The sequence below is a fragment of the Saimiri boliviensis genome, chromosome 7 (genome assembly GCF_048565385.1).
Source record: "Saimiri boliviensis isolate mSaiBol1 chromosome 7, mSaiBol1.pri, whole genome shotgun sequence".
Taxonomy (NCBI): Eukaryota; Metazoa; Chordata; class Mammalia; order Primates; family Cebidae; genus Saimiri; species Saimiri boliviensis.
In genome coordinates, this window is record NC_133455.1 from 36,990,924 (window position 1) to 37,233,880 (window position 242,957).

At 40.8% G+C, this 242,957-nt stretch overlaps 1 protein-coding gene, 1 long non-coding RNA gene, 2 other non-coding genes and 1 pseudogene across 6 annotated transcripts; 3 read left to right on the forward strand and 2 right to left on the reverse strand.

The window, feature by feature from the left end:
- Nucleotides 1–31,731: 31,731 nt before the first annotated feature.
- LOC141585085 (uncharacterized) lies at nucleotides 31,732–68,175 on the reverse strand. Of its 2 annotated transcripts, none has more exons than XR_012518365.1 (3): nucleotides 67,941–68,175; nucleotides 41,231–41,408; nucleotides 31,732–31,917 (listed from the first exon to the last, which is right to left on the reverse strand). It is a non-coding gene; the product is annotated as an uncharacterized LOC141585085 (long non-coding RNA). The 2 variants fall into 2 exon arrangements; XR_012518364.1 differs by lacking the exon at nucleotides 67,941–68,175 and adding an exon at nucleotides 67,370–67,427.
- Nucleotides 49,703–49,843, forward strand: LOC120365254 (U4 spliceosomal RNA). Its single transcript, XR_005580257.1, has one exon. It is a non-coding gene; the product is annotated as a U4 spliceosomal RNA (small nuclear RNA).
- On the forward strand, nucleotides 64,508–64,614 carry LOC120365130 (U6 spliceosomal RNA). The gene has a single exon (XR_005580149.1). It is a non-coding gene; the product is annotated as a U6 spliceosomal RNA (small nuclear RNA).
- NTN4 (netrin 4) lies at nucleotides 66,518–191,460 on the forward strand. 2 transcript variants are annotated; one of them, XM_039472271.2, is made up of 10 exons: nucleotides 66,518–67,129; nucleotides 69,887–70,407; nucleotides 110,288–110,566; nucleotides 133,428–133,554; nucleotides 136,069–136,257; nucleotides 165,676–165,889; nucleotides 166,567–166,682; nucleotides 178,950–179,018; nucleotides 183,337–183,507; nucleotides 190,070–191,460. In XM_039472271.2, the coding sequence occupies exons 1-10, from the start codon at nucleotides 67,075–67,077 to the stop codon at nucleotides 190,204–190,206; spliced, it is 1,878 nt and encodes a 625-aa protein (XP_039328205.1). In that variant the 5' UTR covers nucleotides 66,518–67,074; the 3' UTR covers nucleotides 190,207–191,460. The 2 variants fall into 2 exon arrangements, with proteins under 2 accessions (XP_039328205.1, XP_074258492.1); XM_074402391.1 differs by lacking the exon at nucleotides 66,518–67,129 and adding an exon at nucleotides 67,524–67,597.
- On the reverse strand, nucleotides 175,690–176,955 carry LOC101047583 (phosphoglycerate mutase 1-like; annotated as a pseudogene).
- Nucleotides 191,461–242,957: the final 51,497 nt, after the last annotated feature.

Here is a 242,957-nt window from a genome sequence, read left to right on the forward strand (position 1 = left end):
CCCTGACTCCCCGGATGTAACCTTGGGCAAGTTGACGTGACCACACTGTCATTTCTCAGCACCTTTACTGCTGCTCGATATGTTCTTGAGGTCTTTCATTAGTGCTAGAATAATGATGCAATGATAGTGATGCCTGTAATTACGACAAGTGGAAACTTGCTGTTTCCTCCCTTAACTAAAATTTGAAAGCCATAATTGATTAAGTTTGCTCACCTTTCTTTTTCCTCTCCAGCAGATACCCCCACGGCCTTCTTATGTGCATTTGAAATTACCCAAGGGCGTTAAGCAGTATTTCTGCTATCACGGATTAAAACTTTCGATGTTAATGGTGCTATCTGAATTTCACTAGTTTTTCCCGTAATCCGAGTGAGTTCAACTCACTCGGATCTGAAATGGTAAATGCAGTTTTTGGAGAACTCGCCCTTTGGGAAGTACGGCTTTTTTGCGGCCCTGAAGAGATGGGTTTGGAATTGAGGGTGACATGTTTGGTGTTGAGGCACTGTGGAGCAGTGGGTAAGGCTTGAAGAGTCTCGCCTCTATCAGGCGCGGCTGGTGTTGAGCAGTGTCTGAAACCCCGAGGGCCATTGTTTCCTGGGGAGGAATGCAGCTTCAAAAACGGGACCACCTCAGCTTGGTTGTAAAACAGGGCTTGGCCTTGCAAAGGCTCAGTAGACGTTAAATATTGTTCACATAAATGTTGAACACTGACAAGACAGTGATTTTCAGTGTAGTTTTTAACCAAACAAGTTATTAGAATGTATTCACCCTAAACTTCAGTGGATTTCTCCTTTAGCTTGCCTATTGTTTCATGAATGTTAAGTCTTTGTATATATAGACTTTGGGTTCCTACTATGTGTCAGGCTCTTTCAACAATTGTGGAAATCTTACCACACCGTCTGATTTGGGGTGACAGCCCCGTTTTAGAGATGAGGAAGCAGGCCCAGCAGGTAACTGTTACTGGTTGAGGGTAGCTGTCTGGGTTCTTAGCGTTTTGAACAAAGAATTGGACAAAACGCACAAAGGCAAGGCAAGCGAAAGCAGAGATTTATTTTAAATAAAAGCACACTCCGGGGGCTGAGCACTGCCTAGTGCAAGCTGCTCAGGAGCATCGGTTACAGAATATTCTGAGGTTTAAATACCCTCTAGAGGGTTCCCATTGGCCCACAACCAGTCTGATTGGTTGCAGGAGGGGACCAATCAGAATGAAGAGCAAGCAGTGTGACTGGTTGTGGGAGAGACCAATAAGAGGTACTTTGATTTTTTTCAACTGCCACGCAGACAAAAGGGGCGTTGAAATCGGAGTAGCATCTGATACCCAGTCAGTATGAATGGGCCCTAGGTTCCCTGCCTCCAGCCCCTATCCTTCTGCCTCCTAACTTGCTCCGGGCCACGTACCTGGGTTTCAAAACTGCGTTTTCTACTTCATAAAGCTACCTTTCAAGGATTCAGTATGTATTTAGAAGCCTAACTTTTATCTTCAGCTGTTTTCTCGGTGAAGTGAAACAAAATGCTACAATAAACATGCTATGTAAAGATAGTGTATTTAAGGTTGGTTTTTCTCTTCATGTTAATTTTTTTTTTTTTTTTTTGAGACAGGGTCTCACTTGTCACCCAGGGTGGAGTGCAGAGGTGTGATCTTAGCTCACTGCAGCCTTGACCTCTTGGGCTCAAGAGATCCTCCCACCTCAGCCTCCCAAACAGCTGGGACCACAGGCATGTGCCACCATGCCCAGCTAATTTAAAAAAAATTTTTTTTGTAGAGATGGGTCTTGCTATGTTGTCCAGGCTTATCTCAAACTCCTGGGCTCCAGCTGTGCACCCACCTTGGCCTCCCAAAGTGCTGGGATTACAAGTGTGAACCACCATACTTGGCCTATATTAAATTTTAATCTTAAATACCTTATTAAAATTAAGTGGGCATAAGTCATTGATGTTTTTCTAATTATAAATATACAAAATTTTAGAAGATATAGAAAGTTCTAAACAATAAACCTAAAATCACTAGTAATCGCACCAATCAAAGAACACAACTGTTAACTTTTGTTGTAACATATGCACTTTTGTTTTTTTTACAAGAGATCTATATATAGTTTTTTGTTTGTTTGTTTGTTTGCTTGCTTTTTTTAAAGACAGAGTCTCTCTCTGTCACCCAGGCTGGAGTTAAGTGGTGTGATCTCAGCTCACTGCAACCTCCGCCTTCCAGATTCAAGCAATTCTCGTGTCTCACCCTCCCTGGTAGCTGGGACTGTAGGCATGCACCATCATGTCCAGCTAATTTTTTGCTATATTTTTTTAAGTAGGCATGGGTCTTACCACTTTGCCCAGGCTGACCTTGAACTCCTGAGCTCAGGTAATCCGCCCACCTCCGCCTACCAAAGTGCTGGGGTTACAGGCATGAGCCACTGCACCCAACCTACATACAGCTTTGTAACTTGTTTTCTTCACTTTATATTGAGCAAATTCTCACTTAATTAAATAGATTAATAAAATGTGGCTTTATGTCGTCATTATACTTTGTATTTTGCATCTGAGATAATGTATTCTTTTATTATTTCCATTTACCTTCCTGTTATAAACAGTGTGCACTGAACATACTTGTACATGAATCTTCGAGTGTATTTTTTATTCTTTACCATAAATTCTTAGAAATACAATTCTTAGATTAAAAAGCATTACTATTAGAATTTACTATCACTATTTAGAAAGCAAATATATACCTGTATATTGCCACGTTGGCATATGGCTCCACAGAATATCCATCAGAATAATTGGTTCAAATATGGGAGAAATAACAGGCTTGATATTTTTCGAAGATGAGATAGAATACATTTTGAGGACATGACAGTTTGGTGAGTTCTACCATTACTTCTCCTATAGCTCAAAAATTCCAGTGGTATACAACCATCTAAAAAGGAATTTGTCAAATGATTTAAAAATATTTACAGAGGTGAGTAAAATGAATGTGTGATGTCTGCCCTTGCGGAACTTTAAAACCTCTTGGAGAATAAGGGGACCAATACGTATTGCATGCCTTTCATGTTATGCTAGGATATTTTATTATGTAATTTGTCTAAATCTTCAAAGTACTTCAAGGTAGGTATTATTATCATCCCTATTTTAGAGATGAGGAGACAGCTTCAGAGAGATTATATATTTTTGTTGAAAGCCATGTGGAAGGTAACATGGCTCCAAAGCCTAAGGCTTTTCTTTTATACAATGCCGCCAATCCCAAAAATGTGTTTAAGTAGAGTACAAATAAACAAATATAGAGAAATACAAATATTAATGCAGGATGAAGAAGGATAGCGTTTAGGAAGTTACTTTTGAAGTTGATCAGCTCTTCTTTTTATTTTGTTTACTCTCATAATTCGAACATCTTATTTTTTTCTAATTGTGGCCAGAATCATATATAGGTATGGTCAGAAAAGGTGTTTTTTTTTTTTGTTTTTTTTTTTTTTTCTGAGAGAGTTTCACTCTTGTTGCCCAGGCTGGAGTGCAATGGCATGATCTCGGCTCACCATAACCTCCACCTCCCAGGTTCAAGCGATTCTCCTGCCTCAGACTTCAGAGTAGCTGGGATTACAGGCATGTGCCACCATGCCTGGCTGCTTTTGTATTTTTAGTAAAGACAAGGTTTCTCCGTGTTGGTCAGGCTGGTCTTGAACTCTCAAACTCAGGTAATCCAGCCACCTCTGCGTCCGCCTCCCAAAGTGCTGGGATTACAGGTGTGAGCCACCACGCTTGGCCCAGAATAGGTTTAAAGGAGGAAAAATCCAAAATTTGAGTGCTTTCTGTCTGGTAGAAGCTTTTTATTTATTTTTCGTCAAACCTGAGAGATGTGGCGTTCTGTCTAGTGAAGAAGTTAAGATTCAAAAATACATGAGCTTCCTTGGATCATACCAACACTGAGCCTAGATTAGCATTCAAATCTTTTTGGTGGTTCAAAGCCCATTGTACCATAGTAGAGAGACAGTCGTACCTCAAAGGCGTAGGGGCATAAGAACCCCCTCTCTCACCTCTTGAAGTTTGATATTTGAGTCTGAGAAATTAATAGACAGTAGACCAATTACAAGGAGAAAAGGCACAGCATAATTGATTTACATGCATGGGATCATCACAGGAAGGTGAATGCCCAATTCTAATAGCTCTAGACCCAGTAAGGTCTAGAAGTTTATATATCCTTATTCAGAGGGGAGAGAGGAAAGCGGGATGTAAACCATTTTAGAAGAGTGGCAAGTGATCTTTACGAGGGATGAATGGGTCCATACAATAGACAATAGTCTAGGACAAAGTTCATTTGGGCTGTAGGTATGGTGTTTGATTTTCAGTCTCTTCCTCTGTGATATGAGTTTAATTTTCCTTGGTTAATGAAATTTCAGTAACAAAATTGAAGACAATTGTGTTCCTCTTCAGTGGACTGGATCTTTAGGTAGATAAGGGAACTCCAGAGAAGAGCCTCTTCCTGTGCTTCAAGAGAGGAAGAGGGGAAAGAGATTGCGGGTGGGAAAAGGTCAGAGAGAGGCCTTGGTTCTGAGGCTGCTGCTTTAGCAGAAAGTATCAGTATGTCAAAGCACCATGCTTTGGGGTACCATTTTCTGAGCCCCAACAAAGCAAACCTGGTATTGTGATTAGGCACCAAGACTGTCTATGCCATGTGCAAGTTATCTCTGCTTTAGTCTCCTCATCAATAAAGAGGATGGTCATGATAGTACCCATCTGTGAAAAAGAAAATTAATGAGGTGGTGTCTAGCTGTGTTGCCCAGGCTGGTCTCAAACTACTGGGCTCAAGCAATCCTGTCTCAGTCTCCCAAGTGGCTGGGATTACAGGTGTACACCACGATGCCAGCTCAATACTCATAAGGCTGCTATTAGGATACAGTATTTGCGGTGTTTATCTGTCTGTTGATACTGAATAGTTTCTGTAGGTAGGCACACAGGCAAGTGAGTAGGTCAACGTGACCTACTAATAACTAATATGGAATCACTTGTTTGCTGCTTGCTTAAACTGCTGCCTGCTCAAAAATTTCTGGGCCATTGGCTCTGATTCTTCAGCTGTGCTGAAATCTGCTGTGCTCCTGACTTCTTTTTTTTTTTTTTTTTTTTTTTTTGAGACGGAGTTTCGCTCTTGTTACCCAGGCTGGAGTGCAATGGCGCGATCTCGGCTCACCGCAACCTCCGTCTCCTGGGTTCAGGCAATTCTCCTGCCTCAGCCTCCTGAGTAGCTGGGATTACAGGCACGCGCCACCATGCCCAGCTAATTTTTTGCATTTTTAGTAGAGACGGGGTTTCACCATGTTGACCAGGATGGTCTCGATCTCTCGACCTCGTGATACACCCGCCTCAGCCTCCCAAAGTGCTGGGATTACAGGCTTGAGCCACTGCGCCCGGCCTGAGCCACTGCGCCCGGCCGCTCCTGACTTCTATCTATCTGAGCCTATCACTTCACCTCATGGGACCTCAGGGGCAGAGAGGCTGACGCGGCTGTGATGATGCTTCTGCTGTTTGCTGGGTGTAATAAACGGTCTTGTTCTGATGCATTGAGTCTCATTGTCTCCTTTTGGCACCTGTGGAGAGATAGCACAGGTGCTGCCTAAAGTTGGGGTTCTCTCCTGACTCTCACAGGGTTCACATTAAATGAAGAACATGAGATGAGACAATATATGCAAAGCAGTACACTATCTGGTCAATAGTCGATGTTCAATAAATGTTTCTTCTCCTACATTTATAATCAATCAAAATCTAACTATCCCCAAAAGCTTTGGTTTAAGGAATGTAAAACCAGTGTAAAAGTCGCACCTTATTTATTTATGGGGAGACCAATCCCGTTATGGACCAGAAAGTTACTTCACCTAATAACTCAAGATATAAGAGATTAGTCTAGACCTGAGACCTCATTAATTAGTGCAGAGGGAGCTGGAGGGAGCTAGCAATCAAGGGCCTGGGAGACAGGTGAGACAGAAACTCTGAGTGGATGCATACAATTTGTTTATATGTATTAAGTTATATTAAAAAGGCAGTATAAGCCAGGCACAGTGGTTCATGCTTGTAATCCCAGCACTTTGGGAGGCCAAGGTGGGTGGATCACTTGAGGCCAGGAGTTCAAGACCAGCCTGGCCAACATGGTAAAACCCAATCTCTACTAAACCTTGTCTCTACTAAAAATACAATTTTTTTTTTTTTTTTTTTTTTTGAGACGGAGTTTCGCTCTTGTTACCCAGGCTGGAGTGCAATGGCCTGGTAGCAGATGCCTGTAGGCCCAGCTACTCAGGAGGCTGAGGCACAAGAATCACTTGAACCCAGGAGATGGAGGCTGCAGTAAGCCGAGATGGTACCACCGCACTCCAGCCTGGGCAACAGAATGGGACTCTGTCTCAAAGAAAGAAAGCAGTACATTCAGTAGCAGAAGGTAATGAAAACATAGTGTATTTAATAGAACATTATGTGATTGTTTTATATCAGGCGTCCCCAAACTTTTTACACAGGGGGCCAGTTCACTGTCCCTCAGACTGTTGGAGGGCCGCCACATACTGTGCTCCTCTCACTGACCACCAATGAAAGAGGTGCCCCTTCCTGAAGTGCGGCAGGGGGCCGGATAAATGGCCTCGGGGGCTGCATGCAGCCCATGGGCCGTAGTTTGGGGACGCCTGTTTTATATGATTGACAACATGATAGTTGATAATGCTGGTTCTAGAAGCCAGATTCAAATCTGAATTTACACGTGGAAGACAGTGTGGCAATTCCTCAAGGACCTAGAAATAGAAATTCCATTTGACCCAGCAATCCCATTACTGGGTATATATCCAAAGGATTATAAATCATTCTACTATAAGGACACATGCACACGAATGTTCATTGCAGCACTGTTTACAATAGCAAAGACCTGGAACCAACCCAAATGCCCATCGACGATAGACTGGACAGGGAAAATGTGGCACACATACACCATGGAATATTATGCAGCCATCAAAAACAATGAGTTCGTGTCCTAGTAGGGACATGGATGAACCTGGAAACCATCATTCTCAGCAAACTGACACAAGAACAGAAAATCAAACACCACATGTTCTCACTCATAGGTGGATGTTGAACAATGAGAACACATGGACACAGGGAGAGGAGCATCACGCACTGGGGTCTGTTGGGGGGAAATAGGGGAGGGACAGTGGGGGGTGGGGAGTTGGGGAGAGAGAGCATGGGGAGAAATGCCAGATAAAGGTGATTGGGAGGAAGGCAGCAAATCACACTGCCATGTGTGTACCTATGCAACAATCTTGCATGTTCTTCATATATACCCCAAAACCTAAAATGCAATTAAAAAAATCTGAGTTTAAATTCTCCCCCACCCCAACACTAGTGGAGATTTGACTAAGCTACTCGCCCTCACTAAGCTTATTTTCCCACATAGGGTAATTGTTCCTTTCTCCCAGAGTGGTAGTGGATGTTAGGAGTTAATACAGGGCTGTTCCTCTACCCTTCCTGAAGATATGGTTTTAAAACCATTAGATGGAGTGAGCAAAGTAGGCACTTGTGCCGGGGTATGTGGGTAGTCACAGTGGTCCGAATGGAATGAGAAGAGCAGCCACATTAAGACCCCAGCCAGCGTGGGGTGTCAGAGCCTGAGCAGGAGGAGGAAGGTATCTACATAGGAGGGTGGGCAAACATGGGAAGTTGGTGCCTAAGGAGATGAGGATGGTGATCACGTGTGATGAGGGGCAGCCCAGCACCAGCCATTGGAGTTCAAGTAGGATGAAGCAACCCCAAGGCTGCCCTGACACGGAGTATTGGAGCCTGAGTGGGCTACGGAGGGTGTCCACACTAGGGGGAAAAGGGTGGCCTGCTGCGGAGTGTCAGAACCTAAAAGAAGTGAGGAGGATGTCCATGCAGGATGACCTGGCGCACCGTGTCAGGATCTGAATGGAATGAAGAAGAAATGCAGGGGAGGGGACAGTGGCCCGAAGGGAAATTTGTTGCAACACCACTAATCAAAGGAATCAACCTGTAACAATGAGCATACTTCATGCTCAGGTTTTAGTTTCTAGAAACCACTCCCCACTAAAGGAACCAGGGTCCCTTCCAACATTGGTTAATTCCAGTCTTCTTAACTATAGTGACTGGAAGACACCACCTTATTACAATCCAATGATCAAATAACTGTCATTAGCAATTGGACGAATCAAAATCAGGTGCCACGTGATAAGATGCAAAGAGAAGATGCATTCTGTGGTATTCTTACTAAAGCCATGTTATCTGAATCTAGAAGTCAGGAAAAATCAGGCAAACCACACTGAGGAACAAAGTGGGCTGTGAGGTTCAAGAGTGTCAAGGCCACAGAAAGACCACCAAGATATATTGCTGAAAAAGACAAGGCACAGAATAATTTACAAAATATGCTGCCTCTGCGTAAAAAGAGAAGGTAGGGGGCCGGGCGCGGTGGCTCAAGCCTGTAATCCCAGCACTTTGGGAGGCCGAGGCGGGTGGATCACGAGGTCAAGAGATCGAGACCGTCCTGGTCAATATGGTGAAACCCCGTCTCTACTAAAAATACAAAAAAAATTAGCTGGGCATGGTGGCACGTGCCTGTAATCCGAGCTACTCAGGAGGCTGAGGCAGGAGAATTGCCTGAACCCAGGAGGCGGAGGTTGCGGTGAGCCGAGATCGCGCCATTGCACTCCAGCCTGGGTAACAAGAGTGAAACTCCCTCTCAAAAAAAAAAAAAAAAAAAAAAAAAGAGAGAAGGTAGGGGATAACAAGCTGTCCATTTCTACATATGTGCATAAGTATACTGGAGGGTTCCTAAAATACTAAGAACATGGGTTACCTATGGGCATAGTGAGAACTACACTGAAGGCTGACAATGATTAGACTTCACTGCATGCATTAAAAAAAACTTTTAATTATGAAATTCACATACTAGATTAACCATTTCAAAGTATACAATTGAGTGGCATTTAGTACCTTCACAATGTTATTGCAACCACCACCTCTATATAATTCCAAAACATTTTCACAACTTTATTTCTTCATTTGTTTGTTTTGAGATAGGGTCTTGCTCTGTCACCCAGGGTAGAGTGCAATGACACAATCTTGGCTCACAGCAACTTCTGCTTCCTGGGTTCAAGTAATTCTCCTGCCTCAGCCACCCGAGTAGCTGGGATTACAGGCATGCACCACCACATCCAGCTAATTTTTGTATATTTAGTACAGACGGAGTTGTGTCATGTTGGCGAGGCTGGTCTTGAACTCCCGACCTCAAGTGATCTGCCTGCCTCAGCCTCCCAGAGTGCTGGGATTTCAGGCACGAGCCAGTGTGCTCAGCCTATTTTCACAACTTTAAAAGAAAACTCTGTAGTCATTAAGCAGTTCCTCCCTATCTTTCTTCTCTCCTAACTAACCCCTGGCAACTCCCAATCTGCTTTCTATCTCCATAAATTTACCTGTTTTGGATATTTCATATAAATAGATACAACAGGTGACCTTTAATATCTTGCTGCTTTCACTAAGCATAATATCTCTGAGGTTCACCCACGTTGTAGCTTGTAATAGTACTTCATTCATTTCAGTGTACAAGTATTATTTCATTGTACGTATATACCACATTTTGTTTATCCCTGCACCTGTTGATGGACATTTGGGATTTGGGTTGTTTCCACCTTTTGGTTACTATAAATTTTGCTGCTAGAAACATTTGTGTACAAGTATTTAAGTACCTGTTTTCAATTTCTTTGGATCTATACCTCGGTGTGTGGAATTGCTGGGTCATATCATAATTTCACATTAAACTTTTTCTGAGGAACTGCAAAACTTTCCACAGCAGCTGTGCCATTTTGTATTCCCCTCAGCAATGTATGGAGGTTCCAATGTTTCTATCTTCTCACCAACAATTGTTATTTTCCATTTTTGTTGTTGTTTTAATTATAGCCATGGTAGTGGTTATAAAGCAGTATCTCGTGGTTTTGATTTGCATTTTTCTAATGACTAATGATATTGAGAATCTTTTTATTTGCTCATTGGCCATTTGTATATCTTCTTTGGAGAAATGTCTGTTCAAATCCTATATACACTTTTAATGATCTAGTTTTGGGACATTTGAATGTATTGCCTAATTAAAACTTGAACAGCTTTTAAAATAAAAGAAAACGTCATTTAACTGTTTTGGATCTTACTTTCTTCCTCTATACACTGTAGGCACTGGGCTAGATCTCAGTTGTCAACCTTGAAATTATTGACATTTTGAGCCAAATAATCCTTTTTCCTTTCTTTTTCTTTTTGTATTTTCTGTTTTTTTTTTTTTTTTTTTTTTTTTGAGATGGGGGTCTCACTCTCTCACCTAGGCTAGAATGCAATGGCTCAATCTCAGCTGACTGCAACCTTCACCTCCTGGGCTCAAGTGATCCTCCCATCTCTGAGGTGATCCTCCCATCTCTCAAGTGATCCTCCCATCTCTCAAGTGATCCTCCCTCAAGTGGCTGGAACCACAGGTGTGTACCACCATGCCCAGCTAATTGTTTCTATTTTGGGTAGAGACAGGTTTTCGCCAGGTTGCTCAGGCTGGTCAACTCCTGAGCTCAAGCAATCTGCCTGCCTCCGATCCTCAAAGTGCTGGGATTACAGGCATGAGCGACCGTGCCCAGCCACAAATAATTCTTATGATACGACTTGTCCTGTGCAAAGTAGGTTGCTTAGTAGCATCCCTGGTCTCTACCTATTAAATGCCAGTAGCCCCAGCCCCACCCAGGTTTGACAAGCAAAGGTGTCTCCAGACATTGTCAAATGTCTCCTGGGGAGTGCAGTTACCCTGAAAACCACTGGAGACCAATGGCCCCACAGGCCCCTGAACCTGGATCAGTTTACAGGTAGTGTGGCTTTGCAAACAGTTTTCAAAAACAAACAAAAGAAAATAATTAACATATTGTACATTTATTTTGATAAAGCCTCTATAGACTAAGACCTCATGCGTCTTTGCTTTTGCTTATAATGGAGTCAACTTAAAATACAAATACTGGTGGATCACCCTGGGTCAGAAGCTCTGACTGGCATTTATTTATATCTGATTATTAAAATGGGAAACAAATGTTAAATAAATGATGTTTTTGAGTTTTGTAAATCAGATTCAATCTGTAGGGGAGAGTAGGTAAGAAAAGAAGTCCATGGATGAAATAGCTGAAAATCGCTTAAGTAGATGATCCGCACTTTAGATTGACTTTCAACATTGTTCTGTTTTTTGCCATAGTTCCACAGGGTGGCAGTGGTGAGTTTGGAGTAAGATTTTTGTTTGGCACAGAAGCACTTCAAAGGTAATCAGTACAAATGGGACTTTGCTGTTTCCAAAACACTAAAGGAAGCAAAAGCAAACCTCAGGGAATGTTCCCCATAGTATCCTGTACAGTCTCCCCCAACCTCCTTCACCCCTTAAATGTCTCCATTGAATCCAATTTTTTAAAATAAAGCTTATTCTGCTTCCTCCTTACCCTGTTGCCAGAGGTATCTGACTTCCTCTTCTTCAAAACAAACCGAAGACCTAGACATATTAGTTGGATGCTCACCAACCTTTGCTGGTTACTCATGACTAGCAGCCTAAAACAAACTCCTTCATCTCTTTCCATTCTGTCCCACGAACCCCAAAGCTGGCCCTTGGGCTGCCAGCCATGCTTTTTCTCCCAACTCCACTTACCTACACAGAATATTCTCACCATCTAGAAATCCCACCCCGTTTGCTTTGCCTAAAAAATGCCTCATCATCTAATCTCCACGGCCCGGCTCAAATGAGCACTTCATATCTGAAGCTTTCTCTGACTGCCCCAGGTCACTAATTGTTCTGTCACATGGGCTCCACACAACCTGTTTTAGCACTAACTATATACTCTCTTTTAGAGAAAAGGTATTTTATTCATTAACTCCTTTGTTGCCACTACTAGCCATTCACTAGCACATAATAGGTTCCCTGGTACATAATGGCAAATTTCTGGAATGAATAAATTAATGAATAACTGAATTAAGAGACTTAGACTTTAAAAATTTGCACCAATTCAAAATGCATAATATATATGCGCCAAAAAAACAAGGGGAATCAGGGTGTCCACCCTTCTTACTCAAAAGAATGGAATAAACTAACAGTAGAGTATTGCAAATGGAATTAGTGGCTGGATGTCGTGGCTCACGCCTGTAACCCCAGCCCTTTGGGAGGCTGAGGCAGGTGGATTACCTGAGGTCAGGAGTTCAAGACCAGCCTGGCCAACATGGTGAAACCCCATCTCTACTAAAAAAAAATACAAACATTAGCTGGGGTGGTGGTGTGTACCTGTAATCCCAGATACTCGAGAGGCTGAGTCAGGAGAATTGCTTGAACCCAGGAGGTGGAGGTTGCAGTGAGCTGAGATCGTGTCACTGCACTCCCGGCCTGGGTGACAAGAGCAAGATTCCATGTTAAGAAAAAAAAAAAAAAAAAAAAACGGAATTATTTGCTTTTATGGAGGCAAGCAGAGTGCTGGAGTCTGTAATTTTATCTATTGCCAAATTTACCAAGTGCTTTGTGATCTATGAATGTGTCTTTTGAAACTTTTATTAGGTCTAACAATTCCTACTTTGAAATTTGTAATTTGCAATTTGAAATGAAACTGGCAGTTCCCTTTTACTCTGTAATCTAGCTAACCCTCTTATGGAACTGGCCCTTTTATGTCTGATTTCTTCCTGTGGCAAGGGAATCCTGATTGCTTTCAAAACATGTGTTGTCTGCATCATTAATTTGGCACTTACTGGCTACAACTTTGAGAACCGTCATCTTCATTTGTGTTTATAACCCCCCACCCCAAATTCACTGTAAGATGTTTGAGAGTGGTGAGCATATTTAGAGGTTTTTGTATTCCGGTGATAATCCAGCTTATTGCCTTATGCATGTATTGTTTACTTACTTTTCTCTCTTTTACACTAGCAGAGGACATTGCCCGATATCTTAGTTGAAGTCTCTGCAGTGTTACAAATAGACACTATTTTTCACTCATGCGAAGTTCAAAAAAGGTACTACTCAGCACGTGGCTCTTCTCCAAGTGGTGATGTGGGACCAAGTCCCCTTTCACCACGTGGCTTCTAAGGTCACCTTACTCACCTGCATCAAGACAGAAGGGGCACGTACACAGAGAGAGGATCATTCACAGGAGATTCTTGTGGGCCAGGCCTAATGCGACACAAATTAGTCTTCACATTCCATTGGCTAGAACACAGTCACATGACTTCACCTTGCTCCAGGGGAAGCTGGGAAATGTAGTCTGTCAAGGAAGAAAAGGCAACGTGAACAGAGTGGTCTCTGCCAAACTTGGAAAAAAATACTAATAATTAGGTTACTTTTTATAATTTTACTTGCCCTCATATGCCATCTATACCATCTATTTTCACTCATAATTTCACCTTATTAACACTCATCTGTTTCCACTACATACTGATACTGTTATCAAGCTTTGTTAGTTTATCACCTTTCTCTAGCCTGGGGTATTTATCCACTTAATTCCAATGCTAAAATAGCCACTGTTAACATTTTTAAAATATTTTCTCTGCACATAAATTTGTATGTATTTAATATAATTGTAGTAATATACACTTTGTGTCTTATTTTTACTTAACATTATAGCATAAACATTTTCTCTTTCTTAGGAATGTTTCAGTAGCAACTTTTTGTTTTTTATTTTTATTTTTAGGTAGGGTCTCCCTCTGCTGCCCAGGCTGGAGTGCAGTGGCAAGATCTCGGCTTACTGCAACTTCTGCCTCCTGGGCTCAAACAACCCTCTCATCTCAGCCTCCCCAGTACCTGGGACCACAGGTGTATGCCACCTCCCCCAGCTAATTTTTTTGTATTTTTGGTAGAGATAGGTTTTGCCATGTTGTCCAGGATGGTCTGGAACTCCTGAGCTCAAGTGATCCGCCTGCCTTGGCCTTTCAAAGTGCTGGGATTACACATGTGAGCCACCACGCATGACCCTAATAGCAACATTTGTCATGGCCGTATAGTATCTATGATCTACTTAGATATTATACCCTTCTTATTGGGCATTAAGTCGTTTCTTGATTTGTTACTATTGTTGCCTGAGTTCAAATTCTGACTCATTTCCTAGCTAAATGACCATGGGCTTTCTGGTTCTGGGTTTCTTATTTGTAAAGTAGTGCTGACTATACTGTCTACCTCCCATGGTTTGCGGGGATTAAATTAGTTAATATGTTTAAAGCAGTAAAAGAGTTTCCTTCTTTCTGGAGACTTTCATTCATTCATTTTATTATTATTGAGATGGTCTCTCTCTGTCACCCAAGTTGGAGTGCAGTGGTGTGATTTGCCTCTCTGCAGCTCAATCTCCTGGGCTCAAGCGATTCCCATCCCTTTTCCCATGTAAGGATACAGCATTCCTCCCCTCCAGAGGATGCAGCAATAGAGTGCCATATTGGAAACAGAGAACAGCCCTTAGCAGACACCAGTCCTGCTGGCACCTGTAATCCCAGCTACTCAGGAGGCAGAGGCAGGAGAATCACTTGAACTTGGGAGTCAGAGGTTGCAGTGAGCCGAGATCATGCCATTGCACTCCAACCTGGGCAACAAGAGTGAACCTCCATCTCAAAAAAAAAAAAAAAAGTAATACAATAATTTAAAATAATATTTACAAAGATTCTAATGACATGAAAAATACAAGACATCAAAATATGTAAATACATATTAATAATATTAAATGAAATATGGACACTTGTATATATGCTTCTAGAAAAACAGACTAAAAAGAAACACCTGAATGTTGTTACTTGTTATTTTTTGGTGATGGGATTTGTGACGGTTAAATTTTCTTTATAATTTCTTGGGTTTTCCATTTTTTAAAATTTTGCCATTATAAATTGTAGCATTGATAATAGGAGAAGATTATTTTTAAACTCAGTAAGCTTTAGCTTTTTAACATTTATAAATGCTTATGCCAATAACTATTTGTTCACAATTATGTTCCATAGAATGGATTTACAGAATATGATCACCGTCACCCTGAAGTCACTTGCATACACGCTAATTTAAAAATGTAAATATTCACTCAAAAATATATTCATCTGGCTGGGCATGGTGGCTCACACCTGTAATCCCAGCTCTTTGGGAGGCCAAAGTAGGCAGATCACGAGGTCAGGAGTTTAGGACCAGCCTGGCCTACATGGTGAAAACCCATCTCTACTAAAAATACAAGTATTAGCTGGGCATGGTGATGTGTGCCTGTAATCCCAGCTACCGGGGAGGCTGAGGCACGAGAATGGCTTCAACCCAGGAGGCAGAGGTTGCAGTGAGCTGAGATTGTGCCACTACACTCCAGCCTGGATGACAGAGTAAGACTCCATCTCAAAAAAAAAAAAAAAAAAAAAAAGAATACATTCATCTGAGGAGATTAGCCAGTGAATATTTCCTTTAAGAGGTGGTGGAAATACATTTTTAAGGTTAACATTGTTAACATTAGAATAATAACAGTCTAAACAATATCTTGGACTATTACAGTAGCTAGGTACTTGGGTATGAGCAGGACAAGAGAGGGCTCCCCCACTACACACACCAGATGTGTCCATTGACCATACCGTGATGGTCAGGCGGTTGTTAATTGTTTCTCTAAAGTAACAATTGGTCACACCTGGCACCAGGGAAAGGCAGTCTCTTAACAGATAGAAAACACTTGAAACTGGTGATCAGCAGCTCCCAGACGAGATCTCAGCGCTGGATGAGTAGAGAGAAGTAACGCAAGACCTCGGAAGCCTGCCAAGGTATCAAACCCCAAGTGAAAAGTTGAAACTGCATGCTGGTCTTTCAAATCACCCTCTGGGCCCTCTTCCAAGTGTACTTTCCTTCCTGCTCTAAAGCTTTTGAATAAACCTCCACTCCTGCTCTAAAACTTGCCTCAGTCTCTCCTTCTGCCTTCTGCCCCTCAGTGGAATTGTTTCTTCTGGGGAGGCATTAGTTGAGGCTGCTGCAGACCCGGATGGGTACGGATTCTTTATCGCTAACACGGCTGTATACACAGTTAACACTAACCATTCTGTTATAGTCAAAATCATGCAGCAGAATTTCAGAATCTTGCAAAAGTTGACCATATGTATCATGTGGTCTTTTCCTCAAACCTCTCTCTCCACTACCTTTTTTTTTGTTTTTTGTTTTTTGAGACAGAGTTTCACTCTTGTTGCCCAGGCTGGAGTGCAATGCTATGATCTCAGCTCACTGCAACCTCTGCTCCCAGGTTCAAGTGATTCTCCTGCCTCAGCCTCCTAAATTGCTGGGATTACAGGCACGCGCCACCACACATAGCTGATTTTGTATTTTTAGTAGAGACGAGATTTCTCCATGTTGGTCAGGCTGGTCTTGAACTCCGGATCTCAGGTGATCCACCTGCCTCGGTCTCCCAAAGTGCTGGGATTACAGGCGTAAGCCACTGCTCCCAGCACCCCTGCCTTTTTTTTTTTTTTTTTTTTAAGACAGTGTCCCACTCTGTCACCCAGAGTAGAGAGCAGTGGTGTGATCACAGCTCACTGCAGCCTCAAGCTCCCGGACCCAAGTGACTCTCCCAACTCAGTCTCCTAAGTGGCTGGAACTATACCCACCACACACATTTCAAAATGTGTTATAAAGACAGGGTTCTCACTACATTGCCTAGGCTGGTCTTGAACTCCTGGGCTTAAGCATCTCACCTTAATCTCTCAAAGTTCTGGGATTACAGGCCTGAGCCACTGCACCCTCCCTCTCTCCTTCTCTCCTCCCTCTCTCCTCCTTCTTCCCTCTCTCCCTCTCTCTCTCCACCCTCTCTTCCTCTCTCCCTCTTTCCCTCTCTGCCATCTCTCCTCCCTCTTTCTCAGATTGCACACACACACACACACACACACACACACACACACACACACTTCGAAGACTAATCTTTTAAGCACACTTCAGCAGTAAACAAGGACGCTGGCATTAACTCAAGCCAACACATTCCCTGCTTTCTGAACATTAGAACATCCTGAGCCACAGTCTCTTCTACATCCGAGATAGTTTCCAGTATTTACCCACATTTCTGGCTGAGTTAACTCTCTCCTGCTGGGCAAGAAGAAAGTGAGATGAGATGGGGAGAAGAAATGTATAGGATGCGGATTTTAAACCAATTATTTTCACCTATCCAAATAGGAACAGGACAGCTATCTAGCCTTCCCTGAGCATGTAGCCGGGTTTTTTATTGGATGTTGTGGGTTCTTGGCCTCCAGCCTCTTAAGGAATAAGTGGTGGGGCCACTGCAGGTGGACCGTATGCTCGTAAAGTGAATATTGGACCCAAAAAGTGTTGCACAAAGGTGATTTTATTTAGGTAGAGAAAAGAGAAGGAAAGGAGAAGAGAAAGGCTTCCATGAAGAGTGTGGAAGGGGATTCCAGAGGGGAAAATCCCAGAGGGAGCTCCCACCATGTGGGAGGGGATTCCGGAAAGCTGGAAATCCGGCGCAGGTGAGGGAGCATGGACTTTTATCCTGGGAGGAACCCCCACCTTCTCCAAGACCCTGGGCCAATGAAAGGAGTTCCTTAGAACTTCCGCTGGAGTGATTGACTTTTAGTTTCTTCCCGCACCCGCGAAATTCAAACATAAACTGTTGAATCTCCGGGATGGAGAGAGATGGGAGGGGGGCATGGCACTGGGAAATTCTTGCCCTTAAAACTATGCCCCCGCATGGACCCTCAGAGAGAACACATTCCCTCAAGCAGATGGGCTGAAGTAGGTAGTGAAGATCCTCTTTTTATTTGGACGTAACATTTGAAGTAGTTTCAGAGTGAGGAATGAAAGATTGTTTCCCTATTGCTGTTCTAAGTCTGTTTACTTCTTAATTACATTCATGAATGCTCATTAATAAACCGTTTGAAGAGATTAACTGGAACGATGCCCAAGGTGGCATATGCCTTTTCCAGGCAGGAATAAGGATACACTCAAATATGTGAATATGGACAATAGGCAAGCCAGCGTAGTGACACACTTGTTTTATGAGTCACTTTAATTAAACAATACATGAACAAATACTGAGTCAGGTCTTAATCCCTGACAAATAATAGGAATTCCTATGAGATCAAAGATCATTTTTTCATAGATGATTTAATATATTTGTGGACTATTTGTGGGGAGAAGAGGATATTCTGTTCTTAATCATTCATTCTGGATTATAATAAATCTGCATTAACATACACGTGACTAATTTGGAATTTATGGGAATTCTATTGGAGCTGAATTTATTATTGTTCTCTGAAAAACTTGCTAAGAAAGTTACTTGTGTAAACAAGAATGCACTACATATGTAACCCATAATTTAGTGAAAAATTTTTTTAATCCCAGGGAAAAAAAGAATGCAGAAGAAATCATGAGGAATTTGCAAAGAATATGTTCTAACTTTTAAAAGGCATGCTTGATATCAAAATGTCTAGTTGCAACAGAAACAAAAGCCTTCGAGATGTAGTTCTATCACCTGATACTCTTCATTAAACTTCCCTCTTCTCACTTAGCAATATATCGTGAACATTTTCACATGTCCATATATATTATTTCTACAAGAAGATTTTTAATAGCTGCATGATATTCCATCTCATGTTGTACCATAATTTATTTAACCTATTGTTGGACATTCAACCTGGTTATGACTTTTTTGTAATTGTAATGGTGCCGTGAACTCTTCCATGTATTTATTTGTATGTACCTTTCTGACTGTGTTCTTAGGCTAAAGTCTTAAAAATAAGATTTTTGGATCATAGAATATGTTTAATTAAGGCTTTTAAGGTATTCCCAAATTATAGAGCTGGAAGTCAGAGGGCAAGGGATCCCACTGATAGAGTCCGTAGATTAACCTCCTGGGTACAGAGCAAGGCCAAGAAGGACAAAGAATGCATCTCACGAGGCTAACACAAGTCATTCAGCATCCTCCTTCCCCAAACTAGAGCCTCCTGTAGAGCTTATTTCCTATTCATGTATCCTATAATATATTTACTTATTACTGTTATTTTTTTTGAGATGCAGTCTCTCTGCGTTGGTCAGGCTGGAGTGCAGTGGCACCATCTCGGCTCACCGCAACCTTCGCCTCCTGGGTTCAAGCTATTCTCCTGCCTCAGCCTCAGTAGCTGGGATTACAGGTGTGCGCTACCATGCCTGGCTAATTTTTTTGGTATTTTTAGTAGAGACGGGTTTCACTTTGTTGGTCAGGCCATTCTCAAATTCCTGACCTCAGGTGATCCACCTGTCTTGGACTTCCAAAGTGCTAGAATTACAGGCATAAACCACTGCACCTGGCCAAGTTATTATTTATTTTAATTATTATCTGTTTGCCTTCACTAACATATAAGGTCTATGAGGTCAGGAATTGGCTTTTTAATTCATTGCTGGATATCCAGTGCCAAAACAAATGCCATGTACATCATAAGCAATAATTTTATTTTTAATGAATAAATAAAACAAAGGAATTGGTAATCCTGCTAGATTATGTACCAGTCAGATTACCTTAAAGTATTATGGTCAGGCCAGGCCCTACTTGGAGAGGAATATTGACACAATGGCAAGTGGTTTTTAAGTGTGTCCTGGGCAGAATGATTGAAGAAATTCTGATTGTTTGGTTTGGAAAAGAGAAGGGAGGTAGGGATAGAAAAGCTTGTCTAAAAATATTCAACCCTCTTAAAACATTAAAAAGCCTTTCATATGAAAAATATCTGGGCTTATAACCTGTGCCAAAGGATGAAAATTGTTGACTTTTGCTCAGCCTAAGAAAGAACTTGTTCGCAGTTAGAGCCGCACAAGAATTGAATGGGCTTCCCCCCCTCACCTTGCTCTCTCTTTCTCTCTCCATATATGTGTGTGTGTGTGTGTGTGTGTGTGTGTGTGTGTGTGTGTATTTTTTTTTCTCCATTTCTCTTCCTTGATATATATGAAAGAATTGGCTTTTTAATTCACTGCTGGATATCCAGTGCCTGAAAAAATGCCGTGAATAAGTAAACAAAGGGATTGCTACTCCTACTAGATTACGTACCAGTCAGATTACCTTTGAAGTATTTTGGTCAGGCCAGGTCCTACTTAGAGAGGAATATATCCTTGATATACATGAACATATACATATAGAGGAATAGACATACAGTTTTTTTCCCCTCTTGGACCATTTTAAGGAGAAAACACTTATTGGGATATAGAGGTGATATAGGTGTCTGATGAGTAAAAAGATTCTGAAGGTTTCTTTCAATCTTGAGGTCTTATGATTCAGTAAATATAATAATATAGTTTTTATTTTTATAATATTCCCACTGGTTCATCACCAGAGAAGGGGCCAATATAGGGACAAAGAAGAATATCACGATCTGATATAAAATAATATACATTTTGAGGATAGTCAAAAGTTTTGCTTACCAGAAATGGTATCTTCCATTCATTTCTAAGAAAGCTAGAAGATAAACCATTCAAAATTAATTGCTTTGGGCTGAAACTGATAGTAAACATTCTATTTATTCAGGGCAATGCTCAATAGAAAACAAAATGTAAATTGAGGGTAACATCAAGTAAGAAAACAATCTAATTTTAGAAAATAAGAGAGAGAGAGAGAGAGAGAGAGAGAGAAAATCCTAAATCAATACAGCTTAGTATTATTGAGATCATGGAATATAAATAAAATATTGATAATCTGGTAAAATCAGTAAGTTCCTTCCTTTCTTCTATCTTTTCTCTTACTGTTTCTTCTTTCCCTTTCTGTCACTTCTCTCCTCTTTCTTTCCCATTCTTCAGTAAGTATCCATTTATTACTGACTGTATTATAAGCTCTGGGAATATAATGATTAACAAATAGAGACATGGTTCCTTCCTACTTGAACCTAGCAGGAGCCAGTTAACAAGAGGAAGAAAAAAAGACTTTAAAGACCAAGAAAAGAAGGGGGAGTAGAAAAACAATGAACAGAGGGAAAAAGGGCAACGTCATTTGCTTATTTTTTTCCTACCTTCATCCCACTCCATTCCTTGTATAGTTTTCCTTGCTTGGTGCAATCTTATTTCAACTTCTGATAAAACCCATGCAATAATCATCCAAGTGTTCTTCTGATAGTATAGCAACTTCATTTATTTACTTATTTTCAATAAATTATTTTTAAATATGATCATTTTTCCCCAGGAAGAGAGGAAGACAGTAAACTGGCAGTGGAGAAACCTGGAGGACATTGCCTTAACAAAGTCATGAAGGTTAGTGTCATCAGTGATGTCCTGAGGGTATCATGTCATCTGCCAGATTTCTATTCTTTCCCTTGACAGTTAATGATGAGAAAACCATCTTTGAAGTCAAAGGAAATTTTTATTCATGAGGGACTTTGAGAAGTCTTGGGTTCTCCTGAATGTTACTCGCTTTCCCCTGAAACCCATTCCTCTCCCATCTCTGCCGTGTGCTGGTTGTGCTTTCTGATCGCTTCAACTTTGAATAAACAGGTTTGGCCTACTGGCTGGGGCCACTTCCATCCCCATCATGTTTAACACAAGTAGCTTTTAAATCACTTTCATTTAATTTATGGAGTATTTCAAACTGCAGAAAAATGCCAAAAATAATATGACAGTGTAAAACATACTCCAGCCCTGATTTAAAACGCTGTCACATTTTGCTGTATTCGCTCTGCCCCTTTGCCCCTGACTTATTAAAAAAATATAGATGTCCCACATCCACATCCCATTTCTAACCTGCTCCTTTGAGAAAGACTACAGGCTAAATACCTGGAGTTGAAATTGACTATACCCATCTTCAACCTTTCTAGATACTGCTGAATTGTTCTTTAAAGTTAGTTTATATTAATCAGGGTTCTCCAGAGAAACAGAATCAAGAGGATAGATAGAGATATATAGACATGGATGTGGATATGTATATAGATGTAAATGTGGGTATAAATAAGATTTATTTTATAGAATTGGCTCACATGACTGTGAGCTGGTGGGATGGGCCAGCAGGCTGGCGATTCAGGTAAGAGTTGCTGTTGCAGTCTTGAGTCTGAAACCTGCAGGGTGGTCCAGCAAATGGGAAACTCAGGTAGAACTTGGATGTTGGAGTCTTGAGGCAAAATTATTCTTTCGTGAGTCTTTGCTCCTAAGGTCTTCGGCTGATTAGATGAGACCCACCCACATTATGGAGGATAATTGACAGTACTCAGTATCTGATGATTTGACTGTTAATCACATCTAAAAAAAATACATTCACAACAACATTTAGACTCATATTTGACCAAACAACTGGGCATCTTAGCCTAGCCAAGCCAATACATAAAATTAATTCTTATTGCTGGGCGCAATGGCTCATGCCTGTAATCCCAGCATTTTGGGAAGCAGAGGTGGGCGGATCTCTTGAGGTCAAGAGTTTGAGACCAGCCTGGTAGACATGGCAAAAACTCGCCTCTACTAAAAATACAAAAGTTACCCAGGCATAGTGGTGGGCATCTATAATCCCAGCTACTCAGGAGGCTGAGGCAGGAGAATCACTTGAACCTGGTAGGCGGAGGTTGCAGTGAGCTAAGTATGTGCCACTGCACTCCAGCCTGGGCAACAGAGTGAGATTCTGTAAAAAAAAAAAAAAAAAAAAAATTGGCCGGGCGCGGTGGCTCAAGCCTGTAATCCCAGCACTTTGGGAGGCCGAGGCGGGTGGATCACGAGGTCGAGAAATCGAGACCATCCTGGTGAACATGGTGAAACCCCGTCTCTACTAAAAATACAAAACATTAGCTGGGCATGGTGGTACATGCCTGTCATCCCAGCTACTCAGGAGGCTGAGGCAGGAGAATTGCCTGAACCCAGGAGGCGGAGGTTGCGGTGAGCCGAGATCGCGCCATTGCACTCCAGCCTGGGTAACAAGAGCGAAACTACGTCTAAAAAAAAAAAAAAATTAACTGTTATAGGGTTGTACCGGTTTATACTCCCACCATCACCTTTGAGAGTTCTTGTTGCTTGATATCCTTAACAATCCTTGGTACTTACAAAGGTTTTAATTTTGCTAATCTGCTTAGCGTGAATTGGTATCTTGTTTAACTTTGGATTTTGGTATTTTCCTGACTACTAGAAAGTGGAGTATTGCTGTGTTTGTTTATTGGTCTGGGTTTTCTCTTCAGTTGATTGCCTATTCAAATCTTGTTCATTTTATATTGGGTTCTTTTACTTTTTCTCATTGACCTATACGACTTGATAATTCTGGGTGAAAATACTTTGTAGATTATTATAACTTTCTTTTCCTAGACTAATGGTTCTCAACATTGCTGTACATTAGACTCACTTGGGGAGCTTTTAAAACTCCAGGTACCTTGGCTGTATCTTCATCCAATTAAAATCAGAATTTTGGGAGGTATAACCTAGGATCAGTACTTTTCAAAGCTCCCCAGGTGCTACCTGGGTGCTTCTGAGAAACATTGTTCTGCCGGGAGCAGTGGCTCATGCCTGTAATTCCAGCACTTTGGGAGGCTGAGGTGGTCAGATCACAAGGTCAGGAGTTTGAGACCAGCCTAACCGACATGGTGAAACACTGTCTCTACTGAAAATACAAAAATCAGCTGGGTGTGGTGGTGCTCACCTGTAATCCCAGTTACTCAGGAGGCTGAGGCAGGAAAATTCCTTCAACCTGGGAGGCAGAGGTTGTAGTGAGCCCAGATCATTGCACCATTGCACTCCAGGCTAGGCGACAGAGTGATACTCCAAACAAACAAACAAACAAAAAACACTGTTCCAGACTAAGGCAGTAGGGTCTCTGCCATACAGAAAATTTTAATTTTAATGTTTCTGATACCTTGATTTTCTTTTATAGTTTCTGCTTTTTGCTTTATTTAAATTTTTCTATACCTGATACTTTTAAAATATTTTACTATATCGTCTTCTCCCTATCTCTTTTGTGTATTAAAATTCTTACAGCGTTGTGACAAGGATTTTTCTAAACAGATGACTAAAACTCTTGTTTTGACAGATTGACAACCTTCTTTTTTTTCCATTTGTCATTACAGAACCAAGAAAAAGTAATTTTAGTAAAAGTTGTGCGAAATGCTTATTTTTATGATGTGGCTATAAGTGAGAAGGAGCTGTTGGTTGTAATTGTCGCATTCCAATTTCAGAGCTTCATTTTCATTTGTATTAATATCAAAACTTTTGAAGGGTGATGACATGATTGATATGCTCTAATTCAGCTTCAGTAAGAGTTACTCATCATATGTCTGGTTCCAATAGAAGTATTTTAATTACCATTGACTAAACTGGGGAAGAAAAGCTGCTGATAAACACATAAAGTTAAACTACATCAGTGAAGTGACTAACTATTGCTGGCTCTAACTGTGAACACAAGTGAGATTATTACAAAGGAGGGAGACGGAGGATCTGAAGAAGCCTAGGATGAAGTAGCACTAGATAGATTTCATTCGTGATCACTGTTGAGTGTGCACTTGCTCCTTTCTTTGTGACTAAAACCAGAAAAAATAAACACATCTGTGATGGTTAATATTGAGTGTCAACTTGATTGGATTGAAGGATGCAAAGTATTGTTTCTGGGTTTGTCTGTGAGGGTGTTGCTACAGGAGATTAACTTTTGAGTTATTGGACTGGGAAAGGCAGACCCACCCTCAATCTGAGTGGGCTCCATCTAATCAACTGGCAGTGCAGCCAGAATGAAAGCAGGCAGAAAAACATGGGAAGCCTAGACTGGCTTAGCCCTCCAGCCTGCATATTTCTCCCATGCTGGATGCTTCCTGCCGGCGAACATCAGACTCCAAGTTCTTCAGCCTTGGGACTCAGACTGGCTTCCTTGCTCCTCAGCTTGCGGACGGCCTATTGTGGGACCTCACCTTGTGATTGTGTGAGTTAATACCCCTTAATAAACTCCCCTTTATTTATACATCTATCCTCTTAGTTCTGCCTCTCTAGAGAACCCTGACTAAGACAGTATCTTTACTGTTCTCTTTAGTGTTGTTAGGAACATGTTGCTTCTTACTGTTTTGTTCTTCTTTTCTTTCCATGCAACCCATGTGACTTCTAAGTTTTCTTATTTTCTGTAAAACAAAATTTGTTTGTGAACATTTCTTTGCCACTTCTTCTACTTGCCAAGAGTTTTGGTTGTATATAACAGAAACCTAAGTCAAACTAGCCTAAGCCAAAAAAAAAAAAAAAAAAAAAAAAAAAAAAAAAAAAAAAAAGAAAGAAACCCTAATTATAGTTTTTGTTTTCATTTATGTATGTATTCAGGGAAGGAAGCTATTGTTTATGATCATTTACTAGTGCCTGAAAGAAGTCTGGAAGCAAGTCAAGGTAAACAAAATATGATTTACCAGAAAAAAGTAAAGTTGTTTGCTTTCTGAATGGCATTTTACCAAGTATGGGTGCTTTTTGGTTTCCCTAGCAGTACTGAAATACTTCCCTTACACAAGGGCTCTCAATGGTTTAAAGCTCACAATCTCAGCATTACTGAGTTTTTAATGTGGAAAAAGTAGACATAATGTAAAACTCACCATTTGAATCATTTTAGGTATACAGTTCAGTAACATTAAGTAGTGACATTATTGTGCAACCATCACCACCATCCACTTCCAGAACTTTTAAACTATTGACATTTTGGACTGAATAAGTCTCCTTGTTGGACTGGTGGTAGGGTCTGTCCTATACACTGTAGGGTGTTTAGCAGCATCCTTGGCCTCTACTCATTAGATGCCAATGGCATCTCCATCCTCTCCCACTTCCACCCTGTCCTGAAAATCAAAAATGTCTCTAGACATTGCCAAATGTCCCCTGGGAGGCGAAGTCACCCATAGTTGAGAACCATTGATTTCAAGGGGAAGAATTTCTATTGTAAGTTGTGCCATTTTAACTTTGAAGAAATAACTTTGGAAAAATGCATTATGGGCATTCATTAATACCAGACACAGAACTATTTGTGACTTGACTATGTACCAGATCAATTGTGCTTTCAGTAGTAAACAAATAGAGCATTTAATTGTCAGAACAGTGATAACATAATTACTCTGATTGGCATTGCTGCAGAATAGCTAAGACTAATCAAAAATAGTCTAGATTGGAAATGACAGCTTTACATGCATGACTGAATGTGTATGGCTAAAAAATTGCTGAAGTATAAGGTTAAGAAGTTTATTTTAGTGTTTATCATAATTACTGCATGTTTTATAGAGTGACATCAACTGGCTTGCGGAAAAAGAGCAATTCTGTGTCATTATCATACAGAAAGAATATCTTCTGTTAAGAATTACTATTTTATTTCATCTTGTTTTACCAATATATGCTGTAGTTACAGTGAACAAGACAATATAGGCAAATATTTGAGGGATATATTAATTGAATGCCAGGTAACGTGAAAACAAAGCCAGATATGATTCTGCATCCAATTCTATCCAATGCCTAAAATGAAGAATCCCAGTAGTACATCAGCTTTTAAGGCACTAGAGAACATTTTTGCATGCATTGTAGAAATAATGTGACCCATTATTGTCTTAAGAAATGAGGCACTTAATGTTATTCACAATGTTCCAAATACCTGATATTTGTCCTTAGATGTGAGAACCAATTAAGATAGAAAAAGTCAGCTTTATTCTATGCAAAATTACTTCCATTATTTATTTCTAGCAATTATCAGCATATATTAGGTATAGCTGTTACAATATGGAAGATAAAAATTTTAAAATATTAAATTGGTTCCATTGATATTTGCAGAAGTCCCTTGACCGATCCAGGCCTTAGTTTTGCATTAGTCAAATTCAGGGATTGAGAGAGAATCTTAGGGATCTTCCCAACTTTAAGATGATATTATTTTCTTTCTTTCTTTCCTTCCTTCCTTTCTTCCTTCTTGCTTCCCTCCCTCCCTCCTTCCTTTCTTTCTCTTTCTCTTCCTTTTCCCTCCCTCCTTTCTTTCTTTCTTTCTTTCTTTCTTTCTTTCTTTCTTTCTTTCTTTCTTTCTTTCTTTCTTTCTTTCTTTCTTTTTCTACTTTCTTCCTTCCTTCCTTCCTCCCTCTCTACCTCCTCCCTCTTTCTTTCTTTCTTTCTTTCTTTCTTTCTTTCTTTCTTTCTTCTCTCCTTTTTCTTGAGAAAGAGTCTTGCTCTGTCACCCAGGCTAGAGTGCAGTGGCACAATCTCAGCTCTCAGCAACCTCCACCTCCTGTGTTCAATTGATTCTTGTGCCTCAGCCTCCCTAGTAGGTGGGATTACAGGCGTCCACCACCATGCCTGGCTAATTTTTGTATTTTTAGTAGAGACATGGTTTCACTATGTTGGCCAGGTTGATCTCGAACTCCTGACCTCAAATTATCCACCCTCCTTAGCCTCCCAAAGTGCTGGGATTATAGGCATGAGCCACTGCACCAACCCAAGATGGTATTATTTTCTTTTCTTTTTTTTTTTTTTTGACACGGAGTTTTGCCCTTGTTACCCAGGCTGGAGTGCAATGGCACGATCTCGGCTCACCGCAACCTCCGCCTCCTGGGCTCAGGCAATTCTCCTGCCTCAGCCTCCTGAGTAGCTGGGATGACAGGCACGTGCCACCATGCCCAGCTAATTTTTTGCGCTTTTAGTGGAGACGGGGTTTCACCATGTTGACCAGGATGGTCTCGATCTCTCGACCTCGTGATCCACCCGCCTCGGCCTCCCAAAGTGCTGGGATTACAGGCTTGAGCCACCGCGCTCAGCGGTATTATTTTCTTATAGTTTAAATTAATAACTGGAAAGAATGAAGATTAAAATAAAGAATATCCTTTGATTTATAACTATGCTTTCAATTATACAAATAGTCAAAATAAAGGACAGGCTAGCTTTTTTAGTTTAAGTAACAATGAAGTCTTTTTGTAGGTAAAGCTTTCTGTAGTTTCCCACATATGTTGAGGAGGTGAGATGATGCAATATAATTATTTTAAAACCATACACTGTAAAATGAGGTTCTGAAAGCATGTGAATACTTACATCTTGATTTCAAAGTAGAGTAGAGCAAGTAGAAATGTGACAGATTAAGAAGATAAACAAAAACTGGTTCTGCTTTCTGCCTAATTACCTGATTTTAGATAACAGGCTAGATTCTTATGAGTAGTACAGAGGATAAAATATGTTGGTATAAAATATTTTACTTATTATTCATTTATCCATAATCATATATATTTAATAAAAGGTTTTATCTCCCCATCAGTACATGTTCTGTTTTGGAGAAAGACTAGATTGCTCTTGGATATATAGAAAAATAATATTCATCACGACAACTGCCATTTATTGAGCATTTCTGTGACAATGCTTTATGTTCATTAACTCATTTCATCCTTATAGCCATTCTGTAAAACAGGTTTTATTAGCTAGAATTCCTAAGTAACTTGCTCAAGGTCTCACAAAGAATAAGTCACAGAGCCAGGATCCGTCTACCTCCAAACTTAACTCCTTAGCTTTTCTAACCCAAACTGTAAGAACTTCAGGAAGAAACAAACAACAAAACAAAACAAAAAATAAACACCTTAATTCTTAATGCTACATTTAGTTGACTGCCTCAATAAGACAGTGAGATTCCTGTGTTGCAGTCTGAGAGGGAATTATTTTGAGATCTCTGACTGCCAATTTAATTACTCATACACATGACTTCTGGATAGTATCAGATTCATCTGTTGATCTCTGAAGTAAGTTTTGATGAGTGGTCAAAATTAAGATCATTCTGATGGTAGAAGGTCTGGGAGGCTTTATTTCATTCCCTGTCTGAAAGCAGACAGAGCGCCTGCAGACAATCCTGGGAGTTTAAATTAGAGGAAGACTTTCTTAGCTTCTTACAAACCTTGCCCCCTCTTTTGAATGGTAGTCCTTCAGAGGCATGCTTAAAGAATAGACATTTTCCCACGGTCCCCTGCTGATTCTGAATGAACAGATTCTCAGCCCCCCGCTGACTGGGGAATATATTGTGTATCCCCATCTTTACCCTTTACTGAGAGCCTTCGTAAAAACTTGCTTAGAAGACAAATGGCACTGCCGAACCTCTGACAACTCATTAAGGAAGGATACAGTAGGTTTCTGCCAACGATCGCTACTGTTTTAATGTGACCTAACAGTAGTTTTGTCATGATGGAAGAAGGAAGGGATGCTGCCACGAATGACTGCCTTTGGTCAAATGCACCTTAATGTTTCCTTGTACTGTTTATAAACAGAAAAGTTGTGAAGAAGTCAACATATAGATTATCTATGGTATGTTGCTTTCACACATGCTGCTTCCTCTGCATAGAATGCCTTTCTCTCACTTCCCTACCTGCCCTTCTAGAGCTGGCCCAAATCACACATTCAGTGTGAACCCTTCCTGTCACTCATGGCACCACTTCTTCCTCTGGGTTCTGACAACACTCCTTTCTACCTGTCATAAACATTCACATGTTGCCATATAGTTTGCAGGATTACTTGTCTGTCTTGACTCACTAAAAGCTCCTTGAACACAGGAACTATACTTTATTCACCATTGCATTTCTTTCTTTCTTTTTCTTTTGAGATGGAGTCTCGCTCTGTCACCCAGGCTGGAGTTCAGTGGTATGATCTCGACTCACTGCAACTTCCACCTCCCAGGTTCAAGCAATTCTCCTGCCTCAGCCTCCTAAGTAGTTGGGATTACAGGCACGTGCCACCATGCCTAGATAATTTTTGTATTTTTAGTAGAGATAGGGTTTCACCATGTTGGTCAGGCTGGTCTTGAACTCCTGACCTTGTGATCCCCCCGCCTCAACCTCCCAAAGTGCTGAGATTACAGACATGAGCCACTGCGCCCAGCCCACCATTGCATTTCTTGTACCCAGGAGAGCACCTAGCACACAGTAGGTCCTGGATTACTGATTGTTAAATGACTTCTCTATTGTCCTATGAGCTTATTCTTGTTGGGGACCAGATATATTTAGAAAATGGTGATTATGATCATGAAAATGCTTGACAAGTCCTAGCTCTGCCAGTGACTTGATATGTAGCCTTTCAAGTTTGTTCTGTAAAAGGGGAATTGCAATGATACCTAACTCATGGAAGAAAATTTCTGCAAAGGATTTCAGGTTTGGTTTTTTAAAAATAATTATAGATATATTCAGGTTTCCTGCTGTTTATTCTTGAGCCAGTTATGGTAATTTATATTTTCCTCAAAGTCATTCATATCTTGTTTGAATTTATTTTTTAAAATAATAATAAGTATTCTCCTACTTGTTGATTTCATCTGTACATCTGGCTATAGCAGGTTCCTAATTCGTATGTATGTGTGTTTTCCTGCCTTTCTCTTTTCCTCTTTCTAAAGGGAAATATGTCAAAATGTTAATAATAGTTTGCTATGGGTGGTAAGATTATAGATTACTTTAACTTTTATGTTTGTCTATGTTTTCCAAATATTCAGGAATCAGTATATATTACTTATATGTTCACAAAACAATACTTTATGCTTTGTTTTCAAATGAGGAAACTGAAACCAGGAGCCTTTCATAGGTGGATCATGGGTTTATATCGGGACCTGCACTGGCCCAGCCACTCTTTAGCTAATAGGGTGAGTCAACCACCATGACTCTTCCAGTTCTCACTGATCTACAGAAACTGAGCCATTAAATCACTTCACTGTCTCTTGCTCTGATCTTACATAATGGTGGCGAGGGTTGTTAGAGAAAGGTAAAGATCACTGTGAATTGATCATTGGGGTTTAATCCACCTTATATGGTAAGTTAAATTTTTGGCATCTCAGCATATAGTTGGTAATAAAAGACAATTATTACAGTGATAAAATATAACAGTTAATATGTGATAACACATATGGCAATGAGTGAAAACATCTGAGTGTGTAATTAAAGGTAGATACTATATATTTGATATTTTAAAATTTCCCATGATTCTGTAGTAGTATTGTTAAAGGAAAGCTATTTTATTGATAGATGGATTGATTGATTGATAGAGTCTGTCTCTGTTGCCCAGACTGGAGTGCAGTGGTACAGTCTCAGCTCACTACAACCTCCAACTCCTGGGCTCAAGCAATCCTCCCACCTCAGCCTCCTAAGTAGCTGAGACTACAGACGTATGCCACCACATTCAGCTAATTTTTGTAGGTGTTTTAGAGACCAGGTCTCACTTCGTTGTCCAGGCTGGTCTCAAACTCCTGAGTTCAAGTGATCCACTCACCTTGACCTCCCCAAGTGCTAGGATTACAGGCATGAGCCACTCCGCCCAGCACAAAACTTTTTTTTTTTTTTTTAACTGTTTGGAAAAAGTTCCTTGTGGTTCCTAACTCATAGCAAATCAGAAAGGACAGACATGCAGTACAATTTGATTCAACACATCTTTTGAGATTACTTACTTTAAATCTTTTACTAGACGACATATGGAAATGCTTTATCTTGTTAAAAATTTAGCTACTTTCAAAGAGATTCTCTTTAATAAGATTTTAACCGTTAGATAAGGTGTCTTACTTATCTTCATACTCTTAAGTGACGTTCCTGGTGATGACCACCTGAATACAATCATAATTGTGTCTTTTCCTATGAGGATATAAGCTTTCTGAGGGCAAAATCTTTTCCTTATTTCATTGTTCTAAAGTTGTTAGCAAACATAGAACATTGTAACAAAATGGGAATATTCAACAAATTTTTAAATTTAATAATAATGATACTAATAGATGACTAATATATGACATTTTTAATATGCCAAACAGTGCGTTATCCCTTAAATGAATTATTGCATTAAATCCTCACAATAAACCTATAAAACACTGAGAACATTTTCATTTTATTAAGGTTTAGATACATGACAGAATTTGTTCAAGGTTACATAGCTTGATAATGGGGTGCCCAGGATTCCACACAGGTCTGTCTGACTTCAGAGTTGAGACTCTACTACTTTGATCTCCAACTTCAGAAAATATTTGGTGGTCAAGTAAATGAGTGAACTTTCATTTGCAGAAATTTGTAACGAATTCATCACTTTTCCTAGAAAAGAAAAAGATTTCTGAGTTCACAAACATTTCCACAAGAGAAAGAACAAGTGCCTATGAGATTTATTTTACTCTATTTCAAAGATTCGCCATTGTTTTATGTATCAATTATGTGTTGATTATAATTATAGGTATCATGTGTGTATCGACTAAAATTATGGACACCATTGATTACTAGTAATATCCAAAATTTAGAGACATTATATTGTGTCCCTTAGAATGGGTAATAAATGTAATGTGTGAATATATAGGTTTTCTGTGTTGCAGCATGAACTTTTTTATCTGTAAGTTATGAGGCAGTGCCATGCAGTGGCTCAGCGCACAGACTAGGGAGCCAGTCAGTGTGCCTGATTTCAAATCCCAGTTGGCTATTTATTAGCTTGTAGTCTAGGGGAAATCAGTCAGTTTCTCTGACTTTAGATACTTCATCTACTAAATGGGGATGACAATTATGTCTTCCTCTGGATCATTTAAGATATACTTTATTAGACCTAGCAAAGCATTTTTAGTTTAATTTCTAAAGCCTTTTGCAAAAAATGGATCGGATCCATTGCTTAAAATACCTATCAACTGTCAGAGGATATATTTCTGCTTGCATTTTGTTTTCAAGATTGTCTTCTAGTTCAAAGATATTTAACTGTTGTCAGGAAGTCATCTTCAGTACTATGATGGCTTAAACACAGCCATCCTGTCAGGTTATTGACCCTCACTGAGCTTCTGATAAGTTCGAACAGGATGTTAAAGAGACATGTTTCCATGCACTCACTTCCCACTATAAACTACGTAATTTTGCATAAAGAAAACCTCCCATCCATGACTATAGCCTATAGTTCTCATTCTTTCCATCTAGGCAGGGGCTTGCTCCATATCTCTTTGCAATTGGAAGATATATATTCACTAATATTTTCTTGCTGTCTTCCTCTGCCTTCTTCCACCTCACCAGTTAGTCTTTGCACAAATAAGCTTCTTAGCTCCATTCATAGAGCAAATGAACAGAATTCATCTTTGTCAGATGAGGCCCATGGCCCAGTGGATCTATTTGGAATATGCCAGACTATTTGTTAACTAGGGTGAGCTATAATGCATTTTTGGAGATGAAAAAAAAGATGTCTTTTCTTTCCTAGGAAATGTTTTCTAAAGCTAAGTTTAGGAACTGTAAGGTGTGGGTTTTGTATGGTTTTGTTGTTTGCAATTCTGATGGCTAAGAAAGAATAAAGATGTTAACAAAGGCTAACTTTGAACAGAGGATGTAAGAATGACCATAGTGTTTTTTGTACTCTTCTACATTTAAAACACTCTCCCTGGGAAAATAATTCTAAGTTCCTTCTCCTGCTTGAAAAGGTCAGAAACTTCTTTCCAAAAACACATTTTTATCCTCGTAATGCAATAGTCTCAACCCTGGCCACTCGTTAGAATCACCTGAAAACACGTTTTTAAACTCTCATGCCTGAAACCAAATATAAAAATTCAAATGTAATGTTCTTAGGTGAGATTTGGGCATTATTATTGTTTAAAAGTGCCCCCCAGTGATTCTAATTTGCAGCCAATGAAATCCAGTGAACTAACATGCTACCTTATCTAATTATCTCTCCAATCTCTTACTAAGTTCCTTGAGAAAGGAACTAATGCTAAAGTTTCATTTTATTCCTTATGGAACACTAAACTAATATTTGTTGTTTGATTGAGGCTATGAGGAAAAATGGAAGACATGATCTGGACTTTACAATACAATACATGCCATTGTAATCCATCAGAGACATGATTGGATTTTTTTTGTATTATATCTCAGTGCCAAAAATTTATTTTATTATCAGCCTTGAGCTAAATGTTAATGCCAATCTCTGTTACAGAAACTAGAAATTTTACATCCCTGACTGGAATAATAATGTAACACGCTACAGGACCCTCATCAATCTGCTCAATGAACAGATGATTGGCCATATGCCAAGGGAATCTGCTGCCCTCTGGAGGGTACTGTACTATTAGAGATGAAAACAGCATTTTCCAGTGGATGCTCCAAGGCACGTGGGAAGTTATGAAACAAAACCAATGCAGCAAAAGCAAAAGGTGCCATGGTCATTTGGAACATTCATAGCATTTGAATAATGTCACACATTATATCTCTCTGTAGGAAAGTCACAACGTAAATTAGCAAAATAGAGACTGACAAGTTCTATAATAAAGACATTTGTTTCCCAAACTAATTGGCCCACCCCTCCACCCTAAATACACATCTAATTTCTGTTAATATTTGGGAAATGAATATTCTACAAATAATATTTTGTACTCATAATCTACAAATTAATTAAGTTTGGTATTTGGAGAAAATGAAGGAGAATAACTTAATGAAGGATTTCTCAAGTAAGCTACCAAAAGGGAACGATTGATGAATTGAATACATTAAAATGCAAAGATTCCGCATCCCATGCCATGACATATGAACTGGAGGGATGCCATCTGATGTGGCAGTGTGATGTGCCATGCTATCATATTCATGCTTATCTTTCTTCGTTGTGCTTATCCTAATGAAATATTCGAGATGTCAATTCCATTGCATAGCAAATGAGCTTGTGATCTGTGCTTTACGATAGAAGATGCTGACTTCATGTACTATTGTATTAGGTTAAAGATATGTGAATGATAGCCTGGGTGTAGTGGCTCATACCTGTAATCTCAGCACTTTGGGAGGCTGAGGGGTGGATCCCTTAATCCTAGGAGTTTGAGATCAGTCTATGCAACATGGCAAAACCCTGTCTCTACAAAAAATACAAAAATTAGTTAGGCACCCTGGCTTGTGCCTGTAGTTCCAGCTACTTGGGTGGTTGAGGTGGGAGGATAGCTTGAGCCTGGTGTAGAGGGGGACAGAGGTTGCAGTGAGCTGAGATTGCACCACTACACTCCAGCCTGGGCGATAGATTGAACCAGACCTTGTCTCAAAAAAATAAAAATAAAAAATAGATGTATGAAGGACAGCAAGAGGCTAGACAAGGCATAATAGACTTCACCCAGAAGTTCAGTCAGTACAGAGTGGAGGCCCCAAGTATGCAACTCGGGCCAGGAAGATGACAAGTTTGGTGGAAATAAAAAATGTGTAGTCAGGAGGCTTGCGTTTCATTATTTTGTGTCACTAATTTTGTGATCCTGGCTAAGTACATAAAATCCTCCTCATCTGTAAAAGGAACTGCGCTGGGCTAATTAAAAAAAATTTTTTTGTAGAGATGGGGGCCTCGCTTTGTTTTCAAGGCTAGTCTTGAACTCCTGGCCTTAAGCAATCCTCCTGCCTTGCCCTCCCAAACTATTGAAATTATAGGTGTGAGCCACTATGCCTGGTCCAAAATTAATTTCTTAAATAACTTTGGTGATGAGCTAAAATGAAGGAAGAAAGGATGGTTTCTTTCAATACATAATGCTAGGACTGCAGTTATCCATCATACAAAAGGAATCGAATTATCCACCTCATACAATACAGAAAAGTTTATAATTTAGAAACCTAAATAAGGAAAAAAAAAACTTTAAACATTTTAAGAGAAAATAAAGGAGAAAAGCTTAATAAAACATTTTAAGGCCCGGTGCAGTGGCTCACGTCTGTTATATCAGCACTTTGGGAGGCCAAGGTAGGCAGCTCACTTGAGGTCAAGAGTTTGAGACAAACCTGGCCAACACTGCAAAACACCATCTCTATTAAAAATACAAAAATCAGCTGGGCATGGTGGTAGGTGCTTGTAATCTCAGCTACTCAGGAGGCTGAGGTAGGAGAATCGCTTGAACCTAGAAGGCAAAGGTTGCAGGGAGCTAAGATTGCACCACTGCACTCCAGCCTGGGTGACAGAGTGAGTGAGATTCTGTCTCAAAAAAAAATTTTTTTTTTTAGAATAAGCAGTAAAAAGGGAAAGGTTCGTTAGGTTGATTATCTTTTTTAATTTTTTTTTTTTTTTTTTTTTTTTGAGACAGAGTCTTGATCTGTTGCCCAGGCTGGAATACAGTGGCATGATCTCGGCTCACTGCAGCCTCTGCCTCCTGGGTTCCAGTGATTCTCCTGCCTCAGCCTCCTGGGTAGCTGGGATTGCAGGCACACATCACCATGCCTGGCTAATTTTTATATTTTTAGAAGAGACGGGGTTTCACCATGTTGACTAGGCTGGTCTTGAACGCCTGACCTCAGATGATCCACCTGCCTCAGTGTGCTGGGATTACAGGAATGAGCCACCAAGCCTGGCCAAAGCTGATTATATTAAAATGAAAAGATTCCATGAACACAGCCAAGCCATAAACTGAAAAACAATATATGCAATATATTAAGTCTATAAAATACTTTTATATCAGCAAGCACTTTAAGAAAAATGCCAGCAATCCAGTAGACATAGGATAGGAATAGGCAATTCACAGAAGAAACTTCAGTAGTAAAAACATATTTTTTCAGTTTTACTACTTGTCAGAGAAATGCAGATGGGAACCACAGTGAGATCACGTTTTACATCAAGCAGATTGTGAGAAATTATAAAGCCTGACAGTACCAAGTCCTGGAGAGAATGTGAAGGTACAGAAATTTTCTTGCACTTCTAGTGAGGCTGCAAATTGGCACAACCATCTTAAAGAACAAATGCTCAATAGCTATTGACGTTTTGAAAGTATACACCTGTGCAATACCTCCTTGTTGTGCAGCCTGGAGAAACTCTCAAATGTGTACACAATGGGTCAGGTATAAGAGTGTCCACTGTAACATGGTTTATAAGAACAAGAGCCTGGAAACACTGTGAATGTCCATCAGCTATAAATTAAATAAATTATAGTATAATTCATTCAATAGAATGCTAACATACAGCAGTTAAAATAAATGACTAAAGTTAGATGACCAATATAGTGAAATCTCAAAAGCACAATATTAAACTAGAAAAAGTAAGTTGCAGAAATATTTGCACCACATGGTATTTCTTTTATCAGCCATAAAATATGTGCAATATTATAAATTTTATTTGTACTCAAATATGTAACAAAAATACAAAAACAGACACAGAGATAACAAACCAAATATTTGTTACTTCTAAAGAGAAAAAGATGTACATGAAATCAGAAATAGTTCATAAGGCATCAAATGTGTCTATTATGTTTTATGTTTAAAATAACTGATGTAAGTAAAGCAAAATGTTAAGATTTGCCAGGGTGGGGTGGTAGATACATAACTGTTATTTCATTCTTTAGACTTTTCTATATGCTTTCAGTATTTTATTTTGAAAAAATGAAAATGATGCTATTAATTACTAAAAACACAAAAGAATTAGCTGGGCATGGTGGCGCGTGCCTGTAATCCCAGCTACTCAGGAGGCTGAGGCAGGAGAATTGCCTGAACCCAGGAGGCGGAGGTTGCGGTGAGCCGAGATCGCGCCATTGCACTCCAGCCTGGGTAACAAGGGTGAAACTCCGTCTCAAAAAAAAAAAAAAAAAAAAAAAAAAAAAAAACATTTAAATTCAGATCATTTCAGAATTACTCTAAAATATTTTAAAAACCAAAACTATGCTTTCAGGAGTTGGCCACTTAACAAAGCCAAATTTAATAGTCTGTTCAAGGAAAGTTAAAGTATACCTTGTCCTTACATATATTTCACTGCCACTTAACCAACACTAGATGTCACTTTACTTCATGCATTTAACTTGAGAGTTTCTGGTTGAAATTAGATAAAACTTGGGTATGTTTTATCATTTTCTTTCTCCAGTAGATACAGAGAATTATGAAAAATGAAAATGTTCTCTGCTATCTATCCATCCAAGAAGACAAAGGACATGTGTATTTGGGTTTATCCTTTTATCCTCTGCCCCTACTGCATCTAATAGGGTTGCCAAAGTTTTGTTAACCAAATAGACAAAGGATACAAGACACTTGCGCAGAAGAAATGTTTAAAATCTCCAATATGTATACAATTACATTTGGAACAGTTTTTCCTTCAAATGGCAGCGAGCTGTTGAAAGCAGACCTTACAGGGATTTTGCAAGGGAATGGTTATAACTTTTAATTTTAAAGCCCGGTTTGTGGTCAATGGAGAGAAGACACCATTTCAGATCTTTCAACCCAGAGTTGTATCTCAGTTCATTGGAACATTGCATCTCCAATAAGGACTGACAAATATGGACTCCTTAAATCAATAACTGAATCTTTTTAGGAGGAGAGAGACCTTTGATAATCATGAAAATTGTAAACTTTCTGGAGATCTTCATATAAACATAAAAAAATCAGCCAGGTACGGTGGCTCACACCTGTAATCCCAGCACTTTGGGACGCTATGGCAGGCAGACGAGTTTGAGAACAGACAGGCCAACACAGTAAAACCCTGTCACTACCAAAAAATACAAAAATTAGCTGGGCTTGGTGGCACATGCATGTAGTCCCATCTACTCAGGAGGCTGAGGCAGAAGAATTGTTTGAACCTGGGAGGTGGAGGTTGCAGTGAGCCGAGATCACACCACTGCACTCCAGCCTGGGTGACAGAGTGAGACCCTCTCTCAAATATATATATCTATCTATATAATTGTTACATGCAGTTTTTGTAGATTTGCAGACCTCCTTAAAACTAATGCAGGACTCCACATCAGGACCCCTTGACAAGAATGGGTAAAAGCGCTTGCCCAGGTGCCTTTCCCAGGCTTTCTTAAATTCTGTTTTCACACTTTGCCAATAACCAGAATTTCAGCTGAGGCTGGCACACATCATGTGAACTAAACAATGTGGCCATGCAAATGAATGGAATGGAAACTAGCTCTGTAAATTCAGGTAATTAGCCAAACATGGGCAATGTCTACTTTGGAAATATTTTGCTTATGAATAACAATCAAAGCGTTTATGTATACATTTTTTTCTAAGAATAGAAGAAAAAGTAATATATTTATTTGCTAAAATATTTATTTGGAAGCTTATTTTTCCTTGGGAAGCAAGCCAAACCCTAGGAGTTGCTCCACATATTTGCCTGAATAATTGTCTACCTGTTTTCATTTTACACCTTCTAACTGGAAAGAACTAGTTTATAATTTTATTACTGATTTTCTTGCATCATAAATATTACAGAATAGCCCAAACTAGGTGAAATTAGTTCATTGTTTAAATACAATTAATGAACTTTCACTACATAGGATAAAGACCCTCTAAATCAAATAAGCTTGAAACTCCTTTATTTTCTTTGCTCCAGTCTTTCCTTATTAAAAAGACTTCTTAGGCTGGGCACAATGGCTCACACATGTAATCCTAGCACTTTGGGAGGCCAAGGCAGGAGGATCTGTTGAGCCCAGGTGTTTGAGATCAGCCTGAGCAACATAGTGAGACCCTGCCCTACAAAAAAGTTTTAGAAAATTAGCCAGGCATGGTGACACTGCCTGTGGTCCCAGCTACTTGGGAGGCTGAGGCAGGAGGGTTGCTTGAGCCTGGAAGGTCGAGACTGCAGTGAGCTGTGATTGCACCACTGCACTCCAGCCTGGGCTACCGAGTGAGACTGTCTCAAAAAAAAAAAAAAAAAAAAAAAAAAAAAGACTCCAGGGACTCCCTCTTTCCAGGGACCCTCAATTCTATTAGCTACATTATCAAGCTTTCAAAATCAGATGTTGAATGACAAAGAGGATTTTTCTTCTTCTTCCTCTTTTTTAATGAGATGGAGTTTCGTTCTGTTGCCCAAAATAGAGGGCAGTGGTGTGATCATGGCTCACTGTAGCCTTGACTTCCTGGGCTCAAGTGATTCTCTTACTTCAGCCTCTGAAGTAGGAACTTCAGGCATGTGTCACTATGTTCAGCTAATTTTTTAAATTTTTTGTATTGATGATGTCTTGTTATGTTGACAAGGCTGGTCTCAAACTCCTGGGTTTAAGCAATTCTCCTGACTCAGTCCCCCAAAGTGATGGGATTCCAGGTGTTAGCCACCGCACCTGGCCAGCATTCTTCTTTATCATGATCACCTTGTTACGGAAAGTACATTATAGGCTATAGTTACAATAGATAAATTGTGGCAATTTTTAAGCAGTATCATTTTACTCACTGGAGATTATGTTAATGCCATGAGAATGGTAAAAACAGCATTTGTTTTTCTTCTATTATGCAACTTTGCTGTATATGCTAGGCCATGGTAAAGTAAACAGTAGTATCTTAGAGTCCTGATTTGGTGCAATGACCGTTTATAGACTTAGCTGGTCATAGCACCCATTGTGAAATTACATGCAAAAATGGATCCTGCTTTAAGAAAGCAGAATCTGGCTGGTCGCTGTGGCTCACGCCTGTAATCCCAGCACTTTGCGAGGCCGAGATAGGTAGATCATGAGGTCAGAAGTTCAAGACCAGCCTGACCAAGATGGTGAAAACCTGTCTCTACGAAAAACTACAAAAATTAGCCGGGCACAGTGGCAGATGCCTGTAATCTCAGCTATTCAAGAAGCTGAGGCAGGAGAGTTGCTTGAACCCCAGCAGCAGAGTTTGCAGTGAGCCGAGATCGCCCCACTGCACTACAGCCTGGGTGACAGAGTGAGGCAGTATCTAACTTGGGTTCTAATTATTCAACCACCAAAAACTTCCACACCTCTTTCTAGTAGATACAGAAGAACATATACCCTTTATCGGAGTCATAAAGATCTCTAAGCAACAGGGTTTTTTTTTTTTTTAGGCAGTTAAAGAAAAATTCGGAGTTTTTAGGCAGTTAAAGAAAAACCCTAAGCAACAGGGTTTTTTTAGGCAGTTAAAAACAAAGAGCCTAAGGCTAACCCTCCTTTGTTTGTAACTGACAAAAATCCTAGGATGTTTTCTTCAAGAAAATTATCAGTATATATAAAGTTTTCTCCAGAGAGTTAAAATGTTTATACTGATAATTTTCTTGAAGAAAACATTCTAGGATTTTTGTCAGTTACAAACAAAGGAGGGTCAGTATTCAGGCATTTTTACTCTCTGGTGAAAAATTTGTATTTTCACAACTACTTAACCATTTATCCAATAAAATCTGTAAGTTTTCAGTTACTGACTTAACTATTTCTCTCTGACTTTAGAAGTTGGAATCATCTGACTTCTCTTTCTAAAAACTATTATCACAAGTACTTGATTGAATGACCATCTTTTTGTCTAGAAGATATCATCCTACATGAGTCATGGTGGGCTTAGTCCATAGACTTGTATTTCTATTTCTATAGCCATGGTTCTATCATCTCCTTTGATTGTCATCAATGTATGGTTCTATAATAAAATATCTTGTTTGTATATGTTCATATCATATACCAAATTCAAGTGTTCATTTTACCATAATTTCTTGACACTTTAAAAATTATTAGCATTTTCTAAAGTTTAGAATTACTCAGCTCGTGGGGGAGTTCGGCGAGGACTCCTGGTGGTGGACTGCATGAGGCTTGGATAATACTGAAAAGAGCTCTGTGTCTAAGCTGCTCCTTGGATCAATAGACTTTCTTTCTGGGCCAAATTATATCTCCTTGTCATTGACAGATGAACATCTCAAGGTCTTGTAGTCTTTTCTCCTTAGAAAAACACAATAGAAATAAACAGGTGAATCCAAAACAGTATAATTTTAGCAAACAGAAAATACATCACACTCCTTCTGGAGTGTAATGGCATGATCATAGCTCACTGTAGCCTCAGCCCACCTCAGCCTCCTGAGTAGCTGGAACTACAGGTTTGTACCACCATGCCTGGCTAATTTTTGTTATTTTTAGTAGAGATGAGGTCTCAGTATGTCACCCAGGCTGGTCTCCAACTCCTGAGTTTAAGTGATCCTCCCACTTCTGTCTCTTAAAGTGCTGGGGATTACAGGTATGAGCCACCAGGCCCAGCCCCTTATTCATTTTAAACCTTCATGCCTGCCTTTGGAGGATGTCTTTTTTTTTTTTGAGATGGAGTTTTGCTCTTGTTACCCAGGCTGGAGTGCAATGGCGCGATCTCGGCTCACCGCAACCTCCGCCTCCTGGGTTCAGGCAATTCTCCTGCCTCAGCCTCCTGAGTAGCTGGGATTGCAGGCACGTGCCACCATGCCCAGCTAATTTTTTGTATTTTTAGTAGAGACGAGTTTTCACCATGTTGACCAGGATGGTCTCGATCTCTCGACCTTGTGATCCACCCGCCTCGGCCTCCCAAAGTGCTGGGATGACAGGCTTGAGCCACCGCGCCCGGCTGGAGGATGTCTTTCTTGCACTTCTTTAGCATATCCAAACCTTATTATAGTCGCCATCCAGCTTTTTTTTTTTCTTTTTTCTGTGTCTCCCAATCTCTAGCATGTTTTATTGCTTTATAGTAGTCTTTCACTGCTTTATGTGCAAATTATTGCATGCCAAATCAGATTGTAAGCTTCTTGAAAACAATCTTGTGCTTTTACGTACCAAGCTTGGTAAACCCTAAATACATAATCTACTTTACTTGCATTTAATTATCACTAGAGAGTTGATTTCCAATTTACTTTTTCCCCTACCATTTAGGCATTTTGTTGGGGAATGTTTACTTATGTGCTGGGAAGTGTAAATAAAGCACAACATTGTTCTCAAGAGTCTTACAATCTGATACAAATCCATAAACTTTCTTAAAACATTATAATTTTTTTTTTTTTTTTTGGCTCGTCAGCTTTTGTTAGTGTTAGTGTAATTTATGTGTGGCCCAAGACAATTCTTCTCCCAATGTGGCTCAGGGAAGCCAGGAGATTGGACATCCCTGGTTTAGACTATTAATAAGCAGTTCTTATTTCTAAAGAAGTTTGGGTCATATTCTTCCCCCTTTTTTTTTTGGCCTGATCTACTGTAGGTAAAACATTTGTAGATTAGCTGGTTCCCCTTCATTCCTTCTCTTCTGAAATGTGTGGTAAAGTAAAAACGCCTAAAGCAATCATTTGTGGATAAAAAAACAGCTGCACATGAAAAATAATTGATGTGGTTTAAAAATTACTCTGAGGTGGAAAGTAAAATGCCTTTTCAACCTACACTCTAAAAAGAGTAAAACCTAATTCTTTATACATCATGGAATGGAAGAAAAGAAAGTCACATTTTTGGGTAGTCAATCGATTTTAAATAGAAGAGTTTTAAATTTTGTATAAAAAATTAGAAAATATTCAGTTCCCTAAAAGGACAAAGCTCTACACCCTTAGCAATGTGAGTTTAATGTTTTCCATAATTATTAATTTGAAAGCTGATCACTTTGCCTTTTTTATAAGTTAATCATTTTAAACATCACACACCAGGGCCTTTCAGGCAATGGGGGGCAAGGGGAGGGAGAGCATTAGGACAAGTACCTAATGTATTTGGGGCTTAAAATCTAGATGACGGGTTGATGGGTGCAGCAAACCACTGTGGCATATATATATATCTATGTAACAAACCTACACATTTGCACATGTATTCCAAGACTTCGAGTAAAATAAAAAAATAATAATAAGGCCGGCACGGTGGCTCAAGCCTGTAATCCCAGCACTTTGGGAGGCCAAGGTGGGCGCATCACGAGGTTAGGAGTTCGAGATTGGTCAACATGCTAAAGCCCCATCTCTACTAAAAATACAAAAAATTAGCCATGTCTGGTGGCACGCACCTGTAATCCCAGCTACTCCAGAGGCTGAGGCAGGAGAATCACTTGAACCCAGGAGGCAGAGGTTGTGGTGAGCAGAGATCATGCCCTCCAGCCTGGGCGACACAGCAAGACTCTGTCTCAATAATAATAATAATAATAATAACAACAACAAATTAACCTTTTTAAAAAATGCCTTTGTGGTGTTGCTTTTTTTTTTTTGCCTCTGCAACTTTCCTGGGAGTGACCCAAATGGCAAACCTTCTCTGCTTATGGTACTTCCCAAGGTGCTGTTGTGTTGTCACTGTTGTGCTGCCCTAATGCCACCTACACCTGGCCTGCAAGTGTGTTTACCATACTAGACTTTGAGAAGGGACTAGAAGATTCAACAAGATACGTCAACGTGACACAGTTACTATTTGATTGATTTTTTTTTCTTATGTAGATCTATGTAGAGCCATCCTTTCTAAACTTATGAAAGTGCTTTTGTTTTAGTCACTTATTTTTTCATCTGAAATTCTTCGCTCTAGAACAGGGATCCCCAGCTCCTGGTCCGTGGCCTTGCCTGCTCAGCAGGAGGTTGAATGGCAGGCCAGCATTACCACGTGAGCTCCGCTTCCTGTCAGATCCGTGGTAGCAATAGATTCTCAAAGGAATTCGAACCCTATTGTGAACTGTGCATGCCAGGGAGATAGGTTGCAGGCTCTTTATGAGAATATAGCTCATGCCTGATGATCTAAGGTGGAGCAGTTTCATCCCAAAACCATCCCCCCAACCAACGCCATCCGTGGAAAAATTGTCTTCCATGAAACCAGTCCCTGGTGCTAGAAAGACTGGGGACGGATGCCCTAGAAGATGTGCTTGTTAAGAGGATTCTAATTCCTTGGTTTTCTTTATTTAAAAATGTCTGAGTAATATTTTTTTTTCTGAGTAATTTTTTTTTTTTTTTTTGAGACGGAGTTTCACTCTTGTTCCCAGACTGGAGTGCAATGGCGGGATCCCGGCTCACCGCAACCTCCGCCTCCTGGGTTCAGGCAATTCTCCTGCCTCAGCCTCCTGAGTAGCTGGGATTACAGGCACACGCCACCATGCCCAGCTAATGTTTTGTATTTTTAGTAGAGACGGGGTTTCACCATGTTGACCAGGATGGTCTCGATCTCTTGACCTCGTGATCCACCCGTCTCCGCCTCCCAAAGTTCTGGGATTACAGGCTTGAGCCACCGCGCCCGGCCTGAGTAATATTTTTTAAAGTCCAATATTTTTCTTTAAAAGGAAATTAAGCAGGAAATAGGAAAGAGTTTAGTCATTATTCTTTAAATTGCTGTATCTTGTAGCTAATTAACACAGGAAGCCTAAAAATTAAGCATCATTAAAATATGATGATTCACTAGCATTTTTCACAGCTTGACTTGAGGCTGTTGTTAATTTCAATACTTCATAGTGGTAGGTGAGCATAAAAATTAAAAACATATACATATCTTTTTAAAATCATAGGGCTTATGATGGTTAGCAGTGTCTGTATATAAAGATAAAAAAAAGTCTAAGAATGTGTCATTTTGTCATAGTCTAATAGTTTACTTTGTTAGGGAATTTACTAGTAAATTACATAAACATTCTAATTTAAGCTTATGCATGGATTTTGAGAAAAGAAATGGGCTGGGACAGTGAAAGGCAGTGATCTTAACTACACATCTAAAGATTAAAATAGAATTAAAGCAATAACTACAATGTATTAAAATTAAACTGACAGAAAGCCTTTAATTTCAACAATGTATTAAATATATTTTGGACATTTAGAATAAGGAAATGTAAATGTTCTCTATGAACATTTTACTGATAAAATTGTAAAAATCAACTGGCAAAATATATTTTCTTAACTCTATGGAAAAAGTATAAAAGAAATAACTTATATAAGTACATACCATGTACAAGACACTATACCTAGTGTGATTTTGCTCTGTGTCCCCACCCAAATCTCATCTCGAATTCTAATCCCCACATGTCGAGGGAGAAACCTGGTGTGGGAGGTGGTTGGATCGTAGGGATGAATTCTCCCATGCTGTTCTCGTGGTAGTGAGTTCTCAAGAGATCTGATGGTTTAAAAGTCTGTAGTGGCTCTCCCCGCTCTCTCCCTCTCCTGCTACCCTGAGAAGAAGGTCCTTGCTTTCCCTTTGCCTTCCACCATGATTGTGTGATTCCTGAGGCCTCATGCTTCCTGTTACATCTGTGGAACTATGAGCCAATTAAACTTATTTTCTTCATAAATTACCCAGTCTCAGGTAGTCTTTATAGCAGTGCAAGAATAGACTAATACAGTCCTCATTACAAATCTCTGACAGAAATACTTGTGGTATCCCAGTTTACAGATGAGGAAACTGAGGCACAAAGAAGGTAGATTATTTGCCCAAAGTCACTCTGCTAGTGAGTGGGATTCTAACCTAGAGTTAAAACGTGAGCGTCTAGGCTCCTAACCATTTCACCATTCTACTTTTGCAGCACAATCAGGAATATTTTAATTTACTTTGGTTAGAGCAATAAAAATGTCTGGTTAAAATAACAAGTTGTGGTGGGTTAGTATTATTGCATTATTACTATCACAGCATGGAATTGTCCAAATAAGTCGTATATAATTTTTAAAAATATGAATACATTGCTGGACACCACATCCTTAGGCTTCAGGAACTGAAGACACATTGCAATTTACTATAGGCTAATCAGCAAAAAAAATTTTTAAAAAGCTCCACTGCACCTGGTAGGAAAAAGATAAATAATAATTAACTTTTATTAAATGTTGATGATGTGTCAAACATTATTCTGAGGGCTTTAATTAAGGTATTTAATTCTACCACAATCTTCTAAGATATGTGTTATTATTACTCCCATTTTATGAATGAGGCTAAGTAGGAGTAACATATTCACACTGCCCTCTCCCTCCTCTATTCTTCATTGCTGGAGATTTCCGAATCTTTGTTGTTTTCTTGTTTTATATTGGTGGGTGATTTTAAAACTTTTAGGTGGTTTTTTCCGGTAAGGAAGGTTGCAACCTTTGGTTTAAGACTGAGTTGAAGGATAATTGCTGCTTCACGACAGAATGCTAAGAAAATGACTTTGAAGGCATTTTGCTTTCTGCCTGCAATGTTACTACTGCATGATCTGGTTTAGTATAATAATGACCAGGAGGTCTGGTATCTAATTTTTCAAATCCTGGCTCTGCCTCCATCTTAGAGGCAGAGGTTCCTGTTCCTGCTGCTGTAACAAAACATTTTAGGTAATTTATAAGCAACAGAAATGTATTCCTCATAGTTCTGGAGGCTGAAAAGTCCGCCATTAAGGCAGCAGCTGGTTAGATGTCCGGTCCTCTCTCTGCTTCAGAAATCACACCTTCTCAAGGCATCCTCCCATGGTAGAAGGGTGTGAACAGGGCAAACAGGCTTTCTCTGGCACTAAGGGCACTAATCCCATTCATGAGGTGATGTAATCACCTACTACCTTCTAATACCATCACCTTGGGGGTTAGGTTTCAACATATGAATTTTGGAGGAACACAAACATTCAGGCTATATCAACCTCTTCTTAGGTGATCTTGTGCAAGTTACTTAATTTCCAAAGACTGCTCTTGCCTGCTTTGTTAGGGTTCCTGGGGTAAGGGTGGGAGAAGGTCATGGGGTGGGGTAGGAGAAGAGCTGATTGAGAAAGAGAATGAAAGAGTCAGGAGACCATAAAAGTATCTAAAAATGTTTTCTCCCAACCTCATTCTACATTTTCCCTTACTTACTTGATGTTTTCTGTTTGTTTAATGATGAAATCTGTTCGATTCCTGTCAGCTTTCTCTTAGTCATATGAGAATTTTCTAGAACTAATGGGCTTGCATGAGAACTGACTCCCAGGCCCACCCATGCAGTGGCAGTGAGATCACTTTTTGTAGCACTCATTCTCATTCTGCTTGCCGTCTTTCCGGATGTGTCACCAATGTTGTCTGTGAACCACACCCACAAAAACAACTCAGAAACAGATTTTTCTTGAACCTCATGCGACGTTGGTGAAGTGCAGTATTTTTAAGTAGGCCACGTAGCTATCTAATTGATCACTCTTTGTCCATTGCTGACAAATATTTATTGAGACTTATCCTGTGCTTGGCACCAGTGATAGAAAGACAAATATCCCTGGCTACTTCATATTAGCAGCAAGCCTAGTATGCCTTATACACTGCCAGGGTAGATGGTTTTTATTTTATTTTTTAAGTTAAGTTGCTTTCCAACTCTTGACTGTGCATAACATTTTCTTAGAACCTGCAGTCTCTGGGCCGGGTGCGGTGGCTCACGCCTATAATCCCAGCACTTTGCGAGGCCCAGGCAGGTGGATCACAAGGTCAAGAGATCAAGACCATCTTGGTCAGCAAGGTGAAACCCCGTCTCCACTAAAAATACAAAAATTAGCCGGGCATGGTGGTGCACACCTGTAGTCCCAGTTACTCGGGAGGCTGAGGCAGGAGAATTGCTTGAACCCAGGAGGCGGAGGTTGCGGTGAGCCGAGATTGTGCCATTGCACTCCAGCCTGGGTAACAACAGCGAAACTCCGTCTCAAAAAAAAAAAAAAAAAAAAAAAAAAGAACCTGCAGTCTCTATTTTTGCCTTCTGTTTAGCTCTTTCACTAGCATCATTATTTGCAAACACACCAGAGCATCTCAACTTTATTCTACCAGGATCATGATTGATTTATATTCCTCTTTTGGCTCCATTCAGTGGTTTTTTCTGCTAGTGCAAGCTATTTACACGCACTTACTCTGCACTTTGCACATATTATTGCACACCTTTGTGGTAACCCCCTGTGAGGTCTAGACCTGTGCTATCCAATACTGAATGAATAAGATATTCCACAAATACATTCACTGCATATAGGTGTATATCTATCTATCTCTATAAAGTCTCTCCATATTACCTACAATGTATGTTATACATATGTAACTTAAAACTCTAGATATGCAGCTAAAAGATGAACTGGCTATAGTCTTTGCCCTTTTTAGTATATAACTAAAGGCCTGCCTGTCTAAAGAAAGCTACTTGTTTCTGACCTTGCTTGTACATGGGATGAGAGTTTGAAAAGTTATAATATAATTGGTAATCTTGTGTCACTGTAAGTTTGGTATATATCATTTCTTGGTGTGAAAGCAGAAGCTTTGCTGTGAAATCCTCTCCCTGTCTGCTTTGAAGAATTTTTTATGGCAGAAACTAAACCATAATACAACTTAAACTTGGAACTAAGCCAAACAACTAGGATTCATGGGCATATCAGCATCATTGTGATGGCGGTGATCATGATGATTGTTACTACCTTACCATTCTCATCTCATCACAAGTATTATTATCACTACCAGTGAGAGTTGTAATTATATTACTATTATGTCGATTCTTTCACCAAAATGAATTCCTCCCCTCTCTTCCCATTTTTTTACCTCATCCTAGTTGTGTTTATAGAAACAGAAGTGACAATTTACTTAATTACAAAATACTAAATAAAAGAATATTTTGTCAACACTGATTTGACATAGAATGAGGTTGCCTATTAAAGCTGTATTATCATAAAATATCTTCCAGACATAATATTTTTTTCTGCTTGCAGCTGAAAGTAGAAATTTTTTTGAAACATATTTAGAATTGCTTCTGGAGTTAGGCATTAGTAGATTATCACTAATTGCTTGAGCGAGACCCCACAGTCCTAATTAGACAGAAAAGTGAAAAGCGTAGGCAGGGCTACCACATTCAGGCTTGAAGATTGCACACTGCAGAATCCCAGGGCATGCTACTCACACAAACAGTGATGTGCATGGCATTCCCAATGTTGTGCAACAAAGCAACCTGCATATTTGGAAGTACTGAGAATACTGCAGGAAAAAATAAAGAACATTTTATGGAAGTGTTTGGTGGATCCATGGTCATTTCATTGTCTTTGAAGGTAAATTTTATTTTTAAATTTAATTCTTTCTAGAAGCCATGAATATTAAGAAATTTAATACCTTGAGTGAGAAGAGAAAAAAGTTCTCAGTAGGAAATTCCACAATCAATATTCAATTTCACAAAAGCATACCCCTGGAAATGAGAAAAGCAAATGCAAAATTTGGACGTAGAGTGTGTAAAGGGCAAATCAATTAGTAGAGACAGTAAACATAGGAGAAAATGTTTAAGAAAGGAAATAACTCCAGCAATAGTGCGATTACATAGCTTGAATTCTCTCGGTACAAAACATCTACTGCCAGCTAAAAAACAAATATTTTAGCTTTGCACAGTGGCAGCATCATAGCCAATGAGGTTTATCCAAGGCACAATTATTGCTAATTGAAAACTTTTCCCAATACCCCACCATGACGACTTGAAATATAGTCAGCGTTGGCAATTTTTGGCAGTCTCAACAGAGACTGAATCATAAAAGAAAAAAAAAAGAGTAAAAATTTAAAGCATATTGCTTACCTCACAAAGATAATAAAGGATATCACCAGTCCTCCAATATTGTGACTATTCAAAATGTACTAAATATTCTAGCCAATGTAATTAGAAAAGAAAAGAAAAACAAATAAAAATTATAAAGATTGGAGAGAAGAAATAAATGATCCCTAAATGTACACAATATGGTTGTTTATATGAAAACATGTAGTTAGGCATAAGAGACTACAAAGTATTAGAATTAGGAATTTAGTAAGATTGCTGGATATAAGATCAATATATGATCAATATAAAATCAATTATGTTCCCATACAGCAAATATTAAGAAATATTACTTTTGAATATATATAAAATAATCAAAACTATGTCTAGGAATTAATCTAGTAAATGATTGGCAAGATTTTTATGAGGAAAATTATGCAATTTTGTTGACATGTCTTAAAGAAGACCTAAATACATGGAGAATATACCACATTTATAAAAACGTAAACTCAATTCCCTAAAGATGTAAATACTCCTTAAATTAACTATAAATGTAATACAATTCCAATTCAACTCAACCAACAGATCTGAGTAGTGGACTAGAATTGAGTTGCTGGTATTTGAAGTGAATCTGGAATGCTTTGGAAAGCCTAGTATAATTAGGGTGCCTCTATTAGAAAAATGTTCCCTGTAAATTTTGTTATCAAAAGGATGAATACTCTGATATATGTTACAGATAGAAAATCAATCTTATTTACCAAGAACTTGAATATTTCAAGTGATGATTTCTTGGCAAAGGAATTGCTGCGTCAGTTGCAAGATGGCATTTTTCATCCATGACTCAGAAGTCTGGAACACCTGCCCAGTGCCTAATATGGATATAGACTCTAGGCTTCCAGATCCAGAGAGAAGAATGTTTTAGCAAGTGCATACTGCCACACATGAGAGCATCCAAAGCATCCAAAGGCATCTGAACTTCTATACCTCACCCAGAGGCTACCTGTTAAACTGTAACAGGCATGCCACCTGTTCCTTCAGAGGCCAATAAGTGATCTTTGAACAGGGTTGGAGTTAAAAAGTAAACCTATCCTTCACGTTTTTGCATTGTTAAAACTAAAGTTCTTATAGCAATGGACTTGATATGACTCTGCGGTCAATGTTTGCTTCTAAGATTGGCTCATTGTTTACATTTTAAAGGAAGAACACATTTGTTATGAAAAAGTTTTTCCGAATAGTCTGATTGCTTTGGAAGCAGCTCTTAAAACTAAAACACTATGTGATCGGCCAAACTTTGTGTACTACAGTTACCTTCCAACTCTATAGCCATGAGTTTTTGCTATTTTTCAGTGAAAAAGAAAGGCAGTTTAAAACATAAGATTATATAGATACCTTTTTAAAGAGTTATACAATCACTTTTGTGTTGAAAAACCAAGAGTTCCAAAGAATGCCTGTAAAGATTAAAATCTTCAACAAGCATTTATTTTTTTCAATAGGCATGAAAGCATAATATAAAATATGGAAAAAATCTGACTGGTCAGGTGTTTGGTGTTTCCTTTCAACAATTTATTCTGTGTTTCTGACTCAACCTCTTACCCTGCTTTTCCTCTCTTACATCCTCTTCATTGTGGGAAGAGGTGATAGATACAAACCAAAAGCTTCATAGAAAGCATGCATGGCAGTCTGTTTCCTACAATTTACACTAAAAATGTAGTTCGTTTTCTGTTTACTTTCCTCTTCTGTTGTTTACTAGCTGCAAACAATGACTATCATTTGAAAAGGGTGAAAATAGTAAAGCTATAGATGACCTGAACAGATCAGTTGATTTGACCTACTGGACATATATCAAGTACTTCAACAACAGCTGAATTACACATTCTTTTTAAATTCACATGATGTATACACAGAGATAGGTCATATGCTGGGCCATTAAACATCCTTTAACAAATTTAAAAGAATAGAAATTATACAAAATACGATCTCAGAAAAGTTAGCTGGAGAATCCCCAAATATCTGCAAATTAAACAACATGTTTCTAAATAACCTATGAGCAAAAGGAGAAATCTCAAGATAAAATTTTAAATATTTTGAATTAAATGTAGATAAAAGTACAACTCACTAAAATTCATAGGACACAGCAAAAGCAGTGCTTAGAGGGAAATTTACAGCATTAAATGCGTACACTAGAAATGGAGAAAGGTCTCATTTCTTTAGAAAATTGGAAATGCCACCTTAGAAAACTGGTAAAAAGGGTGAAATAAGCCGGGCGCGGTGGCTCATGCCTGTAATCCCAGCACTTTGGGAGGGCGAGGCGGGTGGATCACGAGGTCAAGAGATCGAGACCGTCCTGGTCAACATGGTGAAATCCCGTCTCTACTAAAAATACAAAAAATTAGCTGGGCATGGTGGCGTGTGCCTGTAATCCCAGCTACTCAGGAGGCTGAGGCAGGAGAATTGCCTGAACCCAAGAGGCGGAGGTTGCGGTGAGCCGAGATCACGCCATTGCACTCCAGCCTGGTTAACAAGAGCATAACTCCGTCTCAAAAAAAAAAAAAAAAAAAAAAAAAGGGTGAAATAAAACTGATTAGCAAGCATAGAAAAAAAGTTCAATTTTATATACAATCCAATTAAATAAATACTAATATAAATATCACTTTTCACAAACTGAATTGGGAAATTTCTACTTTTAAAGCATAATATTCAATGCTGGTATGGGTGGGGTGAAATAGGCACCATACCTTAGTGATCGTTGTACAGATGGATGCAGCCTTTTTGGAGAGAAATTTGACAATGTGGTCTAAATGTTAACTTCTCTTTGACCTGGTATTTTCATTTTAATGGTTATAGGGAATAATTTTTTTAAAAAAATCTCAGATTAACAATGTTTATTTGACAGAAACAACTATAAAAGTATTATGAATAATAGTAAAAATCTGAAAATAACACGAGTGTCCAGATAAATGTGGCATTAATTATTATGAGGTAGATCCACTCACTGGAACAGTATGGATCAAGCACAAAAACTCATGTTGGTGTAAAATTTCTAATAATAATAAGTGAAGAAAGGCTGAGTGCAGTGGCTCATGCCTGTAATCTCAGCACTTTGGGAGGCTGAGGCGGGTGGATCACCTGAATTCAGGAGTTCGAGACCTACCTGGCCAACATGGTGAAACCCCTTCTCTATTTAAAAATACAAATATTTAGCTGGGCGTGGTGGTGGATGCCTGCAATCCCAGCTACTAGGGAGCCTGAGGCAGGAGAATCACTTGCACCTGGGAGGTGGAAGTTGCAGTGAGCCAAGACTGAGCCACTGCACTCCAACCTGGGCAACAAGAGTGAAACTCTGTCTAAAAAAAAAAAAAAAAAAAAAAAGCGAAGAAAATATGGAACAAAAATTGTATGGTTAGATACAAGATTAGAAGGAGACATACCAAAATGAAAGCTGGTTTTGTTAACAGTGGAGGGTGTCCAGGTTCTTGGCGTTTTGAACAAAGAATTGGACAAAACGCACAAACAACACAAGGAAGGAGTGAAGGGTTTTATTGAAAATGAAAGTACAGTCCACAGTGTGGGAACAGGCCTAAGCATAGAGGCTCAAAGGCCCAGTTACAGAATTTTGGGGAGTTTAAGTACCTAGAGGATTCCATTTGTTACTTCAGGTACACCCTATGTAAATGAAGAAGATGAAGTAGTTACAAAGTCATTTATTGTCTATGCCCTATGGAGAGGATACTTCTTGTTATAGCTGAAGTGTGAATCAGCCTTATGTTCCCTGCCTCCAAAACCTATTTTCCTGCCTCAGTTTCTTTGGAAGATATGTTTGCCTGACTAACTGCTTTTCTATATTTCCCAAAGACCCATGAAGAACATAGTGGTTTCACTCATGGGCTTTGGAGTCCAGTGGTTGGGTTACAGTCTCAGCTCTATTATTTACTAGTTGGGTGAGTCTCAATTCTAATTTGTAAAGCAAGGATGACAATTGACAGTCTCTCCCTAGGGTGACTAAGAGGTCTGAAGGTGATCTTGCATGTAGAGTGTTTAGCACAGGGCCTGCTGTACATTAAATCCCCAATAAATGGCTATTTGTTATTGGTTATAATGAGAAAAAAAATTCTATCAAAAGTAAGCACATTAGGGCCAGGCATGGTAGCATACGCCTGTAATCCCAGCACTTTGGGAGGCTGAGGCGGGTGGATCACCTGAGGTCAGGAGTTCAAGACTAGCCTGGCCAACATGGTGAAACCCCATCTCTACTAAAAGTATTTTTAAAAATTAGCACATTTCTGTAATCCCAGCCACTTAGGAGGCTGAGGCAGGAGGATCATTTGAACTCGGGAGGCAGCAGGTGCAGTGAGCCAAGATTGCGCCACTGCACTGTAGCCTGGGTGACAGAGCAAGACTCCATCTCAAAAAAAAAAAAAAAAGAAAAGAAAAGTAGCACATTAGGACAGGCTCACCTAGATTTGCACAGGGAAGTTTTCATTTCTCTGTTGGACTCTATTGATGTATTTCTTTGAATGATATGCATTTTCAAAGTATTTATTTACTAATTGCTGGATATCTGGAGTTCACAAATGGGGCACTTAAATGTCATTTTATATATCGGAAAAACACTACACACTGAGAAACAGTAAGTATATTTGATTCTCTTTGTGTATTTAAAAGTGCCATACCTAAGACCATACCAGTGAGAAGAATTCAAAGCTACTGACTTTAGCTACTTATTACCTCAAGTCTGCAGGCTGTGATTTTTTAAATTTCAGAGTAAGAGATAGTAATCTGTACCTCCTTCACCCTTCCTATAGGGTCATTAATAGATTGGGAACTCCCCTGCCACTTCAGGATTCTTTTCAATGTAAAGTTTAATATTATTTTCAAAGTGTTACTATAACTCTAAAAGATTACATTACCAAAGACAGAGTTCTTAACAGAAATATCATGGATTCTAACAGGCATTCCTCATATTTAAAAAAAAATGCCCTCTTATCTGTTTGCAATAAAACTTATATTCATTCAAACATTTCTGAAAGAGGACAGATTGTGGGGAAATGATGTACTTTTTCTTTATGATGAAGGAATCTTCAATAGTTATGTTAGAGAGACTTACTACACGCATAAAAAGTGCTTGGGCTTCAGAGCAATGAATATTTTTGAACTAATTTGGCTTTAAAGTTTTAATTTCTCAAATTTAGTGAGGAATATCTCTGTGAGTAAGCAGCATTTTTAAGTAGAGAAGGTCTAAGGTAGAACATTGAGGTGTTATTTTGAAGCATGCAGAAACGTAAATGGACTTATTTTTATTGTAACCTGAGTGGCTATGGACTTCCCATTTGTTTAAAATTTTTTTTCTTTTTTGAGATGGAGTTTCACTCTTGTTGCCCAGGCTGGAGTGCAATGGTGTGATCTTGGCTCACTACAGTCTCTACCTCCCAGGTTGAAGCTATTCTCCTGCCTCAGCCTCCACGGTAGCTGGGATTATAGGTGTCCCTACTATACTTGGCTAATTTTTTGTGTTTTTAGTAGAGATGGGGTTTCACCATGTTGGCCCGACAGGTCTTGAACTCCTGAAGTCAGATGATCCACTTTGCCTCGGCCTCCCAAACCAATTTACTTAAAATTCATTCACAGGTTTTCAAAATGTATTAACACCCTGAAACCATTAATTTGAGCTCTGAGGTGGTATGCTTTTAATATCGCTTAATGAAGTTTTTCTTTTCTTTTTTTTTTTTTTGAGACGGAGTTTCGCTCTTGTTGCCCAGGCTGGAGTGCAATGGTGCGATCTCGGCTCACCGCAACCTCCACCTCTTGGGTTCAGGCAATTCTCCTGCCTCAGCCTCCTGAGTAGCTGGGATTACAGGCACGTGCCACCATGCCCAGCTAATTTTTTGTATTTTTAGTAGAGATGGGGTTTCACCACGTTGACCAGGATGGTCTCGATCTCTCGACCTTGTGATCCACCCGCCTCAGCCTCCCAAAGTGCTGGGATTACAGGCTTGAGCCACCGCGCCCGACCGAAGTTTTTCTAATGTTTCCGATAACTGAATGTCTTTTCTAAGATGAGGTTGATTATACTGAATTTAGTATTGAAGCAAGTTGTGTCATAGATTTATCCTCTAGATTGCACTGTAATCTTGTACAGTTTATAATAAAAATCTTCAGAAAGGCACTTGTATTTGAAATTGCAGCACAGGTGTAGCAACAGAGTGTCTGGAGTAATTAGGACCTATAGGTAAAACCAACCCAGAAGCCTATCTAGCTTAATTAAGAGCTTGAATGTATTCTACTATGTTATATATCTTGAAATCCCACCTATGGACAAAGGTTTTTTAAAATCAAATTGCTGCTTCAGAGAATTGTGAGTTTTTTTTTTTTTTTTTTTTTTTTTTTTGTGAGGGAGTTTTGCTCGTTACCCAGGCTGGAGTGCAATGGCACGATCTCGGCTCACTGCAACCTCTGTCTCCTGGGTTCAGGCAATCTCCTGCCTCAGCCTCCTGAGTAGCTGGGATTACAGGCATGCACCACCATGCCCAGCTGATTTTTTGTATTTTTAGTAGAGACGGGGTTTCACCATGTTGACCAGGATGGTCTCGATCTCTTGACCTCGTGATCCACCCGCCTCGGCCTCCCAAAGTGCTGGGATTACAGGCGTGAGCCACCGCACCCGGCAGATTGTGAGCTTTTTTAAGCTTGATTTTCTAATACTTGGGCAATAGTACTTTCTTTGATTTTAAGCTACAGAGATAGAAAAATTAAGTAGAATCTTTGTACTCTCAATTGCTTACGTAGAGTTCTAGGCAAAGAAAAGGCTAAATCTGCAAACCTAACTTAGTCACCAAACCTAACTAGCTGAATAACCTTGACTAGGCTGAGGCCTAAAAGTTTTAAATGGACTTTAGTTTTCTCAGAAAAGGTTGGCCTAATAACTTCCAAGGTCTTTTCCCATGGTAATGTTTCATCAGGATATTTACAAATTAGATAACATTATGAATTTTATCGTCTGACTGCTCTGCTAAGCTTCAAAGCCAGTTTAAGCATCTGCTGGACATGACTGGTCTGCCACCTTCTCTAAGTCAACCTGTTCCAAATGGAATCAGTCACCTCCCAATCCCACTACATTTCCTGATTTTCCTATTTCTGCAAAAAAGATTATTATTTTTTCATCTCACGAGATTCAGAGCCCTCAAGCCAAGTCACTTTTTTTGTTTCCCCCCACATCCCCTCCACCCCCAATCCCCATGGGGTTCAAGTGATTCTCCTGCCTTAGCCTCCTGAGTAGCTGGAATTAGAGGCATGCACCACCACGTCCGCCTAATTTTTGTATTTTTAGTAGAGACGGGGTTTCGCCATGTTGGCCAAGCTGGTTTCAAACTCCTAACCTCAAGTGATCCACCTGGCTTAGCCACCCAAAGTGCTGGGATTACAGGCATGAGCCACTGCACCGGCCCCTGAAGTCATTTTTAATTTTTTCCTAGTCTTTCACCCAATATATGAGAAAAAAGTATAATTGAAGATAATAAAGTGATGCAGGGGGTGCCATGAGAGGATAGAAGGGAAACAAACCCTGTTGGAAGAGGAACCCAAGAAAGAAAGATGTCACAGCAGTTATTATCAGAACTGAATTTCCAAGGACCTGCCAGAGGTAGCCAAAAGGAGGAGAGGGTGCACAGAAGTTGGAGGCACGAAGCAGTGAGGTCCATCTTGGAGACTGCAGGTTGTTCACTGTGGGTGGCAAAGAGCTGGGACATTATACCTTATACGTTAAACTGGGACATTGCTTGGGTGCCAAGCCAAGCAACATGCCTTCTATCTGCCAATAATGAGAAGCCACTAAATATGTTAATAGGTGCTTGGGCCAAATACGTCACTGAAATGGCTAACTTTTGATGACAGATACCGCTCCTGTAGTTGTCTACTTGATATCCAGTCTTCTCTTCTTTCCAGTAGAATCCTGATTTTGTTAAGGGTGGCACTGTGCCCAATTAAAATGCTTAGCTCTTCAGACTTCCTTGTGGTCTGGAGAGGCCATGTAACCCAGTTCTAGACAATTCGATATGAACAGAGGGATGAAGTTACTGGGAAAGTGTTTTAAGGCTCAGCTGGCATGCATCTTTTATCCTTCTCTCTTTTCTAGAATAAAAACACACCTCCCAGAGGCAGAACAGCCATCTTGTATCCATGAGGGAGAAAACCAAACAAATCTGGGTGACTTCCTTAAGCAGCTGCATTTGTATTGGACTGTCTACCTCCTGACTTCTTGTCCTGTAAGGAAAATCAATCTCAGTTTGGTTAAGCCACTGAGTTGGATTTCTGTTCATACAATTGAATGTCATCTCTAATGTAATACTGTATCCATTTCTTAGAGATTGACATTGAACATTGCATATTAAAGATTTTAAGAAGCCCTATTTACATCTGTTTAACCCAATATTAAAATTAGTTGACTACCAAAATTAGTTGACTAATTTTAAATATTAAATATTAAATTATTAAATATTAAATATTAAAATTAGTTGACTACTTTTCCGTTAGAATACTTAGTACATTTCACTGAACATGAGTGTTTGGCAGATGTCTGGAAAATGACATTCTTTTTGTGTTGATCCAGCAGGGAAACAGTTGTGACATTCTACTAAGATATGGATTACAGCAGGAGTAACATGTTAAGGGAGAAAGATAATAAGTTTAGTTTTGGATGTGTTGGATTTGAGATGTCCATAGGCAATTGTATATATACCATTGAAACTCATGAGTGAGATTTGGGAGTGAGTAAGGTAGGTGGTGGATAAACCCATGAACCATATTAAACTGTGATTGTTTAGGTAGAAAATATCCTACTGAGTGTTTTTACCAAGGAAGAAAATTGGTAGTCTAGGTTTAGAATCTTCCTCTTAACTGCTTTGATGTATATACCACCTCTCTCAAAAGAGGAAATGGAAAAGTATACTGTGCTTACAATCAGACACACAGAAGTTCAAATTCTCGCTTGTCTGTGTACTCAGCTTTGGGACTTTGGTTCAGTTCTTCAGCTTTTCTGAGCTTCGGTTTCCTCACCATGGGTGTGACAACCTAACCTTAGAGAGTTGTTGTGAGAATTGGATTCAGTATTGTACCTGGTAAACTATAGGTGCCCATTCAATGCTAAGTTCTTTCTCCCTCCAGCTAGAGAAGATTTGCTGCTTCCTACTTTCATTTTTTGTGGAGTGCCTTTATAGATGTTAAGCTGCATTTAAAATTATGCCAGTGCAACAGAATAGGGGAAAATATTTGCAAACTACCCCCCTGATAAGGGATTAATAAGTAGAATATATAAAGAGCTCAAACAACTCTACAGGGAAAAAAATCTAATGATTTGATCAAAAAGTGGGCAAAAGATTTGAATAGACATTCTCAAAACAAGACATACGAAATGGCAAACAGGTATATGAAAGGGTGCTCAATGTCATTGGGCACCAGAAAAATGCAAATCAAGACTACAGTGAGATATCATCTCATCCCAGTTAAAATGGCTTCTGTCCAAAAGACAGGCTATAAGAAATGCTGGCAAGGATGCAGAGAAAAGGGAACCCTCGCACATTGTTTGTGGGAATGTAATTAGTACAACCACTATGGGGAATGGTGTGGAGGTTCCTCAAAAAACTAAAAACAGAGCTACCATACAATCCAGCAATCCCACTGCTGTGTATATACCCAAAAGAAAGGAAATCAGTATATCGAAAAGATGTCTGTGCTCACACATTTTGTTGCAGCGCTGTTCACGATGGCCAAGATTTAGAAGCAACCTAAGCAACCATCAACAGGCAGGTGGATGAAGAAAATGCGGTACATACACATAATGGAGTGCTATTCAGCCCTAAAAATAAAGAGATTCAGTCACGAGCAATAACATGGGTGGGGCTGGAGGTCATTGTGCTAAGTAAAATAAGCCAGCCACAGTTCTCACTTATTGGTAGGATTTCATGTCCTCATTTAGGGTCTAAAAATTGAAACAATTACACCCATGGAGAGAGAGTAGAAAGATGGTGATCAGAGGCAGGGAAGGGTTAGCAGGGATGGGGAGGGACCGGTGGTGAGGGGAGGTGGGGATAGTTAATGGGTGCAAAAAACATAGTTAAAATGAGTAAGATCTAGTATTTGGTAGCACAACAGGGTGACTATGGTCAATAATAATTTAATTGTACGTTTAAAAATAATGAAAAGCTGGATTGTTTGTAACACAAAGGATAAATGCCTGAGGGGATAGATACCCATTTTCCATGATGTGATGATTACACATTGCATGCCTGTATCAAATCATCTCAGGTACCCCATACATATCTATACCTACTATGTACCCATAAAAATTAAAAATTAAGCCAGGGCAACTACTTAGCTTCTACCTATTGAATATCTATATATAATTTAAAGATGGAATTTCAGGGCAGGCCGAAAGAGATTGTGTGTACATGATGAATTTACATTTTACTATTTTACATATTTAACAAAATTAAGTGCTTCTTGTGTGTCTTGCACTTTTCTAAGCACTTCATAAATGTGAACTCATTTAATATTCAAAATCTTATGAATTGGGCATTCTATTATTCTCATGGGGCAGATATGTAAACAATGCACAGCGAGGTTAAGTAACTTGCCCACAGTCACACAGCTAATAAGCTGTGGAGCCAGGATTCAAACCTGGGGAGTCAGACCCCACAGTTCATGCTCTTAACCACTACACTACTGTATAAAAGATAAAAATTAAGAGGAATCAACTCAGTGTTTACTGTTCTTTCCTCCTCATGAGCCCTTTGCTAATTGTTTCTTTTCTTCTTCCCCCTCCCCCCTCCTCCTCCTCCTTCTTTTCTTCTTCGTCTTCCTCCTTCTCCCTTCCCCTTCCTCCTCCTCCTGTTTTTCTTCTCCTCCTCCTTTGTTCTTCTTCTTCTCCTTTCTTTCTTCCTTCCTCCTTCCCTCCCTCCCTTCTTTCTTTCCATAGGTTTTTTTGGGGAACAGGTGGTATTTGGTTACATGAGTAAGTTCTTTACTGGTGATTTGTGAGATTTTGGTGCCCGCATTTCCTAAGCAGTATACATTAAACCCAATCTGTAGTCTTTTAATCTATTTCTTTACTTTAAAAAAAAAAAAAAAAAAGTAGGCCAGACACCGTGGCTCACACCTGTAATCTCAGCACTTTGGGAGACCAAGGCGGGCAGATCCCTTGAGTTTAGGGGTTCAAGGCCTGGGCAACATGGCGAATCTCCATCTCTACAAAAAAAATACAAAAATAAGCCAGGTGTGGTAGCACTCTCCTGTAATCTCAGCTATTCAGGAGGCTGAGGCAGGAGGATCACCTGAGGCCAGGGAGGTTGAGGCTGCAGTGAGCCATGATGGCACCACTGTACTCCAGCCTGACTGACAGAGTGAGACCCTGTATTTAAAAAAAAAAAAAAAGTAGTAATCTGTCTCAGAGCATCTTTTCATCAATTTCAAAACTAGCAATGGGTAGAGAAAGTTTTTGCTAAGAGCCATTTAGAGGGAAAAATATTTAAAATGTGTCAATATAATGCTGTCAATGGTGGCTAGATCTGCAATAGCAAGAGAACTGTTCTTGGTTTTTGTTTGTTTGTTTGTTTGTTTTTAATTTCTTGGCCTTATATAATTAATTTCGACATGAGGAAGCATGGGTGCTTTTTTTTTTTTTTTTCTTTTTTTTTTCTTTTAACAGAAATACTGGTTACCTTCCTGGGAGAGCACATGTATTTTCAAAGGCTCTCACTCCCCTCCTAGGAATGAGCAGCTGGAGCCAGGAAGTATGTGAAATAAGAAAGTCAGTGGCAGGAGGCTTAGGTTAAAGCTTAAGGAAATTCCCAAGATGATGTTTTTAAAGGGCATTCAAAGGGCATAGTCCAGGTAGAAAACAAAATCTAGGATTATTTCAATGGAAACAATTCTCCATTTTATCTTTTTTCAATAGCCTTACAGTTCAAAGAGAAATAAGATTATAGTTGTGGAAAACTGATAGATAAGCAATGATTTTTTAAAATCTGAAAACCCAGGCCCTATCTTCAGGGTGTATTTATTGTATGATCTAAGTTTGGCACTTACATCTTTCATCTCACTTTCTCTTTGTATAAATGGGCACAACTATTCCTGTTCCCTCCCACACATGGATGCTATGAAGATAAATGAGATCATGTTTATACTTCTATGGAGAAAAAACACTAGGTATACTAAAAATATCACTATTTTCAGAGTAGTTTCTTTCTTAGAAATGTATAGTAATGCCAGTTGTACATAGTATTGCTGAAGAGTCAAATTTTCTGTAAAAGTGATCACTTTTTCAGAAAATAGGTAATTAGTTCATTGAGAACTAGAAGTTTTTTTTTTTAATTTTTAACCATTTTTCAAATTTAGCAGTTTAAATTTGTTGATATGTTCTTCAAATTTGTGTTTATTGAATGCTTACTACATGCAATGTATTTTAATGGAAATCTTTCCCTCTGGTTAAACAAAATATATTTTACCTTTTATTGAAGACTCTGTAAGATACCAATATATGAAAAAAGGATTTTAGTTGACTTCAAATATACCAGCCAACATAACATTAGGTTACTGAACTATAAGCCATAGAGCTAAGTTAAGGAAACTATTAGTTCTAGTCTATGTTAATCAGACAAATCTGGAGTTGAATTCTAGGTGCATAGTGTAAAACAAGCTGGAGTATATAGGAAAAGAGTTTTTTAAGATGGTGAAAAGTGTGGGAATCCCATCATATGGATGTTTAAAAGGATAGTTAAATGCTAAAAAATATAGTTGTTTTTTTTTTTTTTTTTTTTTTTTTTTTGAGACGGAGTTTCACTCTTTTTACCCAGGCTGGAGTCCAATGGCGCGATCTCGGCTCACTGCAACCTCCACCTCCTGGGTTCAGGCAATTCTCCTGTCTCAGCCTCCTGAGTAGCTGGGAATACAGGCACGCGCCACCATGCCCAGCTAATTTTTTGTATTTTTAGTAGAGACAGGGTTTCACCATGTTGACCAGGATGGTCTCGATCTCTTGACCTTGTGATCCACCTGCCTCGGCCTCCCAAAGTGCTGGGATTACAGGCTTGAGCCACTGCGTCCGGCTAAAAATTATAGTTTTTAACTATAGTTTAACTATAGTTAGCATAGTTATATGTTAAAATTAAAATTTGACTTTTAATCATTGAATACCTACCAGAAGAGAGATTGGACTTATTCTGTGTGGTTGCAGATGACTAAACTATAAACACAGATAGAATTTTAAGAAAAGAAACATCCTAGTTAAATAGAACAGTGCCAAAAATGAGCAGAATTGCCTTTGAGGCTTTTGTTTTTAGAACAGAAACTGGAGGACCTTTGGACGGAGGTTTTGTGGAGAGGGGTTTGATGGAGTCAGAAGTTGGTCTTAAGGGTCCCTCCTGATTCTGAACGTCCTGTCCACTAGGAACCTCACTTACTCTACTAAATTACAGTAGAGTGATGCCTTTAGAGCCTTTTGGTTCTTTGCCTCTGCCCTAGAAGGCCGCAGACTGGTGTGGGTGTTTTGCTTTTGTTTTTGTGCTTAGGGCTGCTTTTTAGTCTTCCCATCCTCCTCATTACCAGATTGGCTCAGCTTATCCTCTGTCTTTAGCAGCATCCTGCTCCATTCTAATTTGTTACCTGTAATATGCTGTGATCTAGAAAAATGTCATAACCAAACATACTGAAAATGTATGAATAATTTAAGTGAGGTACTGAAAAGCTCTCCTGTGAGTAAAGTGTTTGGTGCACAGAGTTTTTGCCATTTATTTTATTGTATTTATTTTGAGGCAGGGTCTCACTCTGTTGCCCAGGCTGGAATGCAGTGGTGCCAACACAGCTCACTGTAGCCTCCACCTCCCAGGCTCAAGCGATCCTCCCACCTCAGCCTCCCGAGTAGCTGGGACCAGAGGCACATGCCACCACGCCTGACTATGTCATTAATTTTACTTTTTAAAGACCCTTTTAACTTCCTTCCAAGTTCTGAAGAATATTCTAGATTTAACTTATCAATTTTGTGGTTTCTAGGAACTTATTATTGAAATTCTGTAAGTTTGCTAAACTTCCTACTAATCCATAATATTGTAAAATATTCTGAATCCATTACTGATGTTTTCAAAAACAAAATCATTGGCAATAATATACTTATTCAAGATTTTTCTTATGTAGGTAACCTATTCTTGGACAGCTTCTTCAAAATGAAAATATACTTTGTAACTAAACTGGACTATATAAGCAAATAAGGTTTATTAGAATGCTGACTACATTTCTCTCCTGAGCTTTTCCATATAGATAGTATTGGTATTGAATGTGCAAAGTCCTTTTGAATATGGGAAATCATCTGATATCACTGGTTGTCTCCTTAGTCCCTTAGTATATAACAATAGTTTTAACGTAACTCAGTCAAAAACATGTAATGAACACTCATTGTAGGTGTTCTTGGCTAAGAATAAGGAAGAATATCAGAAAAACATAGTAATGTTTTGTATAAACTAAATGTTAAAGACTGTTCTACCATTAGAGAGCCTGCTGTCTTGTAAAGGAAATAAGAGTCAATTAGACAGCAATCAAGGAAATATATTATCAATGCAGGATTCGTGCAGACGGTAAATGCCTTTGAAATTTGTAATGAGATATAGAGTAGTTCTGTGATTGCTTTGGCAGCACATATGCTAAAATTGGAACAATGCAGAGAAGATTAGCATGGCCTCTGCATGAGAATGGCATACGAATTTGTGAAGTGTTCTATATATTTAGAAATATATTCTTGAAAAATGCTAAGACAGTGGGCGTAAAGTGTTCTTAAATGCATTCGTTAATTGTTAGAGTTTGTCATTCCATACTGTATACTTGCTTCAAAACATCATGTTATACATAATAAATACATACAATTTTATTTGTTAATTAAAAAACAGGAAAGGATTAGTTCTGCCTAAATATGCTAGACTCAGAAGTTAATAATAAATGTGCATCCCTCCTCCTTTGTTTAATTTGCTTTGCCATTAAGTTAATATTTATGCTAAGAACTTTTGGCTGTTATGATTTCCTATCATTTATTTGGTAAAAAGATTAATTGAAGAGGTGTTTCAATGACCCCATTAGGAGATATGAAGAAAGTCTCAACATTGCCAGTATTTGAAAACTCAAAGGGTTTGTTTTCTTTCCTTTTTATTTTTTTGAGATGGGCTTTCGCTCTTGTTGCCCAGGCTGGAGTGCAATGGGCAACCTCTGCCTCCTGGGTTCAAGTGATTCTCCTGCCTCAGCCTCCTGAGTAGCTGGGATTACAGGCATGCGCCACCAGGCCCAGCTACTTTTTTGTATTTTAGTAGAGACCGGGTTTCTCCATGTTGGCCAGGTTGGTCTTGAACCCCTGACCTCGTGATCTGCCCACCTCAACCTCCCAAAGTGCTGGGATTACAGGCGTGAGCCACTGCGCCCGGCAAAGGGTTCGTTTTCTAAAGCCCGTGATGCTGCATCACACCTTGTGCCACTTTCCTGTGTTGGCCAGAAGAACAATTTTAATGTCTCCCAAATGGATGATGCTGACCTCAATCTAGATCCCCCTGGGAAATAGAAATTTCTTATATGTTCCTGGCTGGGTCGTTGTAAATAATATCTCCATGTATCCCAAAGCTCTGAATTAACCTCATCTGTAACAAACGCTACGACTGAATGGTATCTGAAACATAGTTAATTTTATGGAAATATTCAAAGAAACGAAATGAACACTGCAATACAAAGTGCTGTCGACTTAGATTTTGCCAGTTTCCCTGGATGTGTAAGTAGAATTATATCTTCACAGAACTTGCAAAAATCACAGACTCGACTATTTAATCTCTTTCCAGAAGCACCAGCCCTGAGCAATCCTATCTGCAGTTTGCTGCGTATGGTTGCTACTAAATTGTTCCCCGTAAGTTAGTTCCTAACTCGCTGTTTCACAGCACAGAATACTCTATAAGGGGAGAACACTTGGAAGGACCAGAGTTCTCTTTGTCACACCCCTGCCTCTGGACAAGGGTGTTCTTAAACTGTCCACTGGCTGATCCTGTGACCCTTTTCTTTCAGCACTTCGAGTTAGAGAACATCTCTTACACCAAAGTGGGCACACCCTCGGATCGTGTAGGCAGCGATTGTTTAGCCGAGACATCCCCCACCCCTCAAAAGGCAGCAGAGAAGGAGCGAACGCCGCTTAGCAGTTGTCGCGCACTCAGTGCGGGTGACCCCGGGCTGGGTTGAGGTGTCCCGTCCCGGGGTAGTGGGACTCCCCGAAAGAGGGTGGCAGGAAGAAGAGGGAGGGCTTGTTTCTCTGGGGGATATGGGAAGTAGGCGCTAGCTAGCCTGTTTCGCGGTTTTTTAAGCCCCTTGGCATGCCCTGACCTGATCAAGAGGGAGTCAACTGCTCTTAGGAATGTTCCGGGAGAAGGTGGGAGATTGCTTTCCAGGGGAGGCCTGTGGGTGCTGGAGGGCACCAAGAGGGTCACCGGGGGGATGCAGGGCGCGCGCAGGGAGGGGTGCCAAGGCAGCCGGGGGCCGGGCTGAGGAGGACTGGACCAGCGGGCGGCGGGGGCGCGGGTCAGCGCGCGGGGGACCCCTCCCTGGGAGGCGGCGGCGATCCGGCCGCGCTGGCTGCACAGCCCGGGCTGTCAAGCGCGGGGGGCGGGCGGGAGGAAGGGGTGGAGGTGCGAGGGGAGGAGGGCTGGCACCGGAGCGCCGCGGCTTCGGTGCAATAAAAATGCATCGCATGGAACTGCCCGTGGAGAAGGACGGGACGGAGCCGGGGCGGCCAGAGGAGGTGGGAAAAGCGGAGGAGGACGCCCAGGAGGAGGCGGCGGCGGCGGCGGCGGCCGGGAAGTGAAAGGTCTCGCAAAGTTCAGCGGCGGCTGCGGTCGCCGAGCCCCGAGCTAGCGGCGGACGAGCCCGCTGGGCCGCTCCGCGGGGCAGCTCCGCCAGGCCGGCTATGGTCCCGGGTCTCCCGCGGTCCCCGAGGTGCCCGGGCCCCGCCAGGCCGGTGCGCGAGGGTCACCCCACCGCCCCGCGCGGCCCCGGCCCCCGGCTCCCCGCTGCAGGCGCCCGCTGAGTGAGTCCGGCGCCCCAGGAGGAGGAAGAAACCAGAGCCCCGGTCCCTCCCGAGGACGGCGGAGCTTCATCCCGCAGCCCAGAGGTCTCGGCTCCCTCCCGCACCCGCCGGCCCGGCTGCTCCCGGCTCCTCCCGGCCATGGGGACCTGCGCGCGGCTGCTGCTGCTCTGGGGCTGCACGGTGGTGGCCGCAGGTGGGTGGTGACGCGGCCGGGCCCCCACCCCTTCCCTCGCTGCTTCTCTAACCCATCTTGGGACTCGGGGGTGCAGGGGAGCCGGGGCTGCGAGCGCAGAGCGCGGCTCCCGAGGGTGAAATGAGTGGCCATGTTCCGCCTCATTTCCCCGGGGCTCCGCAGTTTCAAATGCTATTGATTTATTTTTGCAACTGGGATACACATGCGCTTAGATAACCAGATATCCTGGGTGCGCCCTACCTGGGATACCGCGACAGGGGTTTCTTTCACGGTTTGGCTTGTTAAAAAACTGCCTTTCCACTTGGTGAGGGAACAAAGGACCCAGCTCGCCATCCCCGGCACTTCATGGCCTGAGGAATGATGAGGAGGGGTGGCCCAGCGACCCTGGGCGCGCGTGGGCCGGGGCCGGTCTCTGGTGGAGGGCAATCGCTGTAGTCCCGGACCTCGTGCTGGGTACTAGGGAAGCAGGTAAGGACACCTGGGGCAGGGCTGAGCACCCTCTCCCCCGAGCCGAGGCTGGAACGCAGTGGGGCTCCCGGCTTGGACGGTAGGTGGTGATCACCCTGGACTTGCACGGAGCTGGCTGGCCGCCCCTGGGGAATTGGTACCCTGGCCGAGGCTCTGCGGGAGGTCGGAGGCGGGTCTGCTCCCTGGCTCGGTAACTGGACAACCCTCGGAGGCGTCGGCAGATGCCCTTTCCCTCTCACTCCCATCCTGCCTTTCTTGGGTTGCCCTAGGCCACTGGCTCCCGGCTCGTCGTTTCCGCATTTGGGAGCCCCTTCTGCTCCTCTCCCTCCCTCTTTCGAGTCACCTGGTTTCCAGTTAGGCGTAAGTGCAGCCCTGTAGGTGAGGGGGAGAGCTGTGAGGGACTCTGCAGACTCCCAGGCAGTCGTGCGGATCTTGTCTGCTTCAGAAAGGGGAGCTGGGCTAGAGGGACGCGTTGGTGGCAACAAAACCTTGTCGCAGGCATCTCCTGCCTTCGGCTTCCATTCTCCCCTGAGAGTCGCTGGCACCCAGCAAAATCCAGCCTGCATCCCAAACCAGTCCGAGTCACAGGAGCACCCTTGGTATCATTGAAGTCACTTGAGGGACTCCAAGTATTTTGTCCCACGGATTGTTTATCTGGCTCAAATCTTTTCTGCACTTGTGAGTTTAGGGGCATTTAAAATTATTGGGTATTTTTCCCAGGGACCTATTAAAGGCCTTAGATTTTACTCTAATTCCTGCACTCTTAAAAGATGAACTTTAAAAAACTTTTTCCTTCTCAAACCATATTATGGCAAAAACATGCAAGCCATTGAAAGGTTGTAAATAAACATCCCAAGGCAAGTGTTTCAAGTCAAAAATACTTGTACAGGCAGTATGTAATTTTCCCTGAAATGTTTTACAGGTGAGTCACAGCACACTGTGTGTTTGTGTGATTCTGGCCACAAGCAACTGTTGCCAGCTAATCAGAAAAGTGGCAAACCGAACCCAGGCATAATGCACCCTTTGACATTTAAAAAATAATGCCTAGGGAAGCCCTTTATTTTTGATTGCTAGGCTACGTGGGGTTGGCCATTGTCAGTGTGTGAAATGTCTGTGTTTCAGCCTAAGCTGTCATTTGGCCCCCTCCAATCCTTGCTGTGATAACAGTTCAGAGGTACTGCTGCTTAAGAAGCAGAAACATTCAATTAGCCAGAATTTGGGGGTTGATTTCCTTTTTCCTCTTCCCCCTCTGTTTTAACCTTTAAAACAGATGATTTTTGCTTAAGGCATTCATAATTAAAATGACAAACCCAAATCAAAGGATTATAGTATGTAGTCAAAATGTTAATAAGTGGATAATGTTTATCATTTTAAGTAATTTTAAAACGTTAAAGTCTGTCAGGCCTTTGGGAGGAAGAGTGTGTTTTTTAAAGAAGGTGTTTCAGTTCGCAGATAATATTTAAAGGTGCTGTTAGTGGCTGCCAGACACTCTCCTGTTAAGCAAACAGGTAGCTACTGTATAACCTGTCACAGGTAGAAACCCTCAAGAGACAGAGTGTAAAATGAGCTTTTCTGCCATTTGGCAGTTCAGAGGGTTTTTTTCTTAGTTATGTTTATGTCACGTTAGAAATTGATAGTGCACGTCTGAGCTCCAGTGATCTCTAGCTTTGCCTCCCCCTAAATGAGGACCCATTGTATATTTATGAAATATCTCATATTGCTTTTCCTAGGGAATTTATCCCTTTACTGGCTTAAAATTATAAAGAAAATAGAATTCTACAATTTTCTTCTAAACGCATTCTCATAATAAACGTTTTAAATCAGTGAAGGACTCCCATTGAATTTGAAAGACTAACTTCGATGGTCTTAAAAACATTATGGCTTTTCGATAGTCATGACTTCAAAAACCAATCAATGTATTTGAAATATAGAAGACATTGACAAGGCAAAGTACTTGAAACATTTTAGACCAATAATCTTCACCCTGGTGATTCTACTTTCCCTACTCTTGCCCTCTGCCTAAAGTGTTTGTTTCTCTGATGTGAATTTTACATCTGAACATAAAACACACACACACACACACACACACACACACACACACGAATGCACTGTGAATGCAGAATAGTGTTCATGCTCAAACTTGAACATGGTGGAGCATGGTAGAATTCTCCGTTTACTGAAGGTATCAAGCGTCTTTAGGGAGATCCTTGATGGCTGTTGATGGACTAGGTGGCCAAAAGATTTTTCAGATGGGTTTGTCTTGCATCATGCATGCTTTCCCTTTCTTAGGACTGAGTGGAGTTGCTGGACGCTGTGAAAAAGCCTGCAACCCTCGGATGGGAAATTTAGCTTTGGGGAGAAAACTCTGGGCGGACACCACCTGCGGTCAGAATGCTACCGAACTGTACTGCTTCTACAGTGAGAACGCGGATCTGACTTGTCGGCAGCCCAAATGTGACAAGTGCAATGCTGCCTATCCTCACCTGGCCCACCTGCCATCTGCCATGGCAGACTCGTCCTTCAGGTTTCCTCGCACGTGGTGGCAGTCTGCAGAGGATGTGCACAGAGAAAAGATCCAGTTAGACCTGGAGGCTGAATTCTACTTCACTCACCTAATTATGGTGTTCAAGTCCCCCAGGCCAGCTGCCATGGTGCTGGACCGCTCCCAGGACTTTGGGAAAACATGGAAGCCTTATAAGTACTTTGCAACTAACTGCTCCGCTACATTTGGCCTGGAAGATGATGTTGTCAAGAAGGGAGCTATTTGTACTTCTAAATACTCCAGTCCTTTTCCATGCACTGGAGGAGAGGTAAGAGCACCTGTTTAACACTGTAAGTAAGATAGAAAAATGTTACCAGCCCACATTTTTTTTTTAAAGCATGAAGCTATACTTGTAGCAACATGAATGAAATTAGAATTTTTCATGAGCTTTATTTGTTATAAATTATTTCTCACCCTTACGTATGAATGTGTAGTTTCAAGCAGATCGTCCACTGGCTGGGTTTAAATCAGTATTCTAAGATTCAGATTTTTCACATTATAAAAAAGAGCAGACACAAATCATCACTCTAGAGGCTTCTCATTGCTTCAGTTCTGGGGACTACCTACGTGCTTCTGAAGGGGGAAGAGTTACTGAGACAATCTGTTCCTGGAGCCTACACGGGTATCTTCCTGATACTGTTAATATAAATAGGAAGTAAATAAAAACAAAGCCAAGAAAGAAAAAAAAATCTGTTTGTCAGAAGGATACTTTGTATGACAGTAGCAAACAAATGAAAGTAGTTTCTTTTAAAATAAAAAGTTTCTTCTGGGCTCATAGACACATGAATTTCAACTTAAGCACCCAGGACCACCTTAAACTAATTCTGTAAAACAGCCTCCTCAGCTACTGATCCAATTTCTATGTAGAGTGTTTTCCCTTTAATAGTCCCTTGCTCTAAGGGAGAAACAGGTCTTTTTTAGCTTTTCCTTAAGTTCTGGGGTACATTTACAGATCGTGCAGGATTGTCATGTAGGTAAACACGTGCCATGGTGGTTTGCTGCATCCATTCCCTCCTCATCTACATTAGGTATTTCTCCTAATGTTATCCCTCCCCCATGCCCCCACCCCCTGTTATTCCTTCCCAGCCCCCCCACCCCCCGACAGGCCCCGGTGTGTGATGTTCCCCTCCCTGTGTCCATGTGTTCTCATTGTACAACACCCACTTGTGAGTGAGAACATGTGGTGTTTGGTTCTCTGTTCTCGTGTCAGTTTGCTGAGAATGATGGTTTCCAGCTTCATCCATGTCCCTGCAAAGGACGTGAACTCATCCTTTTTTATGGCTGCGTAATATTCTGTGGTATATATGTGCCACATTTTCTTTATCGAGCCTATCATTGATGGGCATTTGGGTTGGTTCCAAGTCTTTGCTATTGTAAACAGTACCTTGAAAGGTTCCCCCCAACCCCCAGGTGTATGAGGACATTCAGAGAAAACTGAATAAAAGCAGGTTAAGAGAATATAATACCTTCAATAAGTAGATAAATAAATATTGATTCAGGAAAAAGAAAAGAGAGTATAATCAACCTAATTCTGGTGCATGTCATGAATATACAGACTAGATAAGTGGCTTTCAACTAGGGGTGATTTTTGGCCCCTCTTCTCTGGGGACATTGGGACATTTGGCAATATCTGGAGACATTTTTTGCTAGGGGGAGGGACACCACTAGCATCTAGTGGGTGGAGGCCAGGGATGATGTTAACTCTCAGACAATGCTCAAAATAGCATTCCCCACTCCACCCCCAACCAAAAATTATCTAGCCCAAAATGCTAATGTACCGAGGTTGAAACAGCCTGCACTATTAGGCATACATCCCAAACCTGGATCACAATGGCTGCAGAAACTAGAATAAGCACTCCTCTAGCATCATAGAACTATTCTCAGACACCCCAGATGTATCATCAGCATTGTTGACTCTCTCAGGCACTGTATTTATTGCTACTAATTCTGCTTTTGGTGTAGTATGGGGAGGTGCTTGCCAGGGGCCTGGTGAAAAGGTTGGTTTGGGACCTCCTTTCCCCACTACCATAGATACATGGAGACTTTTGCCGTATTATCCAGCTGCTTCTTCTGTTTGCACCTTGAAGAGACCAGGAAGAATAGTGCCGCTGGCACCAGAACCAAGTAGGACATGGTGCGAGCAGCACAGCGATTGTTTCGCATTCTTCTTCATGGTCCACAAAGTTGGCTGAATATTGTAAGCTCATTTGCAGCCTGTCATGATGGACATGTTTAAAGATAGGAGGACAGGAAAGACACAGATAAGTTAGCCTCATTGTTTTGTTATGTGGAGAACACTTTGTGTCGAAAACAGATGAATGGCTTGAACTCTCGAATTGCTTTGGAATTGATCCACAGGCTCATAATCAGCTCCCTACATCTCAGTGCTACTGGGTGTTGTATATCTATGAGGTTGCAAAAATACAGTCTTAGTAACCAGATGGCAGGCATGCTCATTTAGCAGATATCACATTGAATTTATTACAAATCTGTTACAACAGTCCGACAATTATTTAGAGATGACTGTAGTAACATTGAACTAACCTATATGGAGGTACAATCTTGTCTTTTTTTTAAAACCAAACTGTTTATTGTCATCAATGCTTACATCAAATTCCAAGCAGATGGAGACTAACATTTATGTAGGTCATTTCAATGTACAGATACCTTCTCTACCTAGTTTGTAAGTGTTCTTAATTGTAGGGTTGTTTTTTTTTTTCCAGCAGACATATTTTAATGATAAGAAAAGCATCAGGCCGGGCGCGGTGGCTCAAGCCTGTAATCCCAGCACTTTGGGAGGCCGAGGCGGGCGGATCACAAGGTCAAGAGATCGAGACCATCCTGGTCAACATGGTGAAACCCCGTCTCTACTAAAAATACAAAAAATTAGCTGGGCATGGTGGTGCATGCCTGTAATCCCAGCTACTCAGGAGGCTGAGGCAGGAGAATTGCCTGAACCCAGGGGGCGGAGGTTGCGGTGAGCCGAGATCGCGCCATTGCACTCCAGCCTGGGTAACAAGAGCGAAACTCCGTCTCACAAAAAAAAAAAAAAAAAAAAAAAAAAAAAAAGAAAAGCATCAAGTGTGACTTAGTTCCCTCTAGAGCATTATTTGCAAGTATAAAGTGTAAAGAAGTCATTATAGAATTTCTTCTTTTAAGAGGACAGGTTTGGGAGCTAATCTTTCTCTCCTGAGTTAAAGAATAGAAGAGTCTATCTCTAACTCAAGGACCACAGGAAGCCTTTCCAGAAATGATTATTTCCTTCCTCTCCTCTGTCACATTAGAATACAAATCAGTGCAGACCTACAAATTTATTTTGCAGTTTTAACTCCATGTCATCAGTTTCCATCTTTGAAAATTGTGTGCTCAGAAAAAGAAGCTAGTCAATCTACTTTAAAAATAAGAAGTCTCAAATTTCATTTATGGATTATTTGTAACTTTATATACCTATATTTTCCTCCATTCTATAGAAGACTTAAGACTTCTCTAGGTATCTTCCTATTAATTAGGCTAACATAAACAAATGCCAGGCTTCATTTGTTTCCAGCATTCATTCAGAAATACTGCTTTGGGTTTTGAGAGCTTGTAGCTTCACATCTAAAGAACCAGATACCTCCATCAAGAGAGCAGAAGGCACCAGTCATCCAAAAAATGACTTTTTTTTTTTTTTGCGATGGAATTTCGCTCTTGTCGCCCAGGCTGGAGTGCAGTGGTGCGATCTCCACTTCCCAGTTCAAGCGATTCTCCTGCCTCAACTCACTGCAACCTCCACTTCCCAGTTCAAGCAATTCTCCTGCCTCAGCCTCCCAAGTAGCTGGGATTACAGGTGCCTGCCACCAGGCCCAGCTAATTTTTTGTATTTTTAGAAGAGATGGGGTTTTGCCATGTTCGGCAGGCTGGTCTCGAACTCCTGACCTCAGGTGATCTGCTGGCCTCGGCCTCCCAGAGTGCTGGGATTACAGGTGTAAGCCACCACACCCAACCCGAAAAAAGGACTTTAAAAACATGGGCCCAAAAATTCAACCAGAAAGAACACCTTTTAAATAGATATTGAGCCTGCTCTATAGAAACCTCCTAAATTGCCTGGCTCTTTCAAAGAATGGGGTATGGCTATCCTAAAATGTGTCTCCTTCCCAGGAGATAAGACTGAGGCTGGAAGTAAAGTGATTTGCCCAACAACATGCTCTTAGTTACATGACAGAGCTAGGACTAAGTCACAAGTCTTCTGACCGTCAGTCTAGTATTTGTTCCATAAAACCAAGTTCTCTCCTTCTATTAGTGACCCCCAAGAACTGCTGGCAAAGAAGATCTTATATCTCTCTCCTCCCTCAATCTCTTAAAGCCATTTGCTGCTATTCATTTGGGTATCACATGAACGTAAAATGGAATTTGCCAAACAGTTTTCTCCTGAGCAGCTGTGTCCTCTGAGATGTGGTATACTGAGGATAAAAGATCCCATTGTCAGCTTAGGCTGGGAAACACTGACTGTGTTTAACAAGTTGAAACATTTATAAATACACTAATATTCTCATTATGTACCCTGTACCCCCAAATGGGAGGTCTAGGATGTGACATTCCTGGACTTACTTGGCTATGAAACCCTCTTTTTGCAGAACTTGTTACTCTCTTTCAGGATCCTGATGATCCACAGAGCACAGTGTGGGAAATGTTGGGGTAGAGGTTTAAGTGCTTTCAAAGCCCTGGTGAAAGTCACAGACAGGCCTGGGGCTAGGCATCCTTGGATATCAAGACCGTCCATTAGGATCTCAGTCTACTATGTAGTTGGAGCAGGCCATAATAATAACCTTGAGGCTAAAGATGATGGGTTAACTAAGCTTTCTCGGGATGTAAAAGAACCACTCTCAGATTACCTCTGGATACAGAAAACACAAGGAAGTAGGAAGATATCGCAAACCGTCTTGGGTCCCAAACAGTCAGGACTCATGAAACTGGAATTTCGATGATCACTGTTAGGAAACAGCATCTGTTCCAGTGACCCAAAAGCAACTCTGAAGGGATGTAGTTATTGTCTCTTTAGAAGTGAGCATGACTTGCTCCCTGCTCTATTAACTCTCTATTAAAAGAACTCTGTTGAAAATTGGATAGTCACCAACCAAAGCACACAGATATTTTTTTAAATTTTTCTCCAGGGCATTACGAAAATGTGCCATTCAAAGGCAGGACTGTAAAGTCAGAGACAGCAGTACAGAGAAGCCAAGAACACAGGGAGTAGCTGGGTCTCTCAAAGCAATCTTTGAATAGAAAAAGATTATTAGGCTGGGCACAGTGGCTCACGCCTAGTCCCAGCACTTTGGGAGGCTGAGGCAGGCAGATCACCTGAGGTCAGGAGTTCAAGACCAGCCTGGCTAACATGGAGAAACCCAGTCTCTACTAAAAATACAAAAAAAGAGCCAGGTGTGGTGGCACACACCTGTAATCCTAGCTTTTCAGGAAGTTCAGGCACAATAATTGCTTGAATGTGAGAGGCAGAGGCTGCAGTGAGCCGAGATCACTCCACTGCACTCCAGCCCGGGCAACAGAGTGAGACTCTGTCTCAAAAAAACAAAACAAAACAAAACAAAACAAAACAAAACAAAACAAAACAAAACAAAACAAAACAAAAAAAACGAAAAGAAAACAAGAGAAGAAAAGGATTATGAAAGAGGGGAAGGCTTGTGTCAGTTCTATTTACCTGTATATCCCTAGCATTGAGCACATTGCTTGGATCACAGTAGACAGTCAATAAATCTGTAGCTGAATGTACAAATGAGTCATATGACAAGCACGGAGAAATGAATAAGCCTCGGGCAGGGGATGAGGATCAGAAAGCTTGGCTAACATGGAGAAGCTGAGCTGGTAGTCATATGAGACTAGTTACAGTGTGGGAAGGGCAACCCACACTATAGTCTCATATGACTAAATGATTTGCCCATTTATTCAAATAATTTTCAAGCTGCTATGTGTCAGATCCCATTCCAGGTGCCATAGACATGGCAGTGAACCCAACACATATAAATCTCTGTACCCATGAAACTCAGATTCTAATGTGGGGATGGGGAGACGGAGAACAAGTAAGTAAAATCCATGTTATGTCGAAGTGTGGTAAATACCAAGGAGAGAAAACAAAACGGCGCGGGGGTGGGGAACGCTGGCAGGGGAAGGTTTGCTCTTTTTATTTTTCCTATTTTTTAAGTTAATTAATTTTATCCAATTAAAGCAGAAAAAGAAATGGGGAACATAAACAAATGGAAAAATAGAAGTGACATAGTAAGGTGAGAGAGTCAAGCTGAACAATTTATTTTTTTCTCAACTTTCATTTTATTTATTTATTTATTTATTTTAATTGCATTTTAGGTTTTGGGGTACATGTGAAGAACATGCAAGATTGTTGCATAGGTACACACATAGCAGTGTGGTTTGCTGCCTTCCGTCCCCTCACCTGTATCTGTCATTTCTCCCCATGCTCTCTCTTCCCACCTCCCCACCCCCCGCCCCTCCCCCATTTCCCCCCAACGGACCCCAGTGTGTAGTGCTCCCCTCCCTGTGTCCATGTGTTCTCATTGTTCAACACCCGCCTATGAGTGAGAATATACGGTGTTTGATTTTCTGCTCTTGTGTCAGTTTGCTGAGAATGATGGTTTCCAGGTTCATCCATGTCCCTACAAAGGACGTGAACTCATCGTTTTTGATGGCTGCATAATAAGCGCAGGGGTACACATGCAGGACACGCAGGTTTATTACATTACATAGATGAACGTGTGCCATAGTGGTTTGCTGCACAGATCATCCTATTGCCCAGGTATTAAGCCCAGTATTCATTAGCTATTCTTCCTGATGCTCGCCCTCCTCCCACCCAGGTTTGCTATTTTTAAAACAGATTGAAGGATTTGTGTTTGACAGAAAGGACAATGACAAGGACTATGAGTTCCCGGCAAGTTTTCATGAGTGAATAAAACCTATAATTAAGGGTCACATTTCTTTTACCTGGTAGATATGGGAAAATGATGTTGGATATTCATGAACACAACATTCATTGATAAAAACCCCTTTCGCTAGTGTTCCTTAGAATGAGAGCATTGGAAAAGGATATGACTCATGAGTAATCTGCAGCCTAGTTTACATGGCTTGTCTTCAATTACTCAGCTGAAATCTGTGTTTCTAGCTCAGTGCTATTTCCACTATACTATGTTGAAATGCCCCTGCATCAAGTCAAGTAGCATGAAAGATACAAAAACTATGTACATTCCTGTCCTTCACACTCCTTACAGCCTGCTGGATGAGAGAGCAAACATGATAATTTATGGACTGATTCATTAAATCATATGAGATAGTGCATGCTTAATCCCCCAAATATGTTGCGTAGATAATACACTTTTCAAGATCTAAGTATTCATTTGTCTCTAGGACATTGAAAGGGCTGAGTTTCAATACCTTGTGATAAAGTCAGTATGGCACAAGTGTGCAGAAAATGATAAATTACTTAATTGGGGTTTTATGGGCTTTACATTTATGATATGTTAAGCAATATTTAGAATTTCTTAAAAGATAAAACAAGTCAGATATGAGTAGGAATGCTTTCTTTTCTTTTTCTTCCTCTTCTTCTTTTTTTTTTTTTTTTTGAGACAAAGTCTCGCTCTATTGCCAGCCTGGAGATCTCTATTATGATCTCGGCTCACTGTAACCTCTGCCTCCCTGGTTCAAGCAATTCCCCTGCCTCAGCCTCCTGAATAGCTGGGACTACAGGTGTGCACCACCACGCCCGGCTACTTGTTAACTGCTTGTCTTCTATTGGTGAAATCTGTTCTTGCCTATTTCCATAGTAGCAGTAGTCCCAAGTCATGATGGCTGCTAATAGCTATTGAAGCATTCCCACCTGCTCGGTACTCTCAGTACACTGCTTCCCTCATTCCCACAAGAAGCTCCTTAAACCCCAATATTAACTCTATTTTACAGACAAACTGAAACCTAGGGAGCTGAAATAACGCAGTCAAATAATAGCTATAATTATGGAGCTGACCTATTCCAGAGCTGGGATGATTAGTTTGCCTTGAAATTATTTATGTGATTAGGCTTTATTATAACTCATATATATATATATATAAAGATGGTAAAGATGGGGTTTCACCATGTTGGTCAGGCTGGTCTTGAACTCCCGACCTCAGGTGATTTGTCCACCTTGGCCTCCAAAGTGCTTGGATTACAGTCGTGAGCCACCACACCCAGCCCCAAAATTATTTTAAAAAGAGAAAAACTGCCGGTGTGGTGGCCCAGCACTTTGGGAGGCCCAGGCAGGTGGATCACGAGGTCAGGAGTTCAAGAACAGCCTGGCCAAGATGGTGAAACCTTGTCTCTACTAAAAATACAAATATTAGCCAGGTGTTGCAATGGGTGACTGTAATCCCAGCTACTTGGAAGGCTGAGGCAGAAAAATACTTGAACCCGGGAGGTGGAGGTTGTGGTGAGCCGAGATTGTGCCACTGTACTCCAGCCTGGGCAACAGAGTGAGACTCTGTCTAAAAAAAAAAAAAAAAAAAAAAAAAAAAAAAGAAAAGAAAAGGGAAAAACTAAAACTAAATTTCTCCAGTAATTAGTAGGTGTTGTATAAAACATACTTTAACTGATCATTTGTAATATGGCTGTATGTACTTTGCATAATAAAGAGTGACCTTTTTTACATTTGCTAGAAGTATCTAGAACAAGTGAAAATTCTTTGCACTTAGCGTTATCCAAGATCATTTAAAAATAAGCTGTATGGGAATGAACACTACTCTTTAGTACCATTTAGCATACTTTTATTTGATTGGTTTGGTTTTTTGGGGGAAAGGAGTACTTTTTATCTAGTTAGTACAGACTTTAAGTCATTTTTCCAATGAAGTCATTTAATGTATTAGTGTTTCACCTTACATCATATTCTAAATGTAAGGCGCTAAATAAGGTAAATAAATAAAATATGTAGAAAGGTAGTGATAAGTGTAAAGAAAAAAAATAAAGCAAAGATGGGTGCTGGAGGGGAGAAGGAGCTTATGCTGAGATGGAGCTCCCAGAGAAAGCCTCCCTGAGACATCGGAATAAGGACCCAAAGGAGAGTAGAGGTGAGCTGTGGACATACCTAGAGAAGAGCAAAGGCCTTAAGGAAGTCTGCTCGGCATCTTCTAGACTGCAAGGAGGCTGGTACCAAAGCTGAGGGGCCAGGTGCAGTGTAGTAGGTGAGATCAGAGTGATAGGGAGGTGTGGGCATGTGGGTTCTCAAAAAGAAGTGCCCAGAATGACCCAAATTTAGGCCTAGATCAATTCAGTCCTGTTCATGGTTTTTAGCATTCCCTCGAAGGAGCCCCCATTTGAACCATATGTTATTCTGGGCTTACTTATAAAGTCATTTGTTTTTAGTCTGGATGATATTAGAAGCCATTGGAGGCCGGGTATGGGAATCCTAGCACTTTGGGAGGCTGAGGCAGGCAGATCACCTGAGGTCAGGAGTTTGAGACAACCTAGCCAACGTGGTGAAACCCTGTCTCTACTACAAATACAAAAATTAGCCAGGCATGGTGGCAGGTGCCGGTAATACCAGCTACTCGGCAGGCTGAGGCACGAGAATCGAATGAACTCAGGGGTGGAGGATGAAATGAGTTGAGGTTTCACCACTTCACTCCAGCCTGGGCAAAAAAGTGAAACTCCATCTCAAAAAAAACTGTTGGAGATTTTAAGTGGTGGGCTGATATTATCTATTTTTAGTAGGATCACTCTGGCTTGTGTAAGAAAAGACCAAAGAGGGAAGGTGGGTAAGGGAAGAAGCAGGGGGCAATTTAGAATCCTATTGCAATCGTTCAGGCTGGACCCGATGGTGCATGGCACAGAGGGCAGCAGTGGAAATGGTGAAAAGTGGTTGAATCTGGATCCATTTTGTTGATAGAGCCAACAGCATCTGCTGACAGGTTGGATGTAAAGTGTAAGAGAAAGAAGCAAGTATGTTTTTAGTTTGAGCATCTGGAAGAATGCAATGGTCATTTACTGAGATGGAAAAGACTTGCAGGGGAATGGATTCGGAGAGGAACACTAGGAACTCATTTTCAGACAGGTTAAGCATGAGTTGCCTATTAGACATCCAAATGGAGATACTGAGGAGGCCACTGGAGTTTAGAGTTCAGAAGAGAGGGCTGGACCAAATATATGTTTGGAAGTCAGCAGTGTAGAGATGATATTTAAAGCTGTGAAGCTGGACGAGATTGCCAAGGGAGTGAGTATGGATTAAAAAAGAGAAAGTTCTAAGAACTGAGCCAAGGGGAGAATTAAATGTAGTCCATTGATGCTGCCATTATTGAAAACACTTTTGCAACTAATTCTGGGTGGATTGCTTGAGCCCAGGAGTTTGAGACCAGCCTGGGCAACATGGCAAAACCCCGTGTCTACACAAAACACAAAAATTAACTGGGTGTGGTAGCTCACACGTGTACTCCTAGCTGCTTGGGAGGCTGAGGTGGGAGGATCACCTGAGCCTAGAGAGGTTGAAGCTGCAGTGAACCATGATCACGCCACTGCACTCCAGTCTGGGCCAGAATGAGACCCTGTCTTAAAAAAAAAAAAAAAAAAAAAAGAAAACCGGTTGTGCGCGGTGGCTCAAGCCTGTAATCCCAGCACTTTGGGAGGCCGAGGCAGGTGGATCACGAGGTCAAGAGATCGAGACCATCCTGGTCAACATGGTGAAACCCCGTCTCTACTAAAAATACAAAAAATTTGCTGGGCATGGTGGTGCGTGCCTGTAATCCCAGCTACTCAGGAGGCTGAGGCAGGAGAATTGCCTGAACCCAGGAGGCGGAGGTTGCGGTGAGCTGAGATCGCGCCATTGCACTCCAGCCTGGGTAACAAGAGCGAAACTCCGTCTCAAAAAAAAAAAGAAAAAAAAAAAAAGAAAGAAAGAAAACCAATCTCACTAATTTATGGGTCCAACTGTTGTTCAATTAAGCAACAACATGAATTGATTTATGTTGGGTTACCATAGTCAGAATGGTGGTGAGAGAGAAGTTGGGAACGGCAACTTACATTTTCCAAACATCATCTACAACAAGCAGCGAGGAGGGAAAGCACTAATTGGGTAACAAATGGTGATGGAAAAGGGAGAGGGAGCAGTAGTTGGAATGCTATATTGACGAGGGAAAAAAGTTTTGAAAATGCTGTGCTGAAAGAGAAATGTTCATTTTAGAGACCAGCTTTTGAGGGCCTCATATTCCATTCATGTTGAAATTATCTAACTTTTCACCCTTTTGACTCTCAAAGTTTCAGCTATAGAGCAATTTTTTGGAATGCCACTGGACTATCACAGTATTGGAAACCAAGTTAAAATTGCACACATTTTTCTGCTTGTTATGAAATTTGATTGGCAGAATTTGACGGACAGCGTCTACCTTGACAATCCCGTTTAAGTGAAAGGGTTTACACGTTGACACTTTCCATTTGTGTGCAGAATTTTTAAAAAATTATTATGAATCTTCTAATTAATATTGAATATATTAATATTTAATTGTTCTGTTAACGAGGACAAGGGAAAATCAACATTTAGAGATCACCATAGAATCCAACAGTTTCTGTGCTGGGCATTTTGCAGTTTATCTCTAAGAAACAAATTCTTTTCCTGGATGGTTTCTCTTGCTAATGAGCAAACAAAAACAAGACAACACCCTTCTTTCTATATCAGATTTCTCTTCTTTTCCTCCCCTTCCTGCCTCTGGCAGGGGAGCAGAAGTCTTCCCAGTCCTCTGCTATGTTTGCTGATGTTACTGTACACTTCATAATCCCAGTTCCTAAAACAAAAAATAATTAAGAAAATATTCACATGCTTCCTATGTGACATCATATTCATTCATGCTGACACTCTGTCTTCTGGCTGCTACTGAAAAGGGCTTCTCTGTTTTAAAGTTGAATTGAAGGGAGAAGATGTGATCACCTTCTTACACTGTTTAATCTACATCAAGGACTTTTGTTTCTTTTTATTTCAGCCAATCTGACCTTTCTCAGGCCCTTGAGGTTTTCTACCAGTTTTTTATTTTATTTTTTGTAACAGATGCCTACACTCCTCTCATATTCTGTGTCCCAGTAAATAGCCTCTGACCCCACCTCCACCTGCAAGTAAAAAGTAAAGGTAAATGAAGGTCACATCAAATTGGCGCTGTGTCAGGAGAGCCGGGCACCGCACTCTCCAGGAACCTTCATCCCTGCCCTCCACCCTGACACATTCAAAGGGTGCAAAACTCATCCTTTTGTAACCATAGCTCCCTCCCTGATCATCAAAGCTCAGAAGAATGTAAGCCCACTGGGGTAAGAAACAAAAACCAGGTGATTGGCAGCCCCTTCATCCCACCTTTCTACTTATGTGCTCCACTCATGTCCGTTTGTCACTCCTGACCATTTTTCTTTCTAATTTTCACTTCTGTTAAAGCTAACTAAATATGGCCTGCGAAGGACTCTGTACTTCTATACTTGAGTCCTTGTGGACAAACTGTGACCTAATTTAATAGGTAGACAAGACTGAAAGCTGGCCAGGCACGGTGACTCACACCTGTAATCCCCGTACTTTGGGAGGCTGTGGTGGGTGGATCACCTGAGGTCAGAAGTTCAAGACCAGCCTGGCCAACGTGGTAAAACCCCGTCTCTTCTAAAAACACAAAAATTAGCCAGGTGTGGTGGCGCATGCTTATAATCCCAGCTACTCGGGAGGCTGAGGCAGGGAAATCGCTTGAACCTGGGAGACGGAGGTTGCCGTGAGCTGAGATTGCACCACTGTACTCCAAGCCTGGGCAACAAGAGTAAAACTCCGTCTCAAAAAATAAAAAAGTCAAAAACCTAACTTGGGAATATGTGCCTGTAACAACAGCTGAGTCTTCACCAATCCAGCGTCCATACTTCAACCATTCATACACTGCTGAATGTTCGAACTGTGTTCAAATAAGGCAAATGCCAACCTGTAACCCATCCAGCTGTGCTGTACCTCAATTCCAATTTCTGTACATTATATCCTTTCTTGTTTTCTTTTTGTTTTGTCTATAAATCTTCTGCCACCACCTGGCTTCACTGGAGTCTCTTTGAATCTGCTGTGATTCTGGGGGCTGCCCAATTCGAGAGTCATTCATTGCCCAGTTAAACTCCTTTCAATTTAATTCAGCTGAAGTTTTTCTTTTAAGACTTCTTTCCTCAAAGCATCTAGTTATGTCCCAGTAGACCACTTATTTTATCTCTGCTCTGGCTCCTCTTTGTCTGTAAAAATGGACATGACACTTAGCCTGCCCCCACGATTTTCTCTCTGGAATCTTCTATCAGTTCTCTCAATTCCACTGCCCCCTCGTCCTTCCATTGCATCCCAATCCTAGCTCAATCTCACTGTTCACCTTCTTGCTCCTAGACCGCTGAACTCTACTGGAGAAAATGACAACAGAGTCATACTGAGAGATGCCTTTATGTTTTTCCCATCTCAATTTTGCCCTTAAACTTCCCTGGAAGTCTTTCTCTTCAGCTCTCTTTCATCCCTGCAGAGACTCTTTCAAAGCCTCTCTCGTTTCTCTAAGCCTCCTCCGCAAACCTCCTGATGACTCAGCTAAAGAGTTTGCCCCCTGCTTCACAGAGAATATAGATGTACAAACGGCATTGCTGTCTAACCCAGAGAAGCCCATCAAAGTGAAAAGCTGAGAGTTGCTCTCAATTCCTTTTTCTCCTTCAGCCAGCTTTGATCATCCACCAGGTCCTGTCCCATTCTGCTACTAGGGTCTCTTTAGTAGGTATGTCTCTCTCCAGCCCTGTAGCTGCTATCCTAGAGCAAACCACCTATATTTTCCTTCTGTGTAATTGCAGCTTTCTCCTGAATGTTCTATTCTGTCTCACTTGTTCCCCAATTTATTCTCTATACTGCATTCTGAAGGATCTTTTTTTTTTTTTTTTTTTTTTTTTTTTTTTGAGATGGAGTCTCACTCTGTTGCCCAGGCTGGAGTGCAGTGGTTTGATCTCGGCTCACGGCAACCTCCGCCTCCCAGATTCTTGCAATTTTCCTGCCTCAGCCTCCCGAGTACCTGGGACTACAGTCGCATGCCCCCACGCCCGGCTAATTTTTTGTATTTTAGTAGAGACGAGGTTTCACTGTGTTGCCCAGGCTGGCCTCAAACTCCTGAGCTCAGGCAATCCACCCGCCTCGGCCTCCAAAAGTGCTGGGATTTCAGGTGTGAGCCACCATGCCTGGCCCTGAAGGATCTTTTTAAAATACAAGATATTACTTCCTTGCTTAAAACTTTTCAGTGACTCTCCAATTGCATTATCATGAAGTCCACATTCTTTTCTTTCTTTTCTTTTTTTTTTTTTTAGACAGAGTCTCGCTCTGTCGCCCAGGTTGGAGTGCAGTGGCGTGATTTCAGCTCACTGCAGCCTCCGCCTCCCAGGTTCAAGCAATTGTCTTGCCTCAGCCTCCTGAGTAGCTGGGACTACAGGTACATGCTGCCGTGCCTGGCTAATTTTTGTATTTTTAGTAGAGACAGGGTTTCACCGTGTTGACCAGGATGGTCTTGATCTCCTGACCTCATGATCCACCTGCCTCTGCCTCCCAAAGTGCTGGGATTACAGGCGTGAGCCACCGCGCCCAGCCAAAGTCCACATTCTTGAATGTGACTTGCTAGGCCCTGTCTGAGTGCCCCTGGCCTCCTGTCTCATCCCTGCCCCCTGAGCTGTAGCCTCTAGCTGGATGTGTTGTGCTGCTTGGATTGCTCTCGGGATGCCATGTTCTTTCTCACCATCTGACCCTCCTTGGCTGAGGGTGGGGGAAGGGCTCTCCTTTTCTGATCTCCTCACCTAGTCCTGCCTCTCATTTAAGTTAATTAAGTCACTCAAATATTTTGGGGGTGGATGGAGAAATGACTAGATAATTCCCAGTCATCTTTAAGGAATTAGCTTTAACTTGCACTAAGATTCTGGGTTAGCTGCTGCGTATACGTGCGTCACATGTGTGCACCCATGGTGTCCTACATTCACCTCTGTCATAGCACTTATCACATTCTTTAGTGAGCTCCCTAAGGTAGCCCAGACCATACTTGGAGAAACACTGCATTAGCATCTCACCTGCTGCCTGACGTATTCAACAGATGGTGATCAAGTCAACCAACTCTTTCACTATTGTTGTTATTGTTACTGATGACAACTTTGTATTGCTTATGGTTTAAAGCACTTTTATGGCAGAATATGGGATGTGCAGACACAGTAAACAGTGTGTTTGAGAGATGACTTGCTAAGTGTCTCCTAAGTTAGCCATTCAGGATGACAGATCCTCGGGCAGGCAATTGATCAGTGTGATTTCTCAACAAGGATGATGTCATGGGTTCCCTCCCTCTGCTAACCCAAACGGCAGCCTCTATTCCCAGTCTGTGAAGGCCTGGCACAAAGGGTTCCCATTTAGATGGAAAGGTATAAATCTATCACCACCTCTTGGAAAACAGTGCAAGGTGTAGCTGAAGGTTCACTTGGTGGGGGTTGTTTCGTTTTTCATCAACATCATGGGAAATGATTGGGAAGGGTGCCTCATGCTTCCGGCTGGGCTCTTTGTCACAATGCTGAGTTGGTTGCAAGGGTGGTTGTTTTGTGATTCTGAAAAACAATCACCTTGTGACACTGTGGACAAGCTTGTGCAGCTATTTGGCTTACTGGGATAAACCGCCAAGCTTGCTGCTTTCCCTCCCCAAGCACTGATAAGCTACATCCAATTCACCTGAGATTTTGGAGCTGGGAGGAGAAACCAGTTGGGGGAGAAAAGTTGTTTTTTTTTTTTTTTTTTTGTATGAAACAAAGTATTTTATTCAAATTCCCAAAACAAACTTGAGTTATGCTGGGTTTGAATTGAAGAAAAAAGGCCAAGTTAAAATAGGAAAACAAATAGTTTTCATTTGGTGGGAGTTGAAATCAAAGTATACATGTGTACACATTCGAATCCATCATCTGTCCCATGTGGCATTTTCCAAGGTTTTAAGAGTCTACCAGGCTAGCCGGGCGCAGTGGCTCAAGCCTGTAATCCCAGCACTTTGGGAGGCCGAGGCGGGTGGATCACGAGGTCGAGAGATCGAGACCATCCTGGTCAACATGGTGAAACCCCATCTCTACTAAAAGTGCAAAAAATTAGCTGGGCATGGTGGCACGTGCCTGTAATCCCAGCTACTCAGGAGGCTGAGGCAGGAGAATTGCCTGAACCCAGGAGGCGGAGGTTGCGGTGAGCCGAGATCGCGCCATTGCACTCCAGCCTGGGTAACAAGAGTGAAACTCCGTCTCAAAAAAAAAAAAAAAAAAAAAAAAAAAAAAAAAAAAGAGTCTACCAGGCCAAACTCTTTGCCACTTTCACTGCTTTTGCTTTACTTTTCCCCTTTCTTCTCTCTCGCTTTGCCTTCAGCTTTTTTCTTTGCCTTTGGTTCATCCATATTGGGTACTGCCCATTCTGGTCTAGAAGATTCTTTTTGTTTCTCTTGATATCAGTCTCGATTTTCACGTCATCTTTTACCTCACATGGCATTTTCTCTTGGCATGCTTGGGTTTCGGTACCACCACGGTTGCTATCTCTTGAGCATCTTTCATTAAAACATCACCGTCTAGTTTGAGAATACTTTTAAGCCTGCTGAGCTCCTTTGGGCATTCCTTTTTCTCTTTTCAGCTTGCATCTTTCTTTTTCACTTGCTCCGTAGCTTTTAGCCATGTTTTACCTGAGAAACGAACACACACGCCACAGGATCTCGCCGACCGGAAGTTTTTACGGGGGGAGAAAACTTTCTTTGGTGAGAGAGATTTAAATATTATTTTCCTTGCCAAAATAAACAAAATAAACTTTTTTGTGAGAAATTTCTGCGCTGTGTCTCTTCCCTATGACCTGCACCTCATTATAGTATATTCCTGTCTTTAAGGGGTTCACGGTCTGTTTGGGACTTTTAAATTGCTGTCTCTTTAAGGATGGGTAATAATTGAAAGATAAGTGCACCTGTGTAAGGAAAGCCACTCCTGAGAGTGGTTGGGGGGGGGTGGGGAAGAAAGGGAGATGGAGGAAGATGAAGCTAGCCCTGGGTGCTCCATGGGGAGTAGTTTGGACTCAATACTGTGGGTAGTGGAGATCCATCATCAACAGTTCTTCTGAGTAGAGATAACATAATCAGACCTGTTTAAGAATACTCAGGGGACAGTGTGAAAGGTTCTTGAGTGAAATGTATGAGATTGAACAGGGATAAATATAAATTCCTTTTTTCAAAAATCAGCTGTACTGCACCAGAGAGGTGTGACTTATCAGCCGCTCATGTGAAAATACCTGAAGGTTTTAGTTGACTGTAATCAACGTGAGTCAACCGTGTATCATGACTGCCAAAAAAGCAAATGCAATCTTAGGCTATGTTCATGGAAGAATAATCCTCCCAACAGAAGAAGAGAATAGCCCTTCTGTCTTCCCATCTAGGCAAGCACAGCTAGATTATTATGCTCAGGTCAAGATATTCCTGTTTAAAGAAAGCTGAGCAGAACTGGTGAGATCAATGAGAAACCTTGTTATATAATAAACAATTAACTTGGGATATTTCACTTATGAGAGGATTTATGGATGTTCAGGAATTGCTAGCATTCTTTAGATGTTTGAAGAGGGATTAAATGGGCTCTGATGCTTTCAAAAGGCAAGAGTATAACCAAAGAACTTTCTAAAAAAACTAGATGTGTTCGAAGACCAATGAATTCCCTTCAGTTTCTCATCCCATGAAGTGTTTCTGCAAAGGCTGAACGATCCACAGTGAGAAAGGGTACAGAGAGGATTCATGTCCAGATTCAGAGGCTTAGGTCAATGGGACCCTCGAATGTCCCGTTTAACTCTGAATACAGATTATGACCTAAGAAAAGCTTGAATGTCCCATTTAACTCTGAATACAGATTATGACCTAAGAAAAGTCATCCAATGACTCTAATAGAAGAGGGCTTGTGTTGGACACTGCTTAGCTAGATCAACGAGTCTTCCAGCTAGCTAGGCAGGAGCCCATAATTTTGGTGCAACTCTTTTAGGGATCTTATTTGTTGCTACTGTAAGAGGAACTGCCATTTTTAGCCACTGAACGTAAGGATGTCACTTAACTGCCAGAGGAAAGGATGTCAGAGGAAAAAGGAAAGGAGTCCCTGAGTCTTTCTGAGTCTCTGCTTTGTATTAATGGATGACATTTCATTTATATTTATACCAGACACAATATGGCAGTAGGAATGTAGGCATTGTGCTCTCATCTGTCACCAGGCTCTGGTGGTGCTGGCTCTTGAGCTCGTTCTCCACTTCCACTGTTATCTGTCTAGTTCCAACTCTCTCATTCCACACTCAAATCTCGAATGTAGCCTAAAAGGCTGACTTTGTATTTTAGGGGCCTTGGAGTCTTCTTTTGTAAGTTGGATCAATGTGAGAAAGAATAAGATAAGACATATATAAATGCACTTTATAAATGGCCAAGTACTATATAAGTGCTATTGTTAATAATCATATAATTCTATTACGTCATTAGCGAAGTGGACTTTTAGGGCCAGTTCATCCTGTCACTCAGCAAATATGTGGGTGCCCCTACGTGTCTAGCACCTTCCCAGGCTCTGAAGTTATGGTAGCAAACAAAATAGACATAAAATGCCGTCTAAAGCCCAGACAACTGACCTGCAAATACATCTTCAGAGCACAAACCAGTTGTAAGTTAGGGACTTCCTGTACTAATTTTGGTCAACTGTCAATGTCTCCAAAACCATTAAGGGCCTGCATTTTTTTGCTTACAGACATTGAATTAGAGAACATGAGTCTTGGGCATTTCATAGTAGACAAAGTGAACACAAGAACTGTATCTTTTCATTAACGCAGTAGCCCGGTCATCTCCCTAGACAGGCAAAAATAGAGTGGAAGTTAGATTTAGAGAAAAGTGAACAAATCAGAGGTACAAAGAACAATTCATGTCTACTCATTCCATATTTGGTTTGACGTCTTTATTGAGACTTACAAATTCTTTTTAAACCGTGTTATGAATGTCAAGTACAAGATAAGGAACTATGTTTTTAAAGATATTTTTAGACAGCAATCTTATGGTGAGATACAAGTATGAGCTTAAAGTAAAATGCCTTATCAAAACTGAAAGAAATGTATCCACCTACGACTGTGTGGTATTTCAGACTGATGAAGGAATTTCCAAGTGATTCTGTTAAGAGTTTGCTCTACAGTGAACTTAGAGTGAGTGAACCAGTTAGATTTCCAGCCCTCCTGTGACTTGCTTTTATTCTTTTATTAGGTATGGACACTCTTCATGATTTTATATGACAGGTTAATATCCTTTCAAAAGTCTCAAGGTCCTGTTCAAGTTAGAGAGTTATCACATGTGTAAAAGATTCTCAATTTGAATTCATGTAATCAGAACTCACAGACACTGGTTTTCCAAGAACTTTATAAAATGTGCACCAAGAACAGGTAGAAAGTCACAGCCAGGAGTTCAGTGATGTATTTTTTCTGCTTTTTTTTTTTTAGCTCTCCTTCTTCTTCTTCTTCTTCTTATTTTTTTTTTTTTTAAACAGAGTCTTGCTCTATTGCCCAGGCTGGAGTGCAGTGGTGCGATCTCAGCTCACTGTAACCTCCACCTCCTGGGTTCAGGTGATTCTCGTGCCTCAACCTCCTGAGTAGCTGGGATTACAGGCACCTGCCACCATGCCCAGCTAATTTTTATGTTTTTAGTAGAGATGGGGTTTTACCATGTTGGCCAGGCTGTTCTCAAACTCCTGACCACAGGTGATCTGCTGGCCTTGGCCTCCCAAAGTGCTGGGATTACAGGCGTGAGCCCCACGCGCAGCCAGCTCTCCTCCTTTAAAAGCCCACTTAAGAAAGCAGTTAGCTACTTCTAGATGGTCTGGCAGGTGTTGTGAGTGTAGCCAAGAGGGTCTGTTACTTACAGAGCTGACTCCAAAGTGCTGTCATCCTCAAAGACGTTTTACTCTCCTGCTCAGTTTCCAGCCAGCCTCCTGCATCACTTCAGCTGCTTAAGGTACAGTTACAAGTTTTACTGCTGTGGCTCTCCACAGCCCCACCCCTCTGTGACCTCAGCCTTGACTACTAGTTTGCAGTTTGCCTGTCAGTTTCATTGGCATGTAACCAGAAATATTATTTTCTCATGAACTAAATAGTGCAATGACAGATGTTATGGAAATATTCCAGTCCTATCATAACCCTCTAATTCAGATGTGGAAGTCACTCTTTCCTCCCCCTTCTCACCTCCCAGAATAATAATATTGGAACTTCAATCTTGCATTCCGCTTTTACCATGATTAGGAGTGCTCAAGAGGCTATTTAATAATAGGTCTCATAAAAACGTATTTTTCTCTCTCGTGCCCCTGTCTCCACTCAGTTGCATTTCTTCTCGACAGCTGTGTTGAAAGTACTATAGATCTTTTAAAATCGAATATTACATTATGGAAAAATCTTTGAAATTTATTTGGATTAAAAAAATACAATTGGGGCCAGATGCAGCGGCTCACGCCTGTAATCACAGCACTTTGGGAGGCCGAGGTGGCAGATCATGAAGTCAAGAGATTGAGACCATCCTGGTCAACATGATGAAACCCTGTCTCTACTAAAAATACAAAAATTAGCTGGGCGTGGTGGTGGGCGCCTATAGTCCCAGCTACTCGGGAGGCTGAGGCAGGAGAATTGCTTGAATCTGGGAGGTGGAGGTTGCGGTGAGCCGAGGTTGCACCACTGCACTCCAGCCTGGCAACAGAGCGAGACTTCCTCTCAAAATAAAACTGGAAAAAAAAAAAAAAAGGGTTCAGAAATAGAGGCTAGAATTCGCTTGACATCATGGAGAGGAAAATGTGTAGAAAATACCACCATTAGTAACATGTGTTTACAATTTACAGAGAAGTCATTTGCTACTCAGCAAGAGTGGTAAATGGTGCGGGAATCATGTGGTATAAGACATGATAGATAATTTACCTGGAGAATAAAAGTTGATGGCTGCCCTTAAATAGTTGAAGGACCTCCATACAGAAGATAAACTAGACTCGTTTTGTCTATAGTTCCAAGGCCAATTTTAGGAGTTACAGAGAACAGACTCTAGCTTAACACAGAAGAACTGTTCTATAATTAGACCTTTCTAAAACTGAAACACGCTGCCTGGTGAGGCTGTAGGAGCTAGTAGGGAATGAATGGGTATCAGCCATTATACAGGAATGTCTTGCATTGAGAAATTTGAGTTAAATGGCCTCATGTTCTCTTCTGATTATTAAAAATACTTTGAGCTGTTTTCTAACACTACTTTTGATAGAGATCAGTTTTCAAGAATTAGGGGACAATTGGAATCTTAGGCATTATTAATTTATCCATTTTTTTTTTTTTTGAGGTGGAGTTTCGCTTTTGTTACCCAGGCTGGAGTGCAATGGCGCGACCTCGGCTCACCGCAACCTCCGCCTCCTGGGTTCAGGCAATTCTCCTGCCTCAGCCTCCTGAGTAGCTGGGATTACAGGCACGTGCCACCATGCCCAGCTCATTTTTTGTATTTTTAGTAGAGACGGGGTTTCACCATGTTGACCAGGATGGTCTCGATCTCTTGACCTCGTGATCCACCCGCCTCGGCCTCCCAAAGTGCTGGGATTACAAGCTTGAGCCACCGCACCCGGTTAATTTATCCATTTTTGTATCCAGACTACCTAACTCAGTGCCTGATGCAATGCATTTCCTCAAAAAGTAAAGTTTCAATTAATAAACAGGTATTTCTTGGTGAAAAGACCTTTTCACAGAGGCTTGAGATTTTTATCTTATTTAACTATGGCTTTGTCATTATTTAAAAATAAAAAGGACACTGATGAGAGAGACAGTCAATTTATATATAAGCCACATTTGCAATTGATTCATGTTACAAATGGCTTTTTCTTATCTATATGTATGGGAAAGAAACAGTTTTAGAAGCCAAAATGAGATTTAGTTTGTTTGCCAACTTCTCTTTTGAGCCCAGAATTTCTGCTGTGAGCTTTCTTGGTCTGTAAGCCAAATGACTTAAACATCCTGAAAAATTCTATACTTTCAGCTCTCCTACATAAATCTCTAGTCTGTGAGCAGAAGGAAACATACACTAATTTCATAGCGTTTACTGTTTTCTGTCTCTATATGAATCGTACGAATTAGACTCACCTGTCTTTCAGTTGAACTGATGGTACTTCAGTTTGTGTCGGGAAAAGTAAAGAGAATAAAGTCTACGTTTTACTTTTAAAGCCAATTGCTGGTCTTTGTTTCTGCAAGTCTTTTCTTCTAACTCAGCTTTTAGTTCTCTTTCTTAATTCCAGACTAAAACTTAATGGGAAGAGATATGTGAGATTCATCTCTCCTGAGAAAACCTTTCATGGTGGTGGTTAATACTTATCCTCAAGGTCTCCTGCAAGTGAAGGACAAAGTGGCCCTATGCTGCCTAGTACTGCAGTAACAGCAAATATTTGTCTGTGGCTTAGAGCAAGTTGGAGGTCTCTTTGAAGTCTGTTTGGTAGCCAGGATCTCTCCACCAGGGTAACAGAGTTTAAAGCTTGAAATTTTTTTAAGCCTTAATCAGCACATTGGGGTTGCTCCTGATAAAGGCTCTTGAATAAAAAAATTAAAAGCACATTTTAGTCTAAGTTTGCATTTTGGAAATCCCCAGTAGGCACACACATGCTCAACAGGAAACTCAATTAGTTTTAACATCAAGCTAATTGCCAACTGTGGTGGTGGTGGTTTCTGCAGCACCCAGTCAGGGAATGTATTTATTTTTTAACATATATAATATGAATTATATATATATATATATATTCACACACATATATATGCATTTTTGTAAGGAACATTAATTGAGGAGATAAACAGCATAATAAAATAATTTTAATGACTTTAACATGAAAAAGTGGCTAAAAGCTTTTGCCACCATGGATAAGTTCACTAGCATTTGGTCTCGTTACAGTTGAAGAGTTGTCTTACTCGTAAAGAGGGGGATAAAGAAAAAAACTATGTGTTAATAGAAATGTAGATATAGTTAGGTAGACTTAAAGCATTATTCTGGATGTTCACAACTATGTGTTCATGGTTCATCATTTTCCTAGTGTGACCAGGTTTTGCAGGTAAATTAGACAACCTGGGTGACTCTTCTAATGTCTTTTAATGCACTTTACATATAAGAATATCTCTTTTGTGCTGCCTCAGGAAAATGTACTTTTACTATGCACAGAATTTTACATTCTGCATTAGAGTACCTGGACATTACAGTTAATTGACTGACTAATGGAAGAGTATGCATAGCTTTGTTCTGATCCTGTTGAATGGTAGCAGGGCCAGAATGAAAGTCTAGGAACTTTTAACACAAGAAGTGAAATATCTACCCAGAGCTGTCACAATTTTCACTTACTTCAGGGGGAAAAAAGCAACTATAGTTTCTGCTATTTATATACTGTGCGTACCTCCTAATACAACAAATCATGTAGGAAGCAATTCTTGCGACTTTTATCTGCTTAAAGGAAAATAAATCTCAAGTCGAATTTTCTCCCCATTAAGGAAGAAGGGGAGATGGAGTAAGAAAGGAATAAGAAAGAAGGAATCATTACATTTAAGTATTCAAACTAATCTCCTTAAAATCAGATTGGTTTTTCCTTTTGACTCACTCCTGACACTCCAGAAGTTCCAACCTCTTAAAACTTATCAATTTGAAACGAGATTTCTGCTCTGCTCCTGAAGGATTAACTGCTGCAGGAATGACTGCCCTGCTCTTCCTTCCCCTCCACACACACACAGCTTAAGAAAGAAACCCAAAAAAACTACAATACAATTGTTTTTAGCCATTGGCGACAGGCAGCGCAAGACCATGCTCTGAGAAAGAAGAAACAAAGATGATGATCCCTACCATTATCCCAATTTGCTGACGGGACATTTCTAAGTCACCACATAGGAAGGAGAACCCAGAGTCCAGTGGGCCCACTGAGTTGAGGAGACAGAGATGAATGCTCGCAGAGGCCAGGGCAGCTAGAATTTGTTGGGTAGAATACTAGGGAGGGGCAAGCTACGTAAGAGAAGTCCAGAAGTCTGTACACAAAGCTCTCCTCAAGTTTTGGCCTGAATACTAAGCTGCATATGTGTGAGGCAAACTCTTAAAGAGTGAAGAAACAACTGTCAGAAAGTTATAGTTGAACCATTCTTAGTATTCCCGCAAGGCTGGAAAGACCTCATAATTTACAGGTATCTGGTAGAGTCCTCAGAAAACCTTTGTAATAGGGTTAAATTTAGCCCTAAAATAAAGGCAAAACTGGCTTCACCCTAATACAAATTTACAGCAGTTTTCAAAGAGATGAACATGATCTCAAATAAGTTAACTGCGTGTTAAAACAATGTCTAACCCTTTTTAGAGAAATATATCAAGCAACAATATAAAATTCACAATGCATAATGTTTAATAAAAAAAAATTGCATGGCATGAAAATATGACTCCTAATCAAAAGAGAAATTGATTAATAAAAACACCCAGAAATGACACAGCTGGTAGAATTAGCAAACCAGGACATTAGATCATCTATAAATATACTCTGTATGTTCAAGAACATGAACATGTGGAAGAGAGAAATGGAAGAGGTTTTTTTAAAATGTAAATGGAACTTCTAAAGATGAAAAATGCAGTATCTTAAAAATATACAAGAAGGGGACTGGCACAGTGGCTCACGCCCGTGGGAGGCCGAGCCAGGTGGATCACATGCAGTCAGGAGTTCCAGACCAGCTTGGCTAACATGGTGAAACCCCATCTCTACTAAAATACACAAAACTTCGCCAGGTGTGGTGGTGGTGACAGGTGCCTATAATTCCAGCTATTCTGGAGGCTGAGGCAGAATTGCTTAAACCTGAGAGGCAGAGGTTGCAGTGAGCCAAGGCAGAGCAAAACCCCATCTCAAAAAAAAAAAAAAAAAAAAAAAAAAGCTACTACCAGGGACTGACAGTAGATTAGATAGTGAGGAGGAAAAGGTGATGAACGTGAAGGCATAACAATAGAAACTATAAATTAATGAATCACAGAGAGAAAAGAGGATTAAGTAACAAGAGCATCAGTGAACTGTGAAACAATATTAAGTGGTCTAAAATTCATGTAATTGGAGTCTAAAAAAAGAAGCTGAGGGCAAAAAACATCTTTGTAGGAATAACAGGAAAATGTTCAAACTTGGTGAAAGTTATGAATCCACAGATCTAAGAAGCTCGGTCAACCTCGAGTGAAACAAAACAAAACAAAACAAAACTGTAAAGAATAGCACATCAAACAAAGTTGCCATGCTGATTCAATGAAGAAAGGTTAAGTTTTCTAATAAATAGTGCTAGAATAATTAGACATTCATATGTGACGGGACAGAAAAAAGAACCTCAATACTTAGTTCAACTGCATAGAAAAATTAATTCAAAATGGACTAGAGACCTAAATGTAAGAGCTGAAATCTATGCAACTTCTAGGAGAAAATATTTATGACCTCGAGTTTAGGCAAAAATTTCTTAGGACACAAAAAGCACAAACCATAAAAAGGAAATAATAGTAAACTGAACATCATAGGAATTAAAAACTAGACAGACACAAAGGCTCACAATTGTAATCTCAGTACTTTGGGAGGCCAAGGTGGGCAGATCACTTGAGCCCAGGAGTTTGAGACCAACTTGGGTAACATAGTGAGATCCCATCCCTACAAAAAATTTAAATGTTAGCTAGGTGTGGTGGTGCTTGCCTCTAGTCCCAGTTACTTGGGAGCCTGAGGTGGAAGGAACACCTGAGCCCAGGAGGTTGAGGCTGCAGTGAGCTGTGATTGTGCCACTGCTCTCCAGCCAACCCAAACGACAGAGGAAGACCCTGTCTCAAAAAATAAAACAAAATAAAAAACTATTGCTATTAAGACATTGTTAAGGAAAGTGTTAAAAGGAAGCCACGGACAGAAAATATTTGTAAATCATTACAAACTGAATATATATTTATATATCATAATTCATAAGGAACTCATAACTCAAGAAGGAAACAAGAATTAAAACTGAGCAAAAGATTTGAACAGACACTTCACCAAAGAAGTTGCATATCAAATGCATGAAATGATGATCAGCATCATTAGTCAACAGGGAAATACAAATTAAAACCATAGGGAGATACTGCTCACATTCACTATCAAGGCTAAAATTTAGAAGACTGATAATACTAAGTGTTGGAGAGGAGATATAGCAACTAAAATGTTTACCATACATTGCTGCCAGAAATGCAAAATAGTACAACTTTAGAAAACAGTCTGGCAGTTCCTTATAAATATATACTTACCATACCACCTAGCAATTCCTCTCCTAAGTACCCATGAAAATGATAACTTACAAGTTCATAATGACTTTTATGTGAATGTTCCTAGCACTTTTATTCATGATAGCCAGAATCTGTAAACAACCCAAGTATCCATCAACTGATTAATGAATAAACAAACTGCCAAAATTCTTCAATCAGTTCTTTCTTGCTTCAATTTGCTTGTCTCATGCTCTTTCCTGAATATTTTATAGCTGTCCCTTACTCTAAGCTCTCAATAGTCTTCTGTTATCCAGTCAAACCCAGACAGGTTTCTTGTAATCTCCTTCTGTTCTGATAAATTGTATTTGCCATTGTTAATTACATTTTCTTTGCATTCCAACTTCCATGGGCTTCTATGATAATGAATTTTCACTGTTTTCCTGCATTACTCATGGTTCCTTTTTTTTTTTTTTTTGTATTATTTTTGGCTCTTCTTTCTGACCTCTAACCATAGATGGCCCCCAAAGCTCAGCCTTTAGTTCTGAGTTTTTGTTCCAACATTCATTTCTTTGTCTCTCACATGTAGCTCTTCTTCTCCTGCTCCCCACCCCTTCTCTTATTCCCCAAACTGCCTTTACCATGGTTCAGAGTCTTCTCTTTGCCATATTAATTCTCCTGAAGGGAAACTCTGGTCACTTCACCCCCCTGATCACTTGCTCAATACCTTCATGTATTATGTAACCAAACAAAGTCAGCAGTGATGCAATGGTAATAGCACTGAACTTGGACTTCAACAACCTGGGTTCAAGTACTGGCTCTGCCACTTACTAGCTAGGTGACCTTGGATAAGTTAATTAACACCTTCTCAGAGTTTCTGTATCTGAAAGACAAGAATGGGTAATACCACATCATAGATTTACTATAAAGATGAAATGAGATAAAAAATAAAAAATTTGTAACATATAAATCATTATTAAGCATGCATATGAGTTTTCAACAAATATGTGTTAACTCATCTATGCCAAGCATTGCCTACACACTGTTGGGCAAGCAGACAAGGTCCCCTCCGCTCATGTCTCAGTCAGTCTAGAGAGAAATACAAGCAATTAAACAAATTTAAAAATACACATGGTAAATGTTATTTTAAGTCTGGAAGAAATAACAGGTGCTTGAAGTAACACGTACAAGGAACAGGGATGATTAAGAGAGCTTCCTGAGTAAAGTTACACAGAAGATGACACCTAAATGATTGACATGAGTTGGCCAAGTAGAGGGTGGGAGCGGAATGGATGGCAGTGACAGAGGTGTGGCAAGTGATCCCGCTGGGGGAATAGCATGGGCAGCAGCTGGGAAGGCAGCAAGTTCACGGAGCTTTCTAGGAAGAGAAAGGGGTTAGGTACGGCTGGAGAGTAAAGCTGGGTACAAAGAGAGGGAGAAAGAGTGGGGAAGGATGGGCAGGGAAAAAAGAGATCATACGTGCAATTTCCAGCATAGGTCAAGCGAGCAAGAGATTGATGATTCAAGATGAAGTAGTTGGGTATTCCTGTGGGCCAAACATGGTGACAGGAAATCAAGGTGATCAGTACCGGGAAGTGACCCATGTAGACAGATAGCATCCAAGAGGCTTGTCCATGAATCCTAGTCACCGAGCTGCATTCCTCAGGAGGGCTCAGTCCCAAAGAAGAGAGGTTGACGAAAACAGGGCAAGTCTCCAGCTAAAAGCTACACACTAATCAATTTTATTTACAAAGGGCAGTGATTTTTCAAGGCATTTTCACATCCCAGACCTTTGAAGGAAACCTTCACTGCATCTTTGTGAGCCAGGCAGAAGCAGGTATCACTACTTTTATCAAGGGTACTGTTAATCACCTCCATTAATAGAATAAAGGTGGCACAGTTAGTCCTATCCATTATTAGGTTGACAAATGCAGATGATATCAATCATATATTTTTTCTTTCATCCTATGTTTTAAATTTAATTTTAATCTAAGAATGGCTAGCTCCAAAACAAGTATAAAATGGGATATAGTGAAAAAAAAAATCATTAAATTGGAGGTTAGGATTTGGATTCCAGTCTTAACTCTGTCACCAGCCTATTGACTGACACTTGGCAAATCACTTCAAGTCCTCAGAGCCTCAGTTTCCTCTAATTGGACGAGCCCACTGATTGCTAAGGACGTTTCTGACACTCAGATGCTTTGACTTCAAGTCCTGAGGGCAAAAGAAAGAAGTCTAGGATTCGACATGTATTGAAGAATTTTTAAAATTTATTTTTAGCCCCAGTCTTTATTTTTAATTTGGTTTTCTATCTTGTTTTTCATTCCTCAGTTACAGTTCTGTTATTTCCCTTTTCCCTGAAGATATTTTCAAAGCTGTCTTTGCATCACTTTAAAACTGTAAATATGCCCTTGAAACTTGCAAAGAGGCTTTTGTGTACTTACAAATGGAGGTTATTATCGTACAAGTAAGTCACTTGAGTGCACTGCATTCCTCAGCTTGCTCCATTGAGAGCTTTATTAGGTTATATTGTCCTATTTCAGAAGATAAGACTTTCCCACTTTAAAGAGTGGGCTATCTGATGAAACAGGGTGACGAATGCTCCAGAGTATAAGCAGAAGGATTTTGGTGCTACCCAAAAGACAGACACACTTCTCAAGGACAAGTAGGTGCTTCACTTAAGAGGGCACAATCAAGGACAAATGTTCTAAAATTAAACCAACCAGCTGCTCGCCGCAGACGCCCACATGTCAATTATGTTATCTTCTTCTTGTCCAGCCTTCCCTTTCCATGAAACTAGAACTCCTACTCACTGCAACCCTGGAAACTTCACACACTTTCCAAGCAGCCACCTATCCACGGGAGCAGAAAGCCTGTTTTAGAGCATACTAGGATCCATGTACTCGTCTGTTTCAGAGTGTACTAGGATCCATGTACTCGTCTGTTTCAGAGCTTACTAGGATACGTGTAACTCATCTGACAGAATGTATGCTCTTTGGGCTTTTCAACTCCGATACCAAAACTTCCACTTAAGCGATGCCAGAAATTGGTTTCAGAAGTCAATTGAGTATAACCTTCCTCTTCAAGTGAGGTGACAATACAAAAACTAGTGTCTGAATTACATAAATTTAAGGAATCTACAAAAGATGAAAGATTTAAGTTTTTCCGTAACTTGATAAACAACAGAAATGGAGACAAATGTGTCTGTTTCTATGTTGGGGTTTTAGGTGTGTTATCAAACAATAGTCAGAACAGTTGTGAATGTGTGCTGACAAGATTTAACTGAATTAAGATGCTGTTTGTAAATAAGATAAGTAAACAACCACATAAAGCAAATGATGGCTTTATAATACAACTGGAAATGCTTCTCACTATAGATGCTATTCTAACCATGCTTAGATGCAGCAGGGAAGAAATGTGATTATTTATCTTATACAGAAATAGGGCCAGGTGTGGTGGCATATGCCTGTAATCCCGATACTTTGGGAGGCCGAGTCGGGCAGATCACCTGAGGTCAGTTCAAGACTAGCTGGACCAACATGGTAAAACCCCAGCTTTACTAAAAATACAAAACTTAGCTGGGAGTGGTGGTGCATATCTGTAATCCCAGCTACTCTGTAGGCTGAGGCAGGAAAGTCACTTGAACCTGGGAGACAGAGGTTGCAGTGAGCTGAGATCGTGTCACTGCACTCCAACCTGGGCAACAGAGCAAGACGACTCCAAATCAAAAAAAAAGAAGTGAGTTTTACTTTGGAGGCGATTTGTGTTTTTATTAGATTATATTAGGCTAAAGTTCCAGGGATTTCTCCCTAAATGTAGTCATTCCGGCAGTTGGTGTACATTTATTACTGAAAATATTCAAATATTCAATGCTTTTTGAGTGCCACATTGAATAATGAATCAATAATAATATGCTGATTAATATTAAATCTACTTTTTCTATAAAGTAAAATTTTGCTAGTTGTGTTGGAGGGGGTGTAAGATTACCATAAAACTAAATATTTTGTAAAGTGATAAAATTTATTATGAGGCAATATGTACCTAGAATTTTTGCTTATTAATGAAATGTACATTATACAAATCTTATTATAGTTCTTTCATTATTCTTATATTGGAAAATCAAATAAACCTGTATTGAGATAATTTAGATTTACTTATTCAAGAACATTATTGAGAATTCATAAAACATTGTATTAGATGTTGGGAATATATAAGGATGCATCAAAACATAGCATAAACATAAAAACAAAATATAAGTAGTCCAGGCACAGTGGTTCACACCTGTAATCCCAGAACTTTGGGAGACCAAGGCAGGAAGATCTTTTGAAGCCAGGAGTTTGAGACCAACCTGGGCAACATAGTGAGACTAAGTAGCTACAAAAAATAAAAAGACTTAGCTGGGTGTGGTGGCGTGCACCTGTAGTCCCAGCTATGCAGGAGGATTACTTGACCCCAGGGGTTCAAGGCTGTGGTGAGCTGTGATCATGCCACTAGACTCAAGCAAGATCTTGTCTCTAAAAAAGAGAAAGAAAATGAAAAAAATACATGTGATATATAGGTGATCATAATAATAGGTATCATAAATTATTTGAAAAGTTATAATGGGAGTTAACTGGTATATTCAGACACAAATTACTAAAACAGAATTATCGAATAAATGTACAAAGTTTTAGATGCTTATATTTTCTTTTTCAAATTTTTCAGGAACATTTTATTTGTTTTTCAGGCCTTTCTACCTACTAAATATAACCACACTTCTAACTTTATTATACAATATCCAATATGTTATATGTATATATCTGAGGACAAAAATGAAGGCTTAGTTTAGGTACAGTTTTATAAACTGTGTTTTATAAAAGTTAAGCTGCCTTGGGTTTTTACATGTCACTTCTCAGCCTGGACGGGTAATAAGGACCAGAGTTACCCTCCCACCTGAAACAACTAAAAAACTGGACAAAACATGTGAAGCAATTTTTTTAAAGTATTGAACATCAAGCAGATGAGGACAATGATCCCTAAGAGAAGGGAGGTGAGCCCTACAATTGCCCCAGCTTACTGCCTTGAGAGGGTGTCCAGTCTGCGGTGCAGGGAAGAGGACCCTGTATAGAGTTTGATGGATTTCCTGACTTAAAGACTCTAGGATCTGGGAAAGACCAAGGCAGCTAGAGTTTGCAAGGTAGAGTTCCAGAGAGCAGAGCACTGTATTGGAAGAGACTTTCTCAGATTTGCAGATGGTCCTTCTCAAGTCTCCAGCTGAGAACTTCTACACATGTGTAAGAAAACTCTCTGAGGCCGGAGAGAGAAACAATCTGAAGGACAGAGGGAAAAATCCCCAGAGGTCACATGGGACCAAGAACAGACAGACAGTGTGGAAAACCTTGTAATTCATTGTTAGAGTAATTAGAAGGGTATCACCTCAGTAGAGGGGCAGCATTAGCTCTACGCTAGAATATGCATTGGTCACACATAACAAAAAAGTAAAAGCAAGCCTCAAAAGGATCCAGCTATTTCCAAGAAACTAAACTGCATCCCAAGAAAAAACTCAAGAACATAAAAATATTCAGCACCCAACAAGGTAAAATTCACAAGACCTAGCAGCCAATCAAAACCTGCAAAGAAACAGGGAAATACAACCCATAATAAAAAGAAAAATCAATAGAAACAGACACAGAAATGACACAAATGATAGAATTAGTAGCTGAGGACTCTAAAACAATTATTGTCACTGTATTATGTTCAAAAGGTGGAAGAAAGATGGAGTACATTAAGCAGAGGCATGGAAAAGATAGCAAAAAAACAAAACAAAAAAACAGCTCACTAATGCTATGTTTATTTTTCTGGCTTTTTCTCTCCTTGTGTTTATATTGGATCATTTCTGTTGCTATGTATTTGAAGATTCTGATGCCTGATATGAAAAATATACCAAACAAGATTAGTAGACTAGACACGGTAGAAGAAAAGATTAGTGACATTTAATACGCAGGAACAGAAATGACCCAATATAAACACAGGGAGAGAAAAAGCCAGAAAAAGAAATAAACATAGCATTAGTGAGCTCTGGGACAGCTTCAGGCCATTTGGTATGTATAGTTGAAATCAACAAAGGAGAGAAAGGAGAAGAGGGGAACAAAAATTTTTAAGAAATAATGGTTGAAATTTTTCTAAATTTATAACTATAAATCCATGGATCCAAGAAGTCCAACAAAACTTACAAGAAATAAGAAGAAATCTACTTCAAAACACATAATAATCAAATTGTCTAAAAAGCAATGGTAAAAAGAAAACTTTAAAAGCAGCCAGATGAAAAAATAGCACATTACATACAGAGGAACAAATCTAAGAAATGACAGAACCTTTTTGTCATAAACAATGTAAGCCTAAAGACGGGGGCGGCAGAAACTTTAAAGTGATGAAACAAAAAAAGAAGTCAACTTAGAATTCTATACCCAGCAAAACATATTTTACAAAAATGAAGATGAAGTCAAGACTTTTTCAGACATAAAGAAGCCAAAAAAAAAAAAAAAAAAGTTTTTCACTAGCAGACTTGCATTAAAGGAAATCCTTCTGACAGAAGAAAAATGATACCAGATGGATATCTAGATCTACAAAAAGGAATGAAGATCATCAAAAGGGAAACATGTATGATGACATGTGAAATGCCTTTTTTTAATTTCTAAAATCTCTTTAAAGGTAATGTGTTGGCTTTTTAAAGCCAATGTATTAACAGTGTATTGTGGAGCTTATAACGTAAGTAGAAGTAATATGCATGACAATGGTGCAAACATTGAGGGGAGGAAATGCAAGTATACTATTCTTAGTTTCTTTTTCTTTTCTTTTTTTTTTTTTTTGAGACGGAGTTTCACTCTTGTTACCCAGGCTGGAGTGCAATGGCACGATCTCGGCTCACCGCAACCTCCGCCGCCTGGGTTCAGGCAATTCTCCTGCCTCAGCCTCCTGAGTAGCTGGGATTACAGGCACACGCCATCATGCCCAGCTAATTTTTTGTATTTTTAGTAGAGACGGGGTTTCACCATGTTGACCAGGATGGTCTCGATCTCTTGACCTTGGGATCCACCCGCCTCGGCCTCCCAAAGTGCTGGGATTACAGGCTTGAGCCACCACGCCCGGCCTATTCTTAGTTTCTTATACTAAATGTGAAGTGGTAAATATCATCAGTCACATTAAATGTAAAAGATGTAAACATCCCCATTGAAGGCATAGATTATAAGACTGGACAATTGACCAGGTACGGTGGCTTATGCCTGTAATCCCAGCACTTTGAGAGGCCGAGGCAGGCGGATCACAAGGTCAAAAGATGGAGACCATCCTGGCCAATATGATGAAATCCTGTCTCTACAAAAAATACAAAAATTAGCTGGGCATAGAGGTGCATGCTTGTAATCCCAGCTACTTGGGAGGCTGAGGCAGGAGAACAGCTTGAGCCCGGGAGGCAGAGATTGTAGTGAGCCGAGATCACACCACTGCTCCAGCCTGGCAACAGAGTGAGATTCCATCTCAAAAGAAAAAGAGACTGGACAAAGTATTTTAAAAAGATTAGGTATGCTGCCTTTAAGAAGCCCACTTGAAATATAAAGACATAGCTAAGTTAAAAGGATTAAAAAAAAAAAAAAGATATACCCTACTAACACTTTAAAAGAAAGCTTGGCCTGGGTGCCGTGGCTCACGTCTGTAATCCCAGCAGTTTGGGAGGCTGAGGTGGGCAGATCATGAGGTCAGGAGATTGAGACCAGTCTGGCCAACATGGTGAAACTCTGTCTCTACTAAAAGTACAAAAATTAGCCAGGCATGGTGGCGTGTGCCCGTAATCCCAGCGAGTTGGGAGGCTGAGGAAGGAGAATCCCTCAAAACCAGAAGGTGGAGGTTGCAGTGAGCTTGAGATCAGGCCAAGCTTGAGTTGCTATATTACTATCAAAGTAGATTTTAGATCAAAGAATATTGCCAGGGATAAAAACGGACATACGCTGATAAAACAGTCGCTTCATCAAGTGGATATAACAATCCTACATGTTTACGCATGCAATAATGGGGCTTCAAAATACAGGAAGCAAAACCTGCAGGGAGAAATAAAATTAGTTGGTAATTATAACTGGATATTTCAATACTTTTTCAAGAATACAAGGTTGATTATCAAGACAGACCATGTACTGAGTCACAAAACAAGTATTGATAAATGTAAAAGGATTTATATCATACAAAATATGTTCTTTGACCACGATGAAATTAAGCTAGAAATCAATAACAGAAAGGTATCTGGGAAATCCCCAAATAACTGGAATAAACAAAATTTTCATTCCAATTATTCAAAGAAGAAATCTAAAGGAAATTAGAAGTATTTTGAAATTGAATGAAAATGAAAACAGCATATCAAAATTTGAGAGGATGTAACTAAAGAAGTACTTATGGAAAAAGAAACATCTCAAATCAATGATCTTCAAGTCCCAACAGAGCTTAAAGGTGAAATAAGCAGTGAATTATTTTTAAAAAGCCAAATCAATGATCTCAGTTTTCCCTTTAAGAAACTAGTAAAAGAAGAGCACATTAAACCCAAAGTAAGCAGAAGAAAGTAAATAATAAAGATAAAAGCAGAAACCAATGAAATGGAAAAACAGAAAAACAATGGAGAAAATCATTAAAACAAAAAGCTGCTTCTTTAAGAACGTGAAGATGTCTAGTATTTCAAGAACTGTTAAAGAACAAATGTGGTTATGTTCCTGACCTTGCTATTTTTAGCAAATAAGAAAACTACATCAGAAACCAGGGAAAATATTTGTATTTCTTGGAGTGTTTGCTTATGCCTGCCTGATCCTTTTTCTTAAGAATATGAAAGATATTGTGTGCTACTGAAGAGAAGAAATCCATAAAGCATTTTGAAATGTTTTACATATTTTTCCACAGTGTTTATACATAGATGGGTGTGTTCACGTCATTCTCATCAAGAGTGCAGAACTTGTGGTAGGAGCATCTTGCTATCTGTGTTCTTCTAGACTCTAGTCCCTGTTTGGCTTCCCCTCTTAGAATGATACTTGGAGAAACAGTTCATTCATTTATTCATTCAACAGTCATTATGAAATGCTACAATGTGCCAGACACTGTGGGACATGCTGGGGAGCACGGCTGTGAACCAGACAAATGGGACCCCTGCCCTCTGAGTACTGAGTCTGATATGAGACACAGACAAGTAAATAGGCAACAACAATAGACCAGTGTGAGAGTGCCACCACAGAAGGGACAAGTTCCAAGGAACTCCACAGGACGGCCCTGGAATACTCCTCAAGCTAGCAGCTAAAAAGAATTTTTAAAAAATATAACATTTATTAGGAATTTTTATAATTTAACATAGGCAATAAAATGTTAGGTATGGAGCAATATGTAAGGTATGAATTCAATTCTCAAAGAATTTCTTGACTATTATGTACCTAATAGTTACTCCTTATCCTGTTCCCACTATATTCAGGCTCTGTTTAAATTAAATTTTCACCTCAGTCAAAGCATAAATAAGACATCTAGAATGCTTTTTTTTTTAAATTAATTTTTCATCATCTTTTTTTTTTTTTTTGGAGGAGGAGGGACAGAGTCTCACTCTGTCACCCAGGCTAGAGTGCAATGGCATGATCTTGGATCACTGCAATCTCCTCCTTTGAGGTTCAAGTGAGTCTCCTGTCTCAGCCTCCCGGGTCACTGGGACTATAGGCACACACCACCACACCTGGCCAATTTTTGTATTGTTAGTAGAGATGGAGTTTCACCATGTTGGCCAGGCTGGTCTCAAACTCCTGACATCGTAATCTACCCACCTCGGCCTCCCAGAGTGCTAGGATTACAGGCATGAGCCACTGCACCTGGCCTAATTTTCCATCATCTTATTTAGAATTTTTTATGAGTATTCTAGAATAGAAAGATCACATAGGTTGTTTTCGCCTGTTCAGGACTTTGTAAGGATTTCTCTGTTACACTGGGGCACAAAGAAATGGCAGAACCTGAGCCAAAAATCCCTATCCTCAGGCAAAGTTCAAAGGATTCTAGGCTTAGAGAAATAAGGCAGGACCAGGAAAATGTGAAGATTCCAAAGGTTAGGTAGGAAGGGGTCCATGATTCATGCAGAGGGTCAGATTTGTCTAAATTAGGCATTTCCTTTACCCATCAATTTCAGCTTTGGAAATGTATCTTCAGAAAATTATTATAGTAGTCCTCCCTTATCTGCAGTTTCAGTAACCATTAGCCAGGGTCCAAACGTAGGTGAGTACAATAAATATTTTGAGAGGGAAAGAGAGACCATATTTACATAACTTTTATTACAGTCTATTGTTAAAATTGTTCTACTTTGTTATTTGTTGTTAATCTGTTACTGTGTCTAATTTATAAATTAAACTTTACCATAGGTATGTATGTATAGGAGAAACACAGTCTATATGGGTTCAGTACTATCTGCAGTTGCAGGCATTCCCTGGGGGTCTTGGAAGGCAATCCCCACGGATAAGGGGGTACTACTGTCTATACATCCACATTTTAGCTATGAGGTTGTTCCCTGCAGTGGGCTACACTGAAAAGTTGGAAATAACCTAGTTGCCTAACAATAGTAGCCTGGCTAAATAAATTATGTCATAGCCACACAGTGTAATTCTAAGCTGGTTTTAAAATTATGTAATGGTGTTTCTCAAATTTTGTTGTGTATTAGAATCACCTGGAAGGCTTGTTGAAACACAGATTGCTGGGCCCCACCTGCAGAGTTTCTGATTCAGTTGATCTTGGATAGGGTCCAAGAATGTGCATTTCTAACAAGTTCCCTAGGGATGTTGTTGGTCTGGGGAACTCTCTGAAAACCACTGATGTAGAGATATGTTTGTTGACTTGGAAGAATACCCACCAGGTATATAAAGATGTTGACGTTGTATTTTATACGTATGCATACATACAGAAGTTTAGGTAGAAAGATATTATCAAGTCAGCATCCCTGGTTGCCTCTGGAGGTAGATCACATTGTAGGTACTTATTACCTTCAGTATTTTACATGACAGATTTTTCTGTAATGAGCATAATATTAACCACTAAAACACAATAAAATTTCTTAATTAAAAAATGAGATCATGAAGTCCTGGCCAATAGCACGAACAAGCCAGAAATACTGAAGTATGCATGAACCTAGTCAAAAAAGCTCGACCCCTGGCTTTCTAAATATTCATACATCTTGTTGGGAGTGTGTATTCAGAAGCAGTTGCAGACAGAGGATCGGTGATGGGCCTTTAGATACATCCCCTTCCTTAGGGGAACAAAAAACAGAAGAGGCTGTTACTATCCTGAGGCTTAGAGATAAACAAGAAAAATTCCATATTTTTTTACTTCATTTCGGTCATGCCATGCAGGCTTCTTCTGGGGAAGTTTGAAGAAAAACTGGGTGGGACCCAAAGGGCGACCTGCCAGAAGTTGGGAGCATCTGGATTGGCACACTCTCTGTTTCCTGATGCAGGGTAGATCCATTTCCCAGGGTATCAGATGAAGGCGTCTCCTTTCTGGAAAAAAGATTTCATGGTTTAAATTCCCGTTCACTTTTGTGTCTGTGGCACTCTGCTGTCTCCTTTCCAGCACACAGCCTCAGGGGTCATGATGTCCCTTCCCTGCCGATATCCGAGTGCCAACTGTGGTGTCATGCACACCAAGCACAGAGCCGCCATTCAGCTCCCACTGTCTGGGCTCAGGAAGCAGAAGAGCTTCAAAGTTCCTACAGACCTTGACAGAAGCTTCCTCTGGCTTTGCCTGTGCGGACCAATTCTTAGTGGGAGGGGGAGGTGGAATGGGGTGTGAGAAGGACCTAGGGTAAATGTCAAGGGTAAATATGTGGCGGAGGCAGAGAGACCAAACAGTTGCTACCAATGCTCAGGAAAAGGAAGGGTGGGCAGATAACGAGAAGGACACCAGAGACTTTTCGGTGGAGCGCTGGCTTGGTTAGCGCTGGCTGGCTTGGTTAGCGCTGGCTTGGTTCGCGCTTGTATGCCCTTTTCCATGTCCTTGCATTACTGTGGTTGATAAAATAGGAGTTAGCACATTATGGATACCCTTTAGATCAAGGGTTCTTCCCGTCTGACAGAAATGACAGTGTTTGGAGGTCATATTGAGAGTAAGTTCTATATAAAGCCCACAACGGATTCATTTTTTAAAAAATGTTTCAAAATAGAAACGCATGTTCTGCTTTAGGCTGTTGTTAAAAGAAAAAGATGTTACTTCTCTACTGACTTTTTAATATATGACATATCATTTATTGGATTTTTTTTTTTTTTTTTTTTTTTTTTTTGAGACGGAGTTTCGCTCTTGTTACCCAGGCTGGAGTGCAATGGCGCGATCTCGGCTCACCGCAACCCCCGCCTCCTGGGTGCAGGCAATTCTCCTGCCTCAGCCTCCTAAGTAGCTGGGATTACAGGCATGCGCCACCACGCCCAGCTAATTTTTGTATTTTTAGTAGAGACGGGGTTTCACCATGTTGACCAGGATGGTCTCGATCACTCGACCTCGTGATCCACCCGCCTCGGCCTCCCAAAGTGCTGGGATTACAGGCTTGAGCCACCGCGCCCGGCCTTTGGAAAATTTTGTTTTCTGATAAGCTTCTTTCCACCACTTTACATGTGGATAAATGGGACAGAATGTGGTTTGAGATAAGCTACAATGTTTTATAAGTTTTAAAAGTTCAAAAACAGCTAGAAATACAAATGCCGGTTAATTATGCAGTTATTTCTTAATATTGTCATAATACTGGTGCTGTAACATGAAATTCAGTATGCAAATGAATTTAGGAAGTTATTTGGAATTCTCACCTATTACACGAGTGCAAAGAGCAATGTTAAATTAATTCATTTGTTTACCAAAAATTTATTGAATATTTCCTATGCACCAGGCACTGTCCTAGGATACATCCGTGACTGCCTGCATTATGTTCTAGACTGGGAAGACAGTAAACCACTAAACCACTACAAATACAGCGTCAGATGGTGATAAGTACTAAGAACAAAAATCAGGCAGAGCCATTATAAGGACTTTGATTCTTGTTCTGGGGAAAATGGGAGGTCTTCGGGTGAGGGCGATTTAAGCAGGGGAGTGACGTGAGATTCAACCTCTGTAGAGAACCACTCTGGACAATGGGCTGCAGAGGCCAAATGTCTGCTAAATTATTACCCTCTCCTCCAAAGTTGTGTCATTGAGGACAGGTCTGTACCAGTAGACCCTGGAGATGTGATCCCACACAGTTGACTCTTTTCTTTTCATACCTTTGGTAGAAAACTGATCTCTAAGGTGATATTTTTATAACCAAAAAGAGTTCTATTTTTAGGCAGTGTAAATCAGATATCACCTCTCTGCCTATAGTGTCCCAATGGCTTTCGCTACAGTCAGCATAACTCTACTGTGACTGTCTCAGGGCTCCATTCGTGTCTGTCTCACACCTGCTCTCTGTCTGCCTCTCCAGCCACTCTCTCTCTTTGTTCAATGATCTCCAGTCACACTGGCTTTGTTGTTCTTCCTTGAACAAACCAGGTTCGACTCTGCCTCAAAGCCTTTAAGCTTGCTCTTCCCTCTGCCCAGAATGCTCTTCCCGGCAAGATCTTTGTATGGCTGCCTTTATCTCAAGAGTCAAGTCTCTGCTGATCACTCATTGTATATTTCTGTGTACATTTCTGCACAGGCAGCACATCTGCTCTTTAAAATAACAGGGCAGCCCTTTCCCAGGTGTGCTCAAGGTCTAAAAACCTCTTGTTATCTTATTGCTCACAGATGGCATAAGGCATAAATCAAACAGGGACTACATTAGGCAAACAATTCAGGGTTTGCACACAGTCCTATAAATTCATGGTATTTTCTTTCTTTTCACAGATTATTTTCAAAGCTTTGTCACCACCATACGATGCAGAGAACCCTTACAGTGCCAAAGTTCAGGAGCAGCTGAAGATCACCAACCTTCGCGTGCAGCTGCTGAAACGACAGTCTTGTCCCTGTCAGAGAAATGACCTGAATGAAGAGCCTCAACATTTTACGCACTATGCAATCTATGATTTCATTGTCAAAGGCAGCTGCTTCTGCAATGGCCATGCTGATCAATGCATACCTGTTCATGGCTTCAGACCTGTCAAGGTCCCAGGAACATTCCACATGGTAGGTGAAACAAGTCCCTCCCCTAAGAAAAACAAATCATGAGTTACCTTCACCTTTGGGCATTGGTTGGTATATGTTTAACATGGTGCTGCTAATTTCTTCCTCTGCATGTCACAGCTCCGACACCATACCCGTCCTATAAAGTGTCTATTAACTTGTCTTTTAATCTTCAGTGTTAAGAGTTACAGTCAAGCATGATAACCGTATTCCTCGGAAAACACCCTTGCGAGTTTTTAGTACTGTGACCTTCAGATAGAAAGCGTAAAGTGAGCAGGAGCAAGAGGATGGCATAATCCTATTAGTGGTATTATCACACAGAAACCAGCTTTGACAGTAAATGGGGACCATTGTAGAGCAGATTTTAAACTGGGAAAAATAAGGACCTCGATTTTCTGCCTAGCATCTTGGCCGTCCAGCCAGTAGAATGAATAAAAATTCTCCATGAAGAGGACTGACCCCCTCCTCACCCTAAGGCAGAGTTAAGCTCTTTCCTCTAGCTTCATGCATCTCCTGGGCTTTTCTCTGAACTTTTACTTCTCTGCGTCCCTCAGGAGACCGCAAACTCTCTGAGATTCTGTATGATCTTTGCATCCTCAGGACCAAGTGCATTACCTGGGCCAGAAGTAGGTGCTCAGTAGGTGTTCGGTTGAATGATAGCAACATAGGAACAGGGAGATGATGACAAATTAGTGTCATCGTTTATCTGTCTTTATCTCACTGCCTTCCAGAAAAGATACAGAGTGACTCAGCAGTAAGGACCTTGTTGGGACACATGCGGAGACCAAGGATGGGGACTGGGCAAGGAGAAAACAGGAGAAGAGCGCTCCAATTCTTTGACTTTACATTTTGCTCTGGTACTTCTGCACATACCAAAGCAAAATAATGGAAAAGGCTGCAGAATTCAACTGCATTTCCTAAAGCGTAGATGTCCCTATTCTTTGTTCTTTCTCCCAGCCCTAGTAAAATGTAGGCCCCCAGCAGCCAGGATCCAGTCTGCCAGCAGGACAGTTTGTGCTGGCGGGGCTGAGTCACTGGTACAGCCTCAGGGTAACTACAATGACTAGGACAGTCGCCAGAAAGTAACCGAAATAGAAACAGTGCTATTTCTTACAGTCGTTAATCCGGGGCTCCCAGAGTTGAAGAAAATTTTGCATTCATTCAACAGATACCTGCTAGTTTCCAGACACTGAAGTATCTTTGAAATCCTACAGTATTGCTCCAAATAGAGAGTGGTATGATTTAGTGTATCTCGGTTAACTGGGTTCAGGTAGGATTCAGTCAGAAAATAACAGATCTTAAGAGACATGTCAACCTAGAAAGCTTATGTGAGGTAGAGTGTTCATAATATTTTGTGATGATATTTTAGTGAATTTGTGAAAGGAGAGTATGCAGGCCTTTTATTTCCTCAACTGTCTTTCATAATCCAAGCCATACAGGACCATCTCAGAGTAGAGTCCTGAGCAACATGACAGAGGCCCCCATAGCATGGCGCAGGGTAGGCCCTCAATGAATATTTGTGGACTGAAGGACCTATGAGACTACATAAGGCTCTGATCAACCACATCAAAGTGCCAGAGTTCTCAAGGGCCTTATAAAAACTTTATGTGGCCAGGCCCAGTGACTCACACCTGTAATCCCAGCACTTTGGAAGGTAAAGGTGGGTGAATCACCTGTGGTCAGGAGTTCGAGACCAGCCTGGCCAACATGGTGAAACCCCATCTCTACTAAAAATTCAAAAATTAACAGGGTGTAGTGGTGGGTGCCTGTAATTCTAGCTACTTGGGAGGCTGAGGCACAAAAATCACTTGAACCTGAGAGGCGGAGTTTGCAGTGAGCCAAGATCATGCCACTGTAGTCCAGCCTGAGCTACAAAGCAAGACTCTGCCTCAAAAAAAAAAAAAAAAAAATTCATGAGCACATATTTAAAAGTAGTAATTTCTTTTTTTTTTTTTTTAAAGTAAGTCCTCTAAATATAAACTTTCAGAGTTAACATTCAGGCTGAAGAGAAAAATTCTAGAGGTTTCTCTGTTCTGCCAAATTCAACAAGGGATAATTACTCCAAGTTAATAGACACTTTTAAAGAAGTCTTAAAATATAACTATTCTATACAATATACTGCCAGCAAGGAAATTATCAGCCTATAAAGCGTTCAGGATAACCAAGTAAGTGTTTTCCATTTCCAAAAGATGTTAGAATGAGACATCTCCATCCTGGAAGACCCTATGGAGTGGAAACCTCATTTTCTTACTAACCTCAGGCTGCTTTGAAATTGGAAGTAATTTCCTTTTAAAATAATAGTAGTTTTCTGACATCATTCTATCCCATTTTCATACTGATTTCAAATTCTGCAGCAGCGGTAGCGGCCCCTAGTGCTATAGGTAAGCATGTGTTTGAGTTGGACTAAGCTAAACCAAAACCGTGGATAAGGCCAGGTAGGGGATAAAAACAGTCTAAGTGGCCAAGACTATTTCGGCTTCCAGGGATCCAGTTCCATGACAATTCTTGCTGTCTCTACTCTCTTTAGAAAAAAGAAAAAGAACCCACAAGCAATTGGACTGATAGTGGCTATGGTTGGAAATGTGAATGATTCTGGTTTTAGATTTTTCCACCCCCAAGTTGGGATGCATTTGACTTTTATCTATGCTTTTTTCTTAATTAGAAAAGAGCTTGTGTTAAATTTGGAGACGGTTGCCTCTTTTGAATGTGATGTTTTAATTCCTATGATTGCTTCACTTGAGCAAGTTGCACATTGAAAGCGTAGTCTTTTACCTTATTAAGAACATAGGCGTAGATTAATTGTCCCACATTTGTGTCTCTGGACACCATTCATTTTATGTATATGGCTGTAGAATACCTGGAATCTGATTGTGCCTGCAGAATGGAAGGTAACTTCTTAAGAAATACTGTTCTTCTGCGGAGTGTCTTAGGTAGGTATGTACACATCTAAACTTTTAGCACAGTTTTTATTTGCAGCAGTGGAGTGTGGTCCCTGCACCAGCACCATCAGCCTTACCTGGCAACTGGTGAGAAATACACATTCTCAGGCCTTACCCCAGACCTACTGAATCCAAAATTCTAGAGATGAGGCCCAAGAATCTACGTTTAACAATCCCTCCCAGGTGTTCTAATGCTTACTAAAGCTTGAAAACCATTGCTTTACAGACTATGGCAATTCATCTGTGGCTAATATTGTTGCTAAAGTGACGAATTAGTTAATGAAATCTGATTTTATGGGCTAGAATTTTTTTTTTTTTTTTTTTTTTGAAGACAGAGTCTCGCTCTGTTGCCTAGGCTGGAGTGCAGTGGCACGATCTCAGCTCACTGCAACTTCCGCCTCCCGGGTACAAGCAATTCTCCTGCCTCAGCCTCCTGAGTAGCTGGGATCACAGGTGCCTGCCACCATGCCCAGCTAACTTTTGTATTTTTAGTAGAGATGGGGTTTCACCACGTTGGTCAGGCTGGTCTCAAACTCCTGACTTCGTGATCTGCCTGCCTTGGCCTCTCAAAGTGCTAGGATTACAGGAGTGAGCCACCACCCCCAGCTGAGCTAGAATTTTTTATGGCTGATGAAAGCAAATTAGGGAAGTTAATGGAAATGGCACCCTATTTCTTAAACTATATAAGATTTTAAGGTCGAAAATTTCCTTTCTTTGGGAGAAAAGAATAGAAAAAGAGATGCAAATTAGGTGCCTCATTTACCTTGATACCTTCCTCCTATTTTTTTTTTTTTTTTTTGAAATGGAGTCTTACTCTGTCACCCAGGCTGGAGTGCAGTGGCGTGATCTTAGCTCACTGCAACCTCCCCCTCCTGGGTTTAAGCAATTCTCCTGTCTCAGCCTCCTGAGGAGCTGAGATTACAGGTACGCACTACCATGTTCAGCTAATTTTTGTATTTTTAGTAGAGATGGGGTTTCACCCTGTTGGCCAGGCTGGTCTCGAACTCCTGACCTCAAGTGACCTGCCCACCTCAGCCTCCCAAGGTGCTGGGGATACAGGCGCGAGCCACTGCGCCTAGGCCCCCTCCTGTGTCTTTTAACACAGTACCACCTTCCCCATGTTTCCCCTTCTTCCCAGATCCATTCCACACGTCCTCACCAGTTTAGTTTTCCTTTGACCATTTCGCTGGAAGGCAGAACAGTGCAATGATGAAGACCCTGCTATTGGAGCCAAACCCAGCTAAAATTTGACTTACTGCAGCATTTGCTAGGTTACTTGGTCTCACTGAACCTCAGTTCTCTAATAAAAAGAGGATAATACCTGCCTTTTGTAGTTATGGTAAGGATTTAGGAGTCTGAAGCTCAGTGCCTGGGATAGGGTAGATACTACTTACATTGCTGTCATGATTCTATCGTGTTATCTCAGCCACCTCTACTCTTCTTCATATACTACTTTGCCAATAATGACAAAAATAAATCAGAGCTTATGTGCTATATGACATGTTTACAAGACTGAGGGTTTTGCAGCAAGGAAAACTGTATTTTGACTCCAGCCTGCTGGAATCCCAGAAATTATGTGAAGAGATCTTAAGCTTTTTCTCTTTGCAGCTGTAGAGGACTGATTTAGTTGTCTTTGTTTTTTTAGCAGCTGGTGATTTTACAGCTGTCGGGTGATGAATGGTAATCAGAGGGAATATGGAACATTTCATGATTTTATTCAAATATCATCCACTGGATAACATAGAGGCCTTAGAGTACTGTGAGAAATATTTAATATTTACTGAACTGCACTTGTTGAGGTCTATTTTTTTTTCCTGTCATTTGGAACTTATTTTAAAAGATGGTTGATATTTTGACAGAGGGGTCTTAGTCTGAGGGTAAATAGTGAGACCTGTGGAACCATATAATGGGGTTTGAGGAAAATGTTACTTAGCTACCTAGCTGTGTAAGGCAGGTTTTAGAATCATTCATACAGTCTCATTACAAAAGTTTTTCCTGAGGAATCTGAATATATTCATTCATGTATTTATGTTTGTACATATCATATGTCGTGTTTTATAAATGAAGGACAGAATTAAAACTATGGTTTTCATCTTCTTTTTAAAATTTACTGTTCTATGAATAAGCCAAAAGCATAATTAGAATGTGATCTTGTTGCCACGCCTGGCTAAGTTTTATATTTTCATCAGAAGCAACCTCTGTCATTTAATTTGTCACATTAGGATCTGGAGGAATAGGTAATCCTGTTGCCAGAGGAGGTGCAACATATTCCTAATATTAACAAAATGTAAAGCCTGCCAATTTGATATAATTAGTGTGAGCCTATCCTCAATCCTTATTTCAGTGCTCCTGTGTTAGCATGGCATAGCTCTGCCTTAGCACTGAGTTACTCCCTTAGCACTAATTAACCATAGGTGCTATAGAAAGTGCACAGAAGGATGATTTTACTTTATTTACTACCTCCTATTTCCTAATAGAAGGGCAAGCCAAATTCACATTCATGGCTGGAAATTATTCGTGTTTTGACGGTATTTTCTCTCTAGACAGTAAGACATTCTTTCTTTTAATGGCAAAATTGCCCAGGATTACTTTTAGATGATTAGGAAACAAGAAGACTTTGGAACCAGAGGCATTCTAAAATAATCTTGGCACCCATGGAATAATTCCCTGTGGAATTCCTTTCAAGAGTTCTCCCAGAATAATTAGATATTTATTTATAGGCCTCTATTTCACAGAGAGGTGAAAGGATAAAAATACCTGAAAGGTAAAATATTGATATTGCACCTGACATCTCTAAAAGTGACATAGAAGCCAATGGGAAAGTAAGGATGATTCTCCAAAATATAATATTTGTTCATTTAACTTTTCATGAACATGCTTTCCAGAAAGTGAATGTTTGTCCAGAAAACATATATTTAGGTCAAAATTGGAGCATTGTAAAAGTATAAAAATGAATCTAACAAGTTTTAAATAGCCATTCTATTATAAATTTGAAAAGGAACAATTCATATTTGACATTTTTCTTACTATAAAGTACTCCCCAAATATTCAAGGCATATCTCACTTTGCAAATTTTCTCATGAATACTTCCTTTTCAGTATAATATTTTGGGGTCCAGCTGTGAATAGCCGGGAGCCTGGAGTCAGATCTCTGTGTCTGAAAGGCCTGGTCTTCCAATTTCACTGCTAATATAATGGGTTTGTAGGGAGAAGAAAGCTATATAAATAAAAAGAGAAAAACTGAGGTTACTGATAGATATCTGACTTCTGGTGCACAAATCGTATCTCCATGGTATTTCATTTGTGTCTTGCCAATTTTGTAACAGCTGGAAGCATACTTCAGTTTGTCCTAAAACAGTTAAATTCAGTAGAAGATAAACTGTGATTTAGGTTCTTATTCTCTCTTAAAAGGGGAATTTTTAGTGACAAAACACATGAGGTTAAAACACACACACACACACACACACTCTCTCTCTCTCTCTCTCTCTCTCTCTCTTTCTCTCTCTCTCTTTATAATAATTCCAGAACATGGGAAAAAGCCACAGCCATTTCAGAGAGTAAGGAAAGCAAGATCTGTTAATGTTGACATTCAAAACCTTAATATAATTGGGGCTACAATTGTATTACATCTTAGCAATGTAAATATTTTAATGGAATAAAATAGTAAATTAGTACACATAGGGATAAAGAAGGGTTATAATATTTGTTAACTCATAAAAGATTTTTTTTTGTAATATGAGTTTCTAATTTGGCATCTTTTTTAGCTCTCCTCCTAGTCTTTAGGTAGGAAAATAAAATAGAGAAAATTATGGTTTCAAAAACAAAGACAAAAATATATTTTAGTTTTAAGATAGTTCACATATTAGAATGGAAAAAAGATTATATTTGTTCTATTAAATATTTTATACATAATATAAATATTATGCAAGTCATACAAGTAAACACAAATCAAGTGTCTTGCCTTTTAATTTTGCACCTCTAAGGTCATGTATTAGTTCATTCTTGCACTGTTAATAAAGAAATACCTGAGACTGGATAATTTATAAGAAAAGAGGTTTAGGCCGGGTGCGGTGGCTCAAGCCTGTAATCCCAGCACTTTGGGAGGCCGAGGCGGGTGGATCATGAGGTCAAGAGATCGAGACCATCCTGGTCAACATGGTGAAACCCCGTCTCTACTAAAAATACAAAAAATTAGCTGGGCATGGTGGCGCGTGTCTGTAATCCCAGCTACTCAGGAGACTGAGGCAGGAGAATTGCCTGAACCCGGGAGGCGGAGGTTGCAGTGAGCCGAGATCGCGCCATTGCACTCCAGCCTGGGTAACAAGAGTGAAACTCCGTCTAAAAAAAAAAAAGAAAAGAAAAGAAAAGAAAAGAGGTTTAATTGGCTCATGGTTCTGCAGACTGTACAGGAAGCATAGCAGCATCTGCTTCTGGGGAGGCCTCAGGAAGCTTCCATCATGGTGGAAGGCAAAGCAGGACCAAGCCATCAGACACAGCAGGAGCAAGAGCAAAGGTGGGGAAGGTTCCACACACTTTTAAACAACCAGATCACTTGAGAACTCACTCTCCTGAGGACAGTGCCAAGGGAAATGTTGCTAAGCCATTCTGAGAAACTGCCCCCATGATCAAATTGCCTCCCACCAGGCCCCACCTCCAACACTGGGGATTACAGTTCAACATGAGATTTGGGTGGGGACACAGATCCAAACCATATCAAAGCAACACTACCAGGCATGTAACTTAGCTGCCCAGTCAGCTCTCAGAATTTCTGAAAGGCAGTGATTTCATTGTTTCCCAGATAAGAACCTAGTAGGCATTAAAATTAAAGAGAGCAGAGGATCATAGAATTTCCATAGGCTGAACAGAGGCAAAAGAATCCCATAGCCTGTTTGTCTTTTAGTTCACATTTATAACAATTCAGTTCAACTTAACACACCAGGAATAGAAAGGAACTTCCTCAATGTAGTAAAGGTTGGAAAGGAACTTCTCAATGCAATAAAGGTCAGCTATGAAAAGTCCCCTGTTAAAATCTTACTTAATGGTGAAAAACCAAATAATTTTTCCCATGATCAGGAACAAGACAAGGATGTCTGCTCTCACCCCTTCTATTCAATATGGTACTGGAAGTTCTAGCCAGGGCAACTAGGCTAGAAAAATGAGTAAAAACAGCCGGGCGCGGTGGCTCAAGCCTGTAATCCCAGCACTTTGGGAGGCTGAGGCGGGTGGATCACGAGGTCAGGAGATCGAGACCATCCTGGTCAACATGGTGAAACCCCGTCTCTACTAAAAATACCAAAAAAATCAGCTGGGCATGGTGGCGCGTGCCTGTAATCCCAGCTACTCAGGAGGCTGAGGCAGGAGAATTGCCTGAGCCCAGGAGGCGGAGGTTGCGTTGAGCCGAGATCGCGCCATTGCACTCCAGCCTGGGTAACAAGAGAGAAACTCCGTCTCAAAAAAAAAAAAAAAAAAAAGAAAAAAAAAAAAAAGAAAAATGAGTAAAGAACATTCAGATTTAGAAAGGAAGAAGTGAGCCTATATGTATTCATAGATGACATAATCTTAGATTATAGAAACCTCTTAAGAATTCACCAAAAAACTATTAGAGCTGATGAACAATTTACAAGATATAAGATCAACATTTTAAAAATCAGTTATATTTTTATATACTGGCAATAGAAAATCCAAAAATGAAATTAAGAAAACAATCTCAGTTACAATAGTATCCAAAAAGAATAAAATACAGGAAATAAATTTAACCAAATGCAGGACCTATACGCCGAAAACCTTGAAACATTGTTAAAAGAAATGAAAGAATACCTAAGAGAAAGACATTCTGACTTCATGCATTAGAAGGCTTAATACTGTTAAAATGACAGTCTGTTCCAAACTGACCTATTGATTCACTGTGGCAGCTATCAAAATTCTAGCTGCTCTTTTTGCAGAAATGGACCAGCTGAACCTAAGATTCGTGTGGAAAAGCAAAGGGCCTCAAATAGCCAAAACTATCTTGAAGAACAACATAGTTGGAGAACTCACACTTTCCAATTTCAAAGTTTACCTCGAATCTATAGTAATCAAAATAGTGTGGTACTGGCATAAGGATAGGCATGTAGATCCATGGGAAAGAGAGCTCAGAAATAAACCCATACGTTTATGGCCAGTTGATTTTCAAGTGTTAAGACCATTCAGTGGAGAAAGAATAGTCTTCACCAAACGGTAATGGGGCAGCTGGACAGCCATATGCAAAAGAATGAATTTGGACCTTTACCTTACTCCATTTACAAAAATTAACTCAAAATGGATCAAAGAGCTAAATCTAGAGCTAAAATTATAAAACTCTTATAAAGAAACATAGGTGTAGATCTTCATGATCTTGGATTAAGTAGTGGTTTCTTAGATATGACACCAAAAGCACAAGCAACAAAAGAAAACTAATAGGACATCATTGAAATTAAAAACTTTTGTGCATCAAAGGATATTGTCAAGAAAGTAAAAAGACAATGCACAGAGTGGGAGAAAATACTTTCAAATCATATATTTGAAAAAGTTCTAGTATCCAGAATATATAAAGAACTCTTACAACTTAACAAGTAAAAGACAAATAACCCAACTTAATAATTGGTAAAAGATTTGAATGACATTTCCCCAAAGAAGATATGCAAATGGCCAATAAACACATGAAAAGACATTCATCATTCATCATTAGGGAAATGCAAATCCAAATGTCAATGTGATATCACTTTACATTCATGGCTGTGATCAGGAAGACAAATAATAAGTGCTGGAGAGGATATGGAAAAGTTGGAACCTTCATGCACTGCTGGTAGAAATGTAAAATGCTACTGTTGCTATAGAAAACAGTCCAGCATTTTCTTAAAAATTTTAATATGGAGTTGCCATATGACCCAGAAATTCCACCCCTTAGTATACACTCAAGTGAATTGAGAGTATGTCTACACAAAATCTTGTAGATGAATGTTCATAGAAGCATTATTCATAGTACCCAAAAAGTGGAAACAACTCAAATGTCCATCAGTTGATGAATAGATAAACAAATATGGTATATCTATATAACAGACTATTATCCAGTCATAAAAAGAAATGAAATACCGATACACATTGTAATTTGGATGAACCTTGAAAATGCTGTGCTAAGTGAAACCCAGACACAAAAGCCCACATATTGTATTTTTTTTAAATATGAAATGTGCCGAATAGTCAAATCCATAAAGACAAAACAGGTTGGTGAGTACCAGGTACTGGCAATTAACAGGGAATGAGAAGTGACTGCTAGCGAGCATGAGATTTTTTTTAAGGGGTGGTGAAAATGCTCTGGAATTAGACAGTGGCAATGATTGTACAACATTTTGAATATACTGAAAACCACTGAAATGTACACTAGAATGGTTAAGAATAGTGAATTTTATGTTACATGAAGGTTAGTAAGAGAAAAATCAGTAGCTAAAAAAAAAAAAACCCAAACAAAAACAGAAAAACAAGCATGGTGGATCATATAGGAATTTTACCAAATAAATGTATTTCAAGACCAGTCATTAAACTGACTGCTTTGGATGAATGAGCACTGAAGAAAACCAATTCTTTCAAGAGCTGTGGCTGTTGTTTCTGGCCATGTACAGATAGTCACAGATTTCTGAATTACTGTATTCTGATAGAGTTTCTAAACAAGCATATCTTTTTAATAAAGCAGTATTCCATCTTCATTTTTCATGTGATCATATTCAATAATGAAGACTATGTTTTACAAGGTTCACCTAGAAACAAGCAACTTCCTGATATGAAAAGAAGCATCTGAATGAATTAACAACAAAAAACTATGGAAGACAACACGCCCTAGCAACTGGCTTCTTGTACTACAATCGGGCTCATTTATCTTAAACAAGTCAACTTTTGTAAAACCCTGTGCACTGTAGAGACTACTGAATGACAGGAAGATGGTGCTGTCAAGAAAGAAGGGAAACAGAAGGAAACGTGAACTAGATTGGATTAAAAAAAAAAAAAATCTTTGTAAGAGGACGCAAAGTAGCCTGTGACAAGAAATTTTTTCCTTTAAAATAACCAGAAGCAATGCGAACACATTGAGCAAATGAATGTCAAAGGGTGAAAAGTACTTAATAATCCCCATAGCATTTCTCACGGAATTTACCTGGCCCCCAACTAATTATAACAACTCTTCTAAATCCTAGAAGACATTGACTAAAACCCTTCAACACCTTTCCTCATTCTCAAATGCTGCTTGACAGATAAGTTACTTACAAGATGAGTTCTACTCGTTTTTTGCTTTCACACAGTTTCCCAGGTTCTTGCCTAGTATGTGTTAAGAGTTTAAACACCTTACTAGAAGTTATATATTGTTAATTCCATTTTTTGCTGCCTCTTTCTAAAATTATTAGAAATAGATACTAAGAGATTGAAATTGATGTGATCCCCTTTTCTCTCCAAGAGATTCTATTATAAGAAGTTATTTTAGGTGTTTGTGGGAAGAAAAAAAAAATAATCTTCTAGATGACATCACTGTTCTAAGATGGAACTTATAATATTTTAGGAAATCTCTTGGGAGTTCTGTTCCTATTCTGTCATTGATTTGCTTTGTGACCTTGGGAAAATTTAAGTATAAAAAGATAAGTACAAAGACAAATTATGAAAACAAGACTTTGAGATGAAACGAAGAGCAGAGATGGAGAAGGTTTATGACGGTTGTAGCTACGGCCTTAGTAACTGAGCATAGCGACCTAGTAGCAATTTGGTTTGAAAGAAATGTCAAATTACCTGGCGGTGTATTGAGATAGTTTCATATATAGTTTTATAGAAAAGTCTGTCTATAGACAGGAATTACAGCAAAAATCGAGTAATACTTGATCATCTTTTACTCTATATTTGCAGCTGAACAAACTATAGCTGTTAAGGAGGAGAAAGGAGCCAATTTGATATTCTAATGCAACGAAGTCTTAGATATATTGAAATAAATATCTTAAAATCAGAGCATCTTACTTTATTGCCATTGCATACATGCAAATCTGCAGCCAAGTTATGCACATAAACCAGCTCAATTTAGTTGCAGGATCTAGTCAAGTAAATAGTCCTATTGGACAGAAATCACTTTTAAAAGGCAAGTAGTCAAATAATTTTTAAAACCCACTGGAAACAAAGAATATGAAACAGTTCTATATAGTGAAGTAATGATAGAAAAAAAATCTCATAAGTTGGTAACAGTATGATCTCATCTAAATGTAATCTTCTTAAGCCTCCTGGGCATTACAATTCTTAGTCCAATGCTATTTGCATTTTTATAGCAGAAATATTTATTACAGTCCCCAGAGGGAAGATAAAGTACGAGATGATTCTGAAAAGAGGAGGCTAGTAGAATTAACCTTGTGAAAACCCACTATACAAAACACGTTAAAATTCCATTTTTAGAAGTAAATCCTCAAAATCTTCTTGATTTAAAAAAAAAAACTTTAGGTAATATGTGAAGGAAAAGAAATGGTAGTGTTAAAGGATAACTTTGTAAAAAGAAAGGTCATGACTCTTATACACATATAAAACGAACATGAGTCAAAGATGTATTTAACTCATTAATGAATGACAGGCCAGTAAGACATTACAAATGTTTCAAAGGAAAATTCAAATAATCACACATATATAGACAAATAAAGAATGCTAAAATAGGCCAGGTGCAGTGGCCTATGCCTGTAATCCCAGCACTTTGAGAGGCTAAGGTGTGTGGATCACTTAAGGTCAACAGTTTGAGACCAGCCTGGCCAGCATGGTGAAACCCCATCTCTACTAAAAGTACAAAAATTAGCTGGGTGTGGTGGCACCTGTAATCCCAGCTACTCAGGAGGCTGAGGCAGGAGAATCGTTTGAATCTGGGAGGCAGAGGTTGCAGTGAGCCAAGATAGTGCCACTGCACTCCAGTTTGAGTGACAGAGTGACTGTCTTAAAAACAAAAACAAAAAAAATGCTGAAATGTATTTACAAATGGATACAAAACAAGTCAATATGAAGGGTAATGATCAATTGCTTTCTACTGGACACAACTGATTTGCATTTTTATGGACAAAATTTATTTGCAATATTGATCATTTTCTACAACTTACAGAGTTGTAAAATAGCTCAATGATAATAAAAGGCAGGGAAAACCTAGGATGTGCTACGGTAGCATACTTGGTAATCTTTTGGTGGGGGGTATAAGGAGTGGATTTCAGAGTCACAATTTTTTCCTGACAGCAGGAAAGGTAATTTTGGTAATGAGGTTTCCCAAAAGATGCTATATCTGAACCTAAAGTCCACAGTTACAAATAAAAGTAGTCCTGGCCTGGTGTGTCTATAATCCCAGCACTCTGGGAGGCCAAGGCCTGGGAATCACTTGAGGCCAGGAGTTCGAGACCAGCCTGACCAACATGGAGAAACCCCATCTATATTAAAAATATAAAATTAGCCGGGTGTGATGGCTCATGCCTGTAATCCCAGCTACTCAGGAGGCTGAGGCAGGAGAATCTCTTGAACCTGGGAGGTAGAGGTTACGATGAGCTGAGATTGTGCCACTGCACTCCAGCCTGGGCAATAAGAGCAAAACTTCGTCTCAAAAAAAAAAAAAAAAAGTAGCCTCTATCCCTGGCCTCACAAAAGAAAGATTTGTTTTATTCTGGAAAGTCATTGTTCTGAAGAGTAAGAGAGACTCCTACGTAAAATTGCTCAAAAAGCCCAAATTGAAACTGTACTGCTAACTTGCAAAAAACTACTCTTGAGCTAATTATGTATTTTTACAACAACGGATTTTTTTTTTTTCTGGAGACAGAGTCTTGCTCTGTCACCCAGGCTAGAGTACAGTGGCACAATCTTGGCTCACCGCAACCTCTGCCTTCCAGGTTCAAGCAATTTTTCCGTCTCAGGCTTCCAACTAACTGGGATTACAGTACAGGCCACTATGCCTGGCTAATTTTTTTATTTTTGGTAGAGATGGGTTTCACAATGCAGGTCAGCTGGTCTCAAAATCCTGACCTCAAGTGATCCGCCCGCCTTGGCCTCCCAAAGTACTGGGATTATAGGCATGAGCCACCACCCCTGGCCTAAAACAATGGAAATATTTTAAAAACTTCTTTCACTTGGCTTTTTAAGTGACGTTTTTGTTTTGTTTTTTGAGACAAGGTCTGGCCCTATGGCCCAGGCTGGAGTGCAGTGGCACAGTCTTGGCTCACTACAACCTCTGCCTCCCAGGCTCAAGGGATCCTTACACTTCAGCCTCCCATGTAGCTGGGACTACAGGTGTTCACCAGCACACTGGGGCAATCTTTGTTTATTTTGTAGAAAGTTGGTCTTGCCATGTTGCCCAGGCTGCTCTCCAATTCCTGAGCTCAAGCCATCCACCTGCCATGGCCTCCCAAAGTGCTGAGATTACAGGTGTGAACCACTGCCCCCAGCCTAAGTGAGGTTATGTTATCAACACTATTTTTAAACTCAAAAATGTTTTGTGATTTATTTGAAAAGCTTAACTTATGCTTTTCTCTGCCCTTGAGCAGTTTCTGCCTTCCTTCTTGCAGATGGGTGGGTTCAGGAGTTTGTTTTTGCTTTATTTTTGGCTAATCTAATTTTTACAAAAGTGGCCATGCTGTATATAGAAAGATAAACCACAAAACTTGACTTTAGGTCTTAGTTCCAGCTGTAATGCTACAAAAAAAGATCTGCTGAATCACAACTTTAAACAGTCTTGGAATCAGTGTCCCCCATATATACATAGATGTATACAGATGGGGCCAATCAGTGTACACAGATGTGGTCATATTTGGATATGTGTGTGTGTGTGTGTGTGTGTGTGTGTACGCTTGCACTTCTGAATACTCTTCAGCTCCAGATTTCTTACAGTAAGTAGCATGCGCCAATGGCACAGATGAACTTGCACTTAGATAAATAATTCAAAGCTTTGGGGGATATGAAATTTTATACATGAAAAAATGGAAATAAGCAAGCAACCTCAATTTTAAAATTTACCTAAGTCATTCAGTTATGCGCCGTGTACTTCTTATTCTTTATAACTAAAATTTAAACTGACTAAAAGTCATCACGCTATTATCATCCTTACCAGTTCCTAATATGGATGGTAAATAACATAAAGGAGGTGCCATGCAGAAAGAGCAAATCTTTAATTAGAGTTTATTTACATTCCTAGTGTCATCTCTGTTTGTAAATTTATTCAAAGGAGTTCCTAATAAGGCCTTGTTGAGGCTTGCGGGGGGCCTGGAAATTCCCCTAGAAGGCAACAGAATCTCCAGTGCGCAGAGAGAAAAGGTTTTACATAGAACAAATGAAGATCCAAAAGTATTCTCTACCCCTCCTTGGCCTGAACTTTATGCCCGGTGTGGGCAATTGGGGCCAGTCTCCCTGTATTCACCTATCCTCAGAGTTGCTCGGCTTCTTTCAGAGGAAGAGGACCAATAACCCATTCAAGCACAGAACACCCATGAAGTGGCTCACCGTGAGTCCAAACTACACTCTGTCCCGGAGAGCTTTGCGAGAACACAACAGTTTTATTTAAGTGTCATCCTGAAGAGACGTGGCCAAAGTGGATTCCTGAGAATCCTACTGCCGAGGGTCTTATAATAGCATAGTTTGGGGGTTGAGGATGCTGGAGTGAGACTGCTCGAGTTCAGGGAGCTTTACCACTTAACTGGCTTTGTGACCTTGGACCAATTACTTAAACTCTTTGGGCCTTCATTTTCTCCTTTGTGGCACTGGACAATGATAATTATACCTACCGTATAGGGTTTTCCTGTGAATGAATTAATATTTACACAATGCCTAGAACAGTGCCTGGGTATATAGTAAGAACTACTCAGTGTTAGTTACTGTTACTATTGTTATTATCATCATGTTCATAACTGACCCACATTCCTTGAGCTTACAGTAGATCTCCCAGGCATGACCACTGTACCTGAGGACATATTTATCAATATGCCTTGCCCAGGTATAAGTCTGTATACCCGTTATAGGAAGCAATCTGGACAAAGCTAAATGTGATAAGGAAATGATCTCATTCCCGCTTCAAATGCATAATTATCACCCTGCCTTCTTGGCAGTTTTAATAATGAGACTAAGCTCACTAACTTAAGTTCTCAAGGCTCCATGATATATATATTCACTGAATGAAAAAAATGCATATTTATTGTAAACCCATTATATGTCAGTTACCAGGGGTTCAAAGACATTTAAGCCACTGTTTCTTCCCTGCAAGGTCTTACAGTCTAGCAGAGAGAAGCGGATAATGTATGATTCCCATGCTGTGCACTAAATGCCGTTTTCTTAGGGAATTTGCATTGGCTTCATTCATGGTTTTTTCAGGTCTGTCCATCAGAGCAAGGTCTTGGCAAATTAGTGAAGTAGGCACAGTTTGTTTTTGGCTCCTCTCTCCCCTTAAGTCATTCCCTTTCCCTCCTCCAAGAAGACACAGTTCTAGGAATGAAAACATGATTATAATTCCTGCTGACATATTTCTGCTGATATTATAAGGATTTGCCCCTCCTGAGGGTAAGTGCATTTTTGTAAGGAGGTCTTGAACCTAAAACATCATTCTAGAGCTAAAGGAATGAATTTCCACAGAAAGAATTTCAGGTTACAGCCTAGATGGGAGGAATGAAGCCTTAAGTACTGGCCAATTTGTATTCTTTAATCGTAATTGTTTTTACCCTATGCCCATCTTTATTTGATTGCCCATGCTTCTTTATGAGTGTGTTTTCTCTAGTGTTCAAGGATAGACCAAAGAATAAACTATAAAGCTTTTCATTTCTTCTTGCATTTTTGCTACTTATATTATTGCGCAAGGGTTTGAAGCACTCAACCTTCAACCTATTTTGCCCCATTCTGACATCAGGTTTCAGGCCCCCTTTTCACCAAACTCAATTATTATGCTTGATATTCACCATAGAGCTTCTACTTCTTCTGTTAAATTAAAACATGCAAACCTTTAATGGGAAAAGGGCATATTTTATTCGTTAATGAAAACACATGTTTTCATCACAATGCTTTCTATTCAAAGGTTGTGTTGTAGCATTCGTTGGGCATGTTTTTGTCCTGAATAAGAGCAGCAGGTTCTAACAGGCTAGCCCATTATTAGAATTTATTCCTTTTCACGAATAACAAGTTCATTATTTTAGAAGTTTAAGCCTTTTCTCCAAAAGGAACATGCTATCTCTTTAGAAATTAATCAGTTTTTGCCTTCACATTTGGTCTTCAATTGCTGTATAGCATCGTTTCACTCTCTAAATTATGTGTCATAGCTATAGAGGTTCGTGAATTGCTGCAGCTGCTGTTAAGTGGGCATTTTTCTATGGTCCGTAGAATAAGCCCTGTTTGTATCCTCTTCTAACATTTTTGTGAAGTTCCCATGATGGTCTGAAAGAATACTCATTTTCAATTGGAATGAAAAGTTGCATGGTAACGAATTGAAATAAAATAACGTATATAAATAATAATGGCACAGTAGAACAAGGAAATTACTCAACTTACAAAATTCAAAGATATCTGCATACTTTGCTATAAAACAAATCTTTTTTTCAATAACCTTTATTACAATTTTTAGTAAGACATGATTAAGAGACTCAAACAATAGTTGTTCCTTTCTTTCTTGAAAAGCAAGTTAGAAACAAATTTTATCAGACATTTCTAGAAGAATTTAGTTAACATAAGTCCTTCAAAGCAAAACCAGATGGATTTTCTGCTTTCGTAATTCCCTTATAGTCAATGGCGGTGGTGAACATCTGGGTGATAAAGTACATCTTTATTTGGGAGGAGAAACTAGAATGACATTTAGTCCAAGAGTACTGTAGTCACAAGCAATGGGAAATACGCAATAGAGAGAGAAGAAATCTGAAGGAGAGAAAAAAGAATAGTATTTATTTTCATCAAAGTATAGTCGATACAGATGAATTAAAGTTCTTCAGAGACTATTAATGTTTATTTACTTTTCCATTTGTGTCACCTTGGGTAGTGCCTGCAGGAAAGATGAAATATTCTCCTAGTTTTTCTTCATTTGATTTTCAGATGATCCCAGAAATGTTCTGCACTGGTGAAATGGCAACAGGACCCAGCTATATGTCATTTAACTTTTCTCTGGGAGCTCAAAAAGGCTTCTGAGTAGTTGCCTGAAACCAAATAATATTCACAAACAGAGAAACAGGCCTTGAAATCATAGAGCCTTAAGACTAGAAGGAATCTAAAAGTTGTTTAAGCCAATCTTCTATCCAGTGTTTAAATACTCTAAACAGTCTTGATAAACGTCCTTCCCAGATGCTTGACGCTGTCAGTGACCAGCTTCCCATAGCCTCCTGCCTGGTCAGTTTCAAACTCAACCACATGATTGCTGGCTACTTTTGACATTGACAGAGAAGAATATTCTTAGCATAACAGAGAAGTTTATGGAAGTTATAGAATATCCAAAATTCTATTTACCTCTTGAGTCATTAGGAGTTGTAGTTTTGCTGTTAAGGTAAATTACTCAATTTTTAATTAGATAGTAGATACTTTTCTTCAACTAAACCTTACATACATAATCCCATTATCCTGCTCCTTATCTACTTCATGTTTGTATACCAAACAAGAGCTTTGTTTAACGTATTACTAAAGTTTCCTTTTTCTGTTTTTTTTTTTTTTTTCAACGAAGACCTAGTTTTACTTGCACATTTTTCACGAGCATCAAATAGTGGGTGATCTTTCAAGCTTGAACAGCAACAGTTGTATCGCTGAGGAAGGATTTCTTGTTTCAAATTGTCTAGGTAATGATTCACAGCTATTTTTGGTAATTCTCAAAATGACAGCTCCTTGAATTTTTCTGTATGCAGAAAAATTTGCTGGGCTAGCATCTTTCAGACCCTGGGAGGTTTGTCCCAATCCCTGGCATGTGGGAACAAGGGAATGCTCTGAAATCCTCACTGCAGAGGGAATTGACCTGTCCAACATTGTCTTGTAATACATGCGAATGTTCGGTGAGGTAACTCTAAATGTCTGTGGCCTCCTGAGACCTGGGATTTGTGGCAGGATGAACCTATGTGTTGGGTGATATTATGCATCGGCCTTAGGACTTCCAAGACCAAACCTGATAAATTGAACCTAGGATGATGGTTGAGCTCCTTCGAAGAGGACTCACAGTACTTTGCAGCATCTATCTTCATACATTATTCAATACATGGTTGCTAAAAAGTGGAAAAGAGGGCCAGGTGTGTAGTCTCATGCCTGTAATTTCAAATCTTTGGGAGACTGAGGTGGGAGGATCACTTGAGCCTAGGAGTTTTAGACCAGCCTGGGCAATGTAGCAAAACCCTGTCTTTACAAAAACTACAAAAATTAGCTGGGCATGGTGACATGTACCTGTTGTCCCAGCTACTCAGGATACTCAGCTGGGAGGACCACTTCAGCCCAGGAGGTCAAGGTGTCAATGACCTGTGATCACACCATTACACTCCAGCCTGGACAACAAAGCAAGACCCTGTCTCTAAAAAAAAATTAAAAATAAGTAAAATTTAAAAATGGAGAGGATGCAAAAAGACAGTACATAGGAATTAACATGCTGATATAACTGGAAAATTAGGAAAAAGGAATTAACTTTTTCAACGTCTGAATATTTTCAGAAGATACATGTGGGTGCCACTGGTTATTGGAAGGCATGAGCTGGGGAAAAGCCAGAGAAGAAACCGTGAAAGGAGAAAGGGAAGAAGGAAGATAACAGGCAAGATAGGAGAGAGGTAGAAAGAATTTTTTAAGAGAAAAGAAAGTGTGTTTAATATCCCTTTCACATCATTTTCTTACTCAAAATTCTTCAATGGATCTGCATTGCCTATGGGATAAATTTCACCCTCTTTAAAGCTAATGTTTAGTGTATTCCATGATCTGGATTGAACCTACCTTTCAAAAACATACTTTTGGTTTATTTATTGACTGTCTCTAACTATTGCTTTAGGGTTCTTATATTCTTATCTTTGCTTCCTAAGGAAAATCCCATGTACACTTCAGGACACAGACTCAGGGACCACATCTAGAAGTTTTATACAGACAGCACAAATTGACCTTGATTTCTGTCATATTTACTTTACACCCCTTAACATTTTCCCTAATGCTCTCCCTAGACATAACTCCATATAATTCCTTTAACAGCAGGAACTCTGACTCTAATTCTGTCAGATTATTTATGTGTTTTGAAGGTAAGTTTTGCTTGTTTTTTTTTTTTGATCTGTAGGATTAGACAATTGCAAAACATTTTCCCTACAAGTCTCCATTGCACTACTTCTGTCAGTTACATAAGGATGCCTTCATCTTACTAAAATTCTTCAGCCTTGGAAGATTTTTTTTTCCACAGTCATTTTTTCAAAGACTCCCTTTTCTTTGAAGTCAGCATTTAGTACTACAAGTAAAACAAAGAATCATAAGCTTTTCCTGAGAACCTTTAAAGAAATTTGCCACATAGAAGTTATTTGATTGGCAAGAGTTTATATTTTTTCATGATGAGAGAGAACACTGAATTTAAAAAGGTTCAAAAAAAGTAATGTGACTGAGGCACCTTTACTTCATATACTTTATAGTAAAAAATGGATAGGAAAAATCAGCTATCCAGGAGCTAGGATGAAAAAAAATCTCATTTTGTAGAGCAGCAGAAGTTGAATGCCTGCAGCTCTCAAAATGTAAGTGCAGATCTGTCTTTAGGGCTTGCCTGGATGTGTGAATGGAGATTTGTAGCGAACTCATAACTCCATGGCATTTCGATATCTGAGTATTTCATATCAGAGAACTATGAAGAGATGCCCAAGAAGGTATATTATTATAACTGAATTCATACTTGGACATTCCAAGACCAAAACCAGTGAATTGAATCTATAGTATTAGTTGCATTTGCATAAAGAAAATTAACAAAAATTTTTGCAACATCATCTTTTTTCAAGGAGCCAACTTTATTATTTTTTTAAAAAAAATCTATATATAAAAAAAGAACAAAATAAAAACAAAAAAAGAACAAAATAAAAAAAACTGTATACTCACTAATCCCTGATAATTAAAAGAACTATAATTTTCATGAAGCATGAGAACTTTACATGAAAATATACTGAAATGGAATTTAGCAAGATGGCCACCAACATATTGCTTATGAAATTTTCCAGCTAACCCTTAGGCACCACGTGGTTCATTCTCAAGCAGGCTGCAGTCCTCTACGCCCTGTGTATAATTCCTGAACTTGGTCATTATGTGAGCATAAGGCCGACAGCAGTCATATAGCACACTTGGATCACCGCACGGGCCATTTGCAGAGTGCCTCCACCAGTGCTGGGAAAGTATTAAAAGAAGGTCCTCGATGAGACGACACAAGTTACTTGAGTGTTGTCTTAGGTCAAGCAGTAGTACATCAGTGTATTGGTGTGGCCGTTTTCAGGTTTGTTAAACTTTACCTCAGGGACTCATTTTGGTTTGGCCACTCTGAGTACATGTCATTTTTAGTAATTTATTTTTTGTCACAATCAAAATATTTGAGATGCGTTGAAGTAAACTTTGCTCACAGATTCTCCTTACACTTTGGTTCATTTTGTTTCCTTTTCCTGAAAAGTTTCTTTCCTTCTGCGTGTTAGAAATGCCACCCGTGTGTCAAGGGCCAGCTCCGATCTCCACCTTTCTCATCAAGCCCTCCAAAGCTGTCAACCTACGGTGATTTCTGCATCTTTTGAATCCCAGCATTATTTTGCTGCTTAGGCATTTATTTATTGTCTTGTTTATCTGTTGTTTTCTTCTATATAACTTTTTTTTTCTCCAGCTATTACACATTTTATCTTTCCTAAAGACAGAAAACTTTTTAATGCTTTGTGTACCAAACATGGCCTAGCATAGTGACTTTCCCTTGTAGGTACCCATTAAATATTTGTTGACTAGTTGATATAATTTGTTACTTTTATGTTACCTTTAACACTGTTTCTCAAGAAAAAAATATACAACCTCATAGATCCACAGTTATGGACCCCATTCTAAGCTACTTTGCAAACCTTTCCTTTGTATATTCATGACATCATGTAAATAAATAATCTTGATACTGGAATGCATTTTGATACTGGAATTCATTGCAACTCTTAGTTATTAGGAGATCATTTAGATCCAAAATATTAATTTTTAGAAGTTAGTGAAATAATACAAAAAATATTGAAATTCCCATATTTCTAAGAATTCTACAGAAGTATTTCTCTCTGTGAGAAATACTATTTTAGTAAACCCTAAACTACTCGAAACTATGGGGACCAAAAAAAAATGTCCAGTCATTAGGACAAAATGTATTCAAAGCCCCAACAATATACACATTTTCACCTTTCAATATTACTTCTAGAAAACACATTCAAAAGAAATAAAGATCTACACAAATATTTAGCTACCATGATATTCATTATAGCATCAAATATAACATATACAAATATTTAAAAACCTAAATAACAATTAAATAGATGGTCAGATAATTTAAGTTTACATTATACAGGGGTGCCATTAAAGTGTGTATTATATGAGAATATTTAACAAAATGGAAAGATACTTGCAATATGTGAAAAATTTTGTAAATATAATTGTATATTTTAAAGTGCTGGAAATATATGCTCCAAATGTTGATATTAATGTCATTTTGCAGTGAGATTATGGATTTCTAAACTTTCTAGAATGAAGATGTATTACTTTTGCATAAAGAATTTAAATATTTAAAGATATTAAAAACTTAGCCAGTACATTTGAATTCAAGTGTTGGCTCAGCCAGTAGCTTAGAATTGCTCTATAGGGTCATATATCCTTCAGCCAAGAAACTATATTACTTAATCTTTTGAATTTTTCAAAAGATTGTGTGAAGAATGTTCTTCCTTGGCATCGTTTGTGCTCAAAGCTCTCACTTGATGTTGTTTGCAGGTCCATGGGAAGTGTATGTGTAAGCACAACACAGCGGGCAGCCACTGCCAGCACTGTGCCCCGTTATTCAACGATCGGCCGTGGGAGGCAGCTGATGGCAAAACGGGGGCTCCCAACGAGTGCAGAAGTAAGTAACAAGTCCACAGTATTCAGAAGTCTTCTTTGTAAAGTCAGCTTATCTGTGGACTCCTGGTTGTCTCTACAAACATAACACAAAGTGGTGGGTGACAAATGCTAGAACCTACACGAGCAGAGCCGTATCACTGCCCACTGTGGCTTCAGCCATTGAAAACAGTTACTGGTTGTTACCTTGCCAACGTGACTGTTTTGCCAAGAATATGTTGCCTATTTGTTGGACACATTGTGGGAGCTAAGGACCCTTTTATAATTGGACATAATAAAAACAGAAGGGTGGCTCACACCTGTAATCCCAGCACTTTGGGAGCCCAAGGCCAACATGGTGAAATCCCATCCCCACTAAATATACAAAAAAAAAAAAAAAAAAAAATAGCCAGGCATGGTAGCATACACCTGTAATCCTAGGCACTTGAGAGGCTGAGGATTGAGAATCACTTGAAACCAGAAGGTAGAGGTTGCAGTGAGCTGAGATCATGCCACTGTACTCCAGCCTGGGCAACAGAGGAAGACTCTGTCTCAAAGTGAATGAATGAATGAATGAATGAATAAAAATAAAAGCATGAGTAGACAACAAGAGCATCTGATTCTGTTCTACAATTATTACCCTTATTGCTAAGGTGGTGAATTATAAACATGAAAATAGCTGTCTTGAATTCAGTTCTCAAAACTACCCAATAAAACAGGTAGTGTTAATCCCATTATAGAGATGAGGAAATTGAGGCTCAGTAAGATTAAGTGATTTGCCAAAGTTAATATATGATAGTGGGGACTTGATCCCAAGTCTCAAGACTCCAGATTAGGTTCTTTTTCCCATAATACCACAATGTCTTTCTTTCCACTTTATGATGCTTGAAGTGAAAGATTAGATTTGAAATTAAGCCGGTAAGTCAAGAATGAGATTTCCCTACCAGGACTAACTTGAGACTTGAGGTTGGAGATTAACTAGGAACATAAAAATATGGGAACCTGAGCCATTTTTTCTTTGCAATTTCAAATGTTCACAGAAATGCACATGCCCATAAGAATGTGAACACTCACAAACCTCTATTTTACAAGGATGTCAAAGCAGGTACTGTGGGTAAAATTGTGAGAAGTCTCCTCCCATATGTAATCTGGAGTCATAATTGATTTGTTTTTGTTGCTAGGAAATGGAAAGGATTTCCTGTAAGAATAAATCTCAAATTATCTCGTAATATACTTTTAAAAGCTATAAATCTGGTCAGAATTTCATAACACATCAAGGAAACAATGAAAAACAACAGCACAAACATTTTCAAATACACTCGACCTCCGCAAAAATCTGGATTCTTATTCTAAATTATCAAGAGAATCTAAAGAATTTCTCTTGAATTCCTAGGGTGACTTTCTGGCTCTTTCCACCGAAATCAACTGCCTATCCAAATACATATAGAACACAGAGACATGCCACTTGATGCTACTGACTTACAATCTTAGAAATGCCTTTGAGGAATTACTGTATAATAAATACTGCAGGCCTCTTCTGTAGTATAAAGAAAATTGAGGCTTCAATAGGAGTCCCTACTCAGCAGTTCAACAGCTGAAGAATATTACGTCATGAAAGATAAATCAATCTAATTGCCAAGTTACTAAGTGCTGTCCACCAGCAGCTTCCTTCCAGGCTCATTAGTAAGCACGAATTCATGCCTGCCTCTGCAATATGAACAGCCATTTCTACATGAGGCCTGACAATCTCAGCTTTTCTTAGCAAAGTCAGGAGTCCCACAGGGATGACCCTTGAGAAGTAACAGGAATGGGAATGGTGAAGTGTTATCAAAAAAGAGGGCAAAAAACTGGTAGTCACTTCTGTCATCTTTCCACAATAAATGTCTACCTCTGTTGGCAAGTTCATCATAATGTCTCTGCCAACTAGACAGAGCTACACTTTGTTGATTTTCATGCATCTCCTGAAACTTGTTTTTTTAAATTAAGATCTATGATGAAAAACAAAGTAGAAACCTATTGAAGAAAGGCAAAATAGGGCAAATGGGGATAGAGAGGCTAAATTTCATAATAGATATCTTTCTATATTGCTTCGATATTTATACCGTTAACTACTCAAAAACCAAAACTAAACATTAACAGTTTATCCTATTTTTATTTTTATTTGTTTATTTTGAAACAGACTCTCCCTGTGTCACCCAGGCTGGAGTGCAATGGCATGATCACTGCAACCTCTGCCTCCTGGGTTCAAGGGATTCTCCTGCCTTAGGCTTCCAAGTAGCTGGGACTACAGGCATGTGCCATCACACCCAGCTAACTTTTTTATATTTGGTAGAGACGGGATTTCACCATGTTGGCCAGGCTTGTCTCAAACTCCTGGCCTCAGGCTCTCCCACCCACCTCGGCCTACCAAAGTGCTGGGATTACAGGCGTGAGCCACCTCACCCAGCCAGCTTATCCTATTTTTAACTACCTGAATATGAGATAACCCATCACTCTAGTTTTACTTATTAGTGCTTCTCTCCACGCTTCTTGTTTCCAGCCTGCAAGTGTAATGGGCATGCTGATACCTGTCACTTCGACGTTCATGTGTGGGAGGCATCAGGGAATCGCAGTGGTGGCGTCTGTGATGACTGTCAGCACAACACAGAGGGACAGCACTGCCAGAGGTGCAAGCCAGGCTTCTATCGTGACCTGCGGAGACCCTTCTCAGCTCCAGATGCTTGCAAATGTGAGTAACCTGTGGTTTCCAGAAAATAGGCTGATTTGTACAAAACTGATGAGTCTCTTCATCTTTCACTCCACTAACTCAAGGGAGGGGAGGTCACTGAGATTCTCAGATCATACACTCACAGATATCAGTTAATTTCTTCATTGATAAGAGGCAAGAATTTTCAACCTGTTGGGTGAAAACAGTATAATACTCATAAAAATAATTTCCTTTCTCTCCATAAAGTAAAATTATTTCCTCTATCACCACATTTTGGAAAATAAGATGATTAATAAGAAAGAAAAAAAAGTGATGAAGAGGGAGAGCTATTTAAGATCTTAAGACTTTACTTGTGAGTAGAAGGTAGACAGTAAATGGACTCAAGCTGATGAAACAAAGGGTCGTTACTGCACTCGGGTTCTTCTTTTACCTTAACAACGAACTTAACCATGATAAAAGACAAGTTTTGGTTTTATTATGAATGCATTTTGATGGACACTGCTCTAATGTATTCTCTCTATCATAACTAATTTATGACATCATACTAATTTTATACTCTCCCCCAAATACTAATATCTTGTAGAATGGGTTCTGCTTTTTTGTTGACATAACTCTGAGAAGAGGTTTATTCGGAGGCCACGCGGTGCCTCATTCCTGTAATCCCAGCACTTTGGGAGGCTAAGGCAAGTGGATCGCTTGAGCTTACAAGTTTGAGACCAGCCTGGGCAGCAAGGCAAAAACCTGCCTCTACAAAAACTACAAAAATTAGCCAGGTAGGGTGGTACATGCCTGTAGTTCCAGCTACTCGGGAGGCTGAGGTGACAGGATGGCTTGAGCCCAGGAGGTGGAGGTTGCAGTGAGTTGAGATATTGACACTGCACTCCAGCCTGGGCAATAGAGCCAGCCCTTTCTTAAAAAAAGTTGGCGGTCGGGGGCGGGGGGCGGCGGGAGGGAGACAGAGAGAGAGAAAAGGAAATGAAAGGAAAAAAAAAGAGGTTTATTTGAAAAAAGAATAGAATTAGAAAAAAGAATAGAATTTGAAAAGATCTACCCAATTCATAGGACATTATCTGAAATGTGACTATGAAGGGTGTGTGCAAGGTTTATGTGAATGTCAAATGTGGATGAATAGCTCATCTAACCACATTAGTATTTACCCTTCTATCAGCTCAGAAATCATCATATCACAGAAGCCACTCAAGACTATAAATGGAGATTAATGATCATGCTCTTCCTTTCCCTACCAAGGACTCCATGTTCTATCTCAAAAACAGTGACAGGAAGAGAGCAATACAATGGGAAATGAGCATTTGAATCCTTGGGGTTATTTGCGAGTTTTTTAAAGGAAAAGCGATATTGCTCTTTAAAAATGTTTTTGAACATCAGGGAGAAGATATCAGTGTGGAATTTGAATGGGTTTGCTTGTTACAAGCTTTTTCTCTTAAATAATGGCAGATAAGGCCGGGCGCGGTGGCTCAAGCCTGTAATCCCAGCACTTTGGGAGGCCGAGGCGGGTGGATCACGAGGTCGAGAGATCGAGACCATCCTGGTCAACATGGTGAAAGCCCGTCTCTACTAAAAATACAAAAAAAAATTAGCTGGGCATGGTGGCACGTGCCTGTAATCCCAGCTACTCAGGAGGCTGAGGCAGGAGAATTGCCTGAACCCAGGAGGCGGAGGTTGCAGTGAGCCGAGATCGCGCCATTGCACTCCAGCCTGGGTAACAAGGGCGAAACTCCGTCTCAAAAAAAAAAAAAATAATAATAATAATAAATAAAAAAATAAATAAATAATGGCAGATAAAATACAGTACTGCTCCCTTTCCACAGCAAGCCCCAAATTTGGATTTGTGTCATAATATTTCTCCTAGCATTCTGTTTTACTCCTGCTCCCTGTTTGTACTCAGACTTTCTTTATAATATTTAGGAGGTTTCAAACAGATAAAGATTCAGTGCCTTCACTGCCAGTTGCCGATTGTGTGACCTTATGCTGGCTATCAAAGCTCTTTGGACTTTAGTTTCTTCATTTGTGAAATTCCTGCCTGTAGTGTAATGAGAACTGTATAAGAAAAAGTGGTGTATATATAAGATAAAAGGGTTAGCACATCGTCTGTCATAGAGTAAGCCCTCAAGAAATAAAAACTAGGCTGGATGGGGTGGCTCACATCTGTCATCCCAGCACTTTGGAGCACTTTGGGAGGATGAGGTGGAAGGATCACTTGAGCCGGGGAGTTTGAGACAGCTGGGCAACAGGAGAAGACCCTGTCTCTATTTATCATATTATATTTAAAAATAAAAATAAATAACAATGAAAATTAGTATTGTAATAACGATCGTGTCCTGTAAGCCAGAAGGTGGAAAATAATATGATAGGCTTTCTACTCTTTATTGATCAAAAATACCTTATGTTAAAGATAATTACTTTTTTAAAACCTGCAGCTCTTAGGGCCTAAAATGTAGGATCCTAGTCTCCATGTGCTAACAAAACGGTCTGCTTATAATATTGCTTCAACCGAGAACATATTCATTCCTGACAACATTTTGTACAGGATTTGTTTAAATGAACAGACATATGTATATGTATATCCCATAACCTCAGACCACTTAGTGGTTTGTACAGTCTCACTAAAAATGAGACTGTACAAACTACTAAGTGGATAAAAGAGGAAAGTAAATAATTTGTCGTTAACTGGGATAAGTTAACCATATTGTAGGGCAACAGGTAACATTTTCAAAAAGATACTGTTATATAGCGTTTCCTTGAAACAGTATGCCGTACAGTATACCTAATGTGTTCATGTATTTATTCACCCAGTTACTGTTTACTGAGTACCTACTGTGTGCCAGGTACTTAAGATGCATCAGAGAACAAGACTCTAGCAGAATATAAGCTTTTTGAGGGAGCTTATACTCTGCTAGAGGAGACAGACAAGAAATATAAGTAATAAGTGAAATATATAGCGTGTGAGAAGTTCATAAGGGCTAGTATTGTCAAAGAAGAAAAAAAAAATAAAAGCAGAGGGATCCAGGGAGCCAAGGGCTTGGGGTGGGAAGAGAAGTGGGAGGGTATAGGATGGGACAGGATGATGAGGGGAGGCCCCAGCACTGGCAAGGCAAGATTTCAGAAAAGATTTGAAGACAGTGAAGAAGTTCACCAAATAGTTAACTGCGGAAAGAACGTTCCAAGGAGAGGGAATACCTACAGTGAATGTCTTAAGACAGGAAGGTGCCTGCAAAGGAAATAACACGGGGGTCAGCATGGCTGCATCAGAATGGGAGTTGGGGGGTGGCAGGAGATGAGACTAGAGAGGGGACTGGGAAGGGGAGAAAAACGAATATGTACTGATGGGTCACTGTCAGCTCACCAGATTTTACTTGGAGTAAAATGATGAACCAGTGTGAGGGTTTTCAGCAGAGGAGTGGCATGATCTGACTTCGTTTTCGAAGGACCGTTCTTGTGTTACACAAAGGCAGCTCCATCCATATTGAACTTGCGCTTTCAGCATTCAGCTTTAGTTGAAGTTAGCAAGCAAACTAGTGATTCTCAGAGTGTGGCTCTTGGACCACCACCATCAGCATCACCTGGGAAATGGGTTAGGCTTGCAAATTCTCGGGCCCTGAGACAGATCAACTGAATCAGTAATTCCACAGTTGGGGCCCAGCAATCTGAGTTTTCACAAGCCCTCTAGCTGATTCTGATGCACAATAAAGTTTGAGAAACAAATGATCTAAAGAAAGCATGTCCCCGCCCCACCCCCCATCTCAAATTCTACGTTGGTTAACAAAGCCAGATTTTAACATTTTGCTAACATTTGGGACTCTTCTGTGTGCTGGTGTAGCAAATAGCTAGTCACTTCCATTAGAATAAATAGTACAATGCCAAGGGAAATAGTGCAAGAAAATGTTAAAGAGTTGATTGGGGCTAGATTTTAGAGGGCCTTGACTACTGACCTAAAAATGTTGGTATTTATTTTCTAGGGTACTGGGAGCCATCACAATAATTCAATTAGGATGGTGTCATATATTTGCAATGTATTTTAATGATGTATAGTTCAGATTAATTTCAAAGCATTACATATTCATTGCGTTTTACTTTACTGGTTTTTAAATTGTTTGGCTTTGTAAAGTCATAAGATAGGGAAATGTACAAAGAATTAAAACAGATAAAGCCCTTTTGTGGTGCCTAAGTCTGACCAATTAAAAAGAGAAAAAAGTAAAAGGTTTACTGGCAAAGTTTGAGCCAAAATAAATACCTTTTTGTTTATTTTGTTTTAGTTTTGTTTTTTGTTACTGTTCTATGTTCAAGCTATGGTTCATACTCTTACTAACTGCAAAAAGGTCACCAATGCTGGCTTTTTAAATTCTAGAACACTCACAGCCTCAGAGTTTTATAAAAAGAGTATGAAAGAGCAGTTAGGGGAAAAGGTGACCTCTCGTTGTTAGTAGTTACTATTACTTAAACAGCTCATCTGGAGACTTGTGCAAAACAGGTTTTATAGGTTTTGGTTCCCAATCTACCAGGTCTGTGAAAAACATAAGCAAATTGTGAGAATCCAGCTAAAATTAACAACATACATAACTTCTTATTTTTTCAATTCATGAAAATGTCTGAACATTCACCAACGGACTTGAGCAATTATAATATTTTTTAAAGCTTATTCTTTCACTCAACACATTCTTATTCAGTGCTACTATGTGCTAGGAATGCTGGTTCTGGGAATTATAACTGTTAAGAGAGAGAGAGAGAGACAGTCTTTTGACAAAGCTAAGAAAGTCTAGTGAGTTACCTATAATGTCTATAAGCACATATATGTGTATAGGCAACTAGTGGTATCCACATACACACAAGTACGATCAGTATTGTGTTACAGAGTGTGGAGGGGAACACATCAGAGAGGCAGTTAGCAAGAGTGGAGTGTTCTGAGTTTTGAGAACCTGAGACCTAAAGTTTAATGGAAATTAACAAAGCATGAATAGAGATATTCCCAGCAGAGAGAGAAAAATCAGTGCCAAAAGGAACAGAAAGAACGAATATAGCATGTTCTGACAACTGAAGAAAGTTCAGAATGGCCATAGAGACAGGAAAGAGCAGGGAGGTGATTAAAGCAGTGTTAGGATGAGGGAAGTGGAGCAGGTGGTTGGCAGGGAGTGCCTGTGTCTTGGACATCTCAATCAGGGAGCAAGAGTAACTCTCGGGTTGAACTACCCACAAGTAGTTGATCATCAGTCCATGTGCGTCATCTACTATAATTGCCTGGTTGATATTTATAGATATATCCAAGTATATTTATAGATAATACCCAAGTACCAGAAGACCAAAGGCTCCAAAGCCATTTCAAGGAAAACTCCATCAAGACCACATTAAAACACTCTAAAACAAAACCAAACAAAACAAAAAACAAACAAACAAACAAACAAAAACCCTGAAACATAATAAGGTAATTGCAACATAGTCATCTGTAATTGTAACATAATTGTAACAAGTTTCTGATCCCCTTCTGTTGTTATGGATTCACCTACCTGTGGTTACTGAAAAACTTGAAGCTAAAAACTACAACTGCTAAGTCATCTTACTAATCATCACTAGTTAACAAATACTTGGATGGTACTTAATGTGCCAAAGTAGGAAAATTATGAAAATAACCGATACCAGTTTAGTTCTTTTAGTATAATATATAGGAGGTGCATGGGCTCATAGGGAAGATTTGTCTTTCTTTCCCTCTCCAGACGGCTTCCTGATCCCTGGGTAGGCTTCCCTAGGAAAGCCCATCTCCTTTCACTTTATGACTATTCCAGGATGCGTTTGGGGCAGAGATGCCTGTGTCTGCTTCCCTAGCTGAGGTTTGCTTACTGGCACCTGCTTCCAGAATATTACTCTGGTTCTTCTTTTCTCTTTTTCTGAGCCTGCAGTAGATCCCAACATTTGTTAGCACATCCAGTTGTCCTCTCTACCTACATACTCTCCATAGTATGTTGTTTGATTAATAGTATGTTTGACAGCATTTTTATTACTCTTTATATTTTCATATCATTAATTCCCTCCTTAGTAGATGTATCCTTGTCACTTCTTCAGTTATAACTGATAAAGGTTATGACAAATAAGTTAACGTACTTAACATTTGTTAAATACCTATAATTACCAGATTTCATATGAGGTGCTGATAGTGATATTCTTATAGCTAGATGTTTTCCCCCCATTATTCTCCACTTTTATGAGGAAGCTAGTAGCAAGAAAACAAGTTGATATTTTAAACATTTAAACTATTTCAGTATGTGGTTCCACCAACGACATGTACAAAGTTATTCAAAATAACAAATTTTATTATATTTATTTTACTGTGCTTACCAAGGCAGAAAAGCAACCTGCTACTCAGTGTGTGGTCTGCAGACGAGCCACATTGGCATCATATGGTTGCTGATTAGGAATGCAGAACCTGTGATCCCACCCCAGAGCTACTGAATAGTATTAAAGGTTGAGAAAAGCCAGGCACGACGGCACACAGCATCCCAGCTACTCAGGAGGCTGAGGAGGCAGGATCGCTTGAGTCCCCAGAATTCGAGGCTGCAGTGAGTTAGGATCAGGCCACTGCACTCCAGGCTGGGCAGCAGAGAAATTTCCCATCTCTTAAAAAAAATTTTTTTTTAAGGTTGAGAGTGCTATTGAATGCTTTTCAGTAAGGGTTTAAAGGCATAGTAGCACTTAATCTACAGTTAAACTTTTCAGAATTAGTTAGCCTGAACATCCTACTTAACCAAACATCCAAATTAACAAAAGTTTACATCTCTATTTGTATGCATATAGACCTAGAATATTTTAGAATAAATTATATGGAGGTTTACTGAGGAAAAAATGGAAATCTGAATAAGTATGTTTCTGTGGTACAGCATTTTCCAGAGTTTGATCCACAGAGCTCTAATTCCATGAAATGTTAACAGAAATTATGTGAGGGGAAATTAATTTAGGAAGTAAATTAATCAAAGGTTTCTTCGCTTCAGAATGTCTCAGAGCCTAATATGCTAATGTTCATTATAAACCTGTTTCAGAGTTTTGAGGGCTCTTCAGTTTAACCAGAGAAGCCTTTTCTATCATCTTTTGGGACCTGTGTTCTATGGCGCTCACTGGAAAATTTTGTTATTTTATAGTAGCCAAATGTAATCTATATGAAGACTTTACTTGGGAAGACACGTGCTAGATGATTTTTTTTCCATATATTTCTTCCCCATTTCCAAGTGCTAGAGGCTACAAATGCATATCAAAGAAACAATGAACCTTACATTTCTGTCAGTGAAATAATCTTAAACATAATAACTAGACTTGGGACATCTAGTCTATTGGACTTTCGGCAATGAACATATGACAGACCTTTTCTTCTCTCTCTTCTTAGTTTTTATCTTCTCAAAAATTAGAATCAGGCCAGGCATGGTGGCTCCCACCTATAATCCCAGCACTTTGGGAGACCAAGGCAGGTGGATCACCTGAGGTCAGGAGTTCAAGACCAGCCTGGCCAACATGGTGAAACCCCATCTCTACTAAAAATACAAAATTAGCCAGGTGTGGCGATGGGCACCTGTAATCCCAGCTACTCAGGAGGCTGAGGCAGGACAATCACTTGAACCCAGGAGGCAGAGGTTGCCGTGAGCCAAGATCGTGCCACTGCATTCCAGCCTGGGAGCCTCCAGAGCAAGACTCTGTCTCAAAAAAATAAACAAAAAATAATAAAAAAAAAAAAAAACCAAAAGGAACCATTGAAAACCTGAAGCAACAGCTGAGATAAATTTACTAGAAGCACATAAGTTGTAGCTCAGTTTAGTTCGGAAAACATTTATTGAGTGCTTTCCCCTGTGCCAAGCTCCGGGGTAAACACTAAGTCTGTAAAAACGAAAAGATCTTCCCAAAGAGATGTTACATTCTCGATGGGGAGAAATGTATAATAACAGATCATTTCTATACACTGTGGTGGTGGTGATGATGACAATATCACAGTAATAGCTGACCTTTATTGAGTGCATACTATTTTCTGGTCACTATTCAAAGGGCTGTGTATGTTTTCACTTTTGTCACTTTCACAAAAGCACTTCGATGTAGGTAACATTATTACCACCCATTTTACAGGAGGCAAGTGGAATGGAAAAGATACAGCAAGTGCCTTAGTGTTGGGCTGAATTAAGGCAATTTAGGGAATATTTCCTTGAAAAGATCCCTCCCATACTTCTTAGGTGGCTGTTTGTATTTTTTCCTGTAAAATTGCTGAAACACAGTTTGTCCTGCTTTCTAGTCTTGGTCGTTTTTAATTAGTTGATCTAGAAAATGAAACAAATGGATGATGTGATGACGTTCTTCCTCACAGCACCTACAGTACATTTAATAAGATACTTACTGGGCATGTTGATTCATTCAACCAATATTGATGGCATTCATCTTTGGGCTTTGTTTGCAGTCAGGTAGCTAGCTTCCTGCCAGGTAAGCCAAGGACTTACTGGTTTCATTAATATTCTAGGAGATTTATTTTCCTCCCACACTCCTGATAGGCACCATGCTACATGCGATGGATCTTATGTGTACATTTTTACTTAATGCTTATAAATTCATCAGACCTGAAGAAGCAAGGCTCTGAACCAAATCTTCTAACCAATAGATTAGCAATTAAATCATCCCCTTTCTTACTTCCTCTTTATTTCAACCTTAATCAGAGTCTGCTGTTGGACCCAGCACAATCAACTACACATTTCCATGCCAAGAAATCACTTCTGAGGATTCCAGGGATGTTGTTTGTTTTTTTAAGACTAGTAGAGATCATTGAAACTGAATTTATTTCTACAGCTTAGGAAAAAAAATTTTTTTTAAAGGACAGTGCATTTAAGGTCTGTAAACGCAAGGGAAAACATGAATCTCTCCAGCTGAATCTAGGGTTGGGAACAGAAATGGAGGCTCAAACTGACTGATTGCTAAGGCACAGAAAGAAAAAGGGGAATGTAATTCTCCCTGTGTACTGAGGTACTTTGAGCAGTCTCATCTCTCTGTTCTAAAAATGGATAGTCTCTTTTAGAGTAACTCACTTGAAACCTCTAAAGTCACCTATGTGACTTTGACAACCTATTACATAGGTAGGTTTTTATTTATTTTACTTTAGGTGTATACTACATCTGGCATTTCTCCCCATGTTATCTATCCCCACCCCCTCCCTCCCCACACCCCTCCCTCCCCAAACCTCTCCATTCCCACCCCCCACTGTCTCTCCCATACCCCCGCCAACTGCCCCCAGTGTGTGATGCTCCTCTCCCTGAGTCCACATGTTCTCGTTGTTCAACACCTACCTATGAGTTAGAACATACGGTGTTTGGCTTTCTGTTCTTGTGTCAGTTTGCTGAGAGTGATGGTTTCCAGATTCATCCAACTCCCTGCAAAGGACACGAACTCATCATTTTTTATGTCTGCGTAGTATTCCATGGTGTATATGTACTACCTTTTCTTTGTCCAGTCTATCATTGATGGGCATTTGGGTGGGTTCCAGGTCTTTGCTATTGTACACAGGGCTGCAATGAACATACGTGTGCATGTGTCTCTATAGTAGAATGATTTATAGTTCTTTGGGTATATATCCAGTAATGGGATTGCTGGGTCAAATGGAATTTCTATTTCTAGATCCTTGAGAAATCACCACACTGTCTTCCACAATGGTTAAACTAATTTACACTCCCACCAACAGTGTAAAAGTGTTCCTATTTCTCCACATCCTCTCCAGCATCTGTTGTCTCCAGATTTTTTAATGATTGCCATTCTAACTGGCATGAGATGGTATCTCAGTGTGGTTTTGATTTGCATTTCTCTAATGACCAGTGATGATGAGCATTTTTTCATATGTTTGTTGGCCTCATATATGTCTTCTTTTAAAAAGTGTCTGTTCATATCTTTTACCTACTTTTGAATGGGGTTGTTTGGTTTCTTTCTTGTTATTTCTGTTTTAGTTCTTGGTAGATTCTGGATATTAGCCCTTTGTCAGATGGGTAGATTGCAAAAATTTTTTCCCATTCTGTTGGTTGCCGATTAGGTCTAATGATGGTTTCATTTGCTGTACAGAATTTTAATTAGCTCTGCATTTTAATTAGATCCCATTTGTCTATCTTGGCTTTTATTGCCATTGCTTTTTGGTTTTAGTCATGAAGTCCTTGCCTATGCCTATGTCCTGGATGGTTTTGCCTACGTTTTCTTCTAGTGTTTTTTTTTTTTTTTTTTTTTTTTTTTTTTTTTTTTTTGAGATGGAGTTTCGCTCTTGTTACCCAGGCTGGAGTACAATGGCGCGATCTCGGCTCACCGCAACCTCCGCCTCCTGGGCTCAGGCAATTCTCCTGCCTCAGCCTCCTAAATAGCTGGGATTACAGGCATGCACCACCATGCCCAGCTAACTTTTTGTATTTTTAGTAGAGACGGGGTTTCACCTTGTTGACCAGGATGGTCTCGATCTCTCAACCTCGTGATCCACCCGCCTCGGCCTCCCAAAGTGCTGGGATTACAGGCTTGAGCCACCGCGCCCGGCCTCTTCTAGTGTTTTTATGGTGTTAGATTTTATGTTTAAATTTTTAATCCATCTGGAGTTAATTTTAGTGTAAGGTGACAGACAGGTAGGGGTCCAGTTTCTGCTTTCTGCACATTGATAGCCAGTTTTCCCAATACCGTTTATTAAACATGGAATCCTTTCCCCATTGCTTGTTTTTGCCAGGTTTATCAAAGATCAAATGGTTGTAGATGTGTGGTGTTTCTTCTGGGGTCTCTATTCTGTTCCGTTGGTCTCTGTCTCTGTTTTGGTACCAGTACCATGCTGTTTTGATTCCTGCAGCCTTGTAGTATAGTTTGAAGTCCGGCAGTGTGATGCCTCCAGCTTTGTTCTTTTTGCTTAGCATTGTCTTGGCTATGCGGGCTCTCTCGTGATTCCATGTGAAGTTTAAAGTGTTTTTTTCCAGTTCTGTGAAGAAGGTAATTGGTAGCTTGATGGGGGATAGTGTTGAATCTATAGATTACTTGGGGCAGTATGGCCATTTTCACGAAATAAGAGAGGACACATACAGATGGAAAAACATTCCATACTCATGGTTAGGAAGAACATAGGTAGATTTTTCTATGGCAGGCATATTAAAAAATGCGAGAGCCCAGCACAATGGCTCATGCCTGTAATCCCAGCACTTTGGGAGGCCGAGGTAGGCAGATCACCTGAGGTCAGGAGTTCGAGACCAGCCTGGGCAACATGGTAAAATCCTGTCTCTACTAAAAATACAAAAATTAGCCAGCCATGGTGGCAGGTGCCTGTAATCTCAGCTACTTGGGAGGCTGAGGCAGGAGAATTGCTTGAACCCGGGAGGCAGCGGGTTGCAATGAGCCAAGATCCTATACTGGCTTTTGTGGCAGGGTTCATGATGGGAGGGAACCCTGACCTCATTCATAGCATTTGGCAATTTCTGTGGTTGAAATATTCTCACCATAGCAGTTTCAAACTATCAGGTCATTTTTCATCAGGAAGTCAGACTCGGACTCTGAGTCAAAAGTAGAATGTTTTGGATAAGGTCTTGCCTCCACTTTCACAGTCCCACTTCTCTCACCTCAAGCTGCTCTCTCGAGTCACTGGTTCCCAAACCTGGCTGTGGGTCAGAATCACTTGGGTGCACTTACTGAAAAGATGGAATCTTAGGGCCCTGCCCAGGATACACTGAATCAGAATCTCCAACAGGGTGTCCGGACAGAAATCTACATTTCTTTAAAAACATCATTGGTGATTCTGATTCAGCCTTTTGGTCTCCTGGCCAGTATTTGAAAACCACTGCTTATAGCAGTCTTGTCCCTAGCATAAGCTCTATTAAAAAAAATTAATTAGCTGAGCATGATGACATGTACTCATAGTCCCAGCAATTCAGGATCTCTTGACCTCGTGATCTGCCACCTCGGCCTCCCAAAGTGCTGGGATTATAGGCTTGAGCTACTGTGTCCGGCCCCTTTCTCCATATTAAAAGAAAAATCAGAAAGTGGAAAAGAAAGCAGAATTCATTCCCTGTCAAAGTAAGCAACCTCTGGAAAGACTGACATGCCCTTCCTTCCTCCCTGGTGGGCCAAAATAAATGTAGCCATTCCCTTTTAGCATAGAATGAATAAAAATAAACTTGGTCCCTCTGTCCTAAAACCCAAACCAAGCATTTACCAAGATAGCGTCTGGTTACAGGGTTATCTACCCGAATGAACCAGCTATCTTTGTAAAGAGTTATATCATTCAGATCTATTTATTTTTCCTTCTTCCTGGCTTAGCTGAAAACTACTCAGCTGATGGAGATGCAGGTCCTTTGGGTGGGTGACTCGATGGAGATGCAGGTCCTTTGGGTGGGTGACTCGATGGAGATGCAGGTCCTTTGGGTGGGTGACTCGATGGAGATGCAGGTCCTTTGGGTGGGTGACTCGATGGAGATGCAGGTCCTTTGGGTGGGTGACTCTCTTGCCTCAGTCTTTCTTTCCATTCTTCACACTCTGCCCAAATAGCCCCTTTCCATGATGCTCTCAGGAAGAGTCTCTGCATTTCTGTTTGTACTGATCTTTATTGAACAGTTATTTCATTCTACCTCTTGTAAAATGATGCTTTCATTTCAGTCTATCTTTCAAGTACAATTTTTATGCTAATTAAATCCGAACACCTTACCACAATTACACATGTAAGAACACCTTTCATTTGTTTATTCTCATGCCTGTGAACCAGGCCAATGTTTCTCAAGGGTTGCTGAGGTGTCTTCAGATAGTAACTTGTGGGCTTTTTCTTTCTAACTGTAGGTTTGGCAAAGTCACATGAGTTCATTTTATACCATAAAAACAACATAGACAGCTTTTTTTTATACTGAAAGCATCTGCAAATGATTCGAGCATAGAATCAATATGAAGTAACTGTTTGTGGAAAGCACACTTTAAATAGAACAGTAACTTGGCAGTAATAGTTGGGAAACTTTAATCTCAGCTTTTTTCTCCCCCCAAATCCAGGAAGTAAAACCAGAGGGTTAAGAAGTGAGAGAAATAGAGAAAATAGATATGTCATAATATAATAATCATACTAAGGCAATCTTTAAAAAGATTAAATAACATATATTAAAATTCACCAAAAAAGGAGAAGCTATGCTTTTTAAATTATTACTATTTTGAGGCAGAGTCTCGCTCTATCACTCAGGTTGGAGTGCAGTGGCACTAACATGGCTCATTGCAGCCTCAAACTCCTGGGCTCAAGCAGTTCTCCCACCTCAGCCTTCCAAGTAGCTGGGATTACAGGCATGCACCATCATGCCTGGCTCATTTTTTATTTTCAGTATGGATGGGGTCTTGTTATATTGCCCAGACCGGACTTGAACTCCTGAACTCAAGTGATCCTCCCATCTTGGCCTCCTAATGTGCTGGGATTACAGGCTAGAGCCACTACACCCAGCCAAAACTTTACAGATTGATGAATAAAAATCAGTCATGTTTGGGAAGAGAAGTGGAAGAGGTCATGGTATTTTCCAACATGTCTTCCAAGCAGAAAGTGGAATTCAGTAATTCACTGAATAAATAAATAGTATACCATTCTACTTTTAATGAGGACATGTAATAAACATTAGAAAATATCAAAAGCGTCAGAAAGTTTGGGCAAAATTAGAAGGAGCATAAAGAAGAGACTGAATGTTTATTGAATGGCTGTCATGGACCAGACATCGCGCTAGGTAATTTAGCAATCTTTATGTGCTGGGTAGTGTAGTGTATTTCTGTTTTACAAATGAAGACACTGAGACTTAAATTGATTACAGTTGTCCTGTTCCTCCACCCACAGTATCCTTGAGGGGTTGGTTTCAGGATTCCCCAAGGATACCAAAGTTCGTGAATGCTCAAGTTCCTTATATGAAATGGCTTCATATTTTCATATAACCGATGCACATCCTCCTGTATGCTATAAATCATCTCTACGTTATAATACCTAATACAATGTAAGTGCTATGTAAATAGTTGTTAAGGCCAGGCCCAGTGGCTCATGCCTATAATCTCAGCACTTTGGGAGGCCAAGGTGGGTTGATCACCTGAGGTCAGGAGTTTGAGACCAGCCTGACCAACATGGAGAAACTCTGTCTCTACTAAAAATACAAAATTAGCCAGGCACAGTGGCCCATGCCTGTCATCCCAGCTACTCTGGAGGCTGAGGCAGAAGAATGGCTTGAACCTGGGAGGTGGAAGTTGCGGTGAGCCGAGATCATGCCATTGCTCTCCATCCTGGGCAACAAAATCAAAACTCTGTCTCAAAAAAAAAAAAAAAGTTATTATACTGTAGTGTTTAGTTGTAGTATTTTGTATTACTGTATTGCTATTTTTTATTGGGTTTCTTCTCAAATATTTTTGAGCCACAGTGGGTTGATTCTATGGATGCTGAATCCACAGATGTAGAGAGATGATTGTATATAATTTGCCCATGTTCACATAGCTGGTCAGTGCCAAGGCTGGGATTTGAACCCAGGTTGGTCTGACTACAAAGATCCAATGACCTAGAAAGATCCAAAGAACTCTGTTATACACTGTGACGCAGTTAATGAAAACAGAATCATAAAGCAAAGAAATAAATAATAATACATGTATTTTAAAACCAAAAATAATTTTTAAAGAACCTAGTTAAAAAAAAAAGTAAAAGCCTTTAGTTTTATCAGCTCCTGTTTACTAATAACTAGCCATGTAGTATTTGAATCTAAAGAACTGAATTCTTCCTTTTTTATTTATTTATTTTTTTGAACTGAATTCTTCCTAAGGAATCTTAGTACAGGAAAGATGGAAATGACTGGAGAATATTACAGATAGGCCAACAAAAAACATTGAAAAAAGACAGATACTAATGAATAAGTGTGAAAGATGATAAATACTGTTGGATTAACCAGGAAACTTCTCAGGGAGACTACAGCAACTTTTTATAAATACTCAAAAGGTGTAAGGGGGAAGTAGAGGTGTGGCAAAAAATAATATACTTTCCTAGAACAAAGAGTTCTAATTAGGTATAATTGAGTGAAAGGAATTTCAGATTGATTAATGTGAAAGAAATTTTGCTGCCAGAGAAAGGTACTTAGAGGTGGAGAATATCCCCTATCAAGTGAGAATAGAGCACTTTTTTTTTTTTTTTTTTTTTTTTTGAGACAGGGTTTTTGCCCAGGCTGAATGGAGTGCAACAGCATGATTACAGCTCACTACAGCTTTGACCTCTCAGGTTTAAATAATCCTCCCATCTCAGCCTCCTGAGTAGTTGGGACTACGCGCACAGGCCACAACACTCAGCTAATTTTTTTTTTTTTTTTTTTGTGGAGAAGGGCTCTTGCTGTGTTGCCCAGGCTGATCTTAAACTCCTGGGTTCGAGTGATCCTCCTGCCTCAGCCTCCCAAACTGCTGATATTACAGGTGTGAGCCACCATGCCTGGAAATAATTTTTATTATCAATAAATAATAAAGCTGGACTAACTGAAGCATTAACTGTACCCGGATATAGTCTTGCTCTGGGAAAATGTAGAATAATCTGCTTTGTTGTGACCATTTGAGTTTACCGTAGATTTGTTGGGGTGGTTTTCTGCTTCTAGTATCCCATATCCAGTATTGCAATCCTGTGGTGTTAAGATACTATTAATAGGAACCTGTAAAGAGTAGTATGAACCTTCTAGGAGGTTCATCAAAACGTAAAATCATTTCATGGTTGTTGCTTATTAAGAGGCGCATTCATTTATTGATGCAACAAAGAGGAGTGAGTTGCTAAAATGGGTCAGGCATGGTCCTAGGTTTGGGGGACTCAGTGAAGTTGATGTGGTTCCTGTTGTCTTCTTGTCCTTCGCAGCATACAGTAATGATAGCAGTGAGGTGAAAAATCACAACAAGATTATTGGAGGCCAAAAGATCATCAATTATGAAGAAATATTTTTTAAATGACACAAATCATTCCATTTAAAAAACTCAACCTAGATTTATTCATTGCCTCCCCTGTGGCAGGCCCATTCTAGTCACTTTCTATACAACAAAATAGTCTCTCTCCGCATGGAAATAGACTCGAAATAAATTTACCCAAGTAAATATGTAATCGAAAGCTATAATATGTATTATGAAGAAGAAAGTGAGCATGGCAGATTATGGCAGGGATGAATCGCATTAGTTCAAAGGCAAGATCAAAGATAGACACAATCAATAGGGTTTGTTTCTTCGAAGGAGAAAGGAGTTAGGGATAACTCCAATTCCTGACTAGATGCCTGCATGGATTTGGAATACAGGAAGCTGAACAGGTGGAAGGAAAGGATAAAGGAAGAGAGGAGAGGAGAGGAAAGCGGGATGGAGGGAATGGTCGTACCCAAGTTTTCCCAAGATAAAATTTGTCTGTATATGCAGAAGTGCTTTCTTCAGGTTTAATTGAAGTAGCAAACCAAGAATATAGAATTGGCTTTTTAGCTGCCTAAGATCTCTTAGATATACCCAGGAATAAATAGTAACTGGCTCAGTTACAACTAGTAAACAAGAAAGGAATGATAGAGAAATTAAATAGGGAATCTGAGCAGCAGTCACATAGTAAAGCATTACAAATAAAGGCTATGGCTGGGTGCCTGTAATCCTAGCATTTTGGGAAGCTGAGATGGGCAGATCACTTGAGGTCAGGAGTTCAAGACCAGCCTGGCCAACATGGCAAAACCTTGTCTTTACTAAAAACACAAAAATTAGCCAGGCGTGGTGGCACATGTCTGTAACCCCAGTTAATAGGGAGGCTGAGGCAGGAGAATCACTTGAACCCGAGAGGTGGAGGTTGCAGTGAGCCGAGATCATGCCACTGCACTCTAGCCTGGGCGACAGAGCAAGACTTTGTTTAAAAAAAAATAAAAATAAAGACAATGACTTTTGTATTTATTTGCATTATTGATTTAAATGTGTATAGAAGACAGGAAACATACTTAAATCCTGTGCATTTTTTTAAAGCTTTAGAGGCAGAGCTCATGCATCCTACCCCTCTTTTGAGTAGGATGTGCAGAAACTCAGGAGACACTGAACTTCAGTAAACGAAAGGCAAATCTTAATTCAGATTGTTTTCTTATTAGACTGATTCAAGCATAATTTTTTTTTTTTGAGACAATCTTGCTCTGTCGCCCAGGCTACCATGCAGTAGCATGATCTTGGCTTACTACAACCTCCGCCTCCCGGATTCAAACGCTTCTTCTGCCTCATCCTCCCAAGTAGCTGGGATTCCAGGTTTGCACTACCATGCCCAGCTAATTTTTGTATTTTGAGTACAGATGGGGTTTCACCATGATAACCAGACTGGTCTTGAACTCCTGATCTCAAGTGATCTGCCCACCTTGGCCTCCCAAAGTGCTGGGATTATAGGTGTGAGCCATCACGCCCAGCCATCATTTTATTTTAAATTAAATACACCTTGAATATTGTGGAACTAGCTACCATTGAACATAATGTATATAACAGTACAAGGATCAATAGAAAAACGTTCCCTGGGATAGTAAAGGGGTCCCATATGGCCTTTCACAGAGTAAAGCACATTTACAACTTTTTCGTATTTTTTTAAATAGCTTTTCATCCACTAGCAAAAATAGTTGATAGCAGAAGGAAAGAAGAAAACAGCGCCAAAAAGAAAAAAAAAAAAGATATCATTTTATCTACTATTTCACTTCACACTTTATTTATAGTGGTTCAAATTGTGTCCTTTCTTCTTAAAGCCGTGTCTCAAAATCATCTCCCTTAAGTCTCCCTCGCTCGCTCGAAGAATTCAACAGGCAGCTGGGCAGCTTTGGGAATGACTTCGCTATTAAAAGTCGCCCTCGGAAATTCTGTAGGGCCTTGGCCTTTTCGGGAGAAAACAATGCTGGGAGCCTGGAGGCGCTGCCGAGGGAGTGGCCGCTGGGTCGAGGTGAACGATCTTGACAAGCAGCTTCTTTCCCAGCTAAAGGCCTTGAACTTTGAGTTCCGTTTTTAGAAAAGCTAAATCAAGAGCAAATACTTTTAGGGTACTTTCTCCCAGTATAGCTTTTACTAATAAAATTACGAAAGTTAGAGTCATCAGGTAATATTAAAGGAGGCCAGTTTCAAAGGGATAAGATGCTGAGCTCCATTGGTGGTTTCGACAGTGAGCTTGAGATCACAGATTGCTCTCTGAGTGGAAGACAGGCAGAGTCCTAGAGTTCTAGCGGAAGGTGGGAATAAAAATGAACCGGTAGCAATTACTTCCTTTGAGTCCACCAACAAAGGCTATAGCAATCCCTTCAGAATAAAGGGAGCCATAATGGTTCCACTGTGTTCCTGTTTTGTGCTTGAGCTTATAAACTTTTTATATTCGTGCAGGTTGATAGCTGTGACTCTTGTCCTGTATGACATTTCAGGGTACCTCCCTATTAGCAGCAGGACCATAGATCACAGATCCGCAAAATGAGAGCTACAGGTTATTATTATTTTGAGACAGGGTCTCGCTCTGTCACCCAGGCTGGAGTGCAGTGGCACGATCTCGGCTCACTGCAGCCTCTGCCTCCCAGGTTCAAGCTATTCTCCTGCCTCAGCCTCCTGAGTATTTGGGATTACAGGCACACACCACCATGCCTGGCTAATTTTTGTATTTTTGGTGGAGACAGACTTTCACCATGTTGCCCAGGCTGGTCTTGAACTCCTGGCCTTAAATGATCTGCCTGCCTCACCCTCCCAAAGTGCTGGAATTACAGGGATGGGCCACTGCACCTGGCCAATAGGTTAAATTTTTTTATCCAGGGAAAGGAACATATAACAGGAGAGTAACTTAATTCCATAGAATTTACAGTAGTCAGGAAAAGCAGTGTTCCTCTCTGATACCAAGACAAGGAGGCTATATTGAAAGCCAGTTAGATCATTAGTTTCCTTAAAAAAGCCATATCTACAATGAGGCAGTTCATTGCTCTCTACTGTGTTCACATGCACCCTAAACTACCTCGGGTATAATGCTTACTGCCCTGTCTTTATCTACACATCTCTCTTTTCTCAAGAGATACGACTTTTTGTAGTCATCTTTGTATCTTTGGCCTCTATCATAGTTCATGTTAACCCCAAAGTTCAGTAACCCTTTGGTAAAGTTGCAAGTGAATGGATGAACAAGTGGTGGGCATTTTTAAATGAATATGATTCACCTAGATAGTATTTGTTATTTTTTTTTTAGCATTTGATGCCACTAGATGCCTGATACATTGCTAAATATTTACATCGACTATCTCATTTAATCCTCACAAAACATCCCTGTGGCTTCCTTCATTAATGAGAAAACTGACAACTGAAGAAGTTAATTTCACGAAGTCTTGTAAATAATAAGCCTCTTCACCGGAATCTAGTTCTGGTTAGAATCTAGTCGTCTAGTCTGATTCCCAAGCTTGTGCTCTTACCAAGTTTATTATATTGCTTCTATTTTATTTTCTGTCTTCTAAGAAATTTTACAGCAAATTACCAAACAGCTGTGTTTATTGTCAGCCTTTGTGATTGATACAAATATTAGTTTAGAGCCTTATGCAGGCACAAGATATTTGAAATGTGTCCATCCATTGTTTCATTGACAGGTGTGTTTCCTGCTACAAAGTCCTACACAGAAGCACTGGGTCCTCTTCCATAAATGCCCCAGGGGCCCTGCTTCACTCTTAGATGTATTGCTGCAAACAGCCGGGTGCGGTGGCTCAAGCCTGTGATCCCAGCACTTTGGGAGGCTGAGGCGGGTGGATCACAAGGTCAAGAGATTGAGACCATCCTGGTCAACATGGTGAAACCCCGTCTCTACTAAAAATACAAAACATTAGCTGGGCATGGTGGCGCATGCCTGTAATCCCAGCTGCTCAGGAGGCTGAGGCAGGAGAATTGCCTGAACCCAGGAGGCGGAGGTTGCGGTGAGCCGAGATCGCACCATTGCACTCCAGCCTGGGTAACAAGAGTGAAACTCCGCCTCAAAAAAAAAAAAAAAAGATGTATTGCTGCAAACATATAACTGTAGGTAAAATTTGTATCACATTCAGCAGTTATCCAAATTCATTACTTGAAGGGAATCTGTTGTGAAATCTTTTGTAAAGTACTCATTTCCTCTACCTCACCTGTTTCAAAAGTTTTATGTTGTTACCATAGATTTTCTTTAGTAGAACACTTGGGTAAAGAAGGTACCAGCCAGGCACAGTAGCTCACACCTATAATCCCAGCACTTTGGGAGGCTGAGGTGGGTGGATCTCCTGAGGTCAGGAGATCAAGACCAGCCTGGCCAACATAGTAAAACTCCATCTCTACAAAAAATACAAAAATTAGCTGGGTGTGGTGGTGACAGGCACCCACAATCCCAGCTACTGAGGAGGCTGAGACAGGAAAATCACTTGAACCCAGGAGGCGAAGGTTGCTATGAGCCAAGATTGTGCCATTGCACTCCAACCTGGGTGACAAGAGTGAAACTCCATCTCAAAAAAGAAAAAAGAAGAAAAAAAAAAGGTACTCTTCAAAGTCGGTCTCATGCATTATTGATGAACTCTTGTGAAAATATCTGGAAATGAAATTGACAGTTTTAATAATTTTGTTGGGCAGATGTTTTGGGTGAAAAATGGTGACTCCAATATTAAATGATTTACCACCTAGGCAGAACATACAGCTTCTAAATATACCTGATTACCACTCAACATAGTATTTTGGCTCTTAAGGACAGTTTACCACAGCTGTGAACACTAAAAATTATAATGAAAAGAGTAATTAATGTCAGCATAATAGTATATGATGGTGGTTCATCTGTTGGGTCTAACAAGAAGAAAATTAGGCAGGGCATGGTGGCTCACGCCTGTAATCCCAGCACTTTGGGAGGCCAAGATGGGTGAATCACTTGAGGTCAGGAGGTCAAGACCAGCCTCGCCAACATGACAAAACCTCATCTCTACTAAAAATACCACAAGTAGCCAGGCATGGTGGTGCATGCCTGTAATCCCAGCAACTCAGGAAGCTGAGGTACAACAATAGCTTGAACCCAGAGGTGGAGGTTGTGGTGAGCCAAGATTGTGCTGCTGCACACTCCAGCCTGAGAGACAGAGCAAGACTCTGTCTCAAAAAGAAAAGACAAAGCTGAAGTCGAGAACTTATGTCATTCTGGGTTATAACTTTGATATATTACTGTGAAAAAGTAAGTTCTTGGGTTGCATTTTAGAACCAACAATTAGTAAGGAATATATGTTGGGGAATCAGAATTGAACCAGAACCTGAAGAGATACTTGATCCTTCCAGATAAGAAGAGAAGAAAATATGTTTGCATTTTAGAAGAAAATAAGAAATGTCAATTGTATGTGTCAGATATGGGCTGCTATCAAGCTTCAGGAGACAGGTATGCAAGGCAGGCCTCACTGTCAGACTTGCAAGTTTGCCATGAAAGATGTCAGGGCCTTCTGCCTGGAGCTAGTTCTGCATAGTTTCCAAATGGTATATTTATCTTGTAATTGTGTGAACAGTCACACTGGCAGAAATCTACTAGCACATATGACAGAAACGCATTCTTCTCTGGCCATTCCTGAAATGTGTGTAGCTTTTAAAATACATGGTAGAAGGGAAAGATCAACTCCTGGAAATGCTTGAATTTTCAATCAGAGGAAAAGATAGAAGTGGTGGAATACCATATATTACCATAGAAGGGAGTCTAATAATATCTTTCTTCTATCTCTCCTTTCCGCTTTAAGAACCAAATCAACTTAACTGACTGATACAGTAACTATAGATTTTGACATCTCAAAATTAGGTAATTTTCATTCTAGATTCTGGGATTTCTTTTTTTCATGGAGATGGAGTCTGGCTCTGTCACCCAGGCCGGAGTCCAGTGGCACATTCTCAGCTCACTGCAGTCTCTGCCTCCTGGGTTCAAGCAATTCTCCTACCTCAGCCTCCCAAGGTGCTGGGACTACAGGCGCACAATGCCATGCCCATCCAATTTTTTCTATTTTAGTAGAGATGAGATTTCACCATGTTGCCCAGGCTGGTCTTGAACTCCTGAGCTCAGGCAATCTGCCCGCCTCGGCCTCCCAAAGTGCTAGGATTATAGGCCCGAGCCACCACGCCTAGCCAAGTGATTTCATTTTAATGTCTACACGGTTTTCAACATAGTATTTTGATATATTCATATTGCATATTATATAATCCACATGAATTATCTCTTAATTAGAAACAAACTATAAATCAATAGTACTTTGATACTTTAAGAGAAAAATGCCTAAAAGTTCTCATAATGAAAACCAAGTGAAGAAAAAAATTGGGAAATTTAATGTAGAGGCAGTGATGACGATAACTGTATGAATATAAAGATATTCTCCTTAGAACCTCAATGTTCTAGAAGCAAAATCTTTACTTTCCTCCGATATTAAGCTTTTTTGAACTCTTGGAATAATTCTTCTAAACTTGGGATCTTTTCAAGGGCCAAGACTATTTTATTCAAGTTAGATCTCTAGCAATTTCACAGTACTTAGCACATAGCAGATCCTCATAAAATGTTTGTTGAGTAAGTGAATGAGTAAATAAATACTGCCTTAAATACACAGCTAATTAGCCTTTCAAACAATGTCTCCTATGGTGCTTTCCTCCATTGCCCTTTGTAAATAGTGCTTCCATCATGGCCTTTTAATTCAGTTCGTGGGCCATTTTTGAGCAGCTGTAACCTACCATTTGCTAATGTCTTACATTGCCTCTGGTTTAGTCCTCAACAAAGCCTGGCAACACAGAAATGTGAGGCTCACAAAGGTAAAACACATTTCAATTAGGAGTTAAACTCAAGTCTGCCTCCACTAAGCACTGCATGGGATAGGTGAGTGAGGCCCATGCTCACCTTCAAAGAGCTTACAGACTGGTCTGATAGACAAAGGAAATACCCAGTTGTCTGTAATGCAAAAGAGAATGTGACCAGAGCATAAGAAATGTTTGTTTAAGCACTGGAGGGTTATAAAGAAAGGGTAAATCATACTCAATTGTATTGGAATTAGGAATGACTTCTTCTTCTTCTTTTTTTTTTTTTTTTTGAGACGGAGTTTCACTCTTGTTACCCAGGCTAGAGTGCAATGGCGCGATCTCGGCTCACCGCAACCTCCGCCTCCTGGGTTCAGGCAATTCTCCTGCCTCAGCCTCCTGAGTAGCTGGGATTACAGGCACGCGCCACCATGCCCAGCTAATTTTTTGTATTTTTAGTAGAGACGTAGAGACAGGATTTCACCATGTTGACCAGGATGGTCTTGATCCCTTGACCTCGTGATCCACCCACCTCGGCCCCCCAAAGTGCTGGGATTACAGGCTTGAGCCACCGTGCCCGGCCAGGAATGACTTCTAAAAGAAGGTGAACCTGTCCCTTAGATGGGCAAGCTGAGTGACTGCCCTGGCTCCACATTTGGTTAGGTAGGAGGGGGTGGCAGAGGGAAGGGTGCTGAACTCCACTTTTCTTTTCTGAATATCATTGTATGTCAAAAATGCTGTCTTTAACAAGAAAGATACACATAGAGCTCCTAGCTTGAGCATGCTGACTACCCCAAAAGGTTGAATTAGGGCAACTCTTAGGGATGACATTTGATATAGATTTTGAAGGACATGTAGAATTTTGAAAGATAGTTATGGGAAGAAAGATTTCACTATTGAAATTAATAAAGGTGCAGAAACAAGAAAGGTGGAGGGTGTGTCTAGAAATTGTCACGATTAATTAGAACAAGGGCTACATGCAAGAGAATAATAAGAGGAAGGACTGGAAAAGTAGCCTATGACTCTAGCATGAAAGATCTTATATGTATGGCTAAGGGGTGACCATTAGCCATACATGTGCTTCAAATGCTTCATAAACATTAGAAATATTATTATTAACATTTGTTGGTTGAGTGAGTGAATCAATGAATGAGATTCTAATAAGTGAATGAATATGAGCTTCTTCCCAAGGCGGCAGTTCATACCTTTTGCAGAAGCAGCAACATTTCATGCGCTATTGTAGTGGTTCTCAATGAAAGAGAGCTTATGGGGAGGTGTGTGTGAGGGAGGTCGCACAGATGTTAGAAATGTTCTGCAAACTTCACACATTCATACTGATTTGAGAACCATGGCTCTAATGGCTATTGGTTAAAGAGATGAAAGAGAGATCTACACAGGAGGACAGTACACCATCAAGGCCTGTATTTCTCCAGCTTCTGTTCTCACAAGAGTCACCCATAACCTCCTGACTGACAGCGTCGCTGCCTATGGTCTGTCGTATGTGACTTGAGCATTCTGCATTGTTTGACACCATTAACTGCTTGAAACTTTCTTCTCATCCTTTGGCTATTCTTTATCTCTCTCTTCCTTTTCCTTAATAAGCTTTTTGCAAGTGACTGCTCCTCCAACTGCCAGTACCTCTCTCTGGATGCTTCCACCGTGTTCTATCCTTGGTCATCTCACTCTACACAGCATCCTGGGAAGTCTCATCTAGCCCTCCTAATTTCAGCTGCCATTGGGTGACAACTCTCAAAACTCTATTTGTGACCCCAACTTTTCTCCTAAGTATTAGAATATTTCTGGGATATATTTAAGCATCTCAAGCAAATGTGTTTGATCCTAAGCTGGTTCTTTTTCCCTTCCTTCCCTATCTCCACCCTCAACATGGATCTGTCTGCCCTGACTTTCTCTAGTCCTCCCTTCTAGATCTTTGTGAATAATGTCACTAATCATTCAGATTCACGAACTAGACACTTGAAAATCTTCCTCAACTTCATTTGTCCCTCAACAACTCTTTCTTCCTCTTCCAGATGGTCCCCAAACCCTATCTATTCTAACCTTAAAAATAAGTTTTTCATATCCAAACTTTCCTTCCATTCTGACACCTACTGTCTCAGTCATTTCCTTGTTGTCTCTCATTTCTCTGATTATCCTGCCACCAGCCTCTCCCCACTGTAGTCTAACGCCTCCAAAGTCAAAATTGAATTGTAACCATGTCATATTTCTGCTTTTTTTTTTTTTTTTGAGACAGAGTTTTGCTCTTGTTACCCAGGCTGGAGTGCAATGGCGCAATCTCGGCTCACCGCAACCTCCGCCTCCTGGATTCAGGCAATTCTCCTGCCTCAGCCTCCTGAGTAGCTGGGATTACAGGCACGCGCCACCACGCCCAACTAATTTTTTTGTATTTTTTTTTTTTTTTTTTTTTTTTTTTTTAGTAGAGACGGGGTTTCACCATGTTGACCAGGATGGTCTCAATCTCCTGACCTCGTGATCCACCCGCCTCGGCCTCCCAAAGTGCTGGGATTACAGGCTTGAGCCACCGCACCGGGCCTGCTTTACAACTTTTTGATTCATTTTGCCCATAGGACAAAATTCAACCTCAGAAGCTAGGCATTCCCACAACCTGGAATCCTAACACCATCCGACCTGACTCTACAGCATTTTTTTCTGCTTCATCTCCTTCAACTGCTTTCCACTCAGGCACACTAAACTTCTCACATTCCCCAAATGAGCCATGCCCTTTCACATAGGATTGGGGAATCTACTATGTACTAGACACTGTTCTGGGGCCCCAAAAACGAAAATAAGAAGATAAAGATCCTTCTGTCAATGAGTTCAGACAATGCTGAAACAAAATGTGGTGGAAATGAACGGTACACCCAAAAATGGCTAAGATGGTCAACTGTATGGTATATGCTTCTTACCACAATTTAAAATGAAAAATTTATTTTAAAAAGATACACTGGGAAAAATGTCTAAAGACCAAGCTGGAATGAGCAATTGCCTTCCCCGCCCTCATTTTCTTTCTTCTTTTTTTTTGAGATGGAGTTTCACTCTGTTGCCCAGGCTAGAGTGCGATGATGTGATCTCAGCTCATTGCAACCTCTGCCTCCCAGATTCAAGCTATTCTCCTGCTTCAGCCTCCCTAGCAGCTGGGACCACAGGCATGTGCCATCACACCTAGATAATTTTGTATTTTTAGTAGAGATGGGGTTCCGCCATGTTGGCCAGGCTAGTCTTGAATTCCTGATCTCAAGTGATCCACCAGCCTCGGCCTCCAACAAAGTGCTGGGATTACAGGCGTGAGCCACCACGACCGGACCCTTGCCCTCCTTTTCAACCTGCAAACTCCTCTGTATCTTTTACAGTCTGGCTCAGACTGTTAAATGATGCCTTGTTTGTGATCCCACCTGATTCCCTCAGCCTGTTGCCTTCGCCTTTCCTCTGTGTTCCCACAGCGCTTTATGTATACCTCTTACAGCACATCACATGTATGGAAGTCTTTTATTTACTTCTCTGTTTCTGCCACAAGCCTATACGTTCCCTGAGGGCTGGTACCATTACTCACATAAACATACTTCCTATATCTCTATAAAAATTATCAGCCAGGTGTAGTGGCTCATGCCTGTAATCCCAACACTTTGGGAGGCCAAGGCAGGAGGATCACTTGAGCTCAGGAGTTCAAGACCACCTGAGCAACATAGTGAGACCCTGTCTCTACAAAAACATTCAAAATTAGCCAGGTGTGGTGGCATGTGCCTATAGTCCCAGCTACTTGGGAGGCTGAGGTGGGAGGATCACTTGAGCTTGGGAGCGAGGCTGCTGTGAGCCGTGATGAGCCATTGCGCTTCAGCCTGGGCAACAGAGTGAAACCCTCTCTAAAGAAAACAAAAGAATTGTCTATTGAATTAATTAGCTAATTAATTTACCATTAATCATGTACCAGACTTCACGCTAACTGCTCTCCATACATAATCTCTTTTTATCCTTATCACTGCATGGGGGTAGGTCCTGTTTTTATTTTCACGTTTACAGACGAGAGAACTGAGGTAAGAGCCTGAGTATCTTGCTCAAAGTCATACAGTTAGTCAGTAGTGGAGATTTGAAGCCAAACTGATATTGAAAGGAAAAATGATCAATATAAGAAGTTTCCAAGGGGAAAAAGCAGAGAACGGGGTCGAGAATATACATTGAAAAGATGCAGCAGGAAGAACTGGCTTCTTCAGTGAGCGACACCATGTTACACACCTTGTGGAAGTAGTTTCATTTAGAATCACGTCACCTGCATGAACTCTCTGTGAGACATAAAGAAATCAAGGTTCAGGAAAGTCGTATTTCTCGCCTGAGATCACAGAGGCTACTGGAGACAGAGCCATCAACCAGGGTTTCTCCCAGCATCTCACTTGGTTCTCAGAGAAAGCAGTGGGAGCATGCAAAAGATTTTAAAGTGGAGAAAAGATTATCCAGAGGACCCTACCAGTGAATAAGAATCAGACTAAGTGGGTAGCTTGAGAAGCCTAGGGAATTTCTGAGACAGCCACTGTGAGAAACATATGTGTGTGTGTGTATTTTAGATGGAGTTTAACTCTTGTTGCCCAGGCTGGAGTGCAGTGGCGTGATCTCAGCTCATTGAACCTCCACCTCCCGAGTTCAAGTGATTCTCCTGCCTCAGCCTCCTGAGTAGCTGGGATTACAGGCATGAGCCACCACACCCCAATAATTTTGCATTTTTAGTAGAGACAGGGTTTCTCCATGTTGGTCAGGCTGGTCTCAAACTCCTGACTTCAGGTGATCTGCCCACCTCAGCCTCCCAAAGTGCTGGGATTACAGGCGTGAGCCACGGCGCCCAGCCAAGAAATATATATATTTTTAAAAATCCAGGTAAAATTGAATAAATAGAGTTGTCAGGCACCGTGGCTCACACCTGTAATCGCAGCACTTTGGGAGGCTGAGGCGGGCAGATCACTTGGGTCCAGGAGTACAAGACCAGCCTGGACATGGCAAAACTCTGCCTCTACAAAAAGTACAAAAATTATCTGGGTGTGGTGGCATGTGCCTGTAGTCCCAGCTACCTGGAAGGCTGAAGCAGGAGGATCGCTTGAGCCGGGGAAGTTGAGGCTACAATGAGTGGAGATAGTGCCACTGTACTCCAGCCTGGAACAAAAGAAGACCCTGTCTCAAGAAAACAAATACAGAGTTGATGAGCATTGGTTTGGAGATCCAACTGAAGTTAGGGCTCATCAATTTGTGATAAGCCCAAAAAGCACATTTCACACATACGTATATATGAAAAAAAGTATGTATATATGTATGTGTACACACACACACACACACACACACACAGACACAGACACACACACATACACACTTTGTTCAACCATTTTTGCCATCTCAAGAGCAAAGAAACTGCTGCAGGTTGTCAAACTGCAGGCAATAAGCAATTCTGGGAGTATAGAGAGGGCCGAGGAGAAGGACTTTTGATTAGTATTAAGGACTTATGGCTGGGTGCTGTTTCTTACATCTTTAGCCCCAGCACTTGGGAGGCCAAGGTGAGAGGACTGCCTGAGGCCAGGAGTTTGAGACCAGCCTGGGCAACATAGCAAGACCCTTCCTCTACAAAAAAATTTTTTTATAAAAATCAACAAGGCATGATGGTTCCAGCCTATAGTCCCACCTACTCAGGAGGCTAAGGCAGGAGGATTGCTTGAGCTCAGGAGGTTGAGGCTGCAGTGAGCCACGGTGATAACACTGTACTCTGGTCTTCGTGTTAGAGTCAGACCCTCTCTCAAAAAAAAAAAAAAAAGAAGAAGAAGAAGAAGGCCGGACGCAGTGGATCATGCCTGTAATCTCAGCACTTTGGGAGGCCGAGGCAGGGGAATCACCTGAGGTCAGGAGTTCGAGACCAGCCTGACTAACATGGAGAAACCATGTCTCTATTGAAAATACAAAAAATTAGCTGGGCATTGTGGCGCAAACCTGTAATCCCAGTTACTAGGGAGGCTGAGGCAGGAGAATTGCTTAAATCCGGAAGGCAGAGGTTGCAGGTGAGCTGAGATCATGCCATTGCACTCCAGCCTGGTCAACAAGAGTGAAATTCTGTCTCAAAAGAAAAGAAAAGAAAAAAGAAAAACTCCTCAAAAGAGCTACCTGTTCTCATGCTCAAATTCCTCTACTCCCATTCTCCCAATTCCTCTTCCCCTGGGTTCCCCACTGCCCGTGTATTACACTGAAACTCTTCCTGTGAAGAACACCAACAGCCTTCGTGTTGTTCAGTGCAACTCTCCATCACATGCCCCATCTTCTCTGACCTTTTGACATCTGACACAGCTGATGCTGCCCTCCTCCTTGAAACGTTTTTTCGCTTCCAGAACACTGATACTCTCACGACATCTTTTCCTTTCTCGCTGAATGCTTCCACTCTGTCTTCTTTGCTGGTTCATCCTCACCCCAACCAAAGAGCATTCATATTTCATGCCTTCCATGTTAGAATAAATTATGTGTTTATTTTTGCAGCAGACATGCTTTTCTGATTACATCTTGCTTATAAGTCATTTATTTAGCTTTCATTCTCTGAGCATACACTCACTGGCTAAAGAAGTCTCAGAAATGTGCTGTGTGGTAAAGGAAGTCACTGGGGATGGTCAACCTAATCTTCACCCAGGTAATCTACAGTCGCTCATTGGTCCTTATGTGTCCTCTCTGTTGTAGCGTGTTCCTGCCACCCAGTAGGATCAGCTGTCCTTCCTGCCAACTCAGTGACCTTCTGCGACCCCAGCAATGGTGACTGCCCTTGCAAGCCTGGGGTAGCAGGGCCACATTGTGACAGGTGCATGGTGGGATACTGGGGCTTCGGAGACTACGGCTGTCGACCATGTGATTGTGCAGGGAGCTGTGACCCTATCACCGGAGACTGCACCAGCAGGTGAGTATGCATGGCTTTTGCTCTCAGCTGATATATTTCAGAGTCTTTTGAAAATCTGTAGTGATTTGGAAAATCTTACATTCTGTTAATGAAGCAAAGATATTTTTGCACATCTCTTTTAAAGAATTTTTGTCAGGCCGGGCGCGGTGGCTCACATCTGCATTCCCAGCACTTTGGGAGGCTGAGGCAGGTGGATCACTTGAGGTGAGGAGTTCAAGACCAGCCTGGCCAACATAATGAAACCCTGTCTCTGCTAAAAATACAAAAAAATTAGCTGGGCATGGTGGTGGGTACCTGTAATGCCTGCAACTCGGGAGGCTGAGGCAGGAGAATCACTTGAACCCAGAAGGTGGAGACTGTAGTGAGCCAAGGTCACACCATTGCACTCCAGCCTGGGCAACAAGAGCAAAACTGTGAAAAAACAGATACAAACAAAAAATGTTGGTCAAATTACAGACTCAAGTAATTTGTTCTTGCAAGATTCTAGAGATCATCTAGGTCATTTTGAAAAATAAATTATTTGTCTTCACAATAGTTCCTTAAAACACCATTTATTTCTGGAAAATGGAAGTATGGGAAGGTAGAAGATAAGGTTTCAATCTCTATAAATAGATTCATTTCTATACAAGTTCTTAAAAATTCTTTAATACATTCTTTATCATTTTCTATTTTATTAGCAACACAGACATAGACTGGTATCATGAAGTTCCTGACTTCCGTCCCACGAACAATAAGAGTGAACCCACCTGGGAATGGGGGGATGCGCAGGGATTTTCTGCACTGCTCCACTCAGGTGAGATGGATATAACCCGGTGTCATATTTTCAGGTCTGATCTTGGGTAATAGTGATAACTGACAAACTAGGTACAGCTTTTGGAACCTAGGAGAGGAACTCTTTAGTTCTGGGGTTTCATAGTATAATAAAAGTAGTGACCCTTCCGTAAATATGAAACTGTGAAATATAGCTAACGGGTATTTTAACACATTTTTGTTTTCTGATTATTAGAGTAATATATGTAATTGGTATAGAAAATTTGGAAAGTGCAAAACATCATAGTAAACAAAAAAGCACCTAAAATCTCATTATTCTACTGTTGATACTTCGTTATGCTTTTCTCACTCTATAATACAGTTAAGAGCCTACTGAGAGGGGGTGAATGTAATCTTAGCATTTTGGGAGGCCAAGGGAGAAGGATTGCTTAAGAACCCATCTCTGTAGTGTAAATAAGCAGAACATTTTTTAGCTGATTATGTATTTTTTTGAGGTTTATCCATCTCAAAAAAATTCATATAAAAGGAGTTATATGAATGTACCATTTTTGTTCTCTCGTTTGTTTGCCATTTTGGATCTCTCCAATTTCTAATTTTCCACCATTATAAATAACGCTACCATGAACGTTCTCTTGGATGTGACTTTGTGTACTTGGGAAGGTGCTTCACCAGGCCAGGGGCTGGCCAGCCACAGCCCTCAGGCCAAGACAGTCTGCCACCTGTTTTTCTATAGCTGTGGGCTACCTCCTCTAAGAACGTTTTTTACAGTTTTAAATGCTTACACTTTAAATGGTTATGAAAGTACCTGTCTTTATTCTTGGCCATTCAGGTTTCCTTTTCTGTGAATTTCCTGTCTGTAATTTTCTGACTAATTTGTAGTAGTTCTTTATAAATTTATGCATTCATCCAACAGATACGTGTTAAGTTCCTCTGTCACGGGGCAGCACTGTAAATATAGTAAGTGAACAAAACAGATGAAATCCCTGCCTCTGTGTCTCTTACATTCCGGTGGAGGAAAACAGCTAATAATCAAATAATATATTTGGTATAATAATAAAAAATTTAGGGACAAGGGATAAGATATGTTTTGGAGGGTCATACTTTTAAATAAGGTTTCAGGTAAGCCCTATGAAATGTGGCATTTGAGGGGAAAAAAAATCTGAAGGCGGTAAGAAGGATAGCTATACAGGTGGCAGCGAAAAGAGAGTTTAGGCAGAAGATACAGCAAGTCTTTAAAGCCCTGAGGGGGAATTGGCCTTCTTACTAAGGCCAGTGTGGCTGGAGCACAGTAAGCTGGGAAGAGAAGTGGAAGAGGAAATATAAGAGGCTGGAGAGGCCACTCTAAGGACTTTGGCTTTCACCTGGAGTCAGATGGAAGCCATGGAGCATTTCAAGCAGAGGTGTGGCATTGAGAGTAACACCAATCAGCGTGCTTGGATGTTTGCCCTAGTCATATTCGGCGTTGTGGATGTAGGTAGGCATACACAGAGTTGACTTTAAGCTAGGTTGAGGTTTTTCCAAGCAAGAATGAAGCAACAGAGGGCAATAATTATTCATGGAATTTAAACTGAGTAAATAGGAATGTGAGGGTGAAATGAAGCAGAGTCCACAATTATAGGGTTTCAAAGGACTGATGGAGTTGGAAGCAAGCTAGAAGATAGGATGTAGAGGTCAAAGAATGGGATATTTGAAATAGAGATTGGAAGCCCAGGTATGGTGGCTTATGTCTGTCATTCCAGCACTTTGGGAGGCCAAGGTCGGTGAATCATGAGGTCAGGAGTTCAAGACCAGCCAGGCCAACATGGTGAAACACCATCTTTACTAAAAATACAAAAAATCAGTTATGAGTGGTGGCAGGCACCTGTAATCCCAGCTACTCAGGAGGCTGAGGCAGAAGAATTGCTTGAACCCAGGAGGCAGAGGTTGCAGTGTGCCGAGATCATGCCACTGCACTCCAGCCTGGGTGACAGAGTGAGACTCCGTCTCAAAAAAAAAAAAAAAAAGAAAGAAAGAAAGAGAGATTGGAAGAGTAGCAGTTATCAGCAACGGCAATGTCTACGATATGGTCATGAGAATGATAGGCTTTGGCTGAGGCCATTATTTGCAATGCTATATATGAATGGATCTATATCTTGCCTATCATGTTTCATGAGCCAGTACCACAATATATTATTACAATCTTATAATGAGTCTTGATATCTGATATGGTAAGTCCCTTCATTTCATTGTTCTTTCTTAAAATTATATTAGCTATTAGTTCTTTGTTTTTCATGTGAACTTTAGATTAAGTTTATTGAATGCCACAAAAGGCTCTGTTGGGATTTTTATCGCAGTTGCACTGACTTTATAGATCATTTTGAAAAAAGTGAGAATGTTGTAACATGTAATAGTCACAAACATGAAGATATCTTTCCTAGGGTCCTCTTAAAGGCCTTTCAATAGCATTTGTCACTTTTTTCCAAAATGATTTTACCTGACTTTGATTAAATTCACTCCTAGATACCTTTAGATTTTATTGCTATTGGGAAAGTATTCTTTCCCTGAATTTTTCAATGGTTATTAATAATATAAAGGAGTACTATTTCTTCTTGGTGTTTTGTGTTTTTGTATTTGAGCTTGTATCCAGCAACTCTGCTGAACTTGTTTATTGATTCAAGGATGTATGGATTATCTTGGATTTTCTATGGTAGACCATCATATTATTGACAAATAAGGATAGTTTTGTCTCTCTTGCATAGTTCTCATGCCTCATTTTTTTTCTTCCAGTACAGTGGTTTCCCGAATTTGATGGAAGTAGTTTGAAATTTTCACCACTATAAAATTTGATATTGATTTTTGATAGGTAGGCTATATCAAGTAAAGGTCATTCTCTTCTATGTCTAATTTTATTATTAATGAGTTTTGTATTTAGCTGAATGACTTATCTGCATCTTTTGAGAAAATCAGATGGTTTTTCTCCTGTAATCTATCAAAGTGGTATTTGAAAATTTTTTTTTTTTGCAGTATCAAGCTTTTTTCTTTATTTTTTCTTTAAGTTCTGGGATACGTGTGCAGAAAGTGCTGGTGCCATGGTGGTTTGCTGTACCTGTCAACCCCTCAGCTAGGTTTTGAGCCCTGCATGCATTAGGTTTTTGTCCTAATGCTCTCACTCTCCTCAATCCCCCACCCACCGATAGGCCCCGGTGTGTTGTTCCCCTTCCTGTGTTCTCATTGTTCAACTTCCACTTTTGAGTGAGAACATGCAGTGTTTGGTTTTCTGTTCCTGTGTTAGTTTGCTGACAATGATGGCTTCCAGCTTCATCCATGTCCCTGCAAAGGACATGAACTCATTCTTTTTTATGGCTGCATAGTATTCCATGGTGTATATGTGCCACATTTTCTTTATCCAGTCTATCATTGATGGGCATTTGGGATGGCTCCAAGTCTTTGCTATTGTAAATAGTGCTGCAATAAATATATGTGTGCATATGTCTTTATAGTAGAATGATTTATAAACCTTTGGGTATATACCCAGTAATGGGATTGCTGGGTCTAATGGTATTTCTGGTTCTAGATCCTTGAGGAATCGCCACATTGTCTTCCACAATGGTTGAATTAATTTACACTCCCAACAACAGTGTAAAAGCATTCCTATTTCTCCACAGCCATGCCAGTATCTGTGTCAGAATGGCAATTATTATCAAGCTATTCTTTTAGTCCTCGGATAAGTTCTATTTTCTCTGATGTCTTTTCATTCTTACATCGCTGAATTTGATCTGCTAGGGTTTTTGTCATTTATTTATTTATTTGCTTGCTTAGGATTTTCATATTGGTGTTTATAATTGATACTGGCCTATAATTTAATGTATTGCATTGTATATTAGAGTCAGTTGGGAGGTGCTCTTACCCACAATGTTTTTTTTCTATTCTCTGCAATTATTTATATAAAAATAGAAGGCCAGGCACAGTGGTCATACCTGTAATACCAGTGCTTTGGGAAGCTGAGGTGGGTGGATCACCTGAGGCTAGGAGTTTGAGACCAGCCTGACCAACATGGAGAAGCCCCATCTCCACTAAAAATACAGAATTAGCCGGGCGTGGTGGTACATGCCTGTAATCCCAGCTACTTGGGAGGCTGAGGTAGGAGAATCACTTGAACCCGGAAGGTGGAGGTTACAGTGAGCCAAGATCAAGCCACTGCACTCTAGCCTGGACAGCAAGAGCAAAACTCCATCTCAAGAAAAAAAAAAAAAAAAAAAGAAAAGAAATAGAATCATCTGTTACTTGATTTTTTGTTAGAATTTATCTGTGTCTGTGAGTACAGGGAAGTATTACTGATTCAATATCTGTAATGATTATTAATTTGTTTTATTTGTGATTTGGTGTTGGTAATCGAAGTTTTCTAGAAAATTGCCAATTCTTTTAATTTAAAAAAATTGTATTGGCATAGAATTATACATGGTATTCTCTTATAATTTATTAAACCTTTACTCAATCTGTCCATAATCTTCTTTTTGTCCCTACTCTTATCTGTGCCTTTTTTCTTATTGTCTTACTCAATCTGACTGATCTTAATTTGCTTTTCTCAAAGATCAGCTTTTGGTTAACTTGATCCAATCTATTTAATTTTCTTTATTTCACTAATTCTGCTCTTAGCTTTATTATTTCTTTTCTTATGTTTTCTTTAAGTTTGCTTTTTTATTCCTTTTCTAGCTTTCTGAGTCCAGTGATTATTAACTCATTTACTTTTAGTCTTTCTTATTTTTAACAAGTACTCTTAAGGTTATACATTTTCTTGTAAGATCTCTTTAGCTGGATGATCCTATTGGCCTTTATAACATGTAGAATCTTCATTATCATTGAAGTTCTAACATTTCTGTAATTTCCATTAAGAATTTCTCTTTAACCCATTCAGTTGTCTAGGATATTTAATTGTTCAAACATTAGGGTTTTTAGAATATTTTTTTACCTAGGATTGGGCATGGTGACTCATGCCTATAATCCCAGCACTTTGGAAGGCCAAGGCAGGTGGATCACCTGAGGGCAGGAGTTCAAGACCAGCCTGGCCAACATGACAAAACCCCATCTCTACTAAAAAATACAAAAAAAAAATATCTGGGCATGGTGGCACATACCTGTAATCCCAGCTACTCAGGAGGCTGAGGGAAGAGAAATGCTTGAACCTGGAAGGCAGAAGTTCCAGTTAGCTGCAATCAGGCTACTGTACTCCAGTCTGGGTGACAGAAGGAGACTCCATCTCAAAAACAAAGAATTTTTTTTTTTTTTACTAATGATCTCTAATCTAATTTCATTTTATTATATCTATTCTTTGAAAACCAGGAGGGCAACTTGGATTCATTTCTAGGTCACTTAAGGACTAGCTACATAATTTGCAGGAATAGATGCTGGATGAAATGCAGAACCTTTTTAGAAGGTGGCAACACAGCATTAAATCAAGCACAAAGCTCTTCTCAACACTGTGTGACTGCCCAGGTCTCACACCCATGAAGCCACAAATCCAGGCCATGAACAATAGTTCAGGGTTTTGTGTATGTGATTGGTTTGTTGTTTTTTCCCAGCCTCCTTTTATTAGCAAGGTGAGCCTTACCCAATATCTGTCTTTAAAAAGTGATTCTGGGCCGGGCGCGGTGGCTCAAGCCTATAATCTCAGCACTTTGGGAGGCCGAGGCGGGTAGATCACGAGGTCAAGAGATTGAGACCATCCTGGTCAACATGGTGAAACCCCGTCTCTACTAAAAATATAAAAAATTAGCTGGGCATGGTGGCGTGTGCCTGTAATCCCAGGTACTCAGGAGGCTGAGGCAGGAGAATTGCCTGAACCCAGGAGGCGGAGGTTGCAGTGAGCCGAGATCGAGCCATTACACTCCAGCCTGGGCAACAAGAGCGAAACTCCGTCTCAAAAAAAAAAAAAAAAAAGTGATTCTGACTATGATTCCTTTTTTCGTCCTATTAACTCCTTTGTATCTGAACTCCTGACCACTGCTACCTGATTCTGAAAGAAGGCCCCAAAGATGTATAATTTCAGGCCCCATCCCCTGAATGCACATTCATTCATTTCTTTTCTTTCTTAAAATTTTTTTTTAATTCAGAAAGTATCAACAAACAGAAAACATTCATTCACTTCTAGTTCCCAGAGATACATATCTCATTTTTGACATTCTGTCCCTTATCTAATATTGCTACGTGCTTGGAGCTGAGGATGTGCTAAGTATGGATTCACAAAGTTGTGTCAATTGACATTGTCTGTGATAACTTAACCAACATTTTATTATGAAAAATTCCAGACATCCAGAAAAAGTTTTAAAAGTTGCACACTCACATACCCACCACCTAAATTCTATCCACCCATCAATCCACATTTTAGATCAGAAAGAAATCACAGTTTTAAAACATTCTCATAGAGAACTTATGAACCCCTGAAGAATCAAGAACCTCAGTCTGAGAAACAAGGTTATTTGTCCATCATCTCTATCATGTTTTTTTCACTTAACACAGTGTTATGAAAATTTTCCTAATGGTTCCATGCTCAATCACAACAGGAAAGCAACTGGGAAAGATAAGGCAATGTGAAGTTATCATATTTATCTTTTCAGCATTTGAAAAAGCAAACAAGTGTTTACTATGAATTTTTTTTGCCTTAATGCTACATAGTCTGAATTTTATTATTTTAACTTTAATAGCCACTTTTAAAAGTGTTCTTCTATTTTTCTAAGCACACAATGACTTTTTATAATTCTCCAAGTTTACTAAACCAAATCTGTAATAATCCGGTTTTTAGGACTATAGGGCATTCACTAAGCCCATCACGCATGTTATTATTAGGCAGTTGGCAGCATTCCAGCCAAGCACATAAAGTGTTGGCACCAGAATAGCTCCAGACTCTCATGTCCACAGCAGCTGTGAGGTCTGTGATGTCCCCAGAGAGTCTCTGAAATTCATCTGGATGAGCGCCAGATTGAAGAAGACTTTATTCAGTTTCCTGCAGTGGGTATAGAATGGTGCTTCTGGGCAGCTTTTTCAACAAGTGTTCTAAGCACTGATAAAAAAAAGTTCATCTTCAAATCTACCTACTTACACACTTCCCATAAATGTCCATAAAAACAACTTTCAACTAGGAGTGTAATACACCTTACCAACAAAACACCCTTAATTTCTACCACTTCTTACACCAGATGTAAAATTTCACTTCCTGAATAGCAAAACTGGCTTTAACTAGTACCACAGAACTGTAAACAATGCTCATTTTTAAAAATGTCCTAGTAAGTATAACTAAACAAGCTTTTCTTCCCTTCCAGATTTCTTTTAAGAAAACACATCTGGGCTGAAGCCTGATCAACAAATACTAGTATTTGAGCTCTAAGCATATGGAAAAGTAGTATTGGAAAGCAGCCAAAGAAAGATCATCAAATAATAGACCTATGTATGTTCTTACAGGTTGAAGGGTTAAAGAGAAGCGCATTGTGTTGAGAAACAGTATAGAACAGTATATGCCATTTGGAGTTCCATTAGGTGTTTTTTTTTTTTGAGACAGAGTTTCGCTCGTTACCCAGGCTGGAGTGCAATGGCGCAATCTCGGCTCACCACAACCTCCGCCTCCTGCAATTCTCCTGCCTCAGCCTCCTGAGTAGCTGGGATTACAGGCACGTGACACCATGCCCAGCTAATGTTTTGTATTTTTAGTAGAGAAGGGGTTTCACCATGTTGACCAGGATGGTTTTGATCTCTTGACCTCGTGATCCACCTGCCTCGGCCTCCCATAGTGCTGGGATTACGGGCTTGAGCCACCGTGCCTGGCTTTTTAAATTTTTTTTTTGGAGACAGGGTCTCACTATGTTGATCTTTTTAAATTATTTTATTTTTATTTTTATTTTTTAAAGACGGGGTTTCACCATGTTGGTCAGGCTGGTCTTGAACTCCCAAACTCAGGTGATCCACCCACCTTGGCCTCCAAAGTGCTTGGATTACAGGGATGAGCCACCGCGCCCGCCCTCCATTAGGTCTTATAGCATGGTAGTTACTGTACTCTTCTGCTTTGTGGAATTATCAAAGGCCATAGGCTATTCACTTAGGTTACTACAATTTCTTTCTTTCTTTCTTTCTTTCTTTTTTTTGGCAGAGTCTCACTTTGTTCCCCAGGCCAGAGAGCAGTGGTGCCATCACAGTTTACTGCAGCCTCAACCTCCTGGGCTCAAGCAATCCTCCCACCTCAGTGCCAACACTGCTCCCCTCCATGAGTAGCTGGGAATACAGGCACATGCTACCATACTAGACTATTTTTTTTAATTGCACCTAACTCTTATTATCCTGATCTGGAGAAAGGATTTAGTACAGTTATGCTCAAATGAACACTGGACCCATGGAGCAGGGCCGGGCAACTAGAACATGATTCAGAAATCAGTCAGTGAAAGACACATTTGGACAGGACCAAGAGGCATGTCACTGCCATGAAACAAGGCGGCAGAGGGATTCTAAAACACGGCAGAAAGCACTCGACCCTCCGAGGTCAAGGAGCTTATCCCATATTGGTATGTGGAGTGGCTTATTTTCTGATAACCACATGTGGGACTATGTCAACTGCCACAAGAAACCCCAGAAGGGCTATTGTTTTGTATTTTTTACATACGCTATACTTTTCTTTTTTTTTCTTTGTTTTTTGAGATGGAGTGCAATGGTGCAATCTCGGCTCTCTGCAACCTCCGCCTCCTGGGTTCAAGCAATTCTTTTGCCTCAGCCTCCCAAGTAGCTGGGATTACAGGCACCTGCCACAACGTCCAGCTAATTTTTGTATTTTTTAGTAGAGACAGGGTTTCTCCATGTTGGCCAGGCTGGTCTCGAACTCCTGACCTCAGGTGATCTGCTTGCCTCTGCTTTCCAAAGTGCTGGGATTATAGGCGTGAGCCACCATGCCCAGCTTTTTCTTTTTTTTAATTTATAAAAGTAAATGTAACAACTAAACTAAATTCAGTACTGATCCCACCCTTCTAGAGCCAGCTCCTCTGAGGTTAGAGAGGAAACAGTTGTCACATCACCATGCAGGTTACATTCACCTTCCACTGGAATGACTAGGGCCCCAGGCAGTGGCCTGACTGCAGAAGAGCAGAGGACTGGCTCCTGGGGGCAGACAGGCTCTCTTGCTTCTCCTCATTGATCATGGCTTAGCAGGGTTCCTCCCCACAAGTCCTTAGTAAACAAAGCCCTCGCAAAAACCCAAGTCACTACCCTCAACTCTCTTGGACGAGGGGAGCCTTTCCACAGCTCAGATTGAGAAGCTGTGCCCTAGAAGTGCTATTCTAACTAGAATGTATGAAGGGAGTGGGTGCAGGAGACAAAATGGCTAAAATGAAAATGGGAGCCAGAGGTCCCCATCCATAGCCACAGCTCAAGATGCCTACAGATGTCATGTGACATGTGACATGTGAAGGAGGGAGGGGCAGAGGAACGGGATGGGCAGGGAAGGTGCTCCTGGGGACAGTTGCCTGACTGCCACCCTTCACTTCTTGGCCTTGCCCTGGGCAGCCACAGCTTCCATGGCTTTAGGCACGGTCTCTTCATTCCCTAGAAACTGCGTGTGCCTGATGGGCTTCAAGCTCTCATCCAATTCATACACAATGGAAGTAGCAGTCGGCAGGTTCAGCTCTATGATGGCCTCTTTAGAGAGACCCTCCAGATGCTTGACTATGCAGTGGAGGCTGTTGCCATGGACTGCAATCGGTACCTGTTTTCTTTCCTTGATCTGGGGAACTATTTTTTCCTTCCAAAAGGGCAGAGCTCTGGCAATAGTGTCCTTCAGACTCTCACAGGAGGGTAGGTGATCTTCTGTGAGGTCTGCATACCTGCGATCCTTACTGATGTTGCTGTAGAAAGGATGGTAGGGCTCCATCGGAGGTGGTGGGACATCATAGGAGCGCTTCCAGATCTTCACCTGGGCCTCGCCGTGCTTGGCAGCAGTTTCTGCTTTATCGAGATCGGTAAGGCCCCCATAGTGCCGCTCATTGAGGCGCCAAGTCCCCACTCCAGGCAGCCACATCTGATCGGTGGCATCCAGCACTGTCCAGAAGGTGTGGATCGCTCTCTTCTGCACTGAGGTGAAGCAGGTGTCAAACTCATAACCAGCCAGCATGCCGGCCCGCCGTGCTTCACCTCCTCGTGGCCCACGGGGCTCCTGTCGGAGTCGTACCAGCCACTAAAGTAGCTCTCCGGGTTCCACGAGCTCTCGCAGTGCCGGATCAACACCCGTTTGTAGGCGGCCATGGTGGCGGGCTTGGGAAGTGGCGCCCTCTGGGGTGTGCAGAGTCCAGAGTCACAGTCCAATCCACCCTTCCCCCACTGCGCCTGCGTGCTCGCCAATTTTTTAATCTTTATTATAGAGACAAGGTCTTACTGTGTTCCTAGGCTGGTCTTAGACTCCTGGGCTCAAGCAATCCGCCACCCATCTCGATCTCCCAACGTGCTGGGATTACAGGCATGAGTCACTGCACCTGGCTGCTCATTCTTTTCTCTATATTCCTACCAAATTTCTACCTATGTGAATAAATCATTGTAAAATGCTTAAAACAGTCTGGTATATAGTCAGTGTTCCTCAGTGTTAGCTGCTGTTATTACCACTCAGTGCCTACGAAATGCAATACACAAGGGCAGGAGGGAGGAGAAAGGACAGGGAAAATTATATCTAACTGTTAAATCAGTAAGAGTGACAATCCTATCCATGCCAGGCTCCTGAAATGTAGAGTTGATAAGACATAACCATTGTCTTCAAGGGACACAGTCTAGAGAGGAAATCGATATACAAATGAGCATGAGAATGCTATATATCAGCGGTCCCCAACCTTTTGGACACCAGGGAGCGGTTTCTTGGAAGGCAGTTTTTCCATGGATGGCAGGGGCAGGGGATGATTTCAGGATGAAGCTGTTCCACCTCAGACCTGCAGGCATTAGATTCTCGTAAGGAGCACACAACATAGATCCCTCACACGCACAGTTCCCAGTAGGGTGGGCTCTTTTATGGGAATCTAATACTGCTGCTGATCTAACAGGAGGCGGAGCTCAGGAGGTAATGTAGTGATGGGGAGTGACTGTAAATACAGATGAAACTTGGCTCACTCTCTGGCTGCTCATCTCCTGCTGTGCCACCTGGTTTCTAACAGGCCACAAACCAGTACCAGTCCACGGCCAAGGGGCTGGGTTCCCCCACTATAAATAAACTAACGTACAGGCTGGGCACAGCGGCTCACACCTATATTCCCAGCACTTTGGGAGGCCAAGAGGCAGGTGGATCACCTGAGGTCAGGAGTTCAAGACCAGCCTGACCAATATGGTGAAACTTTGTCTCTACTAAAAATATAAAAATTAGCCAGGTGTGGTGGTGTGTGCCTGTAGTCCCGGGTAGTCAGGAGGCTAGACAGGAGAATTGCTTGAACCCAGGAGATGAAGGTTGCAATGAGCTAAGATCACGCCACTGTACCTCAAAAGACAAATAAATAAATACATACATAAAATAAACTATGCATAAAGGCATTTTGCAAATCTTCCACAGGGCCTGGCAAATCTCTCACACATAATAGTGGCAATATGTAATTTAAACTATTAGGAGAAAATATTCTACTTATTCTTCAAAGTCCCTTTCAAATCCTTCTTGAGCCAAGAAGCTTTTTCCCATCTTCCCAGACATATGTGACTCTTCCACCCAAGTATATTGTACCTCTTACTGCTTATCACTTTTTATACATTTGAGGTTTCTTCACCTTACTGAATTGTAAACCTTAAGGCAAGAATCATATCTTGCTTATCTTTGTGGTGCTGAAGTATAAAGCACTATGCCTTGCATACCAAAGGTGCTCAATAAATACTTTTAAAATGGATAACCAAAAAAATTAGATGACATTACCTTCAAGGGACTGTCTACTCAGTTTGTTTAATTTGACTTTTGTTGTGGTAAACATTAGCTGCAGAAAGACAATTGTCTTTTCTGCAGGTTTTCCATTTAATTATTACTTTCCATTAGCATGGAATAATAACACTGGACTGTATTTATCATAACATCAATTACAAGCATTGAAATGTATCAGTTTCTACCTTCTCTATTTCTCTTGGATGAATACTTTATTGAAAGATAACTAATTAAGAAAGAGACTCTACTTCTTTTGAATGTCTTTCCTCGTTCCTTGGTACTTACAGATTATGTTGTAGGCATCAGTCAAGGCTTAAGGAATGTGTTATCTGGATGCACTGGCTGATCTCTTATTTTTTTTCTTTTCTAATAACTAACATCATTTTTGTTTACTTTCTGTAGGTAAATGTGAATGTAAGGAACAGATACTAAGAAATGCCAAGGCATTCTGTGGAATGAAATATTCATATGGTGAGTCTGAAATCCTTGAATGCTTCTGAGGAACCTATTCACACGAAGTTCAGGACGTTTTTAAGAAAATGGGAGGCCTGAATGACGACATTGTGTAGAAATCAGAGCACAAAGCATTAGTCTTACATAATAACACTAAACACAGTGTTCTGGACTTGAGCTAGATTTTCCTGATGTAGATGATGGTGGATGTCCCGGGGAGGACAGGATGCTTGTAGAGCAAAGGTAGAGATAGTCAGAGAGCAGAAAGAAGTCATGATATGAAATCCTTTCTTGTGGATACTTCCTGCCTTATTCATCTAAAAGGGACATCTCTAGCCACTTAGATGACTCATGTGTTGGTTTGTCATATGGTAATACTGAGCGGAAATCAGTTTAAGGCAGCATTTCACTATGATTGAGAGCATAGGCTTTGGGCTCAGACCTATGTGAGTTTGATTTCTGGCTTTTTGGGTAAGAGACTTAACCTCTCCAAACTTGTTTCCTCATCTGTAAAGCAGGGATCATGCCATCTTCTTCGTGAAATCAGATGTTTGAAAAGCAGGCAGCACATCAGCACATATTCGACGCTTAATAAATGGTAGTGGGAAAAGAGAGGATGTCTATTTGTGAGGCACTAAGACTAGCTGTCCACCTGGGGCTCTTCCCCACCCTCACTGTATACTCTAGATACCCGTATCTTTCAAATACCAGGAAAATACATCCTGTAGAAAAAGGGAAATTGCATTGCCTAAGTAAAGACTCTTGCTATCTTCAAATGGCTTCATATTTACTATTAAATATATTAAGATGGCCAGGTGTGGTGGCTCATGCCTGTAATCCCAGCACACGGGGAGGCCAAGGCAGGTAGATCACCTGAGGTCAGAAGTTTGAGACCAGCCTGGCTAACATGGTGAAACCCCATTTCCACTAAAAATCCAAAAAGTTAGCTGGGTGTGGTGGTGCACACCTATAATCCCAGCTACTTGGGAGGCTGAGACAGGAGAGTTACTTGAAACTGGGAGGTGAAGGTTGCAGTGAGCCAAGGTTGTGCCATTGCAGTCCAGCTTGGGTAACAAGATTGAAACTCCATCTAAAAAAAAAAGTTCATGTATATAGATAGATAGATAGATAGATAGATAGATAGATAGATAGATGGATGGATATCATATCTTGCCAACACACTCCTGACCTCAAATGATCTGCCTGCATCGACCTCCCAAAGTGCTGGGATGACAGGCGTGAGCCACCACACCCGGCCTGAGACTTTTTATTGGTTCATAATATATATGGCCTGAAATATACAGTACAATGAGGAGAAAATTTTAAGTCATGATTTATGAAACCAAATATTTAGGTTCTTGATACCATTGTCTTTAATCTCATAAAAGATTTTAAAAAGCAAATAAGGGGTAAAAGCCTCACAAATCTTATCTAAAATTACATGCGGACTTTCCTCTCTTTATCTTCCAACTTGACTAAATAATAGAAGAAAACTTTGGAAATGTATAGTGCTCTATAAAGGAAAGGCAGTTTAGAGAAAATGGCATTGACTATCCAGAGCAAAGAACGTGATAATTTCGTTCAAAGTCAGTTTGTTCAGTGAAAATATCAACTAGTTCTCCTTACCACATCAACTTGGTAGCTCTCTGAATTTACAAATAACCAATCTTTTAATACAACCGCATTAATTTTCTACTTAAGAAGAATTTGATCGTTCTTAATAATGTGATGAGGCCAGGCGCAGTGACTCACGCCTGTAATCTTAGCACTTTGGGAGGCCGAGGCAGGTGGATCACGAGGTCAGGAGTTCAAGACCAGCCTGGCCCGGATGGTGAAACCTCATTTCTACTATAAATACAAAAATCAGTCGGGCACAGTGGGGGGTGCTGTAATCCCAGCTACTCAGGAGGCTGAGGCAGGAGAATCGCTTGAAGCCAGGAGGCGGAGGTTGCAGTGAGCCAAGATCACGCCACTGCACTGTAGCCTGGGTGACAGAGCAAGACTCAAAACAAAACAACAACAAGTCAAAATAATAATAATGTAATGAAACACTGTGGCCTTCTTAAATGCAACACTGCTACAGACTTGGAAAAAATTGGTTTCCTCCTCCCCATTCCCTGGATTAATGGGGAAAAAAACCACACTTATTTGCTACTTTTTTAGCAAATTCCTATTGAGCAATAGAAGTGACAGACAGGGTACCTGCTCTCTTTGAGTTTACAAGTCTAGTGGAATAATAATAGCAAACATTTACTGAGCATTAGCACACGCCTGGCACTATGCTACCAGTCCTTCATGCATTTATCTCATCAGGGTTCTAGTCCAAACCTCTATCTCTGCCCAACCAGTTATGCGAACTTGAAAGTTCACTTAATTTCTTCTTTTTTTTTTTTTTTTTTTTTTTTGAGAGGTGGTGTTTTGCTCTGTCGTCCAGGCTGGAGTGCAGTGGTGCGATCTTAACTCACTCAACCTTTGCCTGCCAATTTCAAGCGATTCTCCTGCCTCAGCTTCCCAAGTAGCTGGGACTACAAACATCTACCATCATGCCCAGATAATTTGTGTATGTGTATTTTTTAGTAGAGATGGGGTTTCACTATATGTTGGCCAGGCTGATCTGAAACTCCTGACCTCAGGTGATCCACCCACCTCAGCCTCCCAAAGTCCTAGGATTACAGGCGTCAGCCACCGCCCCCGGCCTTAATTTCTTAAAACTTGCTTCCTCATGTATAAAATAAGACATGATGAGCTTTTAAAGACCCCTTAGAAGTCTAAAATGTGATGACTCCATAAACATAGCTGTCTGACAGCTATAGTCTTAGAGCATGAGACCAGCCAAGATTGGGTGCTCTCACACACTCGTCCATGGAGATGTGGATAAGCCAATAAGAACTTCCCTATGAAAAAGAAAAAAAAGAAAAGAAAATTAGCTGAGTGTGGTGGTAGGCACCTGTAATCCCAGCCACTCGGGAGGCTGAGGCAGGAGAATCGCCTGAACTTAGGAGGTGGGAGGTTGCAGTGAGCCTAGATCATGCCACTGCATTCCAGCCTGGGCCACAGAATGAGACTCAGTCTCAAAAAAAAGAGTTCCCTAGTGTTCCTGAGCAGCCCAGTGTTCCTTAGCTTTACTTTCTTCCTGACTCCAATTTATTCCATTACTTAATCCCCAGCCATGTCAATTTATCTATGGGAAGGCATCACAGAATCATGTCACGAGTCACACAGAATACCAGAGATCAATCACCATGCATGGGTGTCCAGCTCTTTGAATGTGAGGGCTTTTTGGCTTATCCGTGGTGAAGGATATCACAAAAATTATGCACAGACTTTCTTTTTAGTTCATCAGCTATCATTAGTGTTAGTGTATTTTATGTGTGGTCAAATGTGGCCCAGGGAAGTCAAGAGGTTGGACGCCTGTGAAGGGACAGCTTTCCTAACTCCAGTCAGCTCGCATTTTTCTGCCAGGAGGAGAATATTAAGTAGCAAATCATATAATTTAACCTCTTTAGAATATGCAAAATATATTCTGGCCATTGCATTTTGCTCTCTATCATAACATTATACACAGCCACAAAAGAATAATAAAGTCAGAACCTAAATAAAAGCCAGGATAATTCCACTTCCCATGTTTCTTCTATTTAGATGTGGTAGCTGAATGTATTTAATATTATAACTGCAATAGGCAGTTGGCTGTTAGTCTCTTAGCATAACGATATTGGGGAGAGTCACATTTGAAATTGTGACTCTCTCCAATATCATTATGCTAAGAGACTATATATACTAATATAATAATATATATATTAACAAGACTATAGTTAATGTAGTTAATGTAGGTAAATGAGATGATGCCAGTGCAAAAATGAGCCTATGATTTTTTTTACTTTGTATTTTAATTTTATTTCAATAGTTTTGGGGGAACAGGTGGTTTTTGGTTACATGAATAAGTTCTGAGTGGTGATTTCTGAGATTTTGATGCACCTATCGCCCAAACAGTGTACACTGTATCCAGTATGTAGTCTTTATTCCTCATCCCTTCTCATCCTTCCCCCTGAGTCCCCAGAGTCCATTATATCATTCTTAGGTCTTTGCATCTTCATGGCTTAGCTCCCACTTATAAGTGAGAACATGATGAGGTTTGGTTTTCCAGTCCTGAGTTACTTTGCTTAGAATAATGGCCTCCAACTCCATCTGAGTTAATACCTAATGATTTTTAAAGCAAATTTTCACATTCTCATCATCGATTCACCTTTCCGTTATATTCTGAAATGCATACTTAAGTGTTCACATTTCAAACAATAATATAAAATTCGATGCATTTTGACTTCTGTGTTGTTAACAGTGCTAAAAATAAAGATTTTATCAGCTCATGATAAAGGCACTCATGTTGAGGTCAATGTGAAGATTAAAAAGGTCTTAAAATCTACCAAATTGAAGATTTTCCGAGGAAAGCGAACATTATATCCAGAATCGTGGACGGACAGAGGATGCACTTGTCCAATCCTCAATCCTGGTGAGTATCAGACTTTCCTGTCTTAGTACCTACCTTGTCTCTGCTGATTTGCTCCTTGTCTTACATCCTCTGAAGCACAACATAAACTCAGCAAGAATGTTTCTCCTTTTCACCACCTGACTCTTGCAGAAAATCCCAATGAAATACTTGGAACTAACATCGAAAGTGTTTCTCTTCCATGTGCTCTATAAAAGTATAATATTTTAAAATCCAGCAATATAATTCTATCTTAAAAGATTGGTTCCAGGTGCCAGTTGCATAGAAAGCACTTTCATGAATTTATCTGCCACTTGCTCTTTATCTGAAAGCTAGGTCCTATTACAGTAGAACCTGTTCCCAAAGGAAGTTCAAATGCACAATTCCATCTGTGGAAATAATATTGAATTCATTTCGACTATTGCATGAGAAGCATCTGTTTCTCCTGGAGAGAAAACAGCTCTCAAGTTCTCATCATCTCGTTTTTCATGAAATGATTGTTCTGGTCTCCAATTAGAAACAGCAGATATAAACAAAACAAAAACTGTAAGATGATAGAGCAACTTGAAATGGAGACAGATTTGATTTGCACCTTTAAATATGATAGAAGTGAAGACAAACCAGTAAGCACAGGGATTCTTGCTCCAAGCCCACATTTCATCCTGGGTCATAAGCTGCTTATTTCTTTGTCTCCCTCATCAAATTTGAGGATGGGATTTGGGCTTCTGATCATAGTATCTTCCATGCCTACCATTAGTACCCAGATAATGGTAACATAATACTTAGATAGCAGGTTCTAATAAATCATAATTCAAACAATCGTCTGCATCTCCACGCTTGTGTGGCTGTCATCTGTCTATGGCACTGAAGAAACAGGTGCATTATTTACGTTCTTGATCTAATTTCTTCCCCATATTTTAAACCCACAGTTACATGGATTTTTCACCCAGCCTGGCCAACATCGTGAAACCCCATCTCTACTAAAAATACAAAAATTAACTGAGTGTGGTGATGGGCACCTGTAGTCCCAGCTACTTGGGAGGCTGAGGCAGGAAAATCGTTTGAACCTGGGAGGTGGAGGTTGTAGTGAGCTGAGATCACACCACTGCACTCCAGCCTGGGTGACAGAGCAAGATACTATCTCAAAAAAAAAAAAAAGAAAGAAAAGAAAGAAAGAAAAGTCTTTTGCGGTCTTTGATCAATAAATTCAAGAGAAACAGATAACTGAAAGACAAAGACGGAGCATAAACTAGCGATAAAAAAAATCCCCTCTGTCTAAACAAAGTCAACACTGATACATTATTTTGATTTTGGCCAAGTGTTGACCAATGTCTCACATTCTTTTCTACCCTTTCAATAATGTATTTAAATTAATTTAGATTTTAATAAGGAAAAGGTTAAAAATAGCATTTTAAATTATAAAAATAAATAAATAGATAGACTGGGCATGGTGGTTCATGCCTGTAATCTCAGCACTTCAGGAGGCCAAGGTGGGAGGATAGCTTGAGCCCAGGAGTTCTAGACCAGTCTGGGCAACACAGTGAGACCCAGTATCTACCAAACATTTTTTAAAAAGTTAACTGGGCGTGGTGGTGCATGCCCGTAGTCCCAACTACTTGGGAGGCTGAGGTAGGAGAATCACTTCAGCCCAGGAGGTCAAAGCTGGAGTGAGCCATAACTTAGTCACTGCCTTCCAATCCCGGGCAAACAGAGCAAAACCCTATCTCAAAAGAAATCAAAAATACATAAATAAATAAAATTCCAAAGAACGAATTGAAATCATAAGAATCTTAGGCTTTGAATACAGGAAACTAAAAATAACTCATGTAAGTTCTATTTCCCAATGATTTGTGCTTAGGGCCTTCTCTTATAAGAGCTTTCCTACTGTCTTGGAAAAAGAAAAAAAATAACAAGTCTGCCCAGTTTAGTGACATTAAAAACAAAAGCTTTAACCATCTGAGCCACCCTCCAGGAAGTGAACTATACTTCCTAATCAAGTTTCTGCCAAGCTGAGTCAAAGAATCAGCTGAGTTCATCACAATTGAAAACATAAGCGCAATTATTCAAAGAATTCTTGAAAACATGTTTACTTGCTTTGAAGAAAAGACTGGAACTTGCCAAAGCAAAACCAGACACTCTTTCATTTTACTTTGTTTTTCCAATTTTACGAGTTCAATAGCTAAGGCCAAAGAAAGCTGATAAGAAAACTGAAACCTTACACACCAACCTGCTTCCTTGGCTGCTTTGGAAAAGAAACAATTCTATTGAGTACTCCTGCATATTCATTCACTCTTAATTCATGCATACATGTACTCATTCATCAGTCATATTCTTTAGAATACCAAGACTAGCACTAAAGTATTACATTTTTTTCCTATGGATACAAAATAAACTTTGTGTTTTCAAACATGTAGCAAAGTAGTTGTCAAAACCCAGGAAAATAAAATATAAATGCTAATAAGAGATGTAAAAGAACATTGTTTTGCATGTTTATTTTTGGTATAATTTAACTTGCATTTACAGTTTAAATTAATGGTGAATTCCTGTTTGTCCTATTTTTAGTTTCAAAGTAAATTCATTAAAAAATACTAGACTTAATCCTGAGATGTCTTTTTTTCTTTGTTTAAAAACAGGATTCTTTGCTCCGTTGCCCAGGCTAGAGCGGTGGTACGATCACTGCTCACTGCAGCCTCAGCCTCCCAGGCTCAAGCAATCCTCCTGCCTCAGCCTCCCAAGTAGCTAGGACTACAGACAGGCCACTACACCCAGCTAATTTTTGTTTGTTTTTTTGTAAACAGGGTCTCACTATGTTGCCCAGGCTGGTCTTAAACTCCTGGCCTCAAGCAGTCCTCCCACCTCAGCCTCCCAAAGCACTGGGATTACATGCAAGAGCCTCTGCATCCAACCCTAACCCTGAAGTTTCTTAAAAATTGTTTATTGTATTTTTAAATGAGGACTTTATTATTTTAGACATTATACAGTTTTAAGGCTACCAAATATTGAGATTCTGGTTCAGGCAGAAGCTAAGGTTACCTTTTAAATAATTTAAATGCCTTTTCATTCATTTTACATTGTACTCTCCAGTGTTAGAAACCTCTCTGTGTCATTATTTTCCTTTTTCTCTTTTTCTGAAAACACCATAATAGCTTTTTTTTTAAAGTTTAGGATTCGTTTCATTTAATAATCTTTTAGCAGGGTGCAGTGGCTGACACGTGTGATCCTGGCACTTTGGGAGGCTGAGGTGGGAGGGTTGCTTGAGCCTAGGTGTTCGAGGCCAGCCTGGGCAACACGGCAAAACCCCATCTCTACAAAAAATACAAAAATTAGCCCTGTGAGGTGGCATGAGCCTATAGTTCCAGCTACTCAGAAGCCTAAGGGGAAGGATTACCTGAGACTAGGGAGGTCAAGGCTACAGAGCTGAGATGGTGCCACTGCACATCAGCCTGGGTGACAAAGTAAGACCCTGTCAAAAAAAAAAAAGAAAGAAAGAAAGGGCAGGGAGGGAAGGAGGGCTAAAGGGAGGGAGGGGGGAAGGTATTTAGGGGAAATTTTTAAATTCACATTTCTATCCCCCAGAGATCATCTCTGTTAAGAGCTTAATACAAATCCTTTCCAATCTTCCTCTGTGTGTATGTATTTTTTAATCAAAATGATATCATAATATATGCTCCATTCTGTAACCTGCATTATTCTGTTAATAAGCTTTACCTTCAATTTCAACTTATTTTTGTACTATCTAATACTCAGGTTATATTTCTATTTCCCAAATGATCCCAAAACGTCCTCTAGAGCTGATTTGTCCTTGCCAGTATTCAATCCAGGATCACACATCACATCTAGTTCTTCAGTCCCTCAAGTCTCTCTTATTCTAGCACAGTTCCTTTTTTATGACTTGTTGAGGAAACCAGGACAGAAGCCCTATCCATTATCTGACCATCAACATTTGTGTAGTTGGTTTGTGGTGGTGTTTAGCTTGTTCCTCTATCTCTTCTATCTCCTGTAATCTCTAAAGAAAGGCTTGATTGATTCAAGACAAACATTTTAGATAGAATCTTTTTTTAGAGATCATTGTGTGCTTCACGTTGAATCATGTAGAATGCATATAGTACCTGGATAACCTCCTGTCTCTAAGGTTGACCTTTGGATTACATTGAAGGCAGTCTGATCTCTCCATTGCCAAAATTTTGTTTTACCTTTAGAGATAGAAAAGAATGAGTGTGGCATTCTGTAGCACTATATATACAAGTATCCAGTTTTCCATTAAGCATTCATGTTATGACTTTATTGCCAATTGGTAATCCTTTCCTGAATCAATAATTTCATTAGAGTTCAATAAATGATGTTTTTCCAATTCTCTTCTTTCATTCGCTGGCACTTTTCTTTAAGAGGGCTTTTTCTCCCAAGCTGGGCGATTAAGTTACCATGAAATACAGTTCTTGTTGTAAAGACAAAATAAATGCTACATTTTTTTCCCTGTAATTTCTAATTTTCAACATAAGTGGTTTTAACAGCTGCTCCTAAAGATGACAAATTAATTTTTCTCTGGCTTTCTCATTATTTAGTGTCATTTGGAATTATGGATTTCTATGGATTTACTGTGTTTCCATACACACAATTGTTATGTTTCTTGGTGCTCAACTTATCACAACTTTGACAAGTTATAACCCCTTCCTGCTAGCTGCTGTGTCCTTTTAAAAAGACCCACATTTATCTTTGAAAGCTTTCTTGTTTTTTAACACAATAAGATGTCCCATGCTCAACTTCCTGCCCTGAACCTGGAATAAGCCATTTTCCAAGAAGCCTTTTTTTGTCTTGTGTTAGTGAAACATGTTATTAAAGACCACAGTATGTTTGTTACAGGTGTTCTTTACTGCTGGGATGACATTTTTTTCTGTCATTTCAGTGAAAAACAAGCAATGAATCAATTTAAAGTTTAAGTTGATATTTTCAGTTGAATTTTAGCCTCTAGCATTCACTTAATTTTTAAAAGTATGTCTCTTTTACATTGGAAAATTTTTTTAAGACGGGGTTTCACCATGGTGGTCAGGCTGGTCTTGAACTCCCAACCTCAGGTGATCAGCCCGCCTTGGCCTCCAAAGTGCTTGGATTACAGGCGTGAGCCACCATGCCCGACCGGAAAGTTTTACTTTATAAACGTAATTATTTTATTTATCTTATAATTTTTAAAATTTTTCCTAAATACCAAAATCTACATTACTACAAACATTAACTGAAGACAATTATATTTCTTTTCACTCATCTATAGGTAATGAGACTGTCCTTTAATTTCTTGGGTGTATTAGCTAAAACTTGTAATTTAAAGCCTGAAAATAATTTTGAATTACAAAGACATCATGAGATCTAGTCAAGTTTTATCATTCATTTAGTTTTTTTAAATATATGACAAATATCCTATTTCAAAAACACATAGGCTTTATATAGGGAATATGTGTTATTTTGTAAAATCCATAGCTTCCTTCCAATTTGTTTTCCCAAATGCTTGTTTTACTTTTATAAAAATCCTAGGCTGGGTGCAGTGGCTCATGTCTATAATCCCAGCACTTTGGGAGGCTGAGGCAAGTGGATCACCTGAGGTCAGGGGTTCGAGACCAGCCTGGCTCAACATGGTGAAACCCTATCTCTACAAAAATACAAAAACTAGCCAGGTTTGTGGTGCATGCCTGCAATCCCAGCTACTTGGGAGGCTGACACATGAGAACTGCTTAAACCCAGGAGACAGAGGTTGCAGTGAGCCAAGATGGCACCACTGCACTCCAGCCTGGGCGACAGAGTGAGACTCCGTCCAAAAAAAAGAAAAAGAAAAAACAAAAAAACACCTCCTTAATATACACTACCATACACAGCGAGTCTCCAAGATATACTCATCTAGAGCAATACGGTACATGAACTTAGAACCCTCGGTTCTTTGCCACAGAGTGTGGTATAGGACAAAGGAAGAGTTCTAGAATCAGCAAGACCTGAGTTGAGCCCAGGTGCTGCTACTTACAAAAAGATACTGAACAAGTTTCTTAGCCTTACTGAGCCTCAGTTCCTCATTTGCAAAACAAGAAGAAAAAAAATACCTACCTCACAGGATTATTTTCAAAACTAAATGAGATCATACATGTGCTGAGCACAGTAAATGCTTACTAAATGGCAGCTATTAATGTCTCTTCTTATTCCAACACTGAATATATAAAACTACTGGAGTTGGCCAGGCATGGTGGCTCACACCTGTAATCCCAGCACTTTGGGAGGCTGAGGTGGGCAGATGGCTTAAGTCCAGGATTTCAATAACAGCCTGGGCAACATGATGAAACCCCACCTTGACAAAAAAAATATGAAAATATTAGCTGGGCATGGTGGTGCACACCTGTAGTCCCAACTACTTGGGAGGCTGAGGCAGGAGGATCCCCTAAGCCCAGGATGTCAAACTGCAGGGAGCCAGGATCGTGCCACTACCCTCCAGCCTGGGTGACAGCAAGACCCTGTCTCAAAATAAATACAAAAGAAAACCTGCTGGAGTCGTATCTCTCCCTTCAATAAAGGATGATACTATATAGCCCCGAATTTTATTCTCTTTTAGGTTTGGAATACCTTGTAGCAGGACATGAGGATGTAAGAACAGGCAAACTAATTGTGAATATGAAAAGCTTTGTCCAGCACTGGAAACCTTCTCTTGGAAGAAAAGTCATGGATATTTTAAAAAGAGAGTGCAAATAGCATTCAGATGGATAACACATAATGGCACTTCCCTATGTACAAAACACAAGCTTTAGAGCAAGAAAACCTCAAAAAGGAAACTGGAATTTTTTAAAGTGCCAAAATGTATAGAAATGTTTCGATGCATGGGTGTCATCTAACTTATCGCTTCTCGGCCCATGTTTAAATACAGTTTTATTTCACAAGGAGAAATGAAAACCCCTACACTGACATGTTTTCTACGGGACTGATTCTGAAACTCTTAAGACTATTTTAATAGCAGCATGACATTTAGCAGTAATCCATTAAGGGCAGTACCTCTAACAAGGAACTCCTTCCAGCTTCAGCTACCTTACTTACATCTGATGCTACTGAAGGTAATGAATGAGGTTTTAAGGAATCTCCAACCCTGCTATCAGAAAATGTAAAAAAGAACCTTCTTTTGTATGTTATGCATGAACTTTGGTCTGTAGGTGTTAAATGGAACCTCTCCATATGTATATAGCGTTTCCTTGTATAAAGCACTTTACTACCTATCACTTGTGTTGTGAACGTTTGGAGGCTGCTGTTGACAGAAAAGGGTGTGTGAGGAAGCCTGCGGAAGCAGAAGCGCTGGCACGTGTGGACAAAAGTGACCATAGGAAGGAAGTTGAGCTATTTAACTCTGAATACTTGGAGAAACTAGGTGAAGATGTGACCAGCAAGGAGAATACGTGTGCGTGAAGTCTCAGCTTCGAGCTGGAGGCTAGATCCCAAGATGACAGCCATGAGGAAACTTTTCAAAAAACTAAACAAGACAAGACTTTAAAATAAGAGAAAGAAATCATACATGTAGACCTATCCTTGGCTAAAGGGGAAATGGACTTTAAATTTTTAAAAGCTCATTTGCAATGCACTTGTATACACTTCAAAAATTATTGTAGACACAGAATTTGTTATATTTTTGTGCTTAGTATTTAAACCTGAATATTGAAGTTTTCTTCTTCCTTGTCTTAACAGTAATAGTCATTATATTTACCTGTTTTTAAACACGATGTCATAGTCAACAAATTACAGTTTTTCATTATTACTCATCTTCTGTACCCATGCATAACCACTATACATAGTTTCTTTTGTACTTGAATATACAAAACACGAACACAGTGCCATATGAATAATTTCACATACAGATTTTTTTTCCACTGAAGTCCTGTGGACTTGCAAAAATATATATATATTGCTTTGTTAATTTGTTTTTATATTTCATATATGGAATAAAGGAATATGATCTCCTGATTTTTGTCTCATTTATTAACTCTTTGAATGATGCTAAAGATTATTGTCTCATAATGAGGGAACTAAAATCTAATTCATTAAGAAAATAAAACAAGACCCTGGTATTTCCACTCTGTTACTTGAGGATTTTGGAATGGAGTGGAAGCTAACTCAGATGAATTTATTTTCTGTAGCCTTAGACACAAACGTTTTTCAGCTGATACATTGTGATTTTTATATTACATTAATTTTAACTAATTTTAAAAGCAATAAATGTTCATTGTTGAAAACACAGGAAAAGTATAATGGGAAAAAATATTTATGCTCCAGTCATCCTGGGATAAGAGACATTAGCACTCTGGTGTCTATAACGTAGACTGTTTTCTGTGCATATATATATACATTTTATATAATTGGAATTATACTAAACATAGCCTTATAAAATTTGCTTTTTTACCTGTAGAATGTCTCTTAGCTTCTTACCTATCCTATCTTATCCTGGTAGATGGACCACTAACTAGTATGGTTAACATTTAGAAGCAACTTATAAAACATGTTGGTAAGTATAGCATACCAAGAAAAATATTTTAAATACTTCAGACACAGGATTTTCCATTTCACTTTGTTTAAAACAACAAATACCCACCTTGGAAAGAGTAGAAATTAAAAAATAAAAAAGTAAAAGAAGTTCATAAAACATTAGCCCCCACCCCAAAAACACATTTATAGTATATATAGTGTTCTTAAAGTTCTGAAAGAGGGCCAGGCACAGTGGCTCACACCTGCAATTATAGCACTTTTAGAGGCTGAGATGGGAGGATTCGTAAGGACAGGAGTTTAAGACCAGCCTGGGCGATATATTGAGACCCCTATCTCTTAGAAAAAAGAAATTAGCCAGGCAGGTGATACACACCTGTAGTTTCAGCTACTCAGGAGGGTGAGGCAGGAGGATGTCTAGAGCATAAGATTTCAAGGTTACAGTGAATTCAAGGTTACAGTGAGCTGTGATCATGTCACTATATTCCAACCTGGGTAACTGAATAAGACCCCGTCTCAAATACACAAATAAAAGTTCTGAAAGAGAGACCGATTATAATAGTATTTGACCCTGTTTGGCAAAGAAAGAGGGAGATTTTTTTCTTATAATTTTACATACATTTGTATTGCCTGACTTTCTTTCACTAATCGTGTACTACTTTGTAATTTATTTATTTTATTTTATTTTATTTTATTTTATTTTATTTTATTTTTGAGACAGAGTTTCGCTCTTGTTACCCAGGCTGGAGTGCAATGGCATGATCTCGGCTCACCGCAACCTCCGCCTCCTGGGCTCAGGCAATTCTCCTGCCTCAGCCTCCTAAGTAGCTGGGATTACAGGCACGTGCCACCACGCCCAGCTAGTTTTTTGTATTTTTTGTATTTTTGTATTTTAGTTTCACCATGTTGACCAGGATGGTCTCGATCTCTCGACCTTGTGATCCACCCGCCTCGGCCTCCCAAAGTGCTGGGATTACAGGCTTGAGCCACCGCGCCTGGCTGTAATTTATTTATTATTATTATTTTTTGAGACAGAGTCTCACTCTGTCACCTAGGCTGGAGTGCAGTGGTAAGATCTCAGTTTTTTGCAACCTCTGCCTCCGGGTTCAAGCAATTCTCCTGCCTCAGCCCCCTGAGTACTTGGGACTATAGGTACCACCACCACACCCAGCTAATTTTTGTATTTTTAGGAGAGACAGGGTTGTGCCATGTTGGCCACGCTGGTCTTGAACTCCTGACCTCAGATGATCCACCCGCCTCAGCCTCCCAAAGTCCTAGGATTACAGGTGTGAGCCACTGTGCCCAGCCTGTAGTTTATTTTTTTAAAATAAAATTTAACCAGTTGTTTTTAAAGTATGTTCAAGTAAAATGAGAACTAAAAGTTTAATTTTGTCTAGTTTTCCAAATTGTTGGGTCCCACTGTCTTCCCAGTCCTCTTTGACTAGAATCTGCTTCCTTCATTGTTCTTTCAAGTACCTTTTCTGGCAACATTCAAAAACATAGGTTACTATTAGAACTATTTTTTTTTTTTTTTTTGAGACGGAGTTTCACTCTTGTTACCCAGGCTGGAGTGCAATGGCACGATCTCAGCTAACCGCAACCTCCGCCTCCTGGGTTCAGGCAATTCTCCTGCCTTAGCCTCCTGAGTAGCTGGGATTATAGGCATGCGCCACCATGCCCAGCTAATTTTTTGTATTTTTAGTAGAGACGGGGTTTCACCATGTTGACCAGGATGGTCTCGAACTCTTGACCTTGTGATCCACCCGCCTCAGCCTCCCAAAGTGCTGGGATTACAGGCTTGAGCCACCGCGCCCGGCCTTTTAGAACTATTTCTTAAGGTCTTGATTCTCAAATCACTTTCAGCCTTTCAATGCAGTTTTAAATTTCCCATAAATGTCATTTGGTTTCCAAGGTGGCAAAAAAAAAAAAAAAAAAAAGAAAGAAAGAAAAAAAAAGAAAGGAAAAGAAAGAAACCTTGTGTTCCCCATTTTGTAAATGTAAAGAAGAAAATGAAGCTGACCCCCTCATGACCCCATTCCCTTCATCCCATCATCCCAACATCACAACATCCCAATATCTCATCATTCCATCATCCCATCATTCTAACATCCCATCATCCCATCATCCCAACATTCTGTTATCTCAACATCCCATCATCCCATCATCCCAACATCCCAGTATTCCATTATCTCAACATCCCATCATCTCAACATCCCATCATCTCAACATCCCATCATCCCATCATCCCAACATCCCATCATCTCAACATCCCATCATCCCATCATCCCAACATCCCAACATCCCAACATCCCAACATCCCAACATCCCAACATCCCAACATCCCAACATCCCATCATCTCATCATTCCATCATCCCATCAATCATCCCAACATCCCATCATCCCATCATTCTAACATCCCGTCATCCCATCATCCCATACTGCCATCCTATTACATGCACTTTCTCCTCCTTAGCCTCTTTCAAAATAACCACCTCGGTACTAAGGCAGCAGAGTCAAGTAAGACTTCCATCTATGGCTTCATAGGAACCTGAACACTTCCTTTGAGAGCTGCTGGGAAAGTCTCTGCCCCTGGACCTTTTTACTCTGTGTGCCCTGGGCTTTATTAGTCAGCGCTGAGTTTTGTAACTACCACATACCTATCCATGTGATTTGCCTGAGGCCAACACAGTCCTGCCCTCTTCTTATATCATTTTCCCTGTAGAGGAATGTTGCTAATATTTAGTATTTGATGCAATGGAAATTCTCAATAATAGGATAATCTTTTAATAGTGTCTTCTAAATGAGGTCAAATCTGTGGGGATGTGACCAGGAGCCAAATAGCAGTGTCCATCTGGCTATGTTAAACAGAGAGCAAGGACTATTATGGGTAAACATAGTTCTTGGGGACACGTCGGGTTCTTGCAAAACAAATCCTTTTCGAAACGATCGGAGACTTACCAATTCTAAAGGGTGGGAAAAAGAACCTTGAAAATGTCTCGTGCTGGCCGTCCCTCTGCCACTCCCCTGGAATGCCTGCGAGCAAGAATGAGCACCGCCTGGCCTGCTGAGTTTTGTGAGAGGTCCCGGGACTGAATCGCTTTTGTGCTCATTGTTCCAATGATAAGCAGTCCCTGAACCTAACTTTATCAAAGGGCCAACTTCACATCTTATTTCCCACAGTTTGGAAGGAAAATACGAATAACCTCAATTTTGCAAGAGAGATTGGTATGATAAAAATGGAATAGAAGCAAAAGGGTGCACGTCAAATGACTGACACTTTCTTTTTTTAAGTCTCTCCGAGAATGATTTGCCTGAAAATACTTTTTAAAAAATGATGCCCTGGTCCCTGCGTTCCTCCACTTTCACCAAAGAAATGTAAACTTGTCTCTACTGTTTGAGGACTGCTGATTGTGTTGGAAACATGCAATTTTTTAGATGACAAATTCCCAGATTTATTATCAGTCAGTTTGTATATGTGAATAACTAAAAAAGCAGATGTTAGTCACGAGAAAGAAAGAAATATGCACTGGGCCAAACAGAGATTTCCAGAAGGTGAGATGTGTTTTCCACTAAGAGAGGGTTTTGCCCAGGTGCGGTGGCTCTCTCCTGTAATGCCAATACTTGGTGAGGCCAAGGTGGGCAGATAACTTGAGCCCAAGAGTTTGAGACCAGCCTCTGCAAGACAGGAGGACCTCATCTCCACAAAAACTACAAAAAATTAGCTGGACGTGGTGGCACGCACATGTAATTCCAGCTACCCAGGAAGCTGAGGAGGGAGAACCGCTTGAGCCTGGGAGATCAAGGCTGTGATGCACCACTGCACTCCAGCCTGGCCTACAAAGTGAGACCGTCTCCAAAAAAAAAAAAAAAAAAAAGACAGAAGAAGAAGAGAGTTTTGGTAGATGCTGAATACATTTCTAGTTTCTTAGTATGTCACAGGTAGGGGAACCATGTTCCAAAGTGTGATCATTAGTAATGACTTTATTATTAAATCCAAGAATATCCAAGATCTCCTAGAAATGATTAAATCATAGTGTGCTCATGTGACCAGGAGAGAACAGCAGCCAGACAAGGAACCTGCTTCCCAGAAAGAAAAACAACCACTGTTAGCAGATTTTCACAGTATCAGTTAGTCTGCCCAGAAACTCCCTGGATGCCTCCTCAGCTAGGACACTGCCAAAGATTTCAAACTTGGTGAATGAAAATAATCCCAGAACTTTGGGAGGCCAAGGTGGGAGGATTGCCTGAACTCAGGAGTTTGAGACCAGCCTGGGCAATATAGTGAGACCATGTCTCTCCAAAAAATAAAAAAAATTGCAGGGCATGGTGGCATATGCCTATAGTCCCAGGTACTCAGGAGGCTGAGGTGAAGGATCACTTGAGCTCAGGAGGTCGAGGCTGCAGTGAGCCATGATCTTGCCACCATACTCTAGCTGGGCAACAAAGCAAGACATTGTCTCAAAAAAAAAAAAAAAAAAAAAAAAAGATACTATCAATGTATAAATGATAGCCAACAGTAATGAAGAGTTTACTACATGCAAGGCACTGTTCTTCCTGCTTTATAGGTGTTATCCCCATTCTATGCTCCTAAGCACCCCTGAGGTGCATGCTATTATTATTCCCATTTCTCAGATGAAGAAACAGAGGCACAGAGAGACCAACTAAATTGGTCAAGGACAGTCAGATAATAATTGTGAAGCCTGAATTTGAACCCATGCATTCTAACTCACAGTGTCCATATTTCAGCCCCTAAAAGGGCATTCTTACATTCAGAAAGGAGTCCAGGTGAGGTGATGCCAGTTGCGCCATTTGCATTCATGGTTGTTTCCTTAGTTGAGGGAGGAGAATTGAAAGCCAGCATTTCTTCTGGGTTTTTCTTCACACTCCAGATTGTAATGTATTCCATCATCCTACTCTGCAGCTGCATCATCTTCTACTCTTTCCCGTGGCTACAGCACCATCAGAGTAATGCTGCCTAATGTCATTTATATTAAGAGGAAATGGTAAGAGTCCTTTTTAAAAAAAAATTTTTTTTGAGACAAGGTCTCACTCTGTCACACAGGTTGGAGTGTGGTGGCGTGATCACAGCTTACCGCAGCCTCAACCTCCTGGGCTCAAGCAATCCCCTTGCCTCAGCCTCCTGAGTAGCCTGTGGTCCCAGCTGGAGGTGTACCACCACACCCAGCTGATTTTCTTTTAATTATTTGTAGAGATTGGGTTCTGGCTATGTTGCCCAGGCTGGTCTCGAACTCCTGGGCTCAAGCGATCCTCCCACCTCAGCCTCCCAAAATACTAGGAATACAGACATCAGCCACTGCCTGGCAAGAGTCTCTTCTTCCCCTTTGCCCTTTTCCTCTTGGTCTGGTTTTCTGAGGTCCATTTCGGCAGATCTACTTTTGCGTGTATCGGTAATGAACCTGAATGAGTGACTATGAAATTCAACAGCATTCAAATCAGTCCTGTCAGCTCTGACCTTTGCTATATAGAGAACTTCTGCTTGCAAGATGAATGAGAAGGAATTACACCAGAGAGAGACAAGGAAATAAGAAAAAACAGAGAATGTAGGCACTTTGTCAGCCAAGGGGAGGGAGAAGGTGTCAGAAAACAAAAAATAACGATATAAGAGAATTAAGGCAAGTAACAGCTAGAAAAAAGTCAGTTTGCAGGAGGCAGAGGCTGCAGTGAGCCGGGTTGAGGTGGAGGCTGCAGTGAGCCGGGTTGAGGCGGAGGCTGCAGTGAGCCGAGATGACACCACTGAACTCTAGCTTGGGCAACAGGGCAAAACTCTGTCTCAAATTTTAAAAAGGTCGGGGGGGGCAGTTTGTTCTAGTAAGAACATGCAAAATGTTTCAAGGTAGAATATATTCAGTTAATCAGTTCTTCCACTGTTAGACACCGTGATTTATGTAAGGCATTTCTGAATATTTATTATGAAATTTTTTTCATCTAACTCTCTTGCTGTTATTTGTGTTTGAAGAGCCAGAAAAACTACAGAAGATATAATACAGAAACCATATAATACAGAAAAGCTACAGAAGAAAGAATACAGAAACCATAGGCAATGGTAACTAGAAGACTAGGGAAACCCATTACTTTTATCATATACTAAAATTGATTTTTTTGGGGGGATGGAGTCTTGCTCTGTTGCCCAGGCTGGAGTGCAGTGATGTGATCTCAGCTTACCGCAACCTCTGTCTCCCAGGCTCAAGTGATTCTCATGCCTCAGCCTCCCAAGTAGCTGAGACTACAGGCCAGCACCACTCTACTTGGATAATTTTTGTATTTTTAGTAGAGATGGGGTTTCACCATGTTGGCCAGGCTGGTCTCGAACTCCTGGCCTCAAGTGATCCACCAGCCTTGGCCTCCCAAAGTGCTGGGATTACAGGTATGATCTATGTACCCTGCCTGAAACTGAATTTTTAATTTACCCTTTGCAGGGTAACTGGTCAACAAAATATTGAATATCGGTAAGCACTGCCAGAAGTTGTTTTCAACATACATGCTCATGACAGTCATGGTTATCACTTTTGCCCTCATTATGTACCAGGTGCCATGCCAAACCTCACATGGATTTTCTCCTTGGACCTCACATAATGGCCCTATAAATATTATCAGGCCAAACCTGAGGACCAGAGTGACCAGATAACTCGCCCAAGGTCACAAAGCTAGTAGGAGGCAAAGCTAGGATTTGAACCCTGATTTACCTGCCTTAGAAGCAGTATTTTTCACTTCTGTACTCCACTGAAGTCTTTAAATCAATGGGTCTCAAATCATATGCATAAAAACTGGCAGACAGCTTGTCTTCCACGCACAGACCCAGGCCTCTACCTCAGAGAGTCTGTTTCCAAAGGTCTAGAAGGGGTTCGGAGAGGAACATTTTCTATTTTTTTTTGAGACGGATTTTCGTTCTGTTGCCCAGGCTGGAGTGCAATGGTGTGATCTCGGCTCAATGCAACCTCTGCCCCTTGGGTTCAAGTGATTCGCCTGCCTCGGCCTTCCAAGTAACTGGGATTACAGGTGCACACCACCATGCCCAGGTACTTTTTGTATTTTTAGTAGAGATGGGGTTTCACCCTACTGGTCAGGCTGGTCTCGAACCCCAGACCTCAGGTGATCCACCCACTTTGACCTCCCAAAGTTCTGGGATTACAGGAGTTAGCCACTATGCCTGGCTGAAGGAAGAGCATTTTCTTTTTTTTTTTTGAGATACAGTTTCATTCTGTCCCCAGGCTGGAGTGCAGTGGTGCAATCTCAGCTCACAGCAACCTCCGCCTCCTGGGTTCAGGTAATTCTCCTGCCTCAGCCTCCCGAGTAGCTGGGACTACAGGCACGTGCCACCACACCCTGCTAATTTTTGTATTTTTTAGTAGAGACAGGGTTTCACCATGTTGGCCAGGATGGTCTCAATCTTTTGACCTCATGATCCACTCACCTCGACCTCCCAAAGTGCTGGGATTACAGGCGTGAGCCACCGCGCCCTGACGAAGGAAGAGCATTTTCTTAAGCACCAGCACTAATTCAGACCGAGACTGAGAAGCACTGCTCTAGATGCTTTTATGCAACAGTCTCGACAAACCTGCATGGACAGAAATCTACTTGGCCTTTGTCACAAATGCAATATTATGGATAACAGAATCATTAGTCCTGTTATGGTTACCCAAAAACTCAGATGGCGGAAATGGAGAATGGAAAGGACCTCACGCAGCAGCCCTGTAAAGTCGGTAAGAGAGATTCCTTAAAGTCAATCAGAAAGGAGGTTCCTCCAACAGTGACGTGCCCTTACTTCCTACCCTGGCCTTACACAGACCTGTGAAATAGCTAAATTTGTCTTTGCTATCTCTACCCCTCAATCCGCTTTGGCCAATGTCTCCCCAGCTGCTGGTCGACTTCATTACTGCACGGCGTCCACACCAAGATGCTAGACAACACTCTCAACTCCCAACTTTCCCTCCAGCCTCAGTCCGCTCACTTATCAAGATGTTACTCTTGACCAAGAGATTGATAGGTTAATAAGATAAAAGAAACCATGCAATACTTTCCCATTTTCCCTCTTCCCAATTCTCTCCTAACACAATACATTCATGACCCAAAGACGCCAGGCATGTCTGCAGAACACTTTTTTTTGAGACAGAGTCTCCCTCTGTTACCCAGACTGGAGTGCAGTGGCACGATCTCAGCTCACTGCAACCTCCACCTCCCAGGTTCAAGTGGTTCTCCTGCCTCAACCTCCTGAGTAGCTGGGATTACAGGCACATTTAGCCACCATGCTTGGCTAAATTTTGTATTTTTAGTAGAGACGGGGTTTCACCATATTGGTCAGGCTGGTCTCAAACTCTTGACCTCGTGATCTGCCTGCCTCAGCCTCGCAAAGTACTGGGGTTACAGGTGTGAGTCACTGCACTTGGCCAGAAAACTTTTTTTTTTTTTGAGGCAGTCTCACTTTGTCACCTAGGCTGGAGTGCAGTGGAGCCACCTCAGCTCACTGCAACCTCTGCCCCCTGGGTTCAAGCAATTCTCATGCCTCAGCCTCCCAAGTAGCTGGTATCACAGGCACCTGCCACCACGCCTGGCTAATTTTTGTATTTTTAGTAGAGACAGAGTGTCACCACGTTGGCCAGGCTGGTCTCTACCTCCTGACCTCAGGTGATCTGCCTGCTTGGCCTCCCAAAGTGTGAGGATTACAGGTGGGAGCCACCGTGCCCAGCCTGCAGAAGACTTTTAATGAGTGATTCTAATTGTGGGTATTTCAGGCACTGGTGGCAGGCCAGTGGGGGAGATATTTTTGGTCAGATGCGTCTTTTGATGCCTCATAAATCAGGCCGCCTCGACAACTTCCTAATTTTCCTTTAGGCAGTGCCAGTCCTGGACACACACTCCATTGTACCCCCTCAGAGGCTTGAGAAGTAAGGAGAAAGGTGAACGGGAAGTGACATTAAGAAAGGAAAACATGAGCCGGGCACGGTGGCTCAAGCCTGTAATCCCAGCACTTTGGGAGGCCGAGGCGGGTGGATCACAAGGTCAAGAGATCGAGGCCATCCTGGTCAACATGGTGAAACCCTGTCTCTACTAAAAATACAAAAAAATTAGCTGGGCATGGTGGCGCGTGCCTGTAATCCCAGCTACTCAGGAGGCTGAGGCAGGAGAATTGCCTGAACCCAGGAGGCGGAGGTTGCGGTGAGCCGAGATCGCGCCATTGCACTCCAGCCTGGGTAACAAGCGCGAAACTCTGTCTCAAAAAAAAAAAAAAAAAAAAGAAAAGAAAAGAAAAAAAGAAAGGAAAACATGGAGGGCGCCTTAACTTACCCTCTCTCAGAAATGTAGATTCAAGCCACAGATAAAATAAGAGAAATCCACACTTGTCCTTCCCATTCATGTGAACGAGAAATAAAATAAAATCCGGGATAGCATTTTTTGTTGTTGTTGTTGTTACATATGGGGAGAAAAACCAAGGAGACGTATACAGCTTGCACCACAGCAAACAGAATTCCTTAACATCAGAAACACTCTTCCGCACCAACACTCTCTTATACACGGAGACTTGCTGGGCAGTGACCTTCAGTGACCTAGAGAGCTTTTCATACCAACTGAGAATACACAACTGGATATTTTTATCCGCATGTTCTCTGCCTCTCTGATAAATGTTATACTAATCAGTTGGAAGCAAAAATACAGTGAATGCATTTTTTCAAATAATATTTATAAGTATACTTAAATTGCATGCCCCCAAATTTTGTAGGTTTCACCAAATGCTTCAGAAGAGAAGACTAAGTTTAGGAACAACCTGCCCCTCCAAGTTTCCACGTGCCCCCAGATATTATCCTGCCAGAACTGGCTAAAGGCTCTCTGAGAAGTAGTGTTTAAAGCCTCATGTTGGCCAGGCTGGTGGCTCATGTCTATAATCCCAGCGCTTTGGGAGGCTGAGGCAGGAGGATCCCTTGACCCTGGGAGTTGAAAACCAGCCTGGGCAACATAGGGGATCCCATTTCTACCAAAAATTTAAAAATTAGCTGGGCATGGTGCCACGCACCTATGGTCCCAGCTACTTGGGAGGTTGAGGTGAGGATTGCTTGAGTCCGGGAGGTCGTGGCTGCAGTGAACCTTGGTCACGACCTTTGGATCCTGCCCATAATCAGCCTGGGCAACAGCGTGAGCCCCTGTCTCAAAAAAAAAAAAAAATAAAATAAAAAAAAAAAAATAAAAGTTGACTTTTCAGGATTAAATAGCTTTATGAAATGTCTTCTTTTGTAAACACAAAATAAAGTAACACATGTAAAAAGAAAGCAATTAATGCCTTATAACATGAAGAATAATTTGTGATCTTCAGAAATGAATAAATAAATTTATCAACTTTTTTTGAGACAGGGTCTTGCTCTATCATCTAGACTGGAGTGACATAGTGAGATCGCAGCTCACTGCAGCCTTGACCTCCTGTGGCCCAAGTGCTCCTCCCACCTCAGCCCCCCAAGTAACTGGGACTGCAGGCATTCGCCGCCATGCCCAGATTTTTTTTTTTTTTTTTTTTTTAGAAGAGACAGATTCTCCCAATGTTGCCCAAACTTAATCTATAAATTTCTGTGGCAATAAATAGATGCTTTTGCTTTCTAACTTTCCCACTGCATAGATAGTTCATTATGTAAATTCCTTACTGAACTGACATGATTTAAGGAAAGATAGGGTTGGGATCAGCATTTTCAGAGGGTGGAACACCATCACAATCATCTCAAGTAATCCTCAGAACAACCTTTGAAGTAGGGATTATTATTTCATTTCACAGATGAGGACCTCCAGATGAAGGAGAGTAAGGTAACTTGTCCTAGGCCAGACAGCTAGCAAACTAGCAGAGCCAACTCCTGTAGGCGCTAAGTTAATGAATGAAGATCTACGATCCGACATTATGTCTGCCTGATTCCAAACCCTGTGCTCCTGCAACTTTAAAGCTCTGAGCTCAGCCACTTCAAAGCTCTGAACTCCCTTCACAGCATCTTTTGTCGGACTGTAGATCTCCATTCGTTAGTTTACACCTATTTCTTCTCAGCCTCCTGTGTGATAGGTCCAGTTCTAGGTTCTGGAGATATAGCAGCTCACGACACCCAATCCCTACTCTGTATTCTACAGTCTCCATTCTAGTGGGGGAGATCCTTCAGAAGATCATTCTAATAATCCCTGCTCTTTCTCCATTGTAGGGCTTCTTTATGGAGCACTCAATGCCCTAAATGGATTCAGAGAAGTATTTTGTTTCCATCACTAAAGGAAAATTTAATACAAGAGACCCCACCATCTTGATTGTATTGAATACTGTTTTCCCCCCAAGTGACTTGAAAGCAGTAAATGACTAAATCCTCCAGAGTAGAAAGTTGTTTTAACTGGATAATGGCCACAAAGCAGGAGTTTCTGAGTTTCACTTAATGCCCAAGGGGGAAGCTGCAGAATTCTTCCTCCACCACCGATTACCGAGCTGACAAGGTCCTGCTCTGTGCTGTACTCATTAATTTTCCTGTTGGCTTTAAAGATTTACAACAACTCCTGTCTGCCCCCCATGTGAGAAAAAGTCAGGGATCCCCACCTGCCCAAGCCACAGAGTACTGATTGGTCTGTCCCCCACAAGCCTGCCGGGGGCTCCTTGACTCTTGTCATGGTAGCTTGGGAAGATTCACTTGCCACTGTGAGAAATAACAATAACCAGAAAAGAAAAAATAAATAAATTCTAGGCATTCTTTCAGGACTTTGGGAAGTTCCGGCACATTCCAGCTGCAAAGGAATTCCAGTCTCTCCACTCATGTCAGAGCTCCAGCCCCATGCATGTGTGCTCCGCACATTTAATAGACCAGAGCCTAGTAATTAACTCTATAAATTCTCTCCCTGGCGTATTTGTCATGAACTGCATGCTGTTTCTATAGGAAGGTCAACCTGGGATTTAGTGAGTGAGTCTCAGGCTTTGGGCAATGACAGATTTCAAAGGTTTGAAGCTTCTCAACATTAAGAATTGCTATTCCACAGCAAGGAGCCAATTGTCTGTGACCTGGAGACATTCTTTCTTTCTTCCTGCTAAGGCTGAGAAAGGTGAGTGCCCTTCAATCTAAAAAAAAAAAAAAAAAAAAAAAAAAAAAGGCTGGGCATGGTGGCTCAAGCCTGTAATCCCAGTTCTTTGGGAGGCCAAGGTGGGTGGATCATGAGGTCAAGAGATCGAGACCATCCTGGTCAACATGGTGAAACCCTGTCTCTACTAAAAAAAAAATACAAAAAATTAGCTGGGCATGGTGGCGCGTGCCTGTAATCCCAGCTACTCAGGAGGCTGAGGCAGTAGAATTGCCTGAACCCAGGAGGCGGAGGTTGCAGTGAGCCGAGATCATGCCATTGCACTCCAGCCTGGGTAATAAGAGCGAAACTCCGTCTCAAAAAACAAACAAACAAACAAACAAACAAACAAACAAACAAAAAAACAGCATAATGGAGCAGTTACATACACGAAATTTACAGCCATATTGCTTGGGTTCAAACACTTACCAGTTGTGTGACCCTGGGCTAGCCAACTAAGCTTTCTATGTTTTAGCATCCCAGTCTCTAAGTGGAGAAGATACTAGCACCTATCTCACAGGGTTGTGAAGATGAAGAAGATGAATACAGGTAAAGTACTTAGAACAGTGCCTGGTATATAATCCATAGTAGATGTTTGCTACAGTGATGATAATGATGTGCCAGGCTGGTCAGGGCACTGGGGACATAAGAGTAAAGAAGTCAGATAAGTCCCTACATGCATATAACTTAGATTCTAGTAAGAGAAACAAACAATCAATCTACAAACAAAATTTCAAAGAGTTGTAAGCACTGAGAAGGAAACGATGCTTCCTTGCTGTCAAGAAACCCAGACTGAAATGGAGTTTAGCACGCAGTGTTTATTAAGGAGTGTCAATGTTAGTGGAGAAGAGGAGGAGAAAGAACTGGAAGTGGGCAGGGAGAGAAGGTGAGCTGCAACGCGTGCCCTGTGATAGGCTCAGCCAACCCCAGGAGGGATGCAGAAGTAGAATGACCCTTCAGGGTCATCTCAAGTGGGCCTGAGGTGGCCAGGCCTTCAGATATCCCACTGGATGCCGACCACCCTAGGATGGGGCGTGGCATCAGGGAAAGCTCTCTGCAGCTGAAGCAATTCCTGCAGGGGCTGACAGCTGGAGACTGTCTGCCACCGGTTCTCCCAGCAGCTGCGGCAGCCAGACCTGCACTGCAGGAGTATCGGCCACACACACAGTGTTCAATAAATATTACCTCTTTGAGGTGGTAATATTTAAGCTGCTAATCATGTGGTGAGAAGTAGACTGCTAGGTAGGCCGGCAGGTGGGCAGGCGGGCGGGTGGATGGATGAGAGGACGGATGGACAGATAGATGATAGACAGAAAGGAGAAATAAACAGATTGGAGAAAATGCTCTTACTAAAGGGAATAACAAGGGTGATGTCGCCAGGTCAGGACAAGCTGGCAGCATTTGAAGTACAGACAACAAAAAGACCAATAAGGCCAGAGTGTGGCATAAAATGAGGTCTGAAGAGGCCAGCAAGGGCCAGAACCCGAGAACCTTACAGGAGTTCAGATTTATTCTGGAAAAGGATGAGTAGCAGTGGGAGGGAAGTTGCAGGATCCGATTTGCTCTTTTAAAAGATCCCGCTAGCTGAAGAGATTGAAGAAAGAACCAAAGCGAGAGCAGAAAGAACAACTAAAAGGTTACGGAAGTTTTCCAAACAAGAGGTGGCATGTGGCTGAAGACAGAGACGACTGGCCGTGTTGGTATGCAGTGCTCTGTAGGAACACCTGCAGGGCTTGCTGATGGGTCAAACGTGGGAAGTGAAGGAAAGGGGAATCAAGGCTGACTCCTAGTTTTTTGGCTTGGATAACTCGAAGGATGATGGCTCAAGCGCAGATTTGGGGATGAAAATAAAGTTCCGTGATGGACTCTTTTGGTTTGAGATGCATGTTAGCCAGTGAGTAGAGATGCCAAGTAGCCAGATATATGAGTCGAGGGCACAGAAGAAGGTCAAAGGCTGAACATCTGTACTTGGGAGTCATTAAGTAAGCCGATGATTTGTTGATTTGCTGTTGCCACATGATCATTCTCAGCACTCAGTGGTATAAAACCATTGATTTTTCCTCCCATTTGCAGACTGGCATCTCTGCTTCTGTCTGTGGGTCAGGTGTGCAGCTCTGCTCTGTCTCTCATCCTCCTGGGACCAACAGGCCAGTCAGGCAGTGGCTCAAAAGGAAGCACCGGAGGCCTTAGGAAAGACCTGGGGGCCAGGTGCGGTGGCTCACACCTGCAATCCCAGCACTTTGGAAGGCTGAGAGGGGGAGGATCATTTGAGCCCAAGAATTTGACACCAACCTGGGCAACGTGGCGAAACCCCGTCTCTACCAAAAAATACAAAAATTAGCCAGGCCTGGTGGTAGCACACGCCTGTAGCCATAGCTACTTGGGAGCCTGAGACGGGAGGATTGACTGGGCCTGAGAGGCTGAGGTTGTAGGGAGCCGTGATTGTGCCAATGCACTCCAGTCTGGGTGACAGAGTGAGACCCTGTCTCACAAAAAGAAAAAATTATGATAAATAAAAGATGGGGGCTCATGATACACCTTTACTTCTGTCCATGTATTATTACCCAAAGCAAGTTACACATCCAAGTCCCAAGGGCAGGACAAGTATATTCTGCCTGAGATGACACCCTGGATGCAGGAAGTGGGAGAGAGGATATAAAATTGGGATTCATGGCCGGGCGCGGTGGCTCAAGCCTGTAATCCCAGCACTTTGGGAGGCCGAGGCGGGTGGATCACGAGGTCGAGAGATCGAGACCAACCTGGTCAACATGGTGAAACCCCGTCTCTACTAAAAATACAAAAAATTAGCTGGGCATGGTGGCGCGTGCCTATAATCCCAGCTACTCAGGAGGCTGAGGCAGGAGAATTGCCTGAACCCAGGAGGCGGAGGTTGCGGTGAGCCGAGATCGCGCCATTGCACTCCAGCCTGGGTAACAAGAGCGAAACTCCGTCTCAAAAAAAAAAAAAAAAAAAAAAAACTGGGATTCATAATGTAGTCCGCTACAGATGTGACCAGGATAAGAATGTAGGCCAAGAACAGGGCCTTGGACAAAGCCCTAAGATACCTCAGCATTTGCTGCTCAACTACAAGAGAAAAAGCAAACAAGGATTTACAAAGAGGAGCAAGTGCCATTGGAGAATAATTAAGAGAACATGAGAGAAATAAAAGAAAGCGACACTTCAGGAAGGATACTGTCAAATGTTGCTGAGAAGTGAAATCACTGTGAGCAGAGAAATGGTTACCGTAACTGGCAGCCTGATCGACCAATCCAGATTTCCTATGGCAAGACAAGAGGACAGTTCAGAGGGTTTTCATCTCATCGTGGGTTCTTAGACAGCAAGAAGGCAAATTCTGTTTGGACAATGAAAAAAGACCACCCTGTCCAGAAGAGGAGGATTAGGAAGGTGAGCTGTTGATGATGGTAAGGTTGGAAAAGTTTCTGAAGGCCAAACCGTCAAAGCTCTTGAACACCTGGCTAAGGAGTGGGAACTTGGTCCATTGGGCAAAAGGGAATCATCCAAACCGCTCTGAGCAGAGAGTGATGTCTGTCAAGTTTTGTTTCAGGAAGAAAAATCCAGATGCCATACAAGATGGCTTTGAGAGAGAAGGTGGTGGCCAAAGAGCCAATTATCCTGGTTGTGCTGGCCTGGCCTCTTGCCCAGAACTTAACCTCTCCAGAGGGCCTGGGGTCCTTTTACACTAAGCTACTGGTGCTTGCAGTTGTTGACATCTTTCTTTATTTTTTAGACAGAGTCTCACTCTGTCACCCAGGCTGGAGTGCAGTGGCATGATCTTGGTTCGCTGCAGCCTCTGCCTCCCAGGTTCAAGCGATTCTCCTGCCTCAGGCTCCCAAGTAGCTGGGATTATAGGCCTGACTACCACATCCAGTTAATTTATGTATTTTTGGTAGAGATGGGGTTTCGCCATATTTGCCAGGCTGGTCTCAAACTCCTGGTCTCAAGAGATCCACCTGTCTCAGCCTCCCAAAATGCTAGGATTACACGTGTGAGCCACCGCGCCTGGTCAGTTCCTGCTGCTCTCCTTCCCCAGGTCTCATTCCTGCCCACCCTCCCAGACTCCTCACAGCCTGTGAAACACCCATGGAGGTCAGAGCAGGTGACAGCACCTGACGTGGCTGGCATAGGCTCTGTTCTTCCTCCTGCCTCTCCTCAGGTGTGGTATTAGAGAGATTTTCCAACTCGTGCAAATGCTTGTCGTACCTAAAGTCTCACTTGGCCCCTCTAGTGACTCTTAGCAGAAAGTTGGGGCGGGGAGAACATGTGAGCAAGCCCTGATCCTGAGAAGCAGTCACTACCTTCACTATGTGATGCCATCTGCCCCATTTTGCAAGAAGCCTAAAAGAAAAATATGCCAACAAGTGTCTCACATAATGAAATATCACTATTAGTATTACATAGTAATTTGGCTTAGAAACGTTTTCCTGCATTCTCACGCCTGGGCTTCTAACAGATCTACAGCAGGATGAACAGGTGTTGTTTCTAGAACATAAGGATTACGTGAAATGAACCAGAATTAACATTGAGAAGTCATTATTGCATCTGTGCTAGGAATTTTCCTTGTTGATTTTACAGGGCCAGGAGACTTTTCCGTAGCACAGACATCTTCAGTTGCTATGCATGGCATTTTCCTGTTGTTCACCAGCCAAATATTCTTTAGCTGACTGGTTCCAGTGGGAAGTGGAGAAAAGCATAAAAATGGGAATGAGGAAGTCATGACATCAGTGTTCAAATCACAAAAAGCAACACGGAAACAAACGTTCTACTTTCACCTGGTTTGTGCTGTTAACAACAGATTGGATTTGGCAAAATCAGGAACTGCTCTTTTGTGTCACGGCCATTAAGTAATAATTTGCTTTCCTCAATGCGGTGCCTCCTTTGCCAAGAGGGCTCATTGGGAAGTCTTTTCCTGTATAAAGGGACATGTGTCCTCTCTTGGATTCCATCACTGGGTTCTAGTTGCACTCCTTGCTACTGAATCCTCTTGTGATCTCTGCTTCTGAGAGCAGCCATGCTACCTGCCTGGTGACAGAGCCACTCTGAGCTTCCTGTTCTCACATTACATGACATTACATTACATTACGCAGGTCCAGAAACAGATTCTGCTGACTATTCCATTATTGGATTCATTTCAGAATTTGTGATGACCAGACTGGATTATTGTGCCCAACAGGAACTAGTGTCTTTAGTCTCAGGCTCCATGCTGCTCTCTCCCATCATGGCACCCCCCACCCCCACCTGCAAAGCTTCATGCGCTCTGATGTCCCTTGTTTCCCTGGCAGTTAGTCACCAACATAGCATAGTCATTTTTTGCCGTTGTGAACAATGCCACAATTAATACTCTCGTGCATGTGTCTTTATGATAGAATGATTTATAGTCCCATAATGGGATTGCTGGGGTGAATGGTAGTTCTGTTTTTAGCTTTTTGAGGAATTGCCACACTGCTTTCTATTGAATGACCCATAGTGGGATTGCTGGGTTGAATGACCCACAGTGGGATTGCTGGGTTGAATGGTAGTTCTGTTTTTAGCTTTCTGAGGAATTGCCACACTGCTTTCCATTGCAGCACTATTCAGAATAGTGAAGACATGGGATCACCCTAAATGCCCATCAATGACAGATTGGATAAAGGAACAGATTGGATAAAGGTATATATGTGGTACATATATACCATGGAATACTATACAGCCACAAAATAAAAGAAGCAGACCACGTCTTTTGCAGGAACATAGATGAAGCTGGAGGCCATTATCCTTATCAAAGTAACACAGGAACAGAAAACCAAATACCATATGTTCTCACTTATAAGTGGGAGCTAAATGATGAGAACCTGTGCACACAAAGAAGGGAACAGCAGACACTGGGGTCTCTGAGGGTAGAGGATGTGAGGAGGGAGAGAAGCAGAAACTAACTATTGGGTACTAGGCTTCGTTCCTGGGTGATGAAATAATCTGTACAACAAACCTCGTGACACAAGTTTACCTATGTAACAAACCTGCATATGTACCCCTGAACCTGAAACAGAAATTTTTTCTTAAAAAAAAAAAAAAAGAGTTCTTAGAGGTACTCTGCAATACCTTTGTCAAAGGATAGTTCATAGCCATTTCTCCACTGAGTCTCCATACTGCTGGCATAGGATATATTTCATAGTTCTTTCTAGAAAGGCTTTTTTGGACTAAACTTGTATAAGTCCCTAAAACAGTAGAGGAGCTAGCCAACGGAGCATACCATTGTCATGCTCGAAGCTGCCACCTAGACTCTGTCCTTTGGGTCCCTGAGGTGGGACATGGGCCGACTGACTCTCTTGTAGCCTCGTGTCCTTGAATGTGTTATTGGCCCTTCCTAAATGACTCCTATTCCTACTATTGCCTCCAGATGAAACAAGGATGCATTAGTAACACTGGCCCTTAGTCTCTCTCAATTCCCCGGGGTGTACCATTCCCTCAAGCCCTACCAGGCTTTGCAAATGGGCTCTACCAGCCCTACCAGGCCCATTTGCAAAGGAATGGAGTGCATGACTACAGCCTGTGTAAGAATCAAGTCACTCAAATATTTATGAAGCACCTTTTAATATCCAGAACCGAGGAGTTCTGGCACTCAGCTATCATCACTAGTCTCAACAGGAATCCCTGGAAGGGCGATTACCTCCATGCTTTTCACAGCCCCCTTGACCTCCAGTAACTGTGGTGCAATAGTGAGTGATCGTAGACCATAGAATAGAGCAAATCTAGGCCACAGATGACCCCGAGGCAGACGCAGTGCAGCTGACTCTTTCATCCTTCCTCCATCCTTCAAAAGGTTCAGAGTAAACAATATCTTTATGTTATGGTCATTATTCTGTGATTTCCTTCTCTGCTTTATTACCTCATGTCTGTTGCTTCGACTGTAAACACAGACCAAATGCCAAGAAAGAGAGTAAAGTCACCAGGAAACCCAGCTCCAGTGCCAGACCCACCTTTTGCCCTTGGACTGCTGCTGTGTTTGTTTAAGGACGGGAGAAAAAGGGCACACACATGGCTGAGTGCTCATTTGCTTCCTGCTCTGTTAGATATTAAACCTCAGAAACTAGGGCAAGTCTTAGTCTCCCTCACTATAGCCAACTGACTAGAACATTAACCTCCAGCTTGACATCTGATATGGTTTGGCTGTGTCCCGACCCACATCTCATCTTCAACTGTAGCTCCCATAATTGCCCCATGTTGTGATAGGGACCTGGTGGGAGATCATTGACTCACGGGGGCAGTTTCCCCCATACCATTCTCATGGTAGTGAATAAGTCTCACAAGATCTGACGGTTTGGCAAAGGGACACCCCTTTTGCTTGGTTCTCGTTCTCCGCTTGCCTGCTGCCATGTAAGACGTGCCTTTCACCTTCTGCCATGAATATGAGGCCTCCCCAGTCATGTGGAATGGTGAGTCCATTAAAGCTCTTTTATAAATTACCCAGTTTCAGGTATGTCTTTATCAGCAGCGTGAAAACAGACTAATACAATGCCCAGTGAGGGTTTGCCTCCTCTCCTCTCCTCTTCTTTTTTTCTTATCTCCTCCTAAGTTCCTGTGAACTAAACACCATAATGTAATAAACAAGAAGTATACGTTGCAGAGATTTCTCTTGTTTATGGTTCTCATAGAAAAAATACTGTTGGCCGGGCATAGTGGCTCACACCTGTAATCCCAGCACTTTAGGAGGCCAACGCAGGTGGATCACAAGGTCAAGAGTTTGAGACCAGCCTGAGCAACATAGTGAAACACTGTCTGTACTAACAATACAAAAATTAGTTGGGTGTGGTGGTGTGCGCCTATAATCCCAGCTACTCAGGAGGCTGAGGCAGAAGAATCACTTGAACCCAGGAGGTGGAGGTTGCAGTGAGCTGAGATTGCACCAGTGCACTCCAGTCTGGGAGACAGAGTGAGATTCTGTCTCAAAAAAAAAAAAAAAAGAAAAAATATTGTTAGTTATCTTAACCTGCATGTAACTTATAATAAAAAAGATTCCTGTCAAATAGTTCTCCCTTAATAAATTCCCTTTGCCATTATAAGCTAAGACATGACCTTAAAGAATTAATACCCAGACAATACAACATTTGTGTGTTTTTTAATTAGCGTACTGCTTTTGTTCATGTACGTTCCTGTGGTCACACACCACTTTCCACTCAAACCTGAAAAAAATACTATGTGAGATGAAAATTTTTTTTACCAATGTGTCCATATTTGCGCTCCCTTAAAAAAATTGTTTTTAAACCTCTTAGTAAGGAGTTTTGAGGTTATCTCAGGACAATAGCTAATTTATGAAGTCCTAGACAATTATAACAACAGTAAGTCTTTGTGCAAACTTTTGGCATACTAGAGGTTTGGGGCTAAAAAAAGAGAGAGAGAGAATGTGTCAGATCCAGCAGAGACCACTGTCATTTTGGTGTCGTCTAATCCCCATTATGAAGTGATTTTTATCAAACTGGGAAGTGATCATCTGGCAGCATAAATGACAGTGGAGAAACAAATTCAGTACATCAGAGAGGTTATTCCATGTCATCGGCATGCTCAAACAAGAGAGACAGGGAACACTGGCTCCCATCAATCCTTCGTTTCCGGCCAAAGGCCTCTCAGGGCTGTTGGCTGCAGCATCAGATGTCTGGGATTGTGAAAGCAAAGAGTTTATGGAGTGAGGGGGAACTTCTGATTTACCATAAAAAGGAGATTTGAACTGGATAATGTGTTCAGTATTCTACATAATTACCTGATAATTATGCAATTATCTAATAATTATTATCTCCATTTTACATATGACACAACAGAGACCACGGAGAGTTGAGAAACTTGCTTACATCAGGCCGCAAGGAAATGATGGATTCAGAATGCCAATCTTCCCATCACACCCGCATCACAGAAGGGGCTGTGGACCTTTACCAGCGATTCCGTTTCAGTCCCCCAGGGTGCCCAGTCTGCGCCCGATGTAGTAATCGGCGACTCACAGCACGGCACTCAAGAAGTTGAGAGTTGCTTAGCGATTCAGCAAGTTTTACTGAGCAGCTACTATGGGACAGGCACTGGTCCAGGTGCTAGGGATACAGCAGTGAACGAAAAAAGCTTCTGTCCTTGCTGAGTTTACATTCTACTCAGGGGTAATACATAAATAAGTACATAATAATGTCAGGTAGTGATAAGTGCTATGGACATAGAAAAGGAAGGGCACGGATCAGTGGCTTATGCCTGTAATACCAGCACTTTGGGAGGCCAAGGTGGGAGGATCATTTGAGGCCAGAAGTTCGAGACCAGCCTGGGCAACATAGCAAGACTCTGTCTCTACAAAAAAACAGAAATAAAAAATAGCTGGGTGGGATGATGTACATCCATGATCCTAGTTACTCGGAAGGCTGAAGGCAGAGCAGCAGGAGGATCATCTGGGTGCAGGAAGCGGAGGCTGCAGTAAACCAAGATTGTACCACTGCACTTCAGCTTGGGCTACAGAGTGAGACCCTGTCTCTAAAAAATAAACAAATAAAATTTTAAATATAAACTTTTTTTTTGAGACAGAGTCTCGCTCTGTCACCAGGCGCCAGGCTGAAGTACAGTGGTGCAACCTCGGCTCACTGCAACCTCCGCCTCCCGGGTTCAAGCAATTCTCCTGCCTCAGCCTCCCAAGTAGCTGGAACTACAGGTGCGTGCCACCACGCCCAGCTAATTTTTTCGTATTTTAGTAGAGACAGGGTTTCACCATGTTGGCCAGGATGGTCTCGATCTCTTGACCTCGTGATCCGTCTGCCTAGGCCTCCCAGTGTTGGGATTACAGACATGAGCCACCGCGCCTGGCCTTAAATGTAAAATTTAAAGGCTACATTTGAGCAAAGACTGAAGGAAAAGAGGGGTGGGGAAAAAAGTAACCTATGTGATATTTGGGAAAGGGCATTTCAGGCAGAAGGAACACCAAAGGAAGGGCCTAAGCAGGAAACTCAGACAGCTAAGGGAAAGTTCTTAAGATACAGCGCCGGGCTGCAGAAGAGGGAGTTGAGAGACAAGGGCCATAGGCTGGCAGGGATAAAGGGGATCAGGAAGGGCCCTGTGCCTTCCAAAAACAATTGGGATTTTAGTCTGGAAGTCTTTGGAAGGTTTTCAGTAGAGAAGCGGCATGCTCTGATTTACATTTCTAGCGTCTCACTCTCAATTGCCAGTTGACTTGGCTGTCACTAGTTAGCAAGTCCCCAAACCACAAACAGAATGAGAGGTAAGATGATCGTGCAAAAAGCACAGGTTTGGGAACTAGATCTGTTTCTGACTCTCAGGCTTCCTCAGCTGCTGGCTCTATTAACCTAGTACTAGTCATGGTAGCTGCTCTGAGCCTCAGTTTCCTCAGCTGCAAAAGGAGAATAAAATACCTCCTGTAGAGTTATTAATTCAATATTTGTAAAACATATGAAATGTAGTAGCACTAAAAAAAATAAAAATAAAAAAAACAGCCATTGAGTGATCAACTATTGAGCTACTTTATCATTATTCAAAATAATACAGGCAAAAATTAGCCAGGCATGGTGGTGCACACCTGTAATCCCAGCTACTCAGGAGGTTGAAACACGAGAATTGCTTGAACTCAGGAGACAAAGGTTGCAGTGAGCCAAGATCACACCACTGCACTGCAGCCTAGGTGACAGGGAGGAGTCTGTCTCAAAAAATAAATAAATAATAAATAAAAACAATACAGGCAAGACCTGGATTGAATAATATTTCTTCTCTGCCACTGGAATACTTACAAGAAAAAAATTAACGGGGGAAAAATGAAAGATGTGCTCTTTCTGGCTCTTAAAAAGCAACCCAGAAAAATTACATTCTGGGAAAATTTTAAGTATATGCAAATAAAGGTAAAGCTAGTGGCCGGGCACAGTGGTTCACACCTGTAATCCCAGCAATTTGAGAGGCCAAGACAGGCAGATCACAAGGTCAGGAGTTTGAGACCAGACTGGCCAATATGGTGAAACTCTGTCTCTACCCAGCTCTTCGGGAGGCTGAGGCAGGAGAATCGCTTGAACCCAGGAGGCAGAGGTTGCAATGAGCTGAGATCATGCCACTGCACTCCACCTGGATGACTGAGTGAAACTCCTTCTCAGAAAAAAAAAAAAAAAAAAAAAGTAAAGCAAGTAACGAATCTCAGTTCATTGTACATAGTTTCAACAATTAGCATTTATCCAATCTTATTTTATCTTGTTTTCCTGGAATATTTTAAAGCAAATACCAGATATATTACCATTTCAACTATAAATCCTTCAGTCTGTATCCCTAACAGAAAAGAGTTTTTGTTAACGTAACTCCAATACAATGATTGCGTTGAACAAAACTAGCAATCGTTTCTTAGTATCATCTAGCTAGTATGTAGCCCATGTGCAAATTTCTCAATTGTCTCAAAAGTATCCTTTTACAATTATTTTACTCAAATCAAGATCTAAACTAGGCCCATCAATTGCAGTTAGCTGATAGGGCTCTCAAGTCTCTCTTTTTTTAATTCATTAATTATTTTTTATTATTTTTCGAGACAGTTTTTTTGCTCTTGCCACCCAGGTTGCAGTGTAGTGGTGCCATCTCAGCTCACTGCAACCTCCACCTCCCAGGTTCAAGTGATTCTTTGGCCTCAGCCTCCCTAGTACCTAGGATTATAGGCACATGCCACCATACCTGGCTAATCTTTGTATTTTTAGTAGAGACAGGTTTTACCACGTTGGCCAGGCTGGTCTCAAACTCCCGGCCTCAGGTGATCCAGCCGTCTTGGCCTCTCAGAGTGCTGGGATCATAGGCGTGAGCTGCCATGCCTGGCCTCAAGTCTCCTTTTATCTACAACAATCTCTTCTTCTCCCACTTCCCCTGCTCCTCCCCCACCCCACTTCCTCTCCCTCTTTTCCCATCACCTCTCCCGTCTTTTGCTTTGAAAAAACTGTCCCCACTATATGCAAAGATATTGGATACCATACTGGCAACACTCTCTAGTGCTTCAGAGAGGAGTAAGAGGAATGCTTTTGTTTTCAAGAGAGGTGATGAATACTATCAACTCCTGTAGAGAAAATACCATTTACTATGGTGAGATGGCTGAGAGCTGACCTAGACTTTTTAACACGGGTATAAAGGGCTGTCATGGAAACAGACCATATGATGTGAGGCTTCTTTTCCAGTCCTTGAATTCTCTGAAATCTATCATGAGATAGGCATTTAGAAGATTACCATGGGAAAATGACCAAAAGAATTTCCTGTTTTCTGTTAAGGAGCAACCAGAAATTGTTTCCTTGTTGGTAAGAAATGACAAGAGTGTTTCCTTCCTGCCTGGAGGAAATGGGATAGGCCAGTTGTCACTACAGAAGGCCAATGCTGCCCTTAGCACTGATGGCCTAATTGGGTTGGTTTAGCTAAATCTAACTCTGGAGTCATAGCTACAGCTAGTCGACCTTCATTAATTCTGTCAGGCAATTCCTAGGACAAGACTTAAAAGAATTAAAGGGATACTGATAAATTCTGAAAGAGCAGAAGAGGTTTTTTGAGATGAGAGAAGAGGCTCGGTGCAGTGGCTCATGCCTGTAATCCCAGCACTTTGGGAGGCCGAAGTGGGCAGATCATGAGGTCAGAAGTTTGAGACCAGTCTGGCCAATATAGCGAAAACCCGTCTCTAGTAAAAATACAAAAGATTAGCTGGGCGTGGTGGTGTGCACCTGTAATCCCAGCTACTCGGGAGGCTGAGGCAGGAGAATCGTTTGAACCCAGGAGGTGGAGGTTGCAGTGAACTGATATCCTGCCACTGCACTCCAGCCCTGGTGACAGTGTGAGACTCCATCTCAAAAATACATACATATATATATATTCGAGATGAGAGAAAAGAAAACCAGGTGAAGATAGCTCCTCTTGATTCCATACCATAGTATAAGTAGGTTTTGCCAAAGGATCACTCAGAGAAGTAACTACTGAGGTGCTAAACTTTCAAGATCTTATCCAAGAAGTGACGTCTGAAAGCAGGTCAAAAAGTCACATTTAGATATTGGTTCCCATACAGTTAAATAAAGTGTACTTACTGAATTACTTTATTTAACTCTCAAGTACAAAATCCCTTTGCAGACCTTAATAGAAGACCAAATGAGAAATGAAGTGTTTGTATTCACTGCACATTATTTTGGTCTTGGGAATCCTTTTGAAATGCCCATGTGAGTCAGCAAATAGTGGGAGGTGGAAAAAGAGAGTGTGGTCTCCCACTCATAGCTAATTCTGGCTCTGGTAATCACAGAAACACAACAGGCAGCCAAGTATGGACTGGCAGCTCCAACTGGCTTGTTTGGTTATTTTGTCTTTTACTCAGTAGTCAACCTTCCTTTGGCATTCATTGGAGTGTGACCTAACACTGGGCCCACTGTGTTCCGAGTATCATAATTCTTCATCAAAACATCAAGCCAGGAGTCTGGTTGAGAGGGAGGGCCTATCACATGGCTGAAAATGATTTGGAACAGGCAAGCCCAAAACTGGGGCTTAGCCTGGGAGGGTTTTTGGCTTCACTCGGGAAAGAACTGTGAAAGAAAAATAAATCTTGGGGCCCCAGAATCACTTAGCTAAAGGTAAAAGTCAAGCTGGAAACTGCTTAGGTCAAGCCTGCCTCCCATTCTATTCAACTCACCCTTCTCTTCAATGAGATAAATGCATATCTGATAGCCTGCTTTGGAGAGGCTAATCAGAAACTCAAAATAATGCAACCATTTGTCTTTTTTTTTTTTTTTTTTTTTTTTTTTTTTTTTTTTTTTTAATTCTGATGCTTCACTTCTAGCTAACATTTGTCTCTTATCTACCTATGACCTGGAAGCCCCTCCCCTGTTCCAGTTGCCCTGCCTTTGCTTAGAGTTGTCCCAGCTTTCTGGACCAAACCAATGTTCATCTTACATATGTTGATTGATGTCTCATGTCTCCCTAAAATGTATAAAATCGAACTGCTCTGACTAGCCTGGGCACATGTTGTCAGGACCTCCTGAGACTGTGTCACCTATTTATTGGCAAAATTAACTAAGATCTCTTTTAGATATTTGGGGTTCACAGAATTCAAGGGTGAGTGGTGGCATTAGAAAGCAAGGCTGCTCCATGGGGGCCGTGTGCCCAGATAAGCAGCTCAGAGGCAGTTCTGTACTCGTGTCTATACCTACTTTTAATTGTGTGCAAATAAAGTCCAGTTTATGCAGAAACTTTTAGGATGATAGTGGTAACTTCTGGGTTGTCAGGGTTGTTGCCATGGCAAGGGATAACTGACATGGCACACTAGTGGGTGTGTCTCATGGAAAGCTGCTTCCACCAGGATCTGTTTTGTTGTTACTGTTGTTGTTATTTTGTTTTGTTTTGTTTTTGAGATGGAGTTTCAATCTTGTTGCTCAGGCTAGGGTGCAATGGCACAATCTCGACTCACCACAACCTCCACCTTCTGGGTTCAAGTGATTCTCCTGCCTCAGCTTCCCAAGTAGCTGGATTACAGGCATGTACCACCACACCTGGCTAATTTTGTATTTTTAGTAGAGACAAGGTTTCTCCATGTTGGTCAAGCTGGTCTCCAACTCTTGACCTCAGGTGATCCACCTGCCTCAGCCTCCCAAAGTGCTGGGATTATAGGCGTGAGCCACCACGCCCGGCGGGACCTGTTTTAGCTAGTCCTTGGTTTGGTCCAGTGTCCAAGCCCTACCTTCAGAGTCAAGTTCACCTCCTGTCTCACTCCCCACTCAGAGATTAGATACTCCTTAATCTTAAAGGGGCTGCAGAAGGGTGGAGGTCCATCTTCTGTAACTGCTTCCTACTGAGTTTATGGTCTGTAGGCCCTGCCTAGCACCAGAGGAGTAAAAATCTCTGGATACCTGACCTAAGGGGCCCAAAGGCAGGATGCTTTCACTCTTCAGATCAGCAGACCAGATGGGTTGGAACTAGCTAGTTCTCAATTTGGTCCAATGTCCAGTGACCCAACTCCTTTGGAGTTGAGTCCTACCTCCACCCTCAAAAAGAAGGCACAAATCTCATTAGATGGGAAGGAAACAAGAAGCATCTGCAGATAAAGGGAATGGAAGTGGACCACTGCTCTCCACTCAAAACCACATCACTTTATCGCCTGTATTTGTCCTACCTCTGGGAATTATGTTTCTGACAGTAAAGCACAGGCTAGAGTGAGTAGCACATGCTGTATGAGGGTTGCCACTTTCTCTCTCTCTCTCTCTCTCTCTCTCTCTCTCTCTCTCTGTGTGTGTGTGTGTGTGTGTGTATAGATATATATGTATACATATAACATATAACAAACACATATATAACATATATATATCGAGAGAGAGAGAGAGGGGGAGAGACAGATTCTCACTCTTTTGCCAGACTGGAGTGCAGTGGTGTGATCTCAGCTCACTGCAACCTCTGACTCCCTGGTTCAAGAGATTCTCCTGCCTCAGCCTCCTGAGTAGCTGGGATTACAGGCATGTGCCACCATGCCCAACTAATTTTTGTATTTTTAGTGAGGCAGGATTTTACCATGTTGGCCAGGATGGTCTCAATCTCCTGACCTCATGATCCACCCATCTCGGCCTCCCAAAGTGCTGGGATTACAGGCGTGAGCCATCGTCCCTGGCAATATATATATATATAAACAGCTATCCATATCTTTTAAGATCCAGAATTGATCAAAGGAGCAGAATTTTTAAATTTTTCCATTTTAAATTTCACTAGGAGGAATTTTGGTTAGATTTGACCAAGGCTCTAGTTTATAATAAGTTGCTTTTAAAGAAAAAAAAAAAAAAAAGCCAGCCACTGATAAAGGTTGTTCTTGGAAGAAGGCATAATGTACTAATCCCATTTCTTCAAACTAAAATCACTAAGACCAATGGGAAAATACAGGGAGACAGGTTTCAATTCAATACAAGGAAGAACTTTTTTTTTTTTTTTTTTTTTTTGAGACGGAGTTTCGCTCTTGTTACCCAGGCTGGAGTGCAATAGCACGATCTCAGCTCACCGCAACCTCCGCCTCCTGGGTTCAGACAATTCTCCTGCCTCAGCCTCCTGAGTAGCTGGGATTATAGGCACGCACCACCATGCCCAGCTAATTTTTTGTATTTTTAGTAGAGACGGGGTTTCACCATGTTGACCAGGATGGTCTCGATCTCTTGACCTCGTGATCCACCCGCCTCGGCCTCCCAAAGTGCTGGGATTACAGGCTTGAGCCACCGCGCCCGGCCAAGGAAGAACTTTTTAACACTTTTATCTGCATAAAGCATGTCACTCACAGAAGACACATGACAATGGAAATAGTTAAGCTGGATGACTTCTTTTTGGTTTTGTTTGTTTGAGACAGGGTCTTACTCCGTCACCCAGGCTGGAGTGTGGTGGCATGATCATGGTTTGTTGCAACCTCGGACCTCCCTGGGCTCAGATGATCATCCCACCTCAGCTTCCTGAGTGGCTGGGACCACAAGTACATAACCACCATGCCGGCTAATTTTTGTAATTTCTGTAGAGACAAGATTTCACCATGTTGCCCAGGCTGGTCTTGAACTCCTGAGTTCAAGTAAGCTGCCCACCTCGGCCTCTCGAGGTGCTGGGATTACAGGCATGAGCCACCGTACCCTGCAAGATTGGATGACTTTTTACTAGGGAAACACACTATCAATGATTTCCAACTGTAGTATGTCTGAAGATCCTTAGCACCAAGAATTTTGGTCCGGGGGCAGTTGCTCAATCCTGTAATCCCAGAACTTTGGGGGGCTGAGGTGGGTGGATAATGAGGTCAGAAGTTCAAGACCAGACTAGCCAAGATGGTGAAGCCCCATCTCTACTAAAAATACAAAAATTAGCTGGGTGTGATGGCAAGTGCCTGTAATTCCAGCTACTTGGGAGGCTAAGGCAGAAGAATTGCTTGAACTGGAGGGCGGAGGTTCCAGTGAGCCGAGATCATGCCACCGCACTCTAGCCTGCGAGACTCTGCCTCAAACAAAAAAAAAAAAAAAAAAAAAAAAGAATTTTGAGGCCTCCACCCCCCAGGGTAGGATTTGCACTATTAGAATCTATTTAGAACCAGTACACCGCAATAACTGTATACTTAAAAATGATTAAAATAGTAAGTTTTATGTTATATTTTACCACAGTAAAAAACATGATGACAACCGGGTATGGTGGCTCATCCCTGTAATCCCAGCACTTTGGGAGGCCAAGGCGGGTGAATCACCTGAGGTCAGGTGTTTGATACCAACCTGACCAATATGGTAAAACCCTGTCTCTACTAAAAATACAAAAATTAGCCTGAATGTGGTGGCACGCCTTCAGTCCCAGCTACTCAGGAGGCTGAGGTGGGAGAATCACTTGAACTCGGGAGGCAGAGATTGCAGTGAGCCAAGATGGCACCACTGCACTCCAGCCTGGGTAAAAGAGGGAGACCCTGTCTCAAATAAACAAACGAACAAACAAACAAATAACACGATATGAATTTAGTGATGCTTTTCAAATAAATTTACATTTTATTTATTATAATAGCATTTGCAGATAGGAAAATCATGTTTATTATTCTTTTGATGCATTTACTGACTTACAGAATGCCTAATACGTAGCAGGAACTGAGATAGCACTGAAGACACAAAAGTAAAACCAATGTGGCACCTGACCTCACAGAGCACAGATATATGCAAGACGTGCTATTTATTGAGTCTAGGGACAGTGCTCACAGGTGATTGAAGCACCCTGTCTCTGATTCCTCAGAATTAGCAATCACTTCCTTCTTTAACCATCAAAATTCTGCTGAATACATTATAAACAAAAACACAGGTCAGAAATTAATACTTGGTTACCAGTAATGTGAAAACCCACAATGCCCTTCACAATAAAAGTAATTGATACATGTTGATTTGTCATTCTAGGTCGGGACTTTTATGTCTATTGTTCAAAAAGAAAAAAGAAAAGCAGGCTTTTCAAAGTTCTTAGGATGGAATTTTTAGGGATCTCTAAAGCAAGACTGTGAACTAATCATTTAAAATAAAGAGGCTTTGCTTTAATATTGCACTCAATTTTGCTCTTGTAAAAGAATAGTCGGATAGTTAAAAATTTACTTGATACGCTGGGTGCCTGCCAAGGTACTTGCCAGTTTTATTCTAAAATACGTCCTGCGAGGGGGACAAATGAGAGAGATTCTTCCATTTTGCATCTGTGTTTCATACCTGTGCTCTTAGCAAAGGAGTAGGGGGTGGGGGAGAGAAGGAGGGTCTTTTACATTCAGCTGTATGTACTATTTGACATCAGGAGAGCCCAGGAATAATCACTCTTTTTTCCACTTGGCCTCCCAACTAGCAGGTTGCAATTATTTCCTACCTGGAGCGCTGCAGGGGGTGGAGCAGATGGAGACATTACCGGACATTTGCATTTAAAGAATTAATAAAAATTCCTCATCTGCCTGAAAGCCCCATGAAGTTTATAACCTTGACACTTTGCAGCCCCCTGCACTGGTTTCTCTCCTGGCATGGCCCAATGAAGCACCATAAATCTGTATTTTCAAGTATGTAATTAGTAATGTGCTACCGGACCGCATACTGGAGCTATGCAGTTCCCTTGACCACAGAACTTCACAAAAGGGAAACAAACAATATGAAACAATAAAAGGCATTCCCTGGGTGCCACGAACCTTGAGGTCACCCATATTAATGGCACCTATTCCATGTGAACATTTCTTACTTCAAGCAAACAATCTGTTGAGGACAAAAAAGGTCGGAACTGCCTTTCTTTGGGCTGGCATAAAAGAACCGTTTAATTATTCTTGCCTAGAAATGGACATTACTGGGACTTCTGGGTGATGATTTTGAGGGTTTAGTTTGCACACCTAACTCTGGATGCTCTGAGACCCATCCTTACAGCCGTACCTGAGCCCAGTCAACTTTTAGGATTCTGCACCCTCCTAGCAACACAGAAAGAGATTAGGGCTGTTACCAAGACCTCTAGACTCCCAAGAATGGGTCCTGCTGGAGGAAGGTGGGAGACTCACCATCAACACCCCACAGGTGCGGGGAGGATGTGGGAGCACTGGAAAGGGAATACCTGTGGAAAATTCAGTAATATTTCCTAGGCCAGGCTCACGTCTATAACCCCAGCACTTTGGGAGGCCAAGGTGGGTAGATCACCTGAGGTCAGGAGTTCAAGACCAGCCTATCCAACATGGTGAAATCCTGTCTCTACTAAAAATACAGAAATCAGCCAGGCGTGGTAGCGGAAACCTGTAATCGTAACTATTCAGGAGACTGAGTCAGGAGAATCGCTTGAACCTGAGAGGCAGAGGTTGCAGTGAGCTGAGATTGGGCCACTACACTCCAGCCTGGGCAATAGAGCGAGACTCCATCTCAAAAAAAAAAAAAAAAAGAAAGAAAGAAAAAGATTTCCTGAGCTCAAGGAGAGAGGAGCAACCTGGCTCTGGGCTTGCCACTGAAGAACAGCAATTAGGGCTCCACAGGCCTGTCTTGTGTAACCTTAAAAAAGGAATTTCTTGGAATGTAAATGTAATCCCAAACTAATGAGGCCACTGAGGGATTTGGTAGAGACTCAAGCGCCCTCTAGAGGTGACGCTTCGGTGTCTGGTCATCGAGTTGCTTGAGGAGGTTTGCGGAGGGGTAGGCAGTAGAGGGTAGGGGGTGGGGTTGGGTAGTTACCAAACACACAAACAGGAGAAGGTCCCCAAGACACAGCACCGCTGGGAGCTGCCAAGCCCTGGTTAGTAAGAGCAGTTCCCAAGAGCAGCAGTGTGTTCTCTTCCTGGTTGTCACCCTTCAGGGAAACTGAAATTAGTCTTTGCTGTCTAGGCAACATCTGGGGATAGAGTGGGGAAGAAGAGCAGTCTTGCTTTGTTTTGTTTTTTGAGACAGGACCTCACTCTGTCACTCAGGCTAGAGTGCAGTGGCACAATCACAACTCACTGACCACAGTGACGACGTCTGTTGGTCCTAAGAGCATTGCCTCTCCCTGCCTGGCCTCACCCCTGCATATCTTATCTTTCTGATAGACTCTGACTCCAATGATCCTCCTGATGTCTGCTTTAACTTGGGAGGATGGATTTATTTCAGCTGTTTGATTTTAGTTGGAAGAAAATAGTTTCCAGGCTGGGCATGGTGGCTCACTCCTGCAATCCCAGCACTTTGGGAGGTCGAGGTGGGTGGATCACCTAAGGTCAGGAATTCGAGACCAGCCTGGCCAACATGTTAAGACCCTGTCTCTACTAAAAGTACAAAAATTAGCCAGGTGTGGTGGTGGGTACCTGTAATCCTAGCTACTCGGGAGGCTGAGGTAGGAGAATTGCTTGAACCCGGGAAGTAGAGGTTGCAGTGAGCCGAGATCATGCTACTGACTCTAGCTGGGAGACAGAGCGAGACTCCATCTCAAAAAAAGAAAGAAGGAAAGAAAGAAGGAAGGAAGGAGGGAGGAAGGGAAGGAAGGAAGGAAGGAAAGAAAGAAAGAAAGGAAAGAAAAAGAAAATAGTTTCTAAAGGATTTTTACCACCAGGAAAATTATCCTAGGTAACAACAGACAACTTTCTCAGTGGGCTGGTTCTTTATCCCTTTTAAAGAAAACTCCCCTTTCTCCCACAGGCTAGCACAAGCACAAAATAGCTTTTAGAGCTTCTGGCTAGGCTCAGTGAAGAACAGCTTTTAATTATTTCTTGCCCACTACCAATAGATTACTCCCAAGATACTACCCCTTCTACACTAAGAATTTTTAATAATTAATTATATTCACACAGCTGCATTTATGGACCTGCGTGAGTACTGTAAGTGATGAAGGAATACAGCCATGCCATCTGTTTCCAGGGTCATGGCTTAATGACTAACACACCTGAGAATGCTTTATCAAATGTTTGCATAAGCCATTGTGTTTTCACGTATCAGCAGGAGATTTTCACTACGCCAGCTGATTAGCATTCATTAAACTGAGTAACGTATCTACTCTGCTTCTCAGACCTACTCCAACCAGCCTCAATTCTCGTCATTTACTTAATTCCTTCTTGCCTGATTTGGTATTAATTCCCAATATATCTCACATCAGCCTACCACTTTTCTAAAGTCTTTGTCTCTGCTTTCACCCTCCAAACACCTGCCCAAATGGCAAGAGTGAAAACATCAAGCCTATAGCGGTAGGTGGATTGCTATGAAGGCAACAATGGGATATTCATTTAAGGGGGACTCCAAGCCATTTCATTCCACAGATACATTTGCAATATTCACAAAATCGGCTCGCCTGTAATCCCAGCACTTTAGGAGGCTGAGGCAGGTGGATCGCTTGAGGTCAGAAGTTTGAGACCAGCCTAACCAACATGGTGAAACCCCGTCTCTACTAAAAATACAAAATTAGCTGGGCGTGGTGGTGCATGCCTGTAATCCCAGCTACTCAGGAGGCTAAGACAGGAGAATCGCTTGAACCCAGGAGGCGGAGGTTGCAGTGAACCAAGATCACACCATTGCACTCCAGCCTGGGCAAAAAGGGCAAACCCCTGTCTCAAAAAGAAAAAAAGACTTCACAAAATTACATACACACAACCACTGATAAAGCTTCATTTATTGGACAGGCCAAAACTATCTTTCACATTGTTTTAAAAAGAAGACTTTTTGTTAGGAAATTTATCTCTCACGTAAAAACTAAAAGAAATTGCAAACTTGAAAATAACCATTTTGGGGACTGGGCGCGGTGGTTCACGCCTACAATCCCAGCACTTTGGGAGGATCACTTGAGCTCAGGAGTTGGAAATCAGCCTGATCAATATGATGAAACCCTGTCTCTACATAAAATACAAAAATTAGCTGGGACATGGTGGCACAAGCCTGTAGTCCCAGCTACTCGGGGGACTGAAGCTAGAGAATCTTTGAGCCCAGGAGGCAAAGGTTGCAGTGAACCAAGATAGCACTTGGGCAACAGGGGAAGACCTTGTCTCAAAAAAAAAAAAAAAAAAAAGGAAGGAAGAAAGAAAGAAAAAAATAATGACAATTTTTAAATTTCACCAGTTAAAATTGAAGTAATTATAACTCTGGGCCCTGTAATCTTAGATTTAGGGGTTTATCCTAAGGAAATAATCAAGATGCATTCAAAGATTTATGTTCAATGGTGTTCTGCTGAACATTGCTATAAAAAGTTGAACCCAATCTGAATATCCAACAATAGAAATTTTGTTTAATAAACTGTGGTATGTTCATTTGATTAAGCTTCAAAATCATGTGAACAAACAATATTTAAAGAAATAATAAAATGGGCCAGGCGCAGTGGTTCATGCCTGTAATCCCAGCACTTTGGGAGGCTGAGGCAGGCAAGGTCAGGAGATCGAGACCATCCTGGCTAACTCGGTGAAACCCTGTCTCTACTAAAACAAAAAATTAGCTGGGCATGGTGGTACGTGCCTGTAGTCCCAGCTACATGGGAGGCTGAGGCAGGAGAATTACTTGAACCCAGGAGGTGGAGGTTGCGGTGAGCCAAGATTGCACCACTGTATCACAGCCTGAGTGACAGAGTGAGACACTGTCTCAAAAAAAAGAAAGAAAGAAAATGTAAAAAATATCAACATATAGTGGGAGGCAAAGCAGATAGTAGAACACATGAATTTATATGGATTTTTTGGTATCAAAATGTTCAATTATCGGAAATAATTATCTGATGCAATTTCAGGGTTTGTTTTCAAATTTTCTATAATAAGCATTATTTTAAACACATACACATACACACATATATTTTGATTTTAAAAGGGTGAAAAAAACGGTAGATGTAGTTGTTAAAACACTGAAAAATGACTTCGTCATGAAAGTAGGCTTTGGTTCCTAAATCAATTTGAAATCACTGTAAATGTAAGTTTCCACATTTTTAAATTTTGACTCCTCAGTGCCTACAAATTATTTATTATTCATGGCACTGACTTAGCTATCACAAAATGTTTAACCCATATTATTTGCATAAACACATGCATAATATCCTTCTGTTGTTTTTATCCCATCTGCTTTTCTTATTGCTTTAGGAACATGAGAACAAAAAAAAAGAAAGACGTTATGACACTCATTACTAAGCGAAGAATAATATGCATGCTAAGTAGCCTATTCATAATGTTTCTTTTGTAGGAAAAAATACATTTTGTGACACTTATTCATAACCAGTAACATGAGCGTTGCTATGTACTGATAAAACACATAGTTCCAAGATCCTATTTTATCTGTGTTTATATTAACTGACATCACCTTATATATACGTATGTATATATATATCTTTTTTTGAGACATTGTTTTGCTCTTGTTGCCCAGAATGGAGTACAATAGTGCCATCTCGGCTCACTGCAACCTTTGCCTCCCTCCTGCCTCAGCCTCCCAAGTAGCTGGGATTACAGGTGTGCACCACCACACCCAGCTAATTTTGTATTTTTTTTTTAGTAGAGATGGGGTTTCACCATGCTGGTCAGGCTGGTCTCAAACTGCTGACCTCAAGTGATCCACTGGCCTCAAACTCCCAAAGTGCTGGGATTACAGGCATGAGCCACCATGCCCACCCTTATATAATTCTTTAGGCTATAAATTAGTAACTCTAAAAATGATCAAAAGAAGAGTTAGAGCTTTTTTCTTTTGAGACAAGAGTCTCACTCTGTCACCCAGAGTACAGTGGTGTGATCTCGGCTCACTGCAACCTCCGCCTCCTGGGTTCAAGCAATTCTTCTGCCTCAGTCTCCTGAGTAGCTGGAATTACAGGCATGCACCACCATGCCCAGCTAATGTTGTATCTTTAGTAGAGACAGGATTTTGCCGTGTTGGTCAGAATGGCCTCCATCTCTTGACCTCATGATCTGCCCACCTCGGCCTCCCAAAGTGCTGGGATTACAGGCGTGAGCCACCGCACCTGACCTGAGTTAGAGCTTTTTATGCATAACTCCTCAAAGTTCTTAGTTTTTTAGAAACCACAAAAGAGGAATAGAAATTTTCAAAGAGGGCCGGGCACGGTGGCTCAAGCCTGTAATCCCAGCACTTTGGGAGGCCGAGGCAGGTGGATCACAAGGTCAGGAGATCGAGACCATCTTGGTCAACAAGGTGAAACTCCGTCTCTACTAAAAATACAAAAAATTAGCTGGGCATGGTGGCTCGTGCCTGTAATCCCAGCTACTCAGGAGGCTGAGGCAGGAGAATTGCCTGAACCCAGGAGGCAGAGGTTGCGGTGAGCCGAGATCGCGCCATTGCACTCCAGCCTGGGTAACAAGAGCGAAACTCCGTCTCAAAACAAAAACAAAAAACAAAAAACAAAAAACAACAAAAAAAAGAAATTTTCAAAGAGATAGTTGAAAGCGTTGACTGTGGGAATCCTTTTTTGGTTTGTTTGTCTGTTTAAGACAGAGTGCTGCTCCGTCGCTCAGTCTGGACTGCAGAGGCACTATCTCACAACTGCAACCTCTGCCTCCGGATTCAAGTGATCCTCCTGTCTCAGTCTCCTGAGTAGCTGGGATTTTAGCCCCCCACCACCAAGTCCAGCTAATTTTTGTATTTTTTTGTAGAGATGAGGGCTTCACAATGTTGGCCATGCTGATCTCAAACTCCTGACCTCAAGCGATCCACACTCCCCAGCTTCCAAAAGAGTTGAGATTACAGGCATGAGCCACTGCACTGAGCCAACTGTGGGAATACTTAATAGCCCATCTCTTCATGGGAGTTTTGCCTTTAAAAACACAGATAAATCACAGAAGAAAAGCACCATCCATCTAATTACTCCAAAGTGGGTGGGGGCAGAGGAAGGAAAGGGAACGCTTTTACATGGCAGCTTGGCTTTGAGCCGTCATGTGTTTTTCGTCTGAAAAGGATCCCACTGTTGTTGGGACATAACAACAGGACTAGTTTGAACACACCCAGGAAACAGTATTCCTCTGACAAGGTATTTAAAAGATTAGTGCCAGATACTGAAAGGTGGGTGTGAGGCTGAAGGTTGAGCTCAGTTGGTTTAGTGTGGGTCTTTAAATTAAGCCATCAAATAATAATAATATTTTTCTCCAGTCATCTAAGCAACACAGGACAAAAAGGGCAGGGAGGTTTAAAGAGCTACTCATGAGAACAAAATAAGAGCTGTGAGTCAACTATGTACACATTGCAAATGTATTTCATCCACATTAACACAATGCTACACCCACCTGGCAGTAAAGCCTGCCAACCTTGAGCCTGTGAGCCTGTTAGAAGCAGTAGTTAAAGGAGACAGCCAGACTCGGTGGCTCGCACCTGTAATCCCAGCACTTTGGGAGGCTGAGACAGGTGGATAACGAGGTCAGGAGTTCAAGACCAGCCTCATATTGAAATCCTGTCTCTACTAAAAATACAAAAATTAACCAGGCGTGGTGGCGAGTGCCCGTAATCCCAGCTACTCAGGAAGCTGAGGCAGGAGAATTACTTGAACCCAGGAGGCAGAGATTGCAGTGAGCCAATATTTCGAATTACACTCCAGCCTGAGCAACGGAGCAAGCCTCCAACTCAAAAAAATAAAATAAAAAAGAAAGAAAAAGAAAAAAAAAAGCCAAAGAAGTTGACTGTGTGCTTTAAAATGTCCCAAAGTGCACTGTTCTCCCAGGTGAGGAGGGAGCACCTGAATTTTGGACTAGTCCATCTCATAAAGCTACTATATAGACTCCTAACTTGGAATCTCTTATTATATCAATGCTATCGTAACTGGAAAGGGTTTCCCAGATAAAAAGCAAACATGGTTCAAGGTTGAAGCCTTATTAGCATTTTCAAAGAGCTGTGAAAAGCCTCTATTCTCTCTCCCCTGCCAAGTAAATTTTGTTTTGCTGAGCTTTGGCACATTTCCCCTGTTGTCATGGGGGGCATTATTGTCACAGCTGTCTCAGGGGGCGCTGCCTTGAATACATTTTGAAAATAACACACGAATAAGGAACATGACGTTGGCTATACCAAAAGAGCCGTTATAAGACAACCACGCCTGCTACTGCAAAACCCCAAACTGGCAGTATAAACATCACTTCGTGCTTCTTTAAAATTACAGGACCAAAAGATGACATTAGGTAAATGAATAAATAATTACGTAAATAAATAAAGTAAACACAGATGACTTCACTAAAAGGACTAAGGAAAACAGAGAAGATACTTGGAAGATGTACTTTTAATATGAACAATTGATGTAAAGTTTCTCAAAAACAACTGTAATCCATTCTTTCCAGTTGCTTCATTTAGCAAATTTTCTTCTTCAGAATGACCAATTATTTTGTTTTGATTATCTTGCTCTTTAGAAAACAATGGACTGTCACCAATATGAAAGAATTTCACTATTCTTCTTAATTTTATATTAATTATAAATTTAAAAGGTGGTTAGGGAAATTAACAAGAGTACATGCAATGTCTTGAACGATGGGCACAGTGTGAATACGTTATGCAACATGCTGAAATTTTCTTTACAAGTATACTGCCTTTAAGATATTTACGTTTAACCAGAATTGCAGGTTGGAACCTGCAACAAATTTGCATTTAATGAAATGCAAGTTTTGTTATGTTTCGTTTTGTTTTGGAGACGGAATTTCATTCTTGTTGCCCAGGCTGGAGTGCAGTGGTGTGATCTCGGTTCACTGCAACCTCCACCTCCCAGGTTCAATCAATTCTCCTGCCTCAGTCTCCATAGTGGCTGGAATTACAGGCATGCGCCACCATGCCCAGCTAATTTTGTATTTTTTAGTAGAGATGGGATTTCTCCACGTTGTTCAGGCTGGTCTCAAACTCCTGACCTCAGGTGATCACCTGCCTCAGCCTCCCAAAGTGCTGGTATTACAGGTGTGAGCTACAGCACATGGGTGAAATGCAAGTTATTTATTACATTCTTACTAGTAAAAAGTGGCTCTGAGGTCATTTAACATCTCCTAAATGTAAAGAGGTCATTTAACCTCTTTACGATGACTTCAGGTTAAAAACAAAAGCAAAGGAATGTTATCTTTAGTTGTTACTTCCAACTGGCATCTTCAGAATCAAGGGAAACAGTACCACATCAGTACCATGTCAGCTTTGCTACAGGATTTTGAAAAGATGACTTTCCCAATCATCACTTCTTTTTCTAGAAATAGATTAGTGACTAAAATAAATAACATTCCCAGTGGACTGTGATCATCCATATTTAGATACTTCTCACTGGAAGATATAGTTGCATTAAGATATTGGTTTGAACACCTTAACAGCATCCAAAGTAACAGTGACTTAAAGAGTTAAAAACTTATTTCTCAGGTCGGGCACAGTGGCTCATGCCTGTAATTCCAGCACTTCAGGAGGCCGAGGGAAGGAAGATTGCTTGAGCCCAGGAGTTCAAGACCAGCCTGGGCAACGTGATGAGACAGTGTCTCTACACAAAATTTTAAAAATAAAAAATCAGCCAGACATGGTGGCATATGCCTGTAGTCCCAGTTACTCGGAAGCTGAGGTGGAAGGATCACTTAAGCCCGGGAAGGCCGAGGCTACAATGAGCTGTGATCCCACTACTGCACTCCAGCCTGGGCAACAGCGTGAGATCCTGTCAAAAAAACAAACAAACAAACAAAAAAAAAAACCACCTTATTTTTCCTTCACATAAACATCTGAGCTACTCGGTGATCTGGAGTGTAGGGTGGCTCTCTTTCCAGGGCATCTAGGGAACCAGAGTTCATTATGTTATTGTCCCACCACGGCAGAGGTAAACCAACTAGAGTTAGCAGGCTGGACACTGGTTTCGGTAAATGAAATTTTATTAGAATATGGCCACATTCATTTGTAGAAGTCTTGTCAATGGCTGCTTTGGAACTACAAGGGCAGAATTGAGTCACTGGGACAGAGACCCTATGACCCGCATGGTAAAATATTTCCTATCTGGCTCTAAGAAAAGATTTGCTTGGCGTGGTGGCTCACACTATAATCCCAGCATGTTAGGAAACTGAGGAGTTCCAGATCAGCCTGGGCAATATGACAAAACCCCACCTCTACAAAAAAATAAAAAATTAGATGGGGCCAGGCACAGTGGCTCACACCTGTAATCCAGCACTTTGGGAGGCCAAGGTTAGTGGATTACCTGAGGTCAGGAGTTTGAGACCAGCCTGGCCAACACGGCAAAACCCCATCTCTACTAAAAATACAAAAATTAGCTTTGCATCATGGTGTGTGCCTGTACTCCCAGCTAGTCAGTCGGGAGGCTGAGGCAGGAGAATTATTTGAACCTGGAGGTTGCAGTGAGCCAAGATCATGCCACTACACTTTAGCCTGGATGACAGTGAGACTTTGTCTCCAAAAAAAAAGTTAGGCGGGCACACTGGCACTCACCTGTAGTCCCAACTACTCAGGAGGCTGAGGTGGGTAGATCATCTGAGCCCAGGAGGTTGAGGCTTGCCGTGAGCCACAATCACATCACCGCACTCCAGCCTGAGTGACAGAGAGAGACTCTGCCTCAAATGAAAAAATGTTTGCTAACCCCTGCAAAGAAAATGTACTAAAATGAAGCTCTCAATCGCACAGTCAACTGGCTCACCACCACCTCACAGTTCAAGTGAAAAGGTAAAAAGGGTACTCATCATCTCCTTCCACTTCCCATTCACCAGAACGTAGTCTCATGGCCTACATACCTACACAGAAAGCTGAAAAATGTAAGTTGCAGCTTGGTAGCCACGTGCCGAACTAAAAATTGGAGGTTCTATTACCAAAAAGAAGACTGAGGGAGCTGGGTGCAGTGGCTCACATCTGTAATCCCAGCACTTTGGGAGGCCGAGGCCAACAGATCACTGGAGGCCAGGAGTTCAAGGTCAGCCTGGCCAACATGGTGAAACCCCGTCTCTACTAAAAATACAAAACTTAGGCAGGCATGATAGCACATGCCTGTAGTCCCAGCTACTTAAGAGGCTGAGACATGAGAATCCCTTGAACCTGGGAGGCAGAGGTTGCAATGAGCTGAGATCACACCACTGTACTCCAGCCTAGGCAACACAGCAAGATTGTCTCCAAAAAAAAAAAAAAAAAAAAGGAGAGAGAGGTTGAGAGAATGGATATAAGTGACCAATTAGTAGGTTCTATAGACCACATTTCTGGTCACCCAAGAATCAATGCATACCCTTCTGAGACATAAGAACACATTCATCTCCTTCCCAAGGAAACTGATCCGAAGTCCCATTCAGTTACCCCATCCATCTAAGAGTCCAAGACCTCTCCATCAGGTATGGATGTGGTTCCTTTTGGAGCAGTGACTCATCCACTAGACATCCACTATCCACTTCTGTGACAAAAAGACAGGATAGCCGCAGTTAAAACTCCAAGTCAGACAAGGGAAGAATGGGAAATATCCAGTTGTCACTGGTCCTTAGCAACTGTCAAATCCTAATGAGCAGAAGTTGCAAAGATTCCCTGCCCTGGCAGAGTAAGTTCCTTGGTCGACCCACCTGATCACCCCCAATTCTGTTGTCTGGGAGGATCTTTCGTGTCCATTATTCTCTACAGCAGCATCTGGGTCAGTATTGGAAATGACATCCATATTTTATCTTACTTATTTTTATTTTTTTGAAACAGAGTCTTGTTCTGTCACCCAGCCTCGAGTGCAGTGGTGTCATCTCAGCTCACTGTAACCTCCACCTCCTGGCTTCAAGTGATTCTCCGGCCTCAGCCTCCCAAGTAGCTGGGCTACAGGCATGCACCACCACACTGGATAATTTTTGTATTTTTAGTAGAGACGGAGTTTCACCACGTTGGCCAGGCTGCTCTTGAACCCCTGACCTCATGATCCGCCTGCCTAGGCCTCTCAGGATGGGATTACAGACGTGAGCCACCGTGCCTGGCCTAATTTTCATATTTTTAGTAGAGACAGGGCTTCACTATGTTCACCAGGCTCGTCTCGAACTCCTGACCTCAAGTGATTCACCTGTTCGGCACTCAAAGTGCTGAGATTACAGGCATGAGCCACTGCGCCTGGTGGACTTCCTCACTTTTAAAGTCAGTTTGAATTGCACATCACATTAATTGTATCAATATCAAGCTTTTATTAAGAAACTACCACCAGGCACCATGGCTCAAGCCTATAATCCCAGCACTTTGGGAAGCTGAGGTGGGTAGAATTGCTTGAGCTCAGGCATTTGAGACTAGCCTGGGCAATATGACAAAACACTGCCTCTATAAAAAATATAAAAATTAGCCAGGTGTGGTGGTGCCAGCCTGTGGTCCCAGCTATTCCAGAGGCTGAAGTGGGAGGATGACTTGAGCCCAGGAGGGTGAGGCTGCAGTGAGTCAAGATCACATCACTGCACTCCAGCCTGGGAAACAGAATGAGATCCTGTCTCAAAAAAATAAATAAATAAATAAACTAACTACTGTGTCAGGGACAATATTAGGCACAGAGAATATAAAAATGAAGAAGACAGCCAACTGGCTCAACATAGAGTTTGTATTCTAAAGACACACATGAATGCCTACAGAAATAATTATGATGTATGCTATAATCAAGACAGGTGTAATATGAGCCTAAGAGAAGTATTCCTTCTGCCTGTCTGGGACACTGAATCTGTTAACGATAGTAGATTTCTCAAGAGCAGAGAATCAAATCACTTTCTTCTCATTCCCAATATTTGGCATAATTCCTTGCACACAGCTATTCAATAATTTTTAATTAATTTAGTGTGCTTATCAAAAGGATCATTTTTACTAAGTTCTCTAATGTGCTTATTGATTTTTTTAGAGGGTAAAATTGAGTCCAAATGCAATGCACAATTTCATTAATAGTCACACGAAGTCTCCCAGAAGTCTCCAGCCCTATCCAGTACATATGTGTGTGTGTATTTAGTGTACCTCCAAAATACGTTTAAGATACCTTAAAATACAAAATACAGATACAATTTCAACTGAAAATCACAAATCAACGTGAAAAGACAAAATTCAAGTAAAAAGAGAAAAGAGAAGAAATAGGAAGGAGGAGGAGACATTTCGAAACATCCTGGAAAGTCTTAAAACGAATGATGGCCAATTTGCTTTGTAAAGATAAAAATGCTTAATTACAAAGCTGGGAGTTAGAGGCAAATTAAGTACAAAATTACTGATCGTCTGTGCTTACAAGCGTCATTTTCACTGCTCCCGACACACCCAACAGAAAATAGCTATGCCCAGTGGCTTCATCCATCATATCATCAGTACATCTTGAAATCAACAGGCATTCATAAGGAGATACACAGGCCACAGTTCCTTAATTCCAGTTATTTCCTTGGATCCTATATTCCTAATGTTTGGGGACAGAGTGAAGCAACAACTCTGTTCCCTGAGCTAAAACCTCCCAGTAGGTCATAATACATTTTTTTTTTTTAAAGATTTGGATGGAGAATCTTGTCAGACAAGGCTCCACCTGCCTGGATTAAGGAAACCACTCTCACCTCTGACATTCTCACCTTCCAAAAAATTACCAAATTATATGAAAATCTGTTCTAAAGTTTCAATAACTATGATTTATATTTTCAAGAAGGAAGCTATTTTTAAGATTGCATATGTTTTTCTTGAAGACTACATTGCTGTTAATTATGACTCTTGGATTGCAAATGAGACAAACACAACTTAAATGAGCTAAAGTGAAAAAGTAAATGAATGTCCTAGAAATTCAAATATAGCTGTATCCAGGGGCCAGACCATCATTAGCACTTCTCATCTTCTCTGTTTTCACTCTGCTCCCGTATGTTAGTTTTCTCTTAATATAAAGCAGACTCGGTGTGGCTTAGGATAATTACTATGTGTGGTTGCATGCCGCGTCCTAATGTAGCAACTTCTGCAGAGGAATCTTCTACCATCATCCATCTATCAGTTCAGCGCAGTCTCTGATTGGCCCTGCTTGGATCAATTGCCAACACTTGAACCAATCCCGGTGTCAGGATGAAGAAGTTACCATGGATGGTCAAGCCGGGATTATGTGCTATTACTATGGTGAAATAAGTGAGGCCTGGGAATTGTAGCCCATCAGAGTCACAGGACACAAGGAGAGGCAGTTCCAGAAAAGAAAGGATGCTGGGCAAAAACCAAAAGCAAAGGCCTACTACACAGGAAAGCACAGAGTCATGATTTCTGGGGTAAATCGTATTATCCCAAAAAATGTTTAGACAAATGTTTAAAGGGCCTGTGACAATGAGTGTTTTTCCAATTGGAGCGGGTTGAGGCACGAGTTGAAGAAACAGTGGCCTTCTGCCCTAGAACAAGTAACTTTGCGCCAATGGGAATTTGTGTTGTGTGAACCTTACACTCACCTACCCCATGGATCAATGCTTCTATTTTGTTGTTGCCTCAGTTAACATGTTTAGCTCCTAGATAGTCTATCATCCGTAAGAAAGGAGAGGTGGGCCCTAAAAGACAGGCAGCTCTTTTCAATAGCATTTTTTGAAATCCTGGGAAGATGGGAGTTATGGCACATGCTCCAGTGAGCCTGTTAAGATTACTCATGATGACTCTAGGCTATGTTTGGAACTCTTTCTAAACAGAATAAACAGATGGCCAGCAGTGACTAACCTTGAAAGTAGTTTGAAAAATGCTGAGAATCAATTACCGCTCTCCAAGCTTAAGGGTCCTTCAAAAATGACTGGACAATATTTATTAGGAAACATGTTCCTTCTGGAATAAATTCAGCTCAAGGAGAACAGATGTGCTGTAATATTCTGAGACATGAATTCAACATGATGTGAAAAAGAATTACTGGCTTTACATCCCTATCACAGAAGTCTTGAGGCATAGTTAATTGATGATGATTGCTTCAGGAATATTCTGAGCCAAGACTCCACCAAAAAAGAAAAGTATTTTTCTCATTAACTTCCTAATAGCACATGTTATTCACAAGAAATTCACAGGAATGGGCATGCCGTATCTTGGAAAAGAGACCAATTCAGGAATATGATTGAGCCAGAAAACAGCAAATGGGTGGGAAAGGCAAGTTTCAGAGTTTTGAATTCTAGAAACCATCCCAATAAGATTTTCCGAAGGCCAAAAAGGACAGCAAATCTGCCAGTCCAGCTGCGAGAACACAGCTGTGAGATTTCAGAATGAAATGAAGTAGAAGGCAAGCTCATAAAATGGACACATCACCAAGGTGGGAGCAGTATTAACACACCGCAGGACAGAAATCAGCACCTAAAATACCGATTCAAAATGATTCTGGCAAGTTAGAGACTTGAATCTAAGGGGGAATAAAAAGAGAATAAATTTCAACAAGGCCTAGTCACAAACTGGTATCAAATAAGAATATACAGGACCAATATGGGGCTGTAGGCAGAAGTCGAGCAGCAAAGGAACAACACAGACTACACTCTAAATAATAGGTTGTCAGAGATAGAGATTACCTTGTCCAACTAATTCACTTTACAGGTGAAAAAAAGAAAGCCTTGCCCAGAGAGAGTGTTTCAGTTACTTCTTGCTGTTGAACAAATCACTCCGGAAAATACTGCCTTAAATAATTTGAATGATTTAAATGATCTGTTTCACAATTCTTCAACTTGCACAGGGCTTGGCAAGAAGAGCTTGTCACTGCTCCACAAGGCGGCAGCTGGGATGGCGTAACTATGACTAGACAATCTACTTCCAAGATGGCCTCATTCATAGCCAGGCCAGTGGGTGCTAGCTGTCGGTTGGAAGATCGGCTGAGGCTGTTGGCCAGGGACTTTGTTCTCCACCACATGGCTTCTCCATGTGGCTAGGTTGGGCTCGTGGAGAGACCATGTGGAGGACAACTGCTCACAGCATGGCGGTCTTAGGATGGATATATTACATGGCAGCTGGCTTCCCCAAGAAAGCTGCTAGGTCTTCTTAAGGCTTAAACCTTCCTCTGTGTCCTATTGGTTAAAGCAGGTCTCACGGCCAGCCCAGATTCAAGTGAAAACTACAGAGGGGTATGAATATCAGGAGATGTGGCTCAATCTGCTGCAGAGTGAATGTGACTTGTGCAAATTTAATTAAATGCTACTGTCAATTACAGGAAAATTTCATGACAAAAATTTTTTTCTTTGAAAAAAAAGAAAAAGTCTGCAGAAATAGTAAAAATAATCCTATTATGAAGAACATGATCAAATCTCAGCTTCACAATGTAAATGAAACCTGGAAATCTTGGAGATAAGGTAGAAGAGAGCAGTAATTATGACTGAAAGATAGGAAAAGAAAACAGGAATTTTTTTTTTTTTTTTTTTTTTTTTTTTTTTTTTTTTTTTTTGGGTGACAGAGCAAGACTCTGTCATCCAGGCTGGAGTGCAGTGGTGCAATCTTGGCTCACTGCAACCTCCGCCTTCCTGGTTCAAGTGATCCTCCTGCCTCAGCCTCCTGAGAAGATGGGACTACAGCCCCACGCTACCTCAACTGGATAATTTTTTGTATTTTTAGTAGAAACGGGGTCTCACAATGGGCTGGTCTCAAACTCCTGAGCTCAGGCAATCTTCCCACCTCAGCCTCACAAAGTGCTAGGATTACAGGCATGAGCCACTGCACCTGGCTGAAAATTTTTAAAAAAATAAAATGGTATAGCCTGGCATGGTGGTGCATGCCTGTAGTTCCAGCTACTTAGGAGGCTGAGGTGGGAGAATCGCTTGATCCTGGGAGTTGGAGGCTGCAGTGAGCCAAGATCATGCCACTGCACTCCAGCCTGGGCAACAGAGCAAGGCCCTGTCCCCCTTTTCAATAGGAAGAGAAGAAATAATAAAATAAAATTGTATAACCTGGAGAGTGACTTAATAATTAAGCAAATTAATAATTAAGTCGGCCAGGCGCGGTGGCTCAAGCCTGTAATCCCAGCACTTTGGGAGGCCGAGGCGGGTGGATCACGAGGTCGAGAGATCAAGACCATCCTGGTCAACCTGGTGTAACCCCGTCTCTACTAAAAATACAAAAAATTAGCTGGGCATGGTGGCACGTGCCTGTAATCCCAGCTACTCAGGAGGCTGAGGTAGGAGAATTGCCTGAACCCAGGAGGCGGAGGTTGTGGTGAGCCGAGATTGCGCCATTGCACTCCAGCCTGGGTAACAAGAGCGAAACTCCGTCTCAAAAAATAATAATAATAATAATAATAATAATAATAATAATTATAATTGTCACTGGAAAGTAACTTAATAATGATCCTCAAAGCCTATAGATGAGCATTCACCACTAATTCCTATTCTCCAAGAACAGAAAAGGAGGGTGCCTACTAAAATTGATTATATAAGATTTGGGTTGAAAGAATTTCCTGGAAAAAAGGGTGGATCAAAATTGAGAATATAAAACTTTCTTTTTAAAACTCCTTAAGAGGCTGGGTGTGGTGGCTCACACCTGTAATACCAGCACTTTGGGAGGCTGAGGCAGGTGGATCACATGAGGTCAGGAGTTTGAGACCAGCCTGGCCAACATGGTGAAACCCTGTCTCTACTAAAAATACAAAAATTGGCTGGGCACGGTGGTGGCCTATAATCTCAGCTACTTGGGAGGCTGAGGCAGAAGAACTGCTAGAACCTGGGAGATAGAGGTTGCAGTGAGCCAAGATGGTGCCATTGCACTCCAGCCCTGGCTGACAACAGTGAGACTTGGTAAAAAAAAAAAAAAAAAAAAAAAATCGGAGGACTTATTTATCTGGGAAGATTGAATAGTAAGGGATTATGAGCATGGGCTCTGGGGTTGGTCTGGCTGCAAGTTTCTTAACGCTGAACACTGAGTTATTTGTTATCTGTAAAATGGGGATAAAAATAATATTATCTTGTAAAATTGTTACAGAATTAAGCCCTTGGTATGTCAGTGTCTATTGGACTCATTTTAATTTAAATTTTTTTTTTTTTTTTTTTTTGAGGCTGAGTGCAGTGGCTCATGCCCATAATCCCAGCAGTTTGGGAGGCCAAGGTGGGCAGATCACTTGAGATCAAGAGTTCAAGACCAGCCTGGCCAACACAGTGAAACCTCATCTCCACTAAAAATACAAAAATTAGCCAGGCATGATGGCATGTGCCTGTAGTCCCAGCTACTCAGGAGGCTGAGGCAGGAGAATCACTCAAATCTGGAAGGTGGAGGTTGCAGTGAGCCAAGATGGCACCACTACACTTCAACTTGGATGACACAGTGACACTCTGTCTCAAAAAATAAAAAATAAAATAAAGCAAATTTCTTTTTTGAGCTGTTATATTTGTAAGGATTGACTTTTACATAAAGATCTTCCTCCAGGAAGACTGACTTTGGTTTTATCTTAGAATTCTTCAAAAAACAAAGAGAAATTTTGCTCTTTGTTTTTGAATTTAATTTTCTCCTATTATTTTATTTTTAATGTTTGTGGGTACATAGTAGCTGTGTATACTTACAGAGTACTTGAGGTATTTTGATACAGGCATGCAATGCATAACTATCACATCAGGGTAAATGGGCTATCTATCATCCCAAGCATTTATCCTTTGTGTTACAAACAATCCAATTATATACTCTTCTTGTGTTTGTTTTGGTTTGGTTTGGTTTTGGTTTTTTTGAGACAGAGAGTTTCACTCTTGTCGCCCAGGCTGGAGTGCAATGGTGCGATCTCAGCTCACCACAACTTCTACCTCCTAGGTTCAAGCAATTCTCCTGCCTCAGCCTCCCAAGTAGCTGGGATTACAGGCATGCGCCACCACACCCAGCTAATTTTGTGTTTTTAGTAGAGATGGGGTTTCTCCATGATGGTCAGGCTGGTCTCGAGTTCCCAACCCCAGATGATCTGCCTGCCTCGGTCTCCCAAAGTGCTGGAATTACAGGGGTGAGTCACCGCACCCAGCCTCTTGTTATTTTTAAATGCACAATTAACTTATTTTTGTCTTTCTTTGTTTTTGATAGGCTAAAACATATTCTATTTTGCAATTGCCATGTGGGTCAATTGGACCCTTATAAAAGCTAAGATAAATTATGAGATGTTAGTGATCTTGTTTTTCTCACATTTTGAAATGTTTTGTTGTTTCATTATCCTAGGAATTCATTTACCATTTCTGATCAGTTTTTCTCAGATTTTTTTTTTTAAAAACTAAAATAATAAGAAAATGGAAGAATCGTGGAATTGCTTAGAAGGATGATAAAATAGTGAAATAAATTATCACTAGTACATCAATTTCTAATTGTACTAACCAAAGTATTAAATTGTCTTTCAAGGAGGTATAAAAGATAAATTAAAAACCATCTGCATTTTTTTTCACCTTTTGTTAAACATAGTTGTGAGAAGTTCCGGAGATGGGAGAAATCAGAAAGAGGGAAGCCGCACCTCACAGAAAAACAGTGAATAAATAACTAAGGTTTAGGAAACATTCCCCTTGATAATCTTGAAATCCCTCAGCGAAATTAAAGTCACAAAAAAGGCTTATAATTTATTATTCCCCCAATCCTGGCTGTGCTGGGCTCACAGTACGTTTTTAAGAAAGACTCGATCGACCATTTGAAAGAAACGTATTCAACTCAGTCCTTAATGTCAATAAACTGGACCGGAAAGAGGCATGAATCTTGCAGTCCAATTAACCTGGATTCTCATCCCTGCTCTGCACTTACTAGATGTTTGACCTTAAGCAACTTCCCCCTCTGAGCCTCCGGCTTATCATTTGTAATAAAACCCAATAATATTATTAGCCTCGGCTGGGTGCAGTGGCTCACACCTATAATCCCAGCACTTTGGGAGGCCATGCTGGGCCAATCACCTGAGGTCAGGAGTTCAAGACAGCCTGGCCAACGTGGTGAAATCCCATCTCTATTAAAAATACAAAAATTACTTGGGTGTGGTGGCTGGCACCTGTAATCCCAGCTACTCAGGACACTGAGGGATGAGAATTGCTTGAACCCAGCAGATGGAGGCAGTGAGCCATGTTAGCACCACTGCATTCCAGCCTGGGCGACAGAGACTCTGTCCCAAAAATAAATAAATAAAATTATCAGCCTTATAAGACTGAGAAGATACTTAAATGACATAATGCAGGTTAAATACTTAGTACGGAGCTCAATAAGTGCTAACCTCTATTATTCATATTAGTATCATTTTTTTCTAGTTAACAGGTATGTTTCATCAGCATAGTATTCAAATACGAAACCAAATGTCAACAGCATTAACAAAATAGTCTCACATGATTAGTCTTCCTAGAGCAGAAGCTAAGTTTTTTATTTAATGTTATGGCTTTTGATGATGTTACATTTGTCAGGGGGATGAATTATAAACTCGGCCTGGCTTTTCCCTTAATAAGCCGGGAAAGAGAGTTCCTTAGAAATCATTGAACGCCACTGAATTCGATCTCATAAAAGCAAAAATGAAGAATAAAATTTTCTTTATCATGTGTAAAGGGAATAGCACTCGTACCACAGAAAAACAACCCCAAATTTAAAACTTTCTCAGGATCAGCTGGATATAATGTATGTACAACAGAAATGTAATAATATTCTTTTCAACTAGTATCAGATCCATTTCCCAAGCTTTGTTCTGACAAAGCTTGGGAAACAATACCAGGTCTTGTCAAGACATCTGCTAAGTGAGACTAACAATATTAATAATTATAATGATAGCATTTAATAAGCCATAAGTATTTCATATTTTCTCATCGAATTATCATACTGATACATATTACATATATTTTGAAGAGGGAAAAAAAGACACATAATGGTTTTAAAGTCTGAGAAACTGATCTCAAAAATAAGAAGAGTGCATGAGGTTGGGATAACCATTCAGATGTGTCTTCAGTGAAGGAATAGTTGTCCCAGCTGCTAGTTATTTTGGCAGACAGCCTTACCCTGTGTTAGCAACTCGATTAGCCTTCAGCAGTCACATATCTCACTTCCCAGATTGCCTCAGAAGCAGAGAGCAACCTTGCCCAAAGTCACACCCTTTCCAAGGTGGCCCATATCCAATGACTGGATGATGAAGGAATAGAAAGACTTGGCCGTCTAAGGCCAACTTAGGACAAACCCAAAGGGCCATGCTAGCCTCAGCGCTTCTTGTGGGA

What these genes read in the sequence shown, in the direction of transcription:
- NTN4 (XM_039472271.2), top strand. Translation starts at nt 67,075, where the DNA reads ATGGGGACCTGCGCGCGGCTGCTGCTGCTCTGGGGCTGCACGGTGGTG. An exon ending in TCCCAGGAACATTCCACATG is followed by an intron (nt 110,567 to 133,427) that starts GTAGGTGAAACA and finishes TGTTGTTTGCAG; the next exon opens with GTCCATGGGAAGTGTATGTG. An exon ending in GGCTCCCAACGAGTGCAGAA is followed by an intron (nt 133,555 to 136,068) that starts GTAAGTAACAAG and finishes TCTTGTTTCCAG; the next exon opens with CCTGCAAGTGTAATGGGCAT.